Raw genomic sequence first — 269,645 nt, 5'->3', positions numbered from 1 at the left:
ACCATACAACTTTGTTGAGAGGGTCTTTATGCAAAAACCTTTTACTTGGCCTACAACATTCTAGATTCCCTTAATGTTCATAGTAAAATTCAAAGTAAGGCTTGTAATTAGCTCTGAAAGGGAGCATTATGCCTCAACACTAGTCCCATACAGCATTCTCTTATTTCACTTTGAAATGCCACAAACTGGCTTAGTGTTAGGTTAACAAAGGTGAATGACTCTTCTCAGGGTAACTATATCAGTGGAAGAAGCTTTCCCACTGACCTAGTGCTGTCTAGGGGTTAAGGTTGCTAGAGTGTTGCTTGGGTATAGATTTCCTCACCCCCTGCATGAGTTAGGGATACCTAACTATTTAGTGTAGACCTGACCTTAGTCACAAATAATTCACCTCTATCAAACACTTAAGTTTACTACAAATCAACTAACTGATCCATTGCTTCAACTCTCACTATGCCAAGTGAAAGGCCTACTTTCCTCCTGTCTAACCTTTCCAGACAATTATTTCATCTTGAGACACTCAACACTAGCTCTTTCTTCCAAATAAGAATACTATATCTGCTAATTCAGTTTAAATGCTTAAAGCATGCAGACCTCAACAGGAAAGAGCTGGGACCAGGCAAGTCTTGTCATTTACAGACTCCAAGTAGGAATACCTAACTGGATGATAGCAACCAAATAGTCATCTGCTACACAAGGATAAGGTTACAAAGGAAGCCTAAAACTTGTAACTGAGTAAGGGTCCTCATCCACTTGGTTTTGTGTGGGGGTTTTTTAGACCCAAAACCTACTTCACCTAATCTCACAGGAAGCCTGGGCCCCTCATGAGAAACAACATGCTCATATAAAGCCCTTGCAATCCCATGCCAGTTAGTCAAAACAGACACATCTACCTTCTATACAACTGATAAAACAGTCATTATGAAAATTAGGTACTCAGGGCAGGGAAGTAAATAACTAGGTTGAAAAATTAGTCATTCATTCATCCATATCCCTTCAGCAGGATTTAAAACCTCTTCTTAAGTAGAAGGCCCATATCTATGCCCACTGGCACTTAGCAACTTAAGTTCCCCATACAAGTTCCAAAGTACTGATTTAAGCATTCAAGGTGAGATTTGATTGTCATCTTCAGTCACCTGAGCTTCAAAATTGGGCCCACAAGGGTTTATCCAGTTTTGCAAGTCTGCTCTACTCACTGAATGCAGCGACTACCTTATCAGAATGGATGAACTGACTTGGTTACTGGACTGGCAAATTTTCATGGCAATTTTGCAAGACTGGTTTAGCCCCCATTCTGGTACTCAAATGGGGTAGCCAAGTCCAAAGCATGCTTTCCATGTTGTCCAGTCTCCTGGGAGCTTTTAATCTCCACTTCTCAATTGTTTTCATGGCTGTCACTGGTTCAGTTTAGCCTGTGGCACCTCCCTTGCATTCCCTTGAGTGACAATTAGTGTTGTGCTTATTTCTTGCAGTGCTAGTCTACAATGGGAGTCTGTGTTTTTCCTGTTTGTTATGCCTCTCTCATTAATCCAGAAAGCACATCGCATAGATGGTAAAGAGCTCTTTGTTTAGAAAGGTGCTGTAGGTGCACTGTTTGCAGCAGCACTTTAGAAGTCTCCAATACTGCCTCCTGGTGTCATCTCCACTGTTGCCCTCCTTACTGGCATTGGTGAGCAGTTCCAATAGTCCCACTGACTTCAGAGAATTGCTCACCAGTGTGCTTCACAGAGTCACTGTCATCTGGCTCTTAGGGAAATAAACCCAGTTCCGTAACATGGCCTGGTGTTGCACCATAGGTAGTAACTTGTTCAAACCTTTGCAGCACATGCACAACCGACAGGAGTATATTCACTGGAGACCTCACTCCCTGCAGAGGAATATGGGGGTCAAGTGGATAACAAATCTTTTTCCTGGTTGTGTTAGCTCAGATGAAATAGTCTGGGTTAGAACCTTTAGATGTATATTCTTGTCTCCAGGTTAAACTGAAGCTTGTAGCCTAAAGAAGGTTCACTGTAACTCAGACCTCTGTAGATTCAGACATTCTCTCTAGGAGTCTTCCTATTCCTAGAAAAAGGTTTAAAAAAAAAAAAGGCTTCTGACTTTTCCTCTCCTCCTTTAACAAAGAGATTGAGATTCACCAGGCCTCTTTCTCAAAACTTGAGACTGGTTAATCTTTCTGTCTAGTCATTAAGATTATGCTGATTTACTGTGATACTGGAGCACCTTTGTCACCTTGGTGTTCCTAGAATGCTCTCATAAGAGGCTGATTATTCTTAATTAAACAAGTGTCAAAGAAACCACAATCTTCTTATGTTAAAGAACAGAATGAGTAAATAAGACATGTTCTTACAAACTGACCCCCAAGGCATAGAATGTGGTGCATTCTTAATGCAACAGTCCTGTCACCATGTGACACTGGCAAAACCATGAACATAAGATAGCTAATATCTTGTCTGACAATAGGATAATGGTGGCTAGTACTGGATGCTTCAAAGGAAGTGCATAGTTGACATTTATGGAATAATCCGCCATAGGGGACTAGTTAGCAATTGCTAACCCCTTTTTCTTTTCACCAGCCTCCAGCGCTGGTGTAACTTATGTTAAATGAGCATTGAGAAGGAACAGCTTTTTAGTTGTTTATTTACACATAGCCCATAATGATGTCATGAGAACTACTTTTTAAAATATTTGATATACTGCTTTCACTTCAAAGAGAAAGATCAGTACCAAAAATACACTGCCTCAGGTGCCAAGTGAAAATAGCCACCTCTACTGACAAAGACTAGCATTTATGTACCAGTTTTGACCATCACTGGCTAATCTGCAAGCTATAGGCATGTACAGTTGTATGATACCAAATGGAGGCCTCTTGTTGACTTGCCAAAATCTTTAAAAGGAAATTGTTAAGCACTTTAGATACAAATGGAGCTTATCTTAACATTATTTTATTTAGGAACCTATACCAGTATGTTTGTATAGCACCTAGCACTGAGAGACCCTAGTCCAGATAGGGGCTTCTGGGAGCTACTGTAGTTAGAATATGAGCATAAACAATGTTTAATTTATTCTGCTCTTCGTTGTCTGACTCTTCAGCTGCAGTTAGCTAACCTAACAAACACTGCAAGTCTCAGATTTCTGTTTATACACCCACCGTGTTTGCACACAACCGGAAAAAGAAACAGCAGACCCAGGATTTTAGAGTCCTATTGTGATTTTTGCTGTCCTGTTCAACGTTATGCAGACATTGAGCCTTTGTGTAAAAAAACACGGGGGGTCAGTGGAAATGTTCAGTGGATTGGGACACAAGGTGTCTCAAACCCACTTTGGCAGCTCCCAGATCTTGATACTCTGTGGGAGCTGTTTCAGGGCTACAGTTAAGTTATACCAGCTGCAGTAGTCCCCAAAGGGTCTTTCCATCAGCTAGGGATTGCCACAGTGCAATGCCACCACCTCCTCGATCTAATGTTTCCCCCAAGCTGAGGGAATGCTCTGTTTTGTGGTGTTGGACTGGATAGTTTCCATCTTTTTCCAGTGTCAAAATGTAAGCAATACAGCTTTTCAAAAAAAAAAAAAAAAACATTGTTGACAGGCAGCAGCAGCAAAATCTTTAATACAAAATTTTAAGATTACACAATTATTTTCATTTTATTGATCAGTACATTTTAAAGTTGAGGCTACTAACTCCTCATCATTAGCTTGGTCATATTGGGTCTATCCTAACAGGATCCTCTGTTGCTTTTTAATGATTTTCTAGGCACCTAAAAGGTAGGTGAAATGATGCTCGGCCTCACCACATCTACTTTTCTTTGTGCCTCTAGCCCTTTAGCTCTGGCATATCTAGTCTTTCTTTTTGTTTCAATTGTGTAACACTGATGTTACATTAATATAGTTTTTTTTCATTTAACATTTTGTGATTTCCACCAAGAATGTTTCTACTGTTTGCTATTGCAAAATATGCTGCATTTTTCATTATGCGAGTACAGTAGGGACAGCTTAGAAAAGGAATGTGCATTTAAATCATTATTCCAGAATGGAAGGAAGTTAGGCAGACAGTCTAGGTCATTGAGAATTTTATAATCACATTAACTGGTCTATAAAGAGTTGAATTTAGCATAGTTTGTATAAATCAGCTTGGACTTAAAGCAATAGATCTTTTTTCTCTTCCTTTTTATCTTTTTTTACAAATCAGTCATATGCAATCAAAAATAGATGTCCTAATTCTTATTTACACAAAGGCTGTTTTACACCACTTCAGCATTGTAAGGCCCTTTATACTGCCAGTGTGGTGTAAACTGGCCTTTATGAAACTGAGAATGAGGCCCAAAGTATTTTGTGGCACCTGGATGGTTTAAAAGATTGGTAATCATATAAGGATACAAATTTACTCTGTTGTTGTCTCTGGGAGACATAGATACCATCATTCCCTCCCATTTTTGCAGCTATTGGATCTTACATTGATTTTTTTAGCCATTCCAAAGCTTGATTTAGAGAAGGACCTGGCTGTCTCTGTTGTTGGCAGATTCAGAAGATGGTGGCTGGGGGTCAGTTCTGTTTGCTTCTTGGGGAGAAAGGACAGGTTGTAGGCATGTTTCAAAGTTTTGAGAGGGCAAGTTCTGTCTGCTTCTGGGATGAGATGGTGATGTGGGTTCAGAAGAGGGGAGTAGATAGAGACTGTTGAATGCATTTTTTTTATTTATTTATTTTTGGAAGAGGAGAGAAATTCACTAGTTGAGAAGGGCCAGGTTATTATACCCCAGTGCTGGGACGCAGTATCCAGGACTTCCCAGTGACTTGCTTTTTATCTCTAATTCCCTCCATGAATTCTGAGGGTACATCCACAGTGCAAAAATAATGTGTGGTGAGTCGCAGAGCCTAGGTCAGCAGACCTGGACTCATGGGGCTCATGCTATGGGGCTAAAAATATCAGGATAGACGTTCCTGCTCAGGTTGGAGCCTGGGCTTTGAGAACCACCCTGCTTGTCGGGTTTCAAAGTGTGGGCTCCAGCCTGAGCAGGAACAACTACACTGCTATCTATGTTTATGCCTGTAGCATGAGCCCAAGTCAATTGACTCACTACCACAGGGGTCTTTAGACTTGTGACACTTTTAAGTAAGGTAGATATGCTTTTCATGTCCACCATAGATCTCACATACAAATTCAACCTTCATCGGCAGTGACCCAAAGCCATTGTCTGGATAAGTTAGAGCACAAGCAAGGCATGGAAAACCCTGACATTCAACTGCCCAAGTAGCCACACAAAACTATGCAACAAACAACATGATAACTAAAAAAAGGAAATCAGCTTCTGGAAGGTTTCCATGCTGCCTGCCAGTGATGTGCTTTGGTGTGTACTGAGGGAGAGAGAATTCCAGAGAAGCATGCCCTTGAGAACAAGGCCTGGGCTCCCACCCTCTTCATGAGTGTGCAGTACAATGTCAGCAGTTCCGCATCCTTCCATCTCAGTTGACACAAGGGGACCTGGAGCTATACGGGAGGGGGAGGTCCTGTACGTAATTTACAGCTTTAAAATATGAATAGTGAAACTAGTAATGCATATGGCTGTGCAGAATGAATCTGGTTTCCATAAAATCTATTAAAATCTGAGGAGAGGCTGCCACCGAAGTGTTAACTCATCTCTCACCAAGCTTTTGCATTGTAACACAGAGATTCCTCTCAGTATTGAGTGTTATTTTATGAGCTGCAATACTTTTGGAGAAAAGAAATATTAAGGATGGAGTGGCAATCTGGATTTTCTCAGTTCAAGCCTGTCATTTAAGATTATTTTGGGTTTCTAGACTCGAAAATGGGAAGGAGCAATAGATTGCTCTGATGGTTCAAGGAGGGTGAGTCCTGTGATTTTTGTTCTACTCCTGATTCTGCCACAGAACTCCCATGTAATCTTAGGCAAATCACTTAACTTTGCCGTGCCTCATTTTCCACATCTGTAAATTGAAGAAAATTGAGCATTGTGAGCATTCATTAGCATTTGTAAAGCACTTTGAGATCGTCAGGTGGAAAAAAGATCCTTAGATATATAGATAACTGTATAGATATAAGTGGATACATGATATGTTATCCTTCTATAGTACAGTATAATATAGTATAGTGTGTGTGCATATGCATGTGCCTGTGTACACACTGTGCAATACTATATATATAGTATTAACAAATATCTTGTTGCTCCCGTTGAATGGTCTCAGTGAAAAGGGTTAAATGAGTTCTTTTAGCATTTAGCTCTGCTCCTCCCCAGCAGTAGTGTATTTGATATGCACCATCTGGACATTTTCTTCTCTATTAATCATACATGTCTAAAGTATGTGCTTTCTGGAAAGCTGCATGGCAAAAAACAAAACTCTGTACTTTGTAGTTACATTATAACTTCTAGAATTACTTTTTTTGCCTCTTGGCTCCTCAGAATTGACATTTCACCATTCTGAGATGCAAACGAAGAGGTAAACTGGAGAAAACTGAAATTTACAAGAATTCTGGTGAATGAGGACTTCTGGTGCACAGTGCTCTCTGGTAAACTAAAAACATCTGTACAAAAAGTTGCATATATTTCCTTAAACATGATTATACTTCCATGGTTCTACCTCAATATTTTATAGCTTACAAATAGCTACAGTCTACTGCTTTATTACCTCCTACTATAGCAGCTTACTTTTAAGAGAAGCTTTTGATTACCGAAAAACAAAATCTTCTTGTATGGAATATGTTACTGGGTGTGGATCTGAAAGAAATATTTTTGAGTATATAATTTTTAATCTGCCTTCTACTTTTAAACTCAAATGAAAATCTTTTCCCAATGAGTGAATATTAGTATTCTCTGTATATTTAAAGTGGCATAAAAAGCATAGGATTGTGCTTTTAAATTAGTTTTTAATCATCATTTTCAAAGTGTAGGACCTGTGTAGAATGGCCAGTCATTAAATAAAATGGGGAAGTCTCTTGATTTTGGCTGCTGACTTTAGGCTTCTAACCTTGTAAATAAAACTTCAGGACTAAAGTTCTTAAGTATGTGCTTAAGTCCATTGCTATTCAGTAAACTACTTTAGCACATGCTTAAGTCCCATTGACTTGGGTGCTTTGCCGAATCAGGGCCATTGTCAATAGTTCCAAGGAATGACTTGTTAAATTTGTTCAGGATAAATAGGAAGCTCAAAAATAATACAGACTTTCCTTGTGTTGTCTGAAAGTCATTCATACATACCCACTTGATTTATTATAGATTGACCTCTTACAGCTTAAGAGCAGTTCCCAAAGCAGCCAGCCAAGAATGGCATAAAACAGTAAAGCTGCTGATCTCTGGGTATTCATGTTCTATTCTATGGGGCTATCTGAGGCCTGGGCTACATTGGCGCTGTACAGCGCAGCAACTTGCTGCGCTATGGGGTGTGAAAACGCCCCCTCCCCGAGCGCAGCGAGTGCAGCGCTGTAAAGCGCCAGTGTAATCAGCACTGCAAGCTAGTCCCCTCGGAGAGTTGAAGTACATACAGTGCTGCAAGAGAGCTCTCGCAGTGCTGGCGGCGCGACTACATTTGCGCTTCACAGCACTGTGAATCCCCAAGTGTAGCCAAGGCCTGAGAGAGGAAAATTTAAAACAGCAAAGCAAGGCAGCCCTTGGAAAACATTTACAATCCTTCCAAAATATAAAGATGCACAGAGTATTCCTGGGGTCATGACTCTAACTGATCACATTGCAAAAACCTCTTGTCCTTAAGGAATAGAGAGGGAGAGGCCAAGTCTGGCAACAGAGAGAAGGAACTTTGCAAAAGTGTAGGGGATGATGGAAAAAGGAAATGGGTAAGGGGCTAATCAGCTCATTCACCAGCTAGTGAAATCCAATGATTATGGTTTGCATTACTGAACCATTTTGTCTTATTAACAAAGGACATAGGCACTGAAGCTGGATGAACTGTACCCACCTGACCATCTGTTGCTATATTAAAAGTGGCAAGTAGAGTAAAATCTGCTGTCAGAAAACTGTCTGATGGTACAGTATTTAAAAACCAGCAGCAATTTGCTAGACCCTGGCTAATGCTGCACTATTGAATACATGCCTGGCTTCCTGATTCAAGAAGGCTGTAACTTTCACTTTGCCGCTCACAGGCCAAATCCAGCATTAACTTACTCAGAAAATTAGAGTCCCACTAAGGTCAAGCAGGATTTGGGCACTAATTGTTAATCTTTAAGACAAGCACAATGGAATGGTTTCCTTTTAAATTTGTTTGCTCTTGTGTTTGCATTGCCTTCATGACTCTTTCATATTTAATTTCCCGAGTGCCACTTCATCTCTCAACAGTCCTCTTAGATCGTTAACAAGAGTGAATATTCTGGGATAATTAATGTTTTATGAAACAGAAGGCAACCTCCTATCAGTGGTTAGGTCAAGCATGCATTGCTTAAAATAGTCAAAAATTGCTGAAACTAGTAAACAACCATGGACTTTCTAGTTGTTTTGATAATATTTTTGGTTATATCATATTCTGGAAATGAAAGGTCTACAATTAGCTGTCCCCTTGCGGACAATGAGCCAGGTCCTGGCTTATATCTGTCCCCTTTGCTCTGCTCCAGTTGTGCAAAAGAGATATAAACCTGCTCTAACGGGGCAGCTGAGAAGTCCCACAGAATTGGAGGCATGTGTAGAGGATTATGTGGCTAGGGATAGCATTTGGCCAAAGCATGTCTGCACTTTGGCAATCCCTGGCCAACATAATGGCCCTTTGGGACATCACCAGTTTAAATAGAGCTGCTCTGATTTATACTGGAGGATTAACTGGCCCCCAGGAATCAGGGGAGCACAAAGGTCATGTTTGCTTTGTCCCTTTCCCCACACTTGGGTCACATGCCAAGCTCAGGCGGCTAGACTGAAGGATCAAAGCCACTGTGTTCATTCTCTCTGTACTGGGGCTACGCATTCCTATTCCCCAGAAATCCAGATAACTCAGTGGGTTTTATTTGGTTGTTCTTAAACTTGGAGACTCACTTATGCAGCCAAAATACAGATTTGGGGGCCTAATTCTCCACTGTTTTGCATTTTGAGCAGTCATTTCATAAAGAGAGAGGAAAATGCGGGTAAAACACTACCAAACAGAATTCACCTTTTGCATTTGCTTTGTACAAGAGTAAATGACAATAGAAGGTGCACAAGGCAAGATGGAATCAGGTCCAAAAAGGGGGCAGTGTATCCTAGCATGGTGTATAAGGGCCTGAGTGCACCTGATACACAATGTCACAATTGCTCCAAAGCCATCCATATTCCATTCTAGTATGTAAATAATTATTTGAAGGGGAAATATTTTTTGAAAAACTAATATTGAAAATTACTGCATAGCATAGCCTCCAATCATCGAGAGAGGCACATTTCTAGTTACTCACATGTATACAGTCTTTGCAGAATTGTGCCTAGACAGAACAGAGTGAGGGAGCACATCCTGTAGGGGAGGTCAGAAAATGGTATTTTAAATGAATATTTGGGGGGGGCGGGGGAAGCAACACCCCAAAATTTCCTGCACATTTTCATGAAAAAACATGCATTTTTCATTTTTAAAAAAGGAACAATCTGAATATTTGTTGCTGTTCAAAATTTGAAATATTTTTTGGTTTTTAGTAAAAATTTTGTGTTTTTGTTTTGAAAAAACAAAAAAATTACTGAAAACATATTTTTGGTTTCTGAAACATTGAAAAATGTTAGGGTTTTTTAAATGAAAAATGTTAGGTTGGGGTTTTTCTTGGAAAACCTGGAAAATTTTGAAGTAAGCAAAATTTTTCTATGAAAAATTTCATATTTAAAAAAAGGACTTTTTTGTAGAAAAAAGTTTCAATGGATCATCTTTTATCAGACCTACCTAGGAAAAATCTCAAAGCGGGCAGGGAGGTTACAGCACGTGGTCTGCCTGAAAAACATTTAATTAATAATTTCAAAATATTCAATTTTCAGTCATCTTATAAGGCACATTTTAAAATGTAGATACCAAACTACACATGTATGTGTGTTTTGCTCTGATTTTGATGTAGCCTAAGTAGGACTCTACCAAATTCACGGCCATGAAAAATGTGTCACGGACCATGAAATCTGGTCTCCCCCTGTGAAATCTGGTCTTGGGTGTGCTTTTACTCTATACTATACAGATTTCACAGGGGAAACCAGTGTTTCTCCAACTGGGGGTCCTGACCCAAAAGGGAGTTGAAGGGGGGTCGCAAGGTTATTTTAGGGGGGTTGCGGTACTGTCACCCTCACTTCTGCTCTGCCTTCAGAGCAGGGCAGACGGAGAGCAGCAACTGTTGGCTGGACGCCCAGCTTTGAAGGGAGCGCCCCACCAGCAGTAGCGCAGAAGTAAGGGTGGCAAAACCATACCATGCATACTTACTTCTGCGCTGCTACTGATGGCGGCTCTGTCTTCAGAGCTGGGCTACCGGTCAGCAGCCGCCGCTCTCCAGCTGTCCAGCTCTGAAGGCAGTGCTAGCAGCAGCACAGAAGTAAGGATAGCAGTACTGCATCCCCTCCTACAATAACCTTGTGACACCCCTTCCCCGCCCCAACAACTCCTTTTTGGGTCAGGCCCCCTTCAATTACAACACTGTGAAATTTCAGATTTAAATAGCTGAAATAATGAAAACTATGGTTTTTAAAATCCTATGACCATGAAATTGGCCAAAATGGACCGTGAATTTGGTAAGGCCCAATTCGAAACCCTAAAATGCACAAATTTGCCATGATAAAAAGGCAGGAGTCTCATGTCTTATCTCCCCCAACACCTAGTAGCAACCTAATCTGTCCCCATTTCAAGCTCCCATCCCACTTTTGAGAAGTGAACTAACCTGAACTCACTCCTTACTGGAGTCAATGGAGAGAGACAAAAAGCAAAACAACTAGCCATACGGTATAATGTTTTAAAGTAATGGAATATAGGGAAATTCACATTTTCCATGGCTTCATGACTGAGCTAGGTACTTAATTGTGATGTTTAAAGATCAGTATCCATATTTCCAGCCCTGCCACCACCGCAGAGAAAAATCAGCTTAAAAATTCATGGATAGACAGATGTATTTTTGACAAAAGCCTTGCAAAATTGTTAGGAAAATGTCTCAGCCCAGAGACAAAACCTATTCACCACATATGGCCAAGATAATAAAAAAACTACTGCCCTCACTCATCCTCAAAAAATTACTTGCCTTGCGCAAATAGGTGGGTAGAATGTCACACACTTGACTTGATTATGAGAGAAAAATAGTAAGAAATTGTGCATATGGGTATGACATTCCAGGTTGCAATCCCCAGTTAGGGGCTGTGTCACCCCTGCCTTGCAACCTTGGATGCCTCACAGTGCTTTGCTGTTGTAGCTCCCACATCCAGGTCACACCTGAGTATCTGTGTATGGCCACAGTTCTGGTTCAGCAACTCTGATGCCAACAGTCCATCAGCAAACACCAGCTACATTCTGGCACCCACCAGCCTTGATCATTACTTTCAGGGTGACTCTAACACGCGCCCAATCCTGAAACCACCCCCCACCCCACCAAAATGTGTGTCCTCTACTGTCCAGCCCTTTCCTGGACAGGTCAGATATTTCTAGGTCCATTGTCCTTGTAAAGGAACAATTTACAACAACTTGCCACCTTAAATGTAGTTCCCACACAGTTCACAAGACTGGATTAATTTTGATTAAAGAACAACAAAAGTTTATTTAACTACAAAGAGAGAGATTTTAAGCGAGTACAAGTATTAAGGTATTAAAATCAGAAATGGTTACAAGGAAAATTAAGATAAAATGCTTCCTAGTACTAAACGTAACTAACTAGACTTAGTTTAAAGTGAAGTTCTTACCACAGGTTCCCAGTATCATTGCTGACAAAGTTTCAGGTCAGGATCTGCACCCAAAGTCCATAGGCTGTTTCTTTTGTCGTCTTCGGTGGAAAAAAAAGGGATGGTCAGGGAGCGATAACTTGGGGTGTTTCTGCCCCTCATTTTTATAGTTCAGTCACCCTTTGAAATGCATTTTCCTGAGAGTGACCCCTAGATAAAGTTCTTTCCAACTGAGAGCAAGGAGACATGTAGTCTGGTAGGAAGAAGATTGTTGCTTTTCACCTGTGTTTGCTGAAATGCAGATTGTCTTCTTTCTTCACTCCCTCTCACTTCTGAAGACTCTTTTACAATTTATAGGCACAATGAGGTAAACACACTTTCCTTTGTTTAAGACCAGTTCTACCTAAGTGAGTCTACGTGAGTTTGAGCATGTGCCTTTAACATCATACAGGGGGAATTTCATAACTTTACACACAATGTTATTATATGCAATTCACCATGATTCTATTGACCTATGAGTTATTAATTTTCAAATGATACCTTACAAGGCATATTTTGTAGAAAGATTATTACAATAATGTGTAGGTTGTAAATACAGAGGTGCATTCCATCACAATGGGGCATATGTGTTTGTTACAACATATATGAGACTAAGTCAAACATATATATCTCTTTGAGGCAGGGACTGTCATTTCTTGTATGTTTGAATAGTGCCTGAAACAATGGGAACACAACTTTGTTGAAGCTTCTAAGTGCTATCTCAATATAAGTGCTTAACAACAACAGTAACAATCACTGTATAATAATAAATTAAGTGCAAGGGACACATTTTATGTATGTTGAATCTCCAGGACACACACAATTGCCTCAGTCGTGCCCTTGCTAATTAAGTGAATTATTAAAAATGTGAGACAAGGTGGGTGAGGTAATATCTTTGTATAAGCTTGAAAGCGTGTTTCTTGCACCAACAGAAGTTGGTCCAATAAAAGATATTTCCTCACCCATCTTTTCTCTAAAACATCTTGGGACCAACACCACTACAACACCACCAAACAATTATTAAAATGTGTCAGTTAAATTCTCAAGAAAATGTTTGCCATTTTGTTTAATTATGAGGTATTGGGTTGAATGTTCTGTGTGGGATATAATACAACTTTGTTCAACAGGGAACTTTATATGATACTGTAAAGGTCTGGAGCATGTACTTACTGTGTAACAATTTAATCTGCTTGATTTGATAGGTTTTGTAACAATTGAATGAGTATAGGAGACTATTGAAGCTTTAAAGTCATGCTCGGTGAGATTGAATATGCCTCAGATAGGAGGGAAATTTCCATCTGCCTTTAAGAAAAAAAGGTTCAGTCTGGTTTTATGGGTTTAGCAATCTATTGTTAGCATACTGTGTTTCACTGACATTCTGCTGCATAGGGGATCCCATGCTTGAGTTTCTGGTAATAAAATCCTATTATAAAGGATTCAGAACAGTCAAATGGTACCATTGCAAAATTCAACCTTACTTTGAATTATTAGTATGACAGGGTATATCTTCAAGTTTTTAAACTAAAGTTTTTGACTAAAATTATCCACCTTTATCACATTTTTTAAAAAATAAACGAATCCCACTAAAAAAATGTTGTGTGTTCATATGCTCCTTCTGGCATAGCTGACCTGGAGGATGTTGGCTTGCAAAAGTAGGAAACAAACCAAACCTGCCATCTTCATTTCAGCTCCACAGAAAAAAAAAATATATATATATATATATACACACACACACTCAAATTTTGTGAAATAAAAAAGCATAATGGTAAAAAAAACACCTTATTTTTTATCTGCCTAAATGGTATTATAAACAACTAGTGGGGAAAAATAATAACAAATTACTAGCAGTAACCTAGAAGCTGTCACACTTGCAAAGTAGTATTAAGGCTTTTATCTTCTGCAGGCTGCAGCCACTAGAGCACATGTGTCAAACTCAAGGCCCGCGGGCCACATCCGGCCCGCCATACAATTATATCCGGCCCGCGAAATCGTTTTATATATCTGTTTTTAATGGCCCTGTGATATGACGCCCCAATAACACACACTACAAATCCCATGATGCAGTGCAATTGCCGCCAACGGCAAGCCGCGGTTCAAGTTCGCGGTCTGTTGATGTATACAATGCTAATATCAAATCAAAGCTAGACCCCAACAATGGCCAAGAGAAAAATTGATTCTGAAAACCGAGGCTTTCAAAGCCGGTGGGAGAATGAGTATATGTTTACTGAAATTGCAGGTAAACCAGTGTGTCTCCTTTGCGGGAGTAATATCGCTGTAATGAAGGAGTATAACCTAAGACGGCACTACGAGACGAAACATGAGAACAAATTCAAAAACCTGAGCGCAGGACAGAAGCTACAAAAGGTAGAGGAGTTGAAGAAGAATTTGACATCCCAGCAGACGTTTTTCACCAAAGCAAAATCACAAAGTGAAGCTGCTGTGAAAGCAAGTTTCATTGTGGCCGAAGAGATCGCCAAATCAGGACGGCCGTTTACCGAGGGGGAATTCGTAAAGAATTGTATGATGAAAGTGTGCGACGTCCTTTGTCCAGATAAAACGCGAGCGTTTGCAAATGTAAGCCTCAGCAGAAACACTGTTGCTAATCGGGTTTGTGAGATGGCGACTGATTTGAAAACACAGTTGACTGAAAGAGCAAAAGATTTTGTTGCATACTCCCTTGCCGTGGATGAAACTACTGACGCGACTGACACTGCACAGCTGGCGATATTTATCCGTGGTGTGGATTCCAATTTGTGCGTAACAGAGGAAATACTGGACATTAAATCGATGCACGGGACAACGAAAGGAGAAGACATCTTTGGAAATGTATTTCAAAGTGTAACCGACATGAAACTGCCGTGGGAAAAACTCGTTGGACTTACAACAGATGGCGCACCTGCTATGTGTGGTGAAAAAAATGGACTGGTGGGAAGGATGCGCTCAAAGATGCGGGAGGAGAACTGTGCCGGTGAGTTGACAGTGTATCACTGCATCATACACCAGGAATCGCTGAGTGCTAAAGTCCTAAAAATGGATCATGTGATGAACACTGTAACACAAACCGTCAACTTTATCAGAGCCCACGGTTTAAATCACCGCCAATTCCAGTCTTTTCTGCGGGAAATAGATAGCGAGTTTGGCGATATGCCATATCATACGGAGGTCCGGTGGCTAAGTCGGGGAAAAGTTCTCAAAAGACACTTTGAGCTGCGAGAGGAAATCTGCCAGTTCATGGACAGTAAGGGGAAAGACTGCACAGTTCTGCGGGATGAAAAGTGGAAATGTGAGTTGGCGTTCCTGGCTGACATAACGTCGCATCTTAGCGCTTTAAACCTTCAACTCCAGGGACGGGAGCACATAATAACCGATATGCATGATGCAGTGAAGGCATTTCAAGTGAAGCTGCGCTTATGGGAGACACAAATGCACCAATGCAACTTGTCTCACTTTCCCTGTTGCCAAGTAATACGGAACCAAGAAAGTGCCACAGTTTTCCCAAATGCCACCTTTGCTGAAAAACTCAGCGCGCTGCGCACTGAGTTCGCACGGCGCTTCAGTGACTTTGAGGCACAGAAAAGTAACTTCGAGCTGCTTCGCAACCCATTTGCAGTCGATGTGGAAACCGCACCTGTAGAAATGCAGATGGAGCTGATAGAACTGCAATGTAACGGGACACTGAAGGCAAAGTACGACACTGCGGGGCCAGCACAGTTCACTCGCTTCATTCCTGAAGCCATGCCGCAGCTCCGCCAACATGCGGCTCGAATCCTGTCCATGTTTGGCAGCACATATCTGTGCGAGCAGCTGTTCTCTGTGATGAAAATTAACAAAACGTCACACAGGAGTCGCCTCACTGATGAACACCTGCAATCGATCCTGAGAATCTTCACAACACAGAACCTAACCCCAAACATAAACGAACTTGTTGCAAAGAAAAGACTCCAAGTATCAGGCTCTGACTAAATAGGACAAGAAAATGGAATGTTATGATTTGTTATGATTATACTTTTGCTTTAAATTCAATTTTTTATTTATATTTTCAGATTTTTTAATATTCCAGCATGTACAGATTTTGAATGTATTGTATTGACAGGATATTTTTTTATGAAGAGCAAAATATTTTAAGTTGAAATGTATTTATTTTGGAATGATATCCTGTATTTTGGTTCATATTAATGGTTAAAAAACATAAATATTTAGTCTGTTAAATAAATGGCTATACTGTTCGGCCCGCGAGTTTTGAGTTTTGGCCCCCTGTGCAATTGAGTTTGACACCCCTGCACTAGAGTTTGAAATGATGACGCACATACACTTTGGAGATGAAAATACTGTTCCTTGTATTCAGCCACTAGAGGGGAACAAAATAACACACAATAAAACAACCCTTGGCTTTCATCCAAAAGAAGACAGTGCTATTCAACATTGAAGGAGGACAAATAGAAATTACCGCGTTATATCCAAATTCGTGTTATATCGGGTGGCGTTATATTGAGGTAGTGGTGTAATCACCTTGCACAGTTTACAAGCTCCATTGCCTTTGCTACCAAACTCCTAAATTCTTTGATCTTTGCCTATTCCACTTGTGCACCTTACAGACTTACATGCAGTGCTTCTGAGTTCCTTTCTCCACAACTGTCCACCTTGCACAACTTACAAGTTCACTGGTTTGGCCCACAGAGCTGGTAAGTTCTCTGAAACAAGTGTGCACCTGACCAACTATGCACAAATGCTCAGTGCAACAGTTTCAAACTTGGCTGCCTAAAATTAAGCTCCACATTTAGATTCTGAAGTTGTGACCTGATTTTCAAAAGTGGTGGTCACCTGCCACTTCCATTGACTTCAATTGAATTTGTTGGTGCACTGCGCTTCTGAAAGTCACTTTTATTTAGAAGTTAACTGTGGGAGCAAGGTTTACAAACTCTGGCTCTGGTGCACACTTGATGGAAATATTCTACTGCACATGATTCAATTTTCAGATATTACCCGATGATGCAGGCAAGTTTCAAATGTCAGCTTATTAGTCCTTTTTCAATATAATTTACTTACTTATTTCACCCTTGCTAAACTCATATATGGCGGAAGAGGTTTTACTCAAATTGTTTAGAAATAGTCACCTTCTGGCAGCCACCAAAAATGGAAAATCTCAACCCAAAAAGGGGAATGTTTTGAAATATTTTCAGAATAATGTAAGGGGAGGGGCTATAATGGAAGCTTTTTTGCACCCTTAGCTAGAGTCTAACAGGTGCTACCAAGTGCTGTTACATACTAGATGGAAAGAAACACAACAATAATACATTTTCATATAATTTTAGTTAAACTATGGAACTCATTACCGTGGAATGTCACTGAGGCCAAAAACTTAGCAGGATTCAAGGAAGGATCGGACATTTACATGAACAACAAGGTTCTCCAAAGTTATAATAGTTGATGCTAAATAAAATTTCGAAAAGAATATAAAATCTCACCCAATAAGTTGCTAACTATTAGGAATTTGGATGGGACTTTTGTGGGGGACAGGTTCTCTCTTATCCTACTGTTGGGTTTCATGCAGCTTCCTCACCATCATCTGTTGCTGGCCACGGACAGAGATAAAATACTGGACTGATGGACCATGGGTCTAATCCATGGCTGTTCCTATGTTGTCCTTTTATGGTTTTGAAAGACTGACAGCAATATTTCAATTGTTTTGATGTAACAGATGGAGGTTATATAGCAGGTCTGGAGAACTCTAGCCCAACTCTGGAACACATAGGGATTCTTGTAATGAATGAGAAATTGAAAAGTATCTCAAGAATTGATGAGTTGGATAATACTGGCATACAGGCTATGAAACATCTTAGACTGATTAATATTTTTGAATGAGCAATACGGGAAGATATTATTTGCTTCATTGGCTGCTTGGATTAGATCCTGTGATAATGAGTGGCACCACATTGTTTTTTACGTGGAGCCTGCCAAATATGAAAACTTCTACAACAACAATGCCACTGACAGTCTGGTGACCTGTGAATTACTGTCTACTGCACAGGCACCAACTTTCCAAAGTTCCGGGAGGTGCTTGACCCCCAGCTCTGCCACAGGCCCTGCCCCCACTCCACCCCTTCCCTGGGCCCCGCCCCAGCCCCGCCCCGTCTCTTCCCACCCAGTTCCATCCCTTCCGCTGAACATGCCGTGTCTTTGCTCCTCCCTCCCACCCTCCTGCTCACCGCAAAACAGCTGTTAGCAGTGGGCAGGAGGTGCTGGGAGGAAGGGAGAGGCGCTGATCCATGGGGAATGCTGGCAGGCAGGAGGCACTGGGGAGGTGGAGGAAAGCTAATAGGGGAGCTGCCAGTGGGTGTTCAGGGGGGAGGGATAGCTCAGTGGTTTGAGCATCAGCCTGCTAAGCCCAGGGTTGTGAGTTCAGCCCACAAGGGGGCCATTTAGGGAATTGGCATAAAAATCTGTCTGGGGATTGGTCCCACTTTGAGCAGGGGGTTGGACTAGATGACCTCATGAAGTCCCTTCCAAGCCTGATATTCTATGATTTTTTTCCCTGTGGGGTGCTCCAACCCTGGCACCTATGGTCTACTAGGAATAAGAAATTGTCACCGATCAGGGATAAGCCAGGTCACAGATACCAGACTTCCTCACATTTTCTAGGTCTCAATGAAGTCTTGGTTAGGTACAAAATGATATTTTCAGAAAATTTGAACTCTTAATTTGAATGCTTTTCTCTCTTGTAAGCAATGAGGCTTGGGTTTAATTGGGCTGAGTGGTCATTTTTAAGTATAGGAAGATTCCAGAAGAGGAAGAGATTTTTGGAATGGAGGATGCTAATTTTATTTTGGTTTATCTTCACATGGAATTAAACCATAGAACTTATCTTGAACTTTCAATTTAAGATTTCATATCATGTATTGTGCAACTGAATGTCTTTGTGATTATAATCTTGCAAATAGCACTGAAACCACCACAGGGATATTTATTTTTCCCGGGTAATGGTATTCTGTTTGCTTTTCAGACTAGATTGTGACTTGAACTACATGCCTGCACAAGGAGGTAAGAATTCGCCTTATGCCATTGTGTGGGTTACCAAGATCTTGGCTCTGGGAAGGCAAAAGAAGGCAGGTGTCACGTGCCTGTTTACTCCCTACATGGAGCAGGGAGAAGGGAGGAGGCAGGGAATAGGTAGAGCCTTGGCTCAATCCTCTACTCACTGGCCACCAGCAGTGTACCCCGCCATAGGTTTCTACCACACCAGGAGAAGGAGAAATACTGTAAGTGTAGAAATTGTGACTTAGAGGTGTATTTCTGAGTCATAGTGCCTTCTTCCTCCACCAATAATAACCCTTTCTGTTCATCATCAGGCTGGGACAGATTTTCATTGGTAATGTTGCAGTGAAAGTCTCATACACATTACCAGGTCCACAAGCTGTCCACTCATCCAGTGCAATTATTTCCAAATTATGAATACTGCTGGCTGTGTAAAACAATCAGCGAAGTGATTAACAAATCACCACACAAACTTTCTTATAAAGACATGCAAACAAGGGGGAAGGGAGATGCTGGCTGTATTAGAGTCCGCTTCAGCAGTGTGACTTTTTTAAAAGGAGCAAAATATGCATCCCCATGACTAACTCAATACAGCTGGAGGAATTTCAGATAAATTTGTAACATCCACCAAAGCCTTTATTGTAAGGTGGCCAGGAGAGTAATGGAGGCAAAACATAACTTTGAGTGCCAGCAGGGAAGTAGCCCCAGAATTCTGGACTGTTCCAAGAGCTCATTTCTCTGCATGCTGACTGCCCTCAGCTCCCTTGAAGGATTAGTATATGAGAAATGCCCAGATATTACAGGGTGATGAAGGCCAAAATAAATACTATGAATCCACTCCAAAGTCTGAGATGAAACACTGGGCCAGATCCTCAGCTACAAATGAGCAGTTCTCAGCACAGCTGAGGGGGTAGATGATACAAAGGTGCCTTTTGCATTTTGCAGTTGTAGGGCAACTCTGCACTGGGCATGAATTAGAGCAGACTTTGCACATGCAGCTAGCAGTTGCTAGGACTAGCCTAGGGTTCACCGGGATGCCCCTGCACCATCATCATCCCCTTAGCCACTCCCCCATGCCAACAACTGAGGGGGATGGGAAGGTTTAAGAGCTACTATAATGTCTCCACAACACCCAAGGACACCCTTATGCAGAGGAAATCCTCCAGGAGCTGGCTAAGCCAGTTTTAAGGCTGTTCCACACACCACTGCTAAGGCAAATCAGGCAAGGATCTGGGCCCCTGGAATGACTTTAAATGATTTGATAGCTGCTTTCAACTACCTGAAAGGGGGTTCCAAAGAGGATGGATCTAGACTGATCTCAGTGGTTCCAGATGACAGAACAAGGAGTAATGGTCTCAAGTTGCAGTTGGGGAGGTTTAGGTTGGATATTAGGAAAAACTTTTTCACTAGGAGGGTGGTGAAGCACTGGAATGCGTTATCTAGGGAGGTGGTGGAATTTCCTTCTTTAGAGGTTTTTAAGGTCAGGCTTGACAAAGCCCTGGCTGGGATGATTTAGTTGGGGATTGGTCCTGCTTTGAGCAGGAGGTTGGACTAGATGACCTCCTGAGGTCCCTTCCAACCCTGATATTCTATGATTCTATGACTGTGAGAGTACAGAGTGCATGATTTAACGTCCCTGCTTTGTCTTCTTTTGATTAGAACAAAGGGATATTGCAGGCAATGCTTATGCAAGTGATATGTTGGTGGCCATGTGGCTGTCCATTGTCCTGCCTGGCATGTAATCTAGTGGAGGAAAAAATGTAGCAAATCTGATAAATTACTGGGGGCAGGGCCCCAGGCAATTTTTAAAATATTTATTTCTTTATTAAAATGATTGTGCCTGGTGAAATTATTAGGAATACTGAACCTCTGATTACCCTCTTGTTCTTAAATTCAGTTTTGTCTATAAGTTCTGGGTTATTTTGCAGATTTTTATTGTCATTAATTATCTCTATAATAAGCACATAATGTCCCTCCATTGTCAACTCCTGTCGGGAAACACTTCTCTCTCTCTCAGGCAACCCCTTCTCCATATTCTCGCATTTTTAGCTTGATTGATATAAGAGTTGCTTTCAGGGAATCCAATCTTTAATTAACCAAATCATTATCAGACACTGTCTGTAGGCTATACTTATAATTTAGGGAGATTGTATTAAACTTTTTTTTAAGTGGATTTAGTGTGAGTGAAAGTTGCTGACCTGGTAACCGTAGTCCTTTATATACCCACATGCCCTTATGCTTCATCCCATTAGCAATATAGTTGTTTGGTCTCCATGACCACTCAGCCTTTGTCATCGCTACTGACAGTGCCAACTAGTGCTTTTTTAAATATGGAGACCAGCTCTCTGGAACACAGACTGAGACACCAACTAATTTCACATAGATCACCAAACAGCCAGCAAATAGTAATGACTTTTGGTCATCTCCTGGCCAGAGCTGAGTCTGAAGCAGTAATCCAGAGGCAAAAGGTACTGAATTCCTTTAGTATTCCTCTTCACTATTCAGTTTCCTATAGGTTATAATCCTACAGAGATCCACATGTGGAAGTTGCCCCCAAATTTATTGATTCATCTCTAGTTAGAGAAATATTAATTTTAAGGAAACTCTGTACAGTACCTAGCCCTGTGGGCACTAATCCAGAATGAGTAATAATAATAATGCTTTTCAGCCCTTCAAATATTTGTTCAGCTGGATTCTAGCCATATGAATAGGTGATTTGTGTTGCCATTTAGATCACTTTTGCTTAACCACCTGGTTCCCGTTCTGCAGAGAATAAGTACGGCGGTGGCAAGCAAGCTGATTTTCAGGGGCACTCACACTGCCAGGTCCTGGTCACCGGTCCGGGGGGCTCTGCATTTTAATTTAATTTTAAATTAAGCTTCTTAAACATTTAAAAAACCTTATTTACTTTACATACAACAATGGTTTAGTTATATATTATAGATTTAGAGAAAGAGACCTTCTAAAAACGTTAAAATGTATTACTGGCATGCAAAACCTTAAATTAGAGTGAATAGATGAAGACTTGGCACACCACTTCTGAAAGGTTGCCGACCCCTGCTATATAGAATCATAGAAATGCAGGGCTGGAAGAGCCCTCGAGAGGTAATCCAGTCCAGCCTTCTGCACTGAAGCAGGACCAAGTAAACATAGACCATCCCTGCCTGGTGTTTAGCCAACATGTTCTTAAAAACTTCCAGCGATGGGGATTTTACAACCTCCTTTGAAAGCCTATTCCACAATTTAAGTACCCTTATAGTTAGAAAGTTTTTCCTAATATCTAATCTAACTCTCCCTTGCTGTAGATTAAGCTCATTACTTCTTGTCCTACCTTCAGTGGACATGGAGAACAATTGAGCACTGTTCTCTTCAAAGCAGCCCTCAATGTATTTGAAGACCATTATTAAGCCCCCCTCAGCCTCCTTTTCTCAAGATTAAACATGTCCAGTTTTTTTAACCTTTTCTCATCGGTCAGATTTTCTAAACCTTTCATCGTTTTTGTTGCTTTCCTCTGGTTTCTCTCCAATTTATCCATATCTTTCCTAAAATGTGACACCCAGAATCGGACACAGTACTCCAGCTGAGGCCTCACCAATGCCGAGTAAGTGGGACAATTACCTCCCATATGTTACATAAGACATTCCTGTTAGTACACCACAGAATAATATTAGTCTTATTTGCAACTGCATCACATTGTTGACTCATATTATATGTGATCCATTCTAACCTCCAGTTCTTTTCAGCAGTACTCCCACCTAGCTAGTTATTCCCCATTTTGAAGTTGTGCATTTGATTTTTCCTTTTTATGTGTAGTGCTTTGCACCTGTCTATACTGAATTTCAGCTTGTTGATTTCAGACCAATTCTCCAATTTGTCAAAGTCATTTTGAATTCTAATACTGTCCTTGCAACCCTTCTCATTTTAGTGTCATCAACACATTTTATAAGCATACTCTGCACTCCATTATCCAAGTCATTAATGAAAATATTGAATACAACCAGACCCAGGATTGACCCTGTGGAACCCCACTAGATATGTCCTCCCAGTTTGACAGCAAACCATTGATAACTACTCTTTGAGTATGGGTTTTCAATCAATTGTGCATTCATTTTATAATAATTTAATCTAGACCATATTTCTCTTGTTTTCTTATGAGACTTTCATCTGGGATTGTATCAAAAGCCTTACTGAAATCAAGATATATCATGTCTACTACTTCCACCCTATCCACTAGACCAATAACCCTGTCAAACAAGGAAATTAGGTTGATCTGGCATGATTTGTTCTTGACAAATCCATGCTAGGCTATTCCTTATCGTCCTCTAGGTGCTTGCAGATTGATTGTTTAGTAATTTATTCCATTATCTTTCCAGGTAATGAAGTTAGGTTGACTAATTTATAACTCCCCAGGTTCTCTTTTCCCCCCTTTTTAAAGACAAGTACTATGTTTGGTCTTCTCCAGTTCTTTGGGACCTCACCCATCCTCCATGAGTTCTTGAAGATAATTGAAAATGGTTCCAAGATTGCTTCAGCTAGTTCTTTAAGTACCCTACGGTGAATTTCCATCAGGCCCTGCTGACTTGAATTCATCTAACTTATCTAAATATTCTTTAACCTGTTCTTTCCCTATTTTGGCTTGTGTTCCTTCCTCCTTGTTAATATTAATTATGTTAAGCATTCAGTCACAATTAACTCTTTTAAGGAAGACTGAAGCAAAATAGGCATTAAACACCTGAGCCTTCGTCATGTCATCAGTTATTTGCTCTCCTTTCCTGCTAAGTAAAGGACCAATATTTTCCTTCATCTTTTGCTTGCTCCTAATGTATTTGAAGAATATCTTCTTATTGCCTTTTTTCCCCTTGCTAGGTATAACTCATTTTGTGCCTTAACCTTTCTGATTTTGTCCTGGCATACTTGTGCTATTCATTTGTACTCCTCCTTAACAATTCATCCATGTTTCCACTTTTTGTACGATTCCTTTTTGATTTTCAGATCATTAAAGAGCTCCTGATGGAGCCATTTTGGCCTCTAACTATTTGTCCTATCTTTCCTTCTCAGTGAGATAGTTTGCAGTTGTGCCTTCCATATTGTCTCCTTGAGAAAATGCCAGCTCTCCTGAACTCCTTTATCCTTTAGATTTTCTTCCCATGGGATCTTACCTATCAGCAGTAGAGTGCCATGACAGTTTTAGTAAGGCATGCCTTAAGCAGTCCAAAATGGCATCCTCCATGTGGCAAGACCTTTCACATATGGTGCACACAGCTGGTATGGCACACACGATATGCAGTGCATTCTTTGCTTACATAGACAGCATGCCGCTGCCTATCAGTTCTCTGAGTTTGTTAAAGTCTGCTTTTTTAAAGTCCATTTTCCTTATTCTGCTTCCTTTCCTTAGAATTAGGAAATCTATCATTTCATGATCCCTTTCACTCAAATTGCCTTCCACCTTCAGATTTTGCAACCAACTCCTCCCTGTTCATCCGAATCAAGTCTAAAATGGCTGTCCCCCTGCTTACTTCCTCTATTTTCTGAAACAAAGTGTTGTATCCAATACATTCCAAGAAAGTCCATCAGATGACTGGATAGTTAAAGTCCCACATTACTACCAAATTTTTGGTTTAGATATTTCTGTTATTTGTTCTAGAAATGCCTCATCCACCTCCTCTCCCTGGTTTGGCAGTCTATAGTAGACCCTCCCTCACTATGACATTTCTGCTATTTCCCCCCTCCCTCCCTTTTATCTTTACCCAGAGACTTTCTACTGGTATGCCTCTCACCTCCTTCTGGACCTCAGAACAAGTGTATATATTCTTGACGTATAATGCAACACCTCCTCCCTTTTCTCCCTGCCTGTCCTTCCTGAACAAGCTATACTCCTCTATACCAGTCATGAGATTTATCTCACCAAGTCTGCTGAGCCGATTCCCCCCACTAATTGCTCCTATGACCCTATTATAACTTTCCATGTCCCCACCCAATATTTAGTTGTCTGTTAAGGTCACCTTTTTTATGCTTACCTGTGGACTTTTGTCACGTGCCTCCTTTGTAGGTAGTAAAAGCCCTGCTCACTAGGCTGGTAAGTCGGTACACAAAGGTGCTCTTCTCCTTCTTGGTCAGGTAGATCCCATCTCTTCATAGCAGTCCTCCTTCCTGGAACAGCATCCCATGGTCAGGGAAGCTGAAGTCCTCCCATCATCACCATCTGTGCAGCCATGAATTCATCACCAAGATGTACATGTCACTGACTGATACCCTCAAGTAGGAGGATGTATGAGAATGCATCCTGCACCCCCAACTCTTTCATCCTTACTCCCAGAGCCCTGCAGTCACTGATGATCTGCTGAGGGTCATGTGCCCACAATTTGTGCCCACCCATCATTAGTGCCCGCATGGATGAGCAACAGAGGGTAGTGGTCAAAGGATGGATGAGCCTCGGCAACCTTTCTGTAACATCTTAGATGGAAGCTGTGGTCAGACAGCATACCTCTTGGACACTGTGTCAGGTCAGCAGATGAATGCCTCCATCCCCCTCACAAGGGAGACCCCAACCACCAGCACCCTATGCCTTCTCCTCTTGGCTGTGGTGGTCATGATCCTCCCAGCCTTGGGGACAGGTGGCTCCTCCTTCTCAGCCATTGGGGTCTGCTCTTCACCTCCAATTGCCAGTAGAGTATATCAGTTCTTGACTGCAAAGGACGGAGGACCTGGGTGAGAGATGGAGCACCTAGGTGGCCAACAGCCAGTTTCTTCCCCTTAAAGCAGTTGATTCTCCTTCCTCCTCTGATGCCACTGTTGTTATCTGTAGTTGGCTAGCATCCTGCATCCCAGATGTTTTGATATTCATTCTGTTATGAAGTCCTTGTGCTTCCAGATGCTACGCAGATGAGCCACCTCCTCTTTCAGCTCTCTTAACCGCTTCCTGAAGCACTTCAACAACAGACACCTCTCACATGGTGGTTTCCCCCACCTGGCTTTCGTCAATGGGAGCATGTAGGCCACATTCCCATTCCTCATTCAAGACCAGGGCCCAAATGGAAGCCTCCAAGGTCAGGATGCCAGTCTGGCGGGTGAGGGGGCGGGTACAGCCAGAGGAAGAGCTAGTGGTGGTGTTGGCAACATGCTGTTTTTCTCCCATTGCAGGTTCTTCCTTGCAGTGTATCTGCAAGTTAAGGAAAGAAAAAAAGGCTTTGTGCAGTGCCAAAGGGTATTGTGTTCTTTTTCATGTCCTACCCTCCACATTTGTATAGAGTTATTGTCCGCTCTTAAATAGCTGAATACATGCTCTCAGCCACCTGGAAGCAGTTGTGATTCACTGAGGGTGAAACAATCCCTTTACATAGTTTATATGAGTTTCTATAGCAGTGTGGGGGTCTAAATTGACTGGATCATAGCCTCAGTTGGTGTAACCAGTGCAACTCCATTAATCACCTATGCTGATCTATGCCAGCTGGGGATCTGGCTAGGTGGGTATAGTGGAGTTTGGATAACATTAATTAGATCAGTGATTCTAAAACATTGTATGCTTACCACACCACAGGTCTTACAGATAACAGGTTTGCACTGTTTGCAGTAGGTTAGCCATTTTGTAAAGAAAAAGGTGTCCAGGTATGCAGTGGTCTTTCGTCTCTGAAGCTCTAGGTTTAAAGTTTGATACAGGAACTGAATTGAGCTTAGCAATCTCACTTTTTGAACCTTCACTGCATCCCCAGGAGAACTGAGATAACTGCATATCTGAGAGCCTTCTATAGCACTAATTAAATACAAGTACGATTTTGTTTCATAGAGCCTAAGGTAGCTGAGGCAAAGAGGTTAGCAGGGTTATCCAGCCTGACACGTTACAGTCTGTTGGAACAATCATGCTTTTCCATAGAACCATAGAATCATAGAATATCAGGGTTGGAAGGGACCTCAGGAGGTCATCTAGTCCAACCCCTGCTCAGAGCAGGACCAATTCCCAACTAAATCATCCCAGCCAGGGCTTTGTCAAGCCGGGCCTTAAAAAGCTCTAAGGAAGGAGATTCCACCACCTCCCTAGGTAACCCATTCCAGTGCTTCACCACACTCCTAGTGAAATAGTGTTTCCTAATATCCAACCTAGACCTCCCGCACTGCAACTTGAGACCATTGCTCCTTGTTCTGTCATCTGCCACCACTGAGAACAGCCGAGCTCCATCCTCTTTGGAACCCCCCCCCTCAGGTAGTTGAAAGCAGCTATCAAATCCCCCCTCATTCTTCTCTTCTGGAGACTAAACAATCCCAGTTCCCTCAGCCTCTCCTCATAAGTCATGTGCTCCAGACCCCTAATCATTTTTGTTGCCCTCTGCTGGACTCTTTCCAATTTTTCCACATCCTTCTTGTAGTGTGGGGCCCAAAACTGGACACAGTGCTCCAGATGAGGCCTTACCAATGACGAATAAAGGGGAATGATCACGTTCCTCGATCTGCTGGCAATACCCCTACTTATAGAGCCCAAAATGCCGTTAGCCTTCTTGGCAACAAGAGCACACTGTTGACTCATATCCAGCTTCTCGTCCACTGTGACCCCTAGGTCCTTTTCTGCAGAACTGCTACCTAGACATTCGGTCCCTAGTCTGTAGCTGTGCATGGGATTCTTCCGTCCTAAGTGCAGGACTCTGCACTTGTCCTTGTTGAACCTCATCAGGGTTTTTTTGGCCCAATCCTCTAATTTGTCTAGGTCCCTCTGTATCCGATCCCTACCCGCTAGTGTATCTACCACGTCTCCCAGTTTAGTGTCATCTGCAAACTTGCTGAGAGTGCAGTCCACACCATCCTCCAGATCATTAATAAAGATATTAAACAAACCGGCCCCAGGACTGAACCCTGGGGCACTCCACTCGAAACCGGCTGCCAACTAGACATGGAGCCATTGATCACTATCTGTTGAGCCCGACGATCTAGCCAGCTTTCTATCCACCTTATAGTCCATTCATTCAGCCCATACTTCTTTAACTTGGCGGCAAGAATACTGTGGGAGACCGTATCAAAAGCTTTGCTAAAGTCAAGGAATAACACATCCACTGCTTTCCCCTCATCCACAGAGCCAGTTATCTCATCATAGAAGGCAATTAGGTTGGTCAGGCATGACTTCCCCTTGGTGAATCCATGCTGACTGTTCCTGATCACTTTCCTCTCCTCTAAGTGTTTCATAATTGATTCCTTGAGGACCTGCTCCATGATTTTTCCAAGGACTGAGGTGAGGCTGACTGGCCTGTAGTTCCCCAGATCCTCCTTCTTCCCTTTTTTAAAGATGGGCACTACATTAGCCTTTTTCCAGTCATCCAGGACCTCCCCCGATAGCCATGAGTTTTCAAAAATAATGGCTAATGGCTCTGCAATCTCATCCGCCAACTCCTTGAGCACCGTCGGATGCAGTGCATCCAGCCCCATGGACTTGTGCACATCCAGTTTTTCTAAATAGTCCCAAGCCACTTCTTTCTCCACAGAGGGCTGGTCACCTTCTCCCCATACTGTGCTGCCCAGTGCAGCAGTCTGGGAGCTGACCTTGTTCGTGAAGACAGAGGCAAAAAAATCATTGAGTACATTGGCTTTTTCCACATCCTCGGTCACTAGGTTGCCTCCCTCATTCAGTAAGGGGCCCACACTTTCCTTGACTTTCTTCTTGTTGCTAACATACCTGAAGAAACCCTTCTTGTTACTCTTAACATCTCTTGCTAGCTGCAACTCCAAGTGTGATTTGGCCTTCCTGATTTCACTCCTGCATGCCTGAGCAATATTTTTATACTCCTCCCTGGTCATTTGTCCAATCTTCCACTTCTTGTAAGCTTCTTTTTTGCGTTTAAGATCAGCAAGAATTTCACTGTTTAGCCAAGCAAGTCGCCTGCCATATTTACTATTCTTTCTACACATCGGGATCGTTTGTTCCTGCAACCGCAATAAGGATTCTTTAAAATACAGGGGTCTCCTGGACCCCTTTGCCCTTCATGTTATTCTCCCAGGGGATCCTGCCCATCTGTGGGAGTCAAAGTCTGCTTTTCTGAAGTCCAGGGTCTGTATTCTGCTGCTCTCCTTTCTTCCTTGTGTCAGGATCCTGAACTCGACCATCTCATGGTCACTGCCTCCCAGGTTCCCATCCACTTTTGCTTCCCCTACTAATTCTTCCCTGTTTGTGAGCAGCAGGTCAAGAAAAGCTCTGCCCCAAGTTGGTTCCTCCAGCACTTGCACCAGGAAATTGTCCCCTACATTTTCCAAAAACTTCCTGGATTGTCTGTGCACCGCTGTATTGCTCTCCCAGCAGATATCAGGGTGATTAAAGTCTCCCATGAGAACCAGGGCCTGTGATCTAGCAACTTCTGCTAGTTGCCAGAAGAAAGCCTCGTCCACCTCATCCCCCTGGTCTGGTGGTCTATAGCAGACTCCGACCATGACATTAGCCTTGTTGCTCACACTTCTCAACTTTATCCAGAGACTCTCAGGTTTTTCTGCAGTTTCATACCGGAACTCTGAGCAGTCATAATCCTCTCTTACATACAACGCAACTCCCCAACCTTTTCTGCCCTGCCTGTCCTTCCTGAACAGTTTATATCCATCCATGACAGTACTCCAGTCATGTGAGTTATCCCACCAAGTCTCTGTTATTCCAATTGCATCATAGTTCCCTGACTGTGCCAGGACTTCCAGTTCTTCCTGCTTGTTTCCCAGGCTTCTTGCATTTGTGTATAGGCACTTAAGATAACTCATGGATCGTCCCTCTTTCTCAGTATGAGACAGGAGTCCTCCCCTCTTGCGCTCTCCTGCTTGTGCTTCCTCCCAGGATCCCATTTCCCAACTTACCTCAGGGCTTTGGTCTCCTTCCCCCGGTGAACCTAGTTTAAAGCCCTCCTCATTAGGTTAGCCAGCCTGCTTGCGAAGATGCTCTTCCCTCTCTTCGTTAGATGGAGCCCGTCTCTGCCTAGCACTCCTCCTTCTTGGAACACCATCCCATTGTCGAAGAATCCAAAGCCTTCTCTCTGACACCACCTGCGTAGCCATTCGTTGACTTCCATGATTCGACGGTCTCTACCCAGGCCTTTTTTATGACCTTCATTATTTGTCTTGACAGTGCCCAGAACAGACTTACCTCCCATCTCGGTTCTACAAATGATTTGGAAACATTTTTGTGAAGAATTACTAACTTTTGCACGGTGTCATCCAGATAACTGCAGTCAGACAATGGGATGACTGCTGAGATAATTATTGTTTTCCTTTTTATTTTCTGAATCCTCTCTACATGAAAATAATCAAAATCAGACTGATGTTCACGTTAGCAGTTTGAACCTTTGCACAGAGTGATGCTGTTGGCCTGAGTGACTCCCAATCAAATCAGATACAGCAAATCCAGTGCAATTCTGATCACCTCTTCCTGTGATATAATATACACCTTGCGTCTTTGTACTTGTAATAGGATAACATACTCAAAACTTCCATATTTTTCCAGGTGAGAATGTTTAAAGGATCCAACCCCCCCACTCCTGCCCTCCCCTTGCATCACCCATGATTGTTTAAGACAAACTCTGAGGCTGGATTTGCCCCTTTGGGCATAATCTGAAAGCAATAAGGTGCCATGGGTGTTACTGAGGGCATAATTTGACCTGCAGAATCTTTATTACAGGTGATGATGTGCAAGAGAGGAGAAAAGCAGCTTGGCTTTCAGATCCCAGGATGAGTTTGCAAGGCTGGCAGTTTAGAAAACACCTTTTTACTTGTAATCTGAGCAGTTTTGCTCTGGTAATCACTGAGTGACAACAAATATGGAGCCCCATAATGCCATCTTTGCAGCAGAACCACAGTTTTGGTGTGTGAATCCAAAGGTCACATTCATATCCCACTTTTATAATGAGCTGAAACAAAGCCATGAATCTGAACGCCCCTTAACAGTGAAGAGGTGAAAATCCAGATTGAAATCTGTATCTTGCAGCTGAGGCTGATACCTTTTTTAAAAAAAAATTAAATAATGGCAAGAATGGCAAATGTTTGATGAGTAAATGACAAAAATTAAATAATCAAACCCACAGATCACTTTTACCCACTTTCTTTCCTTCCCATTTGTTTTAAATGTGGGAAGTAATTAAGTAGTAAGAACAGTAATATAAATGACTTATAAAAATGCAAGCCTGATCACTACAGTATGTTAATTGCTAGTTCTGTCCTTGGATATTTTCCTCCTATGAACAAACTAAAATGTAACTTAAAACTATTGAAAGTTTTTATTTGGCTCAGCCCACACACACACATCATGTACTTCTTTGGAACACATCTCCACACTTCATTTCATCTCATGAACTCCAGCATGCTTAGAACTCTTTCCTTCACGTGGTATAACGTGCTCCCTCCTTTGCACCTTCCAGTCCCTTCTTAAAACACACTTCTTCCTAAAAGCCAGCAAACTCTTGTCCTTAGGCCAGAGAAGTGCTAGCACAATACTGAACAAATCTGAGCAAATATCACAGCATAGCTAACAAGTGTTGTGCTAACTCTTCCATTCTCTCACTTTGGTCCCTCTTGTGCCCCATCCGCTATCCTTTTTCTGTACGTTGTCACTTGAGGTTGCAAGCTTTTCTTTCCTTTTCTTTTCTCAGTGCCTATGCAGCGCTCTAGGTACTTTTCAGGCCAGGAAGCTTGTTTTCACACTTCTCTGTTAAGCACCGTGAGCCAGATTTTCAAAGGTGTTTAGGCACCCAAAGATGCCTAAGGAGGCACCTAAGGAACCGTCAAAAGTGCCTTAGCAAGTTAGGTGCCTAACACCCATTGAAATCAATGGATCTTAGGTGCCTAACCTCCTTAGGTGCTTTTCAAAATCCCACTAGACGCCTATCTGCGGCTTTAAGTGCCTAACCACTTTTGAAAATCTGATCCCTTCCTAGTACACAGTTTTCTCTATACAAATTCACTAATTAATTTGGATTACGAATCCCCTTCCTTTCTGTGTGGAATTTATCCCCTGAGCAGAGAGCCAGCACAAGTCCTATGCACCAGTCAAACTCTATTTTAACCCTACTCTGAAGCCTTTGGTGGAACTTTATGTGGTTCATAGGCCTTGTGGTGCTCTCTAAGGAGGACTGAATTTCACTCTCTATGAATAATCTCACTGAGAAGCATGCTCTGTTATATTTGAAGTAGCTACGGATGAATGCTTACTGTACCTTCAGTGACTGACTTTATGCTACAGGCCTATTTGGCACAGCTAGCTGAGCAGCAGCTGTATATATTCAAGCTCCTGCAGGAAGAGGCCAATACAAGCAGCAGAGAGCAAGAGAAGAAGCAAGGTACCAGGGCCAGGAGGCTCTCTGCTGGAATAGGACTGTGTTACGCCTGTGAGCAACAGCGACCCTTGAGGAGGGAGTGCCCCCAGCCAGGATGGGGGACAGAAGCCTCACCCAGAGAATGGGAAGAAGAGAAAGCCCAAGAGAGTCTGACCTGTGAAGAGAACAGGGAAGGGATGAGCATGTTGGGCCTGTGGGCAACAGGGACATCTGCAGAGAGAATGCTCATACATGAGTTATGTTGTCAAGGCTAGCTCAGGGGAAGGGGCTGAGCAAGAGAAGAACAATGGGAGGCCCCAAGACAAGGCAGAGAGATTGCTTATGGTGCCAGGGGGAAGAGGCATTGCTCCCTTAGGAGAAGGCGAGATAGAAAAGGGGAAGACGGACCCTAGTGAAAGAGAAAACAAGGAAAGCGTATCTGCTCTGTTTTCTGACAGTCTGCTCAGGGGCAGGTACTCAGTCGTGAGCCCCTCTAGATAGTGTGACAGGGACCATTTTGAAAAGGGCCTAGGACTGTCTTTTTTGTTTTCCAGTTTCTCCAGCAGTTCTTCTCCTCTTGCCATTCCAGCAACATCTCTTCAGTACTTCGGTGAACGAGTTGTTATGTAGTTCGGTTATGTGCTGCAAGAGGGAGACAGAACCATACGGTGTCTCATGACAGAATGCTCCTTTGAGAATATTTAATCTTGGATGTTGATTCTGTAGTACCGGTAGTAATTGACATGGCACGCTGACTTTGTAAGACACTGTGATTCATTTTTCTGGACTGTTGAGTGGCTTAAATTCTACATATATGCAGATATTATATTTAACCATACACGTTTTTGTGCATCTTGGGAGCAATTGCTGCAGTTGGTGAGAGGTGCCATCACAATGGTAAATTGTGCACACAGGACAAGATACAGAACAAAACAAGTTAAGGAACTGGTACAAACTGGTGGGTTGGATTTTAGTGATGTGTAAAGAGTTTTTTAACTTGTAAAATCATACAATGAATGCTACTGGCTGAAATGCGTATCTTTGAAGCACACCTATTGCGTAAAACAAACATGCTGCGACAACTTGCGTCCCGGAAGGGGGGGCCATACCGGTCTCCTTTTCATATTGTACTGCTTTGACTTTAGATAATAAACTTGGTTATTTGATCTCTTGAACATTTTGAAGAATGAACCACAGGTGCAGTCAAACAATCGGCTCTGCATTTGAGACAATATTATGCCTTGTACTTTTTGAGCTATGAAATTTCCAGTATTTCATTGGGAATTCTAATACACAGCTATCTCAAATGTAGCCGTACATATACTCACTACTTAACACATTGCTTACAGACAGGGAAATTGTGAGGTCTCTCTCCTTAAACATCTCACAATATTCATTCAGGCAAGAAGTGAGACTCTGTCTGGTCTCATCAACATACTAAATATTATACTCATCACACTGTGCACAGCGTATAACTCCAGGGTGATTAATTACCTAAAGTACTTCAGCTCTCAGAAACACAGTAATCCATTAATATAATTTAACTTTACAGCCAACACTGCAAATTAAAATACAGAAACAAATCCATTTTTTTCAGTTCATTAGATAGGGCACAAACTATCCTGTGAGCAGGCCTGATAGCTGGAACTTCCCTTCAGGGCGTTACTTATGAAAACTGACAAGTGTAACATTTCCATCCAGCACAGTGCTGAGTTTCCGTCAGCAAATCCCAAACCCTTACACGCTTCCAAATTGCTTAGAGGAAGATTCCCCTTTCTGTGGATCTCATTAGGAGCCCTTTTCCCCATAAAACGTATCTGGGCTATGACATTACAGGCTCTCCACTGAGAACCCTCAGAAAGCCCTCAGGCATGGCTTGTTGGCAGGAGGCCAGATACAACTGATTAAAAATAAAAATTCCAATGTCTTGCCAGCTAGATGGACGTGCTGTGCTGGCACTCACTAGAGTGTAGGGAGAAAGGGGAACCCTTAGCTGAACTGACACTTTATGCCATAGAAAGCCACTATCAAGTTAACCCATCTATCTTTTTCTGCACCCAGTCACCCTGGTATCTTGTCCCAACAGAAACCTCTCTTTATGTATTATCTACATATATAGCGCCATCTTTCACCTCCAGGGCCAGACCATGTTTGCATTGTCTATCCAAATACAGTAGTCCCAATGGCTTCAACTGGGCTATTTCTGTGACACAAATGAGCAGGATTTGGCCCATAATAATGATACATGAAGAATCAAATCCTGAGGGTCTTTACTTTATTTTTACTTGGGCAAAACTTCCAGGGGATTTTGCCTGAGAAAAAAATAAAAGGAATTTGGTTTGTAATTATTTATCTTATCTGTTATGCAAACTATTATACATATATAATATGCACATATAATGCCTCAATTCTGATTTAAATATGGGATGTAAATATATTGGTCTAGAATCTCAACTGATGTAAATGTTGTAGCTCCAATGAAGTCCATGCAATTTTTATAACATATAATAGCATAATGATTTACTCTAGTTTAAATGAGAGGAGAATCAAGCCTGAAACATACTAAGTACTGTTGTTGCAATGAGGGAGACGTGTTAGAAAATAATATGTATCTTCAATTATGCCTGTATAAATTAGACTACAGTCAAGTAAACAGTATTAATTTTAAGCTTCTGCAGTTACTAATAGACTATAACATCTCTCGAGAAATCATTACCATTTAGTCTGTAAGTGTTCATGCCTTCGTGGAATGGATATTTATTTGCTCTTACTGCATTTTCTGAAAAGATAGCTGTGAAAAAAGGAAATGGAAGTAAATAAATTCCTAACTTAAACTGACATTGCCAGGGCAATTTAAGATCAAAACTTCGCTTTTACAAAAGCATACTTTTAAAAAAATGATCTAAGTCAATAGAATTGTTTCTTTTAATTATTTAATTCCAATAATTATGGTTTATTTGAAATAAACAAATATTTGTCTGTAGTGTTGGTGTGATGGAATTGGAGCTGTTCTGTGACAATTTCTGAATACTTATGTTGGCCTGTTATTGGTGTGTTTACTATATGAACATATTGGTTTAGCTCAATATGAGCCTGTTTAGAAAAACAGGCGGGAAAGAAAAGAATGGTTCAAGATAAGTCACCTCTCAGCAAACACATAAGGGTTGTTAAGAGACAATGCCAGAACTATTAGCTTTGGCTGGAGACAGAAAAAAAAATCATCAATCTACAAAACTGGTTTAGACCAGGAACAGAAAAGGCCAAAAACCACAGAAGAACAAAGATCGATAGCTGCGTTTAAAGTGGAACATTCTCAAAAGAGTCTTTCAGAGAGAACCAGAGGGAGTTTCAGGAACATGTCAGGGACATCTGAAGAAGCGAGTCCTGCCCAGGGCAACATCAAAGGATGGTAAGGCTTTAGATAAGACAGATGTGTGTGGATGGTTTGTTCTTTAAAGATTTTTTTTCTCTAATCCTTTGTTCCTGCTGATAAAATATAAAGGTTTGTTTGTTTGTTTTGTTTTAAGTAGGCTGTCTGATCACTGGATGCCACTGGCCACAGGCTCCCTAAAAGAAAAGCCACAGAAGCCTGCATTCAGACCTGCAGGGTAAGTACAACTGATGCACAGGGCCCAGTCTAAGAGTGAGAGCATTGTGAAATTTCACGCTGGGAGAAGTAAAAGCACACGACCTGACACCTGAAGGAGTGCACTCAGAGGGACCAGAAAGGAGACAGAGGTGCAGCTAGCCCTGTAACACACTTGGCAACATAGACATTGCAGAATTTTGCTACTGCTGGGCAGTCTGAAAATTATACTGAGGAGGGACAAAAGTGAAAATGATCTATTTTCATGGTGCAAGTTGAAAGAATGGAGAAAGTTTTTAAAAAAACAACAACCCAGCATTAGTGGTGAAAAGAAAATTCTGCCAGTTTGAAAACAAGCCTTAAAATGAAAACCATGTATGGACTCTGGCCCCTGCAGTGAGAATCATGTGAGCTCAGATGTTAATTGAGAGCTGTTCATGAGTGACCTTTTAGTGTATTTTGGTTTTTCAACCAACTGTTACACATCCATTGGCATATACGTACACACGCATGTGCACACACACCTACATATGATCAGTGTCGCCATAATTAATAAAATGTAAGGTTAAAAACATAAGAATTCTTAAGCATCAGTCTTCAACTGTCAAAAGCAAGGTGGTCTAATGAAGTAGATAAAACTCACAAGGATAGGTTGAATGAGTCTATATATCAGGGGTCGGCAACCTATGGCACGTGAGCTGATTTACAGTGGCACACTGCTGCCGGCCTGAGGTCCCCACCGCTGGCCCCGCTCAGCCCGCTGCCGGCCTGGATGGATGGAACCCCGGGCCTGGATGGATGGAACCCCAGGCCGACAGCGGGTTGAGCGGGGCCGGTGGCCAGGGACCCTGGCAGTGGGCTAAGCCGGGCCGGCGGCCGGGACCCTGTCTGGCTGGCAGGGACAGCAGGCTGAGTGGCTTAGCCCGCTGCCGGCCTGGGGTCCCAGCCACAGGTCCCTCTCAGCCCGCTGCCCATCTGTTCCATCTGCCAGCCCCTGTAAATTTAAAATGTATTACTGGCATGCAAAAATGTATTACTGGCATGGTTTTTTTGCGAACAGGGGCTGCTAACAGGGAGTTTCGCAAGGGAGTTCTCCAGGTGAAGGAGGAGCAATACAGCACCCTTTTGGGGTAAGTGACTGTCTGTAGTGTGTGTTTGTTTGTGTTTGAGGGTTACTTGCTGTGTGCTGAGCTTGTGTTTGTCAGTCTGTTTGTTTGTTTTGGTTGTTTGAAGGACCGTGTGCTGTGGCTGGCAGTTGGAAGCTGTGAGCTTCAAAGGAAGGTTTGAAAGCTAGAAGCCTCTGGTAAGTGGCTGAGCCTTAATCAGTGGGCGGGGCATTCATACAGGCCAGGGCTTTATAAAGCAGCGCACAAGCGACCAGGGAGCTGCTAACAGGGAGTTTCGCAAGGGAGTTTGGAAGGGAGCAGGAAGCGGGCAAGGGTCCCTTGCCGGTTCTATCTGTTTTCTCTTTATTCCCCTTAATACCTATAAACCAACTACATTCAAAACTTCTTGCTTAAACAACCCTTTCAGCGGACAGGGGGCTGCAGACAGGAGTTTGACAGAGGGAGGCTTACGATGGTTAGGAGGACCCGCAACACCTGTGCCAGCACTGCTTCTGTCTCCTCCACCTGTGCCTGTAGCCAGACAGAGCACCTGAGCATGGATGCTTCTACCCAGATCCTGGTGTGGTTTTGCTGAGACTGTAACTTGCAATTTCCACTTACTGATATCCAGGCTGGGGGGACCATCCAATGTGAAAGGTGCCTGCTGGTGGAATCTTTCAGGCAGCAGGTGGGAGAGCTACAGGAGGAGGTGGCTAGGTTGAGGAGCATCCGAACCCACGAGCAATTCCTCGACAGTGTCCATGTGGAGACAGCTGAGGTAGCTGTCCCAGTACACAGGACTGCTGATACACCACTGGTGGAGGAGGAGATGGCTCAAGGTGGACACTGGCAGCTGGTTACTTCTGGCAGCAGGCAGTGCTCCACCCCTGCTCCGAACCCTCCTGCCGTGGTAATAGGTAACCGTTATGCTCTTCTTGATACAGGAAAGAAGGAATCACTCCCTACAGTAAAGGAGGAGAAGCCTCGTACCCCTAAGGCTGGGAGGTCTGCTGCCACCACTGCGAATAGGAAACGTAGGGTAGTGGTGGTCGGAGACTCTCTGCTGAGGGGGACGGAGGCGCCCATCTGTCGCCCTGACATTTCATCTCGGGAGGTATGCTGCCTGCCGGGAGCCCGTATCCGAGACGTTACGGAGGCATTGTCGAGGATTATCCAGCCCTCTGACTACTACCCCATGCTACTCATCCATGTGGGCACAAATGATACTGCGCGGTGTGACACTGAGCGGATCAAGAGTGACTACAGGGCTCTGGGAGTACGGGTGAAGGAGTTTGGAGCGCAGGTGGTATTCTCTTCAATTCTTCCTGTCAAAGGTAGGGGCCCGGGCAGAGACAGATGCATCATGGAGGTGAATGCCTGGCTGTGAAGATGGTGTCGCCAGGAGGGCTTTGGCTTCCTAGACCACGGGATGCTATTCGAGGAAGGACTGCTAGGCAGAGATGGCGTTCACCTTTCGAGGAGAGGAAAGACCCTATTTGGACACAGACTCGCTAACCTAGTGAGGAGGGCTTTAAACTAGGTTCGACGGGGACAGGTGAGCAAAGCCCACAGGTAAGTGGGGAACATGGAGACCTGGGAGATGGGTCGGAAACGAGAGGGAGTGTGGGCTATATTGTCAGAGAGAAAGGAGGGTCAGGACAAAACTGGGAGGAAAGATCAAACCAGTATCTTAGATGCCTATATACAAATGCGAGAAGTATGGGCAATAAGCAGGAAGAACTGGAAGTGCTAATAAATAAATACAACTATGACATTGTTGGCATCACTGAAACTTGGTGGGATAATACACATGATTGGAATGTTGGTGTGGATGGGTACAGCTTCCTCAGGAAGGATAGACAGGGAGGAACTCGTTGAGAATTTGAAAGTAGAAGGCAGCCTGGGTGAAAGTGATCATGAAATCATAGAGTTTGCAATTCTAAGGAAGGGTAGAAGGGAGAACAGCAAAATAGAGACAATGGATTTCAGGAAGGCAGATTTTGGTAAGCTCAGAGAGCTGATAGGTAAGGTCCCATGGGAATCAAGACTGAGGGGAAAAACAACTGAGGAGAGTTGGCAGTTTTTCAAAGGGACACTATTAAGAGCCCAAAAGCAAGCTATTCCACTGGTTAGGAAAGATAGAAAATGTGGCAAAAGACCACCTTGGCTTAACCATGAGATCTTACATGATCTAAAAAATAAAAAGGAGTCATATAAAAATGGAAACTAGGACAGATTACAAAGGATGAATATAGGCAAACAACACAGGAATGCAGGGGCAAGATTAGAAAGGCAAAGGCACAAAATGAGCTCAAACTAGCTACGGGAATAAAGGGAAACAAGAAGACTTTTTATCAATACATTAGAAGCAAGAGGAAGACCAAAGACAGGATAGGCCCACTGCTTAGTGAAGAGGGAGAAACAGTAACAGGAAACTTGGAAATGGCGGAGATGCTTAATGACTTCTTTGTTTCGGTCTTCACCGAGAAGTCTGAAGGAATGCCTAACATAGTGAATGCTAATGGGAAGGAGGTAGGTTTAGCAGATAAAATAAAAAAAGAACAAGTTAAAAATCACTTAGAAAAGTTAAATGCCTGCAAGTCACCAGGGCCTGATGAAATGCATCCTAGAATACTCAAGGAGCTAATAGAGGAGGTATCTGAGCCTCTAGCTATTATCTTTGGAAAATCATGGGAGACGGGAGAGATTCCAGAAGACTGGAAAAGGGCAAATATAGTGCCCATCTATAAAAAGGGAAATAAAAACAACCCAGGAAACTACAGACCAGTTAGTTTAACTTCTGTGCCAGGGAAGATAATGGAGCAAGTAATTAAGGAAATCATCTGCAAACACTTGGAAGGTGGTAAGGTGATAGGGAACAGCCAGCATGGATTTGTGAAGAACAAATCATGTCAAACCAATCTAATAGCTTTCTTTGATAGGATAACGAGCCTTGTGGATAAGGGTGAAGCTGTGGATGTGGTATACCTAGACTTTAGTAAGGCATTTGATACGGTCTCGCATGATATTCTTATCGATAAACTAGGCAAATACAATTTAGATGGGGTACTATAAGGTGGGTGCATAACTGGCTGGATAACCGTACTCCGAGAGTTGTTATTAATGGTTCCCAATCCTGCTGGAAAGGCATAACGAGTGGGGTACCGCAGGGGTCTGTTTTGGGACCGGCGCTGTTCAATATCTTCATCAACGACTTAGATATTGGCATAGAAAGTACGCTTATTAAGTTTGCGGATGATACCAAACTGGGAGGCATTGCAACTGCTTTGGAGGACAGGGTCATAATTCAAAATGATCTGGACAAATTGGAGAAATGGGCTGAGGTAAACAGGATGAAGTTTAACAAAGACAAATGCAAAGTGCTCCACTTAGGAAGGAAAAATCAGTTTCACACATACAGAATGGGAAGAGACTGTCTAGGAAGGAGTACGGCAGAAAGGGATCTAGGGGTTATAGTGGACCACAAGCTAAATATGAGTCAACAGTGTGATGCTGTTGCAAAAAAAGCAAACATGATTCTGGGATGTATTAACAGGTGTGTTGTGAGCAAGACACGAGAAGTCATTCTTCCGCTCTACTCTGCTCTGGTTAGGCCTCAGCTGGAGTATTGTGTCCAGTTCTGGGCACCGCATTTTAAAAAAGATGTGGAGAAATTGGAAAGGGTCCAGAGAAGAGCAACAAGAATGATTAAAGGTCTTGAGAACATGACCTATGAAGGAAGGCTGAAAGAATTGGGTTTGTTTAGTTTGGAAAAGAGAAGACTGAGAGGGGACATGATAGCAGTTTTCAGGTATTTAAAAGGGTGTCATAAGGAGGAGGGAGAAAACTTGTTCACCTTAGCCTCTAAGGATAGAACCAGAAGCAATGGGTTTAAACTGCAGCAAGGGAGGTCTAGGTTGGACATTAGGAAAAAGTTCCTAACTGTCAGGGTGGTTAAACACTGGAATAAATTGCCTAGGGAGGTTGTGGAATCTCCATCTCTTGAGATATTTAAGAGTAGGTTAGATAAATGTCTATCAGGGATGGTCTAGATGGTATTTGGTCCTGCCATGCGGGCAGGGGACTGGACTCGATGACCTCTCGAGGTCCCTTCCAGTCCTAGAATCTATGAATCTATGAATCTATGAATAAAACCTTAAATTGCAGTGAATAAATGAAGACTTGGCACACCACTTCTGAAAGGTTGTTGACCCCTGCTATATATGTTTAAAAGGTTCCCAGATTTTGGTCATAAAGAACATTCGGGGGATAACAGAGATGAATTCTCTATTTCTGGGAATGGGATCAGATTGTTATAGTATATCATTGTTTCTTGACTTGTTCCCTTCTCCTTAAAACCCACCTCTGCTGTGATGTCTACAAAACACAATGTTTAGGCAGCTGGTGAGCTCTGACTGCTGCTTATCTGAGTGATCACCACCATTTCATTGTTACCTTGTGCTTCACCTATCTGTTTGTCATATCTACCTGTCTCAAACATAGATAATATCTTTTGGGATGGAGCCTAATTATGATATTTTATAGTATCCCGCAGCCTCCTTTGACACAGATGGATTTCAATACTTCTTCCCATTGCTCCATATTCAACAGTTCTTTAATTCTTCAAAGTCTGCTTTCCTGAAATCTAATACTCTTGTATTTTGTAAACATATTTCTGACTATACTGAATGCAAGGAGTTCACAGTCACTGGTTCCAAGTTTCCCTATTCTTTGTAACCTGTTGGTCTCTATCAGGAAGGAAGTGGATCATAGAAGGTTTCTTTTGTGGCTTTGCTCTCTACTTTTGGGATTATAAAGTTGCCTTTTGTGTAGCATAAGACCCGCTAGTACAACGGTTCTCAAACTGTGGGTCAGGACCCCAAAGTGGGTCGGGACCCTGTTTTAATGGGGTCACCAGGGCTGGCGTTAGACTTGCTGGGGCCCAGGGCTGAAGCCAAAGTCAGAGCCCCACCACCCAGGGCTGAAGCCGAAACCCGAGGGCTTCAGCCCTGGGCAGGGGTCTCAGGTTACAGCCCCCCTGCCCAGGGCTGAAGCCCTCAAGCTTTGGCTTTGCCCCCCACACACGCACACACGCACACACTCCGGGTGGCAGGGTTCAGACTTTGGGTTTGGTTCCCCTGCCAGGGGCAACGGGGCTCAGGCTTTGGTCTCCCTGCCCAGGATCATGCAGTAATTTTTGTTGTCAGAAGGGGGTCATGATGCAATGAAGTTTGAAAAAACCCTGCTCTAGTACGATGTATGGTTGGCTATATTACCCAACAAATATCTGAATAGTTAAACCCCTGCATGTTTGTCATATTACTGTGATAAAGCATCACAGAAACAGTTATTTTCTTCTAACACTGAATAAGGATCTTTATTTGAATAAGGAAAACAGTGTTATTTTTAAAACTATTATTTCTGTCACTCTACTTCACCTTAGAGAGCCTAGCTAATATCTTCCCTAGTCTCCTTCCTGTCTGGCTTACTGCTACAAAATTATAGAAACATACATATAGCCATAAAACATATAGAAGGCAGTCTTTAGATTGAGCTCCTTGAGTCTATCACTATATTCAGTTAAACAAAGAGAAGGTTAAAGGGTGACTTGATCACAGTTTATAAGTACCTGCTTCGGGAACAAATATTTTATAACGGGCTCTTCAGTCTAGCAGACAAAGATGTCACCAGATCCAATGGGTGGAAGTTGAGGCTAGACAAATTTAAGGTGCAATGTTTAATAATGAGGGTAATTAACCAATGGAACAACTTAGCAAGGGCTGTGGTGGATTTTTCATCATGGGACACTTGTATTGCAGAACTGCAATTTTTAAATCAAGATTGGGTGTGTTTGTAAAACATAAGCTACGCTGGCACAGCCCCATTGACGTTAGTGGAACTACACTGGTTTACTCCTGTAGAGAATTTGGCCTGCAAAGTTATGACAGAGTTGGGAGGGTGCTGGGCTCATGAAAGAGGATGGTAACTAGGAAGGTCCTTCATCCAGTATTAGACCATATGTCCTCTTTTTTAAAGGTTTGTCGTCATCTGGTACTGGGACAAAAACACACGTAATTTTGGGGGGATGGGGGATGCCGCTCTGCCTCCTCCTGCTCTTAAAAATGGTCCCCCCGCCCCCCCCCTCCCGTGGCGTGACTTCACATGCTCTGTGTGTGTGAGGTCACACCTGGAGGGTGGACCCAGGCCATTCCCAGAAGGAATATCCAGTATTCTAGGAATGTGTGAGTGGCCAGCCTAATGGTGACATGGGTTTTTTTTTTAAGGGGCACTTTACCCTGGAAGGTGATTCTAGTGGATTATTGGGGTGGAAGTGTTTTGTATGTTGTCACAGGCCCTAGTGAGTGCCCATTGCTGGCCACTCACTGGGATTACTGTAAGGGGAATCCAAGCCTCTGGATTTCCAGGGACTGTTTTAAGCGCCTGGAGCCTGAACGGAGTTCAACCGCTGCCCGAGCCTCAGGGTCCCAAGCCGCACGCTCTGGGTGCAGACCCATCTGGCACCCCCTTCCAAGTACTGGGACCTGCTGTCAAACCACCTACCCCCTCTGGGCAGAGCCCTGGCTACTTACATACCCCGCTCTCACCAGGGGTAAAGCTTCTGGTTTACAGTTAACACCCTTTGGCACATGGTAGTTGTGAAGCATATTCACACATGTACACTTTGTACTATATTTCAACGTTATGGTCGTTATGTTTAATCACACAAAGTGTAGGAGAGTACAGATCATGCAAAACAATAAAACATCCTAAACACAATGTCCCTCACTAACTCACCCTTCTCTTGGGAGCTCTTGGCCTTGGGAGAATCATCTTGGTTCCAGCAGGCAAGCAGGGTCCACTACACCTTTGCCTACCCCGCCCCTGCAGAAGCCCCCCCCATTTGAATCCAGTGCAAAATGACTCTCCCCTAGTTTCCACCTGTGAGGCCCTTTATAGACTGAGACTGGGATCACCTGCTTCTTTGTTCTGCCTTTGGTAATTTTCCATTATTTCCAAACGCCCCACCCCACCCTCCTTTCAGAAAAGAGGAGAACGTGTCTTCCCCAGATAGAACAAACCTATTGTCCCGCGGTATTTTGCTTTGAATAGATGATCATGGAATGCTGATTATTCACTATTGGCTCTGGCCTGGCAGAGACATGACACAACCCTGCTAACAATGGCGAGAGCCACATATACAGCAGCTTTCCATGACACAGTAATTTCATGATACAATTTCATAACATTATCCAAAATTCAGAAGTGGTACAGACAAAACCCTCCATTTGTCACATGCATATTGTGGAACTTATTGAGTGATAGGACACATGCATAACACCTAAATAACCACAACCTTATATTTGTAAACCTCATCCACCCATCCTCCTATTTGCCTGATTTGTCTGTAGCTCTCCTTTATTGCACCTTGTCTGACATTAGACTGTGTGACCCAGGTCCCAGGGGAGCCATGCTGAGGTCACTCAATTAAGGCAAACTGCAAAGAGTGGGGCAGACAATCCCCAAAGCTGTGGGATATTCCAATACTTAGATTTACCCAGCCAGCAGAAAACAGCTTCTGTAATACCTTACTGGTTACCCAGAAGCCAAAACACAGTTCCCTTTAGCAACCCAGCCTTGGGCTTCCACCCAGACATCCAGGTATGATGAAGATTACTGAAAATCTTATTCATCATATAAGAAAGTTCTACCAATCCCAAAGGATCGGACACATTACATCCCAGGTTAATGAATATTCCAGATCTTACCCAAATACACACTTACAGCCAATTCTTATTAATTAAACTAAATTTTATTTAAAAAGAAAAGAGAGATAGTATTGATTAAAAGATCAGTATACATACAGACAGGAGTTCTGAGATCAGTTTCATAATAGAGATGGTGAGTTTTGTAGTTGCAAAGAGTTCTTTCAGAATTAGTCCTTAGGTGATAGTCCAGTGTTTATATACAGGGTGATCTAGTTGGGACTGGAGATCTCAGTCTTACAACTCAAGCTTCCCCTGCATAAAGTAGCAAGCAGATCTGAGATGAAAGGATCAGGTCTCAAGAGTTTTTGTATAGTTTTCTGGCAGCTCTTGACCATACAGTCCTGGGTGAACAATAGGCTTTTGATGTAACCTTCTGTTTCCCAAACATCACCGGTAATTAACTACATGTATTAACATAAGGTAATTTATCCATTTAGCAGTTTATCACAAACTTTAAAGAGACATATAGACAGTGACATTATTTTACCCAAGATTCATCTAAATGTTAATATTCCCTTTTGATCTCTGAATCAATAGAGATAGTAATAGCCAGGTCCTGTCTAACATCTAACAAGATATAAGTAAACACATACAATTAGGCTTTGTCTATACTGGACTTTTGTCGGTAAAAGTTTTGTCATTCAGGGGTGTGAAAAAACACACACACACCCCGAATGACAAAGTTTTACCGACGAAAAGCACCAGCATGAACAACGCTTTGTCAGCGGGAGAGCTCTCTCCCGCCAACAAAGAATGGCTACACTGCACACCTTTTAGCAGCACGGCTGTAGCGGCACAGCTGTGTCGCTAAAAGATGCGTAGTGTAGACATAGCCTTAGTATCACCTCTAATTTTCTAACAATACAGGTTTGCATTTCAAAGTTCTAGCCTATCTAACATGGAATGGCCCTAATTACCATTTACATACTTTTCTGACATGTCTCTAAAAGTTGAATCTGGGTCAATTAGCCTGCAAACTGCTTAACCCTTTCTGGTCATGTGTCACAGACATATAGACAGTGACATTATTTTACCCAAGATTCATCTAAATGTTAATATTCCCTTTTGATCTCTGAATCAATAGAGATAGTAATAGCCAGGTCCTGTCTAACATCTAACAAGATATAAGTAAACACATACAATTAGGCTTTGTCTATACTGGACTTTTGTCGGTAAAAGTTTTGTCATTCAGGGGTGTGAAAAAACACACACACACCCCGAATGACAAAGTTTTACCGACGAAAAGCACCAGCATGAACAACGCTTTGTCAGCGGGAGAGCTCTCTCCCGCCAACAAAGAATGGCTACACTGCACACCTTTTAGCAGCACGGCTGTAGCGGCACAGCTGTGTCGCTAAAAGATGCGTAGTGTAGACATAGCCTTAGTATCACCTCTAATTTTCTAACAATACAGGTTTGCATTTCAAAGTTCTAGCCTATCTAACATGGAATGGCCCTAATTACCATTTACATACTTTTCTGACATGTCTCTAAAAGTTGAATCTGGGTCAATTAGCCTGCAAACTGCTTAACCCTTTCTGGTCATGTGTCACAGACTGGTAAGGTCTTCAAGGTAGGGAATGTTTATAAATATGTTCTGTAAAGTGCTGAATATACCATGATCTCTACAAATAAATAATAATTATACTTTTTCTTCCCTTTCTATCTCCTGATGCAGATTGCATGGTGACATTCTAGTTAGGAAAATAATTTCACTGTTTTAGTTATGCCTAATTGATTATACAGTCGTCCTTATCATTTATTAACACTGTTAGTGTGCCTGGCTTGTTTTCCCCGAGATCCCTCTTATATTTGTGAATAACTTGCACACGTTGGTACCTTACTGCTGTTCTTATTCTTCATTTGCTGTTTCAGAACAACTCCATCCTCTGTTTCATTTTCTGTGTGGGCAGTACATGCCTGATCATTTGAGTTAAGCAAAAGATTTCCCCCTCCTTCCTTCCTACTTAGTTTTAAGACAACCTAACATGCTCTGCCAGTTTTGAATCCTGAAGGATAGCACCCCATCTGCTTAAGTGGAGACTGTCTAGTCCCAACAATCATGTCCCATCACAAAATGCATTCCACTGCTGTGTGAATCCATAACCCTCATCTTTGCACCATCTGCACATCTGTCAGTTGCTCTCTAGTGTCAGTTTTCTCTTCTTGTCACTCTGTACTTGGCACCAGAGGGTTCTCTAAGAAGATCATCTGGGCCTGGCTTGTTTTTACTTCTCTCCCAGGCTCCTGAAGTAATTCTTGATTATACTGATTTATATTAAATCATCTTTCTCTGGTATCATTTATTCCTACTAGAACTACAAGCAGTGGTAGATCTCCAGCATGTTTAGGCTATCTGGCACCCTGATTTTGATATCTTTTATCCCAGTGTCCAGGAAGCAACATATCATGTGCCAATATTGTATTTACTAAGAATTCTCACATGACCCTCATTTTGCGGACAGCTGGTATACTTTCTTGATTTTATTCTAATTTCAACATGTTTGAATAAAATATTTAAAAGAAGCCAAAGGCAAGGAAGTGCATAATGAAGGATGAAAACTCCATGTTAATTCTTATCCTCCCTAATCCTATTTGCCTGGCTCCTGATATTTAACACTGTATTTAAGTTGATGCAGTTCCTCAGTCCGGTAAAAAGAAGGAACACTTGCCTTTAAGGCACCAGGCCAGATCCTCAACAGGTATAAATTGTCTCAGCTCTTTTGAAACAAATGAGTCTCTGACAATTTGCACCCACTGAGGATCTAGCCCACCTACTTTTGCAGAGCATAAACACCACAGTGGAGGGGGGATCAATCCCCTTGCATATCCCAGTGGGGGAAGTCCTGGCAGTATGGCTACAATAGAGCTGAACCCTGCCTAGGGAGCAGAGGAAGTGGGGCAAACTCCACCTCAGTGGTGGTAGAATTCAGAGGAAACTCCTGTAAGGGACTTTCACAAAGTTTTCCTCCCCCTCAGAGCTTCTGCTTGAGAATCAGTGATCTAGCCCATAATTACTCCCTGCAGTACCGGCAGCATGTGCCTACAGAATACTTGGTAAATACTGTCTGCCAGGTGAATCTGAGAATAACTACCTTGCCATGTGGAGGTTTGAGATAACCTGGCAACTCTGGTATGATATAAAGCATCATGCAATTAACCTGTCATTAAGTCTTCATCAGAAATTAGCATTCAGTATTAATAAATCAGGCTTTGGGGCCTGTTTCCAAAAAGTTGTGCCTACTATATTTTCTCAAAGGAATTATTTTCAGTATGATTTTTCTAAATGGTATTTTATGATGGTGGTAATGAGGTTAAATAGGCAGTTGGCTCTCCCCTCCCCTTCCAGTGACCTTCTGCAGATCACTCAACTGCAGCTCGGTCTGCCTTTCTTTCCTGCTGGCTATCCTGAGGGTGCTACAGCCTTTTCCAAACGACAGAAAATGGAAGTTTAATAAAGGGTATATTAATGCTTCTTCTTTCCTTCAGAGACAGCACAGGCAAAATGTCTTTTCTGTCTCTCACTCTCAGAACAATGTAAGGAAACAATTTCTGAGAGCAGTAGAGAACACAGAAGTTGAACTCTTGGATAATTACAATACCTTTAGAATGCAGAGGAGTACAGAATTAGAAATTGAACTTTTATCCGAGAAAGAATGGTCTAGACTGTAAATCAAACAAGCAGTACATAATGTTCAGTGGGTGTGGGAGACTAACAGACAATGCAAATAACCTTTTAAAACCACTCACCTATAAACTCATGAAATGCATGATGAGAGTTCAGGATATCAAAGTGACTGACAAATGGCACATGGTTATGGTATGGATAACAATTCTGAGAATGTGAGGGAGACAGAGAACCACACACACAAAATATGACAGAAGTCCAGGTTGCAAAACTTTTCTCTGTCCATATAGACTGATGTATGCGTCGGTACACAGCTCTGTCACCTGAAGTATGCCATTCTATTTGCTCTCAGAAAATCCTCCCTGCAACTTAAATCAGAACTTATTACTGACTGAAGTGTCTTCATCAGGAGTGAAATCTCTTCTTCCGCAGTATGAATTCTTTAATACCATACATTTTCCCTGAAAAGACCACTGAGTAGCTTGTTTATTTTTAAACAGCTTTTTTTTGTGTAAAGAAGTGCAAATAATTTTGCAGGCAAATATTTCAATTTGTATGCTAAAACTCAACAGAGTGAACTTCACACTGACAGCATATTAAAGTCTCATAATGAATCTGAGAGATAAGCCCTTCAGTGTGCTGTATATAGAGTATATTTCATTCTATATACAGACAAGCCACAACTGAAATACACTCAAATCATTGGTTATACTTGAAGGGGCAAATCTTGGTTGCCACTGCACATACGCATATGCAAGGTAAAGCAAGTGGAGTGAGCGATTCAAGGCAGCATAAGACAAGAGCACTATGTGCAGAATAAGTAGTCAATTACCAACTCCAGAAACAAGTGGCATAAAAGCAGTTATGTTGCAGCTGATGTGTGAGCCTGTAGAATGGCACAAAGTGGTGTCATTTGTGCAAATGAATAATCCACATGCATGAAAAAAAAAACAGCTGCACAAACCCCCATGTGAGCTTAGAAAATCCACATAAATATGCAGCACCAGAGTGCTCCATCTCTGAAGTGGAGTCAAAGGGGTCCACAAATGGGTTGAGGTGAAAGCAAACATATCGGTGACATCCTTCATAATAAGGAAGCTAGGTTCTGCTCCCAGTGGGACCAAGACAGGATCCCTGGGATGTGTATCTTGCAGTTACAAGGGTTCTGGACACAAATTTCAACAGCAAAGCAGAAGACCATGGGGCAGAACACAAGGGTGAGTGATGCCAACTAATTGCTAGGTGGAGTGCCTCACTCAGCAGGAAAATCAAGGACCCAGGAGTGGGAAGGAAAAGAGTCCATCCCTACCAGCTGAGAGGAAGGGCTTACCTAGGGGCATGACTAGGACAGAAGTGTCTGTCAAGGGAGGCAAGACTTGGAGGAAAAGTCTGTCAGCAGGTCCCCCAATGTTAGTAGATCTAGACCTTGTTGATGCTTTATCCACTCCTAGAGGGTTCTGCTGCAGACCACACAAGTTACCTTTTTCCTGTTACTATCCAACTTCCATGATGACTGCCTCTTATACTGAGTATTGGTGCCTCTAGTCTCTGGCTAAGGCAGCATGGAATAAATTATAACAATGAGAACAGGCATTCTGAACTCATGGAGTGTCTATTCAACCCAAAGCAGGTAGGTGTGTACCTTGTGGTTCTACCATCTTGTCCAGCATGACACCATCATTTCACCACAATGAGTCCACAGCCTGCTGATCACATGCACTGTCCCAGCTGTGATGTTTTCTGTGCAGAGATGGGGGTGGGGTCTGGATCCTGACAATATGGCTCAACAGTGTGCCTGGAATTTATGGCACCTGTCGTCAGAATTACAGCCACTACCCAAGTAGCCATTATCAGGATGAGCAGTTCCTGCTGTCAGATGTGATTATGCAGGGCTGTTGGCAGGCAAACATAGAGTAGCAGTATGATAAATGTGGTGAATGGATTCATGAGATTCTTTCAAATCGGGTTTACAGCGGTGAAGTGGCCAGGTACCAAGGCTCCAGCACACCAGAGGGACACAGAGTCCTGTAAGTGGATGTGTGCTTTCAAAAGGACCTAGTAATATTTTGTGGAATGATGCATTAACACTTCGGTTTCCTAGTGGAAAGAGCACTCGACTGAGACTCAGGACACTTGGATTCTATTCCTGGCTCTGCCATTGCCTACCCTGTGGCTGTGGATCTATTATTTCACCTCCTGTGCCCAGTTTCCCCATCTGTAAAATGGGGACAATGATCCTTACCTGCCTATGCTTATGGCGCCGACTCCCCATAGGTTTGATTTCTTCTCATCCCCACTTATTCATAATCCCTTTGTTTGCCAAAGAATTGTATTATTCTGTTTTCCTTTGATGCTATCTGCACAATGATATTCTGATATCCTTCTGATATTTTCAAGCATCCTGGTTTGATCAGAGTTCTCTGTTCTGTAGCCAGCATCATATGCTTTGTGTGAGCTAGGTCTAATTCAGAATAAATAGCCCATTGCTTGTAACATACTTCACATTACTCACTTTTCCAATGACCAGCTCACACTTTCTATTTTGAAGATAATGTCTTACCTATAAATGCTTTTTGGATGATATCACAAAGGGAATGACTGACTGTGTATGTCCCTTACTGGGCTCTTTTAAGTGCATCTGGGGTCCACTTCTGATTAAAATTGTATAGTATGGTTTTATTTTATTAAAATATGTGCAACTTCTGTAGATCAGGACAGGTTAACAGGGGCAGGGAAGAGGCACTACAGAGCCAGCTGGCTGAGACGGGAGGGAGAAAGAAACGGATAAGGACAAGGATGGGCTGTCTGGATGGGATTGTGTGCTGAAACAGAAAAAGGAAGAAGCAGACAGCAATGAAGCCCCCAAGTGAGGAAAACATAAAGCACCTGGAGAGGGGTTGGACTTAGGAGGAAGAGGAGGGATAGGAGAGAAGCCCCAGAGGAAAGGGAGAGGGAGAGGAGAGAAGCCCCAGAGGAAATCTCCAAGTGGGTGTAGTGTGAAGGAGCCAGGAGGGGGCGCTTGTGACAGTCTCTATTTGGAGGCAGCAGCAGCTGGAGCATGCATGGAGGAGGAGGAAGCTGCCACAGAGGAAACCCCAAGTCAGCAGCAGCATAAAGAGCTGGGAGCAGAGAAAGTCTTCAGCTGAGGACAGCAGGGAACTAGAAGAGACTGACCCTTCCCCAACCCAAAGCTTCAAACATCCCCTTGCCCACTGTGGCTTGTTTTCATGTCTTACGTAACTGGAAGCGGGGGAGGTTCTCAGTGCTGAGGGGATCTAAGTCTTGGCATGGTTCTAGTTGAGGACTTTTTTTTCCCCCTCACAATCATTCCTTATAATGGATTGGTGTGTGGAGGAAGAGAAGCAAAGAGCAAGCATGAGCAGAATGCTGATGATGCTCCTCCTTGTGAGGGCCCCTCCCCACACACAACCCTCTGTCTAAGTCCTGCTCCCTGCTCTGCCTTGTGAGTGTTTACAGCTCATGTAGAACTTCTGTTGTCCAAATTCTCACTGGAGTCTAATGGTGAAATCCAGACCTATTTAAGTCAATGGCAAAACTCCCATTGGAGCCAGGTTTTCACCTGAGCTCTCCAAGCCCATTACCCCGTACTGAGACTAAGTGAAAGAGCTTACAGTGAAACTAAACATACAAAGATTTGGTGTATCATGTTCATCAGCATTACCTAGTGTGAGTTTTCCAAAGAATTCCCCACTCACTAAGCCTGAGAGATTGTTCATATAGTGGCTGAAAATTAAGCTTAAAGGCCCATTTCTTGCCCTCACATATACTGGTAAAAATCTAATTGAAGTCAATAGGAAATGCATTCATATCTGAGGGCAAACTTGGGGCCCTAGCTATTTTGATAATTATATCCTTTTCTTGGAACTTACCTCCTTGACAGATTGAATTTTTTTAATTACTTGCCACATTCAGTCTTAAAAGTGTGATTCTATGCTGAACGGTGATTTTGTGAAAACGGCTTTGTGCCTTGTTCAGTTTACAAGTAAAAATGTTTTTTCTAACTGCCAACCTAGCAGAGTCTCCCTGGGATCTGAGAACCAAGCTGGGTTCTTTCTGGTTTGAGCATCACAAGCAGGGCTGGCTCCAGGCACCAGCCCACCAAGCATGTGCTTGAGGCGGCGCCTGGAGGGGGGCGGCACGGCGGGGCGCTCCGGCCCGAGAGTGGGGCCGCGACTGGGCTCGCCGCCCTCCCCACAGCGCTCTGGCTGGTCGGGGAGAGCGGGGCCCCAGCCGGGTGCGCCAGCCAGTTGGGGAGAGCGGAGAGCCGCGGCGGGCTCGCCGCCCTCCCCCCAGCGCTCTGGCCGCCGGGGAGATCGGAGAGCCCAGCCAGGCTCTCCGCCCTCCTAACGGCGCTCTGGCCACTGGGGGCTCTCCGCCCTGCTCTCAGCGCTCTGGCTGCCGGGGAGAGCGGAGAGCTCTGGCCGCCTGGGGCTCTCCGCCCTCCCCCAGGCGCTCTGGCCGCCGGGGAGAGCGGAGAGCCCCAGCTGGGCTCTCCACCCTGCTCCCAGCGCTCTGGCCGCCGGGGAGAGCGGAGAGCCCAGCCAGGCTCTCCGCCCTCCTAACGGCGCTCTGGCCACTGGGGGCTCTCCGCCCTGCTCTCAGTGCTCTGGCTGCCGGGGAGAGCGGAGAGCTCTGGCTGCCGGGGGCTCTCCGCCGTCCTCCCGGCGCTCTGGCCGCCTGGGGCTCTCCGCCCTCCCCCAGGCGCTCTGGCCGCCGGGGAGAGCGGAGAGCCCCAGCTGGGCTCTCCACCCTGCTCCCAGCGCTCTGGCCGCCGGGGAGAGCGGAGAGCCCCAGCCGGGCTCTCCGCCGTCCTCCCGGCGCTCTGGCCGCCGGGGGCTCTCCGCCCTCCCCCAGGCGCTCTGGCCGCCGGGGAGAGCGGAGAGCCCCAGCTGGGCTCTCCGCCCTGCTCCCAGCGCTCTGGCCGCCGGGGAGAGCGGAGAGCCCCAGCCGGGCTCTCCGCCATCCTCCCGGCGCTCTGGCCGCCGGGGGCTCTCCGCCCTCCCCAGGGAGATGGCGGGTGGCTTTTCTGCCTAGGGCAGCAAAAAAGCCAGAGCCGGCCCTGATCACAAGTAAACAAAGGTCCTGCAGACCAAATGCTGCTCTCCATTACACATGTGCTGCCCTTCAGTGTCTCTCTGCAAGTGTAACTGAGCACATAATTTGAAGCCCCTAGGGTTGAACAAAGACTCATGTTAATGGAAGTTGTATTAACTTTAGTTGAACCACAATTGGCTGCAATGCAGGGATTGCAGGGTCAGGGTGTAATTCTGTGGTCAGTGTTGGGTAGGAAATCAGACCTGATTATCTTAACAGTCCTTCTTGACCTTGACATCTATGAACTGATATTTCCTTCCAATTCACTTTCACAGAGCTGTGCTGGTTGTGCAGGGCCAGGGGCAGTAAAAAGTAGTAAAATCACACTTTCTTTCAACCAAGTAAGCAGATCTGGCTCTGAATACACCCACAGAGCAGATCTGCTCAGTAAGAAAATGCCACTTTTATACAGTCACTTTTCAAGGAGGAATAGGCGCACTTCATGGCTTGCTTGCTCAGCTTTGTCTTCCCATGGCCTTTGTCCATTTTAATTCTAAATAGTTTTACCTTTTGTAAAAATGCTATTTTCAGGAAGTCTGTTATAAATGTGTCATCTGATTGATCAGTCAACGTTTTCTCAAGGGATGCTGGCCACTGCCTGGTTACCTTAGCCTACTTTCTTCTTCCTCCAGCCCATAAAAAAATCTGCACACACATAATTACTGCACATAATTGAAAACCTGCTACCACTATGACCATAAGCAGTACAACTGTACTGGTAAACGCTGAGTGCTGGGTGGCAGTTAATTAACCCAGAAGCCTCAGGAAGTGCCAACAGCTTTGGGCTGATGAGTGCCTGAGGGAGGTAGTGGAAACCTTGATAGAGGAAATCCCATCAAAAGGTGGTTGAGCAAACTCACTCAGTGTTTTTGCCAATGACATCCACACAGGACAGATTGGGCCCTTCAGCGGTGGCTGATAACCAATCTAGGAGTGGAGCCCTAAAAGGCAGGCAGATGGAAGATCTCGTCTGCACTGGCAACTCCTGCAGTGCAACTGGTTCCAAATGTATCAACTCCCGTCGTTCCTTTGGTCCAAACCAGTGAAATCAAGAGGGGTATTTTGACACCTGGGCAAAGCAGTGCCTCCTTATCAACTGCCCAGGCTATTGCAGCCACATCACATGGAGAGGACACTCCATCCTTGCTTGCAACATTGACACAACACAGAAGGTGGCAGTTACGGGTTATAAGTTCTCACTTGATTGGCGTAGGGCGGGCGCAAAGGGTCACCTTTGATGGTGGGAAGAATCACTGCTTCCATTGGTCAGTCACAGCCTGCCACAAAGACGCGCAGTCCCCGGACAGTTAGGTACTAACCCGCCACGGTCTGTCTGCCTCATGGGGTGCGTGGGGCTAGACCAAAAGTTGAAAGGCAGACAGGAACCTTGCACCTGGCAAAAGTAAGAAAAGAACCCGTAGGAAGCAAGCAGCTCCCAACCAATATACATACATTTGCAGTAACTGCCAAAGATCATGCAAATCTTGGATTGGACTATTCTGTCACATGAGACATTGCAAACCATTTCATCATAGGCTGCAATTCCCACCGTCTCTTGCAGACAAAAGGATGCTAATTTTGTGATTTGTGAACATAACAACATCAGGCTTTTATCTTTTTCTTTTTCCCCCATTCCTTTTACTTGTTTTATTCTTTTTTTTAACCACTAGGAAATGTCGGCTTGTAATAAAAGCTGATGGTGGACAGATGCAGAAAGTATAGACTAAAGTGGCTAACAAGAAAGGAAAATTTGTTTTATGTTAGTTTATTTCCTCAGAGATGGCAAGCCCACTGTCCATCTTATCTACATAGGCTTGGTATTTATCACCTTAATACCCGAGCAACTCCCAAGTGTAAGAATCACACCAATAGCATCTCTCTCAACCTCCCTGGTCAACAGGAAGCAAGATTAAGGGTGTGTATTTTCTTTCAATTGTACATAAAAATGTGTGTGCACTGGTGTACGTAAGAGTAAAGCTCATGAGAAAAGCTGAGACAAGGAGGTGTGTTATACATTTAGTCCTGGAAGAGGCTAGGTGAGTGGTAATTCTTCCTCTTTCTAGTAGGCATTTCCATGGTCTTGGTCCAGCCCCTGAGAAGAGTCTGTATCCCACAAGTCACCCTCTAGTAGTCAACAGTTTTATTGTTCTAGTGGAATGTAGCTGCCTGGTGAGTTGGTTACTTTAGAGAGATGATCTCTCAAGTAGCTAGACCCAACCCCTATTACAGCTTTGCAAATCAGGACAGAGATCTCGAATGGGGAGCTTCAGCCAAGTGTCGGCCTAGGGTAATGCTTTGCAGTTAGCCTTCAGACTGCTGTGTTGTGTTTGAGCTGGAGCTTTTTCAGGACAGGGTTTCAGTCATCCAGGGACAGGATACAGAGGGACCTAGACAAATTAGAGGATTGGGCCAAAAGAAACCTGATGAGGTTCAACAAGGACAAGTGCAGAGTCCTGCACTTAGGACGGAAGAATCCCATGCACTGTTACAGACTAGGGACCGAATGGCTAGGTAGCAGTTCTGCAGAAAAGGATCTAGGGGTTACAGTGGATGAGAAGCTGGATATGAGTCAACAGTGTGCCCTTGTTGCCAAGAAGGCTAACGGCATTTTGGGCTGTATAAGTAGGGGCATTGCCAGCAGATCGAGGGACGTGATCATTCCCCTCTATTCGACATTGGTGAGACCTCATCTGGAGTACTGTGTCCAGTTTTGGGCCCCACACTACAAGAAGGATGTGGAAAAATTGGAAAGAGTCCAGCGGAGGGCAACAAAAATTATTAGGGGGCTGGAACACATGACTTATGAGGAGAGGCTGAGGGAACTGGGATTGTTTAGTCTCCAGAAGAGAAGAATGAGGTGGGATTTGATAGCTGCTTTCAACTACCTAAAAGGGGGTTCCAAAGAGGATGGATCTAGACTGTTCTCAGTGGTACCTGATGACAGAACAAGGAGTAATGGTCTCAAGTTGCAGTTGGAGAGGTTTAGGTTGGATAGTAGGAAAAACTTTTTCACTAGGAGGTTGGTGAAGCACTGGAATGGGTTACCTAAGGAGGTGGTGGAATCTCCTTCCTTAGAGGTTTTTAAGGTCAGGCTTGACAAAGCCCCGGCTGGGATGATTTAGTTGGGAATTGGTCCTGCTCTGAGCGGGGGTTGGACTAGATGACCTCCTGAGGTCCCTTCCAACCCTGATATTCTATGATATTCTATGATTCCTAGATATAAAGATAAATAGTCAAGCCTGGAAATTACAAATATTTGTCACTGTGACCAGATCTGTGTCAGATAGTATTGGGCACAGTCTTCTGGCCAATCACAGATGGGAATGGGCATTTTTTGCTATCATACCTATTTGGGGATCCAACTGCAGTATGGAGTCTGAGGCTCCCAGAGCCCCCAAGCCATGGAGTGTGTTAACAATCTGAGGACAGATATCTTTAATGAATGGTCTTGTGGTGGAGAATGAAAACATTTTAAGCATGTGTTTTCCCCTCCCTTCCCCAATCAGCATCACCCCACTCTAGTCTGGGTTCAGCTTCAGCCAGTTGCTGTCTGCCTGGGTCCTAATCACAGGCCATTAGACAGCTGTGTGATGGTGCTGTTTATGATTATGGTAAAGGAGGCATAGAGCTGGTGTCATCATCTTTGAATCTGCCTGTCAGCCTGTCTTGTCTCACCCCCGCCCTTAACAGATTCATAGAGATATTGAATAAGAAGATGGAGAGTACACTACAGAGCCTTCCATGAGCTCAATTGTAAGGGTCCTGGAGGTGGAAGAGCAGATGCCCATAATAACCCTTTGGGTTCAGTCTGAGAGGAAAGACCTGAGCCATTTCATTTCCATTCACCCCTGCAGCCTGTTAGAGCTGGAACAGGGGAGTTTACTGATCAACAGCACTGAGTGTCACAGAGAAGAATGCAGGATGAGTATGGATGTGCTTTCTTTCTCTGTGGATGAAAGGAGGTCATTCATCAGGGCAACAAGTACTGTCTCTGTATTGTGCCCTGTCTTGAAGCCTGATTAGGAAGGATGCAGGATTTTGGCAGCAGAAAGGTGGCATTGTAGGCTATTTTTAGCTAGTTCTCAGTTAGCTGGCTTAGAAAAAATAAGCCTGGAAACTGGGCATTAATTTGCAAGGTTGCTGGTGTCAAGTGATGGAGTACTGCATGTTTTAAAGTGTTAGGTGGATTTACTTCTACAAAGAAGGTGTTGGCAGTCCCTGTTAATAGAGGCCTTACTCTCTCTTTTAGCAGCTAGGAAGAATCCAACAGCAAAATGCTTTCATACAAATCCAAAAATTAGTAGCTAACAATCCAATCCTGATATTGTGATGTACAGGAAACTATAACCATTCAGTGCAATGCACATGATGCAGATTGGGAGCAATGGTATTATAAAATAGTCAGCCTGTAGCATTTGCCTGTAGGGGACCATCTCCAACAACACAAAACTATATGCTTGAACAGAGAAGGAATGCCTGGTCATTGTTTTTGCATGCCCTGAATTGCATGCACTTCTGGGATGTGATCATATACATGGACACAGATGCCGAAGGCTTGCAATCTATCTTCAAACAGTCTATCTTATCAGTCCCAAAATCTACAAAGAATGTTAAAGAAAGTTCAAAACTATTGCTTGAATGTACAATACAAAATAGGATCTTCGATGTTCACCGAAGACTTTCTTTCTAGAGCTGCAGTGCCATAAAAGTGAAGGACCCTTGAAATATATACCTATCTCCTAGAACTGGAAGGGACCCTGAAAGGTCATTGAGTCCAGACTCCTGCCTTCACTAGCAGGACCAAGTACTGATTTTGTCCTAGATCCCAAAATGGCCCCCTCAAGGGCTGAACTCACAATGCTGGCTTTAGCAGGCCAATGCGCAAACCACTGAGCTATCCCTCCCCCCAAATGAAACATCCAGTGTGCACCAAAACTTGATTCCAGTTAACGATTCTGAATTCCTTTGTGTGAGAGGTAGATAGACATACTGAGACAAACACATAGACCCATAGAGCCAGAGTCTCAGCTGGTGTAAATCAGTGTAGCTTCATTGACACCAGCTGAGGATCTGGCCCATACTACTGTATGGAGCTTTTATAAAAGCCTAGGGCAAGGATCATTGCTGCTGGTGTTAGTATTGCCATCACTGCTTCTTGTAAGAATGGTTTCAAATTATTTCAAAGAGGACATTGTGTTTCTTGTCCTGAGCTTGATTTGCTGCTGCAGGAGACTCAAAAGGCCTGGAGCTTGACTCAGTTTACATAGAGTGACCATATTTCCCCAAAATGACGTTCAGCAGAAAGAGTTGTGAGGGACAAGACTTTGCTGTCTCTGTGGCAGATGAGAAGTAGGTTCCTTTTGCTTCCATCACAGCAGTGGTACAGGTTCAGAGGAATTCTGTTCCTGCATCTGCCAGTCAGACTGAATTTTTCTCCAATACTTCTCAGGTTTTCTTCCTTCTAGCTGTAAAGCCCCCACTGGATAACATCTAGGGTGCCATCTATGAGGTACAAAAAACAGGATATCTGAGATGATCCTGAGTCCATTAAACTGGACAGCTAGCAGTGTGTACTGAGCACCTGTACAGAATTCACGTGACAGCTACCTCCAAAAGGGGATGATCTTGGAAAAACCTGGACAGAGGGCAAACTTAACAACATCACTAGTGTGCTATGATCTGTGGAAGTGGAGAAAGAGGATCAGGTTTCAGGAGGGACATGATTTAGTGCATTATCTGTGGCTGAGGAATGTAAGATCTGACCATGCTACCATTCAGCAGGTAACATTAGCCTATGTTAAGGCTCAGTAAAGATCTCTTTCCTACAGCTCTGCCTGCCTCTCATGTTCCTTATTGCTAATGAAACAGCGGGCAGCATTGCCTCTTCCCAGTGGTCTCTAGAGTGTTTTATCTCAGAGCTGAAAGATACTAATGATGCAAGTTAATATCTAGAAACTTTGAACAAGAGAAGATTTAATTTAAGATCATGAACTTTCATAAGTCCCTTTTCCTTACTTTTCAGCCTGTCTTTCTAGGTTGTGAGTCTGTCAGAACAGGGATCATGCCTTACTTAATTTTTTGCACAGTATTTTATTTTAGCACACTGAGCACTACTTTAAACAAATAGTAATAATTAATTATGCCAACATTGTCTAAATTTGCATGCCTAGAATTAGGGACTGAAATCTGTATGACTCTTTTATGTTGACACCTACATAAAACCAACCTAATTTTTCAGTGGCTCTGAATGCATGAAGCTCCCATTTAAGTCAGTGGAGTTACAGCACTGTAAAACCAGAATAAGTGTATTTATTAATATATTTAGATTTATACGGAGTGTAATAAAAGAGCATCCATCCAAAACTCTGAATCCCGGCAATATCTTTGGGGACCAGCCTCTTGAAAAGATTTAGAAAAGTAGCATGATTAGCATTGACACAAAAATACAAATTTTTAACACTAACATCAAGTCTGTCCTCTGTGGAGCAGGGTCGTGGAAATCCACAACAGCAATTGATAAGAAGGTCAACTCATCCCACAGTAAATGCCTGTGAAAGATTTTCAGAGTCCATTGGAAAGAGTTTATTATAACATTCAAAGTTCTAAGTAGAGTACACCACCTTAAAGTATCAAACCTGGCAAGAAGAAGACAATGCACATATTTAGGACATGCTTTAAGGGTATTACCAACATGACTTCCATGTCAACTGACAACATGGACACCGGCTGGAAAGACAAAAAAGAGGGTGACCTAGAGAAACATTATGAAGGTCAACACAGAGAGAAGCTAAATCCATCAACATGACACTTGGAAGCCTGAACAGACCAGCACAAGACCAAAATAAATGTTGGAAACTGCTGGATGCCCTATGCATCTGCAGGTACAGGAGGATAAAGAGAAAAGAAAGAGATACGAAGTTCTGGTTGTCCTTGAGAATTTCTTTAAAATACATTAAAATAAATAGACCCGTCTGATCCCCCTCACCAACCAAATACACAGCACCAACATTAATATAACTGTAATTAATTGACCCTGCACACAATCCCCAAAGTCCACTGCCATTGCTACCCTTTCCTGACATCTCCTCACCAGTCAGGAAGAAAAGGACACCTAGCAGTCTGACAAACGTAGGGATGAAATGAGTTCCAAAGGTCCAAGGCCAGACCAGCGAGATCCCTGCCAGCCACAGAGTGTGGATAAAAATCAATTCTTTTTTAATTTAAAAAAGCCCAGATTTTGTTGTTTAAATTAAATACACGGTTTAAAAAAACTATTTAAAATTAACTTTGACATTGACGATGTATAATGAGTTTGGGCCTCAACATAACACATTAATCATTTAAATTAAATACAAAAATAGTATTAAGCAGTACGTTTGCTGCCAAATTTTAAAGAAAGTGAAATTGCTGAACTGGTGGAAATCATTGGTGTGAGTGAAAGCTCCTGTATTCACACACTCTGCACCGCACTGTAATAATCTTCATACAAAATATGGCTTGTAAATTAGCATTCAAAACCTAATCCCTGGCTGGTCAATAATACCATGGTGAGATGTATGTAGCAGCATTATAAGTAAAGTTATAAACATAAGCTGAAATCACAACTCAAGTGTGTTTACCACACAAGTCTGGGGAGTGGATAAACTTGTTTCTCAAAGATAAAGGACAAACTGATGCCTCTAGCCCAGTGTCAGCAAAGCTGATGGGCCATCACCTGTCTAGTGCCCATTCTTTGGCAAGGAAAAGGTCCAGGAACAAACAGTTCTGCATCTTAGCAAACAACAGCATGAAACCTCTTTCACCACACCGCACCTTGTCTCTGTCCTCCCAGCAGGAAGGACATTTATCTAGGGGTACCCTCAGGAAAATGCATTTCTGGGGGGGAGGGGATGGGGGGGGCTGAACTATAAAAGCAAGGGGCAAAAACACCATAAGTTCTCTCTCCCTATCCACCATGCCCTCCTTCACCCAAAAAGATAAAAGAAACAGCCTTTGGTCTTTGGGAGCAGATCCTGAGAATTTGGTCAGCAGTGTTACTGGGAATATGTGGTAAGGGACTTCACCTGGAACCAAGGCTAGTTTGTTAAGTTTTATATTTGGAAGCATGTTATCGTTATTTCTCTGATAACTATTTATAGTTAACAGGCCCTAAGGGGCCATTCTGGCATCCAGGGATTCAGCGTATAGGGACACACCCTTAACCCCCTGCATTACAGCAGCTCTATACTGGCTGAGGATTCCCCAAAGCAGGGAGTGTCCTCATTGGGCCAGGTAATGTGGCATTAAGGCTGGTTAGCATTGCTGGCACTATGTGAAGTTGCTGGATCAGGGCCAAAGATCTGGCCTATGATCTATTTCAGTGGGTCCAGAATAATAAAGAGGAGAGTTTTGTCCTGAATGGTTCCCAGAAAAGTGTAATTTTACACTTAAAGGTGACTGGTATTGGAAACATAAATGGCCTTGTACCCCTCTTGTTTCTCTATGATGTATAAAAAAAGGCTTGAAAGTTGGAAGAGAGGGGCAGAATCGGGGGGGGGGGGGGGGGCGGGGATCTTTTTTTCTGCCTTTTATTTTATCTTAGAAATATCAGGAGTGACAAATCTGAGCTTCTCTGGTTTTGTTGGAGCAGCCCTTGGAGGGGTTGTATGTACAGTGAGTTTTCTCAGCCCTTAACCGAATAGGTGGTATGTTGATTCTCCAACTGCATTTTCGTTTCTCCAAGGGAAAACGGGAATAAATATACTCACCCACCTTTTGCAAAGAGCTTTAAGAGCTATGGGCAACAATCACTAAATAAGGTCAATGTATTAAGGATGAATTATTTTTATTACTATTATGGAATATTCAGACAATCTGTAGCTGTGTCTGGTGAAAGGCATCAATACTGTTCCCTATTTCCCCATTGCCCCCCTTTTTCAGGTTCAGAACATCCTGTGCACATACAAACTGGGGGTTGAGGAATGCCCTGTTTTTTTTATTAGCAATAAAACTCTGTCTTTTTCTCCTGATTATCCACAGATTTATGGATCCATAATCATTCACGTCACAGACTCAGGGAGCCGGGGCTGAAACAGGATAATAGCCTTTAAATCCCCTTCTCTAAGCATTCAGATCTTCCCTGTCAGCAAGATTAAAGCGGTCAACAGCAGTCCCCATGTGTCTGTATCCCAGCCTGAGCTTTAACAACAACTGGAGGTGGTGGCTGGACAGTAGAGAAATGTGAAACTGCAGCTGTGTTTGATGCTCCAGAGGGAAAGAAAGAAGCATTGTTTGTCTCAGTGGTGGTGGCAGTGGGGACTGGTGTTCGTGGAGGCAAAGTTAGGAGAGGAGGAGGAGGAGAGAGAAGCATCATGTTGAAGTTTAACCAGAGGAGACTGTTCCCTTTCTCAGACTGTAAAGGAAGGGAAAGAGCTGCAACAAATACTGTTCCCACAGAAACCAATGCGGGAGAGGAGAAAGAAATAATGCGCTCACAGATGAAGAGTGGGGTTTCTGCTACTGCTCCATGGGCCTCTCAGTCTGTGCTACCAGTGGGAACCGAGGGGAACTACCACTATTATGTGGATGAGGAGGAGGAGGAGGAAGAAGAAGAGGAAGATGAAAGGCAGCAGCAAAATCCCTCTCAGGAGGGAAGCAAGTTCTCAACACCCTTTCCCAACCCCCCTGCCTTCTCCTCCAGAACAGCAGCGTCTGCTTCTTCTATGCTGAACATAAATGTAGGTGGCAAAAGTTACCGCCTCACCTACCAGGCAGTGGCCATTTACCCCAAGACTCGTCTGGGCCGCTTGGCCACTTCTACCGATCGCCGTCGCCAGCTGGGTCTGTGCGATGACTATGCAGTTCAGGGGGATGAGTACTTCTTTGATCGGGACCCCGCTGTCTTCCAGCTGGTCTACAACTTCTACGCCTCTGGGGTGCTGCGGGTGCGAGATGAGCAGTGCCCACTCAGCTTCCTGGAGGAGCTGAGCTACTGGGGGGTGCGGCTCAAATATACGCCGCGCTGCTGCCGCATCTGCTTCGAGGAGCGGCGTGATGAGCTGAGCGAGCAGCTGAAGGTGCAGCGGGAACTGCGTGCCCAAGCAGAGTCCCAGGAGAGCGAGCAGCTCTTCCACCACATGCGCTACTATGGCCCCCAGCGCTGGCGCCTCTGGAACCTAATGGAGAAGCCCTTCTCCTCTGTCAGTGCCAAGGCTATGGGGGTGGCCTCCAGCCTTTTTGTACTCGTCTCTGTGGTGGCACTGGCTCTCAACACCGTGGAGGAGATGCAGCAGGTGGACAGGAAAAGCGGAGAGAGTCGCCCTATGCTGGAGCACGTTGAGACGCTGTGCATCGCCTTCTTCACCCTGGAGTATCTGCTGCGGCTGGTCTCCACCCCAGACCTGCGCCGCTTCGCGAGCAGCCCCCTCAATGCCGTGGATCTCATTGCCATCCTCCCGCTTTACCTCCAGCTGCTGCTGGAGTGCTTTGCCGACGACGACCAGCCTCGGGGCCGGGGCTCTCAGCACGAGCACGACATTGAGAAGGTGGGACGGGTGAGCAAAGTAGGGCAAGTGCTGCGCATCATGCGCCTGATGCGGATCTTCCGCATCCTCAAGCTGGCCCGGCACTCCACAGGCCTGCGCGCCTTCGGCTTTACCCTGCGCCAGTGCTACCAACAGGTGGGCTGCCTCTTGCTCTTCATTGCCATGGGCATCTTCGCCTTCTCCGCCATGGTCTACTCTGTGGAGCACGACATCTCCAGCACCAACTTCACCAGCATCCCCCATGCGTGGTGGTGGGCTGCTGTAAGTAAATGCATTGCACTTTGCCAGGTAGCCATCGCTCCCTCCCCTGCTAGAGTTGCTGCCTGTCTTGAAAACAGGAGGGGCGTCCCAGATTTGTGAACATCTGTTCCGAATTCAGAGCTTTGCTTTTTCAGTACATGCGCGCGTGCGCGCACACACGCACACACACACACACCCCCTCTGCTGCAAGCTTACGTCGGTTACTGCATCAGGGGATAATCAGTGAAGCAGAGCTGGAAGTCGGTGGCTATGCCACACACTCCTGCTTCCACTGCTGCTCATTAAAGAAAGGGGGAGGACTTGTATGTGGGTGGGGGAAGTGTATCATTTCTTTCTAGTGTCAGCATTGCAGAGAAGTGTACTGCTAGTAGTTTGTGATAAATATATTGTACAAGGTTTTTTTCCCCCCTTTTTGGGGGGAGTTTGTAAAAGGCTGTGCTGACCCAGCATGACAAAAGATTGTTCTGATTTCATCGCTCAACATTTAACTCCTCCAACTTTATGGGAGTTGAAGTAGCTGCAGAGGTCTGACCGCGTAAAATATTTTCTAATGGGCAGTTCTCCAACAGTAAGTGGCATCTCTACAACACACTCAAAATGGCATTTGGTTGTTATTTATATAATATCAGTGGCAGACAAAAATAGATCAGGTGAGGTCTGAATGACTCAAGGGATTGGTAATTGGATACAGAGCCTTTTGCATCTAGGTCACTGGTTTCAATCTAGTATAGGTCAGTAGTGACAAGAAGTTGGTGACATGACATTTCATGGCTGTTTAGGAGGAATGAATAGGGGGTCTCAGGCTAGTTCCTAGTGGGCAGAGGTTTAGACTGCAAAATCACCAGTGGCATGGTTGCTGGTGGTCTTAGCTGAGAGGCCAGAGACTGATCTCACATGGAACCTGAGGGACCTTTTCATCTTTAGCATTTACCCTTGTGGATGAGGTTTGAGGCACAGGGGCAAGTCTACATGGGGAACCTTTCACAGCCATTGCCTGTGCTGTACTTGTGACTATACGGAGGAGGTCAGTCTCTTGCCCAGCATTTCCCAAAATGTGGGACGCACTCTCTTAGGCTGAACCAGGGCCCATTTGCACAGACATGGGACAATACAGATTTTCCACATGCTGCCCTACTATCATGGCAGGGTTGAAGGCTGGCACGATTGCTTTCATTTTCCTGAAGTGGGGGCTCAAACTTCTGAAGTGTGGGAAAGGAATCCAATCCCACACCTGTGCCACCTCCGCAGAATAATACAGTCACACAGAACCCTTACAGAGCACTAACGTTATTGTCTCAAACAATAGAAATGTCAAAATGATTGTTCTCTCCTTAACAGTGACCTGCAAAGGCTACAGCACCACTACTGACTTTACTCCTAGGTGCTGACTGAGTACTCCTAAAAGCCACGCTAGGAGATCCTATGCGTTAGCAGTGGCTCACAGATCCTTTCTTCTCAGCCGCAGAATTAAACATGCAGGGACTCAGTCTGGGAGTTGGGGAGGAAGAGGTTGTTCCTTTGCGACGTGGTCTGCAGAATGAAAGAGCGAGAAGGCCACAGCTCTATTGTTATTCTGTGATAGCTGTGGCAGGACAGCATGGTGCATGCTAGATTGTCAGACTAGAATGAGAAACAGACCACATGGTAATATGGCTAGTGCTAAAAGAACAAAGGGTTCAAATCTCAGTTGCAGCCAGTATTGTCTGGGAGGAGCAGTTGTGGGGAGAAGGGGTGCAAAGGATCTGCTTGCAGTTCCCTGATTCTAGGGCCAGTCCTAGCCCCAGTGCATCCTTAGGGCTACTCCTTTTTACAGCAGCTGACTCCGGCCTCTAAGGAGCCACGGGTCAGCTGAGAATAGCTAAACAGCGTGCTGGCCACATCCGTGACAGACTCCCCAGACCGTGGGCTACAGCTGTGCATTCTTTTCTGACTCTCTGCCAGCTGTGGAAGCTCTAGCAGGGGATACCGAGCTCCTTTCCAGTCCCTTTGCATCACTCCAGCTACCAGCAGAAAAATTTAGCCCCATTATTTTTTAACTTCATGTGCTGAGTGCCCCTCTGAGCCTGGCTACGGGGGTGCCCAGCACATACTGGAAAAATTACTGGAATGCAGCATTTTGCCTTTGCGGGGTCCTGTTTAATCAATAGACGTAGTACACCCAGAGGTTATAAATCTCATGCCGAACACGCCAGTGGAATATTATGACAGTAGACCTAGATCCATGGGTTCCCTTTGCTGCATATATCCAATCATTCATAGAGTTCGGAAGCAGTAAAAATACAGCCCAATCCTGCAAATGCTAACTGATGCGAATAATCTTTATTCATCCAAGGATTCCCATTAGACTTAATGGGCTTCTGTAAAAAAAGGTTTGCACATAAGAGCAAGGATTTGCAGGACTGTCTTTAATGTGCAAATAGCAATTATGTGGCATGGATCTCTTTTACCCCCATGCATTATAGGAAAAAATTAAGAGATTCAGATAAGTTAAATAGTGGATAGTTTTGTTAGTCACACACACAAATGATTATTTCCTCAAAATTCTAACACAAGAGTGAATGTAAGAGGACTAGACCCTTAACACAGGATAAAAATCTTGTAGGGGCTATGGTAGATATGTATCTTGCTTTCAACTCAGTATTTGAAGATATTGATCCTGAATGATCATTCAATTCCAATGACTGAAGTGCCATTAAACCAAATGCCTAATGCCTTTTATGGTACAGGAAGCACCAGGTACAGCCCCATGTAATCTACTGTTTCATTCATCTGAAATAACATTCTGTCTAAAAGGTGAGAGGCTGGCACACTGCCTGCTATAATGTTCAAAAATTAATTCAGTGCTACAATCACAAGAGCACTGGTTTCTGCTAGCATGTTTATTATTATCTCTCTCTCTCTCTCTCTCTCTCTCTCTCACACACACACACACACACACACACACACACACACACACACACACACACACACACACACACACACACACCCCCCACCCCAAAATGTATGTTGTAGACGCAGACTGGTAATGCCCACTTGGGATCGATGCTAGACCAAATGTTAGTGGGACGCTTGATGCAGTTCTAACTGTTGCAGTATTTCGTGTCAATGTAAAAGCCAGCATAACACCTCCACCATCGGTGTATGGTAGAGCAGGCAAAATATGCTACTGAATGAAGAGGGGCAGTCATTAAAGTCTCAGACGAGATATGGCTAAAGAGAGGGCAGGATTCACACTTTCATGTAATATGGTGATGCCTAAAAATGATTTCCTGAACTTTAAAAATGATTTCACTGAAACAGCTAGAGTTGTCACTGAGATCTGGTGTCAAAAGGTTTCCCAGTACCCAAACTTCAGTTAAAACACCCAGAGCAGTCCTATGCACTCATCCACCATCCTCTCTGTGCCTGTAACATGGCAGAATTTGAGCAGGAAAGATAATCACTCACTTGCTGACATACACTTCAAACAAAACAAACTTTTAAGCAGCTGAAAAGGCTCTTTGTTATTTACACATTTCCTTAGTCTCCTTATTTAAAAAAAATCCATATTAAAATGAGTAATGGACTGTTCTTCTCAGAGGCAAGTGTTTTAAAATGTATTTTACTGCTAGAGGACACACCCCAAGTCTGAGTCCTGCTCTTCACCACATTCACCACTTTATGCACCAGACAGGTAAAGGTAAAATTCACTTCACACACAAACTTCACCGCCAAGTTAGTGGACTGAAGTGAATGGGGGTGGGGGGTGAGGACCAGTCCATTCCTTAAAAACAGGGTAAGGGCACAAGGCTGCCGTGCAGCTTCAACCCAGCCTCTACTGCAGCTAGTTGCACAGAGTGGTAGGGTTACTGGATGGGTCAGGTCATAAATCTGTGTCCACTCCCTTGGACCTAATGCACACGACCATCTATGCAGACCTTCGTGTGGTTGGCTCAGGGATGCTGTCTGCAGCACACAGCAGAAGCCAGAGGACTTCCTAATTACAATAGTGGGGTTAATTATTTAAGGATAGTTTTTACACTTTGGGATGGTACCCGGGGGGCGGGGGCGGGGGGGAGAGACGGGGAACAATGTAGAGCCAGTGTGTAATAATTCAGGCTTTTAGTATACAAGTGTTCAAAATATCTTAACTGTGTTGAAGAGCTATATCCCCAGCTGGATAGATTAAAGAAAAGTATGTGTGCTCCTCTGTTTGGATAATGAATTACTATTGATTTGCCTATAGGTCAGCATCTCTACAGTGGGCTATGGTGACATGTGTCCAGAAACTCACCTCGGGTGCCTGTTTGCTTTCCTCTGCATTGCTTTTGGAATAATTCTGAATGGAATGCCCATCTCCATCCTCTATAATAAATTCTCAGACTATTACAGCAAACTGAAAGCCTATGAGTATACAGCTGTAAGGAAGGAAAGAGGCAAGATTGACTTTACACGAAGAGCCAGGAAGAAAATGTCCGAGTGCTGTGGAGAAGGCCCATTATTTACCAAGGTCTAGATACAATTAATGCTCCAGGAAATATAAAGGGACAGAGGATTAGAAGGGAAAAGCAGAGAAAACATTATTACAACGGATCACCCAAGTCAAATAAAGATAAAGCAACAGCTCTAAAAGGAATAAGAAAATACTGAAAGCGAATCTCAAGCTTTTGTCTTTTAAAAAAATTACAGCTCTATTTTACTACAGTTTCTTCTCACCTTTTTGCTGGTGCTCATTATTAGAGCAGCAATGCACCTGGTTTATATGTGTGACACCAGTATCGATGGCGCTCGATGAATTATGCAGCCAGAGACTCTGAGTTGTACAGCTGACTCAGGGCTGTAATGCCATGCCCAATATACATCCTACAGTAATGACCCACCATGGCCAAACCAAAGGAAACTGAGCAATATATTGCTACTCAGCAATAGGCAGGATGACTCTTAACCTCAAAAATTAAACAGATGTAGAAGGGGGGAAGGCAATATATTGCTTTGCTGTGCAGAAATAGGTTAGGTATTAGGCTTTTAAACATGGAGAGGACACAGATAGTATGTACCCGCTATAGCTACATCAGTTGCTTTCACATATAAACAACATCTTTCTTAGGTTTTTGGACATTATTTGTGCTATAACATATAGTTCATGGTTCGATTTGCCAATATTATTTTTTAATGCAGCCTTGCAAAATTGTACTTGCTTAATTGCTCAGAGCGAGTAACTTTAGGTGTGAGGAAAATGTTGATTTTATTCTTTTTGGTTTTGTTTTTTCAATTAATATCCTCCATAATGGCAAAGAACTGGTGAGTAAGTTTGGGTAAATGTTTGTGATAGATTTCCAAGCCCATTTTAATGCAAAAATCTGTTTAAGAATGCAGATGTAAACTAAATGTACTTTATATGAGCAACAGTGTTTAATGTGAATATCTTCTATTAGTGTGTTAAGAACAATATGGGTTAGTTGTGGTTCAGCTCTAAGTTAAAATAAAGTTCTGAAAAACAGCCAAAATGGAGTGAGAGGAACATAAGAACGGCCATACTCGGTCAGACCAAAGGTCCATCTAGCCCAGTAGCCTGTCTTCTGACAGTGGCCAATGCCAGGTGCTTCAGCGGGAATGAACAGGCAATCATCAAGTGATCCAGCCATTGTTTCCCATTCCCAGCGTTTGGCAAACAGAGGCTAAGAACACCATCCCTGCCCATCAGAAGGGAAAGGACATGGTTAGCTAATAGGGCATGTTCATCCTCAGGATTTTATCAATAGGTCTTCCAGTAGTTTTGAAAATATAATAGTAAGACAAGAAGCATTTGAATTTGTTTCAATATTGATAAAATCATAATAAATGGGGATATAAGTATACATTGATCCTCCTGATAGAATCATGTACCTACTGAGGATCTAATTCTGTCACCCCCAGGTCACATTCAGTAGTATTTTTATTCCATGAGAACATCATTTGAAATCAATGGGATTATTTGCATAACAAGGTCTATCTAATGCCCCATTAGTAAGAATAGCAGAATCTGACTCTAAATTAGCTATAGCCAAAATCAAGTGGACATAGAGTTTCATTGTTTTAGTTCACTGGGAACATTCTTTTCACATAAGACAAATCATAGGGGGGTTTAAAATAGGAATGAGGGCAATGATCTGAAAGCTAGAAATGTTATTTGTATACCTTCACATAGGGCTTAAAATGGGGGAAGTGGTCAGCTCTTTCGAGGAAGTAATGATGACTGATGCCATCAAGGGCTGCTATTCAGCACAGCAGTCATTTCATAGCAAAATAACCTGACAGGGGATGTGTATTTTAAATGGGTCGGCTTTTGCTTGTTGTTTGCTGTTTGCATTGTACTGCTGAATGTAAGTTGCCAAGTTCAAGTCTTACAGTGACACTGGAGACCTCAGTGTGAGGCAGTCTCTCAGACAGCTGAGGGAAGGGCATTAACTCTGCCATAGCCATGAAAATTTAACCCTGGTGTTAAGCAGAAAGAACTATTTTTCCATCAAAGGAGAAGTCAATTAGCAACCCAGTTGCTTTTCTTACTCTTGCTCGTCAGACAAACCTGTTATAACCTCTTCTTCTTGCATCTGAAGAAGTGAGGTTCTTACCCACGAAAGCTTATGCGCCCAATACTTCTGTTAGTCTCAAAGGTGCCACAGGACCCTCTGTTGCTTGTTATAACCTCGCCTCTCAACTCTCACTTCAAAAACCGTATTCAGAGCACCAGCGCCGGCGATAGGGGAAATAGCGCTCTGGGTGAATTTGTATTTTGGTGCCCCCTGCTTCCCATTGCCACCCAGCCCCTACTGCTTGCCCAGGCTCCCCACAACAGGTCAGCAGTCCAAGGGGAGGCCCAGCAATTAGAGAGCACCAGAGGGCTATGGTGGCAGGGGAGTATGGTGACCTGAGAGCCCCAGAAAAGGGCGGGGGCGGGCAGGAACCAGAGGCGTACAGAGTCTCACTGGTGTGGGGATGTGAGGGGCAGGGGGTAGAGCATCATGGGGGCGCCAAAAGGGCAGATCTCTCCCCACACCCCAATACTGAGCATCCCCCTTCAAGTGCTCCTGCCCAGTCCCAGGGAAGGTGGGTTATTGGAGGATGGAGGAGGTTCAAATGCAAATGTCCCAGCGCACTGAAGGTAGCTCGGGTGGGTGGTGATGATGGAAGGTTCATGCCCAAAAATATCTCCAACCTGCTGCACTACCACCTCCCTTTGGGATAAGCACAAAAAAGGGGGAGCCCCTGAGAACTAGGGACAATGGGAAGCTGGGGGGTCAGAAAAACAGCATGGGGGAACTGCAAAGACCTGGGGGGACACCCTGAGAACTGGGGACAATGGGAACTAAGGGGCGGGGGGAGGCCTCTTGAGAGCTAGGGTGGGCTAGGACTTGGAGGCACAGGGAGGGACCCCTCCTGGGAGCTAGATGGACATGGAGGAGGACTAAGGGGACAGGGAGCCCCCTCCCAGGAGCTTGAGGGATGGGGACCTGGATGCACAGGGAGGGGCCCCCTGGGACCTGGCTAGGCATCGAGCAGGGTCGGGGGCACAGGGACAGATCCCTCCCCCTCAGGAGATGGGTGGGGCGCAGACCTGGAGGCACAGGGAAGGCCCCGCCCCGCAAGCTAGGAACACTGGGATCTGGGGGCACAAAGAGGGTTCCTTGAGAGCTGCAGGGGCTGGGACCTGGGGACACATGCATGGGACTACTGGGAGCTTGGGGGGCTGGGCCCCAGAGGCACAGGAGGGGGCTCCTGGGAGCTGAGCGGTGGGGACCTGGAGGCACAGGGAAGGCCCATCTCAGAGCTGGTAGGCATGGAGAGGGTTGGAGGCACAGGGAGACTGCCCTAACCACTAGGCTAAAAGCTGTGAGGGAGGGCCTCATCCTACTCATGTTCCCCCTGGCCATTTTGTGTAAGCTTATAGATGGGGCCAATTCGGTAGGTGAGCTCTGAACACACTTACTGGATCAGGCCCCACAGGAAGAGCCCTGCAAATCCGCGGGTATCTGCTGTATATCCGTGACCTGTTTCTGCAGATACCAGTGCAGATGCAGCTTCAAATTTTGTATCCACGCAGGGCTCTGACGGTAAGAGCCAGGTGGGCAGCTGTGAAGAACTGCTGTGCAGATCCTCCACCTGCCCTCAGCAGAGGGCCTGTGAGGCGCAGGGATACAGGCCGGGGGCTGCTCAGGCTCCCTGCCCAGGACAGGTGGAGGGTCACCCCCAGTTCCACACAGCTGCCCACCTGGCTCTTACCGTGGCCGGGCTGTGGCTCTGAGCCTCCTCCCCCCCATGGCCGCAGGCCGGTAGGGGAGAGCTGCGCTGGCAGCTGTGGGGAGCCTGGGTCCCTCCACTTGTCCTGGGCAGGGGGACAGGGACACTGGGTGGCGGGGGCAGGGACACAGGCTGGGGCCTGCTCGGGCCTGTCACCCAGGGCAGGTGGAGGATCCCCCACAGCTCCCCACAGCTGCCCACCTAGCTCTTATCATGGTCGGACTGCGGCTCTGAGCCGCCCCCCGGCTGGAGCCAGGTTGGGGAGAGCCATGTGGGGAACCTGGGTCCCTTGCCCTGGGTGGGGTGGGGCTGAGGAGCAGCGACACTGGGCGGGGAAGCTAGGGGCAGGGATAGGGACCGGGGGCTGCTCGTCCCTCCCTCTCCCCGCCCAAGGCAGGCGGAGGGTCCACCAAGACTCCCTACAGCTGCCAGCGCATCTCTTCCTGACCAAGTTCCGGGGATGGGGGATGCCTCGGAGCCTCAGTCTGGCCCCCGCTGTAGAACCCTGCAAATCTGCAGAAATCCACATATGCAGATATCTGCAGATAATTTTTGTGGATCGAAGGCAGATACACAGGCTAATTAGGCAGAGGAAGTAGCACTTAGGCACTTAAATCCTTGTGTGAATCTAGCCCTAGGTGCATACATATAAAAAAAACCTTCATTATTCTCACCTCTTCCACATTCACAAAGGCTTCCATATGTGTACTCAGTGCACTAAGCTTACTAAAATGAAAGTCAAGTACAGTATGTCAAGGAACTTAAAATCATCTAGTGCAACCTTAGTTATTTGTCCACCATGAGGAAAACAGTAGTTGGATAACCAAAGGAATGTTCAATGCATGTAGTAGACATCAGCGGAAATACTAGGAGGGACAGAGCATAAGACCTTAGCTAGAAGTCCTTGTTTTGTGTAAGAGGGAGTTTGGGATAGTTAAGGGTGTTTCTTTTTTCATGGCATTGTGAAATTAAAATTCTGTCCTGTTAATGTGCCATGTTTGAGTTTGTTGCATTTTAAGCGATTACAGATACTAATGAGCCCTTGAGGGAGACCAAAAATCCATTCTTTCCATATGTTTCAATGCAGGTTTAGTGAAGATCTTGACTCCAGCATTCAAGGGAGCAGCCAGTGTTCAAGATGGACTGGTCTCATCCATTAGAACAATTAATTATTGTTTCCCCCCCTCCCTTATTTTAGCGCTGCAGGATTAAAAGGCAAGGCAGACCTCCCAAGGGTGAGCCCCCAACATTAAGGATTAAAAGAAAGCTGCATTGGAAAGAGCTTTTGTAGAGATGCTTGTCTGAAAAGATCATCATGCTATAGATACAATTAAGCATCTAAGTTTATTTTTCTAATGTAGAAATATAGCTGTTGAAGGGGCAACCAAAGAATAATAATTTAATGGGAATCTGGTACTACTCCCATGCCTCCAAGGCAAGTAGTAATTTTTTATCTTAAACTAGGCAGTTTTAGGTTTAAGAATCATAAAAAGAGTTATCTAAAAAAGTTCAAATTTTTAAAAATGAAGGGACTTTATTAAAACCCAAGATAATGGAAACCGCTTCTGCTCACTTCAGCTAGCTTTAAAAAGATCTTTAGATGTTTTGGTAACTGAGTTTGTTCTATTATTATGTACCTTAAAATATATATGTGCCATGCTTATCAATTATTTACATAACCTTTATTAACTTCCCTATTCAATAGTAGAGAAATTGCACAATATATAACAGTCATTCAGGACTTTAGCTTGGATTGGTAAATGAACAGTCAGAGGCACTAGGTTGTTGTTGTTTTTTTAAATGTATCTTGGAATGTTATTTAAAATAATTTAATAAAAATAGTCTGAGTAACTTAAAAATAATCCAGGTGTCCTTAGACAGGGGATTACCAAACACCTCATTATAAAGCTACGACAGTTGATGTTCAGTTCCACTCCATAAAGTGATTTTGTAAGAATAGCAGTGTGAGGTTCCATATTTACTGTCTCAGTAAATTCCACATCTAGTTTGCTCAGTTTACAAGCAAAATAATTTTTTCCTCCCTTAACTGCTGCCCAAGCAAACCCAGGCTGGGATCTGAAAGTCAGGTTGTGCTCTTTCCTTTCCATCCATCGTTACCAGTAATAAAGATTTTGCACACTAAGTTTTCTCCTCATTGTGTAATCCTATTGCCTTCATTGGTTTTGGTAGGTGAAACTGGCTGGAATATATCCATTGCTAATTGACCCGCGGCCACTGGGAGCTGCGGGCGGCTGTGCCTGCGGACGGTCAATGTAAACAAACTGTCGTGTGGCCTGCCAGTGGATTACGGTGACAGGCCTCAGGTTGCCCACCACTGCTTTAAGGCAACAGCATATGCTGGAAGCGGGTTGAAACCATAACTAAGAGCACTGCACAGTTAACGCCCGATTTTAGCCTACCCCACTACTGTCGAAACAGAAAACACTATGACCTGGGTTTGAAGATGCTTTAAGCCAGGAGTTCACACAACAAAATTTTTGGTGGCCTCAGAGTGCAACTCTTGCTGGTGGCCGCTATGATAATTTTTCCTAAAATACTTAATTAACTTTAGAAAAAACATATAATTATGAACATATAGATGTCCAAATCATTGTAATCTATCTATGTAGGGTTTTTTTGCAGACTCAATAATAAAAATAATGTACAGTTGTCTCTGTTATTTACTAGATCTAAACAGAATAGAAACATAGATAAGGTGCTTTGCATGTTCTTGTCTTATTGTTTCTTTTGCATTTTTTGGTTGCATTTTTCTTTTAGACTTGCTAGCTACTAAGTCTGCTGCTGTAAAAAATGATATTTTTATGTTTATTAATATCACTTTTCACAGCAGCAGACTTGTTAGCTAGCTGGGAGGCAGTGAAACGTGATATTAACAAACATACAGATATCACTTTTCACAGCAGACTTACTCAGCCAGGGCAAGCTCAGGCACAAATTAAGGGCTTGTCCACACTACCCGCCAGATCGGCGGGCAGCGATCGATCCAGCGGGGGTCGATTTATCACACCTAGTCTAGACGCGATAAATCGACTGCTCAGTGCTCTCCCGTCGACTCCGGTATTCCACCAGAACAAGGAGCGCAAGCAGAGTTGACGGGAGAGCGTCAGCTGTCGACTTACCACAGTGAATACACCGCGGTAAGTAGATCTAAGTACATCAACTTTAGCTACGCTATTCATGTACTGGTAGCTGAAGTTGCATATCTCAGATCGACCCCGCGCAGTAGTGTAGACAACCCCTAAGCCTTGAATGAGGAGGTAGGGAGGGAGGCAATGGGAGCCAGGGGTGATGGGATGGATGGGGGATGGAGCCCACCTGGCCCTGCGGCTGGGGGGCCTGAGCCTGTGGATTGAGCCTGCCTGGAGCCTGCTGCCTGCCACCCCCAGGGCTGAAGCCAGAAGCCAGAGCCCCACCGCCCCCGGAAAGGTAGGGAACTCACACCAGCTGTCTGCTCCTCCAGCGTTTATGGCTCCAGAGGGGGGCAGGGCCCAACGCTGTCCTCCCCCTCCCACCGAATCACTACCCAGAAGGCTGTGGCCGCAAGAAAAGCCATTGGTGGCCGCATGCAGCCATGGTGGCCACAGTTATGAAATGCTGCTTTAAGCCAAGTCTTGCTTACCTAGGAGTTGGGTTAGAGCCTGACTCTCCTTTAACTTAGACTGGAACTCACATGTTGCAGTGACGGCACAGGGAAATATCCCCCTAGTGCTAATAGACCTCCAAACTCCTTCCAACAATTCCCCAATGAAAGGCAGAGAAGTTCTCCTGCAATTGACACAACTGACTGGGAAAGAATCATAGAGCATCTCAGCATAAAGAACCATGGGATATGCCCACAGCTACGTGAGCGTGGGCAGAAATAGTGAGGACACAGTCACCAGGCAGGACTTTGCAGTGGAGACACTCACCACTGGGCTAGGGCTAGTCCAGGTGCCAATCACTCGAGTTAACTGTGGAGTGTAGCTATAACCAAAGGGTCAGAGCCTGCAACAGAATCGATGTGAGCATATCCCTGTGCCTGCCTGGAGCCCCACTGAAGTCAAGGGGACTCCATGCGGGGGCAAGAGTCTGCTCAGGTAGATCTAGTGTCTGGATCCTGTCCTCAGTGCTTAAAACATAGCAGCCTTTTTATATATTTTATTATATACTGGATAAACAAATGAAAAAATGTTCTGACAGGTCAGGAAGATTTGCTTTATATAATATCTTATCATCATGTACACATAGCTATAACACTGACTGTAGTGGTATGGGGGCGCTATCCTCATCTTATTGCACAAGTGCTAGGGCAGGAGTTCCTGGAGGATATTTAGGCAAAGTATTTTGTGTTGAGAACAGTGGACAACTGTCATCAAAAGGCTAATGGGTGAGCGTGTCTGATTTCCCTCTTCTGCCACTACTCCTGTCCTGCTAAAACAGAAGACAAATACATGAGCACATTTACCAACAGCAACTCCACTTAAAGTCCCTGTTCTGTTTTCCATATTTATTCAATCAGTGGTGACGCTACTAAAAAGTAACTTTTTAACCTACATTGTAAAGTCCACACTGTTACCACACTGAATTAGATGAACCCTCAGTCTAATTCTATATACATTACACCAGAGATGAATTTCCCCAATCTTTTTACTTGCATAAGACAATGTCAATGCCTAAATACTTCCCAAAAGTCACTGCACAAAACAGCACTGATTCCAGGCACTGGTCCCAGGGAACTTCAGGGATTTGTTGAATATTCAGCTTGCATGTTTCAAAAAGGTCAGTGAATGTTTTTACAATTTCACTGCCAATTTTTCTCCTTTAAGGCCAGAGCCCACATTTCCAAGTTTAAAAGGAAGTGTAGATAAAATAAAAAAGTGCCAAAACCCAATTAATAAAAGAAAGAAAGAAACAAAAAACACCACAACTGACCAGTGAATGAGGGCACAAGCTAAAGTTACTTTAATGGTAGGGTGAACATACTAAGCTTTAGACCAGCTTCACTAATCTTCATCTTTTTGCTGATGGGATTAACAGGCAGCAAACAATGCACATTCTCAAAATCACAAACATGTGTTTCTCTGCTTTAAAACAAGATATGGCTGAAGCCAAATGGCAAGCTCAGGAGCTGTAATGGAATGGTGGATCAGAAAGCCAAAATGAGCTGGCTGTCTGGGTAAATTCTTATTTTGCTGCATGGGGGCTATATGAATTTGTAAGTCTCCATGCACTGGAAGCAGAACAAAATCCTTTATGACAGTGTTGATTTAATGTAAACCTCTTATCTGCTCTCCCAAGCACCCAGCATCCAAAATGCAGTGCTTTTAGCATCCATTGCTCAGACAAATTATGCCTCTCTGAACACTTTCAATGGCTACCTCTTGTCTTCTGCATCAAGCTCAGCCTTCTCATCCTCCCCTTCAGAGTTCTGACCCCGGCTACATCTCTGCTCTCTTGACCCTTTGCTACACCAACACATTCATTCTACCACATCACTCCCTTGCCTCTGTGCTGTCTTCCGTGCTGCTTTCTATGCCTGAAATGACAGCCCCGACCCAAAGCGCCTTGTGCCAACTCCTCTCCTCATTCAAACCCCTCCTTAAAGTTCACCTCATTCACAAAGCCCACCAATGCTAATGTCAATAACAATGCTGACAAGCAACCTAAAAATATGGCTCCCTAAACTAGAACCATCCCCTAGGCCAGTGATTTGGCCGGGGAGGCTCAGGGCTGGGGCAGGGTGTCGGGGCGTGGACTTACCTCAGGTGGCTCCCAGTCAGCAGTGCAGTCGGGGTGCAGAGGCAGGCTTCCTGCCTGCCCTGGCACTGCAGACTGCACTGCACTCCAGAAGCGGCCAGCAGCAGGTCCGGCTCTTGCCTGCAGACACCGTCCCCCCGTTTCCCATTGGCTGGGTGCTCGGGGCGGGGGCAGCACATGGAGCTGTGCCCCCCCCCCACCTAGAAGCTGCTTCTGGGGTGCAGAACGGTGTTGAAACAGGTAGGCACTAGCCTGCCTTAGCTGGGCAGCACCGCCGATGGGACTTTTAACGTCCCGGTCGGTGGTGCTGACCAGAGCGACCCAGTGCCTGACATGTAGCGACCCAGTCCTGGGTCGTGACCCGAAGTTTGAAAAACACTGCCCTAGGCCCCTCTGCACAGTTTGGGTGTGATTTATGCTTTCATTTGTTTAAGCTCTCAAGTTATTTCATATTAGGGAATAAATTTTAAGATACAGATCCCTGCATGGACCTTGCCTATACTGGGAAAAACACCATGTTAAAATTAGGGCTATCAAGGGATTAAAACAATTAATCATGATTAATCGCATTGTTAAACAATAATAAAATAGCATTTATTTAAATATTTTTGGATGTTTTCTACATTTTCAAATATATAATTTCAATTACAACACAGAACAAAGTGTACAATGCTCACTTTATATTTATTTTTGATTACAAATATTTGTGCTATAAAAAACAAAAGAAATAGTATTTTTCAATTCACCTCATACAAGTAATGTAATACAATAACTTTATCATGAAAGTTGAACTTACAAATGTTGAATTATGTACAAAAATAACTGCATTAAAAAAATAAAACAATGTAAAACTTCAGAGCCTACAAGTCCACTCAGTCCTACTTCTTATTCAGTCAAATCGCTAAGAAACAAGTTTGTTTACATTTACAGGAGATAATGCTGCCTGCTTCTTGTTTACGTCACCGGAAAGTGAGAACAGGCATTCCCATGGGACTTTTGTAGCCAGTATTGCAAGGTATTTATGTGCCAGATATGCTAAACATTCATATGCACCTTCATGCTTCGGCCACCATTCCAGAAGACATGCTTCCATGCTCGTTAAAAAATGTGTTAATTAAATTTGTGACTGAACTCCTTGGGGGAGAATTGTATGTCCCCTGCTCTGTTTTACCCACATTGTGCCATTTATTTCATGTTATAGAAGTCTCGGATGCTGACTCAGCACATGTTCATTTTAAGAACACTTTCACTGCAGATTTGACAAAATGCAAAGAAGGAACCAATGTGAGATTTCTAAAGATAGCTACAGCACTCGACCCAAGGTTTAAGAATCTGAAGTGCCTTCCAAAATCTGAGAGGGATGAGGTGTGGAGCATGCTTTCAGAAGTCTTAAAAGAGCAACATGCCAATGCGGAAACTACAGAATCCGAACCACCAAAAAAGAAAATCAACCTTCTGCTGGTGGCATTTCTCACTTTCTGGTGATATTGTAAATAAGAAGTGGGCAGCATTATCTCCCATAAATGTAAACAAACTTGTTGGTCGTAGCAATTTGGCTGAACAAGAAGTAGGACTGAGTGGACTTGTAGGCTCTGAAGTTTTACATTGTTTTGTTTTTGAGTGCAGTTATGTAACAAAAAAAAATCTACATTTGTAAGTTGCACTTTCATGATGAAGAGATTGCACTACTGATTATAATTGAAATCAATATATTTGAAAATGAGTAGAAACACATCCAAAAATACTTAATAAATTTTAATTGGTATTCTATTGTTTAACAATGTGATTAAAACAGATTAATTGCGATTAATTTTTTAAACCGCGATTAATTTTTGAGTTAATCATGTGAGTTAACTGCGATTATCGACAACTCTAATATAAAACTAAATATTTTCCCTACCATACTGTTTAAATCTGAATGTATAGTAGTATAGTAAATGAAACAATGAATTCACACTACTCTTTTGGGTAATGTTGATCAGTAGTTTGGCTCTTGAACCACTGAGATCTGAGCATCACTGACCTAGAAGGAGAATCATTTTTCCGCTGGCTAGGTGTTTTAACACAAATAAGAGCTCTAAATTCCTGAAATATTCTTGTGAGTTATAAGCCATTTCCTACTGTATTAGAAAAACAATTGTTAACAGTACACACTGAATATTGGCAATATTGTAAGTTACATATCTAACAGGAGTGGCTTACCAGGTACAATATTTCAGAGAGGGAAGAACAAGGAAATACTATCAAAATCCTTTTTATACTCAAGGTCTTTTAATCACCATGTCTATCAATCTCCATCTCCACACAAAGGAGGTCCCACAGCAGACGAGGAAATTAACAACATGGTGTCTGTTAAATTAGTTTCACCAGGGATCAGGAAAAATTATTTCCCCCCCTCCCCCCCGGTGTCAAATCCTTTTTCTTTATAAGTAATTTATGATTTACATATTCCATATGACTAGTTCTTTAACCCTCAAAAAAGCCCCTTTCATAACAGATGTGAAAAATCTTCCTCCCCATCTCAGTCAGTTTTCAGAGGTGTTGTGTGACGCTAACAGAAGTTTGACCTGTTTCTCTTGTGAAAACAGTAGAAATTTTAGCATAACCAAAACAACATTTTATTGCAGTGCCCAGAGGCCCCTTTATGTTAGCTTCTGCAAACACTTGGTAAGAGACAGTCCTTGCTCCAAAGAGCTTGTACTCCAACTTTCCTTGGTAGCTGCCAGTAGACGTTCTAATAAAAACCAAACACTCGAAAACAAAAACAAGCTTCAAGCCAAGTGGTCATACTTGCATGGGATACAAAAGGAGGACTAACCTAATAGGAATTCAGGAGAAAGAATTGAGTGAAAGTGTCTCTAGATAGAGAAACAAGATATGAGAAATATATAATCAAATTATGAATCAAATAACAGCAATCCGTTCTAAGCATTAGGATAATTTTGAGGCGGGGGAGAGAAAGATAGGGGGATGTTCAGGCAGAGGTACTGGTAAATGGAAATAAAGAAAGTAAAGACCAACCAGGATAATGTAAGCAAATATTTGGATACAACTTTGCAATTCAATCTACCAGTGGTTATCTTTAGTGGTATCTTATTTTCTCTAATGCCTGTAAGTTCTCGTACAGAGAAATATTCATATATGCCAGATGTTTTTCTTTGATTGTGAGGCTGTTGAAGAAAGTAGCTAATGATCAATCGGACTGAAGGAGCCTTTTCTATTATTCCGTCATTGCTATCATTAGCGCTCGGTCACAAATGCTGCTACATGGTTCCATCAGGTTTGTTATTTAGGGCAGTAACTGAGACTTTGGAAACACTTCACTGCAGTTTAAATTCATTATCAGACGCTAATTAAAATTATCTGTTTCACTGTCACAAGAGAAAATCCAGTTAGAGAAACTGATGAGTTGCAACAGTCCTTCAATAGCTGATCCTGGAGCGGATACGTGTCTATAAGTATGAACATTTTATGTCACTGCCAACTAGGTCTAATGGGGATTAACCTTTAAGTGTTTACTACCATTTATAAGATTAAGTGGGATCAGAAAGAAGCATAGTCAGCACAGTAGAGCCACATCAGTAGATAGGAACTGACATAATGGTGGAATCTCTTTGCTTTAATTGTGACATGCAAATGTGCACTTCCAGGGTTAATTAACCTAATATTCTATTAATCTATTTATTGGGTAGGACTTGTTTTTTTGTTTACATATTCACATCACAACAGAGTTCTTTATACAGTAACTCCTCACTTAATGTCATCCCAGTTAACGTTTCGTTGTGAAGTTGCTGATCAATTAGGGAACATGCTCGTTTAAAGTTGTGCAATGATCCCTTACAACGTTGTTTGGCAGCCACCTGCTTTGTCCACTGATTGCAGGAAGAGCAGCCCATTGGAGCTAGGTGGTGGGGGCTTGGAGCCAGGGTGGACCCGCAGCACCACTATCAGCTCCCCTAAGTTCCCTATGCAGCAGCCACCCAGCAGGCTATCAATTGCTGGACAGTTCAGCTGTCCCTCCTCCCACCGCCCTGTGCTGCTCCCACCCTCTGCCTTGGAGCTGCTCCCAGGAGCCTCCTGCCTGCTGTGCCGGTGGGGGGGAAGGGGTGCTAATGTCAGGGTCTCCCCCTGCCCCCGCTCCTTTATCCCATCTCCACAGAGCAGGGCATGGGGGGTGGGGGTGCGGGACGGGACACGACAGGGCTCAGGACAGAGGGAGCTTGCTGGCAGCAGCTGCTGTCTCAACTTGCTGATCTACTTAAAGTGGGGTCAGTGTACTTAAAAGAGGGTCAGTGTACATAAAGGGGTAATGCGCGCGCACACACACACTCTCTCTGCCATGCTGTCTCTCTTCCCTCCATTTGTGCTGCCTTGTAGAATGTGAGACTATATTAACGTGTTAACCCTTGAGGGCTCAGCCGAGTGCTAGATCATTTAGCAGTAAGGCATTCCCTGGGAAAGAACCCACCTTCTGACTCCTCCACCTCAGCCAAGCTTCACAATCATCATTTCCCTAGAACCTAACCCCCAAATTCTTATGGGGAAATTTGATTCACATAACATTATTTCACTTAAAGTCACATTTTTCAGGAACATAACTACAATGTTAAGCAAGGAGTTATTGTATAGCTTGTTAATCTGTGAACAGGATAGTTGGAAAGCAAGAGAAATTTGCTTCTCATGACGATTAAACAATGTGTTTCATTTGTTTTAGGATATGTATTAAACATAAAACTAGAAATTAATGCAAGTAGTAGAACCTGGGCACAACACAGCAACACTTAATGGTTTTTCAGAGTGGTAGCCGTGTTAGTCTGTATCAGCAAAAAGAACAGGAGTACGTGTGGCACCTTAGAAACTAACAAATTTATCTGAGCATAAGCTTTCATGGGCTAAAGCCCACTTCATCGGATGCGTGCAGTGGAAAATACAGTAGGAAGATATATATACACAGAGAACATAGATCCATAGATTCTAGGACTGGAAGGACCTCGACAGGTCATCGAGTCCAGTCCCCTACCCTCATGTCAGGACCAAATACTGTCTAGACCATCCCTGATAGACATTTATCTAACCTACTCTTAAATATCTCAAGAGATGGAGATTCCACAACCTTCCTAGGCAGTTTATTCCAGTGTTTAACCACCCTGACAGTTAGGAACTTTTTCCTAATGTCCAACCTAAACCTCCCTTGCTGCAGTTTAAGCCCATTGCTTCTTGTTCTATCCTTAGAGGCTAAGGTGAACAAGTTTTCTCCCTCCTCCTTATGACACCCTTTTAGATACCTGAAAACTGCTATCATGTCCCCTCTCAGTCTTCTCTTTTCCAAACTAAACAAACTCAATTCTTTCAGCCTTCCTTCATAGGTCATGTTCTCAAGACCTTTAATCATTCTTGTTGCTCTTCTCTGGACCCTCTCCAATTTCTCCACATCTTTCTTGAAATGCGGTGCCCAGAACTGGACACAATACTCCAGTTGAGGCCTAACCAGCGCAGAGTAGAGCGGAAGAATGACTTCTCGTGTCTTGCTCACAACACACCTGTTAATACATCCCAGAATCATGTTTGCTTTTTTTTTGCAACAGCATCACACTGTTGACTCATATTTAGCTTGTGGTCCACTATAACCCCTAGATCCCTTTCTGCTGTACTCCTTCCTAGACAGTCTCTTCCCATTCTGTATGTGTGAAATTGATGGTTCCTTCCTAAGTGGAAAAAATGGGTGCTGGCTCCAAGGTGGGGCCAAAAATGAGGAGTTCAGGATGCGGGAGGGGACTCTGGGCTAGGGCAGGGGAGTAGGGTGCGGGGGTTCGGGCTCCAACTGGGGGTGCGGGCTCTGGGATGAGGCTGGGTTTGGGGTGCAGGAGGGTGCTCCGGGCTGGGAATGAGGGGTTCAGAGGGCAGGAGGGGGATCAGGGCTGCAGCAGGAGGTTGGGGCGGGTGGAGAAGCTCAGGGGTGCAGGCTCCGGGTGGAGCTTATCTCAAACTAATTTGTCATGCATTTCAATTCAGTAACAGCTATACAATTTACAATCAATCAATGTTATATTATTCATTATCTGAAACCAAAGGAAGTTATATTTTACCAGAAAACAATGGCTAAATATTTGCAGTTATAAATATAGCAAATTTTTAATATACAGCCCTTCAACATCACTGAAAGTTTCAAGCCATTTCAAAATTTCATCCTTCAAGTGATAATTTCTGAGCCTGCATTACTGACATATACTTTTAATATAAATACTTGCAGCTACTATGTTACATTTCCTGACTTATACCTTCATGTAATTAAAAGCTGCAATTGCACAAGTATAGGAGGTAAATATACTGTCACACTGCAAATCTTAACCCTGAGTTTTCTCATTTTGGGGAGATTAAAACCACAACAGTATTTCACTAACTATGGGCCCAGTGCTGCTCTCAGAAAAGTAAGTTACCATATTCCACAAATTTACTAGGAGCAGGGATGGGCTCAAACACTAGGGCTTGGATCCTGCATGCCTTACTCTCAATGACTTCACTGGGACTGCTCACGAGAGCAAGTGCTCAAATACTAGCCAAGGATATAACCTATAAGGAAATGAATTAATCCTGTGCCAGATGTGATTACCCTGTGTTTTATTTCATATTTCTACATTCTGCTGTGCCAAGAGATTATATGCATGTTGTGGTTGGCAGCACTGTACCTTTCTACTTTCTCAAGGCTAGTTAAAATTTATCAGCCAACAGTAATTGTAAGTAAATTTAATGTGCTCATTAAATTCATTTTTGTTTCCACTAAAAGGAGGAGACAAACAGAAAATTCCATTTGCTGAACACCTCAAATGTTAAGCTGAAAAAGCATCTTGCCGGTAAGAAATCTGCATAACCCATTACAAATAACTATTGACCCCTTTCAGATCTATTTGCAAAGCCAAAGCAATTTTTGAGAGCTACTATCAGGAGCTCTCTAACTGTGCATGTCACATCCATCTCTGTTCAACAGGACAGGGCAGGATTTTGTTTTGGTTTGTTTTTTTAAAACAATGTCAGCCAGATGGAGAAGATCATTATTAAGAACGGATGGATTTGTCCAGTAAATAAGAATATCTCCAGAAGATGTGTTTCAGTTTATACAGTAATTAGGTGATCACTTTTAAAAGAAGTATATATAATTATTAGCAGTATAAATCGATTTTATACAAGATAATGGGAAAAACAAGCAGAGATTTAAATTTTGAGCTAGATGTTCAGATGTCTTGATAAGCTGTTATTAGTCTGCTGGAGCTTAAAATCCCCTGATGATTCAGTGTCATTCAGGTTCTGAAACTAGAGACAACTGGAATTATGAGCAGAACAGCCAAATCATTTTAAAAACAGTTTAATTTACAAATACACTTTTACAAAGGATATTACAAAAATAATCAAACACTGTGCAAAACCTCCACTGACTTGTATTTGGTTACAATGATAAGAAACTCGTCTTTCTGAACCTCATTTAAATTAGGAAGTTAACGTCTCTAGCAGAGCCTCTATTCCTTTTACATTTTTATTGCATTTCAATTGCGGAATGAGGCTTTTTAGTCCTCCTTTGACTTTATTTGCCACTTCTTGATCTGTGCTTCGGAGAAGGCTACAAGAAAGGGGGAGAAAACATTGTATTTCAAAGGTCAACGTTTAGGTCAAATAAAATAACGTCAGACAGTATAAATAAAATCATTAACTATTTAAAAAGAAACCCACTTCAGGCCAGACACACACAAAAATATGTCAGCAATTCCACCAGGAAAACACAGCAGATGATGGCATAGCTCTATAGTGGATCTAGTAGTCTCTACCCGATGCTCTGGGATTCCTATACTTCAGGACCACAGAACTTTACCTGGAAAGCCAGCTTCCTCACTGAAAAGTAGCATTATTTCAGCAGTGCTAAGGATGTATAACTAATAGGAATAGGATGAAATTAAGAAAGAAAACATTTAGGATGATCATCAGGAAAAAAGCTTCCCAGCAGTGAAGTTAGTCTACAGAACCTTTTCACCTAGGTAAGCAGCAGTAGGATGCCCTGTTGCTTAGGACTTTACACTATGAGGAACAAACATCCATTGGCGGGGAGATGGCCTGAATGACAACAGATATTAAAGATCTCCAACTTCTATGGTTTTTACCATGAACTTGCGATTAGCCAACTATAACCTCTTGTTAATTTGTTAGATTCTTAACAAGGATAAATAGACCAAGCTGCATGGAATGTGAAAAGAGGAATTAATATAGCTTGTTTATATACATATCTGTCTTCTCCCTAGGACCTAAAATCCCGCCGAGGCTGATGGTACAAGAGGCAGGAAGCCATGCCACATCCAATAAAGAGCAGGTCTATTTTCAGCTACACTATTCTGAGATAGAAGTCCATAGTCAAAGAATTACAAGTCCCACTGGGAATTTCTGTTAAGTTTTTAGTTATAACTAGAAGTTCTCTTACAATCTAAGGAGGAGCTTTGTTTCTTAAAAAAAAAAAAAAAAAAAACACACACACAGATATAGGTCATATTCATATGGCCTATCTACAAGCAACACAAACTAGTAAGGAGCAAGAGAAGCAGGACACTGACAAAACATGTCAAGTATGTAGAAAATTAACACATTCTATAGGGTGAATAGCAAGGAGAAACTGGTATGGTTTAACATTTGGGACAAAGAGCATATTACAGTGTAATCCACTCTGGACTGCTTCTTATAAATTTCTAATTAAAAGTTGTATTTATCAACTGTTTATATGAGCCAAGTTTTGTATAGCGGTGTGCAAGCTTTTTGAATTAAACACACTGAAAAGGAATTTCTGGTCCCCATATTGTTTAAAGAGAATAATTGCTGAATATTTGCAATTATGTACTCCAAAGGGGCAAAATATATGTTGTCCTCTGACTCATAAGACCTCTTACTGGCATAAAAAGCTATGTGTTTTGTCTATACAATATACAGGAATTCTAAAAGCTATGCCTTTAATTCTTGACATTTGTTGATGCACATTTTTTTCACGATCTCTCAATACTGGATATAATCCTTATGGCCAGGTTATTAGGCATTCAAATACCATGGCGACAGTAGAAGTATAAGAACTTAAAGAGAATAGTATCATTCATGTAGTGGTTCCATATAATTTTAATTCTGAGCGATAGGAAGTTGCACTCTGTGCACAAGTGAACTGGATTCTGATCTTACACTAGCTGAACACTCGCATAGCTCCACTTACACTTCAATAGAGCTACGCCTAATTTACACCAGTCTGCGATCAGAACCAGGAGACCTCTGATTCTCCATTATAAAATCCAGTCCATCAAGAGTGACAAAAATATCAGAAGTGTTCAGCACATGCTATGGTGATTAACAGAATGCACATTTGACACACAAAATAGGGCAGCAATTTAAGCTTCTATAAATATCAAAGCCAAGACCTCCAAGTGAATTGGATTGGTAAAGCAGAGATTTAGATAGGCATGTGAATAGATGCTTCTATAAACCAACAAAAAATGAACAAAAAATCAACTTCTACAGGCAGAAAGGCACTTTTAAAACCGGAACAAACAGAAGACAGATAAAATCCTACAGCCATTTGGGCTCCCTTACTGGCAAAAGAAGAAATTGACAGAAATATCAGGGGCACCTTTTATATATACATCTTTGTTTTGTTTTTTGTATTTCAATACATTTTAAATATTTTATATAAAAAAATTTTGCAGTCATTACCCGTATCTGATTAAGGTACTTTTGAGCTTAACAGTGCTGTATAATTTAGGCAGCATCTTTAGACTAAAAGCAATTAAGCATGGATAAGATTAATTATTGCACATTACGGAAGGTAAAATGGCGGGAAAAAAGCAGCTTGTCAAGTTGCTCTGAGCATCCTACAACAACAACAACAAAAATAAAAATGTATGAAGAGCTGATAAAAACCTGAAAGTTGTAATTCATTAATTAACAAACGAATAAATAAATGTGAAGCACTTTAAAGAATTCCTATCTACAAGGATTAATTTGTGATGAAAACCTAGAAATTCTAGTACAAGAGGAAACTACATACTTATAACCAGTGTGTATGTGTGTCCCTCTCCTTTGGGGAGGGGTTAGATTTTAGTATTGCTGAAAGATGTTGGATTGGCAATCTTGGAAAACGAATTCCTCTCTGTAACCACAGAGCAACAGTAATCCAGGCTTCCCAAACCACTTTCTTCAATCATGACCCAAATTACCAGCTCTTGGGGGAGGTAAGGTCTCCCCTTCACATTCTGTCCTTGATCTCTCCACTGAGACTACTACCAAGCATGTCACAGTTAGCACTAACTGTTGTGAGGTTTGAGGGGTGGATGCTTGTCTACTAGGAAATTAACTGAAACTACAAACTGTCAGGGCACCAATCAATGTTTCAATCACTACTGACCTGAACTGGTGACCTAGCAATTAAAAGGTCCCATATCCATTACAAATCCTGTGATTTATCCAGTTTCTCTTAACACTAGTGACAAGGCATGGTCATTTTCCAGGAGAATTCAGAGAAGGAAATGTGGCAGTCTACAAATTATTAAATCAAAGTGAATTATGTATATTTGACGGAACACATGTACAGTCATATGATTTTAGACACAGTACCTATAAAAGGTACAGATTTATTTATTTTTTTTAAATCAAAAAGTCAATGTGACTACCACACTCTACAACAGTGATATCTGAATCATCATTAAGGCTACCATTTTGTTGCGGAAGTCACGGAATCCGTGACTTCCAAACAGGGCCGGCTCCAGCTGTTTTGCCGCCCCAAGCGGCGAAGCGGAGGGGGAAAAAAGATAAAGCCGGCGGCAGCTCTACCGCGCTGCTTCATTCTTCGGCGGCAAGTCCTTCACTCCGAGAGGGACTGAGGGACCTGTCGTTGAATTCCCGCCGAAGACCCAGACGTGCCGCCCCTTTCCATTGGCCGCCCCAAGCACCTGCTTCCTGTGCTGGTGCCTGGAGCCGGCCCTGCTTCCAAAGACCACCGTGACTTCAGCCCTGGTGGCTGGGAGCTGCAGGGTCCCACTGCCTCCCGCAGTGGCAGGGAGCCGTGGAGGTAGAAGAAAGCCCTCAACCTCCGAGCCGCCATGGGCAGTGGAGGCATCCCCGCAGCTCCCCATCCGGGCAGGGGCACCCCCGCAGCCATATGGGAAGGGGGGACAGGGGCACCTGGAGCTCCCAAACATCCAGCCCCTTGCCATTTTCTCATGGATATTTTTAGTAAAAAGTCAGGGACAGGTCACGGGCTTCCAGGAATTTTTCTTTATTGCCCGTGACCTGTCCGTGACTTTTACTAAAAATATCCATGAGAAAATCTTAGCCTTAATCATTAAAAAGTGAAGGGTGAAGATAGACATTAATTTCTTGAACGCTCTAATGTGTAGGATCAAAATAATTCAATAGCGGGTACATATATAAAGAAAACTGCCAATGGCACCAGGGATGAGTTAATCTTTTAAACAAATCTCAAAGCCCTAAGTTAAGGACAAATGTTAAGTAACAACATACTGTCAATGTACAAATCATTCTACACAAATCCTACTGAATATCTGTGTGCAGGATTAGAGAATTTAAAGGAATTAAATGTGCTCATCAAACATTACGGGTCTGTTTATAAAAAGCTAAGGAAAAAAAGATGTGAAAACTCTTTCTAGGTCAAACAATTTTATCACAATGCAGAGTTTACTAAATTTGTTTGTACACAAATAGTATGTTACACTACCAATTCCCATCAACAGCAACCCTACTGAAGTTTGCAAAACAGAATTAAAACTGAACTTGGATCACAATAATCACATTTTATCACTTAAATGGTTTCTAATTATCTACAGAATCAGTCTGATAGGATATGTTGTCTACTTACGAGTTACCAGGTATGTTTGACTCAGTTCTGTCAGATACTTATGAAAAGCTAATCAGGTAACTTGTTATCTCTGCTGAACTGAGGGTTTTGAAACTTCACAAATTAGATGTTTAAGGTTTATTAAGCCACCAATTTCCAGATTTCCCTGATGTCACACTGAAAGTTTCTATTATGAAGTGAAACTGACACCTATTTACTAAATGCCAACAAATGTATTAATAAGCAAAGTAGGATGTTTGGTGTGATAGTCTCATCCTGGGGAGGTGAGGAAGACAGTGAGCTTTATGGCTCATGACTTTATTACAGAGAGCAGGTTGGCACATAATACACTTCTGCATGGCTTACTCTAAGAACCACCACCCCTCCAGCCCAGGAAGTACAACACAAACATATCTCCAATACCTCAGGCCTTGAGAGACAGCCTGTATAACATTTTACAGAAGATGCCCGAATACCTGTTTGCTACCTTTGAATACAGGTACATGCAAGAACAAAACATATTTAGTATATACTGGCATATTGTTTCAGAATTTCCATACATGCGGTAGGGACACTGGTGGGCACAGTGTTAGAAATAAATACGTTTTTCAATCTCTAGAAGGCTTTTTCAGCACAGAGCTATTTCATAGCAGTACCAAAGCCTGAGCTCAGGGAACTAATAGGTTTGGTCTGTGCTTGCACGTGCCAAGTGTTATTCTCTACAGCAGTTGTGGGCAACACACGGCCCATCAGGGTAATTGGTGGGCCACGAGACAGTGTTTACATTGACCGTCCGCAGGCACGGCCGTCCGCAGGTCCCAGTGGCCGTGGTTCGCTGTTCCTGGCCAATGGGAGCTGCAGGAAGCAGCGCGGGCCACTGAGACGTGCTGGTCGCCACTTCCCAGAGTTCTCATTGACCGGGAATGGCGAACCGTGGCCACTGGGAGCTGTGGGCCACCGTGCCTGCAGACGGTCAATGTAAACACTGTCTTGCAGCCTGCCAGTGGATTACCCTGATGGGCCGCGTGAAACCTGCGGGATGTAGGTTGCCCACCACTGCTCTACAGCCTGCTTGTAAACACCACAATTAAAAGCAAGTACATAAGTGCGTGAAAACTGACTTATTTTGGTTGAAAACTTGAATGCCATTCTCTGTATAAGAATTAAACAACGGTACCCAATTAGAAACAGACACATGTCTTACATACCAACAAAGAATCATGGCACCTCGATTTACTTCTGCCCAGGACTTCATATTCTTAAGGCTGACACATTCCACCAATGTTCTTGCAAAACATCCTATTGGAGGGGAAAAAAGAGCAAGGCAAAATTACGCAACGTGGCCTATTCAAAAGTCCTCTGTAACAGTGCTTTAATCAAACATTTTAATCCACTCTATATTTAGAAGCTCTTGCTTACTCTCAAAATAATTGACTATTCAATAAAGTCAATACCTTTGCAAACGTGAGACTAATTTTAAGCAATGTGCAGAACTAATTAGACAGTAGCAACACTGAATTGTATGAAAACTCACTGGTATAAAGACAGACACACATTTGTTTCTTTCTACTATTTCATTGTTTAACAGAGTACCAAAAGGTATTCATGTTTAAAACCATGTTTCTACACTGAAAAGGAACTGGGTAAAGGATGCCTTGCTACTGAAAAGATCTGCCTCCTGGGGGCATTCAATCATCATCACTTACTTACATGACCAAAACAAGCCCATCGAGTTTTGCAACTGTTATCCCTGCTATCAGCATGGCTAAGAGTAAGAAAGTTCTACCCCTTCTCATGCATTGCCAACGGAATTATTTAAATTTATTCCAATTACGGGCCTTCAGTTGCCTCTGTTCAATCCCACTGGAGCAATAGAGTTTACACACTTGTCCCCGAGGGCACAACTGGTCCTGTAAAACCATTGCTACTGGTGATGTGTAAGAAGGGAAGAGCGCAGTGTGACTTTCAGATCCCAAGGCTGAGTTTGCACAAGTGGCCTTTAGAAAAACATTTAACTTGTAACATTATCAAATTTGATCTTGAAACTGAGAAACTATAAACACTGAATTCCATTTTAAAGTCACTTTACAGAGTAGAACTGCACATTAAGGACTGATCAACTACCAATTATCTAAATTAGGCTGGTAGATAAAAGATATTCAGATAAAATTTAACCTTTTGAATGTGACAAAAAGTTCTAATTCAATACTAATAAGGAATTAAAACTGCGCCAACCTAAACTCTGACAGGGAACAGTAGATATCAGAACTATAGCGAGACCCCCCAAAAAAGTATTAAACATAGACCAATATAATTAATGCACAAAAAAAGCCTAGTAATGTCCACTCCATATACACCTGAACTCTATCTCAGCTTTTATATCAGCATTAGAAGCAGTCATCTGGTAAAAACTGTGAGCCCATACTAATAGGGATTTCTATGAATTGCCTTTGAAAGAAAATTGTAGCAGGGGTTGAACAAAGTTGCATGAAAATTGTCGCAAATAAGACAATTAAACATTGCAAAAAAAATTTGAGCTGTCAGTAGGACAATTGTTTCACAGCAACTTTCGAAATCTGTTTTAGTTCTGCATTGGTTTGCAGACTGGAACCTGAGAGCTTGTGTGCACATTTTTTCTCTCTCTCTCAATCCTTCCGTAGGAAAATTTAGTCAAAGCCAATAAATTTCCACCTGTTCCATGAAGTAACATATTTCCTCCAAAATATTCCAACTAGCTCCAATAAAAACCAGGCACACTACATAATCTGTTTTCCAAAGTTGCATTCGAGATACCTAGTGGTGCCAGGCTCACAGTAAAAATAAATAAATAAATAAAAATACATACAAGTTTTGCATAAAAAGATTATTTTTACTAAGATGGTAGAAAGACATCTTAGGCTAGGTTGAAAAAAATCCACGGGGTGCTAGATTTTGTTGCTCTGTAACAAAATGCTGAATTAATTTTTTAAAGATTACATTCCGGATGACAACATCTGTGCCATAAAATAGCAGAGATGTCCTATGTTTGAGGTGAAATTTTCTAATGAAAGTGGTAATCCAGCAGCAGTAACAAATACACTCTAGTAATTACAGGTCTGCTTAGCTGGTGATCACAATATTAATAAACTGGAATAAAACATCAAATCTTTTAATTAGAAAGATGCCATCTTCAAGCTTGTCTATGTTTTTAAATGCTAGATACCTTTAACATGCTAAAATTTATTAAGTAAAATGGCAAAGGAATAGAATACACTCTTGATACCAGCAAAGCACATTTGGGATCTTATGTTTCTAAAAAACAGGTCAACCTCCTCTGATGGAAAAAGTGAGCTTAGCTTCCAACACTTCATTCATACAGCATCTCACAACTGCACAGAGACAAAATACTTTTTATGTACATGTAAACTATTTACTGCCTATTCGCCACCTTTTATATATTCTGATACATCTAAAAATCTACACAACCATCTTTTGTTTGAATTTTCAAAATGAGTTTAATTATGCTGAAAGCTGACAGATGGTCTATTAAAGATGAATTTCCCAGCCTACCTTCTCTTCCATTAGCTCTCATTTTTTCATCTTGCTCTATTAACCATTTCAGAACCAGATGGCCTGCTGGATGCTCTGCGATGTGAAGCTTTAAACAAATCAATGAGTAACTGTTAGACTCAGGAGTCTTTCACATAGGTATTGGTGCGTTTATACTTGAAACGCAAAGTACATTGTCAGATTTTATAAAAAACATTCCAACTTGCTCTCCCCCCCCCCCCCAACACATCATATTGTGCTATTTGATCATTATTAACAATGAGCAAATATCAAAACAGATGAGAATGCAAGTGTTTGGATGCTTATTCAGACATTACCTTATGGAGATGCAACCCATTCCTCATTTCAGACTCTCAGTGCACAGACTACATCCTCTGCTCCTCACTAGCCAACCCTTTCCCCTGGCCCGCAAACACACCTTCAACTTCCCATTAACACATAAGTGTAGTTTCCTGGTCTAGCTGCCTCTATGCAAGTCTGTGGCTCTTCCAAATTTTCACCAGCTGACATGCACTGAAGAATGGCTTATATGGAAATCCAGAGCTTGTTGGAATATATAAGAGGTCCATGTGGAATCTAGCACAGATTGGTCATAAAATGGTGGAAGTGGGGGTCATGTGCAAAGAGAAGGATATCAGAGATATGGGTGGTGAGAGAAATCACAACTAGAAAAGGTAAGTCAGTGAGGTGCTTTGGTGGCAGTCTGGACATCATAGGGCAAGGAACACTAGTGGTCCTGAACTTTTATAAGTTGGTTCTAGTTCAACTTGGAACAGACAGGAGGTTTAAAACAGCTCTTATTTTATAAAGAACTATATTTCACTTCCATCCCTAATCATTAAACCAACTTGCTGTCTCCATCTTCAGCAGAATCTTGCAATTGATCTAGTATCTCACAGCTCATATGCACTGAATCATAGACATGTACAGCTGGAAGGGACATCAAGAGCTCACCCAGTCCAGCTCCCTGTGCTGAGCCATTCAATGTGTATGGAAAAAACACGGGAAGATAGAGGGGTGATTTTCGCTAGGGTACCATGAATACATGGACGACATGCAGCTTTATATCCCAAAACTGGACAATGCAGTATCTTTGCTTCCCCAAAATCAGGCTAACTTGGGGAACTGGGTGAGAGCAATTTGGCTGAAACTTCATTCAAGGAAGACAGGGGAATGAGGACTGTAAATGCTTGCACAATCACAAAGTATGGTGAGGATGCCATTTGCATTGTGACTGAAGGGTCTATCGAGAGGGTTGTGTGTTGTGACTGAGGGGTTGATCAATAAAGCTTGTAATCTTGGGATACTTCTAGATCCCAGCTCTTCCTAGAGTCCCACAGGGTTGTGGAAACCACACATGCATGTCTGAAGGCACAGTCTGACTTTTAGCTTACTGATAAAGTTAGCAATATTACAATAAACTGCTATAGAAATCCAACCTTCTTTCCTTGTCAGAAAGTTGAGAAGCTGGATCTTGGTGCCCCTTCCCTGTGTGCAGGTGTGTGCTTATTTAGTAGCTCACGCCTATTGAACTCCCTCACATAAAGATAATATCTTCATTGTGAGCAGCAATTCTTTATAGTCTCATTTAACTGCTACCACTACAACTCTTGAGAGATTCTGTATAATATACATTTCTGCCACCCACAAAAAGTGTAAATCCACTGTCATAGAAAGACTTTTTACACACTAGTCTGGCAGATTCAAGACCACAAAGAACTAAGTACCCAATTCGGAGAGAAATTAAATGCTTAGTTAAGCCATCATTATTTCAAATGCAGTTACAATACATAAATACATAAGACATGGCCAGAAAATGCAACAGAAAGTGCAGATTCCCATTAATAGGGAAAGTTTCAGAGTGCAGCCAATAAAGCATGTGTTAGGTAATTGTAGTAAATCTTATTTAAATGATTCAATGGAAACAAATTCACAGCAATATCTCTACTGCTTGCCCTGTATTAGATGCATTACCTACCTGCCCATCTTTGCCACCTGGAACCAGCTCCTCTGCTGCCAAACTAGCAATTGCATTCATGGCAGGCTGGACATCACCAAGAGCAGATCCTAAAATATCGGCCACCAACACGCAAGTAGTTTTGTCCATCACCACTTCTTGGGCATGTTCTTGCAGATAACCTAACAAGGCCGGGGAAATGGCTTCTAAAAGTTCGCAACGGCGGACATCTGAATCTTTTTTACTGGTGAAATAGTATACACAATACGGTGGTCTAATTATTGCAGAAAACTTGTTTTGTATAAAAGATCATGTAAAAATAAATTCAATCCATATTTGCTATTTAGACAGATGATGTCCTCATTAAAAGGTCAAATTAAAACACAGTCCCTTTTCTGTATTCCACAGCAAATCAGGTTTAATACGGTCTTTGGATAACCATTAGAGGTTTTAAAAATAGCCAGAATGAGAAAATATCCAATCAGGTGACACTGTAGTCTTTAACTTCAAGGTGATTGCCAATGTGCCATATACACTAATTCCACACTTTCATTTTAATTCTTATTTGTCCTGCCATTATCATCTCAAAGCTCTGACAGAGACTGTGTAAGGAAAACTGTTCACAGATCCTTTTGAAATTGCCGTCTCTTCAGTATTTAATAAACATCAGTAACGGTTAAACTAGCAGAATGGGAAAATAAATATCCATCAAAATCCCACAGTTTATCTTGGGCCTGCCAGACTGGTTTATTATGGTCTCAGATAAGGCATCACTTAAAGAAGGGCTGCTTATGCACGAAGGAGAAATATAGATAAGTGAGCAATGCATTAATTATTCAAGAAAAACTCAGTTCAGCTTTTTAAACAATTATCTAAATTAGACCATATGGGGGGCTGAATTAGAACTAAAATCTTCCATTTTTACTGCTAGATTTCAAGTTTACTCTTGTACAACTTAGAACACCAATAATGAATATCCAAAAAAAAAGGCTTTAACTCTGTTCTGAGACTTAAATAAGTTTAGCAATGGGTAAAATCTGTCCTCTCCTTTTTACAGCTGAAATACTATTGCAACCCAAATACAGTCATTATGTGCATATATTAGGTATATATCTATGCAGAAATCACATCACAACTGTTACCATTTCTGTCAGATAGCTGACATTTATTTGATTTTGGTGTTCTGATTTGTATATATATTTATAGAGTGAGAAGAAATAAAACGTTATAGAAACTGCAAAATATTAACGCTCAGCAAAATTAATGACATTATTTGGAAACCAAGAATTGTGGTAACTGATCTCCATAAAGAAACTGTCACTGTCATTAAACCAAAAACAATGACTAAGTGTCCTGTTCAAAAAGCTGGAGTAGGGAAAACATGGGTGGACTGTTTCAGCCTGCCAGTTATGCATTTCTTAGTTACCTGTAAGCATTTCCATCTCCCTGTTGCAGAATTTTGACGATCTCTGGTAAGAAATGTGCAGGATCCCTTGGACTTAGCAAGTACAACAGGACCTTCCTTCCATATTTGTTGTTTATAATATCAGGCAAAGAACCACTTATCTCCTGTAAATATACACAAACATCAATAACACACTGCTGGAAGAATACTTTTCAGCAACAAGCCTGGGCTGAATATTTTCAGACTGAAAGCTGGGGAAAAGGGAGATGGGTGCCATAATTTATAGATACATAATCCAATTCAAAACCCTAAGTAGTGTATAACGTCTAGGTGGGTTTGTCAATGCATGGTGCTGAATGAGACCAAGTTTTGATATTCAGTTTTTGTTTGTAAAATGCTTTGATATCCTTGGATGGAAGAAACAATAGAAGTACAAAATTATTATTTGCATTACCATAGTGTTCAGACATCCTGAAATCAGGGCCCCATTATGTGAGGTGCTGTACAAACACATAGTAAGAGACAGACTTCGCCCCAAAGAAGTTACAATCCAAACAGACAAAAGATGAAAGGGAACATATTATCACAGCACCCAAGTATAGCCAACACTGCATGAGTAATCAGGTGTGATTATCAACCAATTGTACATCTGTGCAGCAGCCAGCACACAGAGGACAGTTGAGGATGGGGAAGAAGACAAAGAAGTTATCCTGAATTCAGCTAGGCAGACAACATCCAGCAGCAATAATGAATTGTAAGTAACAATTCTGCTGGGAGGATAACCATTATCACTTGTAGTTTACTGAAGCATTAGCAACAAATACAGCGGGTATTTCCGAGGGATTAATGGCTGGCTAGGAAAAATCATTACGTAAACAAGAATGCCGGTGCCCAACGCAAGTTGGCAATATGATTTTGCCTTCTAAGTGCAGGACACTGCTGGAGAATTAATACCCTGTACGTTAGCCAAATAATTTTCAAAAACTGGTACAGCAGACTTATGGTAAATATTAATGCACATTTCAGTTATATTTTCTGAAACGAAAGGGATGGTGTTATGGAGCTCTGGGCAATTTCAGTATATTTTACAGTCCATACTGTTTGTAAGTAACCCTTCTGCTTTTTAAAATCCCTTGTTTCCACCAAGGAAATCCTTCCAACAACAGCTGGTAAAAGATGAAGTGAACAATTGAACCAGTACCTCTTCACCTTTTGTCTCCCAAAAAACATGCTAATAAAGATTATGCTGGGGGTGGGGGAGGTGGAGGTGGAGGTGGAGGGGAGTGACTGGGCAGAAGACAGCAAGGCTCTTGTTATTACATACAAATATGAAGAAAATGCACAAAAATCAGGTAAAATTTTGTTTAGTGGAAAAATGTGCACATTTTACACACACTGCTTTAGGATATCCAAAGTATTAATCTGGCACTGGCTTCTGGATTAGATAATGTGCTTTTCATTTCTGTAGTCTTCAAACTTCTAAGTTGATTTCCTGTGGAATTCTTAGGGAGAATTAAAGCAAATTCCCCAACTCGAGTTATGCAAAAAAATAGCCTTTTGAAGCTATGCACTGAACGGAGGATCATTGTTAGCTGAGTATCTATTACAGAAGGCCAAGATCAGTAAAGAAACAGCTGATCTGCCCAGTCTCTGTTCTGGAGCTAAGAGAGATGAACTTGTATCCAAAGGGGAAAAGCCAGTTGTGGGTTTTGAAGAACTGAAACCTACCAGAGGCCAAGACTGGCGTTTGGGGTGACCTCTGGTAAGCTTTTTCACATGCATATAGGTTCCTTTATTGTTTTTATGTTTTCTCTGTAATGCTTCTACCTTAGGAATAAATTTATTTGCTTAGAAGGAGCGGTGTGGTAACCTATACTTGTGGGCAATACACTGGTCATAGCCCTCAGAGAGAAAGCAAACCACAGGCACTGGCCTTTTTAGGCAGTCTGGCTAGCTGGGGATATCATAATGTAAGGCAGGGAGCTGTGCAGCATCCAGTCAGGAGGAGTACAACACGCATCACCACTCAAGAGAGGTGATAACTGGGAGCTGAAAGTATAAAGTTGCCCTTGCTGGGCCATGGAGCAGGAATACAGGTGCACTTGCCCTGAAACTGTAATATTCTTTAGCCAATTTTAAATTTGACTTTTACATGTCAAACCTCATTGCCTACTCTCTGGTATATAGTGCCATCTCTCTAATAGCCATTGGTCTTCATTTTTAATCAGAAGAGCTGATTTTTAGTCCTAACTGATATTCTTGGGCATTATCTCCGATTAATATTTTGATCACCTGAACCAAAAATCTTTGTTTTTTTTTTTTTTTACACAAGAAAATTCAAACAAACAAAAAAAACCCCACACACCACTTATACCTTTCCCAGGCATTTGGCCAGGTTTCTTCAACTTCTCTTGACAGTTTAATACAAATCTCTGCCACTTTGAGAAATCCAAATTTAACGTTATTTTTCAATTTGCACTACATTTCTACCAAAGACAATCTTCATTACAATAGAATGTTGCGCAGTAAGAAACTACATCAGGGATGGGCAAACTTTTTAGCCCAAGGGCCACATCTGCCTGGGGAAATTGCATGCAGGGCCATGAATGTAGGGCTGGGGCAGGGGGATGGGGTGTGGGAGGGAAGGAGTACGGGGTGTAGGATGGAGCGTGGTGTGCAGGAAGGGGCTCAGGGCAAGGGGTTGCGGTGGAGGAGGGCTGTGGGGTGCAGCAGGAGGCTCAGGGCAATGGTTTGGGGTGCAGGTGGGGTGTGGCAGGCAGCTCAGGGTAGTGGTTTGGGGTGCAAGAGGGGGATCAGGGCACGGGGTTGGGGTGCGGCAGGGGGTTGGGGTGCAGGGTGGCAGAAGGGTTTTGGGTGCGGACTCCGCTTACCTGGAGCGGCTCTGGGGTGGCAGCGGTGCCGCTAAGGCAGCCTCCCTCCTGCCCTGGCCTCGCGCTACTCCCGGAAGCAGCTGGCACCATGTTCCTGCGGCCCCTGGGAGGGGCGGTAAAGAATGCTCCGCGTGCTGCCCTCACCTGTGGGTTCCACACCCAAAGCTCCCATTGGCTGGGAACGGGGAACCGCGGCCAATGGGAGCTTCGGGTATGGAACCCAGAGGTGAGGGCAGCATGCGGAGCCCTCTGCCCCCGCTCCTCCCCCAGGGGTCGCAGGGATGCGATGCTGGCTGCTTCCGGGAGTGGCACAGTGCCATGGGGGGGCAATCCCACGGGCCGGATCCAAAGCCCTGAGGGGACGGATCCGGCCCGCGAGCTGTAGTTTGCTCACCCCTGAACTACATAGTGCTTGGGTGTAATCCTTAGATGGGTCAAATGAAATATCTGTTCTACGAGTCTAGCACTGAAGAAACTTAGTTGAACTAGTGAGAGCTCTCAAAGTCATCTATTACTTGCAGTCTATTTTGAAGAATTTCAGTTAAGAGAAAGTCCAAAATATTGTAAAGTCAATAAATGAAATGAAGTTCAATATATTTTAAATTTCTAGTACAACTAGTCCCTAGCTAGGTCAACAGAAGTACAAAGTAGGGTTTCCAGTAGATTTTAGATCTAGTTTGAAGACTGTAGTAAAGGGGATATAAACTACCTAAACATTCAAAACCTTTACCAAGGTCTCCTCATGCTAAGAAAAATTATAATCGTTACTGTATGCATTGAAATAAAGACAGAGAACTCAAGACAAACAATAGTTTGAAAAACATGGCTAGAAGTCATATATTAGTATCCTAAGTATGAATGACCTTTTTTGTTAATTGCACTGGTAACATTTAATAGAATATTTTAGGAAAATTCAACTACTTACAGATATGATTAGCTGTTTCATGAGCTTGGTATCATCAATGCAATCAAATGCTGCCAGCAAGACCAAGTGAGAGAATTCACCCTGTAAGGGCAAGGCATCAAGAAGGTTTAGAGACATGCAATGCTGCCCTACATACATATCATTTCCTACATGTTAGCTGTGATAAAAACTTGCCCAAATTGTGAAAAACTACACTAAGATCTGATGAATGATTTCCTTTAATGACTGGCTGAAGTAGTCCTACAACATATAATTATTTTCTGGAGGCAACGTTTATAATAAAAGCATCTTGTTTAAAACAAAAGTGATAAAAAGCAGAGCTGTCTCTATAAACTGATGAATTTCCCTGTCTAGACAGCTGTGCAGCAGGCTGCACTCTCAATAATTGCCAACTGGATTCTAGGAATACTCATCCATTTGAGGACAAAGATTTGCTTTACAGAATAAAAAGTAAAGTCTAATTTCTCCAGTAGCTTTACCTTACAGTCAACATCTTTCACCAGATTTCTGGAGAGCAAGTCTCAGTGAAATCCAAACCTACAGGATAAGGGCAAGATCCAACTCCCATAGTTGTCAATGAGACACTTTCCACCAACTTCCCTAAGAGCACAACCAGGAGGTCTTGACACAGTTCTTAACTCTTAGCTACCTGTTGTCTCTCACAAAGTGATTCATATTCATACACACACATATATATACACACATACACACACATATATATACACACATACACACACATATATATACACACATACACACACACACACACACACACACACAAGCTTTTTTCATCTAACAAAACAGGAGCTGCTATACTGAAACAGACCACGTCATTTCCATTAGTGGCCAAAGCTGGATGCTTCAAAATAAAAGTTATTATTTCAGTAATTCTCCAAACTGAACAATAGGATACTGTGGAAGAAGACAGATGGAGAAGGAAAGATCCTCCCTCTTTCCTGATGATGTCCTGGTATCCTCTCACAATGAAGATATTCCTCTTGGGCAGGAAGCCCCACTTATTAGAAAGAGATAGGTAATTGTAATGGGGGATTTGATTGTTAGAAATATAGATAGTTGGGTTTGTGATGATTGGGAGACCTGCATGGTGAATTGCCTGCTGGATGCAAAAGTTACAGATCTCTTGAGACATATGGACAGACTTATGTGAGTGCCAGGGAGGAGCTGGTGATCATGGTACACGTAGGTACCAATGACATAGGGAAATCTAGGAGAGGTCCTGAAGGCCAAATTTAGGTTGCTAGGTAAGAGAGTAAAGTCCAGGATTTCCATGGTAGCAGTCTCTGCAATGCTTCCAGTTTGACATGCAGAACTGCAGGGTCTCAATGCATGGATGAGACAGTGTAGGGAGAACGGTTTTAAATTTATTAGGGAATCTTTTGGGAAAGAAGGAGTCTATACATGAAGGATGGGGTCCACCTAAACCAAAACAGAACCAGATTGCTGGCCTGTAAAATTCAAAAGGTTGTAGGAGTTTTTAAACTAAGAGCTTGGAGGAAAGCCAACAGGTGCAGATGAGCACATGGTTCAGACAGAGACATCCCTTAGGGGAGGATCTATTAATGGAGACGCTCTATATTCTAGTAAAGAGTAGAGGATAGACGTTAATAAAGCACAAGTAGGAAACAAAGAGAAACAGTCAAATGAAAAAGAGTCCCTCTCAGTTAAATCATGTGAAGGCAGACAACTAAATATTGACAAATTAAGTGCTTGTACACAAATGCTAGAATTCTAAATACACCCCTACCCCGATATAACGCAACCCGATATAACACAAATTCTGATATAACGCGGTAAAGCAGTGCTCCGGGGGGGGGGAGGGGGGGGGGCGGCTGCGCACTCCGGTGGATCAAAGCAAGTTCGATATAACGTGGTTTCACCTATAACGCGGTAAGATTTTTTGGCTCCCGAGGACAGGGTTATATCAAGGTAGAGGTGTAGTAAGATAAGTGAACCTGAGTGGCTGGTATTAAAGGAAGATACAGTAACTCCTCACTTAACGTTGAGTTATGTTCCTGAAAAATGCAACTAAGTGAAACGATGTTAAGCGAATCCAATTTCCCCATAAGAAAATGTAAATGGGGGGGTGGGGTAGGTTCCAGGGAAATTTTTTTTTGCCACGCAGTACAGTACTATAGTTGGGAGGTGCCCCCGCCTTACCCCACGCAGGCACACCCCACTGGCACTGAAGACAATGAGGCAGGCAAGGAGGCTGAAGGTGCTGTGGGCTAGAAGCACGTTGCGCAGCAGCAGCGGCAGCTTCCCCTACTCTGCAAGCACCAGGGGCAGGGGGCTCAACCCTCGGCCCGCCCACGCCCCCCTCTTAACCCGCCTCTTCTCCCCCCGCCTTTTACTCCACACACCGCGTCCTCGTTCCTCCCCACTCCCTCCCCTGCCCGCGGCAATCAGCTGGCTTGCAGCATTCAGGAGGGAGAAGCTAGGACACGGTGCGCAGGCTCCCACCTCCCTCCCCTGCCTCCCCAACGCGCAGGCAGGAGGCAGGGGAGGGAGTATTTCTCTGAGTATTTCACACAGTAACAAGGAAGAGAAAAGTATTTTGAAAAAAATTAGAAAGATAATAGATGTGCAACACCTGCACAAGGTGCAGGAAACAGAGTATACTGGGTACTTGTAAGATACTTTACTAGCATGAAATACAACCCCAGCTAGTGAGCTTTTTATTCTTGCACTGCTCTTTCCTCAAAAATGTATATTAACATTTGATACAGTTAAGCATCAGTATTTTAAGTCTAAGTTTACTATCAAGACTGCAGTTTCAGAGTTTGTTCTAACTTCAGAGTAAATTCAGATTCATAGTTTGTAAATTGGGAATGATCTGACAGTTATGAAAATGCTTCAGTGACTACTTCAATCTAAGGTTTATAAACACTCACAGTAGCTATTTTTTCAACATATGTCTTCATGGTTTTCATAATGATTTTTCTGTCCTATCCAAAGAAGAGGGAGAAACATTAGTAAGCCTTTGTCAACAATTTAATAACTAAGTTGCTATTTGCAGCTTCTTTATATGAATTTAATTTCAACTCCTTTCTTAAAAAGAAGAAATTACTATTATAAGCATTACTTTTGCAACAGAGACTGTGAAATGTTAGATCCAAATTCTGTGGCAAGACTCAGCACAGTAGAGAAACCCTGGGTTTTTTTGCAAGATTGGGCTGGCTGGGGGAAGAACTGAGAAAGAGCAGCTGTTACCAAATTAAATATATTTTAAAGGTAAAGGCTGTTTGCCTAATGGACATCCTGTAGCTGCTGATTTCCTGCTGTGTACAGGAGAAGGTCAGTCTGCCAATCCCCCCATGCCCAGACTGTCAGTTCATTGTGGCATAGCTCCTACAGAAAACAAGAGGGAACTCTTATCCCACATACCTCAACTCCCCCTCTAGGGCAGACATCTGCTCAGCAAGGCTCCTAAATTATGCATCAGCAGGGGCTCTGTTCTCAAGGGGCTTCACTAGGAGTATCTCCTCCAAAAGACTTCCTCTCCGGCCTTCATTTTTGGCCCTTCAGCAACTGCTCTGTCTCTTTTTACCATTCTACTTAAGGCCCATGCCCTATCAAGGTAGGTAGACTTAAATTACAAGTTCATTAAAATAATATATATGTAACACTATTTCTTTTCACTTAAGGTACGTCTACATAGCAGCTGGAAGCATGCTTTCCAGCACAGATAGTGCACTAAGACGACCAATGTAGCCACAGCAGCCTTGGCAGCATCTCAGGCTAACCATCCAAGTATGTACCTGGGTGGTCGAATGGGCTTCTACTTGGGCAGCTAGCCTGAGCCACTGCAGCTACACTACTATTTTAGTGCACTAACTCAAGCAGAGCTAGTGTATGTCCATTTACCTGTGCTGGAACACACACTCCCCGCTGCTGTGTAGACATACCCTTACGTGGAAGGTTCCATGTAATTTCTGAAAGCGCTCCTGACACCCCTAGCACCTAAAGCAGAGCGGGTAACTGCTATCCCTTACATGGCTTGACATATCCTCAACTCTTGAAGGAGAAACCCTAAACACAAGTCTTGGCAAACAGAGAAGCCTTTCAGTTTATTTATAATTTTAAGCTTTTAAAGTAAGTTAAAAATGTTCTACATTATGAGCTTCTTTACCGTTCTTTCCCCACCTCCAAAATTTCCTCCAGCTACAGGAAATCTAAGGGATAGATACTGAGGAAATTGTAACACATTCAAAAAGTTAAAAGCACTATCTGGCGGCCTCCATAATTTTTTTTTTTTTTAAAAGAAGTTTTTCCATTGTAAAAAAATGTGTGGCCATTTCCACCCTCAAATACAGAGATTATATTTGCTAACAGGTCAGGGACATGGTTTGGCCCATTTTCATGCATACCCTGACAAAGTAATCTATACAGGGTAATTGCATTAGTGCAAAGATCACTGGAAAAAAGCAATACACAACAGTCTTAGGCACAAACAAAATTCAAAGTTTCCAACGACAGCAGAGCCAACTAAGAACCTATTGCATAAGGGCGAGTAGGCTAAAGTGCATACTGTACCTTGGGTGTACCATGCCATAAAGCATGCATGGCTACTCGGGCTCCATCATGTGTATGTGCCAGGTAGATTACTGCTTCTCTGATTGCTTCAATCATTTCCTGAGAAGAAAAGATAACTGGGGGATTATTTTTTGAGAAGAGTCTTAGAGAAAAGATAGATATTTCACCTGTAACCCTGTGAAGAGTATCACTGTGCCTAGATCCACACTCTTGTATTGTGCCGGCCTATGCAATTGGCATCAAAAGGGTCCTAAAGCTGTAGAAATGTCTTTGACCTGTCTACACATAAAAGTAAAGTTGACCTAGCTACATCGCTCAAGACTGTGAAAAATTTTGAGCCCTGTGCAAGCAACATAGTTCATTTGACTTAACCCCACCATAGATGAAGGTAGGCTGACAGAAGAATTCTTCCATCAACCTAGTTACTATTTCTTGGAGATGGTTTACCTACATCAATGAAAAAACATTTCCATCAAAATAGGAAGCATCTGCACTACAGTAGCATTGTTGAAGCCCCGTAGCTGTGTCGATGCAGTGTAGACATATGCTTAGACTTCCCCTCTCAAAACTGTAATCACAAGCATGGTGATTGGGAAGGAGTTACTGTGTAAGAACATACAGAGGTTCTAAACTCAAGAGTCTAAACATCTTGGTATAGGATGTGAAAGAAATTTCAAAGGAAGGATAGGCAGGTGGGCAAGCAGCCATTTACACAGTATGGCCCTGCTCCTGCACCAATAAAGTCTTTGCCACAGACTCCAGACTGTAGAATCAAGACCTATTGTCACTTTCAGAGAACCACCACTGCAAATAAGTTACCTTTGGACAGACTGTTAAAGAATCACTGCACACTTTCAAAAAGACATATTCGTTGCAGTTATTATGGGAACTGTTTTTTAGTTATTGCAAAATTTATTGTGAAATCTCATTAAAAACATTTGTTGTACACAATGGGACAAAATATTGTTTTATTGTGAGAATGCATAGTAACCATGGAATTACTAGAGAGACAAGGTGGGGGAGGTAATATCTTTTAGTGAACCAACTTCTGTGGGTGAGAGAGACAAGCTTTCGAGCTACACTGAGCTCTTCAGGTAGAAGAGCTCGGTGTAGCTTGAAAGCTTGTCTCTCTCACCCACAGAAGTTGGTCCATTAAAAGATATTACCTCCCCCACCTTGTCTCTATAATATCCTGGGACCACCAGAGCTACAAACATCAAGTTACGACGCATTTACTGACATATATCTCCATCTCCTAGCGTCTCCATAGGTAGAGAGAAACTTCCAATCAAGATGACAATGCTCGTTTACACGAAGGGACTTCAACTTAACTAAGTATATGTGTAATAATGGAGGACAGGAGTATTTCTTGTTGCTATAGAAAATTCTAAATAGTATATTTTTGTAAGTATTACTCAAATAAATTCTTTGAATGTTTGTTTTAAAGATAACCTGCAGCTAATAAAAACGAGGGTATCCTACCAATAAGATCCTTGTTTAAGGTTGTCTCCTAAAACAAGATAAAGAGGCTTATCACCATAATTTTAATGTTTAATATCTTTTTGGTATTTGTTTCAGGTCTACAAAGCACAGAATCTTCAAGAGTCAGGGCCAGTGGTTCAGAAGGAAGGAGTTGGTGAATTGCTACTTCAGGAAACCTAAACACAACACACAAAAAACCCAGCAGAAACATTTGTGTGCTGAATATCCCACCTAGTTCACTATCTGGGGCATTTAACAAAACTCTAGTTAGTCCATAAAAAATACTGCAAGAAATTACAACATTTATACTTAAGTCACTTTAGAAATACTTACAGATCTTTGTTTTGGGAGAGCATGGATGAAAAAGTCCAAAAATACTTTATGTACCAGTGAGTGCTTTATCACAGCCTCTCTGTGTATTTGGGGGGGGGGGGGGGGGGGGGGGGAAGAGAGGGAGAAAAGACAAGAAAGTCACACACTCTTTCAAACACACAATTCCATTTTCTCTGGTCTAACTGTAGCTTGCAGTTATCTGTCTTATGATGCTGAAAATATTAGGATACTCTTTCAGTTTAGGAAGTCAGTCATAGTGAGGAAGAGAAGTTACAACCAGCATCCCTAATGAGGCATAAGCAAAGTGTCATAGACAAAGTATTCTTAGAGGCAACAACAAAAACAGTTCTTTTAAAGCAGGGGTGGACAAATGTTTTGGCCTGAGGGCTGCATCAGTTTCGGAAATTGTATGGAGGGCCGGTTAGGGGAAGAGGTCATGGCCCGGTCTCCCCCGGGACTCCTGCCCCATCCAACCCCCCCCACCCACCCAACAGCCCCTCCCCGGGACCCCTGCGCCATCCATCCCCCCAAGACTGCCCCCAGAACCCCTGCCCCCGACCGCCCCATCCAACCCCTCCTCTCATTCCTGACTGCCCCAGGAAACCCTGCCCCTGACTGCTCCCCACTGGTCCATCCAACGCCCCCCCTCCTTCCTGACTGCCCCCTGGGACCCCTGCCCCCCCTATTCCCCGTCCTCTGACCGTCCTGACCCTTATCCCCACCCCCAACTCCCCTGCCCTCTAGCCAACACCCTCCCCCGCCCCCTTACCACGCTGCCTGGAGCACCGATGGCTGGCGGCGCTACAGTAGTGCCGCCCGGCTGGAGCCAGCCACGCCACCGCGCAGCACAGAGCACAGACTCAGGCTAGGCTCTGCAGCTGCGCTGCCCTGCTGCCCAGAGCATTGCGCCTGGGGGAGGAGCCGGGGGGGGGGGGGTAGCCTCTGGGCCAGGAGTTCAGGGGCCAGGCAGGAGGGTCCCATGGGCTGTAGTTTGCCCCCCTCTGTTTTAAAGTGTGAAAAAGTCAATCAAGAACTGCACTTTAGCACACCTTGCAGGATGTTTTTCCAAGAGACCTAGTGGGTGGAATTACAGTCAGTCACTATGGCTTTAGTAGTAAATGTGGCTGAACAGGAAAGAAAACAGCACTTTTTGCAGTGTGACCACAATATCCCCTTTCCCCCATCAACATACACAATTGTCATGTCTCTGATTGTCATGTCTTGTCTTCAAAAAGTTAATTTTGTCCTTACTTTTGTGCCATTGGGGTAAGAATCTGTTTCATTTCATCCATAATGGCCTCTTGCTTTTCAGGATGAGCCGCTAATACTTTGTCCAGTGTAGGGTAAACTGGGGACTGAAATGAAAACACCCCACATAAGGTTTAATTATTACTGCTGCTTTTCAGGTTCTAAAGAAAAGTTTTCTTCATCATCCATTCACAATTTGAGAAGGAAAAACACCCCATAGTATATGCAGCAACCTTCATATCTTAATTTTGTTTAAACACCCACAAAACTAAATTAAGTTACACCATTTTAAAGATGTCAAAAACAGTTGTAATTTAAAACTAAACAAATGTATACAAATTAAGCAAAAGCAAACAAATTGATCTATACTTCTACACTAACATATATTTCCAGATATTCATAACATCGTCAGGCATTACATGGAGAAATAAGAGAATCAGCCAAAGGCAACATGCTAAGTACATATATTGATGTTCCTCTCTCCCTGTAAGATTTCAAAGCATCAGGGCTAGGCATGGCAACACATCAGTTGGATTATAAATTACTATCCAACAGAACAGAAAGAGGAAACCTCCTGAAATTTTCCTATCCAAGATTATGCTGGTCCATCAAATACGAGAGCCCCTTTTGGGGTTCAGCCCATCAATTCACACTGGTAACTATTCCAAGAGAAGCTGCTCTTAGCAGAGCCGGCTGATAAGACAGAATGTTCCAGTGACCAGCATCTCATTAAAAGGAAGGGGAAAAAAAGAGCTGGAAGTCTTTATTAAGGAGTATGCTATAAATCATTATAAAACCAAAACTTTGAAGAACTATGGTCTTGCAATATTAGGATTCTTGGCTTCAGAAGAAAGTGAAATCATTTTCCTGATCAATTGTTAAATCTGGTGTCTCTATAGAGAATTGACTCCCACACCCTTAAGAATTAGGGCTGGTCCACACTAATTGGACTGGGGTGGGGGATCGATCTAGGAAACGCAACTTCAGCTACGAGAATAGCATAGCTGAAGTCGACATTTCTTAGATCGAATTAAGTTTACTTACTGCGGGTCCACGCGGCGCAGGCAAGCTCCCCCGTCGACAGCGCTTCCTCCTCTCAGGGAGCAGGAGTTCCGCAGTCGACGGGGGAGCGCTTCTGGGATCGATTTATTGCGTCCAGATGAGACGCGATAAATCGATCCCAGAAGATCGATCTCTACCCGCCGAATCGGACGGGTAGTGTGGACCTACCCTTAGAATTCCTAATAAAACTTTTTTCCATGACACTTCATCCAGTGTTCCTTCTCTAACATGTACATTTGTTACTTTTGTTTCCACATTAGGATAAAAGAGTAATTATTGCAATTTGAAGACAAAGGCAAAAATACTAAATTTCAAACTAAGAACACACTCGCAACTGTTGCATAGGCAATTTGGGAAGGGTAGGGAGGACAAAAAAAGTATACTGCATGTTTAATTTATATCTTTAGGGTTCTGTTTTATTCCCAGCTAACATTATGTATTCATAGCCTGGGGGAAAATATGCACATCTCTGAGGATGACGCAAAAGATTTTAGTAACACAAATAAAAAGATGACTTGTCAAGGGAAAATAAATCCTATTGACCTAGAAGATAAGTGTTTCTTAAATTTAAATGCATCTGAATCAGAGTAGTAAAGGCAAGTAGTAATTTTTCTTTATATATCTAATAGATTTTGTGTCAGGAAGCAAAATTTCTCTCAAATGTTATTTTCTAAATGCTTAGCATTTTCAACTCCAGGTTAATTTACAGACTTCACATTGGACAAGTTAAAAGGTTACTTTTGTCACTTACATAATAGATTTGGTGTTGAATAGGATGATGGGGAAGACAGTTAAGTCAATGAGGGATGAGATTTTCAAAGGAGCCTGAGGGATTTAGGTGCCCAATTTACTTATGCTCCTTTGAAAAATCCCAGCCTAAGTTAAACGAAAGCAAAAACCCACTAATATATAATGGAAAATGTGCTGTTAACCATTAATCTGAAACATGAAAAACAAGTTTACAGGTGGGCCATCCTTCAGGACATAAATTAATTTAAGGCTAGCAGATAAGGGGAATGACACAGTAACACCATGAATAAAATATCATAGACTAGAAGTGGAGGAAGGACCAAACATTACCTTGTAAACTTGGAATGTATTCCCATAGAGCTCTTCTGTTAGCATGTTCCTTTGCTCCAGAATGGCTTTATCATTGTATGCATACTCTACCACAGCAGATGCTTCAGAATGGCGAAGCATTTTTTTTACCTCACCTTTAAAGCTTTTAATTATTTCTGCAACTTGTGGTTTTGTTCTGTACCATGTGTGAAGATGGACACCAAGAGAGAGAGGAGATTAGGGAAAAGAGATGTTATTAGCTTTATTTTTGGAAATGTATATATTTAAGTGATTAAGTATTAGCACAATAATACAACAAAGACAGGCATCTATACCTGGGACCTTAACTAAACACCTACTATGAAAATACAGTTAGAAAAGCGAACAAAAAGCTCATGTCTATGGTGGTAACAATAGTGCTGCAATTGAGTCCCCCTGAGCTTCTCACTGGCATCCACAGATATAAAGGGAGCCCACCATCAATTAATGGTGCTGCAAGCGCCTTTAACTGCAACTTAAAGTCTCTGCTTGGAAATGTGTGGACTGAATAGGTATGTTGATGGGGTGTGTTAACCATCTGAGTCATCTGGTGCCTGTAGGTGGCTGTGTCTTGGATCCATCTATTTCATTCAACCTTTTGTTTTCCTGTCAGCTCTGCAATAGTGTAGAAGCAGAGAGGAAAGGGTGAGGAGCACATGGGCCACACCTACACTACAGGTGCCACAGCTAGTCAGCATAACCCTGTGTGCAAATGCAGATTACAGAGACAGAAGGGGGTTTTCTGTCACTGTAGGAAACCTGCCCAAGCGATGGTAGATAAAGCAATGGAAGCACTCTTCCCATCAACCTAGCTGCATCTATACCAGCAGTTAGGTCAGCAGAGCTACATCGCTCAGGAGGTGGATTTTTCACACCCATCAGCCCCGTAGCTATGTGAACCTAAGTTTTAAGTCTAGGTCACGACACAGCTAAGCTCCATAAACCTAGCTGAAAGAAAGAGAAGAAGAAAATGACCAGTGACAGTCTGTCTACCAGAGCAAGGGCAGAGCAAGCTATGGATAAACAGAAAGCTCCTTGTTCCACAGTAGGGGTGCACATTTATTTTAGGAGACTTTGGATAAACTCTGCGGGGGGGGGGGGGGTGGGGGGACAACTGTAACCTTGACAAAGGGAAGGGCATATCTTTATTATACACTGAACAAGGGACTGTTTTGAGAGTGGTTTTTTCCCCCTCTTTTGCCCTTGTAGTCTGTTTTTGTATTTGCTGTTCAGAATTTCTGAGAAGAGAAAGCCTACCCTGTGACAAGGAGACTGTACTATGGACAGCAGGTAGTTTGCAATCCTCACTCCCAAATACACTACCAAGATAATTTCACATGGAGGGGACAGCCTGGGCCAAAGCGATTATTCATGATACACAGATTAATAAAGAAGTACATTCACATTCCAAAATTAACAATATATGTAAGAAAAAAAATATAAAAACTGGTTTACTTCTTCATACCCACCCATACATAAGAAACTTCTTTACAATATTTCTGGAATATTTGGATTTGCTCAATTCTAGCAGGCTATCTGGGGAGGAAAAGAAAAAGAGCAGTTAGTTTTTATCACCCCTTGAAATTGCGTGTTTGTTTACTTTCCTACAACACAAAACTAAAAGCCATTGCTCAGTGACCTTTTGCACTCAAGCAGGAATTAATTTATCAGAAAGTGACACCTAAAGAGAAAAAAGTAACTCAAACATGTGTACCAATAGAGTTTTGGGAGCAAAGAAATACATTAAGGAGAGCTACATTATACAAAACAGTGCCAATTTCCAAAGCAAATACGAAATAAAAAGGAAAAATACCTTTTAATTCTTCAAATGTCTCTTGCCTTTGCTTGTCATTGCCATACTGAATGAAACACTGGATAACTCGCGTTGAGTCATGTGCAAATGCCATCTGTAAGATAAACATTTTTATTATCCCAGCCTTTTGCGTGACATTACGTGGCAAAAGTTTATTTTAACACATTTACTCTGTTAAGAGTATAGTTTTATGCAGCACATAGGATGCTATGGTAAATAGATGCTATGTAAATAAAATACATTATAAAGAAACAAACAAGTTTTAAACTAAGTGTAGTTTTAACAGTTTTCATTGCTCCAGTATTTCTTTACCAAACATAGACTACAATCAATATCTGCTACTGCAGGCAATGGAATGTTTTGTGATCATCTGTAAATATGTAACAAAAATATTGAATATTTTATTGACTGGAACAGCCCCATGAGATGCACATCCTGTTTTCTTGAGACTCTCACAGGGACAACAGTCACGCAGTCTCACCCTAGCAGAAGACAATATGATCAGGATGCTCAATCTAACACAGTAGGCAGCACCGAGCAGCCACAATTTCAATTCACTTTAAAGCCCAACAGTTGACTATGCTTCACTACAATACACAGTGAACATAAACACCCAAAAAATGAAGTAAAAATAATGAGACTGTTAGTATTTAAAATGTAATGGTAGAAATGTGCACCAGGTCATTAACTACAACTCTTACTGAAACTGCAAGTTAACCAAAGTTCACTTACATCCAATGGGAATTTTAGAGATTAGAATGCTGGCTAACAAGTCCCCTTTAAAGCCAGCTGATCAGCAAAGTTTTCCTGGCACTATTATCCTAAAAGACTGGGAGCACAGAGTGCAACCTTTTCAAACCCAATTTCTTCATTCACTGAAACCTTGTTGTATCTGGATATTTTCAATGTCCCCTGTAGCTTCTGGATAAACAGGGTTGTACTGTATAGTTCACAAGGTCATTTAGTGCAACACAAAAAGGGGTTTATCAACTTGCCCACTGATTTTTAATTACGTGTGTTACTGTATTTTTCTTACAGTTTTAATTTTCCCCTGAAGCAGTTTATGTAGTTCATTTATTAGCTTCTCTCGCTTCTCCTTGTCACAGTTTTTCCTACAAACAAAAACAGACAAGCAGGAGAATCTTAGATAAGAAAGCAGCTTTTTGGAAATACAAAAATAACTGGAAGTCATGAGCTAAAAAGCTAGGCGGCCAAATTTTTTTTTAAAAAATGAGCTCCCACAAGTCCACATTTAGGTATCCATTTATGAAAGTCCTGGCCAGAAGCATAAGTATATTTCACTCCCTAAGTGTAAGGGCAGATCATAAAATTTCAAAGAGCCTCAGCCAGTGGGACTTTAAGGTCTTGAGCATTTTACAGGCTCAGGCCTCAAATTATCTTAATCTAAATGATCTCCCCTTAATTTATGCCCACTTATTATTATTATTATTGTACATTTTTACCAAGATCAACCCAGGTGCCTCAAGATTATTTCTACTGTCAGCCATCAAAATTTAACTTGAGACCTCCAGAGAATTCTAATTCAAGCTAATTAAATTATAATCTATTCATTAAATTTACTTGGAGAAATACAAGCATACCCATTCATGAAGGTACCAAGACAGAATGAGCAACGCTTCACCACTGCATGAGTACTAATTAAAAAGAGCCGTATGAAAGAAAACAGAGCCATTATTACCTTCTCACACTTTCCCATATTTGTTTTGATTTGATGATTACATCATAATTTGTTTTGTCATTAAGTTGTCTGCTCTGCTTTAATTCCTTCTTTTTCTTTTTTAAATCATCCCATTTAGGCTTCTTAGGTACCGACCCTGATGATAAAAACAAAACATTGTTTATAACAAAGTAATAGTCTTCTATTGGAGACTGGGAGGCAGATCCTCAACTGGTGTCCAATGAAGTCAACAGAGCTATGGCAATTGACATGAGCTGAGGATCTACCCCCTGACTGCCTAGCTAGCTAATCTGAAAGGGTTAATACATACTGAACACTTGGAGTGGGATTCACAGGTACTAAACTGCACTAAGACCAAAATGCCAGTGGCATTCACAAAACCCCTGCTCAGCTGCCACCTAACTGTAGAAGCTTATGTTTCCACTGATAAAAGTGGGAATCATGCCTCACTCCTGGTGGGATGGTGATTCACAACCTTCACCCACAGGCACTGATCGAACAAACATGCTACAGGGCTGCTTTAAAAGCACATCTATCTGATGGGGCTGCACACAAAATGAAGGCTGTAGTGATGGTGGTCAGTATTCATTAGAGCAGGGACTGGTACCTTGTCTCCCACTTCCCAGGTATAGTCTGTAGCTCTCTGAATATTGAAGCATTCATACATCTTCAGTAGGAGAGGTTAAGAGAGATCTACTACAGAATACCTCAAATTAGGGAACTCACCTGGGAGGTGGGAGACCTGGGTTTAAGTCCCTACTCCAACTCAGCCAGAGTTGAGACTGAACCCTGGGCAACTGGAGATTGTCTCCTACATCCTGGGCAAGCGTTCTAGCCACTAGGCTATTGGGCTAGTGCCTACTCCAGGTGAAAGTTCACTGCTGTGAATCATGAGTGGAGGGAGGTGCCATCCTCTGGCCTGGATTTAAGCACCTAACTCCTTTTGAGGAGCAGGGCTTAGACCAAACCCCATCCTCCGCATTTCCTATTGGCTAGCTTAGGCAGCTCCACCCTCAGCATGATGACTTTTGTGAATCCCTCTTTTTAGGCACCTAACTTTCCCCCTGCATTGTATATGGAACCTGGCTACCTAATTTTGGGTTGTGAATTCCACAAGGCGGCAGGTAGTCTAATAGTTAGGCACTGTAATGCTCAGCTGTAGCCCCCTTTGTGAACTGCATCATTGGTGACTTGCTAGGACTGGCAGCTTCTGCCTGGGAGATATCAGATATTGGAAGAACAAGACAACTGCCAGATTATTCTGAAAGCTTTGACAAGTTAAAGTCTTAATAGGATGAATTCTGACCCAGATTGCACCTACAGCCCCTCTAATGACTCAACATATCCCACCTTCTCTCCTCACTCCCAAAAAGTGGGAGAGTTGAATTTTTTTTTTTTTAAACCACACACAAATATAACTTAAATCACCAATTGTTGTGATATCTTAGATAACAAGGAGTATATACCCTCAAAAATTAAACTTGGTGAGGTTCTTGCCTTTCACATCCTTGAGATAAACTGTCAGAATTCAAAAATGTTGTGCTAGAAAAGAATACATTCCCAACTGCAAACACTACATCTGCCTCTGATCATTACCACTGGCACCCTCCTTTTATGAAGGAATGTAGATAAAAAATGAACATTCAAAAGAGGAAAAATGTGAAACTAAAGGGCACAATCAGTTTATGATCGCCTGCCCTCTAATAAATGACAACTGTTCTTATACACGGATTTTGTCTCTTTTAAAATTTGTTACTATTAACATGTTAATGTCTTTTACTGGGATCTGTTCAAGAGGTTTTCAAGTATGTAAAGCACTGGAGGGGAACAAAAAAAGATTCTCAACAGATGAGTTCATTTATAGATTTAAGTATACCAGCTCTAACAATTATCCACTGCGACTTTATATGTAAAGCCTTCTTGCATGCTTAATCCTTTCATTCAGTGGGATTCATTAGGAGCTTTTACTATACAATGGCTAAAGACTGCTGCACAGCAAGATTATTACTTTAAAAGGATTCTTCATATGAGATGTCATAAATGAACTTCAAGGTACAGAAAAAGTTGACTAATGTTTGCTTTTAGCTTTAATCATCTCGTAGCAAAATTAATCACTATATACAATACAGATTCCTAGAAGTGAAAAGTCAGGGGGTAAGGCATGCTAACTAGCACTGTTCAATTGAAGCCCAACAGAATGGGTGACTTAAACGCGCGCTCTCTCAACAATAAATTGTTTAACACTTTAGCACTACACACTTCATTTTTCTTCAACATACCAAGCCTTCCCTTTTTTAAAGGATTGCAATTTACACAAAGTATTTTAGAATCAGTTTATGTCTCAGAATAAATCACTAATTTTTTAAAAAATAGAAGTGAGCAAATAAGAGAAAAGTTAATAGAAAACCTGTCAGTCTCTTGATATAGTTAGTGACAACTGAAGTGTTGCTTGAAATCTGAATGAGCAAGACTGGAGGCTTACAGTTGTTTTAAAATAAAATCCATTAAAAAAAACAATGTAACTTTGATTTAATTCGACCACCACCTCTATTTCTATAAAGCTTTCAAAAAATAGGAGTATTCCCCAAACTAAATCAAAGTTAAAACAGTGAAAAAACTTATAAAGCAGAACTTTAATGTTATTGTATGAGCCTCCAGTTTCCCTCAATTATTAAGCCATGCTTCATTTGTGATAGACCTTTACCTGCAGAACTGTACGTCTGTGGGAAGCAGCAATCAAATGACGGCTCTCATTAAGAGACACCAGAACCAGAGAGTTATGAAACTATTAAAACAGTGACAGAACTAAATATTTACTAAAAAGTGTCTGTATATGCACATACACAGAAAAATAAATTTACAAAAATGCAGAAACATCCAGTATAAAACACTGATTGAACTGGTGAATAAATGCTATAGGCCTACTGACCAACAGTACAAATGGAGAAGAAAAGCCCTTGTTCTTCAAGTTTTGGCTACGATTGTTAGAAGCATGATACAAGACAAAAGCTCATGACTTTTACATTTTGACACCAACACCAGTGGTTAGTCAGTAGCTGGTGCTCTTGTATCAAAGGGGGGTCTTTCCTCAAAAGGAGACCGTCTCCAAATGGCCCCACTATTCATACTGCCTTTATCAGATCTGTGTAAAAATAATCAGTAAGCTTGAAAGGCAGATGATTAAACTAAAGCTGTGACTTTTTCTGTCATTTAATACTTGAAGTTCTCTTTGTCACTACAAACTATTATGCATCAGTTTATGCTGGGGTGGGCAACCTTTTTGGCCTGAGGGCCACATCTGGGTATGGAAATTGTATGGCAGGCCACGAATGCTCACAAAATTAGGGGTTAGGGTGCGGGAGGGGTGAGGGCTCCGGCTGGGGGGTGCGGGCTCTCGGGTGGGGCCAGAAATGAGGAGTTCAGGGTGCGGGAGGGTGCTCCGGGCTAGGATTGAGGGGTTCGGAGGGCAGGAGGGGAATCAGGGTTGGGGCAGGGGTTTGGGCACATGAGGGGGTCAGGGGTGCCCGCTCCAGGCGGTGCTTACCTCAAGCAGCGGCAGTCCCCTCTCCGGCTCCTAGCAAAGGCACTGCCAGGTGACTCTGTGTGCTGCCCTGTCCGCAGGTGCCGCCCCTGCAGCTTCCATTGGCCGCAGTTCCTGGCCAATGGGAGCTGCGGGTGCAGCGCTTGGGGCGGGGGCAGCGTGCTGAGCTCCCTGGCTGCCCCTAAGCATAGGAGCCAGAAGGGGGACGTGCCGCTGCTTCCAGGAGCCGCACCGAGTGGGGCAAGCCCCTGACCCTACTCCCCAGCTGTAGTGCCAGAACAGGGCAAGCCCCGGGAGCTCGAGGGCCGGATTAAAACATCTGGAGGACCGGATGCGGCCCCAGGCTGTAGTTGCCTACCCCTGGTTTATGCCATCATACCAAGAAATTAGCCAATAAGTTTAGTTTACTGGTGGACTGCCTATGTTAAACTGGAATTTTCACTGCCACACACTGTGGGTCATGTGACTTGTATAGTAATCAGTTTAAATTGGCTGAAATAACATTTTCCATGGGAAGTCCAATAGGGTGCTACAGAGAAGCATTTTTTATAGTTAGAGTTCTATTAGTATTAGAAATACTATGGAAGTTGGTGATAATGTAGGAGTGTATTGAAAAGAGTAGTAATACGATCTCCTTCTCCCTCCATATTTCCAGTGCAAGCAGCTTGGTTCCACATATATTTGTGATCATGCCTATCTCAAATTTCTACTATAGGGTTCTCAGGATAACAGGGGCACAGGCATGACCTAGTCACTTATGCCTATGGTGATTACAACGGAGAACAGTCAACTCGTACCGTTAAAAAGTCTATTCTACAATCTCACACAATTCAAGGCAATTATAGCATAACCCTGATCCCACTTTAATCTATTAACATATTTTAGAATATATATTGTTGAAAGAAAATACGCTTCCGTTTTATTGTAAGAGTATACTTTACAGATGATATATCACTTCAAAAGAAAAACGTAAAACAAACAAACACCAACAATAATATACTCACCACCCTCATTAGCCTCCTGGAGTTTTCTCTTTCTAGTGAACTTTTCTGGCTGCTGCTTACTCTTGAATTGTTTCCCACTTGCCTTACCAAGTTTTTTGTTTCCTTTCTCAGACTTCTTGGATCTGAATTTAGGCTTTCCTTCTTCACCTCCTTTGCTATGAAACTTCTTCGGTGGACCAGAATCTATGCACAACAAAAAAAAGAATTAGATTGAAAAGGACACAATCCTAGAACTGATATTATTTTCCAAGTTTCATTCACTATTAAACGTTTTAATAATTATTTTGTAACAATCAGAGTATTGTACATAATACACCAAAATCCATGCATGCTGATACAGAATAAAAAAGAAAAATCAGATCCTGAAAAGCCCCCCAGCATTCTTACTAATCTATAACAATTTTATATCCCTCCAATCTGGCCTTTTCATCATAGCCTTATGATCCTTCTCCTACTTTTGCCCTAAATCCTTCATATAGATGCAATGCAATACCAAAGGTGAACAGAGGTTAATTCTAAAGGAACAAAGCTGCCTTATTTGTAGTAAGAGTTTCACTGCCTCCAAAATCTAAGGCCCCGGTTCTGCAAACATCTATACACACACTATTTGAAGAACACAAGTAGTCTAATTGGTATAATGTGAATGGATGCAGGTTAGTTTATCTCTGGCTTATATCTGGGGACTCTAGATACAAGACATGGTAATTGCTTACTCTTGGATGCTCAGAAAACTTCTACCAATGAAAGCAACCAGGCACAAATGGCATAAAATGGCTAAATGTTTTGTGTGATGGTTGCAAAGCAAATTGTGGTAAGTCTGCACACCTTCTGAAGGTCCAGTTTGACAGCAAGGACAGCAAAATACAGGAACACAAAATGTATACATTTTAACAGAGCAATTTCCCCTCTTCTGTTTATTAAAAGCCTCTAGAAAAACACTTAAAATATCTGTGGTATTCAGTTAAGTGACAGCACAAATTGCAAGCAAGTAGGCACTTAGAGCACGGCAAGAAAGTACAGAGATCTTATATACAACTCATCCTCTCAGTTGCACAATTAGGTTGTTTTGTTCTTTTTATTTTTTTTTTTAAACCTAGGCTATGCCTACACTGCATACCTTTAAGGTTTCCTGTGTAGCCACTCTTCGCCGGCAGGAAAGAGCTCTCCTGCCAGCAAAATAAAATCACCCTCAATGAGTGGTGGTAGCCAACAAAGCGCTGTCCACACCGGCGCTTTTCATCAGTAAAACTTTTGTTGGTTGGGGTGTGGGTTTTTTTCCACACCCCTGACCGACAAAAGTGCAATGTAGACATAGCCTTAGAGAAAATAACTGTCAATGAATTGTTTAGATTTATGCTTCCTGAACCTAATAAAGGACTCTGTTCTTGCTAATATTCATTATTCATATTATTTTCACAGTAAAACAGCTTTACATAATTAATCTGCCATCTGGTGATAATGCTGAATATTTTCCCCCTCGCATTTAATAAAAAATAGGCAATGCATGAATGTGAAAGTGAAGAGACAAGCACCAGCTTGAGCTACAGTTCCCTAAAGTGTCTCAATCCTATCTTGTAGCAATATTGTTATTCCAGTTGTGGGAGACTCTCTTAAGCAGAGAATGCAAAGTGACTACATTCTTCAGCATGGTTGGCAATTTGGGAAAATGTGGATTAAAATGAGAACATTTTCAATTTTAACCCAATATAGTATTTTAGATCAGATTTTCAAAGTTGAAGGGTTTGCACATTTAACCCACTTGCGCCATCTCAGCTCCTCATTTTCAAAATTATAGTTAATGTATTGTTTGTAAGATTAACCCATTTATGCAGATGAATTTGAGTTTGTTGTACCTGTTGCATTCTCCACCCTTCAATAAGAACAGTTTTATGAAATATTATTCTTTGCAGTCTTACCATTGTCTTTTTTAAATTTATGTTTTCTTTGTGGTGCTTTTCCATTTTTTCCCGTGAATCTCTTTTTACCTTTGGCTTCCATAGCAGTGACACTGAAATACAGAAAAAGAGGCACAACTTGTTGGGGACCATGAATGGATGCATCCGTTTTAGTTCAAGAGCATAATGACTTCTCTAACTTTAAAAAAAATCCTTTGTCATAAGCTATATGATAGAACTGACAAAAGAAAACAAGAACTAAAAGACTGTGGCAATAATTCATAATTTTGTATCTCTAACTGGTACTTTTCTCATTATAAATTTAATTTCCCATTTCTCTTGTAATCATTTGTGCATCTGATTACCAAACCAGGTTAACGAAGATTACAACTGCTTACCTAAGTATAGCATAATGTTCATAATCAATGCCATTCTCCCTCCCACCAAAAATTCTCCACGTTAAATACCTCTATTTTTAACAGAAATGATCAAATGTTATAACTGAGTATTTTTGAATTTTTTTGTATAACATCAGGCTGAACACTAAATAAATGCTATGTTTTATCACTAGGAAGTTCTGTACTTCCATTTTTTAGGGTGACATCATCTATTTTCATTCTTTTAAAGGTCCAGATCCTGAAGTTAGATACAGAAGGGGGGCAGAAGTAAAAGCAAACTGTATATAAAACCTTGTTTACTAAGTGTTTATTATTTGTACTGTGCCCAAGAGTACAGTAGGCACCTTAAGATCTCTGCCCTGAAGAGCACAGAATTAAGTTAAAACTGAGGAGTCAGAATAAATGCAAATAAGGAAGTGAGACTAGGACAAGGAAACATAAACAAAACCTCTCTATCCTGCAATCATTAATGTGTGCGCTTAACTTTATGCATGCAAGTAAGGTTAAGCACATACGTGTTTACTGGACTGGAACCTAAAAAAGTACAATAAAGCTATAATAGTAATGTGTACTTATTAGAAGCTCAAAATGATACAGCCACCCCATCCATTCATTGAATCTGTCCAAATTAATCCTGTTAGAGGCTGCTGCCCAAGGCACCGAGGAGGGATGTAAAGTAGGAGAAGGCAGAGCTCTGCTGGACAGGGGCAGGAGGCAAGACCCAGATGTTTGTGGGCAAGGAAGCCAGGCACGAGCGGCGCTGAGCGAGGGATGAAATCGGGGATGACAGACTCCGGCGATTAAGGGCTTTGCGAGCCGCAGGAGTTCAGCGCACTCCGCACAGGCCACCTGCGCGGTTTTACCCGTCAGACGGGACAGGCGCAGCGCGTGTCCCAGGGCTCCTGCGCTGCGCGGAGTTTGTCAGCGGGCCCCGTCCCCTCACCCGCCCCCGCGAGACTGACACCGACCCCGAGATCCCGCCAGCGCGGTGGAGCCGGACGGGACGGGCCAGGCAGGAAGGTCGCAGGGGCTGGGGCGATCCACCCCTCCCCGCAACGGGCGGCTCCCCCGCAGCGGCCTCCGGCCCCCACTCACCCAGACACGTGCACTACCCCGGCAACCTCTGCACGCACCTCTGCTTTACGGCTACCGTGCTTGGGGGCGGGGGTCACCGGAGCGTTCCCCATTGGCTAGTCAAGCGGAAGCAGCGCGACAGCGTCGGAGCAGGCTGCCATAAAGCAGCAGGAAGGGCTGGGATCATCTCAGTGGGAGGGTTGTTCTGCTTGGGGCATCTATGTCCGTACACGCTCCCGGGCACAGTGTGGGGACGGGATCGCGTCTCCCCCAAGACCCTCCGGCTGCGGCAGGCCCGGGCCGAGCAGCAGGGCTGTCGGGCCCTATGCCCGCAGCCCCGACACGGGCGGGAGTCGGAGCTGCCCCGCTGGAGGTGCAGCCAGGGCGGTGCAGCGAGGCCCGCGCGCACCTGCGGATTCTAGGCGGGGTGTGAGGGCCGGACGGGGTGGGGGCCGCTGCCTGCACCCCCTGGGGTAAAGCAGTAAAACACCCCAACTACATGGCGTCCGCCTTCAGCGCCCCCACTGTAAAAACTGTACCAGCATCACTGTGCTGGGAGCCTGTTTGTCTCCTTGGCACCTCACCGGGTCCCAGCTTCCCACCTATGCAAAGATACAGTCTCTGGCTTGGTTTTGTGCCTGTGGTTATTACCCGTCTGGTTCCACTCACTGCACCCTCGCTTCCATCCCATGGGTCACTTTGGGCCTACCTGGGAGCTGACCTGAGGCTGTGTCTCTTTGCCCTGAATGGTTCGAAGAACTCTTTGAACATTGCCATTTAACCACACAGTGTTTTCCTGTTGCAAGGTGTGCCATGCTGCTGTGGGCTTGTGATGGGCATGCTGGCCTATGTGTAAAATCTAAGGAGTTTAATGTCCTCACTTTTGACTTTAAGTTGTTTTGTCTAGATTTCTCTTTAAAAATAAATCCCCTGCTAAAGATCACTGTTTCAAAGTGCTCAGGTCCGGTACAACTCCCCCCATAACAGTGCTGAAGTTAATTATTAGTGTAATCTATATTCTGTAATGAGTCAACTCAGGTCTTGAACCACCTGTTGCATGTTACTTAAAGTAAGAGTAGGCTCTCCCCTTGGGTGTTCCAAAACTAGCACTTCCAAGGAGCAATATTAAAGTTAGTGAAAAGTTGCTTCTTTAAAACATGTCCCATATATAATATGTGGGAAGATAAAGTCACTCATACAGTTTTAGTTTTTAGCTGCTGCTTTGATTTCCCTGAACCTTGTATACTTAGTATCCTTTGACTGATCAGAAGGTCACTGCTATAACTATCAGTATATCTGTATTATTATGATGCAGGGATTTTTATTTATATAGATCAGTTTTGAGCAGTTTTGAGCAGGGCATTCTCCTGATCTTTGGAATTCACTCACCCACTTATGGCTAGATCTTCAGCCCCAGCTGGTTTATGTTGCAAAGCAGTTAGTAAGCTATCTTAAAGATGTAATTAAGGATTCCCCTACACCATCCTATCACCATGAACATGTAGAGATGGGGAAAGTATGTGAGTGAGAGAGATTTTGGTCCCTGGTTGTCTCAGGGTGGGATGGAAAGGTGGCTTAGCATTACCTTACCCACGTCAGCTGTGTCATGCTTAGCTAGGGTGACCAGATGTCCCATTTTTAAATGGACAGTCCCATTTTTGGGGACTTTTTCTTATATAGGCGCCCATTACACTGGTCTACAATTTTTGAGAAGTTGTCTGCTTCAGAGATAAAATGTGCTATTTATTATGTATTTTGATGTGCTGAATTCAAATATGACAATTAAAACAACTGATTGGCTACTGTTTCTAAGATAGTTAAGTTTTTACATTTTTATGTCTATGTATATTGTGTAGATAGTAGAGTTTTAATCATAAATTGTAAACCTAGGTCTTTTCATGTGTTTATGGTTGCTTTACATGATAATATTTAACCTGTCCTGTTTATGTAACACTTTAAAAATCAGAAAAAGGGTTATCTAAATAAAATTTATTATGCAACAAAAGGCAAAAAACTGTTCTGTACATAGTTTAGTCCTATTCAGTGTCTACTCGGCGCTTCTTGGCTTCTCTCTTGTATTCATTAAATGGAGCATCTCTTGTCACTGTCCAGCAATAGTCTGCAAGCATTGATGGGCTCCATTTGCCCTGATAGCGTTTCTCCATTGTTGCAATGTCTTGGTGAAATCGCTCGCCATGCTCATCACTCACTGCTCCGCAGTTCGGTGGAAAAAAATCTAGATGAGAGTGCAAAAAATGTATCTTAATGACATGTTGCAACCAAGGCTTTTGTATGCCTTGAGGAGGTTTTCCACCAACAACCTGTAGTTGTCTGCTTTGTTGTTTCCGAGAAAATTTATTGCCACTAACTGCAAGGCTTTCCATGCCGTCTTTTCCTTGCCACGCAGTGCATGGTCAAATGCATCATCTCGAAGAAGTTCACTAATCTGAGGACCAACAAAGACACCTTCCTTTATCTTAGCTTCACTAACCCTTGGACATTTTCCACGGAGATACTTGAAAGCTGCTTGTGTTTTGTCAATGGCCTTGACAAAGTTCTTCATCAGACCCAGCTTGATGTGTAAGGCTGGTAACAAAATCTTCCTTGATTCAACAAGTGGTGGATGCTGAACACTTTTCCTCCCAGGCTCCAATGACTGTCGGAGTGGCCAATCTTTCTTGATGTAGTGGGAATCTCTTACACGACTATCCCATTCGCAAAGAAAACAGCAGTACTTTGTGTATCCAGTCTGCAGACCAAGCAACAACCTTCAAATCGCCACAAAGCTGCCACTGATGTTGGTCATAGTTTATGCACCTCAAAAGTTGTTTCATGTTGTCATAGGTTTCCTTCATATGGACTGCATGACCAACTGGAATTGATGGCAAAACATTGCCATTATGCAGTAAATCAGCTTTAAGACTCATCTTCGATGAATCAATGAACAGTCTCCACTCATCTGGATCGTGAACGATGTTGAGGGCTGCCATCACACCATTGATGTTGTTGCAGGCTACAAGATCACCTTCCATGAAGAAGAATGGGACAAGATCTTTTTGATGGTCACAGAACATGGAAACCCTAACATCACCTGCCAGGAGATTCCATTGCTGTAGTCTGGAGCCCAACAGCTCTGCCTTACTCTTGGGTAGTTCCAAATCCCTGTCAAGGTCATTCAGTTCACCTTGTGTTATGAGGTGTGGTTCAGAGGAGGAGGATGGGAGAAAATGTGGGTCCTGTGACATTGATGGTTCAGGACCAGAAGTTTCATCCTCTTCCTCTTCCTCATCTGACTCAAGTGAGAATGATTCTGGTGCATCAGGAACCGGCAGTCGTTCTCTGTGGGATACTGGGCGTATAGCTGATGGAATGTTTGGATAATGCACAGTCCACTTTTTCTTCTTTGACGCACCTTTCCGAACCTGGAGGCACCGTGCAGAAGTAACAATTGCTGGTATGATCTGTTGGCTCTCTCCAAATCATTGGCACTGCAAAAGGCATAGATTTCCTTTTCCTGTTCAACCACTGGCAAAGATTTGTTGCACAAGTGTTGCAGCATATGTGTGGGGCCCACCTCTTGTCCTGATCTCCAATTTTGCACCCAAAATAAAGGTGATAGGTTTTCTTAACCATAGTGGTTATACTGCGCTTTTGTGATGCAAAAGTCACTTCACCACAAACATAGCAGAAGTTATCTGCACTGTTCATACAAGTACGAGGCATCTCTGCTCACTTTGGCTAAACAGAAATGTGTCCCTTTGCAAAATCAAACACTGACAAATAAGAGAGCACGACACTGTACGATTTCTAGAGCTGATATAGGGCAATTTGTTCAGCAGAGTGATGTAAGCTTCGTTATGATTGCATCATCCATGACTTCTAGGAATAACATGATGCAATTCATACCATGTATGATGCAATACCAGCTTCAGATTGCATCATTAATTGTTTTGCCTAAAAACCAAGTACTGTCCAAACCCAGTCATAGTTTTATTCATAGATCCAGTCAAAGATGTATTTTAGTCATTTCTAGTTTAAATTGAGATCCCTTCCCTTTATAACTCACTTATCCTCCGCCATTCCCAAGTCAAGGGTCGTATATACTGACCCAATAGCATATCTTGAAAACTAGAGCCAATCAACAATTTTAAGCATCATTTTCGTTCTCAGTGACCCAGAATTAGTAAAGTTTGACTACATTTATTTCAGAAGCATTTTGGCTGTAGAGCAGTGTTACTCCCCCACCCCCAGTCCCATTTTTTCAGTTACTATCTGGTAACCCTATGCTTAGCACAACTCAGGATTTAGCTCTCATTCCAAAATAGCCCAGATCTGTTGGCTGGAAGGACACAATGAAAAGTTTATCTTCCCTCTTTCCCTGAGGCTGGGATTGTACACTGAGGTTTGGGAATTGTGGCTGGAGCGAGAGGTTTTATTTTCTTCCTAGTTTTAGGGAGGCTTCTGCCTTTTGTTTGTATTACTTTGCTTATATTTTTAATATATGGCAAAGGCATCTAGAGCTCTGCTTTGGAGGAGGCTGTAGCGTAGCTCTGCTCAATGAATTATTACAACAACCTTGACTTGTGAACTAGTCATTTGTACAGATATTACTTAATCATGGTAATTAGTGTAACTAGATATTATCCAGGATAAAAGAAGTAGGTGATAAAGAAATGCATCCCACACTTAAGAGAAGAAGAAAATATGTTGTACAGCAAGCAGACATTTCCCCCAGTTATACTAATTTTTTTGTTTTACAGATTCACCTATATTTTCATTTTAAAAATAGATTTCCAGTCCAAAGGTAAGAGAAATGAATACAGGAGGTAGTGATGGGACTAGGGGTCCAGCTCTCCGCCTTCTGAAATCAATGGCCAAAAAACACCAAACCCACCATTTAATTCAAGGGCTGCAGGATTGGGGCTACAGCAGTAGTTAAGTATAATTTTAGAAGTGGATGTACTGTAAAATCATTAGTAGTAGTCATGTAGTATCATAGATGTGCATTCCACTTTACAAAACAGAGCTATCTTGCAATCCATGGATTTGTGAAACAAGTAATTTTTTTTCACTGAACATTTGCTTCAAAAAGTGTATACTTCTGCCTCTAAAATTAAAAAGTGTGTAGTCTCTGGATACTTCCAGTTGAGTGCCCCCCTCTCAGCTGTTCACTAGACTTTTGTGAGGGGAATCCAAACCTCTGGATTGCTAGCTGTATGACATCTCCAGAGCCTGACTGGATCCCAATCACTGCCCTAGTCTTGTGGTCTCTAGATATACTCTCAGGGCACAGAGCCTCTGTCTTCCACCCCCTCTGGAGAGCAGGAGTCTGTTCCTATGGCTCAATGCTGACCTTGCAGCCTCCCTCATAGCTTAAACACACCCTTTCCCAGAATTCTACCCAAAGGTGTGAGCCTTCTGGGTTACAGTTTAACTCTCACGGGAGGCATATGGTAGTTGTGAAGTTTTGTAGCGTTGTGCTAGGGTGGACCTTTGTCAAGTGACATCCTACTCCGTCTCCTCAGGTGATCACTGGTCCTTGCCAGGTGACTTTGTTAGCCAAAGTGTCCTCTCCCCTGACAAACCAGTTCTGGACAGAAGCCAGCTTTTGTCTAGAGTGCTTCCTTCTTGACTAGAGAACAATCCAGGTGTAACAATCCTGTATTGCTAGGCCTTTGCCACTACCCCTATTGGAATTTCAGTCCAAAATGGAGGCAAAAGAATAACAGAGAAGACAAAAGGTTGTAACTTCAAAATGTATGCTTCATAAGGATACATGTAGAGTTTGTAATCTGAGACAGAATTTGTAAATTGTATAGCTGGAATCCCCAAATGACCACACATATAGCCATCAATACAAACCAGACCAAGAGTGCTTTAGAGAATGTATAAATGTTCATGACCAAACTAAATACGGCATGAGGTTTTTGGTCACAATTTCAGGGGGTAGGAGCCACAAAAGAACGTTAGCATTTCAACACCGAATTTTGCGGTATCTAATTTTTAGGTGCCTAGATAATCACAGGAACAAGACTGCGACCCACAAAGGCTGAGTTAGGTGCCTAGGCTACTATACAATGAATGGGGAGAGATAGGTACCTTAGATGGTGATCCAGAAAACCAGCATGCTAGGCAGGGAGCTGCCTAAGCTAGCCAATGAGTGATGCTGATCAGAGGGGTGTGTGCTAAGCCACATCCTTCTCACAGGAATAGGCTTGGCTACACCTGCGAGTTAGAGCACATTAAAGCAGCCCCGGGCACCCTAACTCATGACGTGTCCACACTGCCAAGGCATGTAGAGCGCTCGGACTCCGCAGCTGGAGCGCCCCTGGTAATCCACCTCCACGAGAAGCATAACGCTTGCTGCGCCCTGGCTGGAGCGCCGCAGCGCCAGTGTGAACGTCCTGGTCTATTAGTGCGTTCTGATAGGCCTCCCACAATGCCTGTTCTAGCCACTCTGGTTATCACTTTGAACTCTGCTGCCCTGCCCTTAGGTGACCAACCGTCAGACCCGCCCTTTAAATTCGCTGGGAATTTTGAAAAATCCCTTTCTGTTTGCTCAGCAAGGCATGGAGTGCTCTCAGTGAATCTTTCCAGGTGACCATGCCTCCACACCCAGACGATCCCCAATATGGAGCAATGGCGAGGTGCTGGACCTCATCAGTGTTTGAGGGGAGGAAGCTGTCCAGGCCCAGCTGCGCTCCAGCCTTAGGAATTATGATACCTTCAGGCAGATATCAAGGGATATGATGGGAAGGGGTCATGACTGGGACGCACTGCAGTGCAGGGTTAAAGTGAAGGAGCTGCGGAATGCATATCGCAAAGCACGTGAGGCAAACTGCTGCTCCGGTGCTGCCCCCGCGACCTGCCGTTTCTACGAAGCACTGGATGCACTACTTGGGGATGACCCCCTCTCCACTCCGAAGACCACCATGGACACTTCAGAGCCCAGTTCAACAAGGCAGGAGGAGGAGGAGGAAAGTGGGAACGAGGGTGCTGAGGAGGAGGGAGACAGCCAGGAGCTGTTTTCAAGCCAGGAGGAAGGTAGCCAGTCACAGCAGACGGTGCTTGGGGAAGAACAAACACCAGAGGAGGTGCTGGGTAAGTGGCTTTTATTTTGGGAAGGAAGTTGTTCGGTGTGGGCTTTTGGGGCGAGGATTAGGGCTGCATGCATGCCTAGATGCAGAATAGGGCCTTGATATGCTCTCTCAGATCGCAGTAATCGGCCTCAGTGATCTCTTCAAAGGTCTCATGCAGAAGCTGGGCAGTCCGCTTGTGCAGGTTCCTTGGCAGAGCTACGGTGCTCCTTGTCCCAGTAAGGCTTACATGGCCACACCACTGTGCCATGATGGGCAGGGGAACCATTGCTGCACACAGGCAAGCTGCAGCTGGGCCAGGGCAGAAACCGCATTGTAGTAGGAGACCCTCCCTTGCTTCTCAGGTCACCCTCAGCAGTGAGATATCTTCCAGGATGAACTCATCCTGTGGAAAATGTGGCGACAGTGTTCAGTATAGGGCCCCCTGCAGCTGTTGGCTCTCCCCAAGGCACAGAACCCCAGAGGACAGTATGGCTGTGAAACAATCAGTCCCCCTTGCCCCTGTGCTTACTCACCATTTGGGGGATTCAGTGGGTTATGTGCGCTCGCTTTGGGACGGGCAATTTCTGCTATTGTGTACACTGTGCATGTCTAAGTACGGCCGAATCATTGCTCTGTCTGGTGTGAACAATGCTGCCTCTGTTAAGTGTTGCATTTTGGCTTTACAGATGCAGCCTTGAGATCCCAGCCGTCCTTGTTATCACCAGCCAAAAGACTCCAAAGAATCAGGAAGCGGCTGTGTAGAAGCGAAGAGGACATGCTGCATGAAATGAAATGAAAATCAAAAATTGCATGGTGGTCTTCAGGAGAGCGAAAGGAGGGTCCGCGAGCAGAATTCAGATCGCCCGCACCAAAGCACGGAGTGGCTGCTAAGCATCATGGAGCGCCAAGCGGACTCGATACAGGCGCTCGTAGCAATGCAGGTGGAGCACTTCTGCGCCCCCCCCCCTCCATGCAGCCCTTGTCCCAAAACTCTTTCCCTTGTGCCCCCATGTCACCGCCAATCCACTTTCCTCAACATCCGGGTTCGTATCACCACCAGCTGCCTCCAACATCTGTAGCTTCACCACCCAGCCCTGCAAACTATGACCCAAACCCACTGCACTCAACCCCCATCCCCATGCATTTTAGCCAGCCTGAAATGCAGCGCTCATTGCATGGCACTCCAGACAGGAAGGCTGAGTATGATAACAGGACATATGCAAATCTGTGATTGTCCCATTCCCCACGCCATCCCCTTCCCTCGTTCCAAACAGCACAGATGTGTCATGCCCTTTCTGTTTCCCAAGCAGTTGTGTTTCTTTTCAATAAATGAATTTTATTTTCAATAAATTAATTTTTTGGCTTTGAAAACATTCTTTATTGTTGCATAAAGTAAAAGATACCTGTCAGGGTTCCTTCCCCACTCTGAACTCTGAGGTACAGATGGGGGGGACCCACATGAAAGATCCCCCCCCCCCCCCCCAAGCTTATTTTTACCAGCTTAGGTTAAAAACTTTCCCAAGGCACAAATTCTACCAACAGTATGCTGTCACCACCAAGTGATTTAGACAAAGAATCAGGGAAAGGACCACTTGGAGTCCTATTCCCCCAAAATATTCCCCCAAGCCCTGCACCCGCTTTCCTGGGGAAGGCTTGAGAATAATATCCTCACCAATTGGTACAGGTGAACACAGACCTAAACCCTTGGATCTTAAGAACAATGAAAAATCAATCAGGATCTTAAAAGACTAATTTATTTTAAAAAAATAATCACCTCCGTAAAATCAGGATGGAAGATAACTTTACAGGGTAACAAAAAGATTCAAAACACAGAGGATTTCCCCTCCAGGCAAAACTTGAACGTTACAAAAACAGGGATAAACCTTCCTCTTAGCACAGGGAAAATTCACAAGCTACAACAAAAGATAATCTAATGCATTTCCTTACTATTACTTACTATTTCTGCAATATTAGATGCTTAGTTCAGATATGGCTTAGGGAGATATTTTCCCTGCCCTGGTTCTTTGCTGACTCCGAGAGAACAAAAGAACACAAAAACAAAAACCTCCCCCCACAGATTTGAAAGTATCTTCTCCCCTTATTGGTCCTTTTGGTCAGGTGCCAATCAGGTTATCGGTGCTTCTTAACCCTTTACAGGTAAGGAGGGATTTTATGCTACCCTTAGCTGTATGTTTATGACAATACCTTAGCCCAGGAAAGCAACAGGCACTGCAAGTCAGCATAGCAAACACAGATTCCTACTAACATTGGAACTACTGCACTTCACTTCCATGCAGGGCAACAAACATTACTGGTGGCTTTCAACCTCAAATTGCTCTCTCAAGGCATCCCTAATCCGTGCAGCCCCATGCTGGGCCCCTCTAATAGCCCTGCTCTCTGGTTGTTCAAATTCAGCCTCCAGGTGTTGAACCTCCGAGGTCCATGCCTGAGTGAAACTTTCACCCTTCCCTTCATAAATGTTATGGAGGGTACAGCACACGGATATAACTGTGGGGATGTTGTCATCAGCCAGGTCTAGCTTCCCATACAGACTGCGCCAGCGGCCCTTTAAATGGCCAAAAGCACACTCCACAGTCATTCTGCACAGACTCAGCCTGTTGTTGCACCACTCCGTGCTGCTGTCAAGGCTCCCTGTGTAGGGTTTCATGAGCCATGGCATTAAAGGGTAAGCGGGGTCTCCAAGGATCACAATGGGCATTTCGACTTTCCCTATGGTGATCTTCTGGTCTAGGAAGAAAGTCCTGGCTTGCAGCTTCCTGAACAGGCCTGTGTTCCGAAAGATGCATACATCATGCACCTTTCCGGACCAGCCTGCGTTAATGTCAATGAAATGGCCACGGTGATCCACAAGTGCCTGGAGAACCATAGAGAAATACCCCTTCCAATTTATGTACTTGGAGGCTAGGTGAGCTGGTGCAGAATTGGAATATGCGTCCCATCTAGCCCCCTTCGCAGTTAGGGAAACCCATTTGTGCAAAGCCATCCACAATGTCATGCACATTACCCGGTGTCACGGTTCTTCTGAGCAGGATGCAATTAATGGCCCTGCAAACTTGCATCAACACGATTCCAACAGTCAACTTTCCCACTTCAAACTGGTTAGTGACCGAGTGGTAGCTGTCTGGAGTTGCCAGCTTCCAGATTGCAATAGCCACCTGCTTCTCCACTGGCAGGGCAGCTCTCAATCTCGTGTCCTTGCGCCGCAGGGTGGGGGCGAGCTCAGCACACAGTCTCATGAAAGTGGCTTTTCTCATCCAAAAATTCTGAAGCCACTGCTTGACGATGTAATCCCACCACTCAGTGCTTGTTTCCTGAGCCCAAAAGCGGCGTTCCACTATGGTGAGCGTGTCCGTGAATGCCACAAGCAATCTCATGTTGTATGTGTTATGTGAGTCAACATCATCATCGGACTCCTCACTGTCAGTTTGTAGCTTAAGGAGTAACTTGACTGCAATTCGTGACATGCTGGCGAAACCCCTCAGCATATTCCTCAGCAGTTCGGAATCCATTGCCGCAGACCAGACAGAGTGCGCAGTACAAAAAAAGTTGAAAGATGGCGCCAATGTGGATGGAAGCACAGGGATTGCTGGGATGCGAAGCGATGAATCACAGGGCAATGGGACAGGACCCAGAATGTCCCGCCCCCCAGCCCCTTCCCACAAACCACAACGCCAGAATGGGAAGGGGTGCTCTGTGGGATAGCTGCCCATAATGCACCGCTCCCAATGCCACTGCAAATGTGGCCACGCCAGTGCGCTTGCAGCTGACAGTGTGAACACACTGCAGCACTTTCCCTGCTGCGGTCTCCGAGGGCTGGTTTAACTCACAGCACTCTACATCTGCAAGTGTAGCCATGCCCTAAGATAGGCTGCAGGGAGAAGCCTATCCCTGTTTGCAATTCACAGACTGGGGAAGGTAGGTGTTCGGCCACTGAAGTCACATGTGGAGCCCAAAACAAAATGGAGGCTCTCTGTTATAGCCTTTAGCCTAGTAGATAGGAAACTCACTGTTAGGATAACCAGGCCAACAAATTTATCCTAATTGTGAGTTCAACTGTAAAACGTATGTTAAAGTTCATAACCTATAATAATACATATTGATGGGAAAAGGTACAAAAGGGAGACAGAAAGACTGAATTAGTCTAAACAGAAAGGGCTAACTCAAAGACTATGTTAAGATCATGTTTGATAAACAAGAAAATGTGGGTCTAGAAATCAGTGAACCAAAATTGGTGTGTCAGAAACTAGTCCTAATTGGACAAAATAATGAGGGTATGGGCTAGTCCACCCATCAATCCCTTTTTGGGTCCTTACAGAAACATTTTTGGGGGGGAGGGAAATATGGAAGAACAGAGATGCTACTGGAGTGAGCTTCACCATTGTGGGGGCCATGGGCGGTAGGTATAAGAGGCCACGGGAAGCTAAGCCTCCCTAAACAGGATGTGGGGCACCTCCCTTTGGAGGCACGCCGTCTGGCCTTCCTTGGAGTGCTACTGCCGAAAGGGCTCCATCCCACCTGCCCCTCTCCCCCGGGAGCTGTGGCCCCACTCCTGGCCCCAGCTCCCGACTGCATCTCCTGGGGGGGGGAAGAGGGTTATGACATGAAAAGTTTGCAGATCACTGTGTTAAATTTTCAAACAAGCTCTTCTGTGCTTTATCCCATACTGTCCCTCACACTTGGAAGGATCTCCCCACAAATATCTGCAAAATTAAAGCATTATCCCCCTTCAAATCTTTCCTTAAAACTCTCCTTTTCTATCATAGCTACAAAAACCTTGACAATGGTTATAGGCTGCTGGTGTGCTGAGACCACTACCTATCATGCTGACCCATATTGTCTCATTGTTTTCTTTTACTCCCCCGTTTCTGTGTATGACTCTCTTATCTCATATTTAGTTTGTAAGCTCCTTGGGGTAGGGACCCTCTTTTAGTGCTGTGTTTATACAGCACCTAGCAAAATGGGGTCCTGGTCTATGACTGGGGCTCCTACAGAAATACAAAAAATAAATCCTAATAATAAATATGACATGCCACCAGATGGCACCATTATCTCTAAAATAATATACAGATGGTTGGCTCTGTGAAATGTCAAAGTCAGATCTATTTCAGTTGATAGGAGGAGTTAGACATAGCTATGTCACTTCCAAATGTAAAAGGATCCCATAGTCATACATGCGACTGTCATTATTCTTGCTTCATCATGGTAGCTATGAAGTAAAGACAGAGTTTCACAAATACTTCTGTAATATGACTTATAAATATAACTGATCGGGGCAGCAGATGGATGACTCAGTCCCCCTGAGGAGGGAGTCCCCGACCACCACCACCCTCTTCCTCCTCTTGGGAATGGTGGTCGTGGAACTATTATTTTTGTCACCAAGAAACAATTTGCAAAACATTATTCCTTTTGAGGAACCTACCTTTTAGGTGAAGTCATTCTCTTTTTTTAGAATGAGAACTTTTAAACAAAAGGGGCTATGTGTAAAGTTTTATTATTATTATTCTAAGGTCAAGAAAGGAAGCGAAACTTTAAGAGGATCTTCACTGTTTAAACCCAGGGTGTCATACCACATTATTTAGATTGCTGACAAGTTGCCGATGTAACCCTCAGGATCACATGTTTGGGCCTATTCTTATAAGGCCCAATCCTACCCTGAAATATTTCTTCACTGGCCTTGCTGGGAGCATCTGAGAGCACAACTGGGTATATGTCAAGCAGATTGGACCACTTTTCTGAGGGATGGACTCAGTGCTCTAGCTGTTTTTCCCCCCCATCTATATACAGTGCTAACAGCCTTTATTCTTTAGCCCCTGTTTAAGGTAGTACCTACGGTATTTCACTATCACGGAATTGTATCATGGAATGAGCGCACTGGCAGATTTGGGGAGGATCTCTTATTGTTTGAAGGACTAGAAGTTTGTTTTTTTTAATCTGGCATGGTCTGTGTTTCTGGAGTTACACGATTAGCACATGTTAATTAGAGGGAGGCAAACGCTGCAAAGTTTGGCTCCCTTTATAAAATCTAGATCTGAACTTCCTAAAAATCGGTTAAGGGGTGGAGCTAGAATTCCAATTCAAGCCCCTCCCTAATGTTAAATGTAGAATTCTCTCTCTAATGTAATGCAATGTCTCTCAGGGTCAATTTCTGTGATGGGCTGAATGCCTTCAATTTCCATTTATATTATTTCTCAGCATCTCATAGAATTGTCTCTTAGTTATAACTATGCTTCCGAATGTTCCCCCACTTTACCCGTCTCCATTTTCCTTTCTATCTCCCTATCTGTTTTATAGGGAAATGGTAAATATTTAAAAAGAAAAAAATTATAGGCAAAATGATATCATTTAGATGTCTCACTACCTGGTACATGGGCACAATTAGGTAGTTATCTTAATGACATCAGTATTGCAGGTGCACAAAGACTAGCTTGAAGTCATGCTGAAAATAAGGCACAATTTCACAATATCACAAGCTCCCACCACAAATGTCTTGCATCAAAGTATCATACATTTTCCTCTGGCATGTTCTGTATGAGTGAAGTCTCATCTCCCAACACGTTGACATACATTGCTGATTTCTTGTCCAGAAGAATGACTATAGCATTACATCTCAAATAGGAACAAGTACTGCTACGAAAAGTGTCATTGCTATAATTGCACACCAAACAGGCCCCTTCCTATTTTGCATACACAAATGAGTGTTTATATGTTTGGGCATCTTATAGGCAAAATGTAGGTACTTTTTTAAAAATATAGTCCAGAATCTTTGATTAAAACATTTTCCAAAAGAAAAGGAGGGAGCTGGTCTTTGGCCTAGGGGGAGAAAAAAATCTGTGAGGCCTCCTAAAGTGAGAAAAGGGAAGTGCACTGGATTGCTTGAAAGACCTCTTGCACATTGTATTAAGAGCCTAAGATAGATTATCATCTAAGGTATTGAACATTTTCTTCCTTAACACAGCAGATATATAGCCAAGAGACTTTGTAATTGCAATATAATAGCTGTAGCAAATGTGGACTCAGTGTTAGCATATTTATACTGGAAACCAGCTCCTTGCAGGGTATCTATGTCAATCTGACATTGATTTGCAATCTGAAGAAACGAGTGGTAACATTGAACAGTACTGGGGTACATACTATGCGCTCTCTCCTGCTTCACTCAACAAGCTGAAGGGATAAGAGTTGTTGTAAAGATAACAAGAAGTTTAAAAATAGTAATTGTTTCAAGTTACATAAGGAGGCACTGAGCATTAGGATACCACCGCTGCCCATTTCGTTCTAGCCAAAATGGGATTATATATTGTCACCGGTAAATGGGGGTGGAGGAAAAATAATGGGTTGACCCCTTATTCATACTTCTGTTAAGTGAAGTGGGTTTATGACCCCTCTCACAATTTCCCATTTATCTGAACGCTTTTGAATATCTCAGAAACACACTGGATAAATAAAGCTGTGTGATGTAACAGTTTTTAGCTTAATTGCTGAGGCAAGTGCAGGAAGGATGGTAATGACGGAATGTTCTCTAGTGGCTTGTGTGCCAGGACCCCTGGATTCTATTCCTTGCTCTGCTACCAATTCACTGACTCTCTTTGGGCAAGACACTTGAAGATGGCCTGCAAAGCTAAAATGAAAATAGAGCCAAGTCTAGCTTTATGTCATAGATTCATAGAAAGACCAGAAGGGACCACTGTAATCTTCTACTTTGACCTCCTCTATAACACAGGCCGCAGAACTTCCCCAAAAATAATTCCCAGAGCATGTGTTTTAGAAAAATATCCAATCCAAATTTAAAACTTTGTCAGGAATGCTCCTACTAACCATGTGGTGGGAGGCAATCAGTACAGAAACCAGTTTTCACTAACTTTTTATAATTTAATTTTTACCTCTGTGAAATTCTCATGGCACTGTCTCAGTCACTGAAGATATACTAGGTTGCATTGTCTGTGGTGTTATAGATAGCATGGGCTGCACACAACCTACTGGTATCTGTGAGGTAGGTTGTTCTCCTGCTCTCATAAACATATTGGTTAGTGTAACCTAAGGTGCCCTTTTCCTACCATTCCGTACGGTTCTTTGAGGAATGGACACCCTTCTGGCACACACATTTGATAAGCGGTTCCTCTTTCTACTAGTCCTCATCCCCTTCTGATACTCCCTAGAGAACAGAAATTCTATTCTTCTTTATAAGAATGGTCCACAAGCTGCTCCAATAAAAACAAATAATATTATTATTTGAATTATGGTAGAGACCAATGGATATTGGGGCTTGTGGCGGGGCGACGACTCGCCGCCGCGGCGCCTCCTGCTGGTCGTCCAGGGAATTAGCTCACCAGCCTCAGGAGCACCCTCTGCAGGCCGGTGTCTCATCTTGCTGCTGGCCCCCATGTCCCTCCCAGACTCTCAGTGCCCCTTCTCCTCCCTGCAGTACCCCGCCGTCTCGCTGGGTCTCCCCTCCCCAGGGAACCCCCAACCCCCTATCCCCACCTCGCCTCTGTCTTTGGCTACTTCCAGTCACCATCTAACCCCCGCTCACTGGGGCGGACTGCAGTGTAATTGCTACTCGTCATCAGCAAGGAGGGTTTGGACATGCTGCCTGTGCCTACCCTTGGGCTGCCCTCTGCAACCCCAGTACCCCTTCTGGCCTTTGTCAAGCCTGCAGCCTGGGGGTTTTCCAGGCCAGAGCTCCCCAGCTCCTCTGGCCTTTCCCCAGCCCTGCTCCACTTTAGGTACCCTACTCAGCTCCCAGCAGCCAGGCCCATCCCTCTCAACATCTAGAGAGAGAGACTCTTTTTGAGCTCTAGCCTAGAAGCCCCTTTACAGGGCCAGCTGAGGCCTGATTGAGGTGTAGCCCCAGCTGAGGCTGCTTCCCCAATAAGCCTTTCCCCAGCCACAGCCGTCTTCAGGGCTGTTCTTAACCCCTCCAGGCAGGAGCGGGGTGACCACCCTGATACAGGGCCCTATTGTGCTAGGCACTGTACAAATACTGAATCAAAAATAGTTCTTGCTGAAGACTCAAGGTCCCTCAATGACCTGTCAAGGTCCCTTCCAGTCCTCTCCTTCCTTGATTCTAAGACTTCACCATCTCAATCCAAAGTACCTTAAAGTAAGCAGTATTTATTAGAAAATTGAGAGAAAATCAAAAGCACAGCTAGTCGACGGTCTGGCTAGCTATGGTAAAATCAACGTATCTTCTTATATTGCCACCATGACTGAATACCTCAAAAACATTTTGTGAACTTATCCTCCTACCAGCTCTCATTATCCTCAGTTAGAGATGGGGAACTGAGGCACAGAGATATAAACTGACTTGCCTAAGGTCACTCAGGAAGTCCATGGCAGTGCCAGAGATTGAATTCTGATCTCCTGAGTCCCAGTCTAGTGTCTTAAACACAAGATCTCCCACCCCCTTGTAGTTACAGTTGATTTAAGGAAGCTTAAAAACTTACCTTCTGGACTTGAAGGGTCTGTCCCTCTTCCCCCGCTAAAATGCATTTTTCCTGAGTGTCCTGGGGTCTGCATTTACACATCTTCCAATAAATTTCCCTCCCACCCAGGGTGCATCTCCTTAATTGTTAATGTAATCAGAGTATGCACATCCACACATTCAAAGATCCCCTTGCTTTGTGGTTTTTATCAATTACTTCTGTCTGGTAATTCAGACTGCTGCAGTCAGTGACCAAACAGTCCAATATATTGCATTCCAGTGTGCTACCAATCTGATGTCTCTGCCCCGCCCTGCTCCGGAACAAGTACCATCAAGGCAACACAAGATTGTGCATTCAATGGTAAATCCAGGCCCCATCTCTGCATCTGACAATGGAAACAGTGCAGTTCTGCTGGCAGCAACAGAGGATATGCACCATCTGTATGATGTGGAGCTCGCTCCATGGTTATTCTTTGTTTGGCAGGCCACAGAAAACCCATAGGAAAGTACAGCAGGGTTACAAGAGCCGCTGCTGCACAGATGCTCCAATCCCTCCTCCTCTCACAGAGCAAGAGAACACACTGGTTATGGGCCAGAAGTAGGGTGACCAGATGTCCCAATTTTATAGGGACAGTCCCGATTGTTGGGTCTTTTTCTTATATAGGCTCCTATTACTCCCCACCCCCACCCCAATTTTTCACATTTGCTGTCTGGTCACCCTAGCCAGAAGTAACACCGTGAAGCAGCTGAGGAGTTGCTATGTGGTCCAGTGGTGGGTAGGATTCCTTGGACCATCGCCCTCTTGCAGAGACATTCAAGGCCTAGCCCACTACTTCAGTTTGGCACTTGGTCTCTGGGTTAGCCCTAAATCTTCTAAATTGAAAAAAGGTTACACTGCAATGAATCAATTGTAATGTTCAGTAATTGGAACAAAAGTTAAGTACCTGACAGGGGTGTTCTAATGCTATATAAGTGCCACATATTATTTATGATTAAAATCACCTCTATTTTTAATATTAAGACTCAGAGAGGAAGGATTACAGAGGAAGATGATTGTATAACAGCAAATGTCACAGTACTGTCATTTAACAGTGAGCTGGTTAGAGACCAGCAGCAGATGGAGGAAAGCCTAGAGGGAATAGGGAAGAGGTGATTAAGCAGGGGAGGCAGAGGAATAGGGATTAGAAAGGAAGAGAGAACAGTCTGGACAGAGACAGCGATTAGCGTGTTTATCTGTGATGTCACATCCCACCAGTCAGCTGGCCATAGGGCCGTAGCAAGTGGAGAAATATGAGGGGAAGAGGAGAGGGCAGAGCACCAGCAAGTGTACATGTACCAACTAGTATTTTCATAATGGTTATAGAGGTCAATGCTTTTAATTTGTATTCGGAAGTGAGAGAAATTAGGAAACACGTGTTTCCTGAGCTGTTTGGCATCATAGTGAGCCTCTTTGGTGCTCCAACTGGTTTTGGACAGACCTAAAGCAACTACTATTGCATTCCTTATTTTCTTAATAATTAATTCAGCCAGCTTCCCAGATTAGGCATTTTGGCTGCTAAAATTATACTTCTGAGGAGTCTCAACAAAGGCAATAATGAAAGGAATTAGTGGATTACTCTCTCAACTACAATTGCATGCCATAGCATCCTTAGCCCATCACAGCACACACAAAAGACACAGCTAGTCCAGGCCATTTGTGTCTTACTGCTGATCCAGCTACACTGCACCCAAGGCCTGTGGCTGTTTCTTTTTTTAGGCACTGTAAGAAAAACGAACCTTTACAGCAACAGTGAGTCAAATGTTGGCAATTTTGCACTGAAGAATTATTTCACTAAATCCTTCCATTTGGTTATGCAAAAACTACTGCATTCTCACAGTTTTAATTGCAAAACACTGGTGTCCTGTAATTTCTTGGTGGACTGAATGTGCTGGGATTTTTCACTTCATGAATCATTTACAATTCACTGCAGTGATTCCACAAAGTCCTCAGACTGAAAAATTAATAAATACTTTTTTAAAAAATTCATGAACCTTTAGTAGCAATTAGAACTAGTTACATTGGGACAGCTGAGCTGGTCTCATAGGGAACTGCCACTGATTTACCATCCATGTTACTCCCTTGCTGTCTTGATTTACACTGTGTAAATGAGAGAAGAATCAATTCAACAATGTTTATAAATTGCAAAGGCTTGGGGAAATTCAATAAGTCTAATGTGTCGAATAGTCACCTAGAAAAGCACAGGTCAGGCCTTTTAGAGCCAAAGGCTTTGGACTACCAACCATCTTGATCTTCATTTGCTTTTATTTTCAATTCAATCTACCCTGATTTTAAAGTCTTTATTCTACTTGACAACTTTGCTGTATTATAAATCAAATTTTTCGCTGGACACCCCCAACAGTAAACACAAGGCCAGCTGTTCTTATCGCAGAAGTCTCCATTTTGGGTGTAAAAGAAAGAGAGACATTCTTACATCTTATCTGCCAGCTTCAGTGTTGATGATTTCCAGGAACTTCTGATATCCAGAATTACAGCGGAAACCTGTAGGCGAGGACAGGCTCATTAATGATGACTATTCTTTCTCTTATATTGTCTTCTATAAAAAGAACTGTGGCTGCTTTCTGAGTGAGCCATGTTTGGCTTATTTGGGGGGCATTTTCCTAACAGATCTCTGGAGCTGGCTGTTCAGTTAAAATTCTTTTAACGTTTTCAAAAAGTGTCTTGCTAAAGGATAGCAGGAACCTGAAGAATGGCTCCATCCCAGTATTGAGACACTGCACATGTGTATGACCTATTTTGCTTGTTATTAAAGGGAATAATTTGACCTTGTTGTGATTTTGGAATTTAGAGTTTTATTTACAAACTCCCCCTCCCCCCATATTCCTTTGAACTTTACTCTGGTTCATGAACCAATTTTGTGTTAGAGGCTGTGCAGCTACTACCTTTTATTACTGCCGATTCTGGAGTTCTAGTCAGAGTTACCAGGTTAAGGAACATCAAATGACCTGCATCCTGTTAGCTCTGGGTGGTAACCCTAGAAAGCCAACCACAGAGCTGAAAACTAGTAACAGCTCTAAATGCCTCCATTTAATCATCCACTGAATGAACTGTTAGTGGAACAAGCATACAATCTGTTGGGATGCCTTCACAAGAACTCAGGAGCGCCGCCAGCTTTTCTGCTGCCCTAGGCGGCAGAAGGTCCTGCTCCGAAATGCCGCCCCCGACAGAGGCGGCGGAAAGTCGTGCCACCGAAATACCGCCACGGGCGCCGCCCCCCAAATTGTAGCGCCCTAGGTGACTGCCTAGGTCACCTAATGGGTTGCGCCGGCCCTGCCAGAACTAGGACTAGGTGGTACCACATAAGCTGTACACCATAAACTAATTACAGAGAAGGTTAGTGGGTAGTAAGTTAGAGTCAGGGTAAGTGAGAACACTGGTTCTGGTTCAAACATCAAGTTTATTAAGAAAGAGGATTTATCATCACTAGTTCCAGTGATGGTGAACAATGCTCCCTCTCTTTTGTTCATGCAACAGTTGTGGGTGATCCTGACCCACCACAAATCTGGTTACAGGCTGGTTAGCTAAGGGATACAAGCTCAAGGTACGTCTACACTTGCACTCTTCTTTAAGTGGCATGTAGTGTACTTGCATTGCTAGTCCCTCTAGCCTGGGTATAAATAGCACTGTAGATAATGAGGCACAGCTTAGGCAAGTAAAGACACACTTGAAGCCTATGGGTATGTACCAGTGTATTTGCCCTACATGGCCTCTTCATGCCCAAGCCATGCCTCCCTGCCTACATTGCTATTTTAGCAGTGCAGTGTCCTACTGCCTCTCTGCTGCCTGAGCCATCCCCTGCAGCAGGGAAAGACTCTGCCAGCTCCCCACTGCTGGAGCCTTTCCCTGCCTTAGGGAGACTCCAGCAGCAAGGAAAGTCTCTGGAGGGAGGAGGCAGCAGGGAAAGGCTCAGCCCACCAGAGCGTTTTCCTGACGTGTGTAGCTACGCACTGCGGTGTGGACGCAGCTTGTTTTTCAGTGTGGGGTGTAGCTCCATGTACCCTACATGCCACCGACACTAGTGTAAAGTGTAGATGTAGCCTTAGACACCTTCCCGTAAGCTGTATTATGTTTGCAGTACTGCTGTTCCATCTGTACAACACACCACATACCAGTTGCTTGACTGGCTGAGTTGAGAGAGAGAGAGAGAGAGAGAGCGCCATTAGAGAAAGGAATGCAGTCTTTTGAGTCTCACTGTTTAATTCATTGTCATGTATCCATTTACATTTGTGTCTTTTTTGGAAGTGGGGGTAATTTTTCACTGCATTGCTGAATGTGAATACGTATTGGTGAAGCCATAAGGAGTGAGTTGTTGGGCAGCACCAAACAGGTTTGGGTATTAAACTCTTGACCTGTACTACTTTGGCTAGAAAAACAGAATTGGTGTTTTAGGGCCCAAGTTTTAAGTGCTCAGTTCCATTGACTCAGCTCCTGCTCTCTCCCAATACCTTGTTCCACAGCTCTGCCTCTGAAAGGCAGAATTTAACCCTAAACTTATGACCCAGTGCAAACTAGTGAAAATATATATTTGGGGGAGGAGAAAAGAATTCTAGCTGCATAACACATATGGCTGAATGAAGAGGAAGAGAGCAGAATGTATATGATGTTTGTGTTTTTGCACCTGTAACTGCCATGGTTTGTAACTTGAGAGAAGAGCATGACTCTTGGAAATCAAGCCAAGAAAATAAATACCAGCTTCGCTATGCAGTTCCAGTGCAGTCAGAGCCAGATGCATCAAGATTGTTTCTGGGCATCATGACCATTGTGAGTGCTGAAGGGGTATCACAAGGGAAGATTTCTGAGTCTGGCACACGTTAGTGTGCGGCAAATGATTATATTCCTTGGCAGTCTCTGTAGTAACATCAATCATGCTGAATTCTTTTAGTATTCTTATGGATTAAAATATCCTATTTATCCATTGGGATGAAGGACAGATACAGATAGAATGTAAGCTATTGAAAATGCAATTTATCATGAATAACTGTCCATTTATTAGTATTATCAACTCTTTTAATGCATCTCTACTTCTAGGGTGAAGAGAAAATAACCAAGAGCAGTTGAACAATAAGCTGTTAAGAAGTATCTCTTCCCTGTTACTTCTTCGAGCAGAGCCACCTCAATGACTCTAGATCCTGCAGAGAATGAAAATTCACAACTCCTAGCTGTGATACTTAGCATGGCCCCCTGTGGTGCTTTTCTCATGTCTATTGGATGTATGGCAATCTGTCATTTTTATAAAAGTTTGAAAATAGCCTCTTCATCATTAAAGAAACATTGTGTTTCACAGGGTAGTCAAATTGATGCAAGTCTCAGGCAGCCCACCACATTCTCTTTGCTTCCTCCAGACATCCTCTCCCCACTTGTTTCAGCTTCCCTAAGCTGCAGTTCTTTGCACTGAGAGGACAACTGATGTATATAATATTGTATCACTTTTTAAATACGCATTGCCATCATGTTTGCTTTTTGCATCAATCAGATGTTTTCACTGACACATTTTAAAAGCATGTTACAAATGTATTCTAATTTTTAGAATAATAGACACGGAAAGACTTTTAAAACTGAGGCTTGTACATTGTACCACTTCAAGATAAATTGTGTATGCTACACAGTTACCTAAGCTTCATAGCAAGAAAGAAGAGAACATAAGAGATTATGAAAAAACTAAGACACACAGGACCACATTCTTAAATGGGAATGGTGTGTGATGTATATAACACTAATCTCTTCCTCCATTTTGGGTTGCAGTCTGAGAATAAATAGAATTTCTGAACTGAATAGAAATATGAATACCAGTTTGACCAGATCATCCTGATTCCCCCCACCCCAAAAGTGACTAGTTATGAAATACTTCTAAATTGGTTAGAGTGCGTAACAAAGCAATAATTTCCACAAACTCTGTGTAAGCAGCTAATCAGATACATCCGCTTTTTTTCATTGAATTAATGTGGGGAAAACTACTTCATATCCCTGTTTTGGTTTTTTCTCCTTTCATCATGTTTTATTTTCAGTGTGGTAATATTGTGGGGGGAAGGGGAAGAGAGTAAAGCAAGTGGACTCCATCCACAAGGAGAGAGACCGCATTAGAAACTGGAAAACTCATTATCTGGAGAGAGACCTTGTAAGAAACTGTAGCATGGCTACAAGTTTCTCTCTCGACCTGCTGTGCCAGGAATAAAAAAGTTCCCTAGAAGTACTGGACAATCCGCAAGTTTCCACTGAGCTACAGAAACAGCAAAAGTCTCACTTATAGCCCATATTTTATTTTTTATTGTAAACTGTATTAGCAGTAATTTACAAGTGTGTAGTGTTTCACTTTTATATCTACAGAGTAATCACAGAATATTTATAAGGTGTATGCATTTTGTTTCCATGTTTCAGAAAGAACAGAATTAATGAGTCCATATTTAACATTGGTAACCTATAAGACCAGCTCCAAATATATTGAAATCACCAAGAAACTTGTGCAGGAAACTCCAAGAAACTTACATATGAATATTGTGTTCTGCTTTTAAGATTCTACAATGTATCACCTATATAAACATGAGGTAGGTTTGTTTTGTTGTTTTTTTTTTTTTTTTAAAGCAACAAATGTCAACTTTGCAGAAAACCCAAACAAAAACCAACAACATTTTATATATATCAACAAAGCATTTCAGAACAAAGTAATGTGCGGTGATGCAAATGTGAGCCCAAGCAAAATTTCAGTTTTTAAAAAATGAATGGAACTGCAACATTCCCATATCACACTGCTTGCATAAAATCTTTTATTACAGATATGTACAGTTACAATCTGATTTTGCACAAGGACCAGCAAGCCTATTACTCTGAATAGGTTTTCAGTCTTATAGGTTACTTGGCTTGGTGAGAATCTTGTTTCTGTTTTTCTTTTGCCATATAACAATATATTCTAGGCATACCTAAAAATAAAAATGGATAGGAGAGAACACAGGAGTTAAAATAAAACACAGTCTTCGATGGCTCTAATTGAACTAAGCAAATGAAATAATTTCTATGTGGCTTTTCTGATTAGGCCTGGGGAGAATAGTTAAATGACAGCCCTTTAATATATATATGTAAGGCAGAATGTCAGATGTAATAAAGGCCCATAAGACAGGAAATACTGTGGGCCGGATCTTCAGCCAGTGTAAATCAAGCTAGTGTTGTGGAACTAGGGTGATTTACACCAGCTGAGGATCTGGATCTGGGTTTCTATTAAAAGTAAAATAAAATACAAAGTCACCAGAATGCTATTGCATATGCTAAAATTTATATGGGAGGTCTTTTTTGCTCTCCTTGTTTACAATTCTTGAGTTTGGTTCTCCATTGCCCTGCCTCCTGTGCAAAGCGAGTGAGACATGCTACCAAATGGTAGCATTTTACAGAGCCCAAGGGCTTTCAGAAATATCTACTCTTGCATATATAGTGGCTCATGGCTAAGTCTCTAGAGAGCAGGGGCCAGAGCGGAAGCAACACTAAGTGGCTTTAAAGGAGCCAGACCCAGCCAATGGAGAACTCTCCCTGCGCAGAGGAGCTCTCCACCCACACTTCTTCTGTAAGGGGAACTCTGCGGCATTGTAGGACGGGGAAAAGTGGGGATGTGGTGGGATGGAGCAGAGTTGTGCTATGCCCAGTCATCCACTGGTGTGTTCCTGAGGGATTTTGCACCGGTGGCATAAGTTACAGCTGCCATGTGCATTCTCACTCAGGTGCCCTTGTTTAAAAAAATCTGTTCCCCAACTTTTCATTTTAAAGAACTTGTCAAGGTTGAAAGACCTAAGTTTGAACTATTTGTTAGAATAGTCGATGTAACATTTAGAAAATGCTCCTCTCTTTTCCCTCCAACCCTGGGCCACCTGAGGGTGGGTTGGGGGGAACACAACCACTGAACAACATAACAGTGATGCACAATGTTCCAATGAGAACCCTGCGTGCTCATGCACTGAAGAGAAGTAAATGGTCTATGGAAGGAGATTTCAGTGTCAAACCCTGCAGAGATTCCTGTATAGAGTGGGAGTGAAACAGTATTTTTTTAAAATATGAAAATTGTATTTTAAAGTCTGGTTCTACTTTGAAAAGTGCATTTACAAATAAGTATTCACAATTTTTCATTCCTATTAGTCCTGCAGACTCCACATAGCTAAGGGAGAGAGACATGGATTCTATTTCTTCTTGTGTCTCAAACTGTTTACTAAGTTCTAATTACAAGATCAATCAATTATACCTGTGCAAGCTCAATGAAGACAGTGAGGATGCACAAGCATCAATGAAGGAAGAATTTGGCTTTACTGATTTTTTTAAATGTTGATGATGTTCAAGAAAGAAAGTCCCCAGTCTGACTTTCAGATCCCATGGTAAGTTTGCAGGGCTGGCATTAGGAAAAAAAAATAAAAACTTGTAAACTGAGCACATTTCAACTGAAAAGTGTGAGGGGATAATTACAGCCCATGCAGTTCTGGAAAAACCCTCTCTTACCTGGATTGTGCTGGCAGCACCCATCCACAACATTTGCAAAAGAACCAGGTTTCCTCATGACCTACTGTGGGCATTACTTTCCTTTGGGAGCTGGGAAGGAATTTTTCCCTTGCCACCAGTTTGGCTGAGGCAGGTTGAGTTTTTTCACATTCCCCACACCAGATTTGGGACCCAGTGGGATGGAGCCAGGGGCCTAGGTTATAAGTTAACTGCTTAGCACATAAAACTGGTGCCAGATGTCCAGTGCAGGTACTTGGTATGGAAGGGATATTATCAAATAAAATGGATTGGAAAAGGATTTGAAGGAAAGCATCCCTTAAGGGAGCTGACAAAGGTTTTTTTGGGGGCTTCTGTATCTAGTACAGGGGGGAGCAGACTCCTTTTTTCTAGCCCCCTCAAGGGAACTGAGGAAGGGGGTTTGGGACTCCTACATCTAGTACAGCAGAGAGCCAATCCCCACTCCTGTTATAGTCCCCCTTCACCTCATGCAAGGGGAGGGCAGCAGAGTCCAAGGAACGGGATTGTGTGGAAATGATTAAAGAAATGATGATGACCTGCACTGTCCTGTTTATTGCTGGGTACTCCCAGGTATGTTAGGTGAATAAAGTTGCAGCCTAATTAAACCACATCCATTGCCTCCTGTTTTTCTTCTGGGAAGGGCGGACAATTGCACTCAACGGGGATACTGTACATGTCAAATGGCAGGTCTGAGGAAATGCAATTTTTACACCATGGAGATTTGCTTAGAGTGACTGCAGGTTTGCCCAATCTTTATTTATTTTAATGTTTACACAAAGTGACCCACTCTTAAAAAGACAATCTCTAATGTGCTGCATGTATAAAGGAATGAGAAAATGCCTAAAATTTCACCACACACAGGGGACAGCCTGCCTTGAAAGGCTTACAAAGGAGTCATCATGTCAGTCTAATTAATGTGGGAAACACATAATGAAATAGGGAAACACCATTTCCCATGTGCACCTCTGAAAAGACCCTAGAAAAATCAATTCCACCATTCTATTAGTCCATCAATTCTTTATGTTCCTGCTGCTGCAGTGTGAATGTGTGACAAGGAGGAAAAGGCAAGGTGGCAACTGCCTCAAAAACCAGCCACTATCTCCCCAACTACCTTCCAAAATAGCCTTAAAGATTATGGAAGCAGCCCTCCTGAAGACTTGTGGAGTGGAGAGCAGACAGCCAGCATGCCCCAAAGTGAACAGGAAGCCCTTGGAAACAGGGTCATGAAGGAAGAAATGAGTGCCTGGAGAGGATAGGCAGCTGTGTAATAACATCCCTCATTACTTCAGTCACTTCTCTTCATACCTACTATGAGTTCAGCTCCCAAAAAGTCAACTACTCCACGTGTCCTAAATTACTGTTGCCCTAAGTAGCAGTACTGCAAAAGGAGTGTGGGCCAATGGCAACCCGCCAGGTGCTCTGCAGCTGGAACTGCTGCTGCTGTCTGTAGGAATGGACAGGCTGTTATTCCCGCAGATCTCTACCCTCTGTGAGAGTTGACGGGCCTGCTTCCTGGCTGTTCTGCTCTCCAACTGGCAACTTTTCCCAAAGGGAACTATGCAGCAGAGAGTAGCCACTGAACTGTTTGGGGAGGGTGGTTCTTTCCACATGGTTTTTATAGAAGAAGGTGGATTCTTTGCACCAGCATCTAATTTCAGTGAAGTTGCAGATTTCTCATGATTCACAGTGATGAGTCACGTGGCTGAAAGGTGCAACTGATTCCATGCGTAAATCAGCACCAAAAAATTCATCACCACATTCTGTGTGACAGACTTGCTGTGCTCAGTCACAGCACTAGACGATTAAGGGGCTTACACATAGTTCCCCTTGTAATTCTTTAGTAAAATGTACATGTAATACTGCCTAACTATGAGACCTGTATTCAAATTAAAGACAAGAAAATACCACTGTTTGTTAGTTGTGTTCCTGGTCTCAAAAAACAGTATTAGGACTCAACTTTAGTGCTGACATTTTTAGTCTCAATAGAACTCTGTATCTGTGTGGGGAGGGAAGGGGTTGTTGGCTATAATATTTATTTTTATGGCCTCATTTACGGAGAGTGCATTGAAGTTAATTTGTTGCACCTGTTTTAATGGAGAGTTTTTTAAACCTTGCTTTTTCCTCCTCAGAAAGAAAAAAAGCACAATTGCTGCTAAGTGTATAGTGATGGCTAAATGCTAACCTGCAGTTGTCTCTCCCTAGTATCTGCAAAAATAAATAGCCTGTAATATCAGAAATATAGCGAGCAAAAGTGATGTATTTCTGAGACAAGATCTCCCCTACCCTATATTTTACTATATTAATAATGATGATGTATTTTAGCCAAGAACATTTCTTACCTAAAAAATGGATTCTTTAAATCAAGGATGTTACCAGATTTAAAGCCTGTCTGGTCCACCACAGCCACAATCTGAATGTCGTAACTCTGTCTGTATCAAAAATAAAAAGTACAACCAGGAAGATATAGTGTATCTATACACGTTTATTTAAGCACTTATATATATATTTAAACATACATATGTTCACATTATTAATTTTTACAGTTTTTATTGGGTTAGAAAACAGTGAATGAGACATTTCTTATTTATTAGATGATTTTTGTACTAAATTCCAATTTCCATCCAAATGCATCTATTAAATCCTATTAAAAATGTACAAAACCAGCATTTTAAAATTATTTTTCAGTAATTAAATAAACCAGCCTTAAATGTGCTGGATACATAAAAACAAAACTAAGTTTATCAAAATTATTTGCATTTCAAACTGATTTATTAAACAAAGGAAGAATTAACTGTAGTTAGTGAGTTGACAGATTGTTTCTGGTCGCCATGTGCCATATTTACAAAGGCATTTAGGCACCTACAGATGTTAAATAGGTGCTAGTAGTATTTTCATAAGTGCCTAACCTACTTACATGCTTTTGAAAATTCAACTAGACACTGATCTGCATCTTTAGGCACCTAAATATCTTTGAAAATCTAGTTTCATGGCCTTCAAGTTTTTAGAATTAATAGATCTCATCTTCTCCCACCAGGCTTTTATTCAAAGACTGGAAGAAGAAAATAAGCTTTCCTGCCTTTTCAGCTCCCAGTCAGTTTCTCAACTTTGAATGAACTAGTCTAAATGAAGAAAAAGATATTCTCGCTGCACCTGCAAGCTACCGTGAAACCAAAAGTAACTAAGGCAAAAACTCTTTTGCGTAACAGAAATTGGAAGTACTTAAATTTGGAAAAATGTAAAATACCATCATTTGCTCTATTGTAAAGACTGAAACAATACAGAAACTTAATGCAGTACAGTATATGATACTGTGACATATATAAAGTTTGAGTGGACCTCTAAATTTAAGATGTTTTCTCCCTGATTCTATATGTAATTGAAAAAGAAGCACCCTTTAACTCATTACATTTTGAGGGAAGCTCATTGATGCACCAGACTTTTAAAAATTATTTAAATGACTTTAATAAATTATAGTAAATTTTGGACTTAACATAGGCTGTCAATTTAAAACAGGTTTAATTTTCAAAAAGAAATATGTGTTTAATGTAAATAAAAGCATGTGATTTTTTTTAAAAATCACTGATTTTTATCCACCCTGATTTGCGGGAACATATGCCACACACACAGTAAATAGCCAATCACACGCACATGTATAAACAGAGTGGATGTGGACAGGCATTCAGACACCATAATGACAGGTCTGTATAAAACACTAAATAGATAAAAATAATCAAATTTAAGGATTCATTAAGTGTCAAGTTTCAGAGTAGCAGCCGTGTTAGTCTGTATCCGCAAAAAGAACAGGAGTACTTGTGGCACCTTAGAGACTAACAAATTTATTTGAGCATAAGCTTTCGTGGGCTACAGCCCACTTCTTCGGATGCATCCCACGAAAGCTTATGCTCAAATAAATTTGTTAGTCTCTAAGGTACCACAAGTACTCCTGTTCTTATTAAGTGTCAAGTTTGCTTCTACATATACTTTCATCTAATCTTTGTCATAAATATAAAACCCTGTCCTTAAATCCTTAATCCAGCAAAATTACTAAAGAAGCTGGGCCAAAAATCCATCAAAGAAAGCCAAGATACACTGGAACTTCCAGAAAGCTTACTATAGTTCATTTGCCAAGGCAGAATTGCAAGGAAGACTATACTACTATGTAATTACAGTAGCAGCTGTATGGTCACTTAGTGCAGCACACTGGTTCTCTCTTTACACATTTAGTAACTGATACTTTTTACTTTGAAAGGGATGCATTGTGACTTGTGTTATTTATCTCCCTTAAGAAGAGCTCCTAACCCAAAAGCTTGGAAACTGGAAAAATTCCCACATTGGGCATTTATTGCAGGTGTGAATGAAGTGCTTTGAGAGTGCTTCTACCACTTTTGATCTTATGAGAACTCTCTGGATATATGCCTTATGAGTCCAGAGTTAAACAACAACAACAAAATGATTCACATTTCTACATTTGCTTTCAGTTACAAGCACACATACACGCAGGTGTGCTGGATTGAAATGAACCAGCTGTGCAAACCAGTCTCTTCAGGGAATGTTTTCATAGCAGAGCACAGGGGTGATAGTTCTCAACTCCCATTGACAGCAAAAGAGTAGGAATGCAGCTAACTAAATCTGTTCTGACAAAAATGTACTCCTTAGAGAATCATCCTCTTCACTAGCCGCACTAAAAAGGGAAGGTTGTGACTCAGTGATACATGAGTAGTGTCGTAAACAGGGAAAAGTGCATCCATAGGAAATCCTTTTCAGAAGTGAAAATTAGCAAGGATATAGCACCACCTCCACTTTACTTGTCCCTAACACAAGACTCACTAAGGGAAAAAATACAAATATTCAAAATCTGCAGAGGAAAAATGTTGCATTGAAAAAAATGAGGGTGATGAATGCAGAATGAGATATTTCAAAAACCATTGACAAACTGGGACAGGTGTGCACTTCAAACCAAAGAACATGTTGCTTCTGACAATGTTTTTCCTTCCATGAAAATCAATTTTGCTGTGCTAAATTTGGGATTGTGTGGATAGACAGATGCTTATAGGCACTGAAAGCTGATCTGATCTTTAAATTGGTTGATAAATCAAGTCATTTAGCAGATGTACATTGAGCTAGTAGTTTTTCCAACCTCCCCATGATACATGGAAATACGCCTTTCATATTTTGGCAAGACATGTTTCCTTTGGGCACCACTATGAAGGGTGAATTTATACCCTGCAGTCTTGGCTGTAGAGATGTGAAGCACTAAAACAGACCCTGTGCGACTTGATTTTTCCATTTTCCCAGCTTTTTAGACTATGTATTTGTATCCCTGATTCTACCCTCTCTATACTACTAACTACCCTAATGGGTGCAGCATTTTGGAGAACCTCAGCATCAGAGGCACACCACAACGAGACGTCTCCTGGAGCTGCTTTGCCACTTACCGTTTATTCGCTACAAACAGGACTTTCCCTGAGAGAGTTTCCCCTTCTTTGGCAAAGAGGGGAGTCTGCAGGAGGCAGCGTACTTGATACCAGTGAGTTAAAGGTTCCGTCGGAGCAGTTGACAACCAAACAGTTACCCTAAAAAAAACAACAACAAAAAACAATACATAGGCTCCTTCTCATTTGTTCTATTAGAAAGCAACACAACTTATATACTTTAAGCTACTTATGAATCAGTTGTGCAAAGTGCTAAATTCTTGATTTATAAGTGTCACTGATTTACCTCCATACTTCTTCCCTTCTCACATCTAGTATGACAGACCCACACAATTAAGGTTCGCTCCTGCATCTGAAGGATGGGAAATGGGCAGACATGCATCAGGGCATACATGCTCAGCAGGTTTGCAGGCTGCAACTGAATTAAAAAGTACTCAATAGCTGCCCTGAGGCCTTCAATTTCTCCTCCAGAAGTAACATCACAGCTGGGCTTCATGTAGTCCTGCTGGGAAGGAGGTTATTGCTTTCTAATGTCAGAGAAGTGCTATTTTTCTAATTTGAGGGACTGTCTTCCCATTCCCCTTCTTCTTACTGAAATAGCATTTTGTAAAACAGCTCCCTGGAAAGCCATGCAATGGATATTGAAAGAAAAAGAGGGAGAGGGCCTTTTATTTTTTCCATAAGGGAAAATTGGAAAGATTATTATTGATATAGTTTGTCTCAGTGGGAACAGCAGGAAAGGCAGGAAAGATAGAATGAAAAAGGAATTCAGTTATTCCTCCAGTCCTCTTTCCTTCATTCATAAACTGTTATTAGTTAGTGGACACTATTCCTTGTGTTAAAAAGCCAGAGGAAATGTGTGTTAAACTTGCACTGTGACTGGTCCTGAAGGGATCCTATTTGATTTTTGTTGTTGTTTTTAAAACTTTAAAATATCCATCTGCCTTCAAAGAACAATCAAACATACGGGGATTTGGTCCATGATGAAGGCGGGGCTTCAAATGTAACAACTCACATGTCTATTCTGATGTATACTGTGTTTGTAACCCTGGTATCTGCACACCTAGCCAATGTTGATTCAAAACAGATGCTCCCTACAGGACCCTGTATTTTCTATTCTCTCTATTTCCAGGAAGTAGGATGTTCATTTCTCCCCCATCTTCCCTCTGTTGTTGTTTTTTTGTTTGTTTTGTTTTTGGATCTAATTAAGGGAAATGATGGCAAAGAGATGGGATTGTCCTGAAAATAGTAAAGTTTGTGGTCTTTCCTTTATGCTTTGGCAAGGAGTCTCCCTGCAGAGGACCACCCATTGAGAATGTCCTGTTTACAGCTTTCATGCCTCTGGCCAATGAGATTTCCTTAAGTTTCTAAGGAGACTGTGGTTGTGAAGATAGGGGCAGCCTGTGAGATATCCTCCATCCAGCCCTTGAGAGCTCTGAATACTAAGAACAGGAATTTAAACATGACTTGATATTTAAACGGTTATCTGATGCAGTGATCAAAGTCCCACTCCTGTCAGCTGATGTTGGTCAGCAGACAGGGTGCTGCATTCTACACCAAAATGGAAGCTTCTCTGGTTGATATGCTTCAATCAGCTCCCACATAACTGGAAACTTTCTCTGCTGCTTTGTGCCACATGGGGCTAAAGATAGGCTCTATTGCAAATCCGCTTGCCAGTAAAATTCGAGTTCTACAGTAAACTACTACTTTTAAAAAAAAGAGAAAAAGAAAAAAGGGAATGTAACGTTATTAGAAAAATCCTTACTCGGTGAGCCTTATATCAGGGGCTGATAAAGGGTATTTATCAATAAAAACAAAAAGAAAATCAAATAATTAAAGACTTAGCTTCCCGGGGTCTGGTAATAATTCTTTGTTTCTTGAGGATGTGTCCAATTCTCTTATCAAGTTATTTAATATGAAAGAAAAATCCCACCCCCCATAGGACAGGATTTTTTTGTTAGACTTAGGAGGACACTCTCTCTGATGTGGAGAAGTTTACTCTTCTTTTCCCTTGTGCAGCTCCACCACTTACTTTCCAGAATACTAAGTAGTAGCACCAAGCACAGCAGGTCCCAGCTGCTCTCTTGAGATGCCTCTGGCCCCCGCAAGAAAGACCTAGCACATGTTCCTGTTCTTCCCCATAACACTGAACATTTACACTCAAATAAGACAATAATTAAGGAGTTGGTTTTGTGCAGAAAGACATAGGGATGGCACCTAATAGAAAAATACTTAAAAATCCCCAACTATCACAATTCCTGACCATACCCCACATAAGGTAACAGGGAACAACCCCAACCCACAAACTGCTGGAGGCAAGAATGTCAGTGCTGTGTTGTCATTCCCATGGTTGCTACCTCAGGAAGGCATTACCTACTGGGAATAACATGAGAAGTTCCACATTAAAGTAAGATCACACCTTCCTGCATGAATAAGGAGGCAATTTTTTCTGCATTTAATGTTTCATGGGAATGATTAAAAAAATACATACAGTGATCCCACAAATGCCACGTCAAACCAAAAAGCCAGGCCATGGATTAGTCCGGACTGCATCATCTGGAAAACGAAGGGGATTTCCACTCTGCAGGAGGAAAACTAGAATGTGGCCAGGGTAACATACAAACATAGTGCAGACAAAATTCCAACAGAAACATTCTACTGAAACCTGTCTGGTAGGGTTTTCCACACTTCTACCTTTACCACAACAATTTGTGCTTGAATTGTCACATTCCAGATAAAATCAGTTAAAAAAATTACACTAGATAATTCTTTTACGTCATTTAGAAACATATAGCTTGATTTTCAGAAACGCTAAATAACTGCAAATCCTAATGAAAAATCCAAGGGCTCAGCACCTCTAACGTTAGGCCATTAGCTGTTCTGTGTGCACTCTGCAGCTTAACCCAGTGCTACTGCATTTTTGGGACATAATCTAGACTTCTGTGCGGGGAGGGAGTTGTTTGTTTTTTAATACAAGGGATGCTCAAATATGGTTTTTCAAACATAAGTCTGTTAAATTTTTAACAGCAGCTGCAGAAATTCACTCCTCAGAACCAATAAATCCAGAATAATGACAGCATGCTATTTGTAGGATTATAAAACACCTACAATGGTCTATGGTACTTTTAAAATAAAAACAAGTGATGTGTGTGTGCATGCTCATACACATGAGAGAGATTCTCTGTACCTGCTTTCCTTTCCTCCACGATTAACACAGTTGTACAGTAGTTTTAAATAATGTTTCAAATTCAACCACTGCCATACTTCTCAAAACTTTCATTAAAAATCTATATGATGAAAGGCTTTCACCTACTATTAAAGGCAACAATCTTAAAAAGATTTAAGCATGTGCTTGACTTTAGGCATGCAAATGGATTCCTTGGGGATCTTTAACATGCCACCAAGACAGCCACTGAAAGTGGAACAGAAGAGACATGCATTCTCATCCCTTCTAAAATCTCTTACAGTAGAGTCAACACTGACCAGAAGTCCAATTTTTTGGAAAGGAATTTGAACTCAACCTTCTAAATAAAGCTGATCAAAAAATGGAATTTCCATCCTGCAGAAAATTCTGATATTTCAACATCTTTTTCCCCTTCTCAAATCAGGACACAAAGTCAAAATATCGTAACTTGTTCTGAAAAAATATTGTAAAATGTTCTGGAAAATTTTTTTTTAAATGTTGAATGGCTTCATTTAAGCTTTTCAATTCAAACTAAAAATGTCATCACTCCCCCACTGAAATGTTACATTTTGAGTTGAGTCAATATTAACCTCTGCATCTGCCTGAGCCATGGGACTCCCAGGATGCAAATGGCAACTCAGTGCACAGACAGACTGTAGTGCCTTATGGGATGTATAGTCTGGCTGAAGAGCAGGTCCCACAGAAAAGAACGGGGCCATGAGAGACCTGGAACTACAAGTCCCAAGGGGCCCTCAGCAGTGCAGGCAGATGCAGAGATTAATGTTGACCTGAAACATAAGGTTTAAATTTTACTAACAGAAAACTCCACTAAAAATCTCTCTTTTCCTGCAGAAAAACTTCTATTTAGATTAGGGTCATATTTCCTGCAAGCTTTACTCCTGAGCCAGAGGCAAGCATGCTGCTAATTAAGCCAACAGGCAGTAGAATATTACTTCACTTCACCTCCAAGATTACCACTAAGTAAGGCAGTACTTCTGGGAATGACATATCACTGGCTAACTAGCTACACTCAAATCTCTGCCATTCCTGGGAATATGAACCATAAAACTAACACTTGGAGGGAATGGTAATCAGAATAGTGATGTTCACCAGTTTAGAGGAAGGTATGGGTAGCATACTTAAATATTTCTTGTGAGACTCATTGAAGCAAGCCAGCATACTAACCATGTGAAACTGGGAAGCAATTCTCTCTCACTAGACCATGCTATTGTGCCATAAAATACAATTGACTGCAACTCATACTGGAACTATAGGAGGTCTGAATTTCATCCAAAAGAGCCTGGCAGATGTGTGTAGGAGTCTGTGTCTGTCTGTAGTTCCTGTGGCGTTCCCTGGAAGAGACCCGAAAGTTCTCCCATTCCGGTAGGGTACACCTCATTCCAGTTGTGTACTTAGGGGCTGTCAAGCTGTACAATGGCCTAAAGTTTGGGGTGAAAATCCTCAATGAAAAGTTTAGAGGCAGGCGGCAGCCAAAGAAGCACCATTAAGAAGCTAATAAGGTACAGCTAAGCCTTTTTAGGCTGAATAATTTAAAGAGTTACTCCCAAGAAACGAGAGGGACATGCAGGACAGGAGGTTTGTGGCAATCCTACCAAGTCAAATGGGGATTGGAATCTTTCACGGTATGTAGACTGCACAGTGGGGCTTGGTCTGTCACCAGGATGAAAAGGGCCCCTGCATATAGTGCTACAGAGAAACCACTGCTCCCTAGTATACAGATAATGTCTTTCTATAGTGAACTTGATTGACCCAATCTCTCTCTCTCTTTGCAGGAATGAAAACATATACAAAGGCTACTCCACCAATGCCTTTTACAATTAATCTGAAGCCAAACAGCAACTACCTTCCCTGACCCCTCATTCACGCAGCATTTTATCCAACTGACATTATTCTCCTTGGTGCTGGAGGTACTGCACAAAATAAAGGAGCTGTTATGAATGTTGTTTCTACACCATCAAGCTTTAGTAACTTAAACATTCCTATACAAAAGCTATTTTTCAAAGACCTTATTGAAAGAGAGAGAAAATACATTCTTGAGTCAGGATAATCATAAAAACTAGTACAAAATTGCAGTGATTTTCTAAGGCTGGTCAAACAAAAGGCTCTGCATTGTTAAGATACTGAATGAGCTGGCAACACATTCAGTCTCATAATTTCCACTGAATATTAAAAACAAAAACCAAACTAAAAGATCAGGAATAGGAGAACTCAAACGGAACCTCTTAACCATACATATTTTTATTACAAATCTCAAGCAGGCTGCATATCACAGCGACTGTCTGTATAAACAAAATCACTACATAATTCGGCACAAGCGGTAGCAACCTGTGTACCGCACATTTTCCCATTCAGATTCGGTGTTAGCTTCAAAGTTCTCCTGATGCCCAAGGAAATCTTTCGAAGCCTTGTTTTCACCTCCCTCCCTGGCAGGTTGTGAGGATTAATGAATGTCTGTAGAGAGGGCTTCTCATCTTCAGAGCTATCTAATAGGGATGTGTGTCGTGAATAATAATCTTCCCAACGGCCTGAAACTTGGCATATCTGGGGGACCTGAATGTTCCTAAATATCAGTAAATGTCATCCTCAACCCTGCAGAATGGTCACTCTTCTTGAAGAAAACAAACACACAAGCTATTATTTTCCCTCCCCTTTAGAGGGATTTTTCTTTTCTGAGGTTCGTTCCCAATAAACTACCATGAATGAAAATCCTGCTGCCTCAATACCAGTTACTGAACGAATTTACTACCCCCAATGTTGCATATGTGCCGCTGTTGTAGGGGGTAAGAGGGCACTGCAGGTGACAATTCTGATTACTTGCATGGCTCTAGCAATGTATGTACCATGGACCACAGCTCCAGCCAGAGCCAACAGTTTCTTCTAAAAACACAAATAATTAAAAAACTGAGTAAGAATATGACACTGATCGATACTAACCTATGCAAATCTTCCTCTTCAGCTTCTGTAAAGTTAACAGTGTACTTCACTGTCCGAGCCATCAAAATTCTGATGTCGAAAGTGTCCTGAGGAAAAAAGTCACAAATCTTATCATTTTGTCTTGCCACCTTCTAAACTAGGTATCTGACAAAAAAAAGAAGATATCTTTATTTATTTTAATGACACATTATCTTTAACATGTGTCTCTAAAAAACACTCTACTGGAGTTTACATTACTATTATCTGTAATTAATGCATTTGATAGTTCACTTATGTTACAAAACTTTTTTTTAAAGACCCTGCTAAATCATACAAAAATACTTTTCATTTTGTTTTCATCAACAAACACAAATAATTCATGTGGCCTCCTTCACCACACGTACAATGTTTGACCAATTAGAGAATTCTGGAGATATGAAGAGTTAACTACAACTACATGCGAATCAAAATTATTTATGCAGAATAGTAACCACGCTAGGAGCAGTCAGTACACCCATAATTGAAAACATCTTTTTCCCACCTCTTTTTGCACATCCACTAATCCAGACCCTCCATGGACCACAAACTCCCAGTTGATGTTAAAATCTTAGCACAAACTCTGCTTGTGATATCCACTTAATTTAAAAACTAGAGTCCCAATTGGGGAATGAAGTGTATGTATGGGGAAAAGGCACATCCCAGGGTGTGTGTTTGTTCATTTTAACAATTGTGTGTGGTTTTTAAGGATACACTATATTATTGATCTTAATGGAAGGGCATAAATTAAGAAAACAAAGGCTTATAAACCAAGCACACATCTTTACATATTGTGACAAAGTTCCTCCTCTATCTTGGTGGGTCCTGCGCTTATTGGCGGATTTTCTTGCCTCAGAGATTCACCATGTGGGTTGGGGAACAGCCCAGAGACCTTCCCCTCTGGGAGAACCCATAGTCCAGGTCAATTGGGAGGTTTAGGGGGAACCCGGGCCAGCCCTCTACTCCGGGTTCCAGCCCAGGGCCCTGTGGACTGCAGCTGTCTATAGTGCCTCCTGTATCAGCTGCAGGACAGCTACAACTCCCTGGGCTACTTCCCCATGACCTCCTCCAAACACCTTCCTTATTCTCACCACAGGACCTTCCTCCTGGTGTCTGATAAGGCTTGTGCTCCTCAGTCCTCCAGCAGCACACCCGCTCACTCTCAGCTCCATGAGCCTTTTGCTCACTCCCAGCTCCTCACGCTCCCCCCCACAAACTGAAGTGAGCTCCTTTTTAAAACCCAGGTGCCCTGATTAGCCTGCCTTAATTGATTCTAGAAGCTTCTTCTTAATTGGCTCCAGGTGTCCTAATTAGCCTGCCTGCCTTAACTGGTTCTAGCAGGTTCCTGCTCTGGTCACTCAGGGAACAGAAAACTACTCATCCAGTGACCAGTATATTTGCCCTCTACCAGACTCCTGTACTCCACTGGTCTGGGTCTGTCACAATATACATATATATCTTATATAGGAGGTGCTTTACCTCTACAGATTAGCTTCATTCTCTACTGGACTGCCAGAAAGCGTGATATAACCAACACAGTGTGCATGTTGGAGTGCTAGGTTGAATAGCTGCAGAGAACCAGGGCTGGTGGCAAATTTTTGAAAAGCTCAAAATTTAAATGGAAAATGAATTTTGTTACTTTTTGCCATTTTTCAATCAAATGGAGTCAGGCCTGATGCCAAAGAGAGAGAACAGAATTGAAGAGGCTTATTCTGAGGCAGCCAATAAATAGGAACATATGTAAAAAAATAATGGTTGCCTTTATATAGAAAGCTGGCTACCAGCTTGATTTTTTTTATTTTGTTTTAATTTGCATGGTAGAGGAGGGAAGGGAGAAACAAAAGTATAATGCAAATTCCAGCTGAAAGCTGCAATGCCTCTTTTAAGGATTCTGACCCCGCGAGGGTTGGGTGGAGAGAGAGAGAGATCTTTACATGCAGTGGACAAGGAAGGGACTGTTCAGAACTGTGAAACCATGGAATTTACAGGTTTAATGCCTTTGGAAAGGCACCAATGTCCCTAAAACCCATGAAAACAAACTATAAATGGTAAGACATGAGTGGTTTAATGATAAGCAGCCGAGAAACCAATGACTAGAAAGTTGTAAAAACTAAAGAGCTTTAAAAATCTAGTTTTCTTTTCATTCTGTAACAAAACCCACACAGGTTTGTTTAAAAAATCATCAGCAGCTTGTAAACATAGGGCAGTGGTGGCGATGGTTTGAGAGCAATCAAACTGAAAGATAGAGGGACAAGCTAGGTTTCCTCTTTAAGTAGGGTACACAAGAGGCGAACAGCTAATGTTGAGCTCATGCCTGCAGCTGAGGAAACTCTGGGTCTCTAGACTAGGTCACTTGAATTTATTGTACTGATGTTACAGTTTTCAAACATAGTATCCCAAACTGGGTACAGAGTCTTGATCACATAACAGACTGATGTGGGCATAAGTGGTGATCCCTGGAGCAACAGAGCGGCAGTTTAAGGTAAAGAGAACTCAAAAGTATTAATTTTCAAAGCCAAAACCAAGTGCATTCAGTCCTATGACCTGCCTGAGATTTTGCAGAGTCACCTGGAGTTCTTTGGATTGCAACTTTGCTTTGAAAAGTTGTCTTCTCAAGAGCTCACCCAACATAACAATAACTCTGTTTCATCTATATGCTAACATCTCTTCTGGCTAAGCCAATGCCAGTACCTCATTTACTATTATAGTGCAGGTGAAGGGGACAGAAATACTTATAAGGGAGCTGTGCAGTCAAGGACATAGGGGTATGGGGGGAATAGGGGCAGGTAAGCCACAAAGATAGCTGGGCTTTTCTGGGGGATGGCCTAGAAACTAGACGATCTGCAGGCTGCATTGCCCCCTTTCCCCTTGAGAAAAAACTTTAAGTACAACTCTACCCTGATATAACGCGACCCGATATAACACGAATTCGGATATAACGTGGTAAAGCAGTGCTCCGGGAAGGGGGGGCGAAGGGGGCTGCGCACTCTGGCGGATCAAAGCAAGTTCGATATAACGCAGTTTCACCTACAACGCAGTAAGATTTTTTTTGGCTCCCGAGGACAGCGTTATATCGGGGTAGAGGTGTATAAACTCATTGCACTTTCTGTTCCAGAGTTTTCCCTCTTTTTTCCCTCCAAGAGGGTGGCATATAACACATCTCCTCTGAACAATCTCTCTGTTGACTTTCACACCAGTAAATGTAGATAAGCAAGAAGGAGATGGGATGCCATGAGAATCAATCATGATAGTTTGGCATACTATATATGAAGTAGCTGCCACAGGGGCATACAACTCTGCACTTCTGTTATTTATGACAAAAGAGGAAGCCAGGTATAGTACATACAGTAATTAACCTCTGACTGGGATGCTCCTGGTTCTAGCAGAACTGGTCACTGGAAGCCAAAGTTCTGTACACAAACCAAATGACACTATACAGTTACGGTTCGAGCTCTCCTAGACAGGGTACTGCAAAACTTCATGGAGGGGATGAGTTAGGCAAGAGAGAGAGAAAATACTTACTACGATAGGTTGTCGGAAGTACTCATCCACCGCTGCACTGCGGAGACTGGACAGATTGACCCCATAAAAACACTGCTGGTACCTAGAGACAGTAATGTATAGTAAAATATTTAGTGGAAGAAGTCTCTCGGGGCTCTCACACCCAGAGGACCCATGCACAATTATGTCTCCAAACAGAATGTGATGTGTGGCTGAACACTTAAACCCCTTCCTAGAATTTGTGGCGAGCTCAAACCATCTCCATCCCCACCTCACTCTTCACCCCCACACACCACAGATGCACGTTCCGGGTTATTTCCTGGCATCAGTGAAATCGACTGCTGGTTAGACTATCTTGTGCATTCTTCCAGGTTGAGGAATCTGATGCCCTCAGGTGAACTGGTGAGAGGCCTCTCTGCATCAGGAAAGAGCTCCCATACTTCACCTCTTACTGGCACGGCACAGAATCCACAGACTGGGGGAGGGGGACCTAAGGTGGCTTTAAGCTACCTTTGTGCCCTCCCAATCCTGGGCTGTTCTAGGAACTGGAGAGGCTTCTGGAACAACTGAAAACTGCCCCGAGGGCCTATTCTAAGTTATGGCAGCCTCTCTAGGCTGCCTTGTTGGCTGCAGTGCTGCCCAAAAACCCTACAGCACTGCAGGGTGCAGCCCCATCCTGACACCCCTGCAGCCCTCACCATGCCCCCTAAGCTTTCAAGGATGTCCTCTGAAGACATCTTATGGCTGTCTCCACAGTGCCTATGCTGAGGGGAATTGTACCCTAGCTGGATCGAAGGCTAGTAGCGCCCCTATATATGTCTCTGGCCCTTTTACCAGGCATAAAGGGGGAAATGGGTGAGAGGATCTCACCCTAAGTGAATAGGACTTTTTTTAAACAATAGAGACAAGTTACATGCTCAGCTAACCAAACTGTGCCAATCCCTCACTGACAGCAAATCCAGCCCCCCTGTAAAACTCCTTTGAAATTAAAAATACCTGCTGCCAATAACTACCCAGAGTCTGAGGTTTGACCCTCTTATCAATCCAATGGAGAGCTGAAAAAGGCTAGAGACACTCATTAAAGCTCAGAAAGATTCAGCAATTCTCTGGCAATATAAACAAAAAGATGTCTGCAACCGAGGCAAATTTCTAATGGTGAAATCATCATCCAGATGCAAAATCAAGGTCTCAAGTCTACTGCAATCTCTGAAAACACCTTAGGAGAATGCTTAAAACCTCAAATTCCTGTTTTAATTTTAAAGACGTCATACAAATATATTAAATATTGTCTGCATTTTTTTCCAAAACACAATTTTTATGTTTAAAACAGGTTAAGAATGCCCCTTTCAGATGTATTAACTTTGCTTTAAAATATTAACTTAATTATTTAATCTGCTACAGTGTGAACTGTGTCCTATGTCCCATTTCCAAGTGAAAGATGCTTAAAGGGAGTACTGTACTTCCCTTCTTAATGGTAAGCCTAGCAGAAGAGATCATCTAATACCACCAATCACAGGAGATCTTCTATCCCCTTTTCAGCATGATTACTGATGCACAACTAGAGAACCTCTTATCTATTGTGGCAGAAAGTTCAGTTAATCAATTGAAACCTCCCCCATTCATATGGAAGGAGCATAAGAATTTCTGTGCATCTCAGTGGTTGGTATTAAACACTGGACCACGCTGCCTTAAAATTTAGTCTGTGCGGTATTATTCAATGGAATGTCCATTCAATGAAATGAATTATCTGGAGATACTAGAGAAGAAAGACTGTCTCTCATTTAAGCTGGGGGCAGTCACAAAGTACACAAAAGGCAAAGAACAGACTGTTTTAACCACCTGGTGTATATTTATGCTTCGTACCGATCTTCAGAAGGCTTTTCACAACAGAAAGAGCGGTCCCCTCTTGTAAGATATATTGCAAACAATCACCCTTTCCAGCAATGTGCCATCCTTGATTTTGACACACACAACACAAGTTAATTTGCATCTGTCAAGCATCAGGGTAAACTAGCCTTGAAGTGTGAAATAACAAATCCTGCCAGGGCCTCGCTGGATCGTGGCCATTATTGGATTTGGATAGTAATAATTCTGTGTTTGCGTTAACTATTTCATCCTTCCTTCCCTCCATTAATAAACAAACTATGCATACTCCTAGTAACTAGTGATATGACATGCACCAGGATTCTGCGATCAGGTTTTTTTGGACCATTTCACAGACCTGATGTTTTCACAAGAGCCAACTCAAACTGCAGTTCCAGCCATTTCTTTTACTCTTTTGTTGCTTACAGCAAATGGGACAAAGAATGTGAAAGGTCTGCAGCAAAACCCCCTTCAGACACTATTAGCTATATAGGAAGGATTATTAAACATACAGGAGGCAGATTTTCTAAAAAACAAACCAGGGAGTTAAGTGAAAAGGGAGTTCTGAGGCATGGAATTTTCTGCTTATACAGGTGCTGGCTAGCATGAAACAGCACAAGCTGGCACAACTAAAAAAGAGCAGATAGACAGCCTAAATTTGCCTGGGACCCTGTGCCCAGGGACTGTGCTAGGTATATCAGTATATCTTAGGTTTCAGAGTAACAGCCGTGTTAGTCTGTATCCGCAAAAAGAAGAACAGGAGTACTTGTGGCACCTTAGAGACTAACAAATTTATTAGAGCATAAGCTTTCGTGGACTACAGCCCACTTCTTCGGATGCATATACCGAAGAATATATGCATATATGCATCCGAAGAAGTGGGCTGTAGTCCACGAAAGCTTATGCTCTAATAAATTTGTTAGTCTCTAAGGTGCCACAAGTACTCCTGTTCTTCTTTTTGCAGTATATCTTAGTACAAAAAGAAGACTACGGGGAATAAGTGAAGCAGTGATAAAAACACCGCACTTTCACCTCTAGAGACCTGGGTTTCAACTTTTTGCTCAAGGTTCAAATGAAGTTAATTTGTTAGTCTTTCCACTTAAACACCTGGTCCTGCAAAGTGCTCAGACACTCCAGGAGTTGCTGGATACCTTGTGTGATCAATCCCCGCTGGACACCCATCCACACTGAAAGATCACTGCATGATTTAGGATAACTTAGGATATGAACACTTCTGTTCCAGAAACTCCCAGGGCTGGAAAAACTCCAATGTTGCAGGTGCATTGGATTATTCATGTAAAGTATGTAAGAGTTTATGCAGTGTTGTTAGCCCAACGTTTACATGGCAAATATGTTCAAAGTTTATTTACCAAAAAATAAGAAAAGGGGTAGTGAAATGAGCTGTTGAAACACTGGGGAAAGGATCCTGTTACAAAGACTGTAAGCTCCTTGGGGCAGAGACTCTTAGTTTATGTTTGTACAGCTTCCAACACAGTGAGGTTCTAATCCTGACCCGCTCACTACTGCAATACAAATAATAAACAAATAAATAAACGAACAAATAATAATGATCATGGTGGGGAAGTGAATTAAGTTCCCAGATCCAGTTATCTGTGAAGGACTTCCAGACCTGAACGATTAGGATCTTCCACTTCTATCATTCTCTTAGCAACCCTGTAGTGACTTGTTCTGAGTATTCACCTGAATAATTGTATCAGTGTGCAATATTCTAGGACACAATGTATGTATTAGATCTAGATGTCATTTTGCAGGTGCTCTTAAATGCAGACTGGATATTTTTGTTAAGAAACTGGATGTAGATAACGTCACCAGAACATCAGCAGTTCAGAGCTTGTGGCATTAATTAATGGCAGGGACAAGTAGAATTTTTTTGCCATTAATACAGATACTATATACATACTGTATATGTAAAGATAGATACACACAGAATATTTGTGTGTACATTACACCATTTGTATTCTCCACTTGTAAGCTGTCAAATAGAAGTCTTACATTCCCTAACGATAGAGATGAAGCATCACAAGCAACCTTAAAGTGAAATGCTTGGATACTGCCAATAACATCTAGTTCTGTAGAACCCTGTGAAAAAGCTGTTATGTTTCTGCTTCAGACTGCTAATTCAGCATCTATTTCCTTCACTAAGCGATAACAACCCCTAGTTTCTACTATGGCTTCCCAAGGAAGCTAGCACATGGAACAAAAAACAAAATATTGGGCCCCATTCCACCCAATTTGTAGTTTATTATAATCTTTTTTGTATTCTTGAGAACAACCAAAAAGAGCAGAAGCTAAAGATTAAGTGGGGAGAAATTGAAATGATAGATATGGTTTGAAAACATTTTTTTGATTAGATAAGTTTGAGTAATAAAGGTAACAGAGTTGATGTAATATACTTCAACTTCTGTAAAACATTTGACTTGGTACCACATGAAATTTTTGAATAAAAAACTAGAATGACACAAAATTAACATGGCACACATTACATGGACTAAAAAAAATGGCTAATAAATAGGTCTCAACTGTAAATGGGGAATTCTTCATCAAGCAGGTATATTTCTAGTGGGGTTCCACAGGGATCAGTTCTCGGCCCTATCCTATTTAACATTTTTATCAATGACTTGGAAGAAAACATAAAATCATCACTGATAAAGTTTGCAGATGACACAAAAATTGGGGGAGTGATAAATACTGAAGAGGACAGGTCACTGCTACAAAGCGATCTGGAGCCCAAGCAAACAATATGCATTTTAATACAGCTAAATATAAACGTATACATCTAGGAACAAAAAATTTAGGCTATGCTTTCATGATAGGAGACTATCTTCGGAAGCAGTGACCCTGAAAAAGATTTGGGGGTTATGGTGGATAATCAGCTGAAGGTAAGTTCCCAGAGCGACACTGTAGCCAAAAAAGCTAATGCAATCCATGAGTGCATAAAACGGGGAATCTCAAGTAGGAAAAGAGAGGTTAGTTTAACTGTGTATTTGGCACTGGTATGACTGCTGCTGGAATACTATGTCCAATGCTGATGCCCACCATTCAAGAAGGATGTTGATAAACTGGAGAGGGGTCAGAGAAGAGCAATGAAAATGATTTAAAGAATTAGAAAACATGCCTTTTAGTGATAGACCGAAGAGCTCAATCTCTTTATCTTAGCAAAGAGATGGTTAAAGGTTGACTTGATCATAGTCTATAACTTCCTACATAAGCATAAAAGTTGCCATACCAGATCAGACAGCTGGTCCACCTAATCCACTATCCTGTCTGTGATGTTGGCCAATACCACATGGTACATTATAAAAACATCTTATAGAATTTTAACTGAGACCAAGACAATATAAATAGGGAACAATAGTCTCTCCACAGACTTTTTGAACCATCCTATGGAGTTTCATAGAAGAACTATACGCCTATTATGGAATTCTACAGAATGGCCTGACAAACCTAAAGAAAGGATAAGGGCCACATTCTCAGGTGGTGTAAATCAGCAGGTGATGACTTCACTGCACCTGTTTAACAGTGCACCCCAGCATTAACAACAATTTAGGGCAAGAAGTGAAGACCATTGTTTCTAGCTGAAGTTGCAGGAGGAATTTAGGTAGACAGAATGTAATTACTGACTTAGAATTTGACCAGGATATGGAAGTCAATACCTTGTCTCTATGAAAAACGCCACTGGATCTTTGACATCTGTGTATGGTCAGGAGCCTGATTTGTTCAACGCCCCTCAAGCACCATCCTGGGGCATTGGCTTATTACTGGCACAGAGGAGCAACTACTAACTATGGATTCATAAACATCTTTTTCTGCAGCACTTGAGAGCTCAGTGGACGTGGTTTCCCATCCTAGCTCTGACCTAGCCAGACCCTGCTCCTCTTGCGAGATCTGATAGGCTCACACAGCATAGCTGCGGACCAGGTTAAAGGAAGCGAGCATGGAAAATTAGAAGGATTTTCTGCCATGTGCTTTGCTTCACTTCATTCAGATTACAAGAATGAGTTTCATTTAAAAACCTTTACTGAGTCTCCAAGCAAAATTTTTTTTAAAAAAACATAACAATCATTACCAAAAATTGGCTCTGGAGTAGTGTTCCATGTAGAGCTGCTCATCGGAAAAAGGAGCCAAATGAATGTCACTAAATGTTGGAAACATCATTCCTAGTAAACAAAAGATAATATACAGTAGCAAAATTCAAATTTCTGGTTAGCCCTATGGAAACATGTACAGAAAATACCAGCAAGCAATAATTGCTTTGCACCTCCAACAGATGAACATCAAATCCCATTACAGGTAGTTTATTGAAATCCCAATAATATGTAGTTTATTGAAATGCAGTTATAGGTTAAAGCAATCAATAACAAAAATATCCACTTATGAAGTGGGTCAGGATATTTCAGAAGCCTGCCAGGATATTTCAGAAGCCTGCCAAGAATGATAAAGCATTATAAGTTTTATGTCCCTATATTAGACATTTAAATCATTTTCTCTCTCTTTGAATTAAGTAAAATGCTAGATGTTACTCTAAAATACCTTTTCACCATTTCCACAATTGGAGAAACAGGTTTATTTAAAGCTGACCATATACACAAATTTTCCACAGATATTATCACAGAAGATATGTCAACAGACTCAATCATAAATCAAACTGCAGAGTACCAACTAGGTAATCCTCAAGGGGTCTAGTATTAGCAGCTTGACATAATAATTACATGGGAACCTTGTATCCAGATATCTCAAAAACGCTTTACAAAGCATTAATAAAATAAAGCTCAAACATGTAAAGATAAGTATTATATCAATTTTACAGATGGTGAAACTGAGGCATATAGAAGTTTACATAGCTCACACAACAAGTTATTGACAGAGCCGGGAAAAGGATCCAGGTGTCCTGACTTACAGACCTATATTAATTAGGGACTGAATCCAATGGCCACTGAAGTCAGTGGGAATTCTTCTACTGATTTCAGTAGGCACTGGATTAGGCTGCGTGATAAGACTTCAAAAAACAATATTCAAGAAATATTTTGCACACTGTTGTTTGTGCATCAATGAGGAGAAGGGGCCATAGAGCAGTCATTTTTGGACTGGAACATGTTTCTTCAAACATCTGTTTTAACTGGTGCAAAATGTGGTGCACAAATGAAAGAACAAACGGCTTTCTTTTTGCAAATACAACATGTAGCAAGAGACCACAGGAATTTCAAAAAGAATCACACACCCACTCAGTAAATAAGCATGCCTTTTAAGACCTGCTGCTTAGAGAATACTAATACTTCTGCAGAGTAAAACCTGGGATAGGGATTAAAGGTTTTTAAAATTGCTCATGAGACCATGCTGCTTCAGCTTCTGCTACTACACACTTGCCACTTATACATCATTTTACATTTTCAATGTGCTCTATAAACAATAATTAATCCTGGAGAAACAAGGTGGGTGAGGTAATATCTTTTATTGGACCAACTTCTGTTGGTGAAAGAGACAAGCTTTCGAGCTGCACAGAGCTCTTCAAATCTGAGATCGATGCTGCTTGAAAGCTTGTCTCTTTCACCAATAAAAGATATTATCTCACCCATTTTGTCTCTTTAATACCCTGGGATCCACACAGCTACAACAACACAGCAAATAATAACTAATTCTAACTACCATTCTTGTGTGAGGTAGATATAAATAAGTCTCATTTATATTATACAGATGGGGAAACAGATACAGATAAATTAAGGCCTACATCCTCAAGTGTCCATTAATTTTGATTCCCTTAGTTTTTAAGTGAGCAACTTTAATTTCAAAGGGCCCAATTTTCAGAAGTGCTAAGCACCCACAACTCCGACTGAAGATAATAGCACTTTCAAGTCATCGACACGTCTGAAAAATCAGGCTCTACCGTAAATCTACATTGCAATGAAAGCCCAGGCTTGGACGCACGCTTAAGCCCAAACCCCGCTTCCAGCTGTACACAATTCTGTCTGACTCAGGGCTGGGCCCAGGTCTCAGGACCCTGCAGTGTGGAGGGTTTGACTTGTGTCCAAACTCCCTCTATTGCAGTATCGATGCAGATCAGGCTCAGGCTCAGGCCCAGGCCCCCCAGACTCTGGTCCTGTGAGTCTGAAAACTTCTATCTCACAATCCCATAGGATGGTCTTCTTAATCAACACAAAGGGAAAGGGAAGCCACCCCTTGGTTCAAGTACTGCTGCTCTGCATTTAACAGTTCCATTTTATTCTGTCTGCTGAGCTGCAACCATAGTGAATCTTCTCCGTCATTTGTAATGGCCACTGACATGAAGAAGTTCTTTGCCAATCATGTTGCTAGCTGGTCAGAGAAGCGCAGCCAGATTTTGGTTAATCTCCGGTGCGAGGCAAGCAAAGAGTGACTTTAGCAAGAGTTCCAGGGATGACGACACATACAGTACCAGGAAATATGAAAGAAGCTTGCAGCATTGTGGATTCACTGAACCAGTGCAGGCAGCGGATTAAGCAGCACAAGAACAACAGGAATTTGCCATCATCCTTCCCCTTTTTGAAGGAGTTTGACCGGGTGCTGGATACTGTGCTGAGCACGGAGCCACCAGTGCTTCACAACAACCTGGTCAGCCAGGACAGTGACCTTCTCATCCCTAAATCCACTCTAGGACTGGAGAGGAGCCAGCAAGTGCCAGATGAGGCTGCCGAAGTGACTCCTGTGCTCAAACTGGTCCCCAAGGAGGTTTTGCTGCCAGAGCAGTGGCAGCACATTCTGGGTCCCTATTTGGAGGGATGCCTCCCCACCGAGAAAGAGCCAGCTGTGGAACTGGCAGCAGAAACATAAGAGGCAGAAGGAATCCCTCAGCCTGGTAAGTTTCTGGCACCATGTTTGTTGTTATTAATATAGGGGGTTGGAAGGATTTCCAGTTTATGACCCAAATGAAAAATGTATTACAAACCACGGGCAGCAGCACGTATCTCCTAATGGCGGACTGCAGGGCAGTACATTGGCATCGCCCCTCCGCCTCCCACACCACAAGGTGGAATTCAAAATGGAGACTGAGAAGTGCAAACAACAGCAAAACAAGCATTTAAAATTAACAGAGATGTGCTGGGGTGTTAAAAGTAAGAACTTTATATTGCCTTTCAGAATGCCATGCCATACAAATCAGGCATTGCACAACGTTAAGAGCCACCAGTGCTTCACAACAGCCTGGTCAGCCAGGACAGTGCGGGGAGCGATAGCTCAGTGATTTGAGCATTGGCCTGCTAAACCCAGGGTTGTGAGTTCAATCCTTGAGGGGGCCACTTAGGGATCTGGGGCAAAAAATCAGTACTTGGTCCTGCTAGTGAAGGCAGGGGGCTGGACTCTATGACCTTTCGGGGTCCCGTCCAGTTCTATGCGATAGGTATATCTCCATATTAAAAAAAAAAAAAAAAAAAACCTGTAAAAAAGAAAAGGTTGGTGGGGGCTGGAAGTGTGGCAGGTTGAATACAATCCACGGGTGATGAAATCTATGCCCAAAGTATGGCCAGGGTTTTTATGCAGTCCAGAAACGTGCTGGGGGAGGGGGTTGGCTGTTTAGTTCTGTGAGAGTTCCTGTGTGTTTGCAAGTAGTCCTAGGGTGGATGTGTTCAGAGCAGCTTGCACCAGGAGCCGTGGGAGGCAGTAATTCATTTGGATGCTAATGCAGTATCCTGTTAATTCACTCAAAAATTTTGATCTAGTCCTGGGCACTGACAGTCACAAACTTTTTCTGTAGTAGAAACTCTAGACAGGTAATCAAATTTCAATGAAGGGCATATTGTCCCCGCCCTCTTCTGCAAGTCGCCAGCCAACTTCACTCATAGATGTGCAGCTCCGTCCCCATAAGTGTGAAAATCTCTGTGGCATACTCCTCCATCCTATCCCAAGGACCAAGCAGGTCTGCAATTTTTAAACAAAACACAATTATAAATAGTAACTCACCATTGTTTGTGCAGTCTTTTCACTGTGATTAACGGAGCTGTGTCCACAGAGCTTCCGGGATACTTTTTCAAAGTATCATTTTTTGGCCTTGGAGATTCCACAAGGCGCTTTTGCCTACTGAACCTGTTGTGAAGCACTGAAACAATAATGCACTGTTTGATGTCTGCTTTTTGGCCCTTCCACCTCTGCTGGTCCTTCCACCTCAGCAATATGGGCCCACTGCAGCAGGATCTTGGGATGTAGAACTGTAACAGACCAGTCCAAGCAGAAGTGTTTCCGTGATGAACTTATAATGGACATTCTGGACAGTGCCAACAAGCGGGTGCAGCACCAGAACAAGCAGAAAGGCCCAGGCAGGCTCCTGAGTGAAAGGACAGAATTTCAGCGTACCAGGAGAGGCTTGCAGCGCAGTTTCTGTAGCAGGAACATGGGCTGAGGGTGGCCACAGAACCCAGCAGAAAGACCTGTTTGAGAGGCTGCTTATGCTTGTGGTTGCCAGAGTACAGGCTCCTGCTGCACGCACACCATGTCCTGGGTCCCCTCCACGGAACCACGTGCTATAGACCAGGAACACTTTGAACAACTGTATGGCTGGGTGGCCCATGCAATTCTGACTTAAAAGAAACTGAACAGAGCAAATCTACCACATGCAGTCCTCCCTACCCCCTGCAGGCTTCCACACCTGTGCAGATGCCCACCCCTATAAACGCTTCCACCCTCTGCAGCGGCACCAAACGTGTGCTAAATGTGGAAGGAAGGGAAAGGAGAACAGGGTGCTGGGGGACACATAACAGCGGAGGGTTTATTTGTTAGCAATGTTTTACTGTTTAATGTGTGGTTTATGCACTGTGTTTTATTAACGGTTTTGGTGTTGGTTTATTACTAGTGTTTTGGTGGGCAAATGACAGCTGGCCTGCTGGCACTTTTTTCTTCTCATTCATGTTAAAAAATAAAGGCTTTTCTTTTATTAGGACATTTCATTACCATTACTGCATCACATCATATAAGCTGTATTTCACATAATAAAGATAAAACACAAGATAAAGGACAATTGGTAAGTTGTATCCAAATGCTATTTCTCAATACATTTATCTACATCAAGCCATACTGTGTATCTACAGTTCTTGCCACATACCCACTTCCCCATTTCATAAGCAGTTATGTCATTCACAAGTACAATCCATGGCAATCAATCCCTGCCCCCACAGTCCCATTTCGTTACATGATGTGACTGTAACTCTTTTACTGTAACCATTGTACAAGCACATTAATAAAAACACACTACTCTCCCATGCAAATCCATAATGTGTGAGCATACAGCATCCCTGATTTGTGTTCCCTGGGCACATCCTGCCCCAGATGGGATAGGTGTGCTTTCCGATCCACTACTGTCATAGCTCCACTCAGAGGCAAATGGCTTACCTTTGGCTTCAAAAAGACTGTGAAAAGCACTGCAAGCCACAGTGATGCAGACAGCACTGATGACACTGGAATCCAAAAAAGGTCTGCAAACAGCACCGGCAGGATTTCATTTGCCAAACACACATTCAGTCACCATTCTGCAGCTGCTCAGAGCATAAATAAACCTTCTTTTGCCAGGACCTCTGAGACCAAGACATGGTTTCATAAGCCAATGCAAAAGGGGATGCACAGAGTCCCCCAGAATAGCAGTGGGGATAGTAACTCTATTTATGACAATGCCGTTTGGTAGCAAGAGTGTCCCAGTCTATGCATGAATGTAGACTCCCAGTTGTCAGAAAAACCTAGCATGATGAACTTTTCCAGTGCAGCCCATGTCAGTGTCCATATGTTGGCCTCTGTGGTCCACAGAGGCCTGCATGACAATGGAGTAGTATGCTTTGTGGTTTACATACTCATGTGCTTCTTGAGGAGAGCAAACTGTCGGCACAAGTCCCATCAATGGCCTTAGTCCAGTCTGGAAATCCCATTCTGGAAAGCCAGCAATTACTTAAGGAATATTGTTTATGCCCACCACTTTTGGGTAAATCACATGCCTGATTGCCTCAGAAACTTCTGCCACCATTTTACCCACAGTTGACTTTCCAATGCCAAATTGGTGAGCAAGAGACCTGTAGCAGCATGGGGCAATCAGCTTCCAAACGGCTATAACAACCTGCTTCTAGACCCATGTGGACACCCTCATTTGTGTTTCCTGACACTGGACGGCTAGGGCAAGCTTCTCACAAAGCTCCGGAAATGTAGCTTTCTTCATGCGAAAATTTTGGGCACATCGCTGCACCCCCGAGGTCTTCACCACAATGTGGTTCCACTGATCTGTGCCTGTGGCCCTGCTCCAGAAGTACCTGTCTACATAGGGGGTATCAGCACCTATACTGAGAGTCGCAAACAGCATCGGCCAGTTCAAGTCTTCCATGTTTTCATGTGCGTATCATCCTCCTCCTGTCAGGTGCCTTCTGTAGGTCAGAAAACGATGTCGGAATGTCTACCAGCATCTCATGGATGCTCTGTCTGTTTGCTGAAACTTGAGTGAAAGCACAAGCAAGAGGAGCACTTCAAATGTGACTCCTCCATGTTGCTGGCTCCAGTTGCCGGGAGTGTGCAAACCCAAAAGATAGCACAGCAGGTTATGTTGGGAACTTGGCAGGCTGCAACAACTTCCTGTAATGTGTAGGGTGGATAGTCAATTTTTCCCACACCGTACCGTCAACTGAGGGCTAGAGTGGCCACAGCTGAAGAGGGTGCTAGGAACCCTAGGACATGGTGGTCTGACTTGAGTTTGCATAATGCAGTGTGGACACTGGAACCCCAGGTTTGGAGCCTGGGTCCAGAAACTGTAAACCTAGGGTCACCAATGAGTGTGGACCCTCAAGCCTTGGGCTTGCAAGTCTAAGGTCTGTGGTCTCAAGTCCACTAATCCTGAGCTTACATTGCAGTCTAGATATACCCTAAGAGTTTGTAGATGGGTACCCAAAATCAGAGGCACTAAAATTAATGGACACTTTTGAAAACACCAGCCTAAAGTGACTTTTGTAAGGCCACAGACCAAGTCAGTGGCAGAACCAGGATTAACTCTCAGTAGTTCCCAGTTCCTAGTCCTGTGCTCAGCCTATTAGCCCATGTTCCCCTAAGTAGTTTAATATGCTAAAAACAAAAGTCTTCAACTTCCACACCCTGTTTTTCACATTGGTGTCATATGAGAAAGTCTCTCTCTTTTTTAACAAAACCTGTTCGTAATCTTTTAGTTTGTTTTCAGGAATTCACCTAGTGAAATATAACTTATGGCAACTGCAGGTTCAGACTTGCCTACAAGGAAATTTCTCAGGAGGCCCCTGGATTTAGAAGCCTCCTTCAAAACTTCTCCAATCAGTAACAGATTGAAACACAGATCCTATTGAACTGACCTGTGGATCTCAGTTGTCTCTGGCTGGATTGGACACATCACTGGAAAAGAGTGGGGTACCAAGAGGCCTTGGAATTAGGAATTTGGGTGGGGTCTGACTAGAGCTGGTGAAAACATTTCAAATTTCATATTTTTTTCAAAGAAAAAAAAACACATTTTTCATGACGTTTCCCATTCTTTGCCCAACTATAGGTCTTTATCTTCCTTCTGTTGCCTTGCATTTTAGTTTAGCTTGTCATCATGTTTTGCATTATAAACTCTGAACTGAGAGGCAACCCATAATGCATACGGTGGCACATTAAATTCAGTGACACAAGAGGCAGCCACGGGCAACAAATCCAGCACATACAGTTTAAGTGCTCAAATAGCTGGGCTCACCAGCAAATCACAATATGAAATAGTAACAGTGGTGCTTTCAACATGCTCAAATGAAGGGAGAAAACTCAACTCTCATTCCCACAGAGCCTGCAGGAGGTGGTGAAACACAACACCAACCAGTGCTGTCCAGAGCCACCATTTGGAGGTCCTTCTTGTCTCCTTTCTCTGAAAACTCCCATTTTCCCCAATCCATCACTGGGCAACGGTGCTGGCATACTCACCATTTGATTTCAACCATTTTTTGGAATGGAGGTAACTTTCCAGCATCCTCTCATTGAACAGCATGTAACCCATTGGTTCAGAAATAACCACATCGACGTTCTCCGGTAAAGAGATTTCCTCAATTTTACCTGATAAAACCATGATCTTATCAGAGAGGTTGTTACTTCTCACTAGTATCTGGAAAGAGAAAGGAAAAAAAACCCAATCATGTTGGCTTCTTTGATTATGCACAGTTCTACCGAAGGTCTCTGGGTAACGTGAAACCCTCTGGATTGTTCAGTATCTAGTAACTTCATCAGCCTTTGAAAAGTCTGCACTGTAATTAAACTTTAAAAAATGGTACAGACTCATTCTTTACTACAAGCAGAGTTTCTAAATACCCTGATGAGAGCAAACTCATAGAAGTGTGCAGAATCAGCAAGTAGCAGTACAAGTTACAGCATCTTTTAAGAAATAATTAGAATCAATATCTAGAAGAAAAGAATACAACATATGCACACACAGAGAAATAGGGAAGTTAATATTCACTACAGAAGAACACACAGTAGGGATCTTTAAGTTAATATTCACTACAGAAGAACACACAGTAGGGATCTTTAAGATTCTTCACAGAGATCTAGAAAAGGCTATTCCTAACTGATCTACACAATCATAAAGGCATGAATGTTCTCAGGGGATGAATGTTCTCAGAGGTTGAGAAAAGTCTGAGGCATGATGTTTCTAAACAAAAACAAAACAAGGAATAACCTTTTATAGAGCATGCACAATCCCTAGGTACCATGTGCAGAATCCTATGCAGGCTGAGAACCTCAGGGCAAACTTTTCTTAACTTTTTGATCTACATTTCTTTCATCTGAACAAGGGAAATGGACTCAGAATTTTAGGTAGTGTGTGGCAATATGTTTGGGGAAGGAATAACCTCTCTAAAGTCACTCTGATTAGAAATGTATGTCATATTTATCTGTAATGTACCTTGGCACTCAGAGAACAAGTCTCTTTGTAGCGCCAAAATATGTTTAGAATTTGCCTTTAGGATACAAATACATACTGTGTTATACATACTGATAACATTATCTCATGTGAACCAGTCTGAATGGGGAAAGGTTGTGCCAGGGGATGCTGTACCATGCTCTGTGAGGGCACCTTCTGCAACAGCACAGTGGGAGGAGATTCAAATAAGACAGGGACACGCCAGGAGAAGCAACCTTATAGTTACTGAAGCAAATAGTTACTGAAGCAAATAGTTACTGACAGCACAGTGGGGCTGCAGCTGCCAGCAAAGCCTTGAGACTGCACCAGAGGTGGCATAGAGGCTGTGTATCCTGTCCCTGGATTGAAAGACACCTTCACCCCAATCCTTGAAAGCCCATTTCCTGCTTTATGTATGGGACCATGATTTGAGTCTATGCATTCTGCATTATAATGTAGACCACAGAAAAAAGGAGGGAGTTGGGGGAAAGAAATCTTCTACATCAGGGATGGGCAACCTTTGGCACACGGCTCGCCAGGGTAAGCCCCCTGGCAGGCCGGGCCGGTTTGTTTACCTGCCGCGTCTGCAGGTTCGGCTGATCGCGGCTCCCACTGGCCACAATTCATCATCCCAGGCCAATGGGGGTTGTGGGAAGTGGCGCAGGCCAAGGGATGTCTGTTAGTACCCCAGGTAGTGCCCAGGTGGAGTGGAGAAGGAGAAAGCCACCTGAGTGATACACTGAGGGATGAGGACTGGATGCAAGAGCCAGAGAGTGGGGGCATCACTAAGGGAGGGGAACAGGAACAGAGTGGGACTGGGGGAACAGGAGCAAAACAGTTTATAACCACTAGAGAACACTCTGTTCAAGAACCTGCAATTGAACCCAGGAGTTCTAAGTCTCAACCCAGTGCTTTTGCCAGTATAAGCTGCATCTCCAATAGGAGGGTTCACTGATGTAGCTATACCTGTACAGATATACACCTCTACCTCGATATAACGCTGTCCTCGGGAGCCAAAAATTTTACCGTGTTATAGGTGAAACCGCATTATATCGAACTTGCTTTGATCCGCCAGAGTGCGCAGCCCCGCCCCCCTGCTTTACCGTGTTATATCGGGGTAGAGGTGTACTGAGAAACCTTTTCTAGTGTAGTGTAGGCTTCAGCTAATACACTGGCAAATTGTCTTATCCCTTTCTAGCAGCTGGTCCACATACAAGATAATAGACTACTACTGCTACCCAATTACACAATCAGCTCAAGTATTAGAGATCTGTTCTGTGGATTTCAAGATTTGAACCCTGCTGAGCCTAGTTAAGGGTCAATATGATTCCATGTGACAGAATTTCAGGGGTGTGTGTGTGTTTATTTGGTTTTTTTAAAATTAGGAAATTGCATTAAAAACAATATTAAAAGATTATGATTGCAAAGTCAAGCACTCAAAAATTAGGAAATGCCACGATTTCCACAAATGTGCAATCTTTAGTTCAGCCCCTCTTGGGTATATGCATTAGGACATAATACGTGATCATGTAATGAGGACTGCAGGAAGAAAAAGGATGATTTAATGTGGATAAATGTAAAGTAATGCGCACTGGAAAAAATAACCCCAACTATACGTACAATATGAGGGGGGCTAATTTAGCTACAACTAATCAGGAAAGAGATCTTGGAGTCATTGTGGATAGTTCTCTGAAGACGTCCATGGAGTGTGCAGCAGCAATCAAAAAAGCAAACAGGATGTTAGGAATCATTCAAAAAGGGATAGAGAATAAGACGGAGAGTATCTTATTGCCCTTATATAAATCCATGGTACGTCCACATCTTGAATACTGCATACAGATGTGGTCTCCTCATCTCAAAAAAGATATACTGGCATTAGAGAAGGTTCAGAGAAGGGCAACTAAAATGATTAGGGGTTTGGAATGAGTCCCATATGAGGAGAGATTAAAGAGGCTGGGACTTTTCAGCTTGGAAAAGAGGAGATTAAGGGGGGATATGATAGAGGTATATAAAATCATGAGTGGTGTGGAGAAAGTGAATAAGGAAAAGTTATTTACTTGTTCCCATAATATAAGAACTAGGGGTCACCAAATGAAATTAATGGGCACCAGGTTTAAAATAAATAAAAGGAAGTTCTTCACACAGCGCACGGTTAACCTGTGTAGCTCCTTGCCTGAGGAGGTTGTGAAGGCTAGGACTATAATAGGGTTTAAAAGAGAACTAGATAAATTGATGGAGGTTAAGTCCACTAATGGCTATTGGCCAGGATGGGTAAGGAATGGTGTCCCTAGCCTCTATTTGTCAGAGGATGGAGATGGATGGCAGGAGAGAGATCACTTGATCATTACCTGTTAGGTTCACTCCCTCTGGGGCACCTGGCATTGGCCACTGGCGGCAGACAAGATACTGGGCTGGATGGATCTTTGGTCTGACCCAATATGGCCATTCTTATGTTCTCATGGTTAAGGCAGCTGAAGGCTGCCCTGGAGAACTGTATCCTAACCCTGCCGCTGCCACAGAGTTCCTATGTGATGCTGGGCAATTTACTTGCACCAAACTTCACAGGTGGTCACTAATTGTGTGTTCCATATTTTCTTGGTGCCTGAGACACTTGAGGCCAGATTTATAGAGAGTTCATGACTGCAACTGACCTCAACAGGAACTGTGCTCTATAGTGGGGAGCTTACATTGGCCAGAGACAAATTTGAGCGTAGACACATGCACAATGAGGTCAACATAAGAGGACACAACATAATTTTGTAGCGTAGACCAAGCCTAATTTGGTGATTATATTTTGGCCTCACTTGGCCTGGGTTTCTACTGGAAGAGGAGCTATGAATATTTCATATGCATTCATATAGTAGGCTTACTTTTATGAATCTGTTATAAGTTTCATCTCTCTCATCTATAGAAATTTTATCTAGGGGAAAAGGGGAACACAATTTGGGATGTAAAATCCTTAACTCCAAAGTGTTTAATGCAGTTTGATTGGTGAGTCTGCCTTTTCATCTCATGACATGAGTCACTGACCAGAGTTACAACTAGTGTTAAATTCCAGGTGCAAAAATATAATTTGAGGTTAAAAAATGGAACTACCACAACTCTAACTTTCAAAATGGTAAGTTCTTTATGACTTTACAATTAAAGTTTTATTGTCATAGCAAGTCAGTTCCATCCTATCTCAGTAGCAACCAAAAGTTACTAGCATCTGATAGCTGTTCTGTGGCCTAGGTGAAATAACTCCAGTGGTCTCAGTTCAGTTTCTGCCAGCCAGGTGTTTTTCCCTATAAAAACTGGCACCTAAATTGGCACAAACTGATTCCCTTGTCGATACAGGCAGACTGAGGTTTGAATAGGTGTAGAAGTGCCATGATCCCCCAGATCAATCGAGACATTGGCAGGGCAGTGTGAGGAAGCTGTCCCTGCTATTGCCTGTGAAGTACCTCTTAGATGGCAGTCCTTTGGTTATCCACATATCTCTTGGGCTGTGTGATGGGGCAAGGCCAGATGGCTACAGTAAAGTAGTGAGGAACAGGTATGTTAGCCCCAGGCTAAACAAATCCCTGGTACCATGGTAATCAAATGGCAGTTGCTCCAGGTTAATCAAGACACCTGAGGCCAATTAAGATCCTTCTAGAAGGCAGTGGAGATAGCTAGATTGATTGGGACACCTGAAGCCAATCAAGGACTGGCTGGAACTAGTTAAAAGCCTCCCAGTTAGTCAGTGCGGAGTGGGTGTCAAGAGCTATAGGAGGGAGCTGTGCTGTTGGAGGAACGAAGTAGTACGAATCCATATCAGGTGCAAGGAAGGAGACCCTGAGGTAATTGTGAAGAAGATATTGAGTGGGGGCTGCTGTGGGGAAGTAGCCCAGGGAATTGTACATGTCCTATTTCCAAAAAGTCAGCTTCCATAGCTGCTAATTTTAGGGTCCCTGGACTGGAATCCGGAGTAGAGGGCGGGCCCGGGCTCCCCCCTCCCCTCCCTGATTAATCACTGATACTGGGAGACAACAGAGACTGTGTGAGGGAGGGTTGTTTCTCCTCACCTCCCTTGCTGGCTTATGATGAAAATGGCTCAGACTGTGACCCTTGCCTCTAGAGAGAGAAGGGCTATGTGGAGGGTCACAATGAGCCTCTGAGGTTAGCAAAATCCGTCAGGAAACGCAGGACCCACGGAGTCAAGGACAGAACTTTGTCACAGGCTGTTATAAAAATATTAGAACAGTCATACGGGGTCAGACCAATGGTCCATCTAGCCCAGTATCCTTGTCTTCTGACAGTGGTCAGTGCCAGATGCTTCAGAAGGAGTCAACAGAACAGGGCATTTTATCGAGTGATCCATCCTCTGTCATCCAGTCCCAGCATCTAGCAGCCAAATGTTTAGTGCCCCCTCCACGCCCGTGGAACGCTTGACCCTGCCGAGGAGGAGAAAGAATAGGACTCAGAAAGATAGGTTCAGCGAGATCCTGCAAGCCAGTGCTGCATCAGACCATGAGCAAAGGGCCTGGAGGGTGAACATGGTAGATATCATGGAGAAGGAAAGAGTGGACAGGAGAAAGGCCCAGGAGTCCCAGCAGGAAAAGTAGAGGAAGATGCAGCAGGACATAATGGGGCTTGTCTGGAAGCAAACACACACTCTTGTTGCCCTACAGATTCAACAGTCATGGGTTCATCATCCTTTGCAATCAACAGAGAACTGCATTACAGCACTTCCCTACACCTCCCAACATTCCACATGGCAACAGGGGCCACATCCCTACCACTACAACCGCACCCATGGGAACGGGAAGGACTACCCCAGCTTCCCTTACACTGACCTGTGAGAGCCACAGTTACTGTATGTATAGCCAAAATGGCCTGGAATGGACATGAATATTCTTTCCCCTGTTAAGTTCTGTTCCATTAATTTATTTTTTTAAGTTTTATTGTGTTTGTTTCTGGAATTGCATATACCTGTTTCGCACTGGTTTTGGTAAACAAAGAATTTCTATTTTTTTTAAATGAATTAGTCTTTTTTGCTTCACAACACATACTGCAGAATGCCTAGAGCTACTCAAAGCACTGACAGCTTGTTATTGTACCAGGGCACAGAACTCATAAGTTCAGTGAAAAACTCAGTGTACATATTAAAAATATACAGCAATCACCACATAATTCAGAAGTGCATTAAAAGACGCATATTCATCAAGCACTACACATCTCCTTCCTAATAGCCCCCCCAAAAAACTTTAGGGCCAGGTAGAGCACGGTTCACCAAACCCATTACTGTGGCTAACTGTTAAAATGCTCTTTCAAGGTCTCCCTCAGCAACATAGCTCTGCATTGAGTTCTTCTAACGGCCTTTGCGTCTGGCTGTTCAAACTCAGCAGCTCCCCACCTCTGCCCTTCACCCCAGTAGCAACTCCCCCCCCCCCCGCCCTTTTGCCTCACAGATATCACTCAGGACACAACAAGCAGCTATAATCATTGGGATATTTTTCTCACTGAGATCCAATCTTGTGAGTTACCACCACCAGTGGCTCTTCAATCTACCAAAAACACATCCAACTGTCCTCCGGCACCTGCTGCGCCGGTAGCTGAAGCTTCCCTAGGTGCTGTCAAGGTGGCCAGCGTACAGCTTCATGAGCCAGAGAAACAAGGGGTCCCCAAGGATCTCTACTGGCATTTCAACATTGCCAATGGTAATTTGCCAGGCGGGAAAGAATGTCCCTGTTTGCAGTTTGTTTGAACAGTCCCATATTCTTAAAGATGCTAGCATCCCACATCTTCCCAGCCCAGCCCACACGGATGTCAGTGAAGCATCCCTGGGGATCCACCAATGCTTTCACAACCATAGGAAAGCAGCCCTTTCTGTTGATGTACTCTGAGGCAAGGTGGGCTAGTGGCAAAATAGGGCTGTCAGTTCGGGAAGTCCATTACTGCAAAACCATCCACTATGTACTGCACATTGCTGAGAGTTACAGCCCTGCGTAGCAGGAGTCAATTAATGGCCCTACACATTTGCATGACAATGGCCCCACTGTAGATTTTCCAACTCCAAAGTGATTGCCCACACTCCGGTAGCAAATCTGGCACTGCAAGCTTCCACATGGCAATTGCCATTTGCTTCTCCACTATCAATGCCACTCTGATTCTGGTCTCCTGGCGCTGACGGGCTGGGGTGAGTTCAGCACACTGATCCGGGAATGTGGTCTTCCACATCCAGCAGTTCTGCAGCCACTGCTTGCCATCCCAAACCTGCATTACAATGTGATCCCACCAATCAGTGCTTGTTTCTCAGGCCCAAAAGCCGTGCTCCACTGTCTGCAGCTGCTCTGTGAATACCAACAACCACCTTGAATCAATTTTGTGATGTCCTTCAACAAACCGTCCTCAAAGAAATCGTCATCTCCCCTATTGCTGGGGTTCTTCTTGTGGGTCTGCACATATTGCAGGATCATGCATCCTCTGCTTTCAACACTCATAACAACAGTGCAGAGCTGTGTGGGCTCTGTGCTTCGGTCAGAGATAGTGGCCAGTAAAAAATGCTGTGGAGGTTTCTGGGATTTTAAACAAGGTATGAAAATTGCAGGAAATGGATGGCGCATGATGAGAACCTGATCCCTTGCTCCCAGTCACTCTGCGCAATTTGTTTTTGCACCGCCATGCAATGCTAGTATCTCCCAAAAGACAGTGCCCAGGATGATGGCAAGGGGCACACTGACTGGTAGCAACGCAGTGAGTAGCAGCGCCAGTGCAAGGAACCAAATATGCATGTGCACAAGCAATATACTCACTGCAGTGGCTTTATGACAACGTCACTACTGTTGACTAAAAATGTAGATATGGCCTAACTTGAATACTAGCAACAACAAACCCTATGAGAGGCAAAATCAGCTCAGTCCAGATTAGTGTAGCCAAGACATAGAGACATGATCTTCAACAAGAACTTCTAATTTATAATCTGTAATACACCAGTCAAACATACATGAGACGTTTTGCAATCTAAAGATATTTCTATTAACAACTAATGTGGATCCACTGATCAGGTAGAGACAGGGGAGCTCCTGTTTTTTAAGAAAAGTGAGTCTGGGACCTAATTCTTGACCCTCGTTTCCAGCACCCTGCCCCTAAGACTCCCAAAATGGATCTCCAGTTGTTCATACTGATCTCTTGCTAAAATAGGTTGGCAATGAAACCTTTTTAAGTAGGGACTACTTATTTAAATATACACACCCATATTGAAAATATTTTTGATTTCATGTACATGGCAAGTGCTGAGTGAGAGCAACGCAAGTTTGTCATGAGCGTACAGCAAGTTACTCAAACAAGCTAGAGCTCTACTGGAACTGGTGACACTGGGCAAGAAATACGATGCAAAATGAGACTAGATTTATACACGCATTGACAGTGTGATAGTCTCCTACACAGCATATTACAAATTCCTGCAATAACCAACCTTGCCCATAACCAAAACAGACATGCTTTTATTGTGTACATCAATGTATTTAAACTAAAGCAACAAAGTACCTGGGTGGTTTCAGTGTTTCATAATAAAGAAAAGGTTTACAAAGAAAACAAAACGTTCCATCTCTTTCCCCCTTCTCTGCCTTTGATTTTTCAGAGAATGAACAGTGGGTATGTGTGTATTGTTTTTAATAGCAACAGTGTCCAGCCAGTGACCTAGATTTCAGAACAATATGAAAGCAGGGCAAGAAGACATTGATGAAAAGATAAGACTGTACACACACATTCCACAAAACAAAATACAACAGCTAAATTACTCTCTGATGCAATTCCATTGACTTCAAAGGAGTTGCATCAATCTGCCACCAACTGAGGGTATGTTAGTGTTTTGGTTATTTTTTTCCCTTCATCTTCTTTATGCAGCATTCATGACACAAGTCCTAGACAAACAGGTGGACCTTTATTTGATCAGTGAAGAGTTTCTTGACTAATCTCAAATACATACCGGTAACAACAGATCTCTCAGGTACATCCCTCCTCATCAGGAGCCCTAACCTGATTCCATTGAAGCCCTGGCAAACTCCCACTGAATTAAACGGAAGCATGATCAGGACAAGGTGTTGTACAATAAACTTCTTACCTACGATAATTTTTGAGGATCAGTTAATATCATCTCATCCTCCACCTGGCTTTCTCCAGAGAAACCCCACTACATCTCTTATACTCTGATACCTGATAATTAAGAATATATTTCCTCTCCCTTAGCTCATACTGGTATATTAAACAAAATACTTTTAGCTTCCCCTATGTAACAATGGTTTTCTTCTTGCTTATTATGTAACTTTGTAATTTGATTTTAAGAACACAAATTTCTCCAAAGTACAATGTATCTCCCAAAGACATGACAAGCAGTATAAAATATTTCAAATATTTTAAAAAGTAGTCTGTTTGCTAAGCCTGCCATAGGGCTTTGCCAAAATGGAAAAGTGACAGCAGCCTTAGCAATTAAAATATAAATATTGAGTAGACAGCTTTTTACTTATTGATTTGGTAGCCAGAAATTTTTGAGATTCCTCTTAGGAATTGTGTCCATAAGTGCAATTGTCAGAGAGAAAACCATGTCTTCTTATCTGAAAATGGGCATACACAAGTTTCAGAACAGAATTTAAGTTTAATTTTTTTACATTTTCCAACAAAGGAACTAATTCTGCAAACCATTACTCACACATGTAGTTCTTACTTTTGTGAGTACTCTTATGCACACAAAGATTATTCACCTGAGTAAGAGTATGCAGGATGAGGTCTGAATTCAGTAATTTCAAGTTATAGCACAAACTAATTTTAAAAACTCACAACACATGTATACAATGCCAAATTGAAATCTTTTCAATTTTGAAAACTGAATTAATGGTAATTTCCAATGCTACCTCTGCTCATTTGTCATTTGGGGTTTTTTACAATCACACTTCCTTTGAATATATAAAGTTTGTCCCTCTTTGGTAGCCATTCGAAAGATAAACACAAACAAAACAGGAAAGCTGACTAAACAGAGAAAGCACTGAAACTCGTTACACAAAATTGCTATCAAGTGCACAAAATAAACAAACTAAAACCTCTAATCTTTCTTTTATAGAAATGTTAGGTGCTACTTGTACCAATAGTTTATAAAAAAAATTGAATTCAAATGCAGCTTTTACATTGACTGTGTCTAACACTTTCATACAATTTCTAAATTGATAAAACCTTCGATATCCACTCATATTTCAGTTGCTTATTACTATTTTTTTTTAAATCAGCCAAGGCACCAATCTTAAATGCTAACATTCACATTTCAGCTATTTTTGCTGGAATCCTCTTTTTAAGAATGCAGGTAGCTGTGATTATTTTGTAAACAATGGGGGAAAGAATTATGGAGGTGAAAGGACAATGGCTCAAAACTATCCTTGAGCATCATTCTGAGAGAGAAAAATGCAGTCATTGGACAGCAGTCTTGTCTATTCCCAGTAGGATTTACAGGCTAGTTTATGCCTCATAATTATCATTCATTAAGTGGGTTGCAGTAGCACCTAACAGCCTCAGTCATGGACCAGGACCCCGTTGTGGTAGGGCTGTGTAAGCACAGAACAAAAAGATGGTCCCTCCCCAAAGAGCTTACAATGAAAGTAGCTGATCTACAGTACCGAAGACAATTGATCAATCTCACAATATTATTATGGGCTCCTGATTTTCATCTAAATACCAGGTGCTCATCTATCAATGCAGTCCAAGTTTGTACTTGGACTGATAAAATTCAAGAGGATCAGAGGCATTTAGATATTCAGAATTTTCTCACCACAGCCTTCTCAATTATCTAAGCCAGGAACAGGAAGCTACATAGCAAAGGCCAGAGACTCTGCTCTGGCTGATCTGGGCTCAGTGCATGGTCAGGCTGGGGGAGAAGCAAACATGCTTCCATGCCACCTTTGTAGCACCCTAATCCTGGGACTACTTAAACCCCAGATCACATCCCCTTTTCAATCACTGCACCCTGTTCACTGAGTATAGAGAAGCAAGTAGGAGCCACTAGGCTGGCTGTAGAGCACATACAAATTTTCATGTACACTAGGGGAATCCTCAGAAGGACACTTAGTGGCTTCATGTTTCTTTTGTGCACCTGGAGCAGGGCCAATGATCTGGCCTGGGAGAAAAGTGTGCCACATTCTCAGCATCCAGTTGTGTTTTTCTGAGCAACAGTCATACGACAGCTTCCTCAAGAGAAGCCAACAACCTGCCCCTCTTAAGGGAGGAAATGACATACTCTCAAGCCTTTATCCAGTGACACCCTGTGCTGCAAAGTCCTCAAACACCTGTTTTCCATCACCATTTTACATGAGCCCAACAAAATAGCACTGGATGTTAACACTGTAGCAGATGAGATAACTGCAATATTTACATGGTAAATTGTTTGCTAAGGCATATTAATGTAAATAACTGAAAATGCAAACAGGTGCAGTTTGTCTATTTGTTGCTCAGATTACAATATGGTACAAATAAATATTAGGTAAACACTACACTACAAACAGGTGCAAGTGTTCTGCCTCTGTCACCATTTATCCTTCATCTCTGCTGAAGTGGCAACTGCTCCCAACTCATGTGAAACACCCTTCTCAATTACATTAGCTGTACAGCATGCATGGGCACGTACACACAAATCAATTCTCTCAAGACTACCCTTTTTTTAGAAGATCTGTACCCTCACTGTTGGTAGTGGAAGCAGCTAAATGGCAGCCTTAAGAAAAATTAATTCTACACAAATCTCTTCTTCTTGATTCTCTCATAAGATTAGTCATCATGGAGCTCCCAGAAGGGCTTTCCTTTACTGGTACCGCATGGCAAACACACTTGGATTCCATGACTACTTTTTTATTTCTGATGATCCCATCACTAATCTTTGCAGTTCAATCATTTTTAACTCACGCATAGTAACCCTTTCTTCCCTTTTATTCAAGTGCTTTACATAAAAAAAATGTTCAGCCGAGTAATACTGTTTTTCCCCCGTGGCCTGACACGAGCTGCTTAGAATAACTAGGGTGACCATACGTCTGGTTCTGGCTGGGACAGTCACCTTTTTAAGCCCTGTCCCTGCTGTCTCGACTTTTTTTTGCTCTTGCCAGCTTGATCAGTTGGCAGGAACAAACAGGACAAATGCCCACTTCTGTCAAAAAAGTGCGGTGCGGAGGAATGTGGGGGGAAGGGGTGGGGAGGGGCAATGCCAGCCTGGTACTGGGGCCAGTCAGTGTTTGGGTGAGCAGTGATGCTAGTCCTGTGTGGGGAGGTGGGGGCTGGGCTTGGGCAAGCAGCTTGGGCCAACACCATGCCGGGGGCAGGGGGAGAGGGACGGGCGCTCGGGCTAGCCCCATGCGGTGTTCCTTTTTCCCTTTGGGAAATATGAACTCTAAGAACAACATTTTATGTTTAGACAAATCTAGTATTATTGCCAGGTACCCACTCCCAATCTTGTTTCCCCTGATTTTGCCTAATGGATTTACTATAATGAAGTTAGAAGACTGAGATTATGCATTCATTTCATGCTCATTCGTACACCACCAAGGAGTATTAGCTGTACCCCCTCCCTGGCCATGCACCAAATTGTTTGTTTTCTTGGGCAAAGATTGTTTCAATCTTTTCCCCCTCCTGCAAGCAAAGTGACTGTGTGGAGCAGGATCCAACTGTCAGCAGTTGCATATCCAAGGTGTGGAGTCATGAAGAGGAGAAAAGTTGGCACACTGGTCTGAAAACCAGCTAAAGAGCTAGACACACAGGGTTTCTCTATACTGTACTATATACTGAAGCTGGAAAGAGGCTACTAATAGATGAATCAGTGCTGGTAGGGATGGAGCCATTCTTTTATAAAATTTTCCAGTTTGCAGGCAATGTTAACAGGAAGGCACAGCACAGGATGACGGCTATAATCTCATTATTTTAAGCATGGTACACTGTCAACTGCACGGGAGGAAAAAGAACAGATTATATTCCTTGGACTGTAATAGGGAGTCACATTTGATATCATTTTTTAATTCTTGCTGCACTCTTTAGGCCAAATTCTCTCCCTTACATGAGCTTAAACCCACAGTAACTCTATTGGCTTCTCTGGAGTTACGCCAAATGTACACCCGTGGTATGGACCGTGGAATCTTTCCTGCACAGTTTAGTGAAGCCACAGGAGAAAATTTAAATGCCAGCAAATTAAATTACCAAACACTGAAAAGGTCATAGGAGTACTGCACAGTACAGAGTGAAATAATATTCTTAGAATATTGCAAAAGGAAATATCTTAAACAACTAGATAATTCAGCTATAACCAGCATATCTCCTTATGCAGCACTCATTATAACTTCCCCCTTAATTGCCCTATTTAGAAATCCTATGTAACCATTGCACATCTGTAGGCAACACACAGCATTCATCTTGAACTTCAACCCAGTCTTATTGTTGTGTACCTTTGAGTGTCTGCTAGTCATTGTACAGGGTTCAAATCAGTTTTAAACAACTCCTTCAATAAAAACCTCTATAATCAAGCAACAAAAAGATCTACTGCAAAACCACCATTTATCTCAGTAAAATACTACTGCAGTACTTTCTATGGTGCAAATATAAGTAATATGATTTTACAGCAGTCAGCAAATCAGATCGTTGCATTGTTGTCATATGGCCCATGTTAAAGTGGAAAGAGCACAGAATGAGCTCACTGCAACTGAATGTGCTCTGTCTTTGTTCAGTTGGCCAGAAGAAAGGGGGTTGTTGTCCCTTTAAGAGCCCCCGCTCCCAACTGGGTGTCAGAGGTGATAGGAAGGGGAAAATTTTCCTGGACAGAACAGGGAGGACAAGAAGCGACTGGATAAGGTGTGTGTGTGGGGGGGAGGGGCGGGCAGGGGCAGTGCCCTCCAGTGACCTGGGGGTGGTATTTATACTCCAGGCACTTCCAGAGAAGCCCCCTTTCACAGCAATCAGGTTAGCAGTATTATACACTGGGCACATAGGCAGACTGCCAAGTCACCTGGAGGTTCGCAGCTGAGCCTTGGTAGCAAGGAAGGCTGAGTTGGTATGGAAGGAGGGCTATGCTCTGGGACCAGGTGATGCCCCTCGGGCGCTCTTTGGCAGCCCGGGCACAGACATCAGATGTGATTATTTTTCACTCTGATGTGGGACAAACCCAGATTTCTGTGTGAAGGTGATGATTATTTGGTCTGAGATGTTACAGAGGAGGAAGCCATAAAGCCTCCCAAGGTTGATAAGGCCAGGAGGCACACGAATAGGGAGGTGGCTAAATTCGTATACCACCAAGATGGATTGGCAATTGCTCATGAGGAAATATCATATTGGGCACCCACATTATTCAGGAAGGATGGGATTCCCCTGTCCGACCAAAGAGTGGATATATTTATGGCCCATATGAGGGGATGAATTGGTAAATATCTGGGAACCCAATAAAGGTGAGAAGGAGGCAGCCAAGCTAACTGCTGATGCTTCCTTGTGGCAGGTGTCCAGTACAGGTACGCATTACAGACGGGATAATGGTTCTCTGATCAAATGAATGTGGAAGGGGATTCAGTGGAAAGCATCCCTTAAAGAAGCTAAGGAAGAGAGGTTGGGAAGCTAGGGAAGATATTAGGGGGCTCTGAAATCTGGTATGGTGGAGAAACAAATTCTCCCCCTTTTTCCAGCTCCCTTAATCCTCATACAAAGGGAGGGGTGCCGTCAGCCCTTCCAAAAAGATGGACACAATTAAGGAAATAATCATGACTAAGGCTACGTTTTAGTCACGGATATTTTTAGTAAAAGTCACAGACAGTTCACAGGCAGTAAACAAAAATTCACGGCCCATGACCAATCCATGACTTTTAATAAAAATACCAGTGAATAAAACTTGGCCGGGGGGGGGGGGGGGAGGACTGCCCAGAGGCCCTGTGGGTGCTGGGGGAGGGCGGGCCGGCTGCTTGGGTGCGGGGGGAGGGGGAGCGTGCGGGCGGCAGCACACAGCCCAGGACCCCCACTAGTGCTGCGGACGGGGGGTTGGCAGGGCTGGCAGGCTCTCTACCTGGCTCCGTGCCTCCCTGCCCCAGCAGCAACAGAGTTTGGGTGTGGGAGGGAGCACGGAGTTGGGGCATGGGACCGGGTGAGGCAGGCTCTGGGCGGCGCTTACCTGGGGGGCTCCCCGGAAGTGGCAACAGCCCTCTTGCTCAGGTGCTTGGTGGAGGCTTGGCCAGACAGCTCTGTGAGACTGCGTGCTGCCTCCACCTGCAGGCACCACCCCCACAGCACCCATTGGCCACGGTTCCTGGCCAATGGGAGCTGCTAAGTCAGTGCTCTGGGCGGAGGCAGCACGCAGAGCTGCCTGGCCAAGCCTCCACCTAGCCGCTGAGCGAGAGGGATGTTGCCAACCCCCCTTCCCCAGCACCACTGGGGGTCCTGGGCAGTGTGCCGCCGCCCGCGCCCTCCACCCCCACGCCGCCCTCCTCCAGCACCCACAGGGCCTCTGGACAGTCCTCCCCCCCCCAAGTTTTATTCACTGATATTTTTATTAAAAGTCATGGATTGGTCATGGGCCATGAATTTTTGGCCCGAGACTGCCCCAGCAGTGTCTGGTGCGCCTGGCGCAGGGGCTGCCTGAGCTGCCGGTCACTGTGGAAGTCACAGAGGTCACGGAAAGTCATGGAATCCGTGACCTCCATGACAATTCACAGCCTTAATCATGACCTGTATTATACAATTTATTGTTGAGTACTACCGTACACACTGAGTGAATAAAGTTGTGGTCTAATTAATCCTCATACTTTGCCTCGTCTTTCTTCCAGTGGGGCTGGGACAATCATAGAAATGTAGGGCTTAAAGGGACCTCAAGAGGTCATCAAGTCAATTTCCCTACACTGAGGTAGGAGAAAGTATATCTAGACAGGTGTTTGGTTAATCTGTTCTTAAAAACCTCCAATTACGTGGATTCCATAACCTCCCTTGGAAGCCTATTCCAGCACATAAGTACCCTTACGGTTAGAAAGTTTTTCCTAATATCTTATTTAATTCTCCCTTGCTGCAGTTTAAGCCCATTACTTCTTGACCTAGCTTTAGTGGACATAGAGAACAATTGATCATTGTCCTCTTTATAACAGCCCTTAACATATTTGATGACTTATCAGGTCCCTTGCTCAGTCTTCTGTTCTCAAGACTAAATCATACCCGTTTTTTTTAACCTTTCCTCATAGGTCAGATTTTCTAAATCTTTTATCATTTTTGTTGTTCTCATCTGGACTCTCTCCAGTTTGTTCACATCTTTCTTAAAATGGGGCCACCAAAATTAGACATGGTTCCCCAACTGGGGCCTCATCGCTACCAAGTAGAGCGGAACAATTCTCTTCCGTATCTTACATATGACACTCCTGTTAATGCACTCAGAAAATTAGCCTTTTCTGCAACTGCATCATATTGTTAGCTCATACTCAATTTGTGATCTACTATAACCCACAGATCCTTTTGTTGTATCCACCAGGCAAGGTATTAACAAACTTTAACAGAACTTTATTTACAGTGCAAGTCTCTTCTCCAAGCTGTAGCTGCACACTCTGTAACTCTCCCAGCCTCCTCAACGCCTCCCCCTCCTTCCTGTCCTTTCAGACTCCCAACAGCCAGTGCTCCCAGTTCTAATAATACAAGCAGCATCTAAACACCACATTCCCTCCTCTCTTAAGAAACTTTCCAAATTAAAATAAACATTGTTGTTCTAACCCCAGGAACAAATATGAAACAAGACACTATACTGTTGGCAGGAATATTACACTGAAAACACTGTAGATACTACATAACATAGTTTTTAGTCCAGGCAGGTGGTCGTCTGAGTCTGACAGGCCGTCTCTCAAGCCCCGGTTGCAGTGCAATGTCTTGTTGTGTTGGTTCTACAGTGAAGTCATCCAATGCAGACTGGGTATTGGCATAATCTCCTCTTGGTGCATAGGCAGATGCCAGATAAGAAGCATTCCATACCCCCCCATCAGAAAGTCGATAGGTGTAAGGTCCCTTCTTCTCTATGATTTTAAGAGGAGCTGTGAATTTATGGTCCCCTTTGCATAAGATTCCAGGTTTTTGTATTCTAACAAAGGAACCACACTCAAACTTTGGTTCCTTAGCACCCCGTCATTTGTCTGTAAAAGCCTTAGACTTTGCTTGGTTCTGTTCAACTGTCTTTCTCTCAGCATTACTTAGTGTCCTTGAAGCAAATGCAACAGTCCTCTCTATGTTGTCCTTATGAAGTTGTGTGAGGACAGCCCCAAGTCCATAATCAGAAGCATCAGTAGTTACAACTGTGGGCAATGTGGGACTGAATAATGCAAGTACTGGACTATGTACAATCAAGTCTTTCACCCTTTCGAAACTAACTTGTGCATCTGTTGTCCACACTAAGGTTGAACTTCTCCGTAGTAATTCTCGTAACGGTTCAATGACAGAAGCATAATTGGGAATGAATTTTGCATATCAGGAGGTAAGACCCAAGAAGGAATGTAAGGTTTGCAAATCTGTTGGAGGAGGCGCATTTGAAATTGCCAGGATATGATCTGGATCAGGTTTTAGTCCAGCCTGTGAAATTGTATGCCCCAGAAAGGAGAGTTCAGTTTGTCTAAATTTGCATTTGGATCTATTGAGCTTGAGGCCTGCATTGCTGATGCAGTTTAGTACAGACTGCAGGTTATTGTCAGGCTCCTCAGTAGTATTTCCAAACACAATAATATCATCCAAATAGCACTGAACTCCATGTTGATTCTTCAGAATCAATTACATCATTTTTTGAAAGGCACTTGGAGCTGATGCGAGACCGTATGGAACACGTTTAAAACGAAATAGTCCCTCATGTGTAATAAGTGCTATGAGGTCTCTGCTATCTTCATGCAACATAACCTGGTGGTATGCGCTCTGCAAATCAAGAGTAGAAAACATCTTTGCTCCACGGAATTCTGCAAATACTTCCTCTATGTGAGGAAGAGGATGGCTGTCAATCACAATAGCTTTATTTGGCTCCCTTAAGTCCACACAAAGGCGAATGTCTCCACCCTTCTTCTGCGTCACTACTATAGGTGAAACCCATTCCGAGGAGTTAATCTCTTCAATAATGTCCTTTTGAACAAGTTTTCTAAGTTCCTCTGAAACAGCTTCCCTGACTGAAAATGGTAAGCGCCGTAATTTCTGTCGTACAGGCAACACATTATTCCGCATTTTAACTTTATGCAGAAACCCATAAGCACAGCCGAGTTTCTCCTCAACCTGGAGTTGGGTCCCAGCTGAAACTGGTGTGTGTACCGCAAGAGTGCTTTGCTGAGGAAGATCAATTAGTCCATTAACTACCCTCAGATATAAAGCAGCTAATAAATCTCTGCCAAGATAGCAGTGCCTTTGTGGACAATGTAGAACTTCGCAGTTACACATCGATCTCCAAAAGTAACTATTGCTGGCAGGCAGCCATGTACTGGAATATGTTTTTTCAAATAGCATACCAAGTGAAGTTTGGGTTCAGTAAGAGGCACATCTTTAAAGTCATGCAAATAGATGGAATCAGGTAGTATAGATACTGCTGAGCCAGTGTCCAACATTAGCTGAATAGAGTGTGATTTGCCTGAGGGTATGGCAGAAACATTTACAGTGCACTTTATCTGTTCTGGAATATGTGCAGTAGTGATTTTGTCTACACTCAGCACAGTAGCATCTGGTATTGTAACTGCATGCACCTGTTGATTGAACTGGCTACTGTGACATACTTTAGCAAAATGCCCAATCTTTTTGCAACGATTGCACTGAGCTACTATTGCTGGACATCCTGTGTAGCTTGGAAGATGTTGTGGGGATCCACAGCGAAAGCATGCTTTTACTGTATTTTGCATTCGCTGAGTCAGTGGCTTTTCATTAGTTTTTCCTTTTGCAATTGTTTGTCTGCAGTGATAGTGAACTTTTCTGCAAAGGAGTCACTCTCTGGACTGGGCCTCCTGTACCCTGGCTCATTATTTTGGCTTCAGCTGTAGCTGACTCAATCTGAGTAGCAATGGTTATTGCTTTTTCTAGTGTAAGTTGTGGTTCTAGAAGTAAGCGTTCTCTTACACGAAGCATTGTTGTTTTCTCAATGTGCTGGTCTCTAATCATCACATCTGCCATATTCCCAAAGTCACAAGTTGCAATCAGACTCCTCAGGGAGGCAATATACTGCATTATAGTCTCCCCTGGTTTCTGCTCACGCTGGCGAAATCTGTAGCGATTAGCTACTACATTCACTTTTGGCACAAAAAAGTTCTTTAATGCAGTGAGTGCAGTCTCATATTTATCATCTGCAGGGGGAAAAGTGTAAAATATACACTGCCCTTCTGCTCCAAGGCAGTGGATTAGCAGAGCATGCTTTCTTACTTCAGAAATCTCTGTAGCACTGATTGCAAGCAGATAAGTCTCAAACATACGGATCCAGGCAGTAAAAGCAATTGGAGGCTCACCTGGGCTTTGCAGAAAGGGTGCAGGTGGGTTCAGAGGCAGAAGATCCATCCTCGTCGCCAAAATGTTGTATCCACCAGGCAAGGTTTTAACAAACTTTAACAGAACTTTATTTACAGTGCAAGTCTCTTCTCCAAGCTGTAGCTGCACACTCTGTAACTCTCCCAGCCTCCTCAACTCCTCCCCCTCCTTCCTGTTTCCTGTCCTTTCAGAGTCCCAACAGCCAGTGCTCCCAGTTCTAATAATACAAGCAGCATCTAAACACCTCACCTTTCCAATAGTACTACCACCTAGCCCAGGGGTTGGCAACCTTTCAGAAGTGGCGTGCCGAGTCTTCATTTATTCACTCTGATTTAAGGTTTTGCGTGCCAGTAATACATTTTAGAAGGGCTCTTTCTCTAAGTCTATAATATATAACTAAACTATTGTTGTATGTAAAGTAAATAAGGTTTTTAAAATGTTTAAGAAGCTTCATTTCAAATTAAATTAAAATGCAGAGCTCCCCGAACCGGTGGCCAGGACCCGGGCAACGAGTGCCGCTGAAAATCAGCTTGCGTGCCGCCTTCGGCACACGTGCCGTAGGTTGCCTACCCCTGACCTAGCCAGTTACTGTATTTCCCATTTTGTAGTTGTGTGTTTGATCTTTCCTTCCTAGTGTAGTACTTTGCATATGTCTTTATTGAATTTTATCTTGCTGATTTCAGACCAATTCTTTAATTTATCAAAGTTGTTTGGAATTCTAATCTTGTCCTTCAAAGTGTTTGCAACCCCTCCCAGCTTGGTTTTATCCACAGATTTTATAAGCCCACTCTCCACTCCATTATTCAAGTAATTAATCAAAATACTGAATAGAACCAGACCCAGGGCTGACCCCTGCAGGATCCAACTAGATACATTCTCCCAGTTTGACAGTAAACCATTGATAACCATTCTTTGTGTATGGTTATTCAATCAATTGTGCACCCACCTTATAACAATTTAATCTAGATCACATTTCCCTAGTTTGCTTAGGACAATGTCATGTGGGACACCGTCAAAAGCTTCACTAAAAATGATCATGTCTATCGCTTCCCCCCAGCCAGTGGCCCAGTAACCTTGTCAAAGAAGGAAATTAGGCTAGTTTTTCTTGCCAAAATCACGTTGGCTATGACTTATCATCCTATCATCCTCTAGGTGCTTACAAACTGATTGCTAAATAATTTCTTCCAGTATCTTTTCAGGCAGTGAAGTTAGGCTGATGAGTTTTTGAAGATAATCATTAATAGTTCCAAGGTTGCTTCAGCTAGTTTCTTAGGGTGAATTTCATCAGGCCCTACTGACTTGAATACATCTAACTTATTTAAATATTCTTTAACCTGTTCTCTCTCTATTCTGGCTTGTATTCATTCCCCCTTGTTCTGATTTTGTCCCTACACACTTGTGCTATTCTTTTGTACTCATTCTAAGCAATCTGCCCATGTTTCCACTTGTAGGATTCCTTTTTGATTTTCAGGTACTCAAATTGCTCCTGAGGCAAAACATAGTGCCCTCTTACTATTCTCCTGATCATTCCTTTGCTATTGTGCCTTTAATACTGTCTCAGAGAAACTGCTAGCTCTCCTGAACTCCTTTCTCCCCCTTAGATTTTCTTTCTAACGGACCTTATCTACTAACTCTCTGAGCTTATTAAAGTCTGCTTTTAAAAAGTCCATTGCCCTTATTTTGCTGCTCTCACTCCTTCCTTTCCTTAGAATCAGGAAGCCTATCATTTCATGATCACTTTCACCCAAGTTGCCTTCCACCTTCAGATTCACAACCAATTCCACCCAAGTCAGAATCAAGTCTAAAATGGCTGCCCCCGGTTACTTCCTCCACCATCTGAAACAAGAAGTTGTCCCCAACACATTCTAATAAACTTATTGGACATTTTGTGTTTTTCTGTATTGTTTTTCCAACAGATATCTGGGTAAAGTCCCCCACTATTACCAGGTCTCTGGGTATTTGTCCTAGAAATTCCTCAATGAATGTAACTTGTTAATTTCACATTCTACAGTATATACTAGGGACATCTGAAACAGATGGCGAGAAATACCACAAGAGGAATGATGACTGTAACCAGGAAGAAATTGACAGAAACGAATCCATTCTTGTTATAACCCAGGTGTTATATATTAGAACATTGCTAATGAAGACTCACTGTGTGTTACTAGATTTTGAGAACTAGTATGTGAAAAAGCACAACACAATAAAAATGTTAAGGTTACTGAACCACTCAGTGTGCTTTATTTAACAAACTATTTTTGTCAAATTATAATATTTCATAATGTATTAGTCAACCTCTTGCCGTATATTTTAAAAAGGTAAGGAAGGGATGACAGGTTACCGACTAGTATAGGCTCTGCAGCTGTGGGAGGGAAGCCATTTTATTTACAGCAGTATTTGTTATTGCCTTCTCTGTCACTTTTAGAGTGAGTGAACTGGTGCTTATGGCAGCTGTGGACAGGTCCCATTAAACGTAACAGATGAGGTGCATCTATCTGCAGGAGCAGTGTCCCTGCACTTCTGGTTCTCAGAAACAGACCAGAAGGGAAAGGAGGCTTATGTGGTGGTGAAGGAATGTGCAGATGGGCGCTTGTGCCCTGTAAAGGCAGTAAGAGCCTTGCTAAAAACTTGGGTCCTGCAACCAGGACCGCTGTTCATACACGATGATGGCAGCTGTCTGACAAGGTACCAATTCAGCGCAGTATTGAGAAAAACCCTGCGCTGCTGTGGTCTTGACCTCTCTCCAAATTCGGTACTCATTCTTTCAGGATTGGGACAGCAACATCGCAGTTACAAGGGGTTTCAGCTCACAGCAGGTGCAGGCAAGAGGGTGCTAGAAATCACGGTGTTACAGGACTTACATCTGCACCAAGCAAAAGATGGCAGGGAAGAGCAAAACGTAACTAACTTGTTTGTTTCAGAAGCTACACATAGCATATGCAATATCTGGATTTGTGGGCACTCTGTGGTGCACTGGGCACACAAGAGGGCAGCCAGTACGGCAGCTGGATCTCAGCTGGGCTGCAGTGGTGAAGTTGTTCATGTCGAGAAGAGACATGCAGTGGGATCAGCTCATGCCACTTCTGCGCTCACTGACAGGCAATGGCTGGGAGCAGACCTAGGGCATGTGGGCAAGGCTCGTAAGAAAATAAATAAGGGGGTCACCATGATATTCCTGGAGAAAGGGGGCTCAGTGATACAGCATGGGGACATCCATTACAATCAGCCAGAAGTTTTGGGGGACGATGGCATATATCGGTCAAATGGAGGTTCTGACATACAGCTAGAGGATGTGCGGGCATGGATTGGACAGGTGGTGTGATACCAGGCTGCATGCTTGGGTAGGGAGTGACCTCGCTAGAAAGTTGGCATTTGGAAATTCAGTGCTCTGTCAGCTAATATTGTTTGTATTGGTGACTGACTACATGACATTCTTCCTTCTAAAACAATAATGAATCCATATTCTAGCACAGGGAAGGGAGTATTGTGCTCCTGAAGGTATCATAATTTGAATGAAATGTAAAACCAAGAAGCTGAGAAGGCCATTCATTAACCCAACTTCTTCTTATGTCCACGGTAAATTCCAATTTGGGCAACTGCATTTTTCCCACCCAACATTCTCCCCCCTGTAGTTACAACTGAATAAGCTGTTCTTCATTTCTGCTCCTAAACTGTCAGATATTGTTAAGCAGTTGTAGCATTTAACCCTGGAGGTAGCTGACATTGTTATACATATTCCCTTTTTAAAAATTATTTTCAGTGTTAATTTAGTGCTTGTGAGAGTAGCTGGGCTGACAGCCTTGGGACTGAAGTTTTCTGTCTAGTCACAAAAATAAAAGTGGTGCAAGCACAGTCAGCAGCAGTGCAATTTGTCCCACCAATGTACATTAGCCATCACCTGGAGAAACCAACTCTGAGAGTGGGAAGGCAATTCAGTTACCGGACCTAGTGGATTCTTGGTCTCTCTCTACCAATAGGTCACCAGTTATTCTAATAAAAGGTCTATATTGCACCATAAGTTTATACAGCACTTGACAGAACACAGACATGGCATGAACTCTATCACAACTGTGAGGGGTGTGTGTCTATTCATTTCTTTATGTATAATCTACCTGTCCACAGGCTATCAGCTCATTTAATGTAAAACACTGATTAACCTACTGATAACAATGACTTTTGTTTACTTCTGACCTGGACCAAATTCAAATCTGTGATCAAAAGGCAAAAAATGCTATATCTCATTTCCAATGTCCCTGGTCATTTGAATTCCCTTTTGTTCTTTATTATTAGAGATCTGGTATCCCATTATCCTGACCACTGCTAGTTAATACTTCAGTTTACCATGAAACTAAGAGACTGGACCACAATTTTAACTCCACTGAACTTGTCCTTGCAGCTCCAGCGAAGTCAGAACTTGGCAGTACATAATTTTTTGGGGTTTGTGTAACTTTTCAGATGTTTTTGATGTCTCTGGCAAATGACAATCATCATAAACAGTTCTCACTTTAATTAGCAAAGCTAAAACTCAGTGAGAGTTCTTCCATAACCTAAATTTGAAGACAGAAAAGATTTTCCAGAAAAAAAGTGGGCCTGCTATGCATGTCTTTCCACAGTCCTTTTGAGTGATTACACTCAACCTTTTTCTATACTTACCATCTACAAAATGTCTATACACAATATCTTGATTATGTATAAGCAAATGAACAAAAACAATGAGTAGCCTCTATTCAAGCATTTTCAACCACAGCATAAATAAGTTGGAAATATGAAGGTGATGCTATTCGATTCCTAGCTCAATTCTACATCTATCACATTATTTACCTTTGTTAAATCCAGAACATTTCTATAAGACATTCATTCACTGATACAAATTTATAAAACAATGAACAGGGAGACTCTTTGGAGCCCTGTATCAGAGCCAAAAGGAAAATGTTAAAAACCTACAGGTTTGTAGCTATGTATATTTGGGGAAAAAAATAAGTGTCTAATACTGCAGATGTTCTTCCCTTAAAACCCAAACAGCCTTAATTCCCAGTTGACAGGTTTCTTTATCACAAAAACCATTATTACAATTGACAATTGGCAGACAGCCCAAGGACTGAATTGGTTCTGCAGGATGAGCTCCCATCTCAACTCTAGCAGAGCAAGATAAGGTCACATGGTTAGGGTAGCATTGGCAAACGTCCACTGCAGCTCCTTAATTGCTTTGTCTATGCTTAAAAGACTGCCAGTTCTGAATGCTGTCCATCTAACATCTTTAAATTAGTATTACAACTCACTGAAAGAAAAATAAGATACCTGGATCAGAAAGACGCACACAATTACATTATTTAGTAATCAATGTCTTTAGTGGTTATTTCCCTCTCTCGACTTAAACAGGGCGAATATTATAGCTCAGTAAAGTGAGTGATTATTTCCTAAAACCAGGGAAAGAGCTGACCAATCACACTAAGGGATTGGAAATTAAATCAGAGCACCTACCGCCAAAAGAATTTTTTTAAAAAATTAAAAAAATACATAGTTGCACAGCAACATCAAAAATAAGGGAAAGGCAAAAAAAAATTGTGGGGGAGAAAAGATTTAATCATTTGTATTTTAAGGGCACTTGTGACCTTATTAAAAAGGAAGGCAAATGATTTATTATATTACTATCAGTATTACATTGTATTAACTAGAACACCTTTAAAGATATTTTTAAATGATCAACACTAACACCACACATCCTTAGTCACGTTATAAACAGAAATCTGCAGCATTGCCATCTGTAACATGTGGTCCTAGATATCTGTTGTCTTTGTGGTGCACTAGTTACCTACAGACTAGTTTAACACCTGGTTGAACAAAACACTTACCTCGGCATATTTTGCCACTGAACTGGCTTCAACTGCATAGACTTTTCTAGCTCCAGCCTGAACTGCAAAAAATGAAAGGATTCCTGATCCACAGCCAACGTCTAGGACCACCTTGAAAACAAAAGGCACACCAAAAAAAAAAAAGAAGTTTAGAAGGTGGATTATTTTTAAAGTTGTTATTACATTCTTGAGTGTCTAAGTCCCAGAGGACCAAGCATGACATCCTAAAGAAATATTTAAACTGGGAGGGAAAACGGTGTTAAAAAGCCAATCATCATAAATTTTATTTTGGGTGCTTACATTTTAAAAAGAAACCAAAACTCCAGCTCTAGTTTCCAACTTTTCAGAGGGTGAGGATGTCACTATCATGTACCATAGAGAGTTACACTTCACCTCTGGCTTCATGCCTTGGATACATATCACTGGAACCTGCTAGTGGGTTTCTATTTCTGAGACTTGGCATCCTCAGATTTGCTTTGTTCTGTGAGGCAGTAATAACACAAATTATTGTTGAATCCACATAAGGGAGGCTGGGAGTTTATGAGAGATTCAAATAACCTAAGACATGAAAGAGTTACTGAAAAATTGTACTGGCCACAGCTTGTGACAGGTCAAAGAAGCTCAAGTGAGATTTTTGATTCTCCCTTTGTTTTAAAAAAAGTTCAAGTTTAAATACTCATAATGACAGAAAATTTGAAAAAGCCATTGAAATGGCTACACACCACTTCGCTATACATTTTATTCTGATCTATTTTTGTTTGAAACTTATTCACACACACATATTTCATGTGTATAAAACACAGAGGTTTGAGCTTTAACTGTGTATTATATACATACAGTATAAGAATACAGACACAGGGTACAGTATTAAGATTTAGATAGATTAGATGTACATGTACGCACGCACACATATATATATATATGTATGTATTTCGTGCAATATTTTTACATACTGCTAGGACCACAAGTAGCTGGGTGTAGTTTTCAAATGTAGGCCCTGATTCTGAAAAAAATTATGCACATATTTAACTTTAAGCAAATACTAGCACTGCAGGATTGAGTTGTTTTTTTTTTTTAAATGAAAACACTTATGCAGATATATAACTTTACTCATATAAGTAGCCCTGTGGAGTCCTCCAATGGGATTCCTTATGTGAGTAAAGTATGCAGTGGGGGTTTCTTACAATGTATTTTCTCTTTTCAAATGCTGGTGCCAGAGATGTTGCCTAAACAGTCTGCATTTTGCTGCTAGCTTTATTACCAACACCAGTAGGTCCACACAAATCCCTCCGTACTAAGCTGCATAAAGATTGTAGCAATGGAATTACAAGTCACTCAAGAGCTCATGGTTAAAGAGATTCATAAGTGCATAAATATGGCTGAAAGCATGCTCCACTTTAAAAAAAAAAAAAAAAAACTTACTTTATATGAAACCTAGGCTACGTACTAATGAAAGCAATCCAACCGCCAGTGCATATTGTAGCCAGTCTGAATCTCTGTTACACAGATACAGGGAATACTAAGGCAACTAACACTGTTTCTTTTATTTTACATAGCTTCAAATTAGGCCTTGGGGCCAAAACATTGCCTCTAATATTATTTTCCTTTCCTAGTGCAAGATTTTATTAAGATCATTTTTTATTTCACAGACAACAGGCTGTCACAAAGCCAGTTTTGTTTCCGTGCTTTGGCGGGTATTAGACCACACCTCCATGCCCAGAGGAACTAACTTCAAAACAGCAAATTACAGCAAATATTGGGTAAAGGGGAATAAAGAAAAGATAGGGGGAGGGAGCCGATGACAATCAAGCACTAGTTTCTGTTTAACCACAGGGTAGACAGAAGGATTTGTTAGTAGAAGATTTCTCAAAACCTACTGGGGAACACTGCTTATCATAACCTTTCCTCTTTGTATATGTTGAGAGGAGAGGGAAGAACCAATGGCTATAGTTAAACATTACCAATGGAATGGAGAAGTGCGGCTTTCTACTTAGGGCCAGATTCTGAGCCCTTTCCTCACATCCAGTAACACACGTTACTTCTCAAATGGTTCATCTGACTTTGTGGAGTAAGGTACTGCTGTAGGGCATGGAGGTGCCCCCTGCTGAGATAACTTGGTGCTGCAGGCATGCCTGCCTTGGTTTCCCTTCTTTTAGCGCCTTTTAAGAACTCCACATAGTCCAAATGGATGAGAGACAAGATTCCCCTGAAGGGGTTCTACTTTATTAAATCCAAAATAAGCTTGAACTAAAGTCTCTTCCCCTTGGGCTCAGAGATTGCATAGCCTTCCTCCTTGGGGCCTGTGGTTCTCAGTCCTGGGAGCGTTTCTTTCCTTAGGAAAGTTTCTTTCTCTGTGAGCACCTCCTGTAAGGAAACCCTAATAGTCTTTTATCAGGCCCAGGTGCTCATTATCCAATTAACTACCTAGATGGGCTCATTAAATTAGCTCTTCACAGGTAGCCTAGGCCCGGACTCCCTTTAAGGGGCCAGCAATGTCATGACAGGCACTATCCACTGTAAGTGCATCAGAACCCAGCCCCGAGTGGGTATGTCTACACTGCAAAGAAAACCCACAGCTGGCTATGCCAGCTGACTCAGGCTTGTGGGGCTCGGGCTGTGGGGCTGTTTCATTACAATGTAGACTTCCTGGCTCCGGCTGCAGCCCAAGCTTGGAGGCCCACCCCACCTCGCAGGGCCCTACAGCTCATGCTCCAGCCTGAGTCCAGAAGTCTACACTTCAATGAAACAGCCCCACAGCCTGAGCCCCATGAACCCAAGTTGGCTGGAACAGGTGTGCTACATGTGTCTAGTTGCTGTGTAGACATATCCACTGTGGTCACTAAGACAATGCACTGTGAAATTTCAATACATGGAATTAGCTTTTTTTTCCCATTCTTCAATAGCATTTTTTTTCCAATCAGAAGTCAAATATTCTCAATATAAGTGTCTAGTTTTAGGACTGGCAGTTAGTGAGTTTACTCTATAAATGTATTTGCACTCATGTATTTATATCTATGTATAAGTAAATAAATAAATAAGGACAGGGACGAGCTCAAAGGGCCCAAAAGGTAGTAATTTGTGGGCGTTTCGAGAACTAGTCTGAAGTAGATGAGAGGCTACTTAAATAATTGTGAAAAATCAACATTTCAGGGAGGATTTGTGCTGTACCCATCTAATTAGAGTGAGGCATGATCCTGCAAACTCTCACCCAGGTGAGTAATTTTCCATACGTGAATTTAGTGGGACTATTCACATGTGGAAAGATACACACATGCCTAAGCATTTGCAGAACAGAGATCTGCTCAGGCTTAATTTTTAGGCCTGACCAGGACCCAACCCGATCCCTACCTTTCCTCCCATCCCTGAGTCAGCGCTGCCACAGCCTCCTGCCCATGGGGTCGGCAGTGGCTGCATGCCCCATTCCTGTCAACCACTGCCCTCTGCTGTGCTGTGAAATAAGAAGCGCTAAAACAGCCAGCAGGACCTGGGAACGCAACCACTGCCACTCCGGCCCCACCAGCAGCAGCAGGAGAGTGCCTGAGGGGGTCCAGTTGTTATTTCACCTGACCTGGACCCAACACTTGTAGTCTGGACCCATCGGGTTTGGGTCGGGTTGCAAGACTCTAGAATAAGGGCCTTATTCCTGAAAGGGACACCATCAGTTTAAAAAAAAAATCAATCACAATATGGTCTAACTATTTCTACCATACTATTGTTACTTGTAACATCTAATTATTAGCTGACTGAAAGATTAGAAAGAGAAAATGGATTTCTCTCTCTGTTTACTGAGTGCCTTTGAGAGCACTTTTTATATAGTCTGCTTCCCTGTAGAATCAGGTCAGTTCCCCTTTGTTTGTGTGAATCTTTCATACAGCAAAGGGGGATGGGGAGGGGACTTTTTAAAATACAAGAAAAATGTGACTTTAAAAGTCACAAAAATTGGCTGGGGAGACTTAGGGCAGGTGTAGTACATAAATTACTCAAATAATTTGTTTTAAAAATACACTTATGAGTAACATTTTCAAAAGTGCCAAGTGACTTGGGAGTCTAAATCCCATTTTCAAAAGAGAATTAGGAAATTATTTCTAACTTTATACTTACCATCTAATTAAAAATATTTTATTTTTCATTTTAGGTCATTACTTCTAGTTATACCACAAGAAGACATCTTTACTTGCAAGACGTCATGTTAGTGGCACTTCAACGTTTGAACTCCAGGGTAAAATTTTCAAAAGTGACATAGGCACTTAGAAATAATTTCCTAATGCCAAATAGTGAGGGAGACCAGACAAGAATAGAAAAAAAATTATGATTAAAAAGTTTGAGGCAACACTAGTGAAAGTACTGTAGAGACAACACTTACAAGGTTGTAATAGAGAAGAGGACAATTTTAAGTAGTGCAGAGGACAACCCAAGCAATGTTTTCCAACTTTATTATCTAGGATTCATTGCTTTTTAAAAATTGTCTCCATATTCTTTAGGCTTCCTTAAAAACACAAATGGTTGGTACAAGCACTACCCACAGTTGGTTCTGAAGTAGCTCATCTGTTACCCTATTACAAACAGAATGTGTATTGAAAATACCGCCAAGAACATTATCAAGGGGTCCAGAATCAGTTTTTACCACCGCAACTAAGACCAACTGCTTCATTCCTTCACAAAGGATATTTTTTCCAAAAAATAATTGAAATGTGAAGGTGATTGCTTCTCCACCATAAATGCCTTTCACTCCAGGTAATTTGACTTCCTTACATCAAAGGAGCAAAGTGAAAAAAATGTGAAAATCAACAGAATGGCCAAACTGGCTAGGAAACAAGTAACAGCTGAATCAAACCTCTTTTTGAAGATCTGAAAATTACTGTGCTCTTTTATCCTCATCCTACTCCCTCCCCCGCCCCACATCACCCTTCTTATATATTTCAGTCTTTCATATGCCTCTACGCTTTCTGGCTTTAACAGTAAACATTGGTGCAGTATTTCTGCCCTGGCTAGCCCAAACCTAAGCAGCACTGGAATTCTCAGATTCTCATGGGAAAGAGTTTTCTCACAAAATATCCAATCCAATTTTTCAACCACATTTGTTCTGAAACTTCTCATTTCACAGGACAGGGAATAGGGAGATCATTCTCTAGGTGGGTGGCCAGCAGCATCAAGTTTGTAACAGCTTTACTATTAGGTATGCTGAACAGAGGCCAAGGCAGCTCCAACAGTTGGAAAAATAAATACACCAAGAGAGAACACAAGCAGCTGTACAGCTGTACAACAGCAATAGCTGCTAAAGGGGCCAGCGGGTACAAAATATACACAGCCTACACACTTCCTCCTCCTAATTCAGTGTAAAACAAATGTGCACAATTGGGTTCCGCTGTTCATTTTCTACCTTCTCACTGTAAAAAGCAAAAACACTCATTGTGGTTCTCATTGGTAGGGAACCCAAGGACAAGGAGTGTCCCCAATCCACTGCTGTTCTACTAGTTACAGACCCTGTAATACAAGATTTCTACCTGTTCTAGTAAGAAAATTAATCAGTTGATGATGGAACAAATCAACAATCCAATACCATTCACACTCTTATGAGCCAGGTACTGGTGTTCCAGGCAAACTGGGCAAGCCCTCCCATGCTCCTAGCTCACTGGTATTGTTGAGTTGATGGTAGGGGAGGGTTCTCTCAGGCAAGGGGTTAAGGTGTCTTAAACCCCTTTGTTTTACTTTTACGAAATTAAACAGTATGGTTTGAGGTTTGCATAAAGGTATGACTGGCCTATTCCCACTGCAAACAGGCATCATAAAATGTATCTTAACCTTTTACTAAACACACAAAAAGAAGAAACACCCAGTTAGAACATTAGAAACTTTAAAAAGTGAAGAGAAACTTTATTTTAACTATTTTCTTTATTTTGACTTAAGTTTTATGAAGGGGAAATTTCTTGCTTAATAATTTAGATTGTATTAGAAGTCTTGTTTTGGGGTGGTGTCAATTTTAGATGGCCCTGAGTTGAAGTCAGCCTCGTTTTTTGATATTGTCTTAAAAAGCAGATAAGTGCACACAGAAAGCAGGAGTTGGGGGAAGACATTACAGGTGCAGTGCACAGTCTTAGCCATTTACAGACTTGGAAAACTTTTAGCAGATTGGTAAACTGTTGCTTTCAGATTGCATTTTTGGTTATAGCAGTGTTCCATACTGAATCCTATGCTGCTTAATATGTTGATTAATGTTCTGGAAGAGGGATGAATAGTGAGACAGCAAATTCTGCAGATTACACAGTTATTTAGGTTAGTCAAGAACAGAGAGGAACTGCAGAGGGACCTAACCAAAGCCAGGTGTGACTGCACAATGTGGCAAATTAAATTCAGCACTGAAACACAGAGTAATGCAACTTTGGTGTGAAAACATTTTATCTACTCATATACACCTTACAGGGTTCTAAATTAACCATATCAATTCAAGAAAGGGGACTGGGGATCCCCATAGATTGCTCAATAAAGACATCTACCAATTTGCAGCAGGGACATTCAATTAAACTAAAAGATAGAAAATTCAAAACTGATAAAAGGAAACATTTTTTTCCACACAATGTGTGAAAAAGTAAGTAAACAAATTGTGGAACTCATTGCCACAAGATGAGGTCTTTAGGGGTCAAAATTTAACAAAATTCGAAAAGGGATTGAGCATGTCTATGGTACGATGGTTAAGTACTGAAATAAATTTCCTAGGGAGGTTGTGGAATCTCCATCATTGGGGATTTTTAAGAGCAGGTTGGACAAACACCTGTCAGGGACGGTCTGGATAATACTTAGTCCTGCCTTGAGTGCAGGGGACTGGACTAGATGACCTCTCGAGGACTGTTCCAGTCCCATGATTCTGTGAATATCCAGAGGTATGATATGCTATACATTTTGCTTCATGATTTAAGCCAATCTCTTACTAATCTTTTTTGTTTTGGGGTTTTTGGCGGAGGGGGCGGGGGGAAGGAAAGAGGGTAGATTGCCCCAAACCTGCCGAATGCAAACTTTATCGCACGTTCCTGTGAAGCATCTGGGCACTATCAAAGACAATACTCTGGACTAGATGGAACCGGTCGGAGCCAGTATGGCAATTCCTATGTTTATATATATATATGTATATGTATATAAAAAAAGAGGTGGGCCTAAGGTGCCAAGTTCGGCTTCTGATTTCTTTGCCCAAAAATTTCAGGAGTGTTCAGATTTGGGTTTCTGGTTAGTCCGCAGGGGCCAGCTGTGAAATTTCGATTTAATGTTTGGATCCAGCATTTAGGTTCAAGTACATCTATCCTAAGGTGCCTGTAATGCACCCATCACCATAGTGCCTAGGCATCCATATACTTGACACCTATTTTTGTAAACATGTGTGTGACATATCAGTACATTCATGCACAAAGTTCTAGGAAAAATCAGACGGGAGAGTTCAATCAATGTTATTCTTCCGGACACGATTATGTTTGGATCCAACAGAGCTTACCTTGTCTTTAAAATCTATGTGGTTCTGTAGGATAGCTCTGTGATATGTGGCCGTCCTCACAAAATCCTGCATCATATTCTGTTGTTGAGATAGACAGCCATAAAACTAAAAGGAAAGGAGGAATGGAAAAATAGAAAAAGATAAAGCCCATCTTCTACCAAACTACCTGTATTTAACAGTAACAAGGGCCTGATCCTTTGCTGCAGAATCCTGAGCTAACTTTCTACCTGGTCCGGTGACTAAGGTCAGAAAAACAGGGAAACATCTATAACTTAGCTTCCACAAAACTGGCATTAGACGGCTTTGTTACCTGAAAATACTGAGCAGCAGATGCCTCTTCTGTTCGCTGATTGAAAACAGAGTGTTCCTTCTTCTGATTCCGGCACCTCTTCAGTGCATTTGAAAATGTGCTGTATTCTAGAAAAGAAAAATGGAGCAAAATATGAACGCTACTAATGCACAGAGAGCAAAACAGCATGTTCACAACAAGAACTCAGTGACAGATTTTGTTTGGAGTGGTGAAGGGGAATGGTGCCTCTTATAAAGTTAACTATTTATTAGCTGACACAACAGTCTCAGCTACAGATGATTATTTACATTAAGAAAAATGTTATGTTAATGCAAAACAGCATAAGATGATGGCAGAGCTGGTAATGGAATGCACGTGTTAAATTATTGGGTTATATTACATGGTATGGAATTCTCCATCTTTGTTAAACTTTGGGGAGCCTTAAGAGAAGAGTCTCAGGCTTGGTCTACACTACCCCCCTAATTCGAACTAAGGTACGCAACTTCAGCTACGTGAATAACGTAGCTGAAGTTCGAAGTACCTTAGTTCGAATTAGTTCGAACTTACCTTGGTCCACACTCGGCAGGCAGGCTCCCCCGTCGACTCCGCGGTACTCCTCTCGCCGAGCTGGAGTACCGCAGTCGACGGCGAGCACTTCCGGGTTCGACTTATCGCGTCCAGACTAGACGCGATAAGTCGAACCCAGAAGTTCGATTTCCAGCCGTCGAACTAGCGGGTAAGTGTAGCCAAGGCCTCAGTATCTGAACTGATTATTGAGCACGTGGGTGGACATGACACTGGTGCCCTGTGGAGAATCCCAGACAGGCCTGTTCAAGTGGCCATGAGTTATAAGCTGACTCTGTTGGAGGAGTTTCTTTGTGTTGCAGAAAAGCTGGGCAAAGGGGAGTTAATGCTCAGAGTCCATCTAGAGTAGCCTCGGCCAATAATGAGAACAGTAGGGATAATTGGGGGAGGAATGGCTTTGTGCTAGGAGGTATCCATCCTAGGATTAAGTAACAAAAATTTGTGGGGCAGAGGGATGGTCTAAGAAACCGCTAACTAGAGGCTGCTGAGGACCATGCACCTTACCAATATTCTAGCTGGAGCGGGACAGGCTGGGTGTCTGTGGATCTGAACATTTTCTACATTGGACATGTGACAGGAAAACTCAAGCAGGCCCAAAAGCAGACAACCAAATTGCTCAGCAGCCTTTGGATCTGACTGAAAAAACTGAAGCAAAACTTTTCACACAGGGAACAAAAGACAACACGTACTAGAAATTCAATAAAAGTAAAATTTATTTAGAAAAGGAAAAGCTCTGAAAAGAGGTTTCTGCATAAAAGTAGCATAAATGGTAATAAAACCAAGCATGAAAGTCTTTCCTCCTCTGTTCATGGCTGGCTCCTGAAATAAAAGTTAAAACAAGAGCAGTCAGAACAGTTTTAAATAAACCATGCAATACTAACAACTTACTGACCCCCCGCCCCAAAAAAAAGAGAAAGGGGAGGTGGGGGAAAGAACTCCAAAACTCACAGGTCTTCAAATAAAAAATAATTAATTTCTGAGGAATACAAAGTACATACACAAGGAAGTAGTCACTTAGTGCTCTAGTCAAGTAGGAACTGTTTGAGTATCAGCCCTTCAAACCCAGAGATCTGGAAAATAAAAATAGAACAGCAGTTAATTAGCCAACAATAATAAATCTCAGAATATGGTAACCAAGGAAAACAATCACCTCCTCCATCCTTTCTTCGATTTTTGAGCTCCCCAAACCAGGACTTAAGTTGTACTGGTCCCTCTCTGCTGGGGACAGCTGCCACAAACAAGGCAAAGACAGATAGGAAAGACAGCAGCTGGCTTTCCTAACCCAGCCCATAAAAACTTCAACAAGTTGGACATGAGATTTCCTAAGGGGAAACACACACACAACACAACAAGAAAAAAAAGTAGAACTGATGAATCAGATACAAATAAAGGGTTCTACCCTATTGTCCTTGCTCAGGCAAACCTTAGTCAATGGGAGTTCTGTTTGAGTAGGAACTTCAAAGACAGACTCAGAACGTAAAATTTTTAAATGTCTGGTAAAAACGTATGACAAACAGCATGCAGAACTCACTAGAAATTTAGCAAGCTACTTACTTTTCTGTTGCTGCTACTCAGGTCTTTCAGCCCTTGTCCAGGTAGAGTCACTAAATCTGGAAGGGTGGACTTGAATAGAGTCTCCACCCTCCCTACAGCTATATATTCTGTTTCAGTAAGAGGGCTTAGCACTGATGAATAAGACAAACACATACATGATTCCTCAAGCAAGTCTGAACCAAATCATGTAACAACCCACTGAACTTGCGGGGCAACCAACGCAAAGGCTTTATAAGGTCTAGACCTAAGGCCTAGATAACACACTAAGGGGTATTAAGTTCAAAACCCATTGCTCTGGCGGACCCTGCCAACTCCACCCCAACAGGGGACTGTGCATATAGCAGTGGAGAGTGCAGCAGGCCTGGTTCACTCCCAACCCAACCAGGTACACTTTGGCTGCAGAGGTAAGTACTGGGCAGGGGGAGGGAGGAGGAGCACTTGCTGCTACCATGGCGGGGTGGAGGATCCCTGCTGCCACTCCTGTGAGGCAGGGGACAAGAAAGCCCATACTGCTACCACTATCTCTTTGGGAAGGGCAGGACCCATCCGCCTGCTACTACAAGTGGGGCTCTGTGATGGGATCCCTGGGGTACAACCTGGAACTGGGATACCACTGTGCCCTCTTAATGCTCCAGCCTGGGCTATATCTCACAATGCTTTTCTAGTGACAAGCAACAAACCTCTCAGGCGCTGTTATCACTCAGAACAACTGCATGTAGAGCCCCACACTCAGCTATATTGCCTGAATGCTCCCTAAGCCACTCACAAATCACACAGAGAAAGGCACCAGCAACTCTCCCAAGCCCCCAGCCTTGCATCCCCGAAACATCTTGCCCTGTCTTGCCCTGGTCAGAAGCCTGTCTGCCCCTCCCTCAGCATGGAGAGGACACGCACCAGCCTTTGTAAACTGAGCTTAGATTTCCCAAGCACTTCAACCAAAACACACAGTTTTTGGTAAAATATAAAACAAATGTATTAACTACAGAAAGAGAGATTTTAAGTGATTATAAGTGGTAGGCACAAAAGATCAGAGATAGTTACCAAAGAAAATAAAAAGTAAACATGCAGTCTAAATCTTAAACCTTATTAGACTACGCAGTATTTGGATCAAGCAGTTTTCTCACACCACTGGATGTTGTGGGCAGGTTACAGTTCTTAATACACAGGCTTCCCCTTTAAGCCTGGGGCAGCGTTCTTGTTGCTTCCAGCTTAAGTGGGGGAGGAGAAAGGTAAAAGCATGATGCCACTGTTCCCTATTTTATATCATCAGTCCATGTGCCTGGAAAACACTAGCCCAGACGTGTCCTGGTGGACTTTGCTGAGTCACAGAGGTGAGCAATCCCCCACTGTGTGTTGCTTGCGCAACCCTCTTACGGCTTTTGTAAACCGCTTAATTACAACTCCCCCGCTGATTAAACAAATACTCTCCTGGGAGTGGGTTGTATGATATATATATTAATTATATGACATGGGTGAATATGGAGGCCCCAGGGTGCTGCATTGAGGTACAGTGCCACAGGCTCCTGTGTGAAGATGGGGACATGGTCAGTGAGCAGGGCCAAAGGATTGGGGTGGGGAAAGAGCCTGCCTTGCCATATGAGCCTAGGGTCCTGGACTGACTACATCCAGCCCTGCCTATAAGCAATCTGGAATCAACATTGCCACGACATGATGTATCACTGACATGCCCCTTTCCATCCCTCACAGCACAGAGAAAAAGTAAATTTGAGAAACCTCATTAAAAAGATATTCAGTCTCCATGGGATGAACAGAATCTTGGGAGGCCCAGCTGCTTGCCCTGCATCTAGAGGTGGGCCAAAAACTAACCCATTTCACTGTAATGCTTTACTTCATGGGAAGATAACAGCAGAAAACAATCCTGGGCCAGGGGAAAAAGTCTTTTCCAGAAACAGCCAATATCTTATGCCTCTTCCATTCCTTCTTAATTATTTGAAAGGTGAAAGCTGGTGCAATAGCTTTGCCTTCCTTTCCCCTCCAAGGACAATCTTCCCTTTCAGACACACACATTGTTTATCCTGTGTTAACACTTTTGCAGAGAATAGGAACCTTAACTATGACTCATCTTTGATCTCAGAGGATGTGCGTGGTGGGAAGAAGAGAAAGAACTATGTTCATCTGCTCGTCGTACTTTCTCCTCTGGGTCTGGATAGATGATTGCAACAGTAATTGTCCACTTACGATCCCGGCAAATTATAAAATTAACTGACATTGGGTTAAAGAAGAAAGAATAGTGGTCCTACATGAAGTGTTTATACAAAAGTCTGGTCTTTTTCAGTACTGGTCTCGGATGCCCTTAGTCCATCAGTTTCCTTTACATAAGCCCTGGGTGGACGCTGGAAGAATATAAGAGCCTCTTGAAGAATGCAAAGGGGAGAAATGAGGAAAGAGACAGACACTCTGTGTGTCCCTCCCCACTCTCCTCAAAAATACAGAATTGATTAAAAAATCCCTGCAGTTGGCTACTAGAACTTGCCGTAATAGTGAAACTGTACTGCCATCCTGTTATCTAAATATCACACAAGGTACTCAAGATTCAGGAAGAAAAAATACCGGCTGCATTACATCTTCTAACTCCCAGCAAGCTTACAGTAAGCTTTTAATCCTGTCTCTATTTTCTGTGTGTACCTCAGTGGCTTACGCTACAGAAACTATTTGAGCTACTTTTATATAAAGAAATCTTGATCATTTTTGAGTAAGAAACAATGGATCCATTCCAGCAAAATGAAAAATAAATCTTAGCTGAATAAATTAAAGCATCAGTTTACAACGTTTCCATGAAAAAATAATTGTTTCACCTGTTTGAAATCCCCACAGCCTTCTATCCAGCTTCTGAATGAATCAACGTACCATACAAAGCTCGCTCCTCTTATTTTGTTTCCATCTACTGAAATTTAAATGTTAAGTCCCTTCAACCTTTACAAATTTCACTTCTAAAGAGAGAGCATTTTACTTATGCAGGAAATTATAGATAAATAACTTCAAATTCCAGATCAGCCTGCAAATAGAAATTATGATTGCAGCTTGGAGATTTGATTTTTTAAATTTATGTTTGTTCTCTTCCTCATACAGGACACTGTTCCTAACAGGAAATCATTTAGATTTCTTTAGATAAAAAGTATTCATTACAAGGTTATTGTTTTCAGATATTGTCTGTTACTTGCGTTTGTCTATGTGAATCCCACGGTAAACAGCCACAGTTCTACATGTTTATCATTGACTGTGTAAAAACTGAACGAATGACTGAAAAAAACTGTAAATAAAATGGATACAGAAGATAAATGAGAAGTGACAATCTGTAAAGGAAAAGCTGCATACTTTGAGTTCTTTTTAGTATGAATGGGGTGACTATTTCATTCATAGATTGTTCCTGAAGGAGGCAGAACATTGCAAGCTATTCTGTCTTCTATGTGAAGCAGGTATTTCCAATAACTCCTTTGGTTCCATTTGCAGCCCACACACTGATGTAGTATTTTTCCTTTCTGGTTAATTACCCTACTTAACACAAAAAATCTCTTCAAACGTCTTTTAAAATTTGCAACTCCTAGCTGCTGATAACCATCACAGATCTTATGAATATGGTCACGATCATATATTAATTAACATTCTTTGTTTGAAACCTAGTTTTCTGACTTCCCAGAAGGCTAAGAATTTAATCTGCTCCAGCAGATCTGGAGATATGCCAAAAACACTGCCCCAGCCACTATGAAAATGGACTATGTATACTTCTGTATTTAACAAAGATTTTATCCCAAATTGTCTTATTTTAAATATCTATTCAACTTCAGAATGTAAAGCAGGCTTTCAAAGCTGCATGCCAGTAGGAACATTCATAATTTTACTTGGACAACTGAAAAACAGTGTCCATGTACAGGAAGAAAAAAAAAAAAAAAAAAAAAGGTTAGATAACTTAAGGCTGACCATTCTCTGTAGTCTCTTTGTTGAATCAGAATTACTTGCAAGTTGTTGTTGAAAGTAAAGTTCAAAAATAATCTACCCCAAGAATGGTTAAACACATAACTGGCACATTTCTGGGTTGCCCTGATTATAACTCTACATTTTCCAACCAAGTGCCAAACACTTGGCACTAAAAATCTATTCAACATTCCTGCTTGATTTTCAAGAACAAAGAGAATATTTACTGTTAATCCTAGGGCCCCATGTACCTTACCAAGGTTCCAGGACTCCATACAACAAGTTTTCCTTCTAGTACGGTAGTGGAACTGATTCCCTTTTCAGAAGGCTGCTGGGTTGTCAGAGATGGTGCCACACTACTACCTGTAAGATTGATTCTGCATCCCTGTGTCTTTAAAGTACTTTGTACTGTTTTGTGGTCTGTAAATCCAAGTACAGCACTATTTAACCAAGCGGCGCATGGCCTAATAATCTGAGTCTCAAAATCCAGACTCCTCTAACTTTGCTCTGACAGAGGCTCCTTCTGTTGCCTTGGGCAAATTACTTAATCTAGCTGCTTGTTTCTTCATGGGTAAAACACAGTAATGCTTACCTACCTACTTTACAAAGTTCTTGTGAGGATTAGATTTTCAAAAGCATTTAAAGGTCATCTGCAAAGGAAAAGATACTGGATTTTGTGGCCCTTTTTGCTTCTTTATGTCATATAAGGATGGCCTGAAAATTTTTCGCCACCTGCGTCCCAAAAAGTTTTTTCTTTTTTTTTTTTAAATAGTAGAAATTCAGGTCTTTTCTACTTTGGTCTTCCTTGAAGATACGATGGACAACTTGAGAACTGGAAGGATGATATCATAATATCAAGCAAGACAAATCAATTTGAGAGGGGAAGTGATTATAATATTTTGCTAAATAAAACCAAAATCCCAACCACACTTATCTAACTCACAGTGTTCTATAAACAGTTGAAAGGAAAAATCTGTCAAAGTTTCAACACTTCTCTCTCCACTAATTCATATTATGAGACCTCTAATAAAATCCTTCAAAACCCTGAAATTCTTGAAATTCTGAAAGACTTGAAATTCCCTAGCCTCTGTTTGCCAGAAGCCAGGAATGGGCAACAGGGGATGGAGCACTTGATGATTGCCTGTTCTGTCCATTCCCTCTGGGGCACATGGCATTGGCCACTGTCAGAAGACAGGATACTGAGCTAAATGGACCTTTGGTCTGACCCAGTATGGCCGTTCTTATGTTCTTATTTAATTCTTAATATTTTTAAGTAAAAAAAAACAAGCAGTTTTATTTATTGCCTTTTTATACACATCAGAACGAAGCAACAAAAAAGGCACACCCATTCGGTTTCCTTTTCAGGTCGCATAAGGTGGAAATTGCTATGTGCAGTAAACGACAAGTATTTTTAGGCACTGTGCAGCAGTCACCAATACAGCCTTGTCTAACAAGCAAAACTGCATCAGTTTAACTAAAATTGGTTTAAAAACCAATTAACCTAAACTGGTTCAACCCCCCTATGTAGATACTTTTAAATCGATTTAAATCTGTCTCATGTTGATTTATCTTAAGTCAGTTCCTTCACAAATTAAGTTAAATCAATTAAACCAGGGTGTATGCAGGGGTTAGTGCCAGTTTAACTAAGGCTAGGTCTACACTACCCGCCTGAATCGGCGGGTAGAAATCGACCTCTCGGGGATCGATTTATCACGTCCCGTCGGGACGCGACAATCGATCCCCGAATCGACGCTCTTACTCCACCAGCAGAGGTGGGAGTAAGCGCCGTCGACAGGAAGCCGCAGAAGTCGATTTTGCCGCCGTCCTCACAGCGGGGTAAGTCAGCTGCGATACGTCGAATTCAGCTACGCTATTCAGGTAGCTGAATTTGCGTATCTTAAATCGACTCTCCCCTGTAGTGTAGATGTAGCCTAAACTGATTTTAAAACAGACCTTTAGTTAAACTAGCGCAACTCAGTGTGTAGACAAGGCCTTATTAGTGATACTACAATGGATTATGCACTTCTGACTGATTTTATCAGATAAATTAAGGAGCTTAGGGTGGAACTTTATGGTGGCCTTAAACAGACACACAGCTACATGCTCTTCTTCCAAATGTAGTACCCAATTAGCTCCTTTTAAATGAGGCATAGAAGGTCCCTGTCATGGTGTGGTATAGACCCCCTTTTGGCTTAGCAACTAAAGGGTTAATGGGAAAAACTGCCTGCCTGCTCAGCTGGCACCTATTGGGGTATGTCTATGTAACCCGTGGCAGTGAGCCTCCTCCCCAGGCTTCAGAGCCTGACCTGCACCTTCAAAACTTTGTCTATACAGCTATTTATAGAGCACTAGCACAAGCCTCTATCTATCAGCCTGCAAGCTCGCTGAGACTAACAGGAACCCCGCAGTCTGTCTACTGATTTCTTATTAAGGACCTGGCCAGAGGACGAGGTGATTGACCAAGGGCAGAATCGGAGTCAGACTTGGTAACAGTCCCACACAGCTGTAAGCGGGTGCCAACTGGCAAGGCAGCCTTGGACACTCCCCTTCAACACAGCGCTCCCGCGCATGCTTAACTTTAAGCAAGTGCTTTAGTGGCCGGCTGAATTGAGACCTAAGACTTCTTCACATGGCTGCCTGGATTTATTGGATTTCTTTTATATGATGCAGGTAAACGCTGCCCAGAGCCTGCACCCCTGAATCCCTCCCGCACCCCAACCCTCTGCCCCAGTCCTGATCCCCCTCCCAGCCTCCAAATCCCCTCGATCCCAGCCCAGAGCACCCTCCTGCACCCCAAACCCCTAATCCCCCTCCCACCCTTGTTGCAGCTGGGGCTACGTTATATCCATCTTTTGGCATGTGCCACCTTAGAATGTCTATACTGCAGTCATGGGGTGTGATTACTGCTTGTGTTGACATACCCAAGCTAGATTGCATCTAGATAGCTCAGGCACCAGAGCAGTGAAGCTGTGGCAGCGTGGGTTTCAACGTGGGCGAACTGCCTGAGTAATTACCCAGGGTTCCAGGTGGGTTTGTAGAGCCTGTGCTGAAGCCCAGTTCTGTGGCTTCACTGCAGTACCAGAGCGATCTAGATGGAAGCTACCTCAGGTATGTCTACATGAGCTGTAATCACACCACGTGACTGCACCGCAGACATACCCTTAGACTCCATTATCCAGCACTAGAGAGGATACAAGTAGCTCTAAGGGTTCCACAGTCTGTAAGTCAGTGTAAGAGGAACTAACTTGCTCCTCACTTGTGAAATTGGCCCTCAGTCTTTGAATAAGATTCTAAATAGCTTTAAGGAGAAGACTTTCCTCATATTGCAAACATTTTAAGACAGGGATCTTCAGGTCTGAAATTAGACCTTCCAATACATTACGCTCTGTACTGTGCATACATTCAATTTGGCAGATCTTCCCCTTTCCCAGTTGTTGTTTGCTCTGTGGCTTTTCTCTGATACCCCATACTTCTTTGTCAAATTGCCTTTGCAATACATCAGGTTGGGAAATGATTTTTTTCCTGCAAAAAATTTCAAACCAAATGAACAATTTTTCATTTTCAAAGTTTTCTGTGAAAGGTTCTGTTCTTTTTTTTTTTTTTTTTTTTTTTTTTGAGAAAAACCTTATTTTTTAAATTTTCAGATTATTTTTTCCAATTAAAACCTGAACTATCTATTTAGACAAAAGGGATTTAAAAAACAAAACAAAAAAACCTCTTATTTTTAATTGAGGAAAACCATTTTTTGTAGAAAAATGTTTTGATGGAATTTTTTTTTTACCAGCTCTACCTCTCAGCCATCTGATGTAGTTATTAACATTACACAAAAACCACCACTAGTCCAAGAAAATCTATACAACCAGTTTGGTAACCTTTCAGAGATATGCTGTATCTATACTGTGTTTATACACTATTTTAGTGCTTAGTGACTGCAATGAAGCAGTTCAGAGATCCTTTGAGGGCATGAAAACTGAACTGTGCAGTCACTGAGTAAAGGCAAGTTCTAGACAGGACTTAAATTCCCAGGATACAAACCAATAAATGGGTTTTTGTGAGGGGGCCAGCCTATGATGTGAGTGGCTCACTTCTTTCAAAAGGGGAGCAGACGACCCGATATTCTGTCACAACTCATGCTGACCAACCTGTACCGTACCACTGTAAATGCCAACCAAATGCCACATGACATTGTATTAGCAATACAGCTATACTGATTTCTATCTGAAAGATGCCTAGCCTCACTGTAGATGAAACATACTCAAATATGGAATGTAATATTAATGCACCTCTCCCATCTGCTCAGAGCAGATGGAGTCTCTCAGCATTATCACCGTGGGGGCCTCCAGTAATAAAACTGGAAGGGCGTGGGAGAGAAAAACAAAACAGAATATGGCAAAAAGAGAATCATTATTGGGAAAAAAATCAGAGTACAAAAATAAAACCACTAGTGATAAGTCATTAAATAAATGCATACTACAATTAGCCTCTAGCCCTTTTGATTTCAGGCGATGGGGCTTAACAGCAGTGGAGAATAATTCAGACACATTTAGATGGAACATCGGCTGGAGTCTGCAATTAGAGAGTTGTGGTTCTACTAATGGTAAATTTGGGCCGTGATTTGTAAGTTTACACAGCAGTGAATTTGGTCCCATGTCTGAAATAGAGGAACACGAGATTCTCTAGGTGATGATTGGGTTATACAGAATATATGAAACCCTGCTAGGTTCATCAGCTCTTCTACTGTTAATCAGTGAAACACACTTACATGCACAACACCGGGATCTCAAAACTCCAACCAAGGAAATGGAGGGTTAATTCTCCCTTTGATAAGGACAGTACCATTGATGATGGCATTAGCATTGAAATCAACTGTATATGCTCATCAAGGATAGACTCTCTTCCAAGTATCTGATGCAGAAACAAAATAAACAAACCAACCTACCTTTTTACATACTCAAGATGATATATTGGGATTTGAAGTTAGCAGTGACCTAGCAGACACAGTAACAGCAGTAGTAACAACTGCCACAGGGGCAGCACACACCTGAAGGAAAAGGCTCTCAGGAGTCCTTGTGGATTGCCACAAGTTTGGTAGCAAAGGAATTTTTCTCTTAAAATAACAAAACAAATTCTGCAGAATGTGAGCCTTTACATAGCCATAAACACGGCAGACTAGACAAATGGAATTCAGATGTTCATTTTAACACTTAATTTATTAACATTTCAATCAACATTAAATAATTTGTTTGTGAACATGACGACTGAACATTACATTATAATTTGCAAACTAATTCAGTTATTTGTACTGCTTGTTTCCAAGTGATGTCTCTTCTGTCCTTTTAAGCTCTTCTACTGATTCCAAACTTACTGCAAAAATGTTGGGAATGGTTTTGTCCCATGCACACTAGTGGATGAATCACTTCCCGGACCAATACAGGAGAACTTGATGCTCACAGACTTTGTCCTCAATGGGCCAATTTGCAAACATAGAGGGGATTTTATATCAACTCTGATTTTTTTTATATTCAGCTGGACTGATGACACCAAAGTGGTTCATATCCAAAGTAAACCAATAATGATAAAAGGAGCCAACCACCACCATCAAACTGTCTTCTCAGCAGGATTTAAAATAGTACCTTCAATTTCAAGCTACTATAATACTACAAAAACAACTTAACTTCCTGTAGCTCATCACCTATTTTATCAACCTCATATTAAAATGGATTATATATAAAATTAAATCAGGACTGTTTTAATTATTATATGCATTGTAAAGTATGAGATATAGTGGAGCATTTAGAAATAATCCTGCAAATTGGAGAGAGCAGTGCCATGAGATGTGGCTATTAAAGTTCCATACCAACTTTGCATAAAGATTATATAATTACTGTAACTGTCCAGAACCTCTCTGATTTAAACCAAAATCTCAGAACTAAAGGAAAGTGGTGTATTCTCCATCTTTTCAGATCTGCACATCAAAACTAGATGCCTTTCTGGAAGATATGTTTTAGCCAAACATATCTTATTATGTTATTGGGGTCAATACAATAGTAACTGGATGAAATTTAGTGGCTTGTGATATACAGGTGGTCAGATCAAATGATCTAATGGTCCCTTCTAGCTTTAAACTCTATAAATCTATGTTAATTACAGAGAACAAACATGTTTGGTAACAGTTAATTTTCATAACTGAAGCATGGATGTAGATCATATGCACCACAGTAAACAATTAGTTCGACATGGAAAATGTGTTATTGCCTAATTTTTTAGCTCTGTATCATACTTAAAGAAAATGTACACAATGCTATATGTCTACATCTAGGTGCATCCTCTAATAAGGTTGATGAATATATGGGGGTGAGACGCTAGGTCCGTCATGAGAGATCAGGGACATGTTTCTCCTCATTTAATCTAGAGTGAGTGAAGACTCACAGTCCCAGTGTGCATAGCGCAGGCAGAAATCAACAGATACATTAATCAGTGTGCAGATTTTAGTTTGCTGGAGTGCACTCCAGATTTGCAGGGATTATATTTTACTAGTTTTCAAAAGGTAATGGGTTAACGGCATGGCATTGTACCAAACTTATTCCACAGTTTCAATGTACAATCCATGGTGTATTGACAATCATCCACAGAGTGTTTCCCACAACCTCATTTTTAATCATTTCAAAAAGAATATGTTTCGCCATGTCTTAAGATACTGATAAATTACATAAACAAACGCATACTGTCACACTCACCTTTTAAAAGCAACACAAACCCTGAAACTACCCTCTGTTCACATGGAGGGAATAAAGTTCTGTACCTTAAAAAGTTTTGATCAAATTCCAGCCAAAAATTTAAACAAAACGAAGTTTAAGCACAGTGTGTTTTCTATGCTAAGTACTATAAATTAACCACAGAAAACAATACAGGACCAGTACACGGCACCACCAGACTTTGTGAAACATACAAACTATGGTGAGTAATGACATTAGACTGGAGCTGAGCAATTGTAATTTCTGTCCCATGGGAAATTAGGATACTTAAATATTTGTTTTCATCACAAATTAGGATGAAAAGTTGACATATCAGAATTTTCCCAGAATGAAGAGTTCTGAAAATTTTTCATTTAGAAATGGTGAAATGTTTTGTTTCAGCATTTTCAATTGAAACTGACTATTTGGATATTTCCAAATCAAAGTTTTTTATTTCAGTTTGCTAAACTGACACTAAATGTTTTGTTTCAAGTCAGTTCAAATTGAACTGCATCTACTGGTGGTGACACTTTGCATCATGGGAGTTGTAATTCAGATGTCTGGTGCCCACAGTCTCTCCTATGGACCAGACTGCCTAACCAGACTATATCTCCCATGATGCAATGTGTTTGGCCTCTGATCACGCCTCATGGGACAGCATGCGAGATATAGTCTAGCTAGGAAGCCTAGCCCATAGGAGAGAATAGGGACATCAGGCAACTGTCCTATCACTGCCACAAGGCAATCTGGCACCATCAGGAGATGCAGTTTAATGCTGAACTCAAAATGGAACTGTTTGTTTCAGGCCATCAAAGTGAAATATTTCAATTTGGGTAAAATCAACTCAAACCAAAATATCTGCAGGGGGAGGAGCGGGTTAAGAGAACACAAACTGTGTAGTAGGGGGCTACATTATTTCATTCATCCAGCAATTCTACATACACAGCCCCAATTCACCAGGCATAATATTACATGCCCAGCTACATATAGATGGAGATGGGTCCCTGAACACCTTACTTCACATAGGGTCCAATAAAAGCAAGGCCCACCCTTGTTCATGACACACTGACACTTGAATGACTTGGTAGATATAGCAGTTTGTAGAATAGTTAACCAACTCAATTTCAAAATAATGCCAACATTATCTAATACCTGTCCTGCTTAACTGATTGAACTAGAATATATATTTAAACAAGAAATTAACCCAACAAACCCTGTACTCTCACTGGAACATGACAATTGAAAATTGAGTGGGAGTGAAACACTCCAGGTGCTTAGACATTTCCCTTAGGCACAAATTTTAAAATTTCAATGCAAAATGGAGAAAATTTTTTATTGAAACACTCTTTGGAAATTCCAAGGGATGTCTTTGCTGAGACTGAGAACGGAGCTACCAGACAACATTAAAGAAGAAGACAAACAAACCATAACATGACTTTTGCAGTCAGATAAACCCCTCTTCTGAGAGAAAAACAGATCCATTATGTAGAGGTTTACATGCAGGTATATCAAAGAGTGGTGAAGAGAGCTATGGCTGAGCTGAAAAAAAAAATCAGTTTCCAAGTAACTGTCTTCATGTCATTTACTCAGACAGTTTGGCGGAATATTAATAATATTGACTGTAAAACACAAAATCTGGAAATTTAAAATTATCCAGATCAGAACTAAAAAAAGACATGAAGGAAACAAAAAGCAAAAAAATGTTCTAACTCACGCGGCTACATAATGAAACAAAAAAGGACTGGATTACACAGTTGTCACATTTGATAAACCACATTAAACTTCAAAAAATAAATATTACCATACAGGGAGAAAGAAAACAACATGCATTAGCTCCTAGATCAGGGGTTCTCAAACTTCATTGCACCGTGACCCCCTTTTGACAACAAAAATTACTATACGACCCCAGGATGGGGGACCGAAGCCTCAGCCCATCTGATTCCCACTGCCCCGGGTTGGGGAGCCAAAGCCTGAGCCCCATTCCCCTGGGCGGGGAAAGGGTCAAAGCCAAAGCCCAAGGGCTTCAGCCTCAGCCAGGGGGCCTATAACCTGAGCCCTGTTGCCCGGCAAGTCTAAGCCAGTCCTGGGGATCCATTAAAATAGAGTCCCGACCCACATTTGAGAACCGCTGTCCTAGAGCAATGGTGGGATGTCACATGACACACCAAAGCTGGGAAGATGTGATTGATCTTTCTTCTGCTCTCTTAATTCCCCTCTTTATAAACATTTTACCAATCGCTGACCTTAAACGCCAGCTATGGATACATTCGCACAGATAAACTAAGTAAGAGATTGGAGGAATAAAAGGTTCTGAAAAACAAGCAGCATGATATCACATTGAGATAACATGGCAGCAGCAGAATCAGATTAGCCTTTGGGATACCCTTTAGATCTTATTGCCTTGCAAATAGTCAGTGAGATATTCAAAATAGCGTGTACGTTTTTGGTTGGCAGACTTCCTCATTGGCTCAAAGAGTAGAGAGTCCGTAAAGGTCATGACAATGGAAACGGTCACTCAAGGGGGATGGCAGGACTCAAAGTGCCAACAGCAAGAATAACAGACATGAAAAATAACAGAAGGCATAAAAATCATTTACTGAGCCATCCAGAGAGAGAACAGAACAGCAGGCCTCACAATATCACTTTATGTATCTTGGATCCTGCACTCCAAACACAGCCTGGGAAACAATGAGGAAGCACACACCTCCCTGGAAGCAAGACAGGTCATAGTGGTAACTATTTTAATGAACAACTATATTTTGATGTCTAACAAATGCTTGTTCCACTCATGCTGGAGAGATCCTCCACTAGGTTAAAACTTAGGGCACTGTGACCCCGCAGAGAGGTGAAAGCAGCCAGAGCACTCCAGGACCAGGACCTCTATTTATATCTGCAAAACTAGGGGTGCATTTTTACATTTTCCAATACAGTCACACTTTATTCTTATGCATTAGTAACATTTAAGATTTTTTTCAATAAATTCTGTGAATTTAACCCTGTTCTAAACTGACTGTAATAAAGCAAGTCTAGGTGAAGCAAACCATCTCCTCTTTTTAGAGTCTCATGGAAAAAAGTCAGAACTTTAAAAAGAAACTAGCAAGTGATTACATAGTTATATTGGAGCAGAACTTCACATGATGCATATTAAAATTCTGAATCAGCAAAACACTTAAGCAGGTGCTTAACTTTAAGCATGTGACCTGTCTCATTGAAGCATGTGAGTAGTCAATGAGACTACTCATATGCTTAACATTAAGCATTTGCTTACATATTTTGTTGAAACAGGGCCTAAGTGTGCAGCTGAAGTTGAAAAAGCAAAAGTGTATGAACAAAAATCAGATTATTTTCAGAATCACAGCTAGAAGACCTAGTGCAACCAAAAATTACTCAATATAGAGGTGTGCAAAAATACATGAACAAATTAATCAGTGGACAATACAGCCATAAGAGAGCCTTTCTAGTGAGCAAAGTGGTCTCTATATGCAAATTTCACAACCACGTCTGGGCATCACAATGGAACAAATATGTACAGGTGTTCTGCATGGAATGTAATATGAATATTTGCATTTTTGACACATCTATGTGCTGTTGCATTCAAGTACAGGCATAATTTTTAAAAGTCATTATCAAATATGTTATATCGCATCAACAGATACAATTTATTTATATAGCAAATACATTCTTTTGGAAATCTAATATTTACTGTATATGTAAAAATTCTGTGCCTGGAGATCAATAACATCAAATACTTAAAGTGAAAAACTATAGCTAACCTATTTCCTTTCCCCCCTTTTACTGTACCCACTTGCATGTAGCATAGAGTATTGTTGCTGTCAGATTTTTTTTTTTTTTTTTTTAAAGGATTTGAGAATTGAGTTGATTAGGCTGTGTAAACACAACTACTGTTTGCTTGTCTGTTTGATTTCTGGAGTCACTCCTCAAATAGCAATATGCCAGGACTAGGAGGATTGTAAAGGAGGAATCTGCATTCCTACGGCCACCCTGGAAGAGCAATTTATCCTATCATCATCATGTAATTCTGTGCTAAATTAAGCAGGGCATCTGTACTATGGAGCAGACCTACACACCAAACCTACCACAGATGGGCTACAGACTGGTTGGTTAATCTGTTCCAAATAAATGATCTTTGTTTTTGAAAGAAAAGCCTGTAGGTACTAGATACATTAACTTTCATTTTTATGGCCTGCTTGAAGCTATTCAGATGTTGCACATATGTTCAGCAGGAAATGGAGGATACAATCTATGATTTACTGCTGTCTAAATGCTGGAAGCAGAAAGGCACAGAACAACAGTTCTCTGCCTGGGCACAAGTGGGGCATGAATTTTTCCCCATCTAGAAAAGAAATAGGACTTTGAGCACCCACAGCTATTAAAACATATTTTCATAAAAAAAATTATATGCACCAATAAGGCCTATGGCTAGGACACCAGACAAAAATGGCTGCTGCCCTATAATCTTTCATTCATAAAATGTTGTTAGCTTTCTCACAATTGGGGCACTGTTCAGTATTATGCAATATGGTATCTTTATACATTTAAAATATTGTTTAACTTGTGATTCAGGAATCATGCAAAAAGAAATGCCATTTTTATTGGCAACTTCAAGTTTACTCAGTACCTGATACATTATATTTGATATCAACAGGGTATTTTTTTAAACTCAACAGACTTTTTTTTGTGTCTCTGGGTAAAGTAACTTGCATGGATTTACATGGACATTTCAATTTATTTTTTTCCCATTTTCAAATATAATAAAGAGAACATTGGACAATGGCTTGTTTCCGACTAGTTGCACGTAATACTGTATTCTCAATTTCTTATAAAATTTTTAGCTAACAGTTCCATAATATGAAGCTGTATTAATAACTAAATCAGATCTCTCTAAAGAGTAGGACCAAACCTCATGAAATCTTTCTTTCCTGGCAAAACTGCATTTGCCATCTAATGACCAGACCTTTGGAACGCAGTGAGTTGGGCAGGGGACATTGTTGACACTTTTGAGTGCTTGTTTGGAGTGATCCTTTCCTGCTGTTTGTGGCAGAGGGAAGTAGAATTAAAAACAGACTCCTTGTGCCCTGATCTCCTAAACCTAAAATGCTCTGCAGAATTGGGACCTTAATGACTAAATGAGACACTTCGGAGAATACAGAAAACATTAAAAAAAGAAAAACTTGTCAGGCTAAATCCTCAAGACATACATCACAGATTATTTACGGAAAGATCTGTTAAACAGCTTGGAAATTTAGCAAACAGATAACTGAAAGGTCAAAGTGTGGTTTTACATTGGTGTACTGTATAATGTCAAACACTGGGAAAGGTCAAGAACAGTCAGGATTTTAAAATAAATTATTCCAACCCTGGCACTGAAGATTTATCCAATAATTTATCCACACAGCTATTCTGATTATTTGTCAAGTCCCCATTTATTACTGAATTGTTCTATAAACACTGTTTTGGCATTTTCATTTTTTTTTAAAAGTATTATTTCTTCTCAATTGTGACACTATTTTGTGGGAAACAATATCGAGCTATAATTGTATGTTGTAACTGTGTTGCTCTAGCAATGTAGGAGTATGCATGAATGATTTTCCCTTATAGGTGCAAGTGAGATGATCTAATAATACACCGATTTAAAAAACTGACAGGAGGTGGTGGTGGAAATGGTTATGGTACCTGACCAAAGACCAGATGATCTAGAAAAAGGAAAATTCTATTCATCATCGTCATCATGTTCCCATTACGCCTCTGGCGTTTAGGGCAGCAACAAAGTTCCTCCAGTCCTGTCTGTTTCTGGCAAGTCTTCCAGTGGTTCTCCAGCTGTGCTCCAGGTTTTTCACCTTGGCTTCCACAGCTCTTTGACATGTTGTTTTCGGGCGGCCTCATTTTTGCTTGCCTTCAGGTGTCCGCCTTTTTGCTACTCTGGTGATGGAATCAGTTTCCATCCAAAGAACATGGCGAATCCAACTCTAACGTCTCCTGATAATGATGGTGCTCAGATCCCCTTGGCTGCACTGTGTCAATAGATCTTGGTTTGAGATTGTTCTGGGCCAAATGATATGGAGCATTATTCTGAGGCAGGTTGTATGGAATGAAGACGGTTTGGACATGTCATAATTTCTCATTCCCCAGCATTCTGCACTATAAAGTAGTGTTGAAAGTACGCAGCTCTTGAGTTTGGTTTTGGTGTTATTTTGATGATTTCCAAACTGTATTTAAGCTCCTGAAGGTGTTCCTGGCATTACTGATTTTGTTCGGGATGTCCTGGCTTGTTCCACAATCCTGGCTGATGGTGCTGCCCACGTATGTGACTGTTTCTACATTGGTGAGAACATAATCCTCTATCCGTACTGGTGATGGTGAGGCACTATTAAAGGTCATGATATCTATCTTATTGCGGTTGATTTTCAGTCCAATTTGCTGGCTGAATGCATTGAGTCGAGTTGTTTTTTCTTGTACATGGTGTTGGGTATGTGATAGGAGAGTGAGAATTCTAGTCATGCTATGTCAAAATTACATTTGGTCTGCAATGCACATTCCTCAGAATAAATGAACTAGGCTTTTGAATTGCCCTGCACAGGAACTAAGCAAGCTTTGAAAAGTCAATGTGAGAACATTTCTCTTATTTATGCATATGGCTATTATAATAAAATTATATTAAAATAAATTTTGCTGCTGTTAGACTTAGGACAAATTTGGTCAAGTGGAACTGCAATTATTAAAGTTTCACAAGTTCACTTAAATGCAGTTGACAAATGATTTTTTAAAAGAATGACAGTGGGATTCTTTTTCAGCATCAGTAGTACACTAATGTACAGAAACAGAATACACACAAACTGCAGATGTATGTTACAGTACACCAATGAGCATAGATGCTTATATTTTGGTAGAAAAGCTAAAAACAGTAAGGAATTGCTGGTTTCAAAAGCATCTGAATTACCAAACTGTTCAATGACATAATTGTACAGATGAAGAGCTTAACCTTAAGGTAAGGACAGCTTTCAGGACAATTAAAAAACTGCTGGCTCTTACACACAGAGGCTTACTTACATTTATCAAGGATGAAATGCTAAGAGTACCATATTCAAATTGTTATCTGTTCTCAAGAATAAGAATGGGTTTCTGGTGGTGTTTTTGAAAATTGATGCCTTGTATGTCAATGGCTGGTTAGAATCTGAGAGTGATATCTCAAGTCACATGGATCATGAACTTCATAACATATTGCAGTGTATAATAGATAATGTAGAACAGAGGGAAAAGATAGGAGGAGTTTTAGTAAAAATATTCATAGAGCAGCAAAGGGAGAGAAAGACGATTCTCAGAAATGAAAGATGTCCGTGATGCGGCAAGCACTTACCAGAATGTGACTTGAATTGGAGTAAGGCACTGTTGTACCCCAGTGTAATTAGGACAGACTCTTTGCCCACACGACAGTATTCAGTGTCTCTGTTAACCAAGCATTTAAACACACAGACTCCATCAGCTGAAGAGGAAAAAAATACTTTAGAAATTTTTAAAAAGTTAAACACATAACACAAACAGAAGTATAGATATCTACAATTTAAAACTGTCCTAAGCATGCACTAAAAACGGGCGATTTAAGGGAGAAATTTATTCTCCAGTACAGTGGTTCTCAAACTTCCCCCCCGCCCCTCCGTGATCCACAAAATGGCTGAAAATTCATCCCCCTACCATCCATATACCACAGGCCTTTGTGAGCTGTGCTGGGGAAGGCTGGGAGGGGGGCAGCAGGAGGAAGAAAGGTGAGAGTTACTCCTCCTCTCCACAGCCCTGGGTTCCCATAGGGTCTTAGGAACAGTGGAATTTTTATGGTTCCTCAGCTGGTGCAGGCAGTCCTGTAAACATCCTCTAACAAACCACTTTTGGGTCACACCTTTGGTTCAGAACCTGCTGCTCTAACCAGTGAAATTGCAAAGAAAAAAAGTAGGAATCGAGCTGTAGCAACAAAACAGAATGAAGGAACTTCAGCAATTTTTCCTTCTTTTGCATCTTTGGCATTTGGGTGTCACTAAATGCAGATATACTATATCACACTGTATGCAAAATGAAATCCACCCATAAACCCTACTTTCTACAACTTTAGTGATGATGATCCAACTATTTGGCTTAACAAGAATATACTTTTAAGAACTCTTCAGCTGAGGTAAGCACAGGCACTACTCTTTGGAGAGGAAGATCTAAAATCAGAGAGTTGGAAAATGGTAAATGATCAGATTCTCCCAGAACCATCCTTGCAGCTGTCAGGAGATGAGCATGTGACGCAGTTTGCATGTGTGCACGCCCTGCCAGCAACCTGAAAATGGCTGGAAAGCTTCAAATTTATCTGGCATCTACAAAGCAGGGGCTACCAAAGATGAAGCCCTCAAACAGGGTTTTAAACTGCCACTCATCACCATAGTATCTAAGCTCCAGTGTTTTCAGAGACAATACCCTGATAGAAATCCCAGCAGTTTCCCTTTTCCCTGATATTTGGGAGTCGGGAGGAGATACCATCTCGCTGTTTCCAGACAGTTGCTCCTCTCATTATAGTGTAATCCTCTGTGTAATTTTAGTGTAAACCTCTGTCAGTTAAGTGTCTAGTAATTTTTTCAAGACCTACAAGTAAGTAAATGCATTGGTAGAGCTGAATGAGTGAGTGTCGGGGGGGGGGGGAAGGGGAAGAGATTTTGGGGAACAAATGAGAAAAAGCACAGGAGAAAAGGTGGAGCACATAGTGTAAGGAAAGAAAAGGACATAAGAAAGTGGATTGAGAGAGAAGGGAAAGAGGGTACAGCCAGTCAAAATAATGTAGAAAAATATACTATGATCTGGTATAGAACATGAAAGAGAAAAACTAGAGTGAGGCCAGGATGGGAAAGGTAGCACAAAAAAAGCAAAGAGATTTAGTAAGTTACATTTAAAAACAGTAATTCAACAGAAAGTTAATGGTAACATACTGTCCATCAAATACACTATATTTATTCTCTTAAAAAGCAGGAAGTTCCACTAGTGCAGGGGTCGGCAACCTTTCAGAAGTGCTGTGCCGAGTCTTCATTTATTCACTCTAATTTAAGGCTTCGCGTGCCAGTCATACATTTTAACGTTTTTAGAAGGTCTCTTTCTATAAGTCTATAATATATAACTAAACCATTGTTGTAGGTAAAGTAAATAAGGGTTTTAAAGTGTTTAAAAAGCTTAATTTAAAGTTAAATTAAAATGCAGAGCCCCCGGGACCGGTGACGAGGACCCACGCAGTGTGAGTGCCACTGAAAATCAGTTCGTGTGCCACCTTTGGCACGCATGCCATAGGTTGCCTACCCCTGCACTAGAGGGAAGGAGAGATACATAACAGCACACATACACCCCACCCCACCCCGGACCATTGGGCTTAGTCCTGGGGCTAGGAGGTGTAAGGTACTTTTTTCAAATTCTGTACTTCAAAGAGATCTGCTGTGGTGAGAAGTAAATACAATATAAAGATAATGGCCACTCGAATACACATTTCATATGTTATTTTAGGCTTAACTATTCAAAACCTACAAATTTTCAAGAATGTGTTCCCAATTTGAGCTTGTACAAACCCAGACAAATACCTACACATTTGGGTTTCAAGACACACGCACTTATGTATGCATGTACCTTCCTCCCTGGACTCATGCCCATGAACACATCAGGATGGTCCATAAGTAATACAATTGCCTAATACATATAACCACCTCAAGTAACAAGCCAAAGTGACTATGCAATCAGCTACTTCCCCACAGTTGTATAGGGGTTCTCCTTTAGTTCTAGTAGTAGAGGCCTGTGCTTTTCATGGTAAGCCTCTTCAGGGTTCAATCCCCACTGAAAACGGCAATATCTATACAGCCACAGTCCATTACACAGATCTCACCTTTGGGAAATGAGACATTTTCTTTATCAAAGAACCAGTTCAAATAATCTCTTTGGAACAGTGAGCACACATGCATTCGAGAGTGAATTTCACTCTTCCGCTACTCTATTATGTTACTGTTTTCTCAGTGTTGCAACTTACTTTCTTCTGTCAATTTATCCAGTGCCCACAAATCAGATACACTGATTGCAAAATTTAGCAGAAGTTTCATGGAAGTGGTAAGACTGATACACAGTACAAAGTTACAAAGAGAGACTGGAGCTAATATGGAAGACAGAGCTATATTGCTAGATTTACTGGGTGGCTTTTTGTATAGACAGACCTCAACTGTAAGAGTACAGATCCAGATTTGGAGACCTACTCCTCCAAAATCCAGGTGTTCTGAGTCAGCCCCTTAGATAGAACTGAGCCACAACATATGACATCAACAAATGAATCTGGATGTGGATCCCAGCTTTTCTAAAACTTAGAGAGGAGCTAGGGATAGCAGGTTCAATATTGTGGTTCAGGCAGATTTCTTCTCGTCAGTTTCCCAGTGTGTAATATTTTCACTGCCAATATGAAAGGGTGATGCTCACATACGGTACTTTTTAAAGAGACAGCAGCATATACTACACCAGTAACTTAAAATGTAAAGAATGGGGAGAGTAATAGAGTAGTAGTAATAGTAGAGTAATAACCTGAGTGTAAGCTTCACATAATTCTCAGTAACATCGAGACCTGGCTCTAGAACAAGCGCAGGACATACAGAAACAGATCCATAGTATCCTTCTAAGGATTAACTTTTGTCATATTTGGATTTATACCTAAAACTAAAGCTACACAAATCTCAGTGGTTTCAATTCACATGGTCTCATATAAATCCTTTTCTTTGGTTTCCTCTTTTGTGAGGATTCATACTCCTTGAGTTTTCCTTTGAGATCTGGTAGGGGGGCAGCAGGAGGGACACTCCCACTGTTATATAATTGCAACGAATCTTATACAAAATGTGACACATGGCCAGAAAGGGTTAAGCAGCTTGCAGGCTAAATGACCCAGAGCCAACCTTTAGAGACATGTTAGAAAAGTATACAAATGATAATTAGGGCCATTTCATGGTAGATAGGCTAAAAGTTTGAAATGCAAACCTGTATTGTTAGAGAATTAGCGGTGATACTAATTGCATGTGTGTACTCATATTTTGTTAAATGTTAGCTATAGAAACAGACAGTCCCTGTCTATCACTATAGCTGTTGATTCAGAGATCAAAAGGGAATATTAACATTTAGCTGAATCTTGGGTGAAATAATGTCATTGTCTATATGTCTCTTTAAAGTTGTGATAAACTACTTAATGAATAAATTATCGTATGTTAATCCCTGTAGCTAATTACCAGTGATGTTTAGGAAATAGGTCAGAATAAATGATAATAGTCCTACCTCTTATATAGCCCTTCATCTGTAGATCTCAAAGCACTTTACAAAGGAAGTCAGTAACATCATCCCCATTTGACTGATGGGGGAACTGAGGCAGAGAGAGGTGAAGTGACTTGCCCAGTCACCCAGCAGAACTGTTGCAGAGCTAAGAATAGGACCCAAGTCTGCTGAGTCTCAGATCAATGCCCTATAGAAATTACAGCCCTCCTCATTCTAAAGAAAAATACTTGCTAGAGTATCTTGTTAATGCTACAAAACCAAGCAGTGAATCATCTTCATGCTGAGCAATGATTGGATCATAAGTAAGACTATTATGAATGGCAGTGAACTGAGTTCATTAAGACAGACTGGTAATAAAAACCAAGCACTGAACCCAAGAGATCCATTAATAGTCATTAGTGCATAATGCAGTCAAGCCAATACTTTGTTCACCGTAAAAGTTGGATGAAGGCTGAAGGAGCAGAGGCAAGTCTGGTAAATAAACTCACAATACCTAATAAGCACCATTTTGGTAGTATGGTCAGAACTGAAACTAAACTAGAGCTTCTCAGATAGCTAAGCATTACTGAAGATGGACAGCATCTTTGAAGCAATTAACATATGTTTGAAACTTTGCTCTGAAGGGAGCTTTGATGTTGGTGGAAAATTAATAAAGTCTTTCCAAGTTTAAATTTGTTTCTCTAAAATGTAGCAGTCTTAAGAGTGGATCCCAAGAAGGAATTCATTTTTGAGACGAAGGAATGATAATTCAAGAGTGCTGCACAAAAGAGATATTTGGACCTTCAACTGCTCTGGAAGCTATTTTATACAATACTGCCAGCCAGTTCAAAAACATCTGATTCCAGTTTCCCAGAAGATTAATCATTTATTTAGGAAAAGAGATTACAAGAGTGAGAACATAGTAAGACTATTGGAGAAGATTTCAGCACCAAGAAACAGTTTTAGAAACTTAGGAAACAGAATGAATAACTACTTAAGACTATTGATCCTTGCAGGTAAAGCACTGAGTAGTGAGAATCTGGCAGTCTCGTCACCTTCAATCTCTGTCTTAAAATGCAGGCTATTTTATAGAAATGAAAAGTCTTGCATTACACATTTCAGAAGAAGCTAAAAGATTAGTACCTTGCATGGCTTCCATATTCATCCACCCACCCACCCACCCTTCAAAGCAAACACGGGCCCTACAAATTAAAAGAAAAAAGTGTATTATAGTATGAATGTTTGGCCCACTTTTTCTGATCTGCCACATAATCTGATCTTGCTACACACCTAATTATGATGTATTGCTTTGACTGATGCTGTACCATTTGCTTAGTTGGTTTATAAACAAACAAGGAAATGTGCACAATCTGTATGTCCAAAAGTCTCTGCTAATATTTAGTGTTTAACAGTTTTTACATTCACCAATTTAAAAAATTCCCACCTGGGATGATGACTAAAATTACTGAGCTTCTATCAGCAGGCTCTTTACAACTTTAAAACTTGATTTACATGATTATAATTTTGTTGATAATGTGAGGAGAGAGCTGGCCACCTAAATAGAAGATGCCAAGATGTCACATTGTTGCAACCTATGAGATGACCATACTGATTAGTGCACACTGAACCAGAGTCCTGCAACTAGGTTGCTAAAAACCAACGCCATTCACTTTTTATGGCTCATTATCTTAAAGACAGTAACAGGAATGAGAGTTTCTTTTGAAAGGAAAGCCAACATATAAGGGAGAGTTAAGAAAGGTGGAATCATAAACATCTTTAGCATCTTTTACAGAATATCTTTGGAAATAATGATACCTAGATTGCAAAAGCTGAACGGGGGAAAAAAGTGTGAACAATCCAGAGGAGGCAGGGGAAGGGGGGGAAAATCACAGGTCAGAGAAAGAATAAGGTGACTAAGAAAATGAGACTTGGTAGCACTTATATATGTGACCTTCATCTACTGAACAAGACAATGCATCTGAAGTTGCCACACAGTAACGTAAGAAAGAATTCAAAGCTGTACCCAAGTAGATATAGTAATCCACAATCACAGGCACAATAATATGAACTAATTTCCAATAGCAGATCTATTAAATCAGCAAGAAAGTGAACAGAAACAGAAGTTCCAGTCACCTAAAAGAGAATTCTAAGAAGAGGGGACATACTAGCACATATGGCAGGACTGGTCTGGACTCAAGTTATCTTGCTGAAATAAAATGTCTGACATTCCCTCTGAATCCAGAATTTAATATCTTCAAGGACTAGAGCCTGAAACACTGCTTACGATACAACAAACCATGAATCAGTTGGGGGCCTCAGCACAGTCGAGTTTCATATTGTCATGGATGGGGGGGAAAAAAGGAAATCCAGGAAATGGAAAACAGCAGTGGTCTCATCACTGCATGGATGGTAAACAGACTATGGACTGTTATGGCAAAAGAAAAACTGGTTCTTTCTATTACAGACAAATATCAAGACTACCTGTTATGTCTCAGAATTGTTAATACATTGAAATCTACAAGGTTTATAAAACTTGACCAACTGCAGTATACACATCAACTTTTACAAATACTGGCCATGGTTCGCTGCTCCAGGCCAATGGGGGCTGCAGGAAGGGCGGCCAGCACGTCCCTCGGCCCCCGCCGCTTCCCGCAGCCCCCATTGGCCTGGAGCAGCGAACCGCGGCCAGTGGAAGCTGCAATTGTCCGGACCTGCGGACGCGGCAGGTAAATAAACCAGCCTGGCCCGCCAGGGGCTTTCCCTACACAAGCGGCAGCCCTAGTTTGAGAACCACAGCTTTAGAGCACAAACAGAGCTCAGTTGAGTGAAAATTTTACTTGTGAAATAAAAGGGAAGGCCAATAAGAATGTAAAGCTGTGGTTTTATCCAGTACCTTAAAAAAAAGCCATTTAAACAATGAGAAGGGGAACTGAAATATCATCTATACTGGAGTAAAGACTATTTAACCCAGATTATTCTTTGATATTGCTTGAAAGAAAAGCATTTGAAAGTGTCAAAAGGCATCTAAAGAGAGCTATGCTAGAATTTCACTCTTATTTCCTTCCAGGCTGAAGGCTGTGTTCAAAATTCTGACATATCGTTTCCTTATCAGAAGTAACTACCAGCATCTGGGATCAGTGCGCACAGGAGACCAAAATACGGCCCCACCAAGTATCATGCATCTCGTGTGACATTTATGAATTTGGCAGGTCTGTCCCACATCTCATGGAAAACTCATACAGAGAAACAAAGAGAGAGAATTCATTTAGCAGGATCAGTGTGCCCTTTGGCACCACTACATACATCCACACCGTTTTCTAAGTAGAAGTTTATGGCTATATGCAACTTATTTACAAAATAATCAAATTAGTTCACTAATTTGTATAAACATCACACATGGAGCTGCACCAAACTTGGCAGCTATGAAAATGAGTTTGCCAGTTTCACTGCCTGAGGGCTCTATTATGTGAAACTGTCAATATTAAAGAACGAAATTATGTAATTGAATTTGTTTAAAATCCATTTCTGAGTGTTAATACTCATTTGCCAGAAGGCCAAAAGCATAAAATTTTCATTTGGTATTTAGGCCAGAAATTGTTTCTTGTTAGACACCTTGCATATACTCTAATTCTAGACGTAATTCATCCCATATCACGCAAAACCCAAGTAATTAAGACATTGCATGTGGAACTCAGGAGGAGTAGCGAGAGATGGGATTTGCAGATTGCCAAATTGCAGATAGGTCCCTCTGGGGCTACTGTTCCCACCTACATATGGGAAGATTGCATGCTGAGCACTTGCACTCCCCAAACAATGATTTTGTGCCACTGGATACATTTAAAATATTGATCTAATAGTCCCCAACTCCACTCCCCGGCCCTTACTTAAGTCCCTGTCTCCACTCCACCTGGCTTATCAGGGTTTTCAGAGACCCCCTTCTCCAGCATGCAGAGGCTGTCTGCCTGCAGAAACCCCCATGCCCCCCTATAGAGAGCTAAAGCAGATGTAAGTTGTGTTGGAAAGTCTGCTGCAGGATCTTTCTGCTCAGCTTAATTTCAGTTTGTGAATTTCCTCTGGCAATTTTTGAAGAGCATCCCTATCTACTGGATATCAGGCATGTGGGGAACTCATATGGCACAGTGACCTCAGAGGAACTGTTTGGAAGGTCCTCCTACCCCAAAATTTTAGCAACGCAAATTGGCGCATAAGCTGAACTCCTTCAGATCTCAAACAGCCCTCCTCTCTCCAGTTTTCTTGGGTACTATAAACTGAGTAAATCCCACTGAATTCCTTCCCAGCTCATTGGACTTATTTGACCCCAGCACAGCATTTCTACTTGGTTCCTTTTTCTGAGTTCCCTTTCTCACCATTGTTTGTCTTGTTTTTTCCCCTCCACTTTTTTTTTAAATTGTTCTCTTGTTTTTAAGTTCCTCTCCCCTCCTAGTCAGCAGAAAACTACATATTGTTTGGCACAGGGCTGTATGGGCACCGCCACTGGTATTCTCCACAGTTGTGCAACGTGCCATAGGAACAGAACAGAAAAGCCCGAGCTAGCAGATTGCTGATTGAACCTGCAGCAACATACATGAGAACTACATTTGGGACTGCCATAGGAGCAAGGAGGCAAGATGGGAGACTTTGAAGCAGTCACTAGCCACTGGCAACAGAAGCAACTGTGGCAGGGTTGGGAGTTGGCAGTGGCTATGGAACATGAATTCTCCACCCTTTAATTCCTTTGCCCTGCATCCCCCTCCTCTCTAAGGGCTTGTCTACACACTTATTTTGCGGCAAGCTGAGATGTAAATCTACATTGTGCTGGCCTGACAGACATTAAGTGTTCACGTGGACCCAGCTGCTGCACATTAAAAGTTCCGCGGAGTGCTCTGAAACAGGAGTAGATTGAATGACACTAGGAAACTTTTAGTGCATAGCAGCGGGGTCCACACAGACAGTAAGTGCCTGTTTGGTACAAACTAAGCATTTGTGTAGATAAGCCCTAGTCGAGAGAGAGAGAGAGAGAACAATTTTTGTGTACTACAGTTCTACTTAAATAATTGATAGGTTAGAAAATTATTTAATGAGTTCCACAAAGCCAAAATAAAAGAAAAAAAGGGTAGAATTCTCACTACCCAGAATACGATTGGCAAACTAACAGCAAAAGTCTTTTGTGATATAAATTGACCCAACTGTGGATCTGAAATACATTTGGTCCTTGATAAATTGAGCAGGATGAAAATCAGCAACAATTCTTTAAGAGCCCGATTCTCAATGTTCACATGAATGCTAATAATGTTTACAACTGTAAGAATTAGAAACCAAGAGAAATCTAACCACTGACAATTGTTAGAGATAACAGCTAGTATGTCAAAAACATCAGTACTAATACATTGCATTTATTGAACCCCTGCATTAGTTTATTTTCACATTAGTTATGTTTGAAGTAGAATGTCTAATGAAACCTATTTCTAGACGAATCCTGTTACTACAGGTGAGCATCTCTGTTGCAGTCTGTCAATTAAGGTAGGGTAACTTTCATACAGCAGTATTAGGCTTGACTCCATATGCAACATAGGAAAAGAACTGCAATGTCCTTGCTGCCCCCATGTTTTAGCTGACAAAAAGGTTTGAATTTGGCCATAATGGCCCACCATTTAGTACCTAAAAGAGTATACAAATAGGCTTTTGCAGGCTTTTGCTGATGAGTTATCAATGAACCCTGAAACAGTAAACCAAAAACTGCAGGTGTCTATAAAATGATTGCTGAGCTTGGCAATAGTGTATATAACATTTAAAATAGCACTAATTCAAAGGAGTCTTAATGAATCTCATGTGGAATTCATATTGCTTTAAAACATTAGATCAGAGGCATTTGTGTTTTTAATTCAGCTACACTTAGCAGAGAAAATGTTCTGTAGGATTTATGATTCAATGTCTTCTTAAATTATTAAAAATTGAGAATAAATATAATAGGACTTGTTATAAAAAAGCAAGACTTGTGTACTAAATTGGCGGCGGGGAAATCAGAGGGACAAGCTTAATATAATAAAGTACGTGCCAGATTGTAGTTGTCACTAGATGAATACTCTAGCTAGGTCTCTCTACAAACCCTTCTGGGCTGTTGCTAGATGATAGCATGATATGGATAGGTTAACTGATTCTACTGGTCAGAAGCTAGCCTACAATTCAGGTGTGCTACATCACAACAGGTTTTCTCTATAAATGGAAGATATTTTAACACTTACATGCTCTGCCTCTTCAAAGCCTAATGGTGTTGATTTAAACTGGATGAAAACAGCAGCAGACAAAACTTTAGGCCAAAAAACACATGGCAGATTTTTAAAAATTGTACTGTACCAGATGAGACAATAGCCAATCTGCCTTATATACCTCTACCCAGATATAACGCAACCTGATATAACATGAATTCGGATATAACGCGGTAAAGCAGTGCTCCAGAGGGGCGGGGCTGTGCACTCCGGTGGATCAAAGCAAGTTCGATATAACGCAATTTCACCTATAACGTGGTAAGTTTTTTTGGCTCCCGAGGACAGTGTTATATTGAGGTAGAGGTGTAGTTTTATACTGTCCCCATCAACACAGTATCTGAGAGCCTTCATTATAAGGCTGATTCATATATGGCTTGCATCATCAAAACCATACGCATGCAGAGTATTTGAATTTATAATGAGATGTGTGGTGATGCAGATTACACATCCAAAAGCAAGAATGAAGGCAATATTCTTCCTTCAAATTCCATGAGTGGAGGGAAACCAAAACTCTTCCTCCCTTCTTCCCTCTCCCCTTTTTTAAAGCAAGAATCCAGTTGAAATGATCCTTGGTAGCAGATATTGAAATTCACAGTCTGAGAAGAAATATGATAAAGCCTTAAAAAAAAAAACCTAGAGGAACAAGTTCTGCATAATTTCACTTTCACAGCTCAGTGCTCAATGATATTTGAAATGAAAACCCTTTATCCCCTTGCTGGTTATATGTCTAGACAGTGATTGTTTACTTGAAAAACACAGTTATCGGCAAGATCTCTATTTCTGCACATATATCCCTACTTTACAGTTGAGAGGCAGTAGATATTTAGTTTTATTTGCTTTTGGACTGCTGTTCCTTTACTTAAGGTATTAGGTGAGCTGGCTCTCTCCTAGAGGCCTTAAATAAATGCCAAAAATGTACTCCCTGATACCAATAATTATTTGGCCAATAACACCGAGGACCACCCAAAAAAAGCCTGTATATCACAGGATGGTTTTCCCTAAACTACCGAACTTTTGCACGGAGTGTGCAGTCTTCTTGGTCTTTTTTTTTTTAAATATATTTTATTGACTTTTTATTGAAAAGTTTTTTTAAAAATCCCCAAAGGCAATACTCAAAATAAAGTATTTAAATTAATCCAACAATCGTTATTACCAACTTCTGGCCAAAGGAATGCAAACATGCAAGTCTACTGCTTTAGCTTCTGTATTCTCTCTCTTTCCTGTCTCAACAATATATTTAAAAACATAGGTTGTGTGTCTAGAGGAAGACATACATAGAAGACATTTACAACCAAAACAAATTCCCACATTGCCTCCTTCCACATAACCTTGCCCCTCCACCTATTGTGTCTTTTGCTCTTTACACACGAAACCTAAAATGAAGGAACCACACAGGCAGGGTGGGGTCCAAATAACCATGTTTACTAAATATACACAACATGCAAGGCCTAGCTGTATATACAAACTGGTGGTCTTGCTGGCTTCTGGGGGCTTCTAAAACACAGAACACAGGGAGTGCTGCTAAAGGGCTCACAAAATATGTAAAGGGACACTACACTATTCCTATACACTATGCCACCCCCAGAAAATAGAACCAAAAGTCACTTTCGGTGCACTAGAAATTTCGACAAATGGTTTTGTTCTTTTAGGACTCAGTCCTGCAGTTTGCAAAAACAGAGAGAGAGGGAAGAAAAGCTGCTCCTGTGCTACCATCTCTCCCCCTGTTTCATAATACAAATAATTGCTATTGACTTAAATGAGAGTTACTCGTATCACAAGGAGTGAAAGCAAGGACCCTGGTGTGCAATGACAGCACATCTATCGTTGGCCCCTGTTACTGAGTGCAAGAAGGCCCAGCTGTGACCACATATACTCTGATACCATGCCCCATCATCTTCACAGTGTGAATGTGGTCAGGCAGAGTCAGATGATCCATTTTTATGAACCAGGCAAATGACATCAGGAGTGAGGACTCTCAATGTCTCCTTATGCTCCTTTAAAAAAAAAAGTGCGCAAAATGCAACTGTACAGCTATCTAAGGTTCTTCTGTGGCCCCCGTTATTTTAGTATCTGAAACACCTCACAATCCAATGTATTTATTCTCACATCATCTATAAGGTACGTATGCCAAATATTTTTCCTTCCATTTATCTGGTGGAGAAGAAAGTGTACTGGATGATTTTTTGTTTTAATTTTTAGATCCACCTCCACCCCCCTTTTAGGTGAGTTCCATTTTACTGCACATTAATTTGGGTTAGGGTGACCAGATCACCCAAGTCAAATATCGGGACGCGGGGGAGAGAAGGGGGTGGCGGAAGGGGGCAGGGCAAAAAAAAAAAAAAAAAAAAACCACACACACACCCCTCCCTCCACAAGCGCTGGAGGGAGGCCCGAAAGACGCAGGGGAAGCACGGGGCCGGGATGAGTGAGAGCCCAGCCTGGCCCCGAGTGCAGGCAGGACTCAGTCAGGCTGTAGGGAGAGAAGGGGGCGGCCCGCAGGGCCAGGCGGCGGCTGTTCTCCCCCCCGGGCAGCGGGACTCAGGAGCAGCCGCTGCTGCAGATCCCACTGCCGCTGGGGCAGGAAGCGGCTGATGGCCAAGCTCAGTGGCTGTGGCTCTGGCGCCCCCGAACTCCCAGGGGCTGGGTGCAGCGTGCGCACTGCTGGGTCCCCGCAACAGGCCCGGGCTCGGGGTTTGGGGGGCGCCAGAGCCGCAGCCACTGAGCTTGGCCATCAGCCGCTTCCTGCCCCAGCGGCAGTGGGAGCTGCAGCAGCGGCTGCTCCTGAGTCCCGCTGCCCGGGGGGGGAGAACAGCCGCCGCCTGGCCCTGCGGGCCGCCCCCCTACTCTCCCTACAGCCCGACTGAGTCCTGCCTGCGCTTGGGGCCAGGCCGGGCTCTCACTCACCCTGGCCCTGCGCTTCCCCTGTGTCTCCCGGGCCTCTCTCCACAAGCGCCGGAGGGAGGAGGAATGGTGAGTCTGGGGAAGAGGCGGGGATTCGGGGAGAGAGCCAATGGGGGAAGGAGGGGGCGGAGTCGGGGCGGGGAGGGGGGAGGCGCGAGCATTTCTGGGCTCTGGAGTATTTGCTTGTTTGTCCAGTGTCCCGACCTACTGTTGGTCGGGACGCGGGATAAACAAGGAAATATCGGGACAGTCCCGATAAAATCGGGATGTCTGGTCACCCTAATTTGGGTTGTAGAATGTCTTATAACCTGACCTTTGCAACTATAGCAGACTATTATGCAGATGCACCTGTGAGGGCTCTAGTGTTACAGCTTCAAAACTCAGCTCTGTCTTTGTAATCTGATGTGATTTAAGCAATACAATTTGTAACCACATGCAGATTAGGAGTCACTTTCACTGCAAAGTGTGGGAAGAAAACCGTGTCATGGAAAACAATATGATTTGTTCCAATTATAGAAAAGTATGCTGATTGCTCAAACTTCATTCTGTGGACCTCAATGGAATGAAGTGTCATGTTGTGATTACCACACAAATTGTAACCAAACAAATTACCTTTTTCAGCTGACATGGTAGCACGTACAATAAAAATTTTAGGAGCAAAACTCAGGTTATAAAGGAGGAAGCTAGGGTTGGGCAAATAGGTTGATATTAAGATCCAGGAGTTCTAATATTTTTAGGATAGTCAAATCACCAAATCCAAATATCAGCCTCAGAGCCATCTTCTCCTCAGCCATGCCTCTCCAAATATTCATTTTTCATATTAACAAAGACTAAGTTAGTAACCCAACTAAAAATGGTGCCCGAGTCAGGAGGTGGGGCGCGAGTAGCTCTGTATCTGTCCTCACTGAGCTTTTGGCTCAGTCAACCACTCTCTGGATATTCTAGATTGTTCTAGATGTAGCTGGCAAAATGAAGGGTCAGAGACTGGAGTCAAGGAGAACACTCTAAAACATCCAAGGGGGTGTGCGACTGAGAAAAAGGGTTGCCAGTTTTGGTTGGACATCTTCGAGGAGGTTTCATCGCATGACATAATCCTTAGTTAAAGATTAATCTTTAATTCTTGGAGACTCCAGGACAATCCTGGAGAGTTGGCAATCCTCCACGTGAGCAAAGATGTTCAATGTGGAGTGACGCATGGATGTCATTATATTGCAGCACCGTTTTGGATACAGATTAATTATTTTTGATCAATATTTTTATTTGTCTTAAAACATGCACATGTACTTTGAGAAATGCACTGATGAGTCACCTTGAATGTCATGCAAGTATCTCGGAAAATGTTGGATGAAATTCTCTGCTGGTATAAATTGGTGCAGCTCCATTAGTTTCAAATTGGAAAATATTAATCAGAAGCTACTACTATAAATCCTTGTGACTTACAGAATACCTGCTGTAGCACTGGACCTGCACAAAGTCCAGATGCAAAGAATCCAGTAGAAGTGCATAAGCTATCTCCCTGTGCCTTTTAAGGACTTAGGGCAAGAAAACCAAAAATAGCATTTCATAATGTCCTGTGTACTGTTACTAGTAAATTGATCTCACACTGTTGGCTTCTGCTTAGCTTGACATTTAAGGAGTCTGTGCACCAATCTCTTTATATGAAAATATCTTGGAGAGGACTGGTGTGAAGTGACCAGCCTTGCAGAAATTAAAGGTTAGACAATGTTTCCTCAGTCACCTTTGCAACTGCTTTTTTCTGTTTTTCTTTTCACCTTTCTACCTATTACTTTTACAAGTGAAATATGATTAATGTTTCCTAAACAGATGTACCTTGACACTATTTTATAGGACAGAAGTAATTTGTCAAATAGGGAGTCGAACTATTGTATGAGAATAGGCAGGTTGTGAAATATGGGCAGTTATGGTATTTACATCCATTCTATATGCAAAACTATACTTCTCTCATGTTCAGAGTGATTTTTTAAATTAAGTTCATATACGTAAATACATTCAATCAATAGCTAGTTATAATTGGACACGTTCTTTTGTCAATAAATGCTAGATCTCAATACTTGTTGTTTTCATTAATGTTTAAAAGGCAATATAAAATAATGCAGCACAGTATCCTAATAAATTTTTTGTACCAAAACATAAAAAAGGCTAATATGTAATTTTTTCAAATATATAAAGTCACATGGGGAAAGTGATCTGATTTTGTGTGCAACAAATATCTTTTAAATGTCATTAACTTGCCTCACATTTTCATTTATGTAGCAAAAAACAAAAACAATACAGAACAAAACACACACAAGAGTACTATATCCTCTATGACATGAAATATTTTGAAATATAAATGAAACATTCACAAATCATCACTTTATTTTGCAATTTTATATCTATAAATACGTTTTGAATGTCTTACTAAATTTTGGCTATATCAGCACAAATACAAAACTTTAAAGGGTAAATTGGCATAATATGATTTACCCCACTTTTTTTTTTTTAAACAATATATTTTAGATCGTCACTGAAGTAAAAACGACAACAAATTCGATCAAAGGCCTGGTATTCTGAGCAACAATACACAGTTAAAAACTAAATTTTTAAAAAGGTAAAAAATGTTATATTCTAGCTTGCTCATCTTTACCAACAGCTACTTTAAGCACTTCTGCGTGGTATAGCAGGGAAAATTCCAGCAATTAAGGATTTGTAACACTTTATTTAAAAATATAAAATGAAATAGACTACGAGGTGCAAATTAACATCTAGTATTTAGCACCGGCATTCTGTAGTCAAAAGAAATGTCAAGATATTAAGGATAAATGATTTTATTTAAGAATTCATCCCCCAAAGAGAGAGAGAGAAAATCCAGAACATTTTTCTCCATGAAGTTCTAAGGAATCTAGTCCATTCTTCATAATCCCCACCCCCAATAACTGGACTGTAGCCATTGCCTGATGCACAAGATTTGCTGAACCCACAGGATGCATGTGTGGAAGTATTAGGTTTCTTCAGTCAATTACGGGGGTTGGGGGGGGGGGAGAGAGAGAGAGAGACTTATTAAATCTACAGGACTTTAGTGGAGCTACACCAATTAAGGATCTGGTCCATCATTGTATATCATTCCTTCTTTTGTTTCCAAACAACATTAGAAGTATTGTAACATCTAGCCTCAAGTTCTAAGTCTTTCCCCCCAGCTCACAGATATTATTGTACTTGATTCAGAAATGCCTGTCTTGCATGATGTGACAAATATAAATCCAGCCAGTAAAATCTCTTACTACTCAGACAAACAGGGGCACCTGCACTTTGGCATGCCAAAGCACTAGATCTATAGAACATAGTAACTAATAATAAAATTCTGGCAATGGTCCTAGAGTTCAGCCAAAAAACTAGAATCTCTTCCTATGTTACTTTTCCATGCATGTTTGTACATGTTGTAACTGTCTAGATGCTAGTACAGTTTTGAACAAACTCTTCATGTTTCTAATTAGCTAGTTGAACACATAACCTGAGCTACAAACAACAAAAATAAAGTTCCCCAATAATGTATTTCTGCTACAATTCTGGAAACACATTCAAACAATTCCATTTCAGATTTGGAACATTCCATACATCTGACAATATGAGATGAATGGGAGGCTTCTCTCTGGAATATACTTCTTAGTTGCCAGAAATGTTTGGCATAAAAGCAATTGGCACTGAAGTGGTCACACCATCATGATCTCAACTTGCATGGTTCAGTTTCCAGTTACCTATTATTAAACAAACAGTCATGATTATTTGTTTTTGGACACAAAGAACCTGATCCTAGAAACATATGTAGGAGTAACACATTACTCAGTTTACGCACATGAGTACTCCCCAACTGAAGTAAATGGGGCTATTCATATGAGCAAAATTACTCATACATGTTTGCAGGATCAGGAACTCTGACTGTGACTAGAATGCTTATTGGATTTATTTAAATAAATACAAAGTGACACCATCAACTTAGAAAAGTCACACTTCCACTTGAAGAAAATTTAACTACTTTGGGTACAGATAACACTCAAAATTAATACCAAATGAAAGACTAAGAGAAGGAGGGGTTTTTTTAGTTCATTTATTTTATGATTTGACAGCGTTTTGAACATAGACAGTTTCACTATTTCCACATACAGTCAGAGAGCTATTTTATGGAGAAACAAAAGAGAAAAAACATCTTAAAAACAGGAAAAAATGATCATAAAAATTACAAAAATTGGTAGAGGGACTACTTTGAACTCTCTCTCTCTCTCTCTTTTTTTTTTTTTAGGTCTAAATTTCAAGTTGATAGTGCTCTCTTAAGTTGGACTGATGTTTTACCATACAAACATTTTAAGGATACTCCTGCCCTTGCTTGCGGGGAGGTTGGGGGGGGGGTCCCCTTGGCTGGATTACAGCACGAGAAATATTAATGTTTAAAAAGAAATAGTAATATAACGATTTGCAGTAAATAAACAAAATAAAAACAGCAATGGCTTCTTGGCATACATTTGCAGCAAAACTGACAGCAGGAGTGCAAATAAAGAAAAGGAAGCATTGTTCAGTGCAGCAAAACTGAGTTGTCAAAAGTTGTCCTAACCCATGCCAAGTTTACATTTTGTTGCTTATATGATATTTGTCCCCTTAGGTGGTATAGATTAGACAAAACAGGCTCTTGCAGGGCTGATCCAAAACCCACTGAAGTCAATGGGAGTCTTTCCATTAACTTTGATGGGCTTTGAATCAGACTGTCACATGTTTCTGTATCTATCCATTATTTTTCTCTGTGCTTGAAATGTAGCAAATTCAGCAACATAAACATATTCCCCTGCAACAAACAAACAATAAAACAAAAACAAAAAACCCAGCACACATCTATTTCAAGGGTAAGTTATTCCTTGTCTATATAATTAGGAAACTAAACATAGTCTACACTTCAGGTCTTCACTACCCGCTGGATCGGCGGGTAGTGATCGATCTATCGGCGGTCGATTTATCACATCTAGTGTAAATGTGATAAAATCGATCCCTGATTGCGCTCCCCGTCGACTCCGGAACTCCAGCTCGCGAGAGGTGGAAGTGAAGTCGACAGGGGAGCAGCAGCGGTTGACTCGCTGCCATCCTCACGGCCAGGTAAGTCGACCTAAGATACGCCGACTTCAGCTACGCTGTTCGTGTAGCTGAAGTCGGCGTATCTTAGGTCGATCCCCCCGCTAGCGTAGACCTGGGCTGACTTTCACACTAATCTGAAGATTCTTACTGTTTTTAGAAAATTTAGTTCAGTTTTCCTGATTCCCCTGCTCTCCGTGCTTCAGCTTCCTCATCTGTAAAATGGGAATTATACTTCTTCCTCTTCCCTATTATTTGTCTGTCTTGTCTAGTTAGATTGCAAATGTTTAGGGCAAGGACTTATTCTGAATGTATCCTACCCAAACAAAGCCTCAGGTTTGGCTGGAGTACATCAATGCTGTTGCAATAAATAAAGGTGGAACAGGTACTCATACTATGGTAATAAGCACAGCATAAAAAGATAGATAAAACAAAATATGCACAAGTGAATCTTGATGGTTCATTACATAAATTATATAAATGCCAGAGAGAGAAGTTAACTCAAACCAGGCTGCCACAACTGTGACCAAGCCTAGTAGTATCATAACTAGGGCTCTGTGTTTGTCACAGAGGTCGCAGAAGTCATGGATTTAGTGACTTCCTGTGACCTCCGTGACTTCTGCAGCGGCCAGTGTGGCTGACCCCAGGCCAGCTGTTGGCCCCCCCGGGCCTCCCTCCACGGCAGCAGCCTGGGCTCTCTACGTAGCTGGTACTGTGGGACCCTGGTGCTCCCCTCCGGCAGCTGGTGCCACAGGATTCCCCCCTGGCAGCATCTCCCCCCCTAAGATTCAATCAGGGGTATTTATGGTGTAAGTCATGGACAGGTCACGGGCTGTGATTTTTTGGTTCTTGCCCATAACCTGTCCATGACTTTTACTAAAAATACCCATGATTAAATTGTAGCCTTAATCATAAGTCAACAAAACAGTTTGTTAATAGTGATATTTATTAGTGAGAAGAGGGATTTTCAGTCTCTTTGCTTGCTAACATGTTTTTAGGCTTGAGGAGTTTGATGCCATCTGTAAACCAGAGACCACATTTAGAGCTGAAGTTTAGAAACGGGGTGGTATCATCGTCACACGCGCACACACATATACCCTGCCAGTACCTGAGGCCAGCCCAGAGCACGTGCATATGTTCAGGAAGGTCAGGAAACGAGTCTGACATTATTCCTAGAAAGCTGTACTTTCAGAATTAGCCCCAGAGCCAATCAAGCTGCACTTTCAAACGGTTGCTACTATTTCAAACTACAGCACATTAATTTCTAGAGGAATACATACGAGGAGGTGCAGTGGGACTGTTTTGGATGTGGTCATTTTCATACATGTTAAGGCCAGAAGAGTTCATTAGATCATCTGGTCTGACCTCCTGTATAACGCAGACCATAGGCTTTCACCTGTATTGCGTGCCCAATAATTTGTTTGACTGTAGCATATCTTCCAGAAAGGCACCCAGTCTTGAAGACATTAAGAAATGGAGAATCCATCACATTCCTTGGTAGTTTGTTTTATCCTTTATATCCATTGGAGCAATTTCACACTCAAACACGAGGGGGAAAGTTGATGATTGGGGAGTCAACCCCCCTCCTTCCTCCAGCAACCTCCAATATGGACAAAGACTCAGGAAAATAATTTCCTTCCCAAAAAGATGTTGCTGAAATTAAAGAGCACATGAAACCCGCCAAATCTAAGAGGACTTCATATCACTACTTGGAAACTACACGGAAAACAACAAAATCTGAGGAGATTAATTAATAAAAACTGATATCAAAAGAAAAAAAGGTGGAATCTGAGGTGAGGGGGATTATAAAAAAGGATAATTAGGGAAGTGGAACATTTTGAGGTCCAATTATAAGCAAAGGGGCAAAACCTGAGAGGATTTTATATCACTATTCTAGAAACAGATAAAAAAGGGCTGATATGAGACTTTATATGAGGGGAAAAAATCAGAGAGGATATTAAGACAATGACAGATAATTAGAAAGAAAATTGAGCCAAATATTAGGCAACTGTATGTTAATATTTTAGAACTGGGAAGAAAGGGGGCAAAACCTGATTATTTGATAATATTAGAAATAAGCAGCATGCTCTGAGAGGATTTTATATTGATATTCATAATATGAGAGAAAAAGGGGGAATCTGAAGGGGGGTTTTATATCAATGTCCGATAAATAAGCAGAAAATGGTGATTCCCCCCAGCCTGTCATTCACACAGGCAGCAGCAAGCCCTGGACTACTGTACTTTAACAAGGGAAGGCGGGGTGATGGATTGGTGGAGTGAGTAGAGGTAAGCAGTGGGGAACGGACAGCTGGTGGTTCTGAGGGGAAGAAGGTAGGACAGGGAAAAGTGGGATTAGGTGTATATTCGTATTAAATAATTTAGTAAAAATGGGGAAAAAAATCTGTAGAGGATTGTACATCTATATTTAATAATTAGTTGGAAGTTTAAAAGCCAGTCAGTCAGGGTGTGGCCACCTGTCCCACCAGAGCTCAGAGACACTGTTCACCCATATTCCATTCAGGCCCTTATTACCACCCTCATCACCATAGTAGCCGAGTCCCTTTCAGCAGGGCACCAAATTGCATGACTAGCAGTTGTTACTAGTTGATTCTCTCTCTCTTTTCCTCCCCAGTGAGAAATGAGCGTGAGGGACTCTTTCATTTAATTCATTTGATGCCTGCTGCTGGGCTCTGTTATTGACTGAGAAGTGCAGCGAGCATTGGGATTGCAAAGTGAGGATGCTTGAGGAGGGTCTTAGGGTACAACTATACTGCTTCTAGAGATGTAATTTCCAGCTCAGGGAGGTGTATACACACTAAGCTTTGATTGAGCTAACATGCTTTAAAAAAAAAAATACGGCATAGCTGTGGCAGTGCAGGCAACAGCACAGGCTAGCTGTCCGAATGTGTACCTGTGGTCTTGGATGAGACTGTGCTCGCCTGTGCTGCCATGTCTACACTGCTATTTTGATCAACACTAGTGTGTGCAGGAGTTTGTTCCACCTAGGAGCAGCTCCAGAGAAAGATACAGCTCCCGTACAGACAAGCTTTACCCCTGCCATGAGCAGCTCCACTGTACTTGAAGAGTACAGTCTTCATCCTGTTGCTTCAAGCAATCTTTAGGTATCCTGGGCCCACCCAGACCATTCTGCACCAACCCAGGGGCTAGTCTGTCTAATATACTTATATGGCCCTCACTACTGTAGTATCTGAGCATCTCACAATCTTTTGTGTATGTATCCTCAACAACACACCTGTGAGATAAGGAAGCACTATTCCCCCATCTAACAGATGAGGAATGGAGATATAGGGGGCATCAGGTCCGAGGTCACACAGGAAGTCTATAGCAGAGCAAGGAACTGAACCTGGGTCTCCCAAATCCCAGGTTACCACCCTAACCACGGGGCCATCCTTATTGGATTAGGGTGAAGATAATATACCTTGGTGATGGGTGCAGTATAAAAATCTATGACTAATAAGATATGTTTGGGACATCCTATAAAACAGCAAAACCCTATCCAGAATCCAGTCTAGTCTCCTGGAGGTTCATTATGAATAACGCCTGCAAACTGTTATATCAAGTGTCCTATCATATCTATTTACACCTCTGATTCATGTACATATATTCTGAAGTGTTAATAATTAACAGTCTTGGGCTCATTGCACATCCCCCATTTTTACTTGCCTGTATGTCCAAACCTGAAGAACCATTAGCTTGAAATCTGCTTTTCTTAATGAGAGCATCTCAGTCCATGAAAATGTGTCAAAATCTCATGTAGTTTAGCTTAGTCTTTTAAGTTACACAAGTTTTCAATAAAAACAACGTCCCACTCATCAAAAAGGCTAATCAGAGAGCATTGTTTTTGGACAATCAAGGTATGTCTACACTGACAACAATAATAATCCCTGGCACCAAGTCTCAGAGCCCAGGTTGCCTGACTTGGGCTCGTGGGGGTTGTACTACAGGGATAAAAGGAGCAGTGTAGAGGCTTGGGCTAGAGCTCGGGCTCTGACTGAGACCCTCCCTCCACACCGGGTTTGAGTCTGGGCTCCAGCCCGAGCCCAAATATCTACACTGCAGTTTTAGCCCCCAGAACATGAGCCCTGTGGGCCTGAGTCAGTTGATCTGGGCTCAGACTTGCTGCCACAGGGCTTATTTTATTTATTTATTTATGCAATGTTAACATACCCTCAGTGTCCTGAGGCAAACATATACTAAGGGGATGCTGTTGCTATGGCCTGCCCTACATACTTAAATTTCAGTCTGTAACCAAAATGGATGTGAGCGAGCGGGTGTGGAGCATGGAGAAGGGGGAGGAAATCACACACTCACAGTAAAGTACTGAGATACTCTGCTCTTCATCAGTTCCTCTTTATAGTAACTAAGTATCATGCTACCCAGAGATATTCAGAAACCAAAGAGCTAGTGCCTATTCACAGGGATTTTATCTGCATTGATAAAGAAAAGCAGCAGCAAAGATACAAGCAAACCATTGAGAAAGTCACTGCAGAAACAAAGTCAACCAGTGTTACTCTTCAATGTTAACTGTTCGAGTCTCTTGTTCATTCTGACAATACAAATACTCAGTACAAGACTACCATGCACAGAAGGTCAGATTGACTTCAAACCACAGCTGACCTTGGAACAGCACACAGCTGCTCAGAGCTCCCAGATACAAGAGGGTTAAACCTATTGCTTCACCCCTTAAGAGGCTGCAGCATCTCATTGCCTCACAGCAAGGTCAGCCAACTCAGGTGGCCTGTGTTGTGGTAGAGGGTGGACGAGAAAGGTGTTGTGTAACCGTGGCCCAGGCACTCTCTCCCCCTCCTTGGGGTGAAGGTGTATAAATGGTAAACATTACTCTGTCATTCAGAACCTGTAATAAATGAGGAAACCAAGGCCTTTCTTCAGCAAAGTAAACCTATCCAAGAAAGCACTTAAAGAAATGCTTAAAAAAATTAAGTATGTGCTCTAGTGCTTTCCTCAGAACAGGCCTAAATCTGAACATAGGAAATGAAACCAGCACTGACATCTAACCTTCACCAGTGAGATTGTTGTTTTTTTTAACCACTCAAAGAAATAATGCAGTCACTATATCCACTATGTTTGAAATAAAGGAGAAAGAAGAGTGCTCGCTGTTTCTGGATAACCATTAATTGATAACCCCACAGCCTGGTGCATGTTCACTTTTCTTGTACTGCAATTCTAAGAGGACTGCTGATTAGGATGGAAAGCTAGAAATGTTTATAGCCACCCTTTTGGATCTAAAGGCATTATAGGGGCACTAGATTTTTTACAACTCTATTCCCCATAATTGTGGATCACCACCAGTATTGTCTTTATGGCTAAATGCAGTAAAGATTTAACTAGTTCTCACTTATTTCCCACTAAAAATTAAAAAAAAGAGTTGTTTATCTGATTTAGGGCTTTTCTTTTTGTAAACGGAAAAGCCTGAAGATTTACGTTAAGAAGTTCTGACATGCCAGTATTTGTTATTCGTGTGGCTGTGTTGTTCTAGCAGAAACAGTACAGACAACACAAGAAAAAGTTAAGTATGTACTGTGCACTCACAGTCTAATCAAGAAGAATATGTGAGATTTACTATTTAGGTTGTCAGCTATATCTGACGGTCTTGGCTACTTAGAACATGCATGGTATAGTTACATAAAGCACACCATCTAGAGCAGTGGTTCCCAAACTGGGGTTCACAGAACATTACAGGGTTCGCCAGAAAAATTTCACTAATGTCGGACAGAGGACCCCGGGCATTAGAGACAGCAGGTGGGACCCAGTTGCAGGGCAGACACCCCGAGCCCCAGGGAGAGCGGGGCCGGGAAGTTGGGGCTGGCAGCCCGAGTCCCGGCAGTCAGCGTGGGAGCCGGCAGCCCAAACCCCAGCGCTCCACGCGGGGCTGGCAGCCCAAACCCCAGGGAGAGCGGGACCGGGCAGTTGGGGCTGGCAGCCCAAACCCCAGGGAGAGCGGGACCGGGCAGTTGGGGCTGGCAGCCCAAACCCCAGGGAGAGCGGGACCGGGCAGTTGGGGCTGGCAGCCCAAACCCCAGGGAGAGCGGGACCGGGCAGTTGGGGCTGGCAGCCCAAACCCCAGGGAGAGCGGGACCGGGCAGTTGGGGCTGGCAGCCCAAACCCCAGGGAGAGTGGGACCGGGCAGTTGGGGCTGGCAGCCCGCGCCCTGCCCCCGTCAGCAGGGTAGCCAGCAGCCCGAACCCCAGCGCTCCGCGTGGGACTGGCAGCCCGAGCCCCAGGGGGAGCAGGGCCAGGCAGTTGGGGCTGGCAGCCCGAGCCCTGCCCCCATCAGCAGGGGAGCCGGCAGCCCAAACCCCAGCGCTCCCCACGCAGGGCTGGCAGCCCAAACTCTGGGAAGACTGGGGCCAGGCAGTTGGGGCTGGCAGCCCCAGCTCTGCCCCTGTCAGCGGGGGAGCCGGCAACCCAAACCCCAGCCCGAGCCCCAGGAAGAGCGGGGCGGGCAGTTGGGGCATCCATCAAATTGAGGAAATTTAAACTTAAATCCCTGAAAATATTCATTTTTAGGAGGGGGTTCACGAGATTTCACAATTTAGTGAAAGGGGTTCGCGGGCTGTTAAAGTTTGGCAACCACTGGTCTAGAGCATCCCATTTTACCACTACTCATTGTTGAACCTAAGAATGAATTAATGGTATCTACGTTAATGTTTTTCGAATTTTGAGAATATGATCACTTACCCAGATTACATAAAGGTCACATATCGTTAATATTGTGGTTACTATAAACATAGATGTTATGCCAGATATGCTTCAAACCTATGCAGGTGACAACAAGAGCTTGGCCCATGTGAAAAATTAGGGAAATAAATTTTCAGAATGTAGTTATTGAAAAGTCTTGAGTTATGATCTGTTCTCATTAGGAGGCATGGAACTATGAAACAGAACAGCTACAGGAAAATCGCAAGATTCCTATTTTTAATTGCACCACATTCAGCCATACTAATTCTTCCTTCATACAAACTAATCTGCTCCCTTTCAAGAGCTGCCTGGTGGAAAGGACCTGCAGTTTCCCCTTGAAAAAAGAAAAGAAAAAAAGTAATCCTCTAAAACAGGTGTGATAATTTAAACAACCTTTAAATTATTTGTTTAATCCCTCCAAGAAATCCTCTATGCTTCAATGACACTTCTGAAAGACATGTAAAAGAACAATTATAAGCCTCCATACAGCCAGAATACCAGGGAGAGCCTGAATTATACTCCCAAAGTACCATCTTCATGATTTTCTTAGTCTTCAGGAGCAACCATTTGTCCTCACTAAGAAAAAGGATTTGCATGGCATAAAACATAGATAAGAAGCTACAACAGCTTTGCTGCTTAGAACTGTTTGCAATCACTACTGTACTTGGGCAGACCGTTGTTGCTAATAAAGCCAATGCATATGTATTTACAGCACTAGAATAGATATATAACTACTTTTCAGTTCCTAACACAGATTTCCAAATTTGATAAATTTGGTTCAGTTTATAACTAAATTGTAAGTTTTATATGTTTTAAAACTTATCAGGAGATTAAACAATCTAAATATCTACTTGGGGGAAGTAAAATAATAGTGCAGTTCATCAAAGTATCTGATGTGGGGAAATGAATGGCCCAGGGGACTGGTAACAGAGTATGAACTGTGTCCCCTCAAGATTAACTGCTTGTATCCAGGTCAGGTCAGTATTGCCTGAAAATCATTATAATTAGTGTTTAGTGGCCTATGAGAAATGAGTTGGTCGTCTCAAACTAGTTTCATATCTCAAAAAATTCACTATTGCAAATTACAGTAGTTAGCACTCTTGTGCCAAGGATTATAATGAAGGGTAGGAATCCTACATATTTTCCATGTTTCTGGCATATTACATACTTGTCATCTTTACTCAGTATTGACAGTTTTACACCAGCTAAGGATCTGGCCTAAGATAAGTTCTAACAATTGGGCCTATAATTTTGCCTGTTTGAGAACTAACTATAAAAAGTAAGTAAAGTTGTTTTTAATAGTGAATGTTATTAAACAAGTGCAACCCCCCCCCCCAGAGAAATTAAAATTAGTCCAAATAAAAGGTCTAGCTGCTGTAGCTCAAGGACTGTGAGATTGAATTTAATAAATAAAAAAATCATGGAAACAAAGTTACCTACGCCAAGTTTGGCCTTACGCAAGTGAGTTAAATTGGTTAACTGAAATAATGAGATGAACTATGCTGCCCATTTTTCAACCCACTCCCCTTTGTGGGGCTTCTTACAAGCAGACTTTAAAAAACTCTCATCTTATGTTCCTCGATACCAAAACAGAAGGAAGAGACCAGACAAAATGATTTTCTTTCCAAGAAGAAGGACACCGGGTCTTGCTCTTGTTTAAGGAACTTTGTTCTTCACCGGGCTGCAAGTCCTGAAAGTCATCATATCATCATGATATCCTGTCCTCAGCCCATCAGTAAGGATACATAATTGTGGTATTTTCTGCCCAACCATTCTTCCTCCTATCCTCTCGCTCAGCTTTTCACCGAATCCTAAAATCAATTTCATTGCATTCGTCAGCACAGCAAGATGAGATGGGCCATCCAGCCCTGCTTTGTCTGAGAAGGTGGCTAACCAAATGACATTCCTGACTGGAATGTGAGCCAGGGTCCAGAGCAACAGGTGTTGTGGCCAACATGCCAGACTAAAGCATCCATTCATGACTGACCAGCATTCCAAGAACATGGACAAAAGCCTTATTCAAACCCCGCCTCCCAACCATCTTTTCTATCCCCTCTCTTTTTCACCTTGTGTCTGTCTGTTAAAACTGGAAAAGTAAATACCCTTCATACATCATGACTTACTTTTACTCTAACCTTTTCCTTTTCATCCAGGAAAGGTTGTTAGTAAAATAAAAAACCTAATATTTTGCCTCCAAAAGAAGAAAGACTTTAATAGGTTGTAATTACATTCGTTTTGCATAATTACTCAAGTTCAGTTTCAAAGTTCTTGTTTTGTTTCTTGTTCTTTCTTGCATTTTAATCAATAACTTTCTAACTTTCGAATAAGTGCTTTTGGGTGTTTGCCAAAAAACGGAGTGAAGCAGCGCCTCCAGAAAATGAATTGTAACATTGAAACAATGTTGGACAGTGAAAAGATTTACAACACCTTAAACTCTTTTGACTCTTGAAATCAATAAAACAGGTATCAAAAATGGCGGAGGTGGTGAGGAACTTCTTTAGTCAATGTAGCCTCTGAGATAGTACTGTCCATCCCCCCCAAACACACACACACACACACACACACACACACACACACACACACACACACTTCCTCCACCTTTCTGCCCTAATCTAGCTGGTTTATAGATTTGGCTTCTCTCATGACTGAGAGCTGATCATGCACTACTGAAGTCAGTGTGAGTTTTACCATCTACTTTTGTGGGCAGAAGACCAAACCCCTGCAGAGGAGGAGGATACCTTAAACAATTTATATCACCTCATTAGAAAAATGGATCAAAGTTGGATACTATTTCTCCAAAGATTCAGAAGTTGGAAGCTTCAGCAGAACAAAGGGAACACTTAAGATATCAAATTATGCTATATTTAAATATTAAATAAATGTTATTGAAAACATTAGTACCAGACAATGTTATGTTGCTTCTGAGATTGAAAGCCCTGGAAAAAAGTCCAGTGTCTGCAGTCTATAGCCAATAGGCTTTAAAAAAAAAAAGGAATACTAAAAATAATCTTTTTACCTCAATGCTCAAATTATTTGAAAACTGTTGGATGAAAAATTTAATCCTGAGTTAGCCAAAGGACTTTTAATTTGTCTCAGTTCAAACTTTTTGAGAGAGACGGGTATACAGAGCAGGGACCTTTCCAGAACCCTACACCTTATTTTCAATATTCTCAGAAGTTGCATTTTAAAAAAAAATAATCAAAAGGGAAAAAAAGGCTTAATGATTCCCCAAATTTAAGACCCAGTTCTGTAAGACTAATATTTCAATTTTCAAGTGAAGCATTTGTAAAACCTTTCTGCTCAACATGCAAGTTTTTTTTTCCAGCAAAACTTAATACTAAACATGATACTTAGATATCTCCCTCTTTTTATGATTGAGTACAAATTTGTGTTCCCACAGCTTACTTCTGAAATCTTAACTGTAAAACTAGCACTTGGAGGAAAGACTGTGGTTTTGAAAATCACTATAAATTCTTATCTTCCTGATTACTGAATTGAAGCAAATCAACAGAGCATTTATTAGACTTCAAACTATGTCTTTGATTGAAATAGGAATTTGTCCTATGTAATGTTTATGTGGAGCTGTGAATAGGTTTTTGATTGGCCTAATGTACTTCCCTTGGTGATTTCCTTTTTGGTTAATGTTCTACTGATTGTCTTGTAATTCAAGACCACTCTCAGATGCCCATACTTTAAAAAATAATAAAAAGCTAAAAAAAATTAAAAAGTAAACTCACACTAACAACCAATAGAACAGAAATATATTTCAGTTATCCTCAAGTCTCCTCTCTTCAGTTTACACAACTTTCTCTTTCCCCCTCCCCCAAAACTCACAAAATATACAAAGAACAAAATGCATACTTATTCCAGATGTGAATTTCGACTAGCATGAGGCTACCAGTCTCTGAATTGGGAAGTCTGTTTTGAGTAAGATAGGATAGTTTAAGTGTAACTACTGTCAGGGAGAAAAAAGAAAAGCAGCAGTGTTTAGTAGAGGATTTTTTTTCTTACTGGTTGAAACAAACAAGCCTCGTCATCCAGTTCACTTTTGGCTCCTATACACTATGCAATGCAGGTCCTGTGAATAAAACTGTTTCCACCATTTAGGCTATCGTTCTTCTGTGTATTTCAAATATAATTAAATATATTTGCTAGACAGCACTACTGCATTTTCCTATACATTCTATAAAGCCAGAAAATGTAATATGATTTAAGTTACCCTGGTTCACAGTCTTTAACTTTTTGTTACAAAAACAGCCCTAAAATTGTAAGAATTTTATTTCCCATTCTGTAACAAAAATCAAAATGAATTAATCTGGGGAACAGTCAATGCATCAATCACTTGCACTCATTCCCTCCACTTTGATACAGAAATAACGAGTAGATGCAGCACCAGTTCTCTCACAAATTCTATTTAGAGCTGTTTTGTCATGAAGACACTGGGGGCTCAATCCTACAAAGTGCACAACACACTCAATTCCATTAAAGTCAGTGGGAGTTGAAGGTACTCAACACTTTGCAGGCGCGCTTGGCATCTTGAAATATGAACCCACCTATGAAGTGTGCAAGTTAATGTTAGTTGTATTTGTAAAATGATACAAATTAAACGTTTGTATAAGGCACATCATCATCAGTAGGGTAAGGAAAAGAAATTTTAATATCCAGCTTCTGAAATTTTCCATTGTATTTTTGCAGTGTAAGCATTAAAGCTTATTTTAATTATTACAATGCAATCAGAGTGATTTTTTAAAAGTATAAAACCTTGATCTCAAAAGTATTGGCTAGTGGTCTTTCACAGCAGTTAAATATTGATTCCGCACATCTCCACAAAATAACAGATTGTAGTAGTTGGATAAGAGAAGGATGCAAGATTTTAACTATTTTAAAATGAGTCAAATTTGGGAACTACATGGCTGCACAGTTTTCACTTTGCTTTTTGAACTATGTAGTTTGTTTCTAAACCAAAACAAGCATGTTCTCTTTCTTATTTTAAATAGCTTGACAATCATATTGTGATTCTATAAAAAAGCACACTCTAGTCTCATTAAAAATTTGCTTTAGAATGTTCAAAACTTTGCTGGCTTGAATTTAAGGTTGCTATTCCTTTGTATATCAAGGAGTGTTACAGGGGAACACCCCCTCCCACCCCGCCAAATCCTACAACTTCTGAAGCATGGAAATAAACATTTAAGGGTGGGTAGAGAAATATTAAATATTGCAAACTCTTGTGATTTTATCATAAATCTTGTGATTTTGGGGATATCTCCAGAAGCTGCAAACCAGAAATTGCATGAGAATCTCAGCTTTCATTTATTTAAAAACATTTCTACCCCTCACGGTTATGGAAAAAAGCTGATCATGAAGTGAGTGAATCCTAAAGTCTCAGAAAACAGAAGCGGGGGGGGGGGGGGGGCAACACTGCTGATTAAAAAATAACCTCATGATTTTAAGTCACTCATGATTTTTGAACACCCGAGGTAGGCAGTACTAAAATATTCAAAATCACTCATAGTTCATACATACAATTCCACTGTACTATTGTAAAATCAAATCACATATTCAAAAAAAAAAAATCTTAACTCCACCTCCATATACCTCTCTTGTCTCAGCCTAAAACACCAGACACACATTGCGACCCAGCTTAGCCATCCTACATTATCATAAAGACTACAAACTCTGGCAAACTACCACCCACAACATATGGCCACACGCAACCACACACCACCTCTAAGTTCACTCTCCCATAATTAGCCAGAGACAACATCATCTTTATGTTCTTATGGGCCCCATCATCATAGTCCCTAAGCACTTCACAAATATTCATGAATGTATCTTGCTTGTTACTATCCATATAAAGACCAGAGATTTGAGCCTCCCCACCCACCTACCCCGCATGGTCTAGAGATTAAAATAGGTCACATCTTATTTTCCATGTACATTTTTCAGAAGCAATACACCTTTTCCCCACCCCACCATCCCAGCCATATGCAAAAAGTCAATCTGCTACATCCACTTTCCCTATAATGGCTGGAAATCCCACTATTCATCCTTTGAATAAGAGTCAAAAAGTCTGTCCCCTCCTGGACACAGTCTACATGTTCACCTACATCCAATCCACTCTATAAATACAGGCCACACACCTGTTCATCACAGCAAGATAGAACATTATCTAATTACCACACTAGAGAGAAGAGAGTCAACATGTTTACAGTATGTATTACATTTTGATTCACCATTAGAACTAGCCAAAACTTGGGATTTCTGGTTCACAATTTGCCGTGAACTGGAAATTCAGAAAACCTTTTGTTTCAGAAACACCAACCACGTGGCATTTCTGAAAATAATTATGCTCCTTAGGAGCCCATCCCAGGACTTCCAGGATCCCTGCTACACATCTGGGAACCAATCCCCAAGTTCCTGAAAGTTTTGGCATGGCGGGACTGCCCTGCAGCCACAGACCCTGGAAGTCTGGGCTCCACAGCAGCCCTCCAGGCGATCTGGCAGGAAACCAGGCAAGTTTCCAAATGAAACCTACCTGATGGACAGGGTTCCATTGGAACGCTGCCTGTGGTACAATGAAAATTCATTGAATCCAAAGAGTTTCATGAAACTTTATGGGTCTGACAAATCTGCCTCTTCTCTGATGAGCTCTAGTCATGGTCAGCATACAAAAATATGGTTAGTATTATGTCTTTGCTCTCTACACAGCATTAAGGATATGATGAAGCCATATGGACACAATTGGACTCCAAGTAACTGTATTTGCTACCTCCCCTCAACCCCCCAGTCAGAGAGTGAATCTCTCTCTCCCCGCCTCTCCCTATATATATATATATATATATATATATATATATATATAAAATAAAATTTAACTACTCTGTTAGATACCTGCTGCTTCTGCAATTGAAGATATGAAGGCCCAGAAGAGGGCTCCCAAAGGGATGCTACCCAATTCCTATATACTACAGTTAATAAAAGCATATCCTTGCTAGATGGATAGTGGGAAGCCAAAGAGGGACAGAGTTACAGTTATTTTTTGGAATAGGTGATGTAAATGTTTTATATGTACACTTACCCAATAGTTTTAAGGACCAAGAAAGTATCTGAATATTTTTCTACCTTCCCTTGTAAGTGAGCAGCTAAATAATTATACTTATTACTCTTATTAACAGTACTATTATATAGCACTTGTCATCAATAAATCTCAAAGTGCTTTCCGATGGAAGTATCATTATCGCCATTTTACATATGGAGAAACTGAGGCACAGAACAATGAAGTGACTTGCCTAACGTCACCCAAAAGTTTATTGGCAAAGGTGGGAATAGAATCCCAGGTCTGCTAAGTCCCAGTGCAGTGCTCTATCCACTAGGCTACACTGCCTCACTGGTTAAGATTTATTTATTTTTTAACTCTAACATTCCTTGGTATACATGTGTAGCAGAGCAACATTAATTAAGATTGAGGAAGTTTTTTATTTAACTTCCCTGTTTACAAAAAACAAAAATAACAGCAACAAAAAACTTACTAGGCCAATACAGAGGTAGTAGCTCCACAGTGTCTTCTCTCCCGCCATTCCAAAATGCAATCTGGGCATGACTACAAGTCCCTGTTGCCCCAAGCTCACACTGTCCAGCAAAGCTCATGAGCTCCACAGGATCTCTGGCTCCCTATGGTTTCCATTTTCTGGCACAGCTTTGGAGTTCTGCAGAATACCTGTGTTTATGGCTCCCCTCCTTTAGCTCCTACATTGCATATGGCAACATATCTTCAGCATTCCCATGACCCCTCCACTTCTGCACAGACTTTATAAAGCATCTGTTGTGTCACGCAGACTTCACATTGGTATACTGTACATGCTTTAATTAAAGCTGCAAGGTCTATATTGGTACATAATTTTCAACATTTAAATTCAATTAGCCGATGCTTTACATGTTAGTGGTACGTGACTGTGTGTAAAGTTTGAAGATTTGCAATCAAGCTGTTTTTAGCTAGAGGGACGACCCTCTCCCCAAAAGTGGACTCAGAATAAAATGTCAAGTTTTTAATCATTCATAACTTAACAATGGTAGGAGTAATAGACTTCCAAGGTTCTGAACAAATGGTCTAGTGATCACAAAATTACTTACCCTGTGCAATGTTAGAAGTCAACAACTTTATACCTGTGGTATAATGGAACTCTCTACAGGAAACGTAAAGCTCCTCTGTGCAGGAGATGGTGCTTCCTCAGAGGCTGGCCCAAGACTGTGGAATGGACTCCCACAGGAACTAAGGACCATCACAAACCTCACCTCCTTCCGCTCCAAATGCAGGGTACACCTCTGCAATGTTGCCTTCTCTAGCATAAACATATAGCAATGTGTGTGTGTGTGTGTATATATATATATATATATATATATATTATAAAAAATTCCAAAACACTCCACTGTGCACCCACTCCTCCACTGAGGGAAAGGATAGGAGAACAAACTCATGACAGAAGTTGTCATGATGCTTAATGCACTACTGGAAAGCACTCGGATAAGATGATGAGCATGGTATAAAAGAACAGAATAAATGGATGTGATGACAGGACTTGTGTTGGAAATCAGGGCTCTGTTATAACTACAGATCTGCTGCTACAGAGTGCCTCCATATTGACAGTCATTTTTAATCATCTGTAGCTCAAAGACAGGGTAACCAATTTTCCTTTACACTTTGAAGAAAAAAATAGTGTGCCATTCTACAATGAAGCCATTGCTACAAATAAAGCCTACAATTAATAGACAAACCACGCAAGTCTGCAAAGACCAGAACAGAACCCTGGTTCTTAAGTACCAGAAAAACCAATCTGCTATTCCTTGAGCTAAGAGAAAGCCTTCTACCTTGCTTAAGTAGAGGAGGAACCTTAATGTTTGCTCTAAGCTGCAACCATCCACCAGAGGGCAAAGTACTCATACACAATAATCATTACAACAAATATTAATAAGTTTGCTGAATTACAACTTTTTGCCTAAACTTAGCCTTTGCACAATTTTGGAAGAAATTTAGTCACACAGAAAGTTTGATGGGTTAGAAGTCATTTTTGAGCTACAGATACACTAAGAAACAAGTCAAGATTTCAAGTCAGCATTATGTCTTTTAAAAATAACCTATTTTGTAAAGAGAAGACACATCATGACCAATTTTATTCAACCTTCACAGAAAAGTCCTCCTTATCTTTTAAAGTAAATGTGACAACTTTCAGCCCAAATCAATTCTAACAGCCAAAGTCATAGGGGGCTAAAATAAGGCACACAAGAGAAGTGTTTGCAATCTTAATCTCTCTCCTAATACAGTAACTACTCAAGCAGCAAATGATAAAACTGCCATATGGCTCTAAAAAGAATCTCACCTCGCACCTGGTCTGACAGTGCTTAGGGTGCTGTGTGAATGTGCAGAAAGTGAGGACAGGCAAGATGTGCAAGCCATCTAAAGAGCTACAGTTGTGGATGTATTCCCCTCTTTTGCCAAGGATGGTACTGCCCCCAATGCTAGTCAGTGTTAGGGTGACCAGACGTCCCGATTTTATCGGGACTGTCCCGATATTTCCTTGTTTGTCCCGCGTCCCAACCAACATGCGGTCGGGACACTGGACAAACAAGAAAATGCACCGGAACCTGGAAGTGCTCGCACGCCCCGACTCCGCCCCCTCCTCCCCCGATTGGCTCCCTCCCCGAATCCCCGCCTCTTCCCCGGGCTCACCATTCCCCCTCCCTCCGCAAGCGCTGGAGGGAGGCCCGGGAAACGCAGGGGAAGCGCGGGGCCGGGGTGAGTAACAGTCCGGCTGGCCCCGAGCAGGCAGGACTCAGTTGGGTGGTTGGGAGAGGAGGGGGACGACCCGCGGGGCCAGGTAGCGGCTGTTGTTGTCCCCCCGGGCAGCGGGACTCGGGAGCAGCCGCTGTTGCAGCTCCCACTGCCGCGGGGGAGGAACCGGCCATGGCGCTTGGCGGCTGTGGCGCCTCCGAACCCCCCGAGCCGGGGCCTGCTGCGGGGACCCAGCAGCGCATACGCTGGGCCCAGCCCCTGGCCAGTCGTGTCTGGGCTGCTGCCCAGCTGGTGCTATCCCGCGGCAGCCCCGGGGTGGAGGCATCGGCCGCCCAGCCCCATTCGTTCCCCTGCAGGACGGGGGGGCTGGGGCCTGCTGCCCCCACTCCGGGGCCGCCGCGGGATAGCACCAGCTGGGCAGCAGCCCAGACGCGCCTGGCCAGGGGCTGGGCCCAGCGTGCGCGCTGCTGGGTCCCCGCAGCAGGCCCCGGCTCGGGGGGTTCGGGGGCGCCAGAGCTGCAGCCGCGGAGCGCCATGGCCGCTTCCTGCCCCTGCGGCAGTGGGAGCTGCAGCCGCGGCTGCTCCCGAGTCCCGCTGGCCGGGGGTGAGAACAGCCGCCGCCTGGCCCCGCGGGCCGCCCCCCCTCCTCGCCCTACCACCCAACTGAGTCCTGCCTGCAAGGGACCAGGCCGGACTGTTACTCACCCCGGCCCCGCGCTTCCCCTGAGTTTCCGGGCCTCCCTCCAGCGCTTGCGGAGGAAGGTTTTTTTTTTTTTGCCCCCCCCCCCCCCCCCCCCCGCATCACGCCCCCCCCCCCCCCCCCCCCCCCCCCCACGTCCCGATATTTGTCTTGGGTGATCTGGTCACCCTAGTCAGTGTCCCAAAGCCATAATTGAGCCCTTAATAAACTGGAGCCTGATCCTGTACTCACATGAGTAGTCCTCACTGAAGTCAAACACTTGCATGGTTAAGGAACTGCCTTTGGTGAGTAAAGGCTGGGAGGATCAGGCTTCAATTCTGTCCAAGTATCACATGTAAATGCCAGCCTTTATTAGATTAGCATGGCAGCACCGGGACAAATCTGTGAATTGGATCAGCAGCAGAGAAACCAAAGCAGCATAAAAGGGTTTGGGATTTGTTATGGACTTCAAAGGCTGCTTAAAAACCTAGACTTGATCAAAACAATGTCTTCATTGTATTTTTCAAGTTTTCAGTTGGGTCACATGATCCTTTTCCAATTCAAATATCTGTTAACTTTAAATGCTGGTAGAAAAATAAAATCCAGTGTATTTAATGGATGATGATTGTCAGTGCTTATAAAAGTCAAGCGTATCTGAGGCATAAAATGGACATAACCAGTCAGATAGGTGATATCCAATCTTCCAAACAATGGACCTCTAAATCCCAGTCCATACCATTTTACTATCCTTACCTATGGTCAGTTTTGGAGAGGGAGAGAGAGAGAGAGAGACTGACAAATGCTACATTATCTGATTGTTTAGTAACATGGACAAGTATCTACTAACAATTAGGATGAGATCAGACTGATTTACACTATTGACCCAAACAGGATCTTAATCTGCTGTACCACCTAGTCTCACACTCCCTTTCAGCACTTTTTGGGCCGTGTCTTCCAAAGTGCCGATGGGAGTTAATGATTTCAATAATTTCCATCCCACCATCAACCTCAGCCTAGATCAATCCACACAAGCGGTCCATTTCCTGGACACTACTGTGCTAATAAGTGATGGTCACATAAATACCACCCTATACCGGAAACCTACTGACTGCTACACTTACCTACATGCCTCCAGCTTCCATCCAGGACACACCACAGGATCCATTGTCTACAACCAAGCTCTAAGATATTTGCTCCAATCCCTTAGATAGAGACAAGCACCTACAAGATCTCTATCAAGCATTCTTAAAACTACAATACCCACCTGCTTAGTCTCTAAGGTGCCACAAGTACTCCTGTTCTTTTAATGGGAGTTAAGAATGCTCAACACATTGCAGGATAGTCCCAGGGTTCATTTGTTTTGCTAACTGATAGCACTCATTTTCCTTTCGTAGCCATTACACTTTCAAAGTTTTTTTTTTTTTAATACTGTGCTCTCCCTAGCCCCAGATCTCTTCCCCCATTTTTTTCTTATTGAAAGCCTAACGTACTAGCAAATAAGTGTATAAAATACACCATGCATTGGACAAAGTGACCAAAGTTCTCTTTACATTTTGACAGAGCATGTGCCAGATTAACCCTTTACCTGTGCTTGCCCCTTTTGAATCCTAAAATAGCATGACACATTTGCAGACAACAATAAAAAGTGATTGGAGGGCTGATCCTTGCCATTCACAATGTATGGAAAAAGGGAGGTATTTTCTTGGATTTTATTTATGAGACTAATTGAACGCCACAGCTAACAGTGGTTGGACATGGCTTTGATACATTGCCTTGCAGCATTACAACCAGACTAACACAGGGAACCAGTGTGTGAGAAGTTTTAAGTGTTAACATAAACACAGAGTCAAGTTAATGCATCCAGGGAATGGTTTGCCCCCCACCTCCTTTCAATTTTGTTGCTTTTACCCTCCTGTCTAGGGAGGAATCAAGAGCTTCTCCTTCAAGGATGTTAAACAAAGACCTATTCTATCAATGTCTGGTTAACGTTAAAAATTCCATAGCACATACTTAAAATAAAAATAAAACAGGAGGGGGAACAGCCCTGACATTCTGGCCAATACTTCTCCTCCATAAAATGAGTTGATATCAAAAGGTCCTATGTGCTATTTACAAGCACATAATGGCAGCTATGTTTTCACTAAAGTCACAGTAAGAACCTGTATCTAATCCATTACTTCGTAGGACATTGTGAGATAGATAATACCATTTACCCCACTATTATCAGCAGGGTTTGGTGCTGTACAAACAAATGGAGTCACAGCGCCTGTCCAGCTGCAGCGTCTCTCCAAACATTGCTACTGCGCTCATCACCACAGTATTGTTATTTATTACTTGTACTGCAGGAGTAACAAGGGACCCCCAACGACAGAAGGTACACAGAATAAAGGAACAGCCCTGCCTCAAAAGCTGACAAAATGCAGTGTTTTCACCAGATGCTAAGTCATGTCCTCCTCCATTCAGTCACTGTGACAGCACCTGAAGCCGAGAATGGTGCATGGAGTAACTGACTCAAGAAGGGGCTCAGTGCACTGCGGACAAGGCAACTACTGACTACGCAGGAAGAAACTTCTGTCCTGCAACTGAACATGAAAATCAGGTGGCCGCAGTCATTACACCGGATCTCGGCCTCAGCGTGAGTCTAGAGACTACAGACACTCTGCAACAAGTTGTGCTGCCTGCCGCGGGGGGAGAGGGATTCCCACGTTCAGAGCAGCCGCCCAAGCTGCGCTCGGCGCAGCAGCCGCGCAAACGAAGACGGGCTGTGCCGAGCTGCCCAGTGCGCACACACGCCCTCCAGGGGAAAAATCCTCGTGCAAAGCAAGCCCTGCCCCTGGAGGGGCGAGCCCCGGGGCAAGCGGGACCCTGCTCGCCGGGCAGGGAGCTCCCTCCCACGGCAGGGGAAAGGATGGAAAACCGCTTTCAACAGCAAGCCGGGCGCTCCCCATGAGCTGCCTTGTCAGGAGCGACCCCCCGCCCGCGACAGCCACCAACCCACCCACGCATCCTCACAACCGCGCGTGCTCAATACTTCACCGTCTGTCACAGTCACGTCTGCATCCTCCTCGCCCGGCTGCACCGCCAGCTGGAGCGCGCCCTGGTTGGGGCTGGCAAGCTGCAGCCCCCCCCGCAGCTGCTCCTCGCTCACCAACAGCAGCTTCACGCTGTACTGCAGGAGCTGGTGCTGCTGAGGGGCAGCCATGATCCCTGCCGCCGCCCAGCCTCTGAGCTCAGGCGGCTGCCGCTGCTTCCCCGGCCCGGCGCGGCGCGCAAGGGAGCTGAGGAAAAGGGAGAGACGGCGGCTAGGTTTCACTGATAAACAAGTCCCACAAAGACACCTCCCGGCTCTTTCTGGCATTGGCAACGCAGCATTCTCCCCTCCCTCCCTGCCTCTACAAAGCCGGCTCAGCCACTAGCAGTTTCCCAACCGCTTGGGGTGAGCCCTGTTTGGCGACATCTCGGCGCTTGCAGCAAAACAGTGACATCTCCTGGCCACCGGCGTGGCTACACCTGCGGACTGGAGGGCAGCCATGGCTTCCCCCACGACTCTCCAGGCAGCCGTGCAAAAGCCCGGCTCACGTGAGCAGCCCCTCGGTGGAGACGCATCGTGAGGCCTGGTTCAGTGCATCTCAGCCTCCTGAGGAAGGATTTTGTGATGAAACATTTAAAACCCCTTTTCCCATCTAAAGCACCCACGTTCTGAATGCAGCAGTTTGCCCAAAAGCTGGGTGATGTGTGAGTCACTCAGAGCAGGGTGTCAATGAAGGTCACAGTTCACATTCTAAATACTACTTTGAACCACTTAAATCCTACTGTCTGTATTTAATAAAATCACTTTTTATTTAGTAATTTACTCAGAGTATGTATTAATACCTGGGGGAGCAAACAACTGTGCATATTTCTCTATCAGTGTTATAGAGGGCGAACAATTTATGAGTTTGCCCTGCATAAGCTTTATACAGGGTAAAACGGATTTATCTGGGTTTAGACCTCATTGGGAGTTGGGCATCTGAGTGCTAAAGACAAGCACACTACTGTGAGCTGTTTTCAGGTAAACTTGCAGCTTTGGGACAAGTGATTCAGACCCTGGATCTGTGTCTGGAGCCAGACGGGAGTGTCTGGCTCAGCAAGACAGGGTGCTGGAGTCCTGAGCTGGCAGGGAAAGCAGAAGCAGGGGTAGTCTTTGCACATCGGGTGGCAGCTCCCAAGGGGGTTTCTGTGATCCAACCCGTCACAGTGGTAGTAGAAATGGTTCCATTCTATATGCATCTGAAGAAGTGGGCTGTAGTCCACGAAAGCTTATGCTCTAATAAATGTGTTAGTCTCTAAGGTGCCACAAGTACTCCTGTTCTTCTTTATTCTAAATGTGGGAATTTGAAAATAGCAAAACAGCTGGGGGTAAGGTTCCTTGACCCCAGCTTTTCACATTTTGGGGAGATAAGAGCAGTAGGGGTGGAATTGGTTTAAATTGGCCATGTCCAAACTAGACCCTATTTTTAAAATTGTATTCTGGACTTCATTTTTGTGCTTTTCAGAATGGTTGTGAAGCTTGCCAAGACATTCAAAAATTCTCTCTCCTGGCAGTGTAAAAACTGTGGGCCTTCAGCGTGTAGCTTGTTTGCCCTATGTCCACTGAGAACTAGGAAAGAAAAAGAAAAGAACCTCTTTATTTGGAATGTAGTAAAACACAATAAGGCTCCAATTCTCTAAACTCTTAGAGTGGAATCCACAAAGGGATTTAGGGTGCATCTACACTGCAAAAAGAGACCTGTGGCAGCCAGTCTCAGAGCCTGGGTCAGCTGACTCAGGCTAGCAGTTTAGACAGCAGGGCTTGGGTTGGAGCCCAGGCCCTGAGACCCACTCACACTTGCTGGGTTTCATAGCCCCAGGTTCCAGTCGGGCCCAAACATCTCCATTGCTATTTTTAGTCCTGTAGTGTGAGCAGGAGTCTGTTGATCCAGTCCCTGAGACTTGCTGCTGCAGGTCTTTTTTGCAGTGTAGGCATATCCTCAAGCGCTGCAATGCTGAGCAGAGAAATGCCTAGAAAATCACATGTACAACACTGCTATCCCTGTGAGTGTCCTAACCACTGACTAGAGTCATTCTCTCTCTCTCTGCCTCAATGACCATGTAAGTATTTATCCACA

At 42.4% G+C, this 269,645-nt stretch overlaps 3 protein-coding genes across 11 annotated transcripts; 1 reads left to right on the top strand and 2 right to left on the bottom strand.

Moving 5' to 3' along the window:
• Positions 1-61,896: 61,896 nt before the first annotated feature.
• On the top strand, positions 61,897-69,605 carry KCNV2 (potassium voltage-gated channel modifier subfamily V member 2). Of its 2 annotated transcripts, none has more exons than XR_010588625.1 (2): positions 61,897-64,687; positions 68,345-68,455. XR_010588625.1 is itself a non-coding variant. In XM_005296775.4 (2 exons), exons 1-2 carry the CDS (start codon positions 62,686-62,688, stop codon positions 68,612-68,614), a joined length of 1,704 nt encoding a protein of 567 aa, XP_005296832.1. In that variant the 5' UTR covers positions 61,898-62,685; the 3' UTR covers positions 68,615-69,605. The 2 variants fall into 2 exon arrangements, 1 of the variants encoding a protein (XP_005296832.1); XM_005296775.4 differs by having other exon boundaries at positions 61,898-64,119; positions 68,345-69,605.
• A 15,871-nt stretch (positions 69,606-85,476) lies between these two features.
• PUM3 (pumilio RNA binding family member 3) lies at positions 85,477-122,072 on the bottom strand. 4 transcript variants are annotated; one of them, XM_005296777.5, is made up of 18 exons: positions 121,948-122,072; positions 120,476-120,567; positions 118,560-118,742; positions 114,015-114,150; positions 113,352-113,427; positions 112,316-112,409; positions 111,972-112,038; positions 110,485-110,659; positions 108,346-108,449; positions 107,095-107,173; positions 105,280-105,378; positions 103,638-103,691; positions 100,726-100,806; positions 96,931-97,073; positions 95,526-95,748; positions 93,548-93,635; positions 91,207-91,297; positions 85,477-85,744 (listed from the first exon to the last, which is right to left on the bottom strand). In XM_005296777.5, the coding sequence occupies exons 1-18, from the start codon at positions 122,037-122,039 to the stop codon at positions 85,615-85,617; spliced, it is 2,007 nt and encodes a 668-aa protein (XP_005296834.3). In that variant the 5' UTR covers positions 122,040-122,072; the 3' UTR covers positions 85,477-85,614. The 4 variants fall into 4 exon arrangements, with proteins under 4 accessions (XP_005296834.3, XP_005296837.2, XP_005296835.2 ...); XM_005296780.5 differs by having other exon boundaries at positions 121,986-122,010; XM_005296778.5 differs by having other exon boundaries at positions 121,821-121,979.
• Positions 122,073-144,743: 22,671 nt separating this feature from the next.
• Positions 144,744-268,336, bottom strand: LOC101949585 (histone-arginine methyltransferase CARM1-like). Of its 5 annotated transcripts, XR_010588624.1 has the most exons (14): positions 267,535-268,336; positions 229,105-229,230; positions 208,945-209,051; positions 208,635-208,739; positions 201,155-201,265; positions 175,871-176,048; positions 168,027-168,117; positions 162,098-162,179; positions 158,561-158,646; positions 154,913-155,002; positions 152,708-152,923; positions 152,425-152,562; positions 149,329-149,418; positions 144,744-145,416 (listed from the first exon to the last, which is right to left on the bottom strand). XR_010588624.1 is itself a non-coding variant. In XM_005296782.5 (13 exons), exons 1-13 carry the CDS (start codon positions 267,854-267,856, stop codon positions 145,407-145,409), a joined length of 1,536 nt encoding a protein of 511 aa, XP_005296839.1. In that variant the 5' UTR covers positions 267,857-268,336; the 3' UTR covers positions 144,744-145,406. The 5 variants fall into 5 exon arrangements, 4 of the variants coding, with proteins under 4 accessions (XP_005296839.1, XP_023959115.1, XP_023959114.1 ...); XM_005296782.5 differs by lacking the exon at positions 152,708-152,923; XM_024103347.3 differs by lacking the exons at positions 152,708-152,923; positions 267,535-268,336 and adding an exon at positions 229,440-229,462.
• Positions 268,337-269,645: the final 1,309 nt, after the last annotated feature.

Source organism: Chrysemys picta, chromosome 6 (genome assembly GCF_011386835.1).
Source record: "Chrysemys picta bellii isolate R12L10 chromosome 6, ASM1138683v2, whole genome shotgun sequence".
NCBI lineage: Eukaryota > Metazoa > Chordata > Testudines > Emydidae > Chrysemys > Chrysemys picta.
The sequence above is the reverse complement of the archived record's forward strand: the minus strand, read 5'-3'. Positions and strand labels throughout refer to the sequence as shown.

What these genes read in the sequence shown, in the direction of transcription:
- KCNV2 (XM_005296775.4), top strand. Translation starts at nt 62,686, where the DNA reads ATGTTGAAGTTTAACCAGAGGAGACTGTTCCCTTTCTCAGACTGTAAA. An exon ending in ATGCGTGGTGGTGGGCTGCT is followed by an intron (nt 64,120 to 68,344) that starts GTAAGTAAATGC and finishes ATTTGCCTATAG; the next exon opens with GTCAGCATCTCTACAGTGGG.
- PUM3 (XM_005296777.5), bottom strand. Translation starts at nt 122,039, where the DNA reads ATGGGGAACGCTCCGGTGACCCCCGCCCCCAAGCACGGTAGCCGTAAA. An exon ending in GGGGTAGTGCACGTGTCTGG is followed by an intron (nt 120,568 to 121,947) that starts GTGAGTGGGGGC and finishes TCTGTATTTCAG; the next exon opens with TGTCACTGCTATGGAAGCCA. An exon ending in CAGGTGGCAAAGATGGGCAG is followed by an intron (nt 93,636 to 95,525) that starts GTAGGTAATGCA and finishes ATTTGTTTAAAG; the next exon opens with CTTCACATCGCAGAGCATCC.
- LOC101949585 (XM_005296782.5), bottom strand. Translation starts at nt 267,856, where the DNA reads ATGCCAGAAAGAGCCGGGAGGTGTCTTTGTGGGACTTGTTTATCAGTG. An exon ending in CAGTGGCAAAATATGCCGAG is followed by an intron (nt 176,049 to 201,154) that starts GTAAGTGTTTTG and finishes TTCTCTTTCCAG; the next exon opens with ATACTAGTGAGAAGTAACAA. An exon ending in GAAGAGGAAGATTTGCATAG is followed by an intron (nt 155,003 to 158,560) that starts GTTAGTATCGAT and finishes TTCCTCCTGCAG; the next exon opens with AGTGGAAATCCCCTTCGTTT.